The sequence below is a fragment of the Astyanax mexicanus genome, chromosome 13 (genome assembly GCF_023375975.1).
Source record: "Astyanax mexicanus isolate ESR-SI-001 chromosome 13, AstMex3_surface, whole genome shotgun sequence".
In the NCBI taxonomy this organism is placed as follows: Eukaryota; Metazoa; Chordata; class Actinopteri; order Characiformes; family Acestrorhamphidae; genus Astyanax; species Astyanax mexicanus.
In genome coordinates, this window is record NC_064420.1 from 41,456,265 (window position 1) to 41,663,519 (window position 207,255).

Sequence of the window (207,255 nt, forward strand, 5' to 3'; positions counted from 1 at the left end):
TGGATACATTGCAGATGCTAGTCACTTCAAGTGACCAGGGTTAAACAGGGCCTCTGTCAACCAAATACTGTATATTTAGAAGTGAAATGTCTATCAGCACAAGGGTGCTTTAGAGGAATTGAATCAGATTATTCACACTGCATGCTGCTAAACTGACATTTTCATGCTCCATACACAAACTGATTGTTCTGGAACTGTTAACTTTGATGCTTTGCATGCTAAAAGGTCAAACAGTTTGAATATGCTGCATTCATTACAATTACAACATTTTCCAATTCGGAAGTCTGTACCTCCTACCGAAAAAACTCAACATCCTGCAGTTGGAGAAAAAGAATTGAGCACTCAACAGGTAAGCTGTACTGCTTGTTTGGCTGCTGAATGCGTATCAAGAGCTCTTAAAAAGCTTTTACACTACATTTAAAGAGACGTCTGGTTAGCGATTCATTTATTTTGAAAGTGGATGAAGACTATGACATGTCACTGCTAATAGACCTCTGAGACATTGAGTCACTTCCCTGCTCAAAGACACAGACGATTGGTTGCTGACCAACGTGACCAAAACTAAAACCAACATATGTGTAAAGGTCTCATTCCATTGTTTTTTAATTCACTTTAAAATTTCTAGTTGTGGTCTCCAGTATGAATGAATGCCATGTGAGCCGTTTTTCGTAAAAGAAAAAAAGTGCTCAGGTGTTTCTGTTTAACCCTGCTTTAGATCAGTGAGTTAAAGAAAGACAGGATTTCAGCTCTTGCTCATGAATATTTATTCATGCCAATGTATCACCTCTGATTGGCTAACAGCATTGTAGCTGAGCGGCTCTTTGACCCCCGCAAGCCAATCAACACCCCCCCCCCCTCGGCATTTATAATATTTCTTTCAGTTAAACTGAGGCTACTAACTCTTACCTCAGACTTGGTGAGTCAGTGCTTGGTTAGTTTCACCATGTCGAAGCCACAGAGTCCGCATTATATCATAAAATCCAACGCAAACGGCTCCCACTTTGGCTGGTGTTCTGTGTTCAGTTGAGCTACCCTGTCAAGCTGTGCTTCCATAGTGTATATTTAAGGATGTCTATAAAACGCAGAATCAACCGGAGATCCAATTTAAACCTATAGTTACTTACACAAGATAGTTAGCGTTAACTAGCTGATGTAAATATAGCAGTAACTTCATTACACACTTTACCACCATAGAGCAGCTTTTATATAGGTGGTGGGTCAATCTGCAGCACTGCAGTAACAATTACAGTACATGGTGGTGGTGTGTTAGCAGCAGTGCTGCTGGAGTTTTTAAACACTGTGTCCATTCACTGTCAAATTTCCTAGATGTTTTTTCTCTGAACCTAGACTAATTGGATGTCTAGTTATGCTGCATTGGCATCAGTTGCAAAAGAGGCGGAGTCTGAATTTACATGTATCAGAGGTCAATTGTCATAGAGAGAGTCCTAGTAAGTTGATAGGTTAAATATCTAGTTTGTGGGTTACTAAATTGGGAAGAAAATTTTGTAAAAAATAAAAAAGACACATAAATGTAAAATATTTATATAATTTTACACATCATTAGTAATATATAAATATTAATATTATTAAGATTATTTGATATCTATTAAAATAAATGTAAGTAATTGGAATTTATATAATAAATAAGAATATTTTTATTTTTTTTATTAATTAAAACAGCAAAAAAGGAGAGCAATTATATTAATGTAGACCATTGACATATTATATTCATGTACAACCTCCTGATACATTAATTTTTTTTTCTCACTGTAGTAAATTGAAGTTCAGACACATGTCACGTGTAGGAGTCATGAGGTAATGGCACAGTAAGTGTATGTCCCCAGTATGTCCCCTGTCCCCTTATAGCTTCATCATAAGGCGTCTGTCCCTCCCCCTGATGTGTGACCCCCGCTGCAGCGGGCCGGGTCTCTATGGTTACAGGCATCCCGCACCCCTTCTTCATGCCTGTGACATCTAATTTTCTCGGGGATCGGCTCAGTGAGGAGCTCTGAGCGGGATAATGATATGCTTTTAGCTGCAGTGACTAGCAACACAATCACGCTCCAGCAGACCAGGCATCATTAGTGCCTGCATGAGTATCTATTACTCCACAACTGGTCACCTGTTCAGATCCTCCAGCTCACACACACACACACTGACACATCTGATTCCTGGGTTTGATCATATGACAAAGGACCAAATGCATGACGCACATCCGCTGAGTCTGAGACCTGAATCATTTGTTTCAATACATATGCACTTCCAGTCAAAAGTTTTTAGTACAAACTCATTTTTAAGCTTTATTTTTTAAATGATTAAAAATCCAGTGTACAGTGAAGTCACCTCACCCCCAATTAACCTCACAATGGCTGTGCGATCTAAAGCTTTTTCTTAAGCTGGAGAAGATTAAGTTCTCCTCAAAAAAGAATTGGGACCCTGTTATATTGTACTTTGAAAAACTGAAGTGTCTTCCTGATACATGACCTCCTACTGTTAACTGTACTCCAGGATATCTAAAGACAGCTGGACTTAAATGAAAAAGCTTTGGTTACTTATATTTATGTACTATATATTTTATAACAGATGAGTGGGCGAGTTCTTTTTTTGTTTTGTTTTTCCTCTCTTCTTCTTCCTCTTCCTATTTCTGAACATATACGTACAGGGGTTGGACAATGAAACTGAAACACCTGGTTTTAGACCACAATAATTTATTGTGGTGACGGACAGTTCTGGTGGAAACAGGAGAGATGAGGTGCACATTGAATTCTGCCGTGATTTGGGCAGCCATGGTTTTGTGTTTTTTGGATACAATCCACGTTAGCACCCGAACATCCCTTTCAGACAGCGTCCTCTTGCGTCCACAGTTAATCCTGTTGGATGTGGTTGGTCCTTCTTGGTGGTATGCTGACACTACCCTGGATATCGTGGCTCTTGATACATCACAAAGACTTGCTGTCTTGGTCACAGATGCGCCAGCAAGACGTGCACCAACAATTTGTCCTCTTTTGAACTCTGGTATGTCAACCATAATGTTGTGTGCATTGCAATATTTTAAGCAAAACTGTGATCTTACCCTGCTAATTGAACCTTCACACTCTGCTCTTACTGGTGCAGTGTGCAATTAATGAAGATTGGCCACTAGGCTGCTCCAATTTATCCATGAAACCCCCCACACTAAAATGACAGGTGTTTCAGGTTCAATGTCCAACCCCTATATGTTTGTTTTTGTTTCACGTGATCATTCACGGACTCATTCAACTATGTATAAAGACCTTTATGTTGCGTTTTTTTCCACAAATAAAAATTTTGTTATTGAGAAAAAAAATCTAGTGTACAAAATTGCCACATCATTTAAGAAACACTAAGACTAAAAACTAACAAAGTACTCTTAGTATTGTAAAAAAAGAAAAATAAACTATATATTGTTAAAAAAGCTGAAAAAATAAATGTATTGGTTAACAACTTACAGCTATTATTATAAGTCGCATTAGATAAAAACTGAACTATGGAAATGGATTAAAAAAAATGTCAATTTACAAAGCTTTTGTCTGTAGTGAAGCAATGCTTAAACATATTGTGTTACTGCTCTCTTTACGGCAGCATTTACACAGTTTCACACAGCACATTCACACTTTTAATTAACTATAATAACTAGGAAAATATACAGACACACAGAGAATTCTGTAAATATTAAAAGTGTAAGTCATTTTCTTTTAAAGAGATTACAAATGAAGCAAAAATGCGATGATTTCCTAGATCTTCAAAACTGGAGCAAATTGGTACAGGAAGACGTTTGGCTGACCCACATGGAAACATCTTTAACCTTGACTGAGAACTATTAGAGGTCTGACAGGTGAAATAGTGCAGTAATAAAATCATTGATAGGATGAGAAAATAAAAAGCAGTTTGTCTGAACCATACAGCACTGCTATTGGACAACTTAAAAAAGGGGTGTTGTAAAACGTTTGACCAGTAGTATGCGTACAAAGATTGGGACAGAATAGTAAATAGAAGTAAATGCAATGCAAATAAATGTTTCTTAGATTTTCTTTTACCTTTATTTGATTGCAGACAGAAAGTTAGATATTTCGGTTTTGTCTGATTCCTGTAAAAAAATACTTTTTTTCACAAGATGTCATAAGTTATTTTCACATGACTCTGTGTCCAAACAAAGGAGCACTTGTGAACCTTTATTCTGAAGGCTGTAGGTTGTATGGATCTCAATTTCAGAGTTCAGATAGCACTGCTGAGTCTTTACTTTCAGATGAGTATATTATGAAACAGAGGGAACATTTAAGTAGAAACAGTCCATAATCACACTCATTGTCTCACATCGTGTATCGTGTAGCTCACAGTAGGTTTTCACGCTGAAGCTCCAGATCGTGTGCATCATATTCATGTATAATTCATAAACAGCAATAACACAAAAGTATGACATGGTTGAGTTACTTCGACTCTTTTCCTAATGCCACTCTGACATGCCATCAGCGTCCCACTCACTTTCTACTCACTTATCACTCATGGAGAAGTCGAGCAGTCTGTATTAGCCCACCTAAGTCTCACATGTGAACCAAAGCTTCCTAAAAGATTGTAAGGATGTTCTGTTTCTGAAATTGCTTAGATTTATCAAACTTACCAAATATGGATTCTTTATCACTTACATAGCGTTCCGTTCCCTCCTTTTTAATGACATTTCATTTTTCCTCCATCATTCTTTCTCTTTGTTTACCAAAGTCTTACCTACTCACCCTTAAATGTGTGTGTGGTGCGTCTAACTCCACCCATCTCTAAATGTCACCACTGAGACAAACCAGGCAAGACTGACTATGATAGATAAAGCCCCCCTAGGCTGTAGTGGCCATGCGTACACTGTCAGTGCACAGCAAGTTCAGTGAAAGTAACCTCAGATACACTGCCTATCTGTTCTATCTATTGTGGGGTCTAAGTATAATAGCTTATTATTATTATTATTATTATTATTATTATTATTATTATTATTATTATTATTGGTGACCTGTGGTTTATATTAATGTTCTAACAGAGTATCCCAACATATACCAGATTAATTAATTCATTTGAACCCATAGCACTTCATACTTTTAAACCCTTGAAGAATTATTTTTTGGGTATGAGACCTAAAATGAATTTTAGAACCTTCACATAAAGGTTTTCTATCAGTTGATTTGTTCCTCTCAGGCTCTTTACCCTTGTGAAAAGGAAGTATACTTAAGAGCATTAAAAGTATGTTTTAATTAGATAAAGAAAACTAAAAGTACATGTTCAATTTAATGTAATTTATGAAAATGCACATTAAATATTATTTTTCTGCATTTCCATAATATGTTGTCTTGGCATTAAATACTGCTGAAAGTGCACTTTAGTGTAGTTTTTTTTCCAGTAACATTAAGGTGTACACAATATGTGCACCAATATGTAAAATAGTACCTTTACAATATACTTCAAGTGTATTAATTTATTTTTTTTACTTAAGATTGCAGAAAATATACAAAAAAGCATGTAAAAGCACAACATAATGCTTTAATGTTGCATTTAAATATAGTTCAATTATGATTTAAATATACTTAAGATTCCGGAAGTTGTAGTACAATATAGTACAAAGGTACCTATGAATTTTAATGTTGCTTATTGCCCATTTTTTTTTACAAGGCCTTAAAATGGTTCCACACATATGTTTTTTTAAGGAACAACCTAAAGAACAGCAGATCTTCAATGATATTTCATATTGTACATTTGAAAATGAAGGTTTATTATACAAACTGAATTACTTTAATGGCTGTACGGGCTATCTTCTCTGATGTCTTTTGTTATTTTTGCAGAACATTTAATAAAAGTAGCTGTTTTTGAACAGCTATTTGCTCCAACTTGTTTGTAGTACGCCAAGAAATGTAATATAGTGGTACAGATACCCCAACAAAACTAACTCCAAACCATCCAAACCAAAGCAACATTTACAAACGAAACATCCTACATGTAAAGACAAGCCGGTAGAGTTTTTTCAAAGACGACTTCATGAGCTCAAGGAATTACAGAAGTGTCTGACAGCATCTTGCTTCAAACAAGAACAGGCACTCAGTGCGTTTTACCACGTAGCTCACCATTTACGAAGACCAAGAAACCCCAAAAAATAGCAGAAGAGCTTATTTTACCCACAGCCATGTATATGGTAAGAGAGGTGCTGGATCAATCAGTGGCAGACAAGCTTAAAACCATACCACTGACTCCCCAGACTTTAAAACTCTGATCAAAAGTAAAGTACATGATGCCCAACTGTCTCACTGACTTCCACAAAAGACAGGTTAGGAGAAAACATCTCTATTTGTAGCCTTATTTATTTAATGCAGTTTTGATATTTTCATTTATTGTCGTGACTTAATGAGATGTTTATTGTTATTATACACTCTAGTAATACTTTGAATTTGGCGAATTTGGTGGATGTTATAAGGTTCATATTCCCTTTCTAACCGAGTAACCTAGCAAACTCTGGATTTACTAAAACCCTCAGGAATAGCTAAATAGATGCCATGTTGTCTGTTGGATATACTGTATAGTTCCATCTTGTGCTGAGCTCAAATCAATATTGTGATAAATTGAGCATATTACTTTAATTACAATAAATAAATGTTTAAATTAATCATTATTAAAAAATAAATAAATAAAATAAATAGATTTTGTTGGTTACCTAAACTGGAAGTGAATCTGTACATAATATTGAAGTGTATGAAATCTACTACAGCCCTTACCACTTAAAAAATTTGAGTTTCTGTGATTTTACCAAATAAAAAACCTCTGGAATATAATCAAGAGGAAGATGGATGATCACAAACCATCAAACCACCAAACTGAACTGCTTGAATTTTGCACCAGGAGTGGCATAAGACTGGTGTGTAAGACTGGTGAAGGAGAACATGCCAAGATGCATAAAAAACTGTGATTAAAAAACAGGGTTATTTCACCAAATACTGATTTCTGAATTCTTAAAGCTTTATGAATATCAACTTGTTTTCTTTGCATTATTTGAGGTATGAAAGCTCTGCATCTTTTTTGTTATTTCAGCCATTTTTCATTTTTTGCTAATAAATGCTATGATTTTGCTATAAATAGCAAAATCTGAGAAACCCATTCACAAACTGAAGTGTTCTCTTATGTTTTTCCAGAGCTGTATGTCTATTATACAAAAATCGGTTTTATAAATAGAACCATAGAAAGGGTGTTTTTCTATGGCATTGCTTTAATACAGACACTTGAAAATGAAAGTTAAAAAACAAAATCCCCTATATGGTTTGTTTTAAGAAAGGCATGAATGGCTATGATAGATAAAGCCCCCTGAGTAGTGGCAGCCATATTTACACAGTCAGTGAAAGTAACCTTAGATGCAGTGCCTACATGGCATTGATCAGCTATGGGGTCTATAAGTTGTTTATTCAGGGTTAAAACAGTAGTCCACTCTTGCCTGAAGATGAATCGAAAAAGTACATGAAGAACTGGGGGGCCGTGTCTTTCGATTTACACCCCAGCCCCACTGTCTCAAAGCGCATTACATCTGACAATGAATCAGATCCAAACCAAGCACCAATCTGTGATAAATGTGACTGTGTGACTTTTTGACGTCCTTCGGCATCACCTTCCATTTTTCACCTATGAGGTAATTTCCTCTCACTTACTCAGTGGTATTGGGGTTGGGGAAAACACAAGCATGGTAATAAATGAGCCGCCTCTGGTCATGCCCTGCCGTTTCACACGTTTCCTTTGAAGGAAAAGATTTCAAAAATGAGGTGTGAATTTCACTGCCTGCAAATTTACCCAAAGGCAAAAATAGGAGCTGGCTTGGCATTTGCTCATCGAGAAGAACTCATACTGTGTGTGAGTGTGTGTTTTTGAGTGTGTGTTTGAGTGTGTTTGTGTGTGTGATATAAATAGGAAAAGACACAAAGAGACACAGAGGTGAAGCTTGACACCTGAGGATCTGTTCAAACAACCCTTATTATTTCTGACAGCCGTTTAAAGGGGGTTTGATACTCAGTTAGTCTCACTTCAAACAAGAGCACACTGACCTGAGCAGGGTGCTGACTGAGTTACCTGTACCATATACACAACAGAGCTAAACATTTTTTAGTACATTATAAATGTACTGTAAAAAAATATATATATCTTCAGTGATGTGCAGGCGCTATGGCCCAATGTGCTTGGGAAACTGCCCTTTTGCCATTCTTGGCTGATATTGCCCTTCCGAGGGAGGGGAAAAAAATAATATAGGCAAATATGAGTTCATATTTCAACAAGATTTTCTTTTTTATTTTGATTGGAGTTTCGTAAAACAAAGTTTTTAGAGTCAATCATTCAGATTCAGACACTTTGAGACAAAAGGGAGGGGTGCGGGCGTAGCGGGGACACGCAGCACGCTTCACTAGAAACACAAAAAAGAGCAGCACACGACCGGGCGGCGCTTCAGCCGACTAGCAGAGACCCAAGAGGAGATTGAAGATGCCGTAGGAGTAGAGCGACTGCCCTGAAGGTGAGCTTGAAATGTAGCCTTCACAGTATTACAAGACATGATCACAATCAACTGCTCTAAAATCTGATGTCGTCGAGTTTAGGACGTTTAGTGATCCTAAATAATCTGACAGCCACCTACTGTGCCACGTTTAGGTAGCAAAAAAAACCCGACAGCCAGCTAGCTTGCAGTCAACGTTTAACATGGCTCAGGTTGTTTTGTGGGAGGCCAACCAAACTAAGTTACATGCAGCTGATAACATTTCATTTTATCAAGCGAGATGAATGTCGGACATAAAGCACTATTCGAATTATTCACATGCACGTTGTGTTAATGCAGAACATTCGAAATGCCCACGGAAAAGAGACGAATACAGGAGAGAGAGAGTCTTTTTTTGAGTCAAGACCAAGACCAGGAAAAAAAAACGAGACCGAGAACAATACCGAAAATACATTAAAGTATCGTCTCTGTTTTTGAAAATGATGCTTAATCTGTGTCTCTTTAAAACAATTATGTAGAAGTCACCACATGAAGTAATCTGAACCAAAATTCCATTTGTTTTTAATATAAAATAAAATTAAACTAGTAAAAACAATACACATGCTCTCATACCCAAAAAAAACCCAAAAAAACGGAACTAGTAACACGTCATCCTGTGCAACAAGCGAATTCCGAACGAAAAGTGTTCAAGGATTGCATTCTGACCGAAGCAGGAGTCACTTGTTTTTAGCTGTTAACCAATCTTTCTGCAGATTTTAGGCACACAGAGAAAGGACTGATTATGACTGTTTGAATGAACTTCACCTATAAAAATGTGCCAAAGTCAGGGTGCACCTGACTCTTAAGAGAACCAGTGCTCAAGTGGCAGGTGACACACAGACTGATTTCAGGTTTATTGCACGCATCGCCCAAAACACACCCATGATTAATTTGGAGTATTAGTACACGTTGTTGTGTGTTTTTAGCTGCACAAGGCATACTTTTACTGTCGTTACAATAGCAAAAACACACTGACATACCCTAAATCAAGCTGCATGGTCCACAATTGATTAATAATTAATGGAACAAGAAGAGCCCACAAAGTTCTTCTTGGCATGTATATCATCACTGTCCAATGTAAAACAAGTATCTCTATTTTTGTTGACTTTTAGTTTTCTACATAATTTAAACAAACTGATTACTGGACCAATAGAAATACTTAAGAATGACCTAAAATAAATTATTTTAACATTGACTTCCATTGAAAGTTTAGAAGGTTTTTTCTCTCGTCTGAAAATTTGCTTTTTTAGAGATACTTGTTTTTCATTGGACAATGACGATATATACTTACATTGTCTGGGTTTATTAATTTTGCATAATTGTCATAACTACTAATTGCAATGGTTTACATTCAGATGGCAGATTTATTTTGCTTTGTTTTATTTTTAATTTTCTCTTATGGCTTTGACTGAAACTGCAGCTAGTTAAGGCTTCTAAGGTAAAACATTTTTTACGTAGTTGCACAAAATTTAAAGTTTGCTCTTCTCTGCATATTTCAGAATGAGTTTTCTTTTTGAGTTTGGAAAAAAAAAAGAAACCTAGCAGCAAATGATAATCACTCATAAAGCACTAGAGCAGAAAACGGCCTCTTCAAGCAAAACCCATCTAAGAGGAATTGATTTAAAGTCTTTACGCCGTTTTTAGGTCACCAACTTTCATATCGTATAGTGCACGCAGCAAACAAGTGAAAGTGAGATTCAGGAATATTTACTTTGCAAAAAACCCGTCCGTTTAAGCCTCTAATACCAGGGAGAGAAATTCCAGCGCTTTCTTTGTGTCGGAAGGGAAGCCATTACTCTGTACTTCCCGAAACTAAACACGCCAGACATTACATATGAATTTCAAATTCACGTTAAGGTAGCAGCACGGCTCCACATCAAAGGAAAGCCAATCAGAACGCTTTGGTTACAGGCAGCCGCTTTGATGTGCTTTTAGTATGCACTCATTGTAGCTCAGGGCACTCGTGTAGTGGACAGCATTTTCCCCACCACACACAGCATTTTCAGATTACTGACAAAAAAAGACAGAAAAAATAATTTCTTCATTGAAATCATTCTCACAGCTCTGAATCCCGTCAGACTATAAGGGTGGACACATTTGTCCATGTCATACTATACACACCCTGACTGACCACCTCCACTAGAATGTATTGACTTATTATTCAGTATACTGGCATATTTAATGCAGTAGCCCATGATATTAGTCATGCTTTTAATGACTGTCCCTTGATTAGGATTAATCTTCTTTAATGCATTGCTTCTTTTGGCTGCTGCTCATCCCCACAGCCTCCACAGAGCAGGCTGGACTGGACGGTCACATCCTTGTGACGACAAAGGCCCAATTTTAAAGTTGCCAATTTAAATCTAAAACCATCTAACAATAGGAGATTAACAAGATTAATCTGTGCAGACTCTCCAGATGAGAGAACAAATTCCCACGTCACACATCGTTTCATCCCAGCCAGCTTACCTGCCTTAATTAGAGTCACAGTTACAACAAATTCACACCTCATTTATTATTTTTTATACAAACAGGATCCTGGATACTCAAAACATTATATGATACCAGGGAGGTCATCCCTGAAGTGGTCTCCTATATATATATATATATATATATATATATATATATATATATATATATATATATATATGTATAAATTAGGAGATCACTTCAGTTTCTGAATCTCTGATTTTGCTATTTATAGGTTTATGTTTGAGTAAAATAAACACTGTTGTTTTATTCTATAAACTGACAACATTTCTCCCAAATTCCAAATAAAAATATTGGCATTTAGAGCATTTAATTGCAGAAAATGAGAAATAGCTAAAACAACAAAAAGGATGCAGAACTTTTAGACCTCAAATAATAGTTCACTAATCAATAATTGGTGGAATAACCCTGGTTTTTAATCACAGTTTTCATGCATCTTGGCATGTTCTCCTCCACCAGTCTTACACACTGCTTTTGGATAACTTTATGCCTTTACTCCTGGTTCTTGTGGTCAACTATATATATATATATATATATATATATATATATATATATATATATATATATATATATATATATATATACCAATTTTAATCAATTACTCTTAACTGTGAATTTGAGGAATGTCAACTTACATAGACAAGTTATTTTGAATGCACACACTTGACCATTTGATTTGATTCCGTTGATTGATTGATTTTGTGAGAGGTCAGGTTCTGACGTTGGATTATTAGTTCTGGATCACAAACTCCATTCCAACTCCCAATTTAAGGTGCAGGGTGATCTTAGGTTTATTTAGTGTATGTCCTGATATTTGTGAACTAAACACATGGAGCAGTGGGACTGTGTAATCAAATCCTCACAGCAATTCTCCTTGGAGACAGTGGAGGCACTTTTTTAATACCTTTAATTTCAGCAGAACCAATGATTGAGCAGGTAGGTGTCCCAATATTTTTGTCCATGTATGTGGCTGCTGCAGAGTGTGTTGTTCTTTTGGTAAAGCTTTGTATGTAGATTATTCCCAGCTGTGTGTGTGTGTGTGTGTGTGTTTGTGCACAACTAAATATGTTTGTTAACTCCCTATTACATCTGTTTTAATACACTTGGACATAATTAGATTTAATATTATACTGTTATTATTTTACTATGCAATTTTTTGTCAATAATAGTAATCTGAAAGCTTCAGTAATTTAATGTCAGTCATTGAAGGTTAATGACTGTGTAATAAAAAGGTGAGTGCCAGAGAAAAAGGATCAAACGCTGCACTTTCTGGAATCCAGAGAGAAATCTGAGTGTGTCTGGGCGATGCTGTGAGGTAGAGAGTGAGCAGCAGACTGGACGCTTTATTAGCTTCAGGTGAGCAGCTGGTTTGTGGTCATTAATTCTCTAGGCGTTGTCTCCACACACTGAAGCTTACAAAGTTGAGTCTTTTTGCAATACTATTCAGAAGAAAGATAAAGTTTTACAGGAACAATAAATGATTAACAATTTATATAGGAAACTCTTGGTCACATTTAATAAACTACAGATACAGAAGTAGTGTGTGACACGTGTGTAAAGCTGCAATATGCCAGACATTCCACATGGTGTTGTAGAGGTTCCTAATGGTGTTCTGTGACAGCACATCCTGTGCAGACTTTGCATTAGAAGAGGATTGTTGTTGGGGGATCCGAGTGGTCCAACGGTCTAAGTGCTGCCGCTATGATCAGGAGACTGCCGGTTCGAATCCTGTTCATGTAGCCTGTCATCAGCAGCCGGAGCCCTGAGAGAGCACACTTGGTCTTGCTCTCCCTGAGTGGATAGATGGCACTCTCTGCCCACATCACTCTAAAAGGGTGATGTCACTCGGCACAAGGCGTCTGTGGGCTAATGTATTGAAATCGAGTCGCTGTGCTTTCCTCCGAGTGCACTGTGATGCTACTCGGCGTGCAAAAAGTGAGGGTCATTGGCCGTGTAAATTAGGGAGAAAATGTGGAAAAAAAAGAAGATTTGTTTGTAGTGCTTCAAACAGCATCCCACACATTTTCAACCAGGGATAGTTCTGGGGACTCAGCTGACATAGTGACATAGTATCCATGTCTTTAAGGCAAACTCCTGAGATAGCACCAGTGTGCGGATGAGCATTGTCCTGTTGAAACAGGTAAGAGAAGGTAGGGTCACTGGTTGCAGAACCTCATGAACCGAATGTTGGCTTGTTAAAGTGCTTGTAATGAAGACCAATCCTCAAATCATGACAGCAAGACTTTTGAATGCTTGATGTGACAGCAAACCTTTGATCTTAGTGCAGACCATGGTGCCTCCAAACATCGATTTTTGGTCGTCTTTACCTAAACAAAGGCAGGACTCATCACTGAAGAGCATTCATTTCCATTCTGAGTCACTCTGTGATAGTCTGGCATGGCTACTGAATCATTTTCATTCCTGTTAGATTATTCCTTTTGAGTACATCATTTTTTTTGAGAATGAGTCTATCAGCAATGTAATTATGATGTGATTGATGACAGATGAATCACAAATGAAGATATCAGAAGAATTCTTTACTCTGACAAACACAGGATCAATTTCCTTTCAGAGGAGTGTTTATGTCATCACTCCAAAAAAAGCTCAGAAAGAATATTACTTACTCAACCTGTCATATAATTGGCCAACAACTAATAAAACACGACAGGTTCCAGTTTTATTTTATTTATATTATACTATTCTTTAGGGCTTTTTGGCCTGTATTGAAATCTGAGCTATAAGGAAAAGTTTAAAAAAAAACAATACACAAAAAAAAACTTTTATATACTGTTAAAATATAATTATTTAAATAAAAATTCTATTTTTTTTTTGCAGTTATTAACTGTATTTGACAGTAGTAATGCTATGTAAAATGGCAGAGTATATGGATACATCATTTATTTAAAAAGTCTATTTGGAGTCTATTTAGTCAGTAATTCATCCAGATTTTGGAGTATTGCTGTGAGGATTTGATTGTATTTAGCCACAAGTGGGCTTTCATTAGGGGGCCATTCTCTGAGCAGTTATTTGAGGAGTTCTCACCCAGTCAGCTACTGTAGCTTGGCATTTAACTATAACAAGTCTATAAGTCTAGACTGTGATGTAACAGTTTTGGGGTTTTGGAATTGGCTCGTTTTACAGCTCTGCTTTAAAGACTTTTTTCTTGAGGTCATATGGCACATAAAATACTGTACAATTTATTTGGAAAAGCTTTAAAAACATTGTAAGAATATCCTTTTGGCCAAGGTAAAATATTATTAACCAACAACTAATAAAACCAACTGGTTCTTCCAGTTTTAAGCTATTCAATTATATAAGATTTTAGGGATTTTGGTCTGTAGTGAAATCCTTGTCTGTGCTATAAAGAAACGTTTAAAATAACTATCCACAAAGAAGCTTTACTTTTATATAATGTTTAAATATGAATGTAAAAAAATAATTTCCTTTATTTTCTTACAGTTATTAATTGTATTTGACCATGATATATTAGCATAACAATAGTAATGCTATGTAAAATCACAGAGCATTTGGAAAAGGCTTGTTTTACAGCTCTGCTTTACAGACCTTTTTTCTTAACGTCATATGGCACAAATGAAAAAAACACTGTTAATTACATTCTTGACAATGTAATTTGATGTTTGAATTTAAAACCTTGTAAGAATTGTACTTTTACAATTTTATCGATTACTGTTATTTTTTGGCTTGTATGTTTGCTTCAAAGTTTGTACATAGTTGAATCTTCATATTATTTAATTATTAAATGTAATTGTCATGCTTTCACTCAAATCTACTCTGCATGATCATTTAGAGAACCTTTTATTGGAAGGACCCGTTGATGTGTTTTCTGGAACAGACCCTTTTACGAATCTTTAGCGTTTAGAGTGTAAGCTGAGTTATTGATCATTAAAGACACAATACTGCCAGATTTCTTCTGAACACATGATTACAGGGCTGCTTTCAGTACATCCAGGAGAAAACAGGCATTCCTGACAGCATTAGAATTCACACTGATGAGTCATTTGTCTGAAGGCTCTCGGTGATTTGGGCTGTATGGAGGAATGTCATGCCTCGGCTCAGCTCCTCGCTACACCTATTATATTTCACGCCGTTGCGTAAGGAAAGACGTAAGAGTGTGAACCGTGTGAGTTAGAGGGTCCGGACATTACAGACCTGCTGCTGCTTAACATGTTTACTCTGAGAACTGAGTGAATCCACTGCATCCACCGCCTGTTATTCAGCTGTACAGTGTAGGAAATGTGTTCTGTGTTCTCCTCTCAGCTGCTGCTTCTTATATAAAGCACTGAACATGTTCAGCAATAGCAGCAGATTACAGTGTTTAAATTCTCAATGATGGCAAGTTTCAGCACTCAGCGCTCAGAACACGGTTATCACCCCGGTGTTGCTGAACAAAGCTTGTGAATGACTGAAGCCTGGATTCACTGATTGAATAAAAGCTGCAGGTGTGAAAATGCTGTTATTCCACAATGGAGAGTGCATATTTAGATCATGCCATTGAGAGACACTGCCGTCTCAGCAGCTCTGAGCGCATCTGCTGAACAGGTGTGAACAAGAAAGGACACAACCAGTCCCTTGTATGCAATCTAATGCAATCCACAGGGGGTCTTCCACACGGGGTCTAAAATGCATATAGTAAAATTGTATATGTGTATTTTGCAATTGCAGAATTTAGGATACGAATATATAAAATGTCATTATATTACTATAAAAAATAATAAATTTAAAATATATATTAAAACATTGCAATTTTATTAATAGTATTATTATTACTTTTATTAATAATATGCATTTGTTTGGGGAGAATGTTGACTTTGTGGATAGCTTGTTCTCTTCTCAGCACTGAGGTCTTTGGTTCAAGTCCCTATATGAGTGATGTTTCCATGTTATTCCTGAATATATATATATATATATATATATATATATATATATATATATATATATATATATATATATATATATATATGTGTGTGTGTGTGTGTGTGTGTGTGAGATTTTACTTTTATATAGTATAAAGTATATAAGTAAATTGTTTGCTTGTTTGTAATGCTTACATTGAGTGTTTGTATGCATGTTTGAATTTGTATATATATATATATGTCTGTGAATTCATGTATGTCTTTGAGGATTGGCACTCTGTCTTGGTGAATCAGATTTCAATACAGTCATACAGATATCTGATTGAAAGTACATTGTGTGGAACTGGCTGCTACTTCTTGTCGTTTAGTGTAAAGGATTGTATAGAGTGTTAAGTGTAAATCATCCCTGGATTCTAGAAAGTTGCCAAATTTTGTCCATTAGTAAACTATAAAACAATAGGCTTATATGTCATTATTTTAAAGGCAGAAATAAATCTGTAAAAAATACATAAAACAAAAAGTATATATATTTTAAAAAGGTATATAGGTGAGCTTGTCGTAAAAAAAGGCTTATTATATAAAATATAAAATTAATACAAAATAGACCTCTCATCAATCTCTCAACATGAAGAAAAACAGCAGAACAGAGTCTTTGATCGGTTATACGTTTATTTCTCCATTGGGATAAAACAGTTGACTGCTTTTTTCTTTTCTGTCCCGAGGGTTGACCACAGAGAATGAGACATCCCTTATCAAAAAGCAAATTGCTTCACCATGCTTTATTGGTCTGAGATGTTCAGAAACGAGAAACAAGAAAATAATTAAACAAATAAATAAATACATATTAAATCATTCTGTCAATAAATAGATAAATATAATCATCAGTATCTTTAACAAACTGGCTGCATCAGTCCACAAGTCCACGGCGACCCTTTCTCTCGACGGCGGTGTTGGTGATGGTAACTACAGTGAAAGTGCACACAGTTCATAGTTTCGGGGGGTTTGGTGGAGAAGAAGAAGAAGAAGAAGAAGGTGGGAGGTGGAGAGGTGGGCGTTCGGATGGAGGAACCCGGTCGGAGGCTGGCAGGCTGGCACTGTTAGCAGGAGGTGAAGGTTTTCCAGAAGAAGTTTTTACAGGGGGCTTTGCGGTCTCTCTGGGGCAGCTGTGATAACCGGTTGTAGACGGCTCTCTCCTCCAGTCGTGACTCCAGGGGCTCCTCTGCCTCCATGGGGACCAGATCCCCGCCCAGCACGCTGTTGTCCACTCCATCCAGGAGACCGGACACGAGCTTCAGGATCAGCTCCTTACGTTCTTTACTCAGCTCCTGAGGAGAGCAAAGGCGGTTACACTCTCAAACAGAGCTCAAACTGTTCCTAGAAAGACATTATTCATAATTAATTCATAATTAAAATTAGCCTCAAAATAGAGCCCTGGGGGACTCCACGGTGTACGATAAGCAAAAAAGGTTATATGTTAAAAAAAAATAATAATTCAAAATAGTTTATGTTTTAGGAATAAAAACTAAGGAATACATCTAGGGTTCATAGAAGAAACCTGGATACTTCTATTGTGGAGGATGTAAATGATGTTCTTTAAACTAAAATCTATCTTTAGTCTATAAAAGAACCCCTTTTAACACCTTAACATTTAACTGCATAGTTATAGTTTGAAATAATGCACTAAAGTTAACTCATTAATGCCAGTTTAATCAATTAGTGACTGAATTTCAAATAGATTAAGTCATTATTTAGAGTAATTCTGACACTGTGGCTCTAAATCTTTTTTGAAGAGTGTGTATAATAATTTTAAAATAAATAAAAATCCTATTAAAAGATAAATAAAAATATTGCCAAAATTTATGGATTAAAAATAAATCAATTTTAGACAAAATGTCTAATAATTTTTTTTCATACACTAACATGCCAGAAGTCATGGGATAGCAGTACGTAAACTGAAAAAAATGGGCATAATTACAAACATACATGAAATATACCAACACAAAATAGGTAAAAAGCATTGAAATGATATATTTCACAGATTTTTTCTGAGAAATAATGCACACACACAAAGTAAGTTAAGTGCACCAGTCCACTGTCCAGTGCTGAAAGGAGGGCAGTAGGTGAAGTGGGCTCTGGACTCACCCTGGTGTGCGCTGGGCTCCTCTCCTCCACTGGAAGCACGGCCGCTGCCCTCACACTGTACAGCACCAGCAGCAGAGACACTAAGCTGGCCAAAATCTGCATCCTGACTACACCAGTGAAGAGCAGAGGATGAGAAAGAAGAGAGAAAGAGAAAGAAAGAGAAGTAAAGCCAGAGAAAGCTGAGCGTGACGGAGCAGCAGACCCGTAGAGCCGGTGTGAGAGTGTGTGCAGAGTGGGAGTTTAGGAGGTGCTGAAGCTGCTGCTGCTGCTGCTGCTGCTGATGCTGCTGATGATGCTGCTGCTGCTGCTGGTCTCAGCTCAAGTGTCTTGGGCTTTGGGATTGAGGTGGCCGCCTCTTATATACCCTGGGCTGGCGGTCTCGGCTTGACGCAGGGGTTGGTGGATGATGGAGGGTTGGGTGAGAGGGAGGGAGTGAGGTGGGGTGGGGGGCAGGGGGGAGTAGGAGGCTTAAGGACTAACAAAAGCACAGAGTAGTTAACCTCCTAACAAACCAGCCATTTCACTGGAGCTGAGGAGCACGCGCCTCCATGCTCACGTCAAACGGCTAAAAATGGTCCTGACATCAGTCACAGCAAAAAAAATTCCAAAGTAGAATATGTGCCGACAAAAAATACCAGATATTCTGATACTTAAATTTATTAATAATGTCTTAAATGCACGTTTAAATCTGGAAATGTCTCATTTAACTCAATTTAACTCAATTCAGTTCTGCGTAGGAAACATCCGTCACGGTCAAAACACCCTGGGTCTCTAAACGGGTAACTTTACAGGAAAAGGAAGAAGATACTCAACTTTCAACGGAAGTCAATGTTAAATCAAATTAATAACAAGTCATAAGCCTTAAAAGGGCAGTTTATGCTTTCAAATTATGTGCAAAAAATGGAAAATGATTGAAAAATAGATACTAATTGAATACATATTCAAAATTACTTTTCAGAAGTTATGCAACAAACTATATAAATAGTACATGATTAATATAGATAAATAAATAAATAAATAAAGAATTAAATAATGAAATTAATTAACCAGTAACCACACTGCAATATAAATGTTTGCATCTCCAATGGAACATGGAATGTTTAAAAAAAGCACTTCTATGCTTTTGGCGTAATTAATAAAACAGATTCTGTCAGATTCAGTGAAGATTCAGTATGTCCTTTTTCTTTAAACATAATTTGACTCTAAAATAATCTGAATAAGTTGATCAAAAGAAATTCTCAATAGAGATGTTTTACTTCCACTGAAAGTGGAAAATTACAATTTTGGAGAATCACAAGTTATAATTGAAGTTACTACTCCGTTCATTTCATAATGTATTGTATTAGCTAATTACACCTTTTTTCATACACACACATGCCTTAAATGATGGGATATTAGTATGTAAATTGATAAAGAAGTGTTACCTCAGGGGTTAACTCAGTTGTGTGGTATGGTCTTGTGAGTGAAGTTAAACACGGGCCAGTGTGCTCATGGCAAGGTGATGTGAATGATCAGAGCTGGAGTGAGGCCTCGATCCATAGTGTCACATGTGTACAAGGAATACGTCACAGAAGGCAATAAATACCACTCACAGTGTGCAGTGCAGTGGGTGGAAATGATTGTGACCGGCGGAGTCTGGTTAGAATTGTTAGAAACTAGAAGAAATCCACATTCACATCCACATTTAATACAGGAGGACTCACATACATACTGAACATCCCACAGTGCAGTGTTCTTTAGATTCCAGAAGTTGTCTGGAAAATATTAAGAAACCACTTCAGTTTCTGAATCAGTTTTTCTGATTTTGCTATTTATAGGTTTATATTTGAGTAAAATGAACATTGTTGTTTTATTCTAAAAACTACAGACAACATTTCTCCCAAATCCCAAATAAAAATATTGTCATTTAGAGCATTTATTTGCAGAAAATGAAAAATTGCTGAAATAACAAAAAAGATGTAGAGCTTTCAGACTTTCTCAAATAATGCAAAGAAAACAAGTTCATATTCATAAAGTTTTGAATTCTATTTTTAATACAATTACATGCACCAGTCTTACACACTGCTTTTGGATAACTCCTGGTGCAAAAATTCAAGCAGTTCAGTTTGGTTTGATGGCTTGTGATCATTCATCTTCCTCTTGATTATATTCCAGATGTTTTTAATTTGGTAAAATCAGAGAAACTCATCATTTTTAAGTGGTTACTTTTTTTTTTCCAGAGCTGTATTTATATACATATATTAATATATAGATTGTGTGTGTTGTATTGATCATAGCCAGACAAGCAGATTTAAATAGGATATTACTCAAAGAACCCATATTGTAATAACTGATAATAAGTATTATTTGTAGTCTCTGATAACAGCTAATACACTATTCCAATATTTACTGGATGCTACTAAAACTCTACTCTCACTTGTGTTTTACAGCACAGCGTGTGCTCACACCATCCTGCACACACTTCTCATTTCCACACTCTTCATCCCTCCTCATACGATTCTAATCTCACAGTCGGGCTCACAGATAGATCGAACTGTCTGACACCTAAAATGACCAGGGGAAGTTTTTTTATGGTTTTGATGAGATGATAGACGCTGACACTGCACGTGTCCTCCTGCAGAAACCAACTCACTTTAGAGAGAAAGATTTTATTGTCTTTAACATTTGAAACAATTACTATACTATACTTTACAATAATATACTATACAATTACTATAATCCTAAGATTATGAACAAATATTCAAGATAATAAATTGATTTCAGTGCTCCCTGAATAAACAATAAAAATAGAAAAATAACAATATTAATGCTGCTGCAGCATCAGGGTCAGGTGTAGACATTTACTGTGCATTATTATACTTTAGAATACTTTAGAAAACTTTAGAATAAATATTAATTAAATTAAGCTAAACTGTAGGCTTATTATTTAAATGGAAGTCATAGTCCTAGAAACCTGGTGTTAGAAATTCGGCTTTCAGGAATCAGGAGTCAGAATCAGGAATCAGGAGACAGCTTGAGAGATGACTTGAGTTTATTCTCGTGCAGACAGAAAATCTACACGGGCACAGCTTAGTTGGTCGTTGCTCCCTCTGTGTCCGCCTGACTAGTCCATGTGACTTGTCTGTCTGTTACTGTCTGTGTGAGACTCTCTGACCGAGACTCAGCTAGACTGAGCTTGACTGAACTGAGTGAGACTCAACTAGACTGAGCTACTAAGACATTTTAGCAGGACTTTACATACAGGAGAAACTGCTTTGAACACAGCAGGGGGAGAAAGGGTAAGGGTTTATGGAGGAGTATGTGGGGGGTGTCATCATTGGGGGTGTCTCTATCAACATATGTTAAACAAAGGAGAGATGTGAGAGATAAGGGTGAGGGGCAAAAGGTTAGGAGTGTATAGGGAAAAAAGGGGGGTTAAGGAGTGAGACAGTTTAGAACCTAAGAAAACTTAATAAAAGTACAAATTGTTGTTGACAGAATCTCTCACTGGTTTGACAAAATTCTTAAGATTGGTTTTTTAAAAGAAATTATATGAATCTAAACATCTAAATGTTACGAATGAGCAGGGGTGGACGTAAGTGCGAATATTTTATTTAAACAAACAAGATAAAATAAAACAGTAAACAAAACACGGGTAACGCAAACAACTACAAAAAAACAAGGCAAGGAGAATATAAAACTAAAACAAAGACTAAGAAACACAGACTAATAAACTAAGACTAGGATACATACGGACAGCAAGGATACAGAGGATACAAAAGACTCGACACTGAACATTCAAACAGAGGGGCTTAAATACAAGAGGAGAGTGAGAAACACCTGGGCTAGGATGACAAGGGGGCGGGGTTATAGACAAGACACAGGTGAGAAAACTAATAGCTAGGGCGGGGCTGGGGCAGAGCTAGGGTGGAGACACTTGACAGGAAAACAGAGGGACAGGAGCACAAGAGACCAAATAAGGGAGAAACAGAAGACAGACATGGGCTAAGGTGTTACACTAAAAGTGACATTTTCTTAAAGTGCAATGTAAAATGATACCTTTATTAACCTTTTTATTTTTTACAGCAAGTTAGTTGGTATATAGTTATTACATTTTACAGCACAAAAAGTTGACAATAAAGATTGTAAGATTTCAGCATATTACTATATAATAAGAATAGTAATGTATTGAAAATTACAAAGTATTACAGCTTTGGCATAAATAAATACATTATAAAACTTTAATTATTCTTTACAATACCCATATATAATTTCAGGGCCTTTTTTTTGGAAATGTGAAAGTAAAAAATAGGTTGGTTATCAACCAGCATGAAGTCACTCTTTGTAGTAAAGAAAATGGTAGCTTGCACTTATGGCCTACAACCCTTCTGCCAGGCAATCAACTATTATATAAAATATAAATTGATGCCAATGAGAAAGTAGCCCTGGTAGGCAAGAGTACACAGTGATGGTGAGTTAAAGTTGGGGGACACACCCATAATGCAACTAAAGGATTTCAGGAGCCAATAGGAAATTAACTTTTGAATTACATAATACAGCAATAAAAACCCTATTACAGCACTAAAAACCCTACTACCTCACTGGACTCTATTGCACACTGTGTAATAGAGGTAATTACTACCTCACTGGTCTTTTTTGCACACTTTTTGCACACTGCATAATTTGCACACTGTCTTGTTATTTATTATTCTTTGTCTGTATTGTGTTGTATTGTCTGTCTGCACTTTTGTACTGTTGCACTATTGTTCTGTCTACACTGTGTTTATGTGCACCATGGTCCTTGGAGGAACGTTGTTTCGTTTCACTGTGTACTCTGTATATAGCTGAAATGACAATAAAAACCACTTTGACTTTGACTTGACTTTGATACGAAATGTTACTTTTTTTGTCTGTTGTTTATAGAATAAAACAACAATGTTCATTTTACTCAAACATAAACCTATAAATAGCAAAATCAGAGAAACTGATTCAGAAACTGAAGTGCTCTCTTATTTTTTCCAGAGCTGTATGGTATTTTTTTTACAGTCTATAATAAGGTAAAGTTTAGGACGTTTCTGTATATGGTAAATTTGATTTGTTTTTGCCTGGTGTTTAGTCTCACAACACAGCAGTAATGTCTTGGGAAACTTCTTCAATCTAACCACCTGTTTATTCCTCAAAAGGTACAGTTAAATATACAGGATGCAGCTGTTTTCATAGTCTGTCCCAAGAACATAGTGTATGAAAAAATAAATACAGCAATTTGTTGCTTTAATATACAGTAATAAAGTAAACTGAAACATTTGATGTGTGTGTGTGTGTGTGTGTGTGTGCTCTCCAGTGATCTCCAGATGACATAACACTGTAATTCAGGTCATCCTCCTGGCTGCACACGTGTTAGTTGATGGACACCTCTTTGGAGATGCACGTACACGCCCGGGCCGAGTTCAGGGACCTGAGAGCTGATATTAGAGGTTTTTATTCGTTTTTCACAGCAGTCTGACACGGCCAGGATTCGGGCCCCCTGGCTCTGCTGAGATTAATGCAGGGCTGAGATGATCTGGCCCCTGAGCGCAATCTTGATACACTGCGTTTGAAGAATTCATGCCAATTGACCACCGCTAAACAAATATATATATATATAGTAAGCAGCACCAACACGGAAAAAACACCAGCGGCATCAGTTCTGCCCACTCTAGTAAGTTCTACAGTCTGTGTTGGACTTTCTGGACTGAGTCATATTGCCTCATATTTACCTTCTCAGCTACAGAACATCTTTAATGCACAGCTCTATGAGACACACAGAACATTTAAGAGCAGAGTTAGTACCATATGTTTACTGGCATGATTGTTCATTAGACTAATTAGCAAAAGCTTTAAAAAAACTTCAAATGGCAACAAGATATGTGAAGTATCCTTCCAACATAAAGACAAGAAATATATACTTACAATGATGACTGAGGCACATTAATTCACATCTAAAATAGATAAGAGAACATGAAAACATAAAAATGGAACTGAAGAGAAAAGAAGAGGGGGAAATTGAAATTAAGAAAAGAGAAGAGAAAATAAGATAAAAATTATTAATCTGAAACTTTGCAGGTGAGAAATTAAGAAAATACAAAGAACAAGAGATAAAAAAGAAGATACAATAAGCTAATAAAAAAGAAAATAGCTCTAAATAAAAGAAAATAAGAAATTAGAATAAAAGAAAATGTGGAGAAGATAGGGAAGAAGGGAAGAGAAAGGAAGAGATGTTAAGAAAAGAGACAACAATAAAAAAATAAGAAAACAGAGAAAAGAAAAGATAGAAGAAGAGAAAGTTATAAGTTAAAAGAAAACTACTGAAAATAAAAGAAGAGATATAGAAAGAAACACTAATAAAAGACAAGAGAATACAAGTGGAAAGACAAAAAGAAATGAGAAAGGAAGGGATTAAATGAAAAGAGAGGAGAAACAATATGTACATTTTAAAGTTTTAAAATAGTACCATTCACTCTGTAGTCTGTCAGTCTATATTTAAAATTCATACAGTATAGAGAATTTCATCTCTAATTCCTCTGTGCATTTAGCTACATGCCGAGTTTAAATAAGCGATGACAGTGACACTGCAGTGTCTGTTTTAATTCAGTGGAGCATGTGCACGATTCTGAAGCTGCTATTTTAAGGTGAAATTTTCCCAATTTTACTTTGATGGAACCAAAAAGTGGTGGTTCTTTTTTGGCATAGCCTATTATTCTAAAAAACTATTTGTTAGGGCTTTATTTTTAAGATTAAACATCCTTAATAATACATAAAGCACCAGAGGCTGAACCCCTCACCTTTTATTGGAACTTAACACAAATATTTCTGTGACATTTTTATCAATGTTTTAATTTTCCAGGTGTTTCTGAGAGATAAACGAGTCTCTGAATTTCCAGGCTTTTCTATGATTTTACTTCATCTTACAGATATCTGATACTGAATTTAAATCTCCTCTAGGTAATAGGTCATTATTGTGCATTACATGTACAGGATGTTAGGTTCCTCACAACTGCACTGATCTTCAAAGTAATATCAGTAAACATATTTGCAATGCTCCTGGTGCCATCTTGTGGTTACTGTTGCTACTAACAACCTAAGAAACAAAATGAATAAAAAGTGTTAACAGTTACATACTAACAGCATTGACTTTTTTAGGCAATAACGTATACTATTCTATGTTATAAACAGATTGAACATTTTAGAAAAATATGAATAGAAAATGAATTAGTGATAGAAATAGACTCATTAAATACATATTCTCCAATTGGTGATAAGTAGAACATCAATTTAGAACATGCTATCAGTATTTGATGTTTTTTAATGGCATATTAAACTAAATAAACAAAAATACAGTAATATACCTGACACATCTAGAAAACACATGAACCAAAGTGCTGCCAATTACACAGCAATCATATATACAGTTCTGGATAAAAAAAATAAGAGACCACTTAAAAATCACGTGTTTCTTTGATTTTACCAAATTAAAAACCTCTGGAATATAATCAAGAGGAAGATGGATGATCACAAGTCATCAAACCAAGCTGAACTGCTTGAATTTTGCACCAGGAGTGGCATAAAGTTAACCAAAAGCAGTGTGTAAGACTGGTGGAGGAGAACATGCTAAGGTGCTTGAAATCTGTGATAAAAAAAAAAACAGGGTTATTTCACCAAATATTGATTTCTGTACTTTTAAATCTTTATCAATATGAACGTTTTCTTTGCATTATTTATTATATTTATTCATATAGTCGTATATATTTAAAGACTGGGTCATAAAAGAAAAAATACATGAATTCTTTTCATTATTGCCCTAAACAAAGAAATAAAATAAAAAAACTAAAATATTACAGTTTTTTTAATGATAATGTCAAAGGGTTAAAATGAAGTGTTTTTGTTTCTATAATTAAAGAGAAAGAGGGGAGATATTTGTTATATATTTTATTATTTTAAAGGAACACATGGATTTTGTGAATTTAACATGATTTATTAAACACTCGATGCTGAAAGAATAGGGATGTCCACTCTTCTGGCAACACACTGGGTTACATGACTGGTACAAGAGAACGGGCTGAGGACATGCCTTCTATAATAGAGAGCATAAAACAGTTTAAAATACAGTAAACAGTGAATTCACCTGGAGGAGCGCCTTCATTTGACTGAGTGTAGCGTTTAAAACCATTCACAATCACTCTGATCACAGAAGTGATTTCTCACACTTATTCTGCTTAAGCTGCAGGCCACGGGAAAGACACACCACATGACATTCTACAGGAAATCAAGATCTAAACCCAGCAGACTGCGAACAAAATGAATTTGTGATGGAAACAGTTTAAAAACCCGTTAAATAACAAACCATACAGCACTTAATTCACTTAATAAAGTGTTTCATACAAAATACCTTCTAAAACCTCTATGCATGTCAGCCTCATGTGGCGGTCAGAACTTATAACTAAAAATGAGAAAATAATAATAATAATCAAATCAACAAAACAGAGCAACTTCCTTATACATACACTCTTAGAAACAAAGGGGCTTTAAATGGTTCTTAAGTTGATGCCACAGAATAGTCAATTTTGGCTCTGTAAAGAGTCATGTTTGTATAAGAGATGAGTGTGTGTGTTTAAAAAACAGACAAAATGGATAAGGTACCTTTAAATTAAGTGTAGTTTCTTTAGACCTTTAAATAAAAAAAATGTTCTTTAAGATCATATTCATGTCTACTACAAACTTAAGGCCTTATTCACCATCACCTGCTTAATAAACACACTCTTCTCAAATATTATATATAAAAAATGTCATCCGCCTGGGTGTGGGCAATAGGGTAAAATTATTCCATAAAGAAATGTTCAATATACACAGTATTTCTCATGATGTTTTAAACCAGAATTCATAATTACTTGCAGATACAGTATCATTATACAGGTTTTAAACTCACTGATAATATCTCGCAATATACTCAGAGCTAATCAAAGCTAATCAAACAGGACAATAACAAAATTAATCAAGATACGATAAAAAGGGCATCCTATTGCCCAGATCTACATCCACTAATGTTTTCAAACTAGGGATTTGAACAGTTTGATTTTGAAGAACAAATTTAAGAACGTTTTTTTAGGTATTTTCCCCATTTTAGACAGCCAATAACCCAACACACTCATTAGGACTCCCCCAATCACTAGTGATGCCCAAACAACAGGAAGGTGAAGACAAGCACATGCCTTCTCCAATACATATTAAGTCAACCACCACCTCTTTTCGAGTTGCTGCTGATGCAGCATTGCAGAGTAGAATCACAGTGCACTCGGAGGAAAGCACAGCGACTCGGTTCTGATACATCAGCTCACAGATGCAGCCTTGTGCTGATCAACATCACCTTCTAGAGTGATGTGGGCAAAGAGCGTCATCTACCCACCCAGAGAGAACAAGGCCAATTGTGCTCTTTCAGGGCTTCGGTAGCTGATGGCAAGCTACATGAACAGGATTTGAAACCGGCGATCTCCTGATAAAAGTGGCAGCGCTTAGCTAAGCCGGACGACTCGGAGCCCCTAAATTTTCAATATTGATGCAAGTCTCAGTAAAAAGTTTCAGCCTTATTGGAGAAGTCTTTGATAGTCTACTCTGATTGGTGTGCTGTTCTGGCTCAGATTTAAAATGTTTTATCTGAATGAAGTTGGGAATCACTGTATAATGAAAGAACCATTTAAAGCATCTCTTATTTTCACTCTTCAACGAGCACAACAGCTTTCTTTAAACAGGGAGAGTCGAGGGTCATTCTGAAGTAATTAGAAATATTCAGAATTTGTTATTTAAACTTGGTTACTTTGCCTTAGTTATTAAGTGTTTTAACTACAATTAATATTTTCCTCTTTGTTAAAGCTGTACTATCGATTAATTGGCCAACAGTCTGCCATCTCTGTGATTACTGTGTACATAATGATGTACATAAACATAGCATTCCTCTTGACCTGAGTGTCTTTACACAGATTTACAATTTACTGACAGAAACCAGTGAAATGTATTTTTCCCCTAACAAACGATATATTTAGGCATGAACAGCTGCCAAATTCAAATGCTGCTTCTTTTCATTACATTAGTATGTTAAAAGCTGGATATTTGATTTCCTAGGTAAACGCAAACAACATGAGTAGTAGTGGAATGTAGCGTCATATTCCTGTGACCTCACCACACAAATTAAGACTCAGTTTGACATGATCTAAACCGATAAACCTTCCCCACATCAGACATATTCCACAGCACATTGATATTAGGAAATTTATGTAAAACACAATTAGTCACGTCAGTCAGGATTGTGTGTGCAGATACAAGGCTGAACACTGATCATGTGTAACAAACAGGGAAAAAAAAGAGAGATGAAAGCAAATAAATAATAAAAAAATAATCCAACAATAAGTCCATAGGGAAGCCCTGGAGGGAATGAGGACTGTCTGAAACGCATACACAAAAAAATCCCCACAGACGTTCCCTTTCACGTTGAAACAGAGCAGCAGCAGCAGGCAGGCTGGGGGGAGACGGGAGACACAGACTGCGACTGTGCTGGCAGATTTGTCCTGTTCTCACAGAAGGCAGAGTAAGACGAGGTGGCAGCCAAGAAGACAGTTATGCTTCACTTAGTACCTGAGAAAAAACAGAAAATAATACAAGTTTTAGTTGGCAAAAAAAAAAGTGCAGCACAAGTTCTACAGCTGGACTATCTACAGTAAAACAGCATACAAAAAGGAAATAGCTCATTAAAAATGCTCAATATCCCATCAATAAAATAACCAATATGTAGTAGCTTGTTTTTTTAAATTTACAATTAAATCAGTGAATACAGCAATGTTGAATTCTAGACTAGGCATGTGTAAGTTCACGATGCCGGGCGACAAGACCACAACTCAATTTTACAATTAATTGAACTGTTCACCTACTGGTGCTGGCGATACTGGTTTTTGAGTTTTCATTAGCTGTAAACCATAATAATCAACATTTAAAAAAAATGCTTGGAATAGAAATGTGTGTAATGAATCTGTATGATGAGTTTAACCTTTTGAGTTTAATTACTGAAAAAGTAATTTTTTAGAATTTTTTTTGATGAAACTGTAAACTGATTAAGGAATGGTTATTTTAAAGAGGAAAGGACACAGAATTTTACGTGGAGAAAGACTGCTAAATTTGCTTCATGTTGCAGATTGCACAGGGCGGAGAACATACTATACATACTGTAGGAACAGTAGGGGTGGGCGATATGGCCCTAAAATAATATCATGATATTGCACGGTATTTTTTCTCAATAAAGATATTCTTAGCGATATGGCAAAACATTGAAATAATAATAAAAAAATGATAATACACTACTTTAACAAAATGAAAATTATATTTTATTATTGAATATGATACGATATGATATGGAACACCCCTAACTGAAATATTACAAAATACAAGAACTTTATCAGATTTTTAACAGAAGTCAATGATCCAGAATTTCATGATACTAATAATGCACTCCAAATATCTCCATATATCCAGGATTAAAGTAAAATGACACTGGTCAGATATAATCTGCCTCTAGTTAATATATGAGAGGAAATGAGAACAGTTAGAATTTTTCTTTTGCTATAACAGAATTAGGGGTGGGTGATATGGCACGATATTTCAGGGTATATCATCATTCATGAAATTTAAAAATGTTGGTGATGTTATTGAGTATAATACACTATATCACACCCCTAAAGAACATTTCCTTCCTTTTTTTTGGCCAGGCAGTGTACGTTGCACAGCCATAAATATTTACCTTTCTGGCGAATTCTGGTAGGATGAATGAAGCTCGGTGAATTTCAGGGTTGTAATATTTCAGGCTCATGCTCTCGATGTCATCCCTTGATAAATCTCGAACTGGCTCACGGAAATTTGTTTGCTGCAGAGAGTAAAACCCATGAGCATTAGGAATCACCTTTAGTTACAGCTAAAGTACATCACAATGCAAAGCACAGTTTTGCAAGGCAGAAAAACAACTACAGAACATGGAAAGAAATATTTACCGAGTTTTTACTGCAGAGCATGAAGCCGATCTGACCGCTTGGGTAGGTGGGTATGGTGCAATAAGCATAGTCCACTACAGGGAACAGTGTTTTACAGAAGGTGCGCATTTCTTTAATCAGCTCCAGATGCAGCCACTGACACTCTCCTGTAAAACACATATAAGCTTTAATTTCATCAGTCAGAGACGAGCAGAACAGCTCGTTACCAAAGCGATCATTCCTGTGTGAAAGATGTAACTGTACAAACCCTGACAACAAAGAATTCCACCATCGCGAAGCGCCGTTTTCATGAGCTGATAGTAGGACTCTTTAAACAAGCTTTCAGCTGGACCTGAGAAGAAGCAAATGAAAATCAAACTACGTAATACAAATGAAATCACTCGTTATGAAGCCAAATCAAGTCGTTTTTAAAATATCAGAATTTAATTTTTTTTCTCACCAACAGGGTCTGAGGAGTCTGTTATAATAACATCAAAGGCATCCTGATTCTGCTTCATGAACTCAAAGCCATCTCCAACATTCAGAGTCAGCTTAGGACTGAAGAATCCTTTCGCCATTCCAGGGAGGTACTTCTTTGACACGTTAATGACATCCTGTGTGGAATATAACAAAATGCAATAATACTGTAAATTCCCCTAAGAGGTCAGATTCAACACCTGACTCTGATGTATAGACTTTTCTAAAGACCTTCATTATCTGAATCAGGTGTTCTTCAGATCTGAGCACCCATATGGAATATATACCACAAAAGTCAGCAGTACTGAGAGTGAACACACCAGCAAATACACACCTCATCAATCTCACACTGAACTACAGACTCCACCACTGGATGCTTCACAACTTCCCTCAGCACCCCACCATCTCCTCCACCAATAATCAGAACCTGCACACAACAGAAAGAAAGATCAGAAAAAAATATATATCAATGATTACGCCAAAAAAATGTGCAGAGAGAAGGCAGATAAAAAAGTGGCCGTTTGCATCTGTACTTTACTTAAGTATTTCTGTTGCATAATGTATTTTTCTTCTGCTTCCTGCATTTCACAAGAATTGTTCTTTTTACCATTTTCTAACTAAACATTATATAAACAGGCTTGATGTTCAACATAGATAGCATTGCTATTAGTGAATCAAAGTCTGACTTAGCTTAAGTTTGGGTGAAAAAACATGGTTTTAAATTGTTTCAATTATCAGATCAGAACCATATACTATTACATATATAAACACACACACACACACACATATATATATATATATATATATATATTTTTTTTTTTTTTTTCAGTTTTTCAATTGTATGACTTTGCATATGATACAGTTAAAGCATAAACCATTATTTTCTCTAAATGTCAGTGTTGTGTTTATCTTTGCTTCTAAAAAGTTCTTAAGGACTGTTTAAAATCAAGAAGCCACTTAAAAAAATTTACTATTTTACTTTAAGTTCTTTTTGGAGTGGGTACTTTAATTCTTTAACTTGAGTAAAAAAAATTAGTCATACTTCAGTCTTTAATATTTCTACTTATTTCCTTCTGCCACCTCTGATCAATACAACCATCTGCCATACATCCTCTAAACCAGGGCTTGCATAACAAGGTATTCAGTAGCTTATCTATATACCAAAGCTATATTATTTATTTCTATATAACAGACATTGATTATGTAAAAACATTTTCCTTCACATGGGAAAATTAAACATTACCTTCTTAGGACACGGGTGGCTGCACAAGGGCAGGTTTGCGATCATTTCCTGGTAAGAAAACTCATCCCGTTCTGTGCACTGTATTACTCCATCCAAAACCAGGACGTTTCCATACGTCTTACTGTAGAGAGAAAATGTACGGAATCTATAATGTGAAGTATATTAATCCTAATACAGATGAAAGGAGAGAAACACACACTCTGCTGTGATTTTATAAGAAAAATAACCCATCCAGGCCTTTTAGAATAAAATGAGATGGTAAAGTGACACATGGCATTGCAGTGACATGCTGTCAGTCCCAGCTCATAAATATGCACAGGCAGTATGAGGAGCTTGGGCTATTTTAGGATTCCAACAGAATGAATTTCCAAGATCTTGTGGCATGGTAGTACACAATACAATATAGCACACATGGTCATGCAGGAACCTTTAAATTGGTGAAATATCTTTTATCCATAATGAGAAGATTAGCTACTTTACCACTGCACATTATAAACTCTATTATAAGCACAAGTCTTTTTAAAATCAAGAGTGGTTCTTCTATGCCAGTGATACTAAAACTGTGCTGTGTGAAGCATCCTAAAATGATTTACCAGAGGGCCTCAGAATATGTACTGAACTCACAAAAATATGAATAATTCATCTGTAATTTTATGACTTTTGACTTTTTTTGTATTTAGTGCTTAACCCATTGGATCTTGTAAGCAAGCCCACATGCCAGTTCTTTTCTCTAATAACTACAGTTCTATTATTATTGTAATTTACACAGGCCCTACCATTAAACTAGGGCTGGGAAGTTAATCAAATTAATCTGATTACACAAATTACTGTTTTACTGTGATTTTTTACAATGGGATAATGAAAATTTTATATCTTTACATAACTATTTTATGTGGCAGTGATTTATATATATTTTACACTTTTCCTTAACAATAATACTGACATATGAGGAAGTTACGTAAGATTGAAAAGGGCTTTCCATTCTTAAGACAAATACATTAATTAAATAATAATAATATATTTTATATGTAATGCACTTTAAAGTGCTACAGAGTAAAATGTAAATCAAAAGCAAACATTTAGAAACAAGTGGATAAAAAACAACAAAATTATACATATCAGTAGAGATGCATAAAATGTACTTAAATGTAAAGTAAACAATAGCTTGTGTGTTTTAAGTTATGCTTATATATTTAAAGAACGTTTAGATTCATTATTTATATGTTTTAACATCACCACCCAGCCTTACATAGAACCCTGTGGAACTCCACATTTACGAAAAGCTTCTGCATTAGGATTTAGAGCTGATGAATTAACCTAGAATTCAAGAAGATGCAATGTAGACACTGCAGCTCATTACATCATGTCTGTTATTTTCTCTGCTTCAAGCATTTGTAGGTACCTCAGAATAGTGCATTTGATTAATCTATGAGAAAAAATATATATATTTCTTTTTAAAAATGGCTGATACATGGTTTAAAAAGTTTGAGAAGCACTCAACAAACAAATAAAGCACCTTTATTTATTTTATAAGTGACTTCAGCTTGGATATACACCCTTGTGAAGTGGTGTATCCAGGTTTTCCAGTTTGCCCTTATTGCTTGTGATGATAAAAAAGCTAGATTAGGTACTAACCAATCAGAAATTTGCACTGCACACATTCTCACAAGTTATAAAATAGAAACTAACTTCAGGCTTATGTCTCTTAAACAAGCCAGAAACCAAGTTACAGTGAGTTTAGCTATGACTAATACTGTCACAGCTAAGGCTGCCACGTTTTGACTGCACAAGGCTTCATAATGGAATTCTCCGGTCCACCTTAAACGCTCCATAGAGGTCGTGTGCAGGCGTCAGAGCGTGTAAAGCAGTCGGTGCGCCATTTAAGGTGGAATTGACAATTCTTATATAAAGTCAGATTCAGCTTTGTAGAAAGCAGCTAGGCAGTTTGGAAAGCTAATTTAGCACACGACCACATGCAGACGTAAAAGCAAAAACTAACATTAGGGGTGAAACTGGTATTTAAACTGATATTAAATGTCAAATGCATGTTCAGTCCATAGGAAACACAGTGGATTAGCTAGGTTAACGTTATAGCTAGCTATTTAAGCAAGGCAGCTAACCTAACTCACGTTACCCAGCTATAGCTAAAGCTAGCTAACTATATAAGCTAAGATAACCCATGCCTGTACTGAACTCACCTCTTAAACACCATCACGTCCTGAAATTGGGATTTTTTATGGTACAGGACCTCCTCCACCTGCAGGCTCATTGCCTGGCCCGGCCACAGCGTGCAGGTCTCGGTGAACCAGCCCTCCTTAATGCGGTCCATTGTGAATAACTGGGAGAAGAACACGCCGCTCTGCTCTGGCTGCTGCAGCTTCTGTAGAAAAGTAGCTGTAAAAGTGCTGCTCGGAGTTCTGGAGAATCTGCACACACTACTGTGTGACACGTTGGGCGCTTGGAGTCCAACCCAACCCCAAACCAGAACCAGCCAATAGAAACACGCCTTCTCCAGCGCTGAGGCGGCCGGCAGCCAATCAGCGGGCAGAATGCAAGGTCTTCATACAAGCTAGTTCGGCTTTGCAGTGGACGGAATGAAACCACGTGAAAGTTGACGCTGGTGTCAAAGTGCTCGAATTTAGCTATTTTATGTGTTTTTATTGTAATTCGGCTTTACTTCAGATCCTGAATCCATTACAATGGACATCATGTATTTTCTAAGTTTATTTTGTAAGTTAAAAACCAATAAAACAGTAACTTACCCTGCCAGCTACACTGAAAAAACAGTAGTACTTAAGCATAATTAATAGAGGCTATTTTTACTTATTTAATGTGATTTAAAATACTTTTTTATCATGTTTTTTTAGTGTTTATGTATGATTTATTACATAAAAAAGGTTAATATTAAATATTACAAACAGGCTTCCAATGCAATGGAAATAAATAAAAAAACTATTAAATATTTTAGTTAATCATTCATATTTTTAGTATTTTTTCCATCACTGGATATTATTCCGGTCTGAAAGGGTTAAACAACAGGAGCCCCCTGTCAATATTTGTTGTACTGTTTTAAATGTGTAAATGACAGCTAATAATAAAAATCAAATATTATGATGAATACAATCAAGAAAAATACAAAAACAGGCTCTAATCATCACCATTTCCTTAACTGTACCCTGATAAATAAAGGCTTTCCCAATATTCTACCCAGACTTCTGCAGGGAGCAGTTTTAAATATGGCGCTTTTTTTTGTTGGTATTTTTACTATTAAATATGCTCTAGGGTACCACGGTTTGGCAGGGTAGCACAACTCATAAGGACACTGGCCCCCATGATTTATTACAGTAAAATAAAATAAAATAAAATAAATATTGTTTATTTTTTGCACTCCCCCCCTGTTATTTTGTTATATTGTCATCTCTCTGTCATATCCACAATAACCACAGAAACTTAATCTCACAAGACAAGAAGGGTGAATACTTTGGGAGTTTAAATCAAATAAACTAATTGTTTAGAAAAAAAGATTCGATCTTGTGAACGTTTAAATCATCATCCACCACAGTGATATCTGGTGGGCAAGGAAGAAGGAACTTGATCTATTTGTCTTTAAGTTCAAAATGAACCCAAACAGCAGATCCATTAGGTCTTTTTTTATAGATCCTTTCATTTCACAAATGTTAATGGTTTAATAAGTTATGAGCAATAAATAATAAAGCAATGCAATGTGTGTGTGATTTCCCTTTTAAAAGATACATTTGAAAGATACATTCAGAATAGATTTATTCATTAAAGCAATGAATACAGTGAGATACAAAATGTTTAATGTGCTATCAATTCGTATTTTCGGTTCTTCTTAATTTGACATTAAACCAACAAGTCCATTTTCAGTTCAGTGCTACATTTCATTGGCTTTCATTAAGATATGATCATATGAGATAGCACAGGAAGGCACAGCATTAACAAACCAGTGCAACGATATAGCTACTGCATCACTGTGTGCAATTAAATACTGCAGGATAAAGCATACACGATACATGATTACATCAGCTAAGCAGAATGAGCTTTGTTTAAATGGTTTTCTAGTTGAGGACATTGCCATAACTATTGCCAGAAATATGTTGCTAGGCACATTCCACAAGCTAACACAAGGCCTACATATTTAGTTACAGTGGAGCTTGAAAGTTTTTGAACCTTTTAAAATTGTCTATATTTCTGCGCAAGTTTTCTATGAAGAGCTTTATAGAATTAGTTTCCATGGCTAAGCAGATGCATCCATGCCTTACATCACAAAAGCAATGCAAACGCTCATCAAGCTTGAAAAGGTTGCAAAACCATATTTGAAGAGTTTGGACTCCACCAATTCACAGCTAGACAGATTAGGTCCAAATAGAAGAAATTCAATACTACTATTACCATCCTCAGGAGTGGTCAACCAACAAAGATCAAACCAATAATAGTAATAGTAATAATAGTGATAGTCTAAAAGGTCACAAAGGAACCCATGATAACTTCTAAGCAACTGAAGGCCTCACTAACTGTGGTTAATGTTAATGTTCATGATTTCACCATCATGAGAACACTAAACAACTAGGAGAAAGCAAAGGAGAAAGCAAACCCTCAAGCACCACTTTATAATATATTGCAGAATAATTTCAGCACAGTTTGTAAAGCATCTAATAACTATCGAAGATACACTATATGCCCAAAACATTTGCAGTTTATTCTGGAAGTAAGAGATTTATTGAGGCATTGGCCCATGTTTGCTGCAGTAATATGCTCAATTCATCTACAAAGGCTTTTTTGAAGTTTAGAATTAATAAAGTTAGGCACTGACAAATCACAAATTCAACTCCAACTCATCCAACTCAGTGGTACTGAAGAGAGCTCCAATACTCCAAAGAGCACAACTAACCAATGCTCATCTGACTCATAGGCAGAAGCATCACAGTGTCCAGTTCCATTGGTAAATTGGCCCAATACTTTTGGACATACAGTGCAGAATTCACATAACACATGTTAAACCATGCACACAACACTGAACACTGATCTGAGCAGCACAGCATAGGAGGATATGACAGAACATTACGCATGTATTAATGTCTGCAGGGTTGGTATATGTTGACCATTCACTCTTTATAATGAAGCTGATTTAGTCGTTGGGATTTGGATTGGCATCAGGATACTGGGAAAGGTCAAAGGTCAGCACTTTGCTGATGACGCAGTCTCCTTGCTGTGGAAAGATCAGGTAGGTTTGGTGTTACAGAATGCGCAGTAAGTGAAGTTAATACATATTGTGTGTGTTTGTATTGTATGTAATGTCTTGGCACCTCAACAGATTTAGTTTTTTGCAAAAAACAGCAACAAAGAAATACTAAAGCAGAAGTCTGGATGTTGCATATAAAGTAAAATACAGGTAGAAAATATGTATAATTCTATTCCATTTTTGTGCCCCTATCCTTTACAGATACTTTACACTTTAAAATACATTTATGGTTTATTTATACATTTTTAAATGAAAACTTTAACCTCTGCTTTTAGTTAACTGTAAGGTTCTTTTTTGTCTTATGATTTCATATAAATGTTTTAACTTCTGAGTCGCTGGTGTAGCCTACTTTATTCTTAGGAAACTGTAAAAAAAACTAAATACTAGATTAAACTGGATTAAATAAAAGTTTAGCAGATATAAAACTGTAAAATGCATTTTAAATGAAAAATGTCACTGCAGTTACCTTTCAATATTTAAATACATGAAAAAAAAAAAAAAAATATATATATATATATATAAAAGCTTTTTACCAGACAAGTTTACCAGAACAACAAAACTGAACTAACTGTAGACTCAAATTTTAAATAAAACAGGCTGGCAGGACAAATATGAGCTTACAGTAAACACATCTGTGAAGGTGTACGTAACTTACACAACTCCCCCCAAAAACACACACACACACACAAGACCTGACAAAACCTGTACAAGCAGCTACTTATACACAGACAAACAAGAAACAACTGACAGGAATCACAAGAAAGAACTGGCACGAAACCAGGAACACCTACAAACTCAAGTTCAGACTTCCAGCCCAGATCAGATTTTCTCATATCTAGATTTTATCCAGATCAATTTCTGATAGTCTAGATCTAGTTATACTTTGCAGTTGTTTAAAATACCATTGGAGTTTATGCAATGCAATTTTACAGATGCATCCACAGGTATACCATGATAAATGATAAATGATAAAGTAAAGTAATGTACTAAAGTAATGTTAGATGTAAAAACATTGTCAATTTGTTTTAAAAAAAACATATACAAAGTTCCTATTTAATGTAATCATAAGTAAGCTAAGTCGGTGTTCCTAGTGGGTTTATTTGTTAATGACTTAGAAAAGACTATAATGACTATATTATATATTATTACAACTTACGACTTATTACCAAAATTAATACGTTGTTATTCAGATATTTTTTACAGGACTGAATTGTGTTAATAGCTAACAGCATATACACATAATATTCAGAAATTATAAATGATGTACAGATGTGTTACAGTAAATCTGACAGTGCATTTTATGAATATGGTCCACAGTCTATTTTCCATTAGTATCACATTACAGGCTATTGAAGAAACTCCTACCTCAGGGTACACTCCTATGAGTGAGTCAGCCTTGGTGTAGAACTCCTCTTTCAGGGAAATGACAATAGCCTGGAAGTTCTGGACTGACTGGTCTTTTATGTAATTTGCCACCTGCACACATCATCCGGCATAACATGAATTAAAGTCTCACTGGGGCCCAATATAATTGTGGCACATACAGAACACACAAGACAATAGAAGGCTAAGTATATATATATATATATATATATATATATATATATATATATATATATATATATATATATATATATATATATATATATATATTTTTTTTTTTTTATCAAAAAGAACAGATGTAATATAAACTGAGACCATGTATACAAACCTTGCCAATGTTAGTGTTATCAAGTGCAGCATCAATCTCATCAAGCACGAAGAAAGGGGCGGGCTTGTAGCTGTAAATAAAAGAAAGTGCATTAACATTCATAATCACTGAACAGCTAATGAAACTAAAGATGAGAACAGGAATCATGTTTATTTGTCAAATACAGGACTGAGCACTGGTCTTCAGCAGCCAAGAAAATGTTAGATTTTTTTAGATTTTTTAAAATAAGCTTTATATTAGGGCAGAATGCTTTTGTGTGTTTAAAACAGCTAACATTATGAGACTTAAATAAGGGAAGGGAAGCCTGAATTATTTGGTAACAGCTAGGTTTAGCATAGAGCAGGGTTCTATTTTGGGGTCTATTAAATTTATTTTAATTATGGAAGTATTGTAGTTATGAGAGCAGGTGAAATATGGGTTAAAATGCAGGTTCTCAGGCGTTACATGATTAAAGAACTTCTTTTTAATATTATTATTACTTTAGTCTTGGTGCCCTGCACGTGTTCCTTGACTACCTGCAACCATCAGAATAAATACAATATAATAAACTAGAATAAAATAGAATAAAATAAGCTAAAATTAATAAGTGTGTATTTATTCTGATGGTTGCAGGTAGTCAAGGAACACGTGCAGGGCACCAAGACTAAAGTAATAATAATATTGAAAAGAAGTTCTTTAATCATGTAACGCCTGAGAACCTGCATTTTAACCCATATTTCACCTGCTCTCATAACTACAATACTTCCATAATTAAAATAAATTCAATAGAGCCCAAAATAGAACCCTGCTCTATGCTAAACCTAGCTGTTACCAAGTAATTCACAAAGTTTCTGCATTAGGATTAAACAATATAAGCAAGATATACCTAGGGGTTAAATAAAAAAACCTCACTGTGCACCTGTGCTGATTTACGTATTTGTTTCTATGGCTACATTAGGTTTCCCTTCCCTTACTTAAGTCTCATAATGTTAGCTGTTTTAAACAAACAAAAGCTTCCTGCCTTGATAAAAAGCTTTTTGCACCATTTTCTAATGGCTTATAGCTGTCTGGGGTTTGATCACAGTACCCTAAAGAATACAAATAGCAGATCCACAGATTTATACAAATGGATTTGAGCATGGCATAGAGAATAAAATAAAATAAAATGCAAGTATGTAATCAACTCTGACGGTTTTATCACACCTGTGAATGGCAAACAGCAGAGCCAAAGCCGCCACTGTCTTCTCCCCTCCAGACAGATTGTCCATTGGCCTGAATCTCTTTCCTGGAGCCACGCAGTTGTAATTGATTCCATCTAAGTATGGTTCCTCTGGGTTCTCTGGGCCAAGGAAAGCCTGGAGAAGAACACAGCTTCAGTTCAAATCTAGTTAAGAGGGCACTGCTACTACTGCGCTACATGAAACTAAGAAGTTGTGTTTATTCCAGACCTGTGCACTGCTGTTACGAGAGAGGGCTTTGTAGATCTCATCAATGTTGGTGGCGACAGATTCAAAGCAGGTGTTGAAACGGTCGAACCTCTCCTTTTTGATCTGCTCAAAGGCCTGCTTAGCTTTCTTAGCTCTTTTTCGTGCTGCTTCAAACTCTGCAGAAGAAATGAAAAGGAAATGTGACCCGTCCTTAGTTGCTAAGTTGGAATATCTAAGTTGGAGTGCAAAGCTAAAAGCATAAGAAATGAGTGCAGCATGGCAAGCACTGAGGTCTTGGGTTCAAGTCCTTATCTGTTTCCAAACTCTCACTGTGTCTGCATGAGTTTCCTTCAGGGACATTGGCTATCTCCCATAGTCCCAAAACATGGTTATCATGTTACTCTAATTTGCCCTGATCTGTGGGTGACTATGTATCTGTCCCTGTGTGTCTGTAATGAAAAGTTGTTTTTCTAGAACCTTTAACCTTAGGTTAAAAACAATTTATTACTATTTTATAGGGGTGTGACGAGACACTTTTATCACGAGATGAGACGAGACACGATATTGGGGTCACAAGAACAAGACAAGACGAGATTAAAAAATACAATTTAAAAGAAAAAGTTTTATTTGACAAACTTAACAGACTGGTTTCTCTCACACATTGATTCTATAAGGAATAGAAATAAGAATAAAAAATAAAAATAAAACTTTTCTAGTTCTTATATAGTGCAAACAATAAGTGCAAACCACAACCAGTCATATTTAGCCTATGGTTTGTGTTTTTTTCTCCTAAATCTCTTGTAATTTAACTGTGCATAACCATAACCAGTCATATTAAGATTCTGCTTGAAGTGCAAACGGAGACAGAAGATTTTCGTCACACCTCTACTATTTTATATAACATTTCATTTCATTCTTTACAAACCGTCACAGTAGGGTCATAGTTCGGTACGTGCAAACGCATGCAGAATACATGGTAAACATGCAGTCTATAGGAGACTTGTAGAACCAATGAACATAATTCGAAACTAATGTCCACAGGAGTGTTGCACCTGGATAGTGTAGCTATAGCACTGTTGCTAACCCATAGCCTGCCCTGGGAAGTTTACCTCTGAGCACATGGGCTGGAAGTGAAGCCTCAAGCACACAAGCAGAGAGCGCGAGCAGAAACGCAGATAATTTGCACCACCGCTGTGCTAAGAAAAGGTGCCCTGCCATAGAAAATGAATGGTCCTCTGTCGCTTTCCAGTGTGAATACAGGGTTAGGCGCTCGTACTGTCTCTCTCACTCGCTTACTCTCATTTTTTTCTCTCTCTCACTCTTAGTTTCTCTCCCTCTCATATGATTCATTTTCATTTTTAAGTGGTTGACACCAATAATATAAATAAATTTTAACAATCTAAAGCTGAAATTTCTTTAAAAGAACTCAAACACTGAAATGCATCCAGTAATGCTTAGTAAAAAATATTTGTAGTTTGAACAGTTAAAGTAATGCTGTTGGGTTTTTTTTGCAGAGGTGTGAACCGAACCATGAATTTTCTGTACCGTTACACCCCATTCAATTTTATTCTAAGGGTGTATTTGCTGGTTATCAGCCTACCATCACTGGTCTCCTGGAACTTATCCCTGACGCTCTCCAGTTTCTCCATGGCCTTCATGTTGGGAGCACTGATGCGCTGGAGAATGCTCTGCTGCTCATTCAGCCTCTGCTGCAGAGTGTTCATCTCAGCTTTAATCTCCTCATCACAGAGAGCGTCCTACCAACACAAATCAGAAACGTTGCTGAGAAGGTCACTTTACAGGAGCAGAGTTAGAGAGCAGCGATGTAAAGCTATGATATACCTTAAGGTCTTCGTTTAAGTTGCTGTAGTCGATTTCTATGAGAGCCTCTTTGGCATGAACAGAGCTGGAGGTCTTCTGGCTGCTGGACTCGTCAACCTGGGAACTTCCCTGGAAGTAGAAACAACATTTTGATCAATTCATGAACAGTGTGTGGTTTTAGGAATGTGTTTAGTTTAGTCTGATAGGGTACTTGTTTCCTTACATCACAAGCAATGTTTTGTAACTTCTCAGTTTGCATCTATTGTATGTGATCAGACATTGAGCTGTGTTTAGACCCAAACTCATTTCACCCGTTAGCCCTACCACTTAGCCCTACCCCTCTGTTTTGTGCATGCACATCTAGGGGTACGGGAAGTGTTAGGGCTATATGACCCTTCAAACTTAATTACTCAAATAATTAGCATACTCAAAACAGAGTACTGGGAATCACTGGTAAGATGGCAGCACAAGCGATTAAAGAAACCTACAAATAAAAATGTTTCTTGTTAGAAATGATGATAACCACTATATTACCATAGTTTAATGTGTAGTTTCAATGTTTTATACTCATTTTCTTCACAAGCATAAAAGTTCTTAGTTTAAGCAAGTAGTTTGTCTCAGCAGCTAGCTAGCTAGCTAGCCAACTTTCCTATTCCACCTTAAAAAAGTGCACTTATTGTAGCATTTAAGGTGGAACGGGAAAATAAAGAAAAAAAGCTAATTTCAGCTCCCCATCACAGAGAAATTAAGGAATTGACAATTATAATTAATTGCTGCACCACCTGCTCCACTTCTGAAGACATACAATGCCTTAAAGTTAACTAGTTATGCAGCAGCCAGGTTGCTAAACTTTAGTGCTGCACTGCTAAAAGTATCTAAATCTGTATCAAGTGCTTCTTAGTAGGAGGATTGAATGCCTTCACTTTGTAACTCTGTTCAAAAGACAGGGGCCAAAAGAGGAATGGGATTGGGCCAAACACCGTGCTATACCTCTCCCTGGCTGATGTCGTCCATGGTTCCAGATTTGAGGGGCAGTTTGATGTCCTGCATCTTACAGGCCTGCAGGAGGTTGTGTCTGTCGCTGCGTTTCTGCTCCAGTTTTGTCTCAATTGCTGTCACCTCCTTCTGGAGATGGGTCAGCTCTCTGAGAACATTAGATTGCACTGCCTTAACCACCACGTATAAAAAAATATATGTTTATTACATCTACTCAACTCCATGGATAACTAGAAATGCAATAAAAATGAACTCTGGTCACTAACATGCCACCACCACTAAGAGTCACTGTAGTGCTGAAAATGACCCACCACCCAAAAAATGCCTGCTCTGTAGTGGAAAACTGTGAAATGAAGTCAGAAACCTGTCAGATTTGAATATGGAGGCTTCATGCTAAGCACATCAATCCTTCATTTTTTGCAATGGACTGACACAATGGAAGCAGTCGGGCTCCCCAAGCAGTGATACGAGGGAAAAAAACAACTAAACTACATGCGCAGAACTTCCTGTGGCCATATGTGTCTCTCATAGCAGGCATTTTTCATAATAGGCATTTTACAGCAGGATAATGCCCAACCAAAGCAAGGGTTTCTATTGCACCATGTCCTTGGCCTGCCTGGTTGCCAGATTCATGGAACAAGCTGGGACGCCAGCTGTAACATCTGCTGGCAAATGTGCTGCTGGATCCCATATAAAACCTGCATACCCGTATGCCCAACCAGGCCTCCTCTAATTGTACATTCATTTCCAACAACGTATTCTTGGTGCACTAATATATGCCAATATGTTGCCCAAATATTGCCAAAAACTAAACCATGAATCCTTCTGTACTGCAGATGTGTCACATGCTCGAAAACATCTAATTCAACTCATCATCCAGAAGTAACAATTTCTCACTTGTTAGCAGAGCCCAGTTTCTTGCGGATCTCCTCCATTTCTCGGTTCTTGTCATTGACCTCTCCCTTTTTAGTGAGGTGCTGGTTTTTCAGATCCTGCAGTTGAGCCATGGTCTCGTCAATGATCTTCATGTGCCTGTGCTCTTCCTGAAGAACAAAAAGACTGTATCAGTGTGATTGATTTCCAGACAATTGGCTATGATTTTAAGCCCAGCAATTGACCAACAAGGTGTAATCTCAACTTACCTATTATCGATATCAATTATTGGCTTTCACTTTCTTTAACCCACTTAAATCTGTCCCAAGAGTCCTCCAAAGTTGAGTATGTGCTTATGTTACTGCATCACTACATAACTGAAGCTCAATGCTGCCTTTGTTGTTGCATTGTTGGATGCATTGTGAGAGTTTATATGTTGTGGGTTTATTACCGATTCACAATTTTTAAAACATCAGTGCAGACATACAGTTGTGGTCAAAAGTTTACATACACTTGTAAAAAAAACATAATGTTATGGCTGTCTTGAGTTTTCAATAAGTTCTACAACTCTTATTTTTCTGTGATAGAGTGATCGGAACACATACATGTTTGTCACAAAAAACAGTCATAAAATTTGGTTCTTTCATAAATTTATTATGGGTCTGCTGAAAATGTCACCAAATCTGCTGGGTCAAAAATATACATACAGCAACAAAATTTGTCAATTTTGGTGATGTAGCGAGTTGTGTCAATCAAATTAGCTTCATGTCATGGCCTCTTCACTTCTTGTAAGTGATTCTGATTGACTACAGCTGTTGACTTCTCATGAGCCCATTTAAATAGGGCTCATTTGACCCAGTGATTAGACTCAGCTACAAAAGCTACAATGGGAAAGTCAAAGGAACTCAGTGTGGATCTGAAAAAGCGAATTATTGACTTGAACAAGTCAGGGAAGTCACTTGGAGCCATTTCAAAGCAGCTACAGGTCCCAAGAGCAACTGTGCAGACAATTATACGCAAGTATAAAGTGCATGGAACAGTTGTGTCACTGCCACGATCAGGAAGAAAACGCAAGCTATCACATGCTGCCGAGAGGAGATTGGTCAGGATGGTCAAGAGTCAACCAAGAATCACCAAGAAGCAGGTCTGCAAGGATTTGGAAGCTGATGGAACACAGGTGTCAGTCTCCACAGTCAAGCGTGTTTTACATCGCCATGGACTGAGAGGCTGCCGTGCAAGAAAGAAGCCCTTGCTCCAGAAAAGGCACCTTAAGACTCGGCTGAAGTTTGCTGCTGATCACATGGACAAAGATAAAACCTTCTGGAGGAAAGTTCTCTGGTCAGACGAAACAAAAATTGAGCTGTTTGGCCACAACACCCAGCAATATGTTTGGAGGAGAAAAGGTGAGGCCTTTAATCCCAGGAACACCATGCCTACTGTCAAGCATGGTGGTGGTAGTATTATGCTCTGGGGATGTTTTGCTGCCAGTGGAACTGGTTCTTTGCAGAAAGTAAATGGGATAATGAAGAAGGAGGATTACCTCCAAATTCTGCAGGAAAACTTAAAACCATCAGCCCGAAGGTTGGGTCTTGGGCGCAGTTGGGTGTTCCAACAAGACAATGACCCAAAACACACATCAAAAGTGGTAAAGGAATGGCTAAACCAGGCTAGAATTAAGGTTTTAGAATGGCCTTCCCAAAGTCCTGACTTAAACCCCATTGAGAACATGTGGACAGTGCTAAAGAAACGGGTTCATGCAAGAAAACCATCACATTTAGCTGAACTGCACCAATTCTGTCAAGAAGAGTGGTCAAACATTCGACCTGAAGCTTGCCAGGAGCTTGTGGATGGCTACCAAAAGCGCCTAGTTGCCGTGAAAATGGCCAAGGGACATGTAACCAAATACTAATGTTGCTGTATGTATATTTTTGACCCAGCAGATTTGGTGACATTTTCAGCAGACCCATAATAAATTTATGAAAGAACCAAATTTTATGACTGTTTTTTGTGACAAACATGTATGTGTTCCGATCACTCTATCACAGAAAAATAAGAGTTGTAGAACTTATTGAAAACTCAAGACAGCCATAACATTATGTTTTTTTACAAGTGTATGTAAACTTTTGACCACAACTGTAGACAATAAAACCAAAAATCAACTAAAACTATAATCAAAATGCATTATAGTAGGCCTAAAATGAAACTGATAATGTTGACACACAATTTCAATAATAAAATGTGTGTCAGATCCTGAAAGCTCTATTGTGTAGGGCTAAATTACTAAATTAACTCTGAGCTGACCTTTTTGTTAGCTCAAAATTAATTTTCTTCATCGATAAACTGAAACACAAACGAATGTAGGCCAAATTTCCATGACTTTTCCAAAACATTTTGGGTATTTTTATTTTTCCAAAACTTATCTAGGCCTGGAAATATGCTATTTTCAAATTCCAAGACTTATCCAAGTTTTTCATGATCGTATGAACCCTGTCATTCGAATAGACAGAGTAACAAAGAATGAGCAAGTGTCACTATACTTGTGTCCAGATAGTGTGTACACAATTATTCTTCAATATTTATTGTTCTTTAGATCCACTATAACGTTTTTTTAGACAGCTTCACAGCTCCTTTTTGTCTGAAGTCACGGGTATTAATAATGGGAAGTTTGTCTCCAATACGTTGCAGTAGCAGCTGTTCTGACATTGCTGTGAGGATTGATTGCATTCAACCCCAAAGAGCAATTGTAAGGCGAGTGTCAGACCGGTGTTGAATTAGAAAAAGGTATATACAGCCTCTTTTCCTTTCGGTGATAAAGGGATACATCTCCTCACACTCACATTTGATGTCCTGCTCAGATTACTCTCACTAAGACCCTCCAGTTACTTTCTCTTTCTCTCCAGGCTTTACCTTCTTAAGTCTCTCAATCTCGTTTTCATCCTTCTTCACTGTCTGTTCCCACATCATCACTTTCTCCTGGTCCTCCTTCAGCTGGTTCTTCTCATAGTCCAGCTGGATGGCTAAACGGGTCTTCTGGGTCTCAAATTCAAGTCTGTAATAACAGAGAGACAAGCAGGTGAACAGTGACAGAAATGAATTGGTTTAAACCTGATACTGAGTTCTCGAACTGGACCAGTCTGAGCACATGTTTCTATGTTTCTAGCTGTTTTCAAATTGTATCTTGGAATAATAATAAAAAGTAGTATTACAAAAAGAAGCCAACAGATAACAATTTAGAGCTGTGCACTGTAATAATTAATATTGGGAAAATATAATCTGCTTCTGGTATAAATGTCATGGAAAAAAGAGAACAAAGAGATTTGTTTTTTTTAATCAAGCAATTTGTAGCGTGATATTAATTATATAATTTGCCTTACCTGACATTGCACATCCTGCAAAATGACTACTGAGAATACTTTATATTGTTCAGCCCTATTGAAGATCTTTCTAGACCTGTTTTTTATTTGTTAATATGTTTTGGATGAGCAGACTCACCTCTTCTTGGCTATCTCATTCTGTCTCTTCACTTTCTCCTCCTCAAACTCTCGAATGTTCCTCACGCCGATCTCCTCACAGAACTCCAGGAACACCTCATCCTCCACCTGAGAACATCACTATTACTGATACTGCACAGTTTCCCACTGACAGAAATTACAATTTCCAGTTTAATAGAGCTCTACCAGGTTCATGCGGTCTCTCAGAGCAGTGATGTCCCTCTCTCGTGATTGGATGATTCTTCTGATGTCATTGATGCGAGGGCCAAAATTGGCCAGTTCACTCTCCAACTTTGATTTCTCCTAAAAAAAAGAAAGATATCTGGAACTCGTCTCATCCTGGTCTTTTCATAGTAACTAATACTTTTAATAAAAGAGACCTAAATTACTGTTGAAACATTACAAAACAGAAAGTATAAGGTATGTTTTATTTTTTTATGTAATATAGTTCTAGGTCTGGCACAATAGATATATTGCCCCAGAAAAAATTATAAACAATAAACAATGATATGGAAGAACAGTGATAAACAAAATTATTGTCACGTTAAGACAATTTTATCCCTTTAATTATTGTATTTGTATTGTATTGTATATAATAACACAATAGCACAATAATGTAATTACATTGTTTTAAAGAGAAACGGCCAGGGAGTCATTAAGGTATTCTTAATGACTTGCCTGGTTAAACAAAGAATTAATAAAAAATGATTGGGTCCATATATTGCATGATAAGACAATGTTATTAGAACTATTGTAAATATTATTTGAAAAAAAAAAAAAAAAAAAAAAAAAAAATATATATATATATATATATATATATATATATATATATATATATATATATAATATTAGCACCATTAACACTAGATTCAAGTTTTAAACACTAGTGTATTCCTGGAAGAAGACTGAATAATAAAATAAAAGGCATGTTCTTCATTGAACCTGCATGTTGAGGGACAGGTGGCGAGTCTTGGTCTGTTCCAGGTCACTCTGAGAGTACTTCAGTCTCATCTGCAGCCCGTGGGCCTGAGACTGCACCTGCCTCAGCTCCGCCTCCTTCCTCTTTGCCTTCATCTGCTCCTGAACAGAGTCAGTCACAAACAAAGAGTCAAAACACCAGGGCAAATAAAAAGCCAAAAAAACAGCATAAAGCTATTTTCACCACCCACACTCATTTAATTTAAACAGTAAATACCTGAAATAGTGGGAGTTATATCTAGTTCTGTTTAGTATAAGATTTCCCTCTGTTACCTTCAGTTCCTCTGTTAGTTTCTCTTTCTTGTCTTTGAGTTTGTCCACAGCTTTCTCATCCCAGCGCCGAGCCTTAGCTTTCAGATCACTCGCTCCTCCAGAGATCACCCCAGACTTCTGAAACAGAGTGCCGTCCAACGCCACGGTCTACAGAAGAAAACACTGAGTGGTAAAACCCCCATTTCATTCATTATTGTTAACGTAACATGTACAGGTTTGCCATAATGTGCCCTTCTTTATGTTCCTGGTGATCTGGTGCTGAATAAACTTTATATAATAATAAACAGAATGTTTATTAAAGTTAAAGTTAATGAAAGTCAGATTCTAGGTAAGGACATGGATGAATATAACTCATTTATTTTGGTTTGAGATGCTGGTGATCTGGTAAGACATTTGGTGGCAAAAAGGTTCATATACAGAACCTTTAACTTACTATTACTACCGTAATTCAATAAACTCAGTGAAAAGACTGTTCAGTTACTAATTTAGTTTAAAGGACTATATTATAGGAGTACAAAGTTTAATGGGTTTGATGTAGTATGCAAACACAGCATTTTTAAAGCATTTACTCCCCAGTTTATATACTCTATCAATGGAAGCTTAGTGGCAAATCTATCTCATGTTCATACTCTATATCCATTTCATATAGCAGTTTAGCCCCACCATTCACACTGAATTTCAGCCAAAAGATTATGTACATATGTCAAATGTATTTTACAGACATTTTAATGATAAAGGATAAAGAGAGGCTAAATAATTTTCATAAAATTATAAAAGTTTTGGGGTATTGTGATTTAATTACACATGTAAGTACTGTATTCGTCTGTCTAACGCAAATAGGATAGTAAAATATTATACTATTGTAACAATATACAGTTAAAATCTGTTTTGTATGAATAGAGAACACCCCCTAAACAGTTTTCATTGCAATACTATGTTTTTCTTTGATATATATTGTGATATTAACAAATACAGGATTTTTGACCAGAAAATGCAGGAAATATTCTGCAGAAATCAATCATCCAAAATGACATGATATTACTAATGCAGTCTGTGTATCATCGATTAGAGTAAAACAAATAATATTGGCTATATGTATTCGTTTATCTGGTAGATGTTGTTTGGTAGGTTTTGTCATGTAAAATAAGAACAGTGTGAATTTTTGTTTGTATGTTTTAAAAATTAAACAATCTATTGTGCAGCCCTGCTGGAAAATATCAGGGATTATTATTACCTTATGTCTGTAAGGTCCTCCAAAAGCAATCCTGCGTGCATCCTCCACATTCTCACACACCAGAGCGTTCCCGCAGGCGTACTGCAGAGCTTTCTTAATGTGAGGCGGCTCGTAACGGATCACGTCAATCACCAGCTTAGCTCCTCTCAGCTCCCTCAGCTTCTCATCTGTGGGTTTCACCTTTAAGGTAAAGTTAACACTAAATAAATCTCAAAAAGAATTAAATAAGTAAATTATTTCTTAACAAAAAAACAAGTCCAGGTCAGACCTCCAGGTAGTCCAGAGGCAGGAAGGTCTCAGGTTCTCCTCTCTGCTCTTTGATGTACTGGATGCAGTCTCTGCCTGTCTTCTCTGAGTCCACTATGATAGCGTCCATGTTCTTCCCCAGCACCTTCGTCACAGCGATCTGATACTTCTTCTGCGTGGGCTGGCACAGGTCAATCAGCCGCCCATACTGAGTTCATAAAGATAATAGTTAATAGATAATAGAATTTTAATTTAATTTAACAGAATAAAACCTTCTTCACTCACCACAGAGCCGGGGTAGAGCCTCTTAATGCTCTCCATGATCTCAGCTTTACGCTGCTGACGACTGTTCTCCTGACGGTCAATTCTAGCATCCCCGAGCTGCTCCATCACCTGCAGCCAGCAGCAGTACAGGAATAAAACAAAAAAAGGTCAGTAAATGCATGGTCACATGATTTAAACTTGTGGATAAGACTGTATATGTATGTCTGTGTGTATGTATGTGTAGAAAATCTTTTACATTATCTGCCTTACCAAGGAAGTACAATATTCATTTTCTGGAAATATCATATCATTCCATAATACATTTTTAAAATATATTGTCTTTATACACTAAAGTTTCAATTACGTTGTTAAATATAAGGGAATGTATTAAAAACACATATGTTGCATAGATTAAAGTTATGAATTAGTAAATGTACATTTAATATGCTGAAAAAATGGGTATGTGTAAGTACAAATAACTACAGAAGTTGCAATTTCATCATTTAATATACAGCTCTGAAAAAAAAAAAACTAAGAGACCACTTTAGTTTCTGAATCAGTTTCTCTGATTTTGATATTTTAGGTATGTGTTTGAGTAAAATAAACATTGTTGTTTTATTCTATTAACTACGGACAACATTTCTCTCAAATTCCAAATAAAAATATTGTCATTCACAGCACTTTTATCACAGTTTTCATGCATCTTGGCATGTTCTCCTCCACTAGTCTTACACACTGCTTTTGGATAACTTTATGACCATCCATCTTCCTCTTGATTATATTCCAGAGGTTTTCAACTTGGTAAAATCAAATATTTTATACATATGTATTATCTTATATATATATATGTATATATGTATATATACATATATATATATATATATATATATATATATATATGTATATATATATATATATATATATATATATACAGCTCTGGGGAAAAATAGCTCATTGGGTTTTATTAATTGGGTTATATATGCCCACAAAAATCAACCATTCGTGCACTATACGTTTATACCTGATTTAATTCCATATTTATCTCATCAATCCTTCTTTTAGCGAGCTCCACTTCCTCAGTCAGCTCCTCCTCCATTCTCCTCTGCTCATCCAGAGACTGCCTATAAATACAGACTCCACATGCTGCATTATTGCTTCACAGGGAAATTGATATGATGCTACAAAAAAAAAAAAATGAACCTGCTTGTGGCAATATAATCCTCCAGCTTCTCAATGCGCTTCTGGTTCTCCTCGATCTCTCGTATTTTCTGCTTTATTTTGGCCTGCAGATCACAATGATTAAACATTGAACACAGATCCAGTATCTAGCAGGTAATTATTGTTATTATTGTCTTTGCATTCCTGCATATCTTCACCTCTGTCTCCACTTTCTTCCTCTCCTCTAGGTCCAGTCTGTCCTGGTCAGCCTTTTGATCACGGTTGAACTTCTCCAGCTCCTGTGCCAGCGTGGCTGCCCGCTTACTGGCCTCTTCCTTCAGCCTGTGATACTGCTTCACCTGTAGAACAAGTGCAGTTTAGGTACATACAGACAAAACAATGGTTACATGAGCTACAGTGAAGCCTGTTGTACTTAAATAGTAACAGTTATTTTATATGCAATTAGATTAGATCAGAACTGTCCATAAGAATCCAGTACAATCTGGAAATTTCTTAAATAAACCTGGCAACAAACTTGAGAGGACATAGTAAAAGAAAACAGTGATTTTATTGCTTAAATGCTTCCAAAATAGTTGTAGCTGTTAGACATTTTAACTTTAACTCCAGTAATCAGTTCTATTTGGAAACTGAAAATGCTAAAAACCTATAAAAGAACCTATAGACTGCATTCTCCAAGTGAACAGTCTACAGTGAAACTGCTAGAGGGGTCATTGGCTAAACATTTCTGATTAAACTTTCTGTTTTGCTAATGCAAGATGTGAAAGATGTTATATTTGGGTATAGAGCCTGTGAAATGTGTCTTTCTAACTGTATGAATTTTATCCATTGTGGACAAACAGTTTAAAACAGCATCTTTTAGATTAAATCGTAAGGTAATTCAGGCATACCAATCATTTCAGTAGTGTACATGAATTTCTTCGCTGTTTTTTTTGGGTTTGTGGTGTGGCAGTGTAAGGTTGAGCAAAGAAAGAAGGTGTGCCACAAGGATATTGCATGGACACGTTCAGGTGAATTCCAGGGATTTTTCTTTTATTTTAATTGTGCAAAACTGACAAAAATTATTTACATTCACAAAGTTGAGATAATCTGAAAAATGATTGTGACTCCTACTGACTACCCAGTCAGCCTCTGGCAGTCACCAATATATAAGGCTTAAAAGCAGCCTAAGACTATGGGCCACAGAGCCACAGCGCCACAGGGCCAAAGGGCCAAAAGGCCAATTCACACACTTCTCCCTCCACAGCAAGCTGGAAGGGAAAAGCCGCCTCTCACCTTTTAAACCCCAAGCCCCTCCCCCTCCCCTAATTAACCTGGGCCATACCATAATTGAGGTTCACAGAGCAAAGGTTCCTTCGATCATTACAGTTGACAAAACAACAAACAATAATTTTATACACAATGCTTCTAAAATACATATACATGGCCATGAGATACTGTTTTACCAGTAAGTATGTTTTTTTATCTAGCTTTTTAATAAACCTTAATCTTCTTTTACAGGATATACCAGTAAAACCCCTCACCCCTAGGTTAACTGTGGACCCCCCCCAGCTCATAGAAGAGGACTCACTCAGCAGCACCCTAATTCCTGTAGACACTGTCAGACAGGTAATTACTTTTACCCTTAATGTCCGGTTCTAAGGTTACATGTAAAAATGCTAATGATGAGTCAACTCCTAGTGACTTCATCACAGTGTTTTGCTGGATAAATTTTAAAGGTCTGTTAATTGTTTAAGGTTTTTATTCCTGGCAAGCCATAGCACTTGTGATCAGTTGTTTTAAGACAGGCCAACTGATTAAACAGCTGGATTCAGGTGTGCTGCTGGATGTTTAGAGTGTTTAGATAAGAAGGGACACCCCTGGCTTAAAGTCTTCCAGCATCAGAGCTGAAATGATACAGATATAAGCCACTTATAATATCTGAGTATCTTTTAGAGAATGCAGAAGAAAAAAAAGAAGAAGAAGAAAAGAAGAAGCTGAGCTAACCTGGTTCTCCTCCAGGGTGAGGTCTTGACCTTGACTCTGAGCCTCCTCCTCCATTCGCTCCTCAAACTCCTGCCTGGCTGTCTCCACAGCCCCCTGCTCTCGGTCCAGCTCGTCCATGTCTGCCTTGCGCTTCTTGTACATCTTCTGAGCGTTCTGCAGAGACTTCCGCGCCGCCTCCAGCTTCTTTATCTTGTGAGACGTGTTCTCCTTGGCTTTGATGTACAGAGGCCGTTTCTGGTTCAGCTCAGCATCCTTCTCTCTGTGATGGGTAGAGGCTGGCTTTAGATGGACATGATGTTTAAGAGAGCATTCTTATCCTCAGTGTAGAGTTGTCTAGCAGTCGAGGCGTAACGCATAAATCACCAGCTTTACAGATATGTTCTAGAGTAGAGGTAATCTTAACTTAGTTTTTATTCTGTACGCTAGAAAACATGCTTATTGATATCTTACATTTTAAACTAAAAAATCACAAAAAAATGTTTTTGCAACATACACAGCCTCAATCTTTCAGCATTAAACCAACACTGTTAGTTTAACATTAACATTAACTATAGATGATTTCCAGGACATGGATTAAGGACAATCTTTTCCTTGCGATGGAAAATCTTCATTTTATAGCCCTGTTCAGACGGGATTAGTTTCTCAGGGGGACATCTGTAAAGAAAATTCATACTGCTACTTAGTGAAAAAACTCTTGTATCCGGACTGCAATTGAAAAAACAGGAGGACCAGTCAGTTTTTAGACTTTCTCGGTCACGACATTATGTTCAGTAGATCCTCCATTTCCACTCGCTGCTGTGTTTACGTGGATCTCCATGGAAACATGCGCCCAAAGTGTAATTACAGTGTGTAGCAGTGGACAAATAGCTATTTTATTAAGCGCGAGGTGACAATACTCAGAGATGTGCATCCGGACGGGACTAAAATTCAGCGTAAATTCAGTAAGTAATTCAGACTGTATGTTTCTCAGAGGACGTCTTAGAAAAACATGCACATGGTCTTTTTGGACAGGAATAAAATTACCACAGGACCCCCATAAAAACTAATCCAATCAGGATAGGGCTTAAGTGTAATCTCTGTCTGGGAAAAATATCTGTCTATTCTAAGATTTTACACTAAAAGTGTTGATTTATCACTGGAAAAATCAATCAGTACTTTATCTCTTTCTCCACATTCTGCTGGTCCCTCATCATCCTCCCCAGTTCTTTTTTCTTCTCCTTCAGTTCCTCTTCGATGTGGTCCATCTTTTTCCTGTCTTTCTCGATCTCCCGGTTGCGCTGAGACAGCTCTTTATTCAGCTTCTCGATCTCTGCCTCGTTGTGGTAGAGTTTGAAGAGCTGCAGCTGAACGTGAGCCCTCACCACCTCGTCCTTCAGCCTCTGGTAGCGTTCAGCCTGAGGAGACACAAACGGAGCTCAAATGAGAAAACAACATAGAACACATTCATATTGAGAAACACCAGAGCAACCACCTAGCCATACCACAACAACCACCTAGCAACAACACAGCAACCACCTGGGATACCATAGTGACCACCAAGGAACCACTCATGAACACCATTTAGCACTGAGCACTGAGCAACCTTCTATAAACACCATAGCAATCCCTTTGCAACGCCACAGCAACCACCTAGAAGTCCATGGTAGCCACTTAGTAACACCCCAACAACCACCTAGTAACTACACAGGAACAAACATTTCTAAAAATATTGCTTTAAATATTTAAGTTTTAATCATTAAGCTTCTGTAATATGGCAAAACACTATTTCAGTAGTCGACTAATCTGTCGATTATATGTTTGATAAGTCGATTAGTAAAAATAATTTTTTGTCATGCCCTCTATTTATACTTTCTACCAGTGAGGACAGCTAAACCTTTAGGCCCCAAGACCTATTTTGCAGTACATTTTAATAGATAGGTGTATCCATAAAGTATAGCTAAAAATTACGTTATATAAAAAGTAAAAATTAAGTATATTCGCACAGGCTATATGTTATTTTTAGTAGATTTTAGGATACTTGTATGTATTTTTTACTTTTTCTTCAAGGAAATACCTCCCTAAAATTATTGTTTAAAAAAATAGATTTTTTTTATTAAGTATGTAATTACTATAACATATATTTTAATTTTAATTTAGTGGACAGAGTACAGTATCTCCTTTAGCCAGCCAATGTTAGTTTAACTAATGTTAGCAATGTTAATGAAGGAGTGAAGCCCAAAGCCTTAAACTCAGCCTAGCATGCTCTCAGCTGTCATTAGAGGAGAGGCCAACCAGAATGTTCAGCATTTGTCATCTCTCACTATGTGTGTGTCTTCCTCTCTCTCTTTCTTTCTATCTTTCTCTCTCTCTTCATCACACATTAACAACACATCGACATTTTTTTCAACTTTCAAGACAGAATACTACCAAATCACAATATTAGTGCATCATGATATTTTGTGTACAATATGTTATGGCACGCTTTATCAGCTCACCTCCTCTTTCTCCTGCTTGGCCTCTTTCCTCTCAGCTGCGATGTTCTTCTTGCGGTGGTAGTTAAACTGCGTGTCCTCCTCAGCTTTCACCATCTCCTTCTTCCTGCGGTCATACTCCTGAGCCAGCTCCCCAGAGCGGGAGATCTCCTCAAACAGAGCCGTCCTCTCCTTCGGGTTCTTCATGGCTATCGATTCTACAGCTCCCTGAGAGACCAGAGCAATGTGACCAAACATCTCATCAAGAACTAACAGCTTAAACCTGACTCATGTCATTTAAAAAGTATATACTGTACCTGAAACACTAGAAAGTTTCTGGCCTTGATGAGTATACCCAGTTTCTCTAGTTCCTCACTGTAATCAGACAAGCTCACCACCTTACTGTCAATCCGGTATTCTGAAGAGGAGCCTGAAACATGCACAGATGTGTAGAGAATTATTATAGCCTAGAATAAAAAAACACTACATTTGCAATTTACTCCAGAAATCTGTCTGTAATACATAAGTAAATACATATAAATACATATAATGATGAAGAGGAATGATGTACCTATTATAACTCGAGTGAACGTGCGTTCATCAGCATTCTCCTCACAGTACACCATGCTCACAAATGCACGATTAGCTGCTGGTTTCCCCACCGGTGCACCATGGATAAGATCTTTAAGGGTCTTCACACGCAGGTTACTGGTCTTTTCTGCCAGAACAAAGCTGATGGCATCCATCAAGTTTGATTTTCCTAAATCATAAAAGTTAAATGTGGTGACAAATATACATAGTATACAATAAGGGTCGCAAATAACAGCATTTATGACAGTAATAAACTTTGTTAAATGGTTAAATATGGTCTCAAATTATTATTACATTGTTAAAAACGACTAAATTTAAATTCTGCTTTAGAAAGTTAAGAAATAACAATAAATGTAGACATTTACACATTAGACACTAGTTTGAAATGAATTTGAAAACTAAAGTTAACTTTAGTTTTAGTTTTAAGAATAGCGAGCAGCTTCCTTTAACCTTCCACCAGCTTTTGATAATGAACAAACTGCAAAAGTTGAAACTGCAAAAATAAAATCTTTTTATATTTTAGTTATTAAAATCACTGCCGTATATAATATTTTTTTTACAGGTTTCTGACAGAAGCAAATCTACTGAGAGGAGTGTATCTACTAAGATTCCCTTTGTCAGGGTATATGTAAATAATATTGTCAACATGTCAACATAAATAATATTGTCAACATTGTTGAATATTGTGAATAATGTTATACCCTACAATATTGTGTCATATCACCCACCCCTAATTATCACATCAAGGTACTACTTTTTTGCTGTTTTTAGCAAAAGGAAAATTCACACTGTTCTCATTTTATATCTGTCCAGTATAATTTATTTTACTTTAATCCTGGATATATGGCGATATATTATTATTAGTATTATAACCTTCTGGATCATTGACTTCTGTTACAAATCTGATAAAATTATTATTTTTTTAATATCTCAGTTAGGGGTGTGCCATATCATATTGTATGCAATAATATATATTTTAATTTAGTGTTTTGTCAAATCCCCAAGAGTATCGTTATATCATGAAATATGTTAATATTATTTTAGGGTCATATCGCTCATCCCTCATGTACAATCTAGATTATTCCATTTTTTGGAAATGGCATTAAAACACTAATTGCTACATTATTATTGTTATTATTATTATATTATATATTAATGTATTATATATTATATGTACAGTTAAGAACAAGTGTCCAATACATTTGTCCACAAAGGGCATCAACCCCTGCTTTAAACAGTATATGAAGGAATTTCTCTCACATTATTACAAACACTATCTCTATAGGGGAGTGTCTGTTACTGGTCTAGTTCTGGGGAAGAAAGGATGTGTGTTGTATTAATTATTATGGGTGGTGTGACAGGGTTTGTGTCTTTCTCAGCTCTAATAATAAAGATTACAGACTCAGACAGTCTGCTTCCAGCCAGCCTCACACACAACCGCACACCAGCAACAGCCTCGCCCCCACTTACCTGATCCATTAGGTCCGATTATTGCTGTAAATTTGTGGAAAGGTCCTATTATCTGTCGACCTTTGTAGGATTTAAAATTTTCTATCTCGATTAGTTTTAAATAACCCATCTTTTACTCCGTTTAAATGAGCTCTGTTTCTCCACCTATCGATACATTAAAGTCCAGCTCTGCTCTAAACGCTGCTGTCCGTCCTTAACGCCGCAGAAAACGCGTTTTTAAATATTCCTGCATTAAAAATACCATATATTCTAGTATAAACCCCCCGCACACGCCCCCCTCAGCAGCGCAGGTTGCAGCAAGAGGCATAATAAAAGTCCTCCCTGAACCCACGTTTTAGACTTTAGATTTTTTACTTATAATATTATTATTCATGTTTGATTAAAAATAAAATTAAATACATATAAAATAGAACATATATAACTACTTTTAGACTTTTAGTGTTTCAGAAAAAAAATATTGAGGTAAAAAAATATACACTGAATATATCCACTCTATTTCTACAGTAATTCACATAATTTGATAATATATTATATATGGCTATAAAATGAAAGTAACTTGGGAATATAAATTGTGGGAGTGATGAATGGAGGTCACATACAGAAATTGTTTTAATCCTCTATGGCATGATGTTCCCCTCAGATAACATTTATTTATTTATTTTCATTATTATTATTCGTTTTTTCCATTTTAACATTATGTAGATGACTTTGTTAAGTCCATTATGATAAAAAGTGGTGATTTACATAACCAGCTTGTCATCAAAATAAGTGTGTACCTACATAAATTGCCAAAAATACTATTTACCGAATATTGTTTTGGGGTGAAAAAAATAAACATCAATCTTCACCAAATATATTCCAGATAGCAAAAAGGATGTTGAATCAACTGATTTACTGAGCTCTGTTTTCATTTTCCAAGCTATTTAAGAGAATCAGTTAATAAATTAAACTCGACTAAGAAAACCACTACGCATAAAGCCTGAATGGCATTTGCCATTTTTTTAGATATTAAATATTATGTGCCAAAAAAAGATTCACAATAAAGTTTACAGTAGGACACTGCAATTAATACTATGCATTTAATTATATCTGCCCTGTAATCAGCCTTTGCTTCATATAAACCTCGTCCGTCTGAGTGACTAAAAAACACAAGGCTTTCTAAAAAAAAGCCACCATAAAATATCAGCTAAAAAAATAATTAAAAAAAATAAAAGCTTTTAATGTTCATTTTCAGTGCAGCCGCCTGTGGCTGTACTGCGCATGTCAGGTTACTATAGCAACGCAAACGCACAAACAGATCCGCAGAGAAAGACCGTCGTGAAATGCAGTGACTGATATTAAACTTTCTCAGGTAATATTTTATTTCATATCAAATCTTGTCAGTTTTTATCTATTAAAGCTGTTTAACACATATTCAGACACTAGCGAAACTATATTAAAATGACTGGGGTCTAGTACACATAGCTCTGGAAAAAAATAAAGAAACCACTTTAGTTTCTGAATCAGTTTCTCTAATTTTGCTATTTATAGGTTTATGTTTGAGTAAAATGAATATTATTGTTTTATCCTATAAACTACAGACAACGTTTTTCCCAAATTCCAAATAAAAATATTGTCATTTAGAGCATTTATTTGCAGAAAGTGAGAAATGGCTGAAACAACAAAAAAGATGCAGAGCTTTCAGACCTTAAATAATGCGAAGAAAAGTTCATACTTATAAAGTTTTAAGAGTTCAGAAATCAAACCGTGTTTTTAAATTACAGTTTTCATGCATCTTGGCATGTTCTCCTCCATCAGTCTTACACACTGCTTTTGGATAACTCCTGGTGCAAAAATTAAAATTAGGGGGACGAGTCTTAGGGATTTTAAAGCACCGTTTATTATTTGATGGTACATATTGATACAACAAAATGCTACAATTCGTCACAATATCAATATACTACCCAAGCTCTAGACTATAGAGACTATATTTGTTCAAATAAGGTAAAAATCAGAGAAGCTAAGGGAGTTTAGAGTGCCTAAGTTTCAATACAATTATATATATATGACGACACATATTGAAACGATACGATCAAAATACTATGATTGCATATATGTCGATATATTGTCCCAGCCCTAGACTACAATATATTAGTTAAAATGTTAAATATTAGTTAAAAATCATTTTATTTGGCTTTATTTTAGTTAAATGCATTCTCAAACATAACCCTAGTTTAAATAAGCAAAATCAATGATCTTCCTAAATCCAATTCATTTATTTTAAACATATTAACTTTTATTCATTATTTGTAATTGTTTCTCCTTTTCATGTAATAACCTGTAAACAAGATATGTCCCACAATAATTTGTTCACACACTCCTTATTGCCAAAAGTATTCGTTTGCCCTCCCAAATAACTGAGCTCAGTGAACTCCAGCACTGTGGTACCATGATAGGATGCAGCACCTGTGCAACAAGTCCAGTTGTGAAATTTCCTCACTACTAAATATTCCACAGCCAACTGTCAGTGATATTAAAACAAAGTGCAAGCCACAATGCAGGCAAGCAGATACTTTTGGCAATATAGTGTACATACACTGTACAGTCAGTCACTGTAGTCATTCATAGCAACCACCAGAGATACCAGCCATACCAACCCAAATTAATAATATGAATTTACTGTATGAATGTTTTATAGAGTATAATAGTACTGAGTTTGAGAGTGTGTAACTGTGCTGATGGAGATGTTGTCTCGTGCTCAGAGTGGCTGAAAGATGTTTAAGCTGGACATGCCTGTGGACTCCCGCGTGGTACAGGCCGTGGAGCGACGGCGAGCTGCAGAGGCTGCTCGTCACGAGCGTATCTTCAGCACGAGAAGTCGAGTGATAGGCGTGGACACGATCGTGCTCGAGCAGCAGATCGCGGAGCGGCGGAACCGGGAGGAGGTGGAGAAGCAGCAGGACCTAGAGCTGGGTAAAAACAAGAGAGCTACAGAGCCCCTAGGGTGGCATCATGTGAACAAAAATTAAAATGCGTGGCCACGACTTGGGAACGAGATCCTAATATGAGGCCACAAATTATTAACACGTGGGAACGAGATAATGAAGCCGTGGAGACAAATTACTGTCCCCATGACTTAATTATTTAGTTCCCACACCATAATAAGTCATCCCCATGACTTAATGAAGCATGGGAACAAGGTTCTAATGCATGGTCACGACTTATTAACGAGTAGGAACAAGATATTAAAGCCATGGGGACCAATTACGTCCCCATGACTTTATTATTTAGTTCCCACACCTTAATAATTCATCCTCATGACTTATTAAAGCATGGGAATGAGATCCTTATGTGTGGCCACATTCCTACTCTTTAATAAGTTGTCCCTACGCATTACGGTCTCATTCTTACTCTTTAATAAGTCGTCCCCACAATTTAATTATCTTGTTTTCACAGTTTCACTTGTTGTAGCCACATATTAGGATCTCGTGCCCATGCTTTAATAAGTTGTGACTATGCATTAGGGTCTCATTCCTTATTCTTCATTTCTCCCATACATTTTGCCCACAATTTAATGATTTTTTTTCCATGCTTTAATAAGTTGTGGCCACACATTATTATTATTTTTTTACATGATGTCACGTTAGGGGCTCTGCAGAGCGCTGATTAGCTAAACAACATGTGAGTACAGTGAGGTGTTGGCTGATCATCTCCCTGTTTTACAGATACACTGCGGGTCTCTATAGACCACATGGTTCTGGAGCAGGTAAAGGAAGAGGAACAGAGAAGAAGAGAGCTGGCGGAGGAGCTTCAGCAGTACCGGGCATTATGCCAGCGCCCTGAGGACTCTCGAGATGCAGATATTAACTATAAACACCAGGGGGCGCCATCTGTCTACTTACCATCTGAAGAGTCACTTGGCCCCGCCAGTATGCAGGTTTTTCAGGTACACTTGGTTAGAATGGTTTAAATGGTGCTCCATCCAGTATGGATGGTGGATCCAGTACTTTCATCCTGACCTCACTAATACATTTTTCACTGAATGCAATCCAATCCTTGCAGCAATGCTCTACAATATAATAGAAAGCCTTAATTGGAAAATAGAGACTTTCTGCAGTCAGTTGCTACAGGCTTCCAAGTTTTATGTGGCCTTCAGATCAGCTCAAGAACAGTAGAGCATAGAGACCTTCATCCAATGGCTAAGCAGCTCTATCCAAGCCTCACATCACCAAATGCAATGCAGATGAGTGGATACTTTTTGCATTTAGAATGCAGGCAAATCCTTGCAGCAATGCTCTACAATCTAATAGAAAGCCCTAATTAAACAGGAGAGACAGTTACTCCAACAAAAGCAGGATAAAATCTTTTAATGTTCTCAATTTCTGAAGAAACATTAATTGAGCTAGTGTCCCAGTACTTTTGTCTATATAGTGTATCTGATCTTATGCTTGCTAATATCCTTTAGTTGATAATTTAAACTGGTTTAATGTTTGTTCTCCATCAAACTGTGAATCTCCCCCATTGGTAGAGACCTGCTAATACCAAGGTTTCCTCCGAAAGGATATTTTGTAATGGAATTTGTCCCCCTTTGTTGGATTAACAGTCTATGCTGTTTTTTAGTAAGACTTTACGCTTAGTTGTTAGAACATTGCTTTAAGGATTTGCTTGCATTCAGCCACAAGATCATCAGCAAGCTGACTAACCCTTTATTACAATTTTAATAAACTATAAGGATAATACTTTTTTCATTTAAACAGCTATTACACAGTGGGATTAAAATGTGGAATTTTAATTTTAAAGTTTAATTGAGCTTTTGTATTTGAAGAGTCAGTACACTCAGTACACACAGTTTCTGCTTGTGTGTGTTCAGGGAGAAGGAATTGGGGAGGAGGAAAAGAAGAGGTTTCAAATGGAGCTGAATGAGAGAACATTCCGAGCTCAAAGAGAAGAGCGGGACAGGCAAGAGAAAGAGAAGAAACATAAAGGTGAAAATAACCCAACACACAAACAAACACACACACACACACACACACACACACACACACACACACACACACTCCATCAGAGTTTCAAAATATTTGGCCTATGAACTTTTACTGCCCTTATATCCCTGTATTTGTAAGGTATCATACCTTTTTGGGATACACAATATGTCACCTTACAAAAATATTTACATTTTATAATGAAAAGTTTCCTCATAGTAGGACCGGCTGTATTATTCCAGTACTTTTGCTGATAGGTCTTATACAGGGATTTGGAGATTTATTGTGGTATCTTAAGCATGTAGTGTAAGCTGTGAGTTTTGTGTGTTTGTGTGTGTTTGCAGATATGCTGAGAGACATGGAATTGATGCAGCGAAACCTTATAGATGTTCAGCTGGATGCGCTGGAGGAAGAGTGCAAACGGGCAGCCCGTATGGCCCTCAAAAGCTACAATCAGGCACAGGTAGAGAGAAAGAAAAAACAGTAGAAAGAGAGAAAGAAGTGATTTACCTCATCTGTAGCTTGTGATCTCACTAAATGTATTATTAGAGCTGTCTAGCACCTGGATTTACATGACTGACAGATCTAGTAATATAAAAGAAAACACAAAAACACAAAATATCACTGAAGCCAAAATGTATAAAAAAGAAAAATGATGTTTCAATCCTCCATTATTTTAGCATGTACACAACAAGGGCCTGTTGTTACCTGTTTTCCCACAACCCTATACTCCACACAAGATATAAATCTTTATATAAATCTTCCCACTATAATTGAAGAAACCTTAAATAATGCCCACTACCATGATTAGGAGCAGCTTTAAAAAAAAAAAACTTAATAGAGAGACTTAACTCTTTACATCCATTTACAGTCTTTTTATGGTGGTAATGTTTGGGGGGGGGGGGGTTATCATAAGGGTAATGACCATCAATGTTGTGTTTACACTGTGCGTAAACAATAGGAAAGATATTAATAAAGCAGTACCGAAAACAAGCTTACAGTTTTGCGGTATTTAATAAAAGCAAAAACATGTTTTTTTATTAGCTTATTACACATTTAGCTTATTATGCGTTCTATCTTGATATTCCAACTTTTGGTTCTAGCGTAAAAATCTTTTTTTTATTTTTTTTTTAGGCCTTTTCTATTCATTTTTTATGTACAAATTTCTTGGATATAAAACCTTATAGTGAGAAGGATGTACAAAGGTTACATTTAGAAAGAAAGTAAGAGAGACAGAAACAGAGAAACAGAATGAATGTGTTGGTCAGGAAAAAATGCTAAAAACCAAAATTAAAGGAAAGATAAAGGTTAAGAGATATAAAGAGAAAAAAAAGAGTGTGAGAGAGGGAGAAACAAAGGTAGAAGCAGTACAAGTGATACAGAAAATACAGTAGAAAAAAAGTGAGGAATACAGAAATAGAGGGAGTTCCAGAGAGTGTCGAGAGAGATGAAGGGAGGTTGTGAAAGGTAGAAAGATAGAGTACCTGAGATAAAGTGCTTCTTTTGAAGCTTTGAACACAGTCTTTAAACAGCAGACTCTGATCTGAGTGTGTTTATCTTGCAGCTCATTAATAATGTTAAATGTTTACTTGTTTGCTGAGTGACAGACAGGTTACCCACATGTTGGCATGAGCTGCAGAGGCTGTTCCACATTATTCCCCCCTTTACTAAATCAGCCTGTTAGACCCTCAGCCTCTCTCTGTCCCTCAGGGTCACTTATGGTCGATAGCTTCAGACCCTCCAAGGTCACCATAAATCTCTGTGAGGTTTCAGACCCCAGCAGAGCCCTGAATCCCCTCTGCTCTGACAGCTCTGACCCCCAGTGACATGTTGCAGGTGGATGAGAGACGGGAGAGAGAGAGACAGGAGAAGCTGAGACAGGAGGGCGAGGGGATGAAGGAGGTGTGGCACATGGTGACCTCCGACCTGCTGACGGAGAGTCCTGAGGCCGCAGCCAGAGAAGGTGAGAGGTCAGCAGAGGCTCCTCGAGTGCTGCCGGATCGCTGGAAGGGGATGAGCCCCAAGCAGCTCAGCGCTATCTACAGGCAGAGAGAGGAACAGCGAGCTGAGAAAGAGGTGAGAAACCAGGTTGAAAAAGTCTGAAAACTTTCCAGTTTTGAATTAATATCTCCCGACAGTTCTGTGAGTCAATTAAGGCCTGACAGTTTTAGTTTTTAGTAGGGATTAATGGAATACTTGGCAACTGCTATTATATGTATATATGTTTGTTAGCCCAAATTCAGAATAAAAATATTGTCATTTAGAGCATTTATTTGCAGAAAATGAGAAATGGCTGAAATAACAAAAAAGATGCAGAGCCTTTAGATTTCAAATAATGCAAAGAAAACCAGTACTTATTCATAAAGTTTTAAGAGTTCAGAAATCAATATTTGTTGGAATAACCCTGTTTTTTAATCACAGTTTTCATGCATCTTGGCATGTTCTCCTCCACCAGTCTTACACACTGCTTTCGGATGACATTTTGTCACTCCTATTGCAAAAAAATCAAGCAGTTCAGCTTGGTTTGATGGCTTGTAATCATCCATCTTCCTCTTGATTATATTCCAGAGGTTTTTAATTTGGTCATCATTTTCTAACATCATTTTTAATCACTCATCATTTTTAAGTGGTCTCTTATTTTTTTCAGAGCTGTAAGTGAAGAGACCAAATCATTTATACAGAACATTTACTTTTTTCAATCCAGAAGATGTTAAGCTCAATGAAGGCAGTCTGAGACACTTGGTCTGGAAGCAGCTTCACTATATGAGAGGCAGAGTTTGGCTTTCTTCTGCACAAACTGACTTAATTTTGGCTTTATTTCTATAGAATGCAAGGAAATGTAAACTATAGTGCCCATGTCTTCTACAGTCATTATACTGTAAAGCACTTGGGTTTTTAAAATTCATTGTGCTCACATTCTAGCTTATTTACTTTACTATTTATATAGCAAGTGGCGCTGGATTTAGGCCTTCCCAACAATAAACTCTAATCTCTCTCTCTGGGGCTATCAGGGAAATGCTGTTGCTTATTGAAAGCCAACACAAAGAGAACGAGGAGGGTTCTTCACACACTTGCCCTTTGTAATCAACCACTGTTTTGGTTTTGGGTTGATTTGATTTGTTAATCTGCTCTCACAGAATCAGTGGCCTGTCTGTGCTGTTGGCACTGGCATCTCTCTGTCTCTCTGTTCCCTGCTCTCTGCAGGCACAGAGACAGCTGGAGAAGCAAAGGGAGCTAGCATGGGGTTTACAGCAGCTGGAGGAGGCGAGAGAGCAGGTGGAGGAGGAGAGGAGACTGAGGGAGATGGAGAGAGAGAGGAGACTACAGCTGGACAAGTACAACCAGCAGCTGGCCCAGGAGCAGCAGATACAGTAGGAGCACCACACCTTCATTACCACTCAGCAGCAGGGAATAAATGAGCCTCACCTTACTGGCCAACATCATTCTTAGAGCTTTATGAGATCCAGCTTCTCTCATACATTTTTGCTCTGTTATCCTGCATGCATCAATGGTTCAACACATTTTGTTATATGTTGTGCAATAACAGATCTTGTGCTCATAAAAAGTTATGGTTAGAAATTAAAACTCAGATAACCATTGTCTCCTACAGTTACAAGTTCTATAAAAGGCATTAATTGAGTGTTTATGTTGTTGTTGTTTAATATAGTAGTAAGTGTAGTGAGTAGTAAATACCGGTATGTAATTTGGTAGGGTTGAAAAATTGCTCAGATGCTGTTTCACAATCCTGTTTTATTTTACCTAAAATTAAATTACACTGATTTTGCTTCAACTAAGTGTGCTTTTGGAAAAGCTCTGCTTTTATTGGCTAAATTATTTTATTGGCTTTATCTAGTAGGCTTTATGTTCATTTTAGGGGTGTATTTTAAGACTCAAGAATTGCGTTTGCAGGTTTAGAAGATACAGCAGTGTAGGCCAAGGCAGATAATTAATCAAGTCAAGTCAGGTAAAGTAGTTTTATTGTGAATACTGCATATGTACAGGACATACAGAGGATTGACATTGCATTACTCTCCTACCCAAAGTAATCTAGTAGTATTTAACCTACAGTAATAAGAGTAATAGTAATTAACCAACTCATTAATCAAAACCATTAATCAATTTTTTAAATAAACCAAATTAATCTTGCTTATATTAGTTTGAAAGATTATGTGTTTGTTGTTCATATTTTTTTTATATAATTAAGCAATAACACACGAGAGGGAGTGCTATAACGTGTAATATTGGCACTGCTGTGCTGATCTACATTGAGCTACATTGAGCTTCGGTTACAGTGCATTACCGGCTGATAACGGCACTCATAGAACACCTCTTAGCCAATCACATTGCACAATCAGAACTAACTGTGGTATAATTTAAGATGTCTAAAGCAACTATGCTCTAATATAGCTTTAAAAAGGCAAGCCAATAGAGTATGTACCAGTTAATAAGTGATTAACACTTGCATTATTCTCTCTTTTTTTTGCAGCCAGCAGTACCTCAACAAGCAGATTTACACCAACCGGCCCACTGCCCGCTACTTCAGCCAGTTCAACACAAGCTCACGCTAGAAGACTCCATTCCTTATTAGACATCTCTGTCTGTTTAACATTTTATATTTTATACTAGTCTGTGAGTTCGTTTGGTATGATTTACACTTTAGAAACTATCATACACTCAAGAAGAAATAACTGAGCCCAGACGTGACAGATTGCGATGCTATTCTTAGGGAAGGTTTTGTGGTAGGGGTGTTAAAAGGAGTGTTGATAGACCTTTCAACAGCAAGCCACACATTTTTAATTAAAGGTAAAATGAAGATGTGGCTGCCCATGATATAGTATCTTGGTGTTTAAGGGAAGAAGTTTAGATGGCAGCAGCATGTGGATGAGCATTTCCCTGATTAAAAAAAGAGTGCATTCGATTGTGTGTTCAGAAATGTAGGGCCACTGGTTGCAGAGCCACGTTAACCTATGTTTTTGACAATAAATGTATTATATAAGGACTATTACTGATAGCAACTCAAAGATAGCAACATTCTGTTCTTGGATGACAGATAGATAGACACCACAACACCTCACAGACGACTTTCACAACAACTCTAGAGCAGTAGGTGTAGATTGTTCCATGGACTTTATTTTTGAAGCATTTACATACAGTGGCTGATTCATGATTCACATACAGCATCATTGTCCAGTTCAACCCCACTGTTACAGACCCACCCCCAAATAAGTCCCTCATTCCCTTTCCCACTTTACCACCGACATGCCATTCACCCCATGGCACAGAGAAACACAATGGATTAGGGACATGTCTGTTCATCATGAAGTGATGCGACTCCCTCACATTCCTTTCATTCTGATCCACTGCCTTTTCTTTTTTTATTCTTGGTATATTAATTGGATTTCCTTAATTTCTGTACTGTTTGATTTGATTTTGAGTCATAAACAGGGAGCACATGACATAAGAGACTATTTTAGTCAAGTGATGCATACGCCTGAACCTGTCGAGTACTGAGTCTACAGAAGCTGAAGCCAGATTTAAGATAAGTTTAAATATTTGTAAGAATAGTAAAACTGATACGATGATATACTGACTGAGCCATGCTGTGCCCACAAAAGTGTTGGAGAAGCTTTAGAGAATGCTGAACAAATGCCATATAGGCTAAATCTTCTAGAAAAGCTGGGATTTTCCATTTAAAATGCTACTCTACAAGCTTACGATGCGTTGTTGTGGTTTATGGGTTTGTTTTACATTATACAGTACATTTCTCTAATATGCTCACCTTAAGATTAAGCCCATTTTAAGCCTGTATTTAACCCTTCAGTGGCAGTAAACAAACACACTCACACTTGTGATTAGGGCGGCTACGTCAGAACCTGCAGGGAATTGGGGGGTTGAATCTGTTCTGGGGTTTGATCCAGTGACCTTCTGGTCTCAGGCCCACTTCTCTAACCTTTAGGCCAATGCTGCCCCCCACAGCTAAAACACATAATTAAAAATCTTCATTTAAGTGTGACCTTTCATATACATGTCATAAATATGGGAAGTTCGCATTAGGTTGAATAATATTTAAGTCAGCACAGTAAAGCTTTTCCATATCAAATGGGATTAATAATTGATTTATCAGTACATCCAAATCTGACATTTCTCAACTTGTTATAATTGAATACTATGTGTTATTAAAATTCAGATCTTTCAGTGCATTGCTTGTAGAAAAAAAGTGTTCTCTGTTGAAATCTGCTAAAAAATGACTTTTAAAACTGCTAATATTGATATAAGTATCATAATATTAATCAACTAGTTTTAATATGGAAAGAAAATCATTGACATTGCTCATTTTTCTTTTTTCCATTGTACGTTTGTGGGCATAGAATGGCAAGGTCAGTGTGGCTACACTGCAAAAAAAAACTCTGACAATAAACTGACAATAAGTAACTGACTACAAAGGATCTATTGAGTTAACTCAGCTTTAGTTCAGTATAAAGATCTCCTAACTGTCCTAACATATTTTTTACTTCTAAATCTCAATTTGAGTAAAATGTTTAGTCTGTGGCTTTAAATATGATGTCGTATTTTTAGGCTTCTGACAATGGATAAATGTAGTGCTAATGGGATTAGAATGTGTCTTAATAAGCAGGCAGTTAGACAGTTGTACCACTTTATAGTTATGCAAACATGTAGATTCTCTATTCAAGAAAGAATAAAACAGTAACTTTATCTTTATCTACATCAGATCTGTGTATTTATGTGGGGTAATTTCATGGATCTTGGGTGGCCCTACAGTCTAACTGCTGCTTACTAACTGTGAGGAGTTCATAACCCATAAGAAGTTCAGCAAGAAACTCAGCAAGGCCCAAGCACTTTTACAGAGTGTGGAAATGCCTTGTAATAGAAGATGTTCTATTCTGCAGATGTGAATGTTTTAAGGCTGAATTAAAAATATATATTGATAACCAAACAGAGAAGGTAAAAGATGGTAAGTTAACTCAACAAACGCTCTGTAATTAGTTACTGTATCATTTCAAGCTCATTATTTTACATTGCAGAATGCAGCCACCCAGCATCCTGTGACAGATCTACCTTTAATCTTCTCTATCTGAAAAGCAAGAAGCAGTATAGTGAATATCTGTAAGCTGACTCTACCTCTCTCTAAGGCCAACGCATGCTCAGACGCTAACAGAACACAGATGTCTAGCAGCAGCTCGGTTGAATATTGACATAGTTCACATCACTATTATTCCTCCTGTATGAAAATAGACTTCTAAGAGAATTATGTCCTGAGTGTGTCTCTACAGCATAAACAAGGGAGGCCGACACCGAGCACCATTAAAACCAGCAATTCCAGCCTACTGCACCTCTCAAACACACATATACACACACACACACACATAAATATATCTCTCCCGGAGGACTCGGCTCACTGCAGGCAGCGTGGAAATGCTGGTTTGAATGACTTGGAGTCAGCACATTGCAGATTCTCCCTGCGTGTGTATACTGTACATGCACTGTACAAACAAGACTAGAGCATCTTCTCACACTGCTTCTGCAGACATAGCTTTGCAACAGATACACACAATACTGCAACTCTACGCAAACAGCTAACAGATGGAAATTCTATTTTTTTTCACGCCGCGAGGAAAGTCATCTTGTTTGGATTCTCAGTTTAAAGGTCAATGGCTAGTGATGTTTTATTTCCTGCTCCTATTTTACATTATATATCTGTAATAACTGTGTAGTTACACATGAACAGACCATGTAACAACTAGAACTAGTGAGTGAGCACTAGTGATAGATTTATTCACTGTTAGAGATGAATTACAGTATGACAGTAGTGCAGTTTGTACACTCAATAAGTTGACCCAAAATAGTTGTTGCATTAGCAAGTTCATACAGTATAACTACAGTTACACATATGTTATAACACACATATAACCATGCAGGAGATAACATAATGCCCAGCTAAATTACAGCTACTGAAGTTCCCTAAAGTTTATACCTATGTATTTGTACACAAGCTGTACTACTGTAATGTCTTTGTAATTGTTATTATCACCAGTAAAATCACTGTCTTTTCCTGGACTGTCAATTAATGTGTAATAACACAGTTATAACAGACACTTAATATAAATTAAGTGCACCTATTTTCCTTTTTTACAAAAAAGTTTTCTCATGTTTTTTGGGTTTTTGTGATTAAGATATTATCAAAGAATGGTTTGTTAATTTTTTTTTATCATTTTTGAAAACTATTCACTAGTTATCTAGAACAGTTATATCACAACTAACATTTTATGCCAAAAGTTCAAAGCTTAAGAATTATAACATCGACAACTGTAAAACCAAGACCGAGGTATTCAACGAGACATTTTTCACTGTTTTTAAAAAATCCCATAACAAAACAATCATTTGGGTTTTATTTACATTCAAATAAAAACAGAGAGGCCTTTTTTTTCGTCTCCAGCTTTCTCTCAATTCCTTCTCGATTACAGGACTGGCCTTACAGCTTCTTTTAGCATTCGTCTCATAATGCTCATAATCTTTTCATTTAATTCCACGTAACACTGCTTAGCAAAACGCAAAACATACCACACAGCCAAAGAGGAACAAATGCTATTTGGTATACTGGCACGGAATCGATGTTCCTACCCCAACAAAGCATACATTCTCTGTGTAAGAAGACACAAACCGCAATAAATACACATATGATTGTGTTTTACAGAACTGAAACAAATTCGCTTAAACTGTGCATGTGTGTGTGTGTGTATTTTTGTTGTGTTTACAGGAAATGTACCAAATATTGGAAACCACACATGGAATACTCACATTCAATAGCCATTTTATCTGGTTTACCTATATATATATTTGTAATGTGAAAAATCTGCATGAATTTATTTTTATTTTATTTTTATATGTTTAGGTACGTTGCCTCTGTTACAGTTTTGCCAGGCTGTCGATGCTGGCTAATGACAATAGCACTAAATGCATGAAACACAATCTTTTGTCCATTCGCATTCACGTCATACGCCTACAAATTGGATCTGTACCCAATTCAGGACCACATATGTTAAATAAGTTTCTCAAATCTGATTTGAAGAGATTGGATTTGACATGTCCATCTGTGTCACATTAAGGCAAAAAATCTGATTTGATTCACTTTAGCCTGGTAATGTGAACATAGCCTTTGTAGATTTACAATATACACATATTTTATTAGCCCAATGGAAAGGGACCACCAGAGTGAGTAAACCTTCGAGCAAATCCATAGAATTTCTTCACAAACATTGTAAGAAAAACCTTATATGTAAGGTTTAAAGATGATGTAAAGGTTCTTTACAAATTTAAAAGTTCTTCACACAAACCTCTCTTAAGGTCACTGCTGGTTTGACAGTGGTCCACCAACCAAACCCTACAGTCAGCAATGAGCATGTGGTTAAAACAGACCACTGGTGAAGAACTAGAGGACTGAAACACATTACAAGTATAAAAACTGGTCCAGAAGTCAAATAAATTGGGGTCAGTGATGATGGGGTCAGTGTGCTGTAACAGGCTACAGTCAGGCCAAAGTACACCTTTATACATTCTTAAAAATATAGGTGCTATAGTGGGTTCTTTGGGTTCTTTTATGCCACAGAATAACCAAATTTGGTTATGGGATTAACAGTAAAAAGAACCCTCACTTGATGTAAAGGTTCTTCCCCAATTCACACATACACATCTCTATTACCAACATGGTTCTTCTAAGCCATAGAGGAACCAAAGATCCCTTTAGCTTGGGAGGAGAACTCAGAGGTTGTTGGGGTGGAGTTAATGGCAGCTTTGCGGTATAATGGTTGAAGTCAAGACCTCCTGTGAGGACAGATAAATAAAAAAGAGGAGGAGTTTGATGGGTCAGGGGTGTGGACCATCTCCCAAAATTAAAAGTTATTCCAGAACTCCAATTAAGCAACAATTTTTAAGCCTGTACAGATGGTGTTTCTGATAAAATGGCCAAAACGTATGGGTATTTTATGTGCTGTTTCCATTTGGTACATCCCCTGCATGTGTGTGTGTTCATGTGTGTGGTGTGTGTGTGTTCATGTGTGTGTTGTGGTGTACTCTTACAACCCTATCAAACTCATCAAAACTACCTCATACCCTTTCACACATCTGACGTGTGTATTCATATGGCTTTACACCAACAGGACTGCAAGAGAGGATTTGTCAGTACACATTTTAATACACTACAATAAAGTACAATAAAAAGAGACAAACACATAGAAAAATGAGGAACGTTGAACCTGAAGACGGTGGGGAGGTGAGACAGGAGAGAAATGGCAAGCGTTTGCGGCAATATCTGTAACGCAGACAGGCACGGGGGGACCGATGGAGATGACAGCGCTCTAATACTGTAAATGGCTAAATGCTAGATGCGACTATGTACAGCTCGATATAAAGCACCTCATCTCAACGTATCATTGCATCTTATATATATTTACAGTATGTAGATTGGCTATGGAGTACAGTATATGGATTGGCTGGATGTGTATTGAACTCAAGAACAAACCACACATATACACAGAACGGAAGAGAACATGATGCATGACATCGTCGATAAAAAAATTATAATAATTAAAACAGAAATCAAAAGTTACACATGGGTCAAGACAATGAAATGGCGAACCACACAACTATATATATAATAAATAGCTACATCAATGCAATCCATACGCAGCACGTGCTGTGCATATGCTTGCATGATGCACTGATCAGGATTTTAAGGCCCTCAATTCTCCCTGCTCTTCTCCTTCTCTACTGCCCACTATCTTCTGTATTTGGCATTAACCGTGGGGTGTCTGCACGTCCTGGTGTTTCAATCGTCACATAAAAGTCATTTGTGTCAACTGAACAAAGAACAGCGCACTGAACTGACCTGATTCTAATGTGTACGTTGGTTTTACATTAAATGGATAGACCCAAAATGAGAAAAAAATTGATTTAATTTGATTTTGGATCATAATTGTTTGTTCATCCATTATAAATCGTTCACAAAATGTAAAGGAGATCTAGTTTGTTTAAACAAAGAAGAAAATTTGAAAAAATGGTTTTAAAGTGACAAGAGACGATATATTTATTAAATTATTGCAAAAAGTAGGACAAAAAATGGCAAAAAAAGTGTTGATGTAATTCTGTCCTGTTGTATCACAAATTGTACCATGTTTTCAGTATTTGAAAAACCAATCTCCTTACACTGTAAATAAAATAATTGACCTAAAAAGTAAAACGTTCTCCTAAATCATATTTCTTATTTCTACGATGCAGTTTATTCAGCACTCTTACAATAATTACCCATGGACCTGAATTAAAGCCTGATAATGGAATCTGAACTCCTCAGTAGGCAGTTAGACAGTCATGCCACCTTAAAGCTGTGGAGCAATGTACATACTGTATCTATGTTCAAGAAAGAACACAGAGCTCCAGAGTGGCCCTACAGTCTAACTGCTGCTCGTCAAGTGTGAGAAAATCATAAGTTCAAATTTCAGGGCTCAGTGCTCTATAGTTATAAACCCCCCCAATGTGGGAATGTTATGTTATAGTCGGATTCATAACCTGCTGATGGGAATGAACAGTAAACAGATTTAAGGAATTTCAGTTGCAGAATCTTACTATAGTTTTTGAGTTGATTTGTGTTGGAAAATGTCTGACTAAACTAATTTAACATAAAACATAAAAACAATCCATAACCAATTACCTGATATCTTATCTTATGTTGGCTTGACTATATTTTTTAAGTGCAGAAATAGTCAATTAAAATGAAGACAATATTCTTTTTTGGAGACAGATAAGAGTTTTTTTACTTGAAGCAAATATATATTTTATTCTCTTAATCAAAGGGTTCTTTGATTAAGAGGAAGAAGAACCATTTTTGTAATTGAGGCGTGTGCATGAAGAACCTTTAAATTAGCAAAACTAAAAAAGTTTACACTTCCACTTCTTTAAACACTTTGGTGGTTCTTTATACACACATTCCTTTTACAAAAAAAATATTTACAGAAATTAAAAAGTACTTTGGTACTTTGATTTTTATTATATGAGTGCATCTAACCTAATGTACACATTTAAATCAGGTTAATTCGTTGCACTGTTTCTGTTTGTTCATTGTTCTGTAGGTATGTTTTACAGGTGTAAAACCTGGGATGCCGTTTGCTATCACTGGAGGTTATCTACTGAATACACTACTATTGCAAAAGTACCTGTAAACAGTTAACTTGGCAGTCCTAAATCAAATGGATGTCAGTCTGTACTGAAAAAGAGTGATACACTGAATTTATTTACATTTACATACATTAACACCTGAATAATCATATATGATTATATATAATAATCAGATATTCTCTCCGTCTCTCAGTCGGCTCCCTCACTGCTGGCAGTAACTGTGAGGATATAGCTTATATCCTATTAGAGTGTCAATGTGAAGGAAATTCAGTGTATCAGTCTTTTTTCTGTGTAGTCTTGTCTAGTCTGGTGTTTCCCTCTGGCTATGCTCCAAGTGCACAGGTTGGTCTGAGTGTGTCTAAAGTCAGTCCCAGCAGTGTATCTGGTGTATGGTTACTTGGCATCAGGTTTCAGTGTTTGTGTTCACACTGCACTGTGCGTATTGATTGTTTGGTCAGTCACTTAGATATGAGTTAAGTGGGCACGTGTGTGAATCCGGCTGTGACCCGAGGCCTACCCTGCCCCGCTAGTCTAGCACAGCGGCGGAGTTGGGCAGGCCGTGGGAGGTGGAGCCGACGGAGACGGGGGTGAGGAAGGAGCTGTCCTGGGGATCCGCCTCGGGCTCGTCTCTGGCTCCGCTGTACTGACTGGCCAGAGACTCGTCCATGATCACTTCCGTCTGTACACTGTTGCTGTTCCCGTAGTCCAGAGCTCCATCACTACACAGCTTACTATCCTCACACAGAGACGGCTGACTCGCCGTCCGCTTCTCTTCATTATCACTGCTCAAACACAGACAGAGAGAGAGAGAGAGAGAGAGAGAGAGAGAGACAGGGTAAGAGATAAGACAGCATGGGAGAGAGTGTCCATAAAAGAAATTAGCACAAGAGCGAGACCACTAGAATGAAGGTGAAAGAGAAATGTACTAGAAGGAGAAGGAAAGAAAGGGGTTGAAATACAATACATTTGAACGTGAAAAAAGGACAGGGAGGAAAAAAAGATAAAGACAGAGATAGAGGTACACAGAGAAAGACAGAAGGAGATGGACACAGAAAAAAAGAGGAATACAGGGAGAGGTAGAAAGAAGGACACAAAGAAAGATAATGGCAGACAAAGATAGACAGATGATGACAGAGACAGAGGGGCAGGGACAAGAAAGAAAGAGACACAGGAGGACAGATATAGATTCACAGAGAGACAGAGAAAGATAAACTGAGACATAGGTAGACAAAGAATGAGAGAGAAATCTAAAGAGGTAAACAGAAAGAAATGAGTCAGGAAGAGACAGAGATAAAGGGAGGTATAGAAAGACAAAGTGAGACAGACTGAAGACAAATAGGTAGAAGACAGACCATAATATAGAGACAGAAGAAGACGAAGAGAGACACAGACAGAGAGATAAGACAGAGCAAAAGACAGTACAGAGCAAGATACTTACTCAGTAGAAGACATAGTGAGATAAAGAGAGAAAGAGAGATAGAGGGAGAGACAAAAAAATAAAAAAATGAAAAGAAACAGACAGAGAGAGTGATAGAATAAGACATGTAGACTGACACAATACAAAGAGAGATAGACAGAAAGACAAATAAAAACAGAGATGGCCATAAGAAGACAGTAATAGAGATCCACAAATGCAGACAACAGAAGAAAAATAGACCAATCAGAGAGAGAGAGAGAGAGAGAGAGAGAGAGAGAGAGAGAGAGAGAGAGATACAGACAGAGAAATAACCAAAGAGAGACACAGACAGGAAGACAGAGAGATAATAATATACACAGGAAGACAAATGAACACAAAAAAGAGAGAGAAAATGGGTAGAAATATTTCTGATAGTTCTCAGATTGCAGTAAAATGATGAGGGAAGGGCAGAGGGGAGTAGCTGAGAGGAGGATGGTGGTGAAGTCAGTGCTGCTTTGGGAGGAAGAGGAAGCAGGTGCATGCTCCTAAAACCGACACTGCAAATCATACCTCTCTAGAGATCTGGTAAGCATGGGGAGAAACATCAGGAGAGAGAGAGGGAGAGGGAGAGCGTGAGAAACAAAAAGAAACTGCAGGATTTTACAGCTTTCGGGTTTGTGCTTCAGCATAGCGATTAGCGATCTGTATCTCATAAGAACACACCTGTACTCGCCAAACGTCTCGTCCTTCATCGGCCGGACCTCCGAGTCCACCTGACCCTCCTCCTTCTCTTTAACTGAGAGAGAGAACAAACTTATCATACACTTTAATCACACAGATACTAACTCTACTGCTCCACTGAGTACAGCATACAATACACAGTCTATACCAGGGGTGTCCAAACTACGGCCCGCGGGCCATTTGCAGCTGTTTTATTTTTTGGAATGGCCCGCGAGGTATTTTAAAAACAAAATGAACGTTTTTCTGCTATCAAGCAGATTTTTATAATGTGAGATTTAAAGTTTGAACGCTAGGTGTCGCTATCACATAAACCCAATTTAAAATGCACTTCATCTCCTTTCTTTCATTCATTATGCCTACATTAATATTCCTGAGCTTTTGGGAGAACATGGCAGCTCCAAAGAAACGGAAAATAGCAAATGCAGAAGATTTCAGGCATGTTGGGAAAATGACTGTTTTTTACAGAGTTTAGTGGGAAGTGTGTATTAATTGTGTTTAATTTGTCAGGAATCAGTGATGAAGGAGTATAATATTAAGAGACATTAGAGACAAAGTAGTATATTTCATTATTTGTTTTATTACAGAATCTGTGGCCCGTGACTGCACAAATATTTCTCCTTTAAGCCCCCAACAAAAAAAGTTTGGACACCCCTGGTATATACAGTACAGACCTTTCCAGTCCACTCTTACTAAAAACAGGACTGGACTAAAGAAACGATCCAGTCTTTTTGTAGGCAACTCATTTTAAACTTAACATAAACTATTTAGAAACTAAACATGCCCTGTCTCTTTAATTACATTAGAGATATTTCACATACTGTATCACTTCTCTCAATTAATAAATGATTATATCTACTTTTGTGAAAATCTGCTCAGATTTATGCAGAAATATAGAAAATTCTAAAGGGTTCACAAACTTTCAAGCATCTGTACATTATCCTGTAATCGTCAGTCATCATACCTGAGTACTTGCCGCCCTTGCTTCGTTTAATAAAGCACAGAATGAGCAGTATGAGCAACAACAGCACGAGGGCACTGATGAGCCCAATGAACCAGCCTTCAGTAGCAAATCCATTCTTCACTTCCATCGCTTCTGTGGGCAGAGAAGAGTGGTAACAGACTGAATTCATGAGCATTAAAGCACAAAATAATTATAAAAAAATCTAAACTTTCTCATTGAGCTCTTTTTATATTTTTAAATTTAAATTTGCATGAAATATTTAATAAAATCCCATCATGGTGTGGAATAATTTTGGACCAATAGGTAAATAATTACAGAAAATAAATCCTGAACCATTAATGAACACATAAAAGGCTTTTTCCTTTCTCCTGTTTAGAGAGAATTAAAAGATTTGATTAAAAGATTTGCAACAAAAAAAAACAAAACATGATCTATAACTGATTGTAAAAAACAATACATGTGAGTTGTGTGCTATTACATATAAGATATTGGCACTGGTCTTCTGTTGTAAGCACAAGGACACAAGGCTTGGATTACACAAATCATGCATATTTCTGATTGGCTGAATTAATTTTGAATCTTTAACCACATATTGTACCCTACCTGCCTACCTAGCAAAACTATTGCTCTGTTTTCAGTCCACTGTGTCTGTGTATGGCCAGGATTTTAAAGGCATATTAAGTATTATTAATAATGTAGTCTTTTAAGTGTATAGTTTAAAATTGCTAAATTGTGAGGGGTCAGAACGAACTGTAGTATAGTTGTTAGTAGAGCCCCACAGCTGTCTTATAGCCAAATCTGGGATCTTGCATATTCTTTTGAATACTGTTTAAAATCGACTAAAACCTGACTACTGTGCAGGTGTGATGGATCACAGTATAAACCAATAGGGTGTCACAATGGAATATGTTTATATTTCTATACTATCAACCACAAACAGATTCACTGATGGAGAGATTTTCTGGGTATGGTTTTTTTAAGGAAACAAGCGAAAAAAATAGGAGTAATGAGGCTATTTTTTAAGATGTAAGCAGTAGAAAGTTCAAATAAGGAGTAAGGAGAAGGAACTAAAAAGTTGGCTAAAAATAATTATTCCAGTGAAGTATATATAACTAACATTTCTACCTAAGTAAGGTAATAAAGTGTTTGTACTTTGTTACAAAAACTGGATTTCCCAAATAGTCCCCAACAATACAGCACACCTTAATCTAACATAAGTTCTATCTAGGCCCCATGTGAAGTGCACAACCCAGATGGAGCCCATGTTTAACCCCTCCTGGTGCCATCACTGACCCTGTTGGGGTTCATCACTGATATAGAGTACATATGTGGGACCAACATGAAACCTGTGGATAAAACTTTCTGTTCCACAGGCCTCACACGGGCATGTTACCTGGGATAACAGGGGTATAACTGCTAGTTTGATTACTCAATAATATGCCTTCAGACACACTCAGACACACCCTCAATCTTTAAATCTAAGCTTAAAACATTTCCATTCTCACTACAATTTTCTTCCTCTTACAGCTTATCCAGCAAATATAAACCCTGTCCTAATCATCAGCTTTCTCTTTCTCTCCCCATATCCTGAGCTGCTGCTGCCAAGTGCCCATCCCACTCCAGCAGAGTTTTATAAAACCATTCTAACCCCTTTTTCTTCCCTCCCCTCTCTGTTCTCTCTCTCTATCTCTCTCACATGTGCTGAGATGCCCGGCTGGTCTGCCTGGATCTGTCCGTTTGTGGTTCCAGCTTTCAGGAATCAGCCCTGTCCTTCTACTCATCAGAATTATTACACAACCCTTCTAACTCCTGCTTTTTGTTTCTCTTCCTTTCCTTTCTGTTTTCTCTATCTATCTCTTTTACATGTCTGGAGATGCCCTGTTCCTGATGTTCCCAGCCTGGCTCTCCACTGCCCGCTGTGTTGTACTCCGGCTCTGCAGCCCTGCACTGATTAACATAAACACACTCAGTATCTGTTTCTGTATTAGCCATAGCCATAGTTTGTGCCCATCACATTCTTATATTCATAAATTAGTACCTGTTATATTAGCCATAGTTCACATTAATTCTCTGTACTGTTTTTGTTCTGTTATTTGTTTGTTATTTGTTTGTACTGAGCGGGTCAGCTCGAGTAGGATGGGTTCCTCTGACTGAGTTGTGGTTCCTTCCAAGGTTTCTTCCTCTTAAAGGGAGTTTTTCCTTGCCACTGTGTCACCATAAAATTGGCATCTCTGTGGTGCTGCTCATAGGAGGCGTGGACCTGTTTTTCACTGTAAAGCTGCTTTGTGACAACCTTTGTTGTAAAAAGCGCTATATAAATAAAATTGAATTGAATTGAATTGAATTCATTCTGCATCACCCAATAAGATGTCAGGTTTTATAGGATGTACATGTGTCTATGTGTCTATGTGTGTGAGTCTGAACAGGCTACCTGCCCCCTCTGTCAGTATTTCGATCTCTTTGAAGGTGACGTTGCTGAAGACGAGGTGCAGGCGGTACTGGGAGCCGGGCTGTAGGCCCCGCAGGGTGTAGAAGGACTGAGAGGTGTTCACTTTCTCTGACTGCTTCCAGCTTCCACGATCTGAGCAACAAAAACACAAAAAATAACATAAAAAAAAATAAGACTGAGTTTAACACAACACAAATAATATGGATATACTTAACATTTCCTCAGAGACAGTGTCCAGAAGACACAATGCATCCCATCAGCACTTAAGAGTTTTAAAGGTCATTAATGTAACTATCCAGTAAACATCACGTGATCTACAGTACACTGATCTGTGCTGTTCCACCTCCATCAGGAAGTCATTCAATATGAATGAGCAAAATATAACAATCCCATTAACTGTTTCAGCTCAGCACTTACCGTTCTTCTTCAGGTAATTAATGTGGAAGGCCACGTTTCTCTGTCTCTCATGAGTGACCCAGGTAAAGTTAACTGATGTCTCTCCAGCAAAAAAGCTGATGTTATGGGGTGGAGCTGTTAACAGACAAAAACAAACCCACACATATACATTAGGACGGATACAATAAGCGGTACCACTTTAAAATAAGACTACCTTTATAAAGGGTTTATAAATGGTTTACAATTAGTTTATTAACGGTTACTAATTAGGTTGTAAATGCCTTAAAATCATTCATAATCAGTTATAACAAATACGTAGAAAAGACAACAATAACCTGTTGTTTGCCAAATAATGAACCCACAGCCATCTATATGGTTCCCCTTTCTACATATGTGTTATAACTGATTATTAATGACTTTTAAGGCATTTACAACCTAATTAGTAACCATTAATAAACTAATTGCAAACCATTTATAAACCCTTTATAAGTTGAACATTCAGCACCAGTCAAAAGTTGAGATGTCTTTTCTTATTTAATGCGTTTTCTTTCTTTTTTTTACATAATCTTTAACATTGTAAATTTAATACTAAAGACATTAAAGCTGTACAATAATGCATGCAGAATTATTTAGTAGAAAAAACAGAATATGTTTTATACTTTAGATTCTTCTAAGTCGCACATTTATCTTTAAGGACAGATCTGCACACTCTTGGTATTTTAATCTCAGGGTCTTCATGAGGGAGAGTCACCTGGAATAGTTTTCTCAGCATCTTGAAGGAGTTCCTGGATGTGCTGAACAATAGTTTCTGCTTTTTCTTTCACGCTATGAAGCTCCAGCTCATCCCAAATCATCTCAAATCCCCATCTCAGTTCATCAGGTTTAGATCAGGGGATTAACGTGGAGGACAAACACTTTTTTTTTTACTGTTTGCTACATAATTTTATTTGTGACCCTTATTGTTTCCATGACTTTAATATTAAAATATGTAATATTAATAAATATATAAGAAAAATATTGAAGGAGAAGGTGTGTTCAAACTAGTGACTGGTACTGTGCTTAACTAAACAGTAAAAAAATAACAAATATAATTTTCTAAAGGTATAAAATACAATATTTTAAACATGCATGTTAGTGCTGCTCTGTGGGAACTGTGATGACCGCTCACGCTGCACTGTGCACGCAAGGTGGCAGAGTGCAGGACAAAACATTCAGATTAAAGCCTAGCTTGGAGCTGCTATGCTAACAAAGGCAATAAGTCTGGTCCAGCTAAAAGCTAAAGACATAAACCCCCCACAAACTCCAACAGCTTCTAAGGATGCATACCTCCATCCAGCGTGGTTGCTCCCTCTTTAACAATGGGCATACCACTTCCCACATTAGTGCGCCCCCGCAGGTCAAAGCGGTACCGGCTGCGCGAGTCCAGCTTTTTAAGGGTCAGCTGAGTTTTCTTGGGGTCGTCAATCTTCTCCACCTGCATGGGCTTATCGGTGTTATCTACTGCAGAGAGAGAGATAGAAAGAGAGAGAGAGAGAGAGAGAGAGAGAGAGAAAGAGAGAGAGAAAAAGAACAAATTTAGATAGATTCTTTACCTGAACTGCCCCTATAAAACTACTACAATTAAATAGGTAAATACTTATTGCACCGTAGTATTTGTAATGATTTATACCATTGTATTTTATTCTTATTACTATTAGTAGTAATTCTAAGTGCTATTATTTGTTATTAACTTCAAAATGATAATTAACTATTAATTACAAATGTAATAAAATATTTTCAGTAATTAGTTTTAATGTTTGTCTGCATGCCAACATTATTATTGAAACAGTCATTGTCACGTTCTGGTCCTGTTCTGTGTCTTTCCTAGTCCCTTCTGTCTGTTTATTTTCATCTGTATTCCCCTACATGACTGTAACCTGTAGCTCCGCCCCCTCGTTACCCGTCCCCAGGTGTCTCCCATTTCCTTTTTCCTTGCTTGTGCATTTATACCCCAGCGTTTCCTGTTTCTTTTGTTGGTTGTAGTACGTCTTACATTAGTCAGGTTAAGTGTTTTCTTTGTTTTAGATATTCCCTTTGCACTTTGTGTTTCTTATTTTTTTTTTGTTTATTTTTGTATTTAGTTATGTTTTATAATAAATCACTCGCATTTGAGTCTGCTCTCTGCGTGCTCTCTTTGCTCCTGCTTCACAATCTGACAGGCATGACAATAAAGCCAAACTGAACTGAATTAAGAATAAAAAAAGAACAGAAAAAGAATGAAAGGTTTGATAAGAGAAACAGAAAGAGAAAAGGAAGGTGAGTAGGAAGGAAATGTAAAGCAGAAAGTCTGGAAGGTTTGTCTGAGGTAAACCTGTGAAACTGTGTTCTGTTCTCTGTAGAAACGCTGCCACATCAATCACTGATTAGTGGGGCTAATTTCTGTCAGTGTGAGATGAATGGACTAATTACTAATTCATGGTATTCAGCAGAAGAAGCCTTCCTGTAATATTTAATGCTAAAGCAGTGGAAACTAACCTATATATCCAATATTGCAGCTTCTTATCTGATTCTTAAAAGTCATGGTTGTTGCCGACAATAAGAAAAGGATGCTCTAATTTGGTAGACATTGTTTCTCTACTCATAAATAAGTAAAAGAAGTAGAGACAGAAACTTTTACTCTTTTAAAAAGTGCACTGGAATGAGAACATTATATATTTTTTTACATATAGTTTAACAATAAATGTGAGAGTGCAAAAAACATATGTATAAAATGTAACTTTTATGGACAACAAAAAAATTAACCCATGTCTTCTCATGTATACTTATTGCAAAACATAATGTAAGCTAGGCTGGGCTAGGCCAGATGTCTCCTGTGATCTGTTACATGGATGTAAACCAGTCAACGAAAGGAGTCTTTCATTAACCCGAGTACAAAGTAAAACAAAAAACAGTCTTTAGTTCTGGTTATCAGGGTTGTGAATAGGCCTGTAATTCCGCATTTGAGATATTTTTTTTAATCCCAAAGTCACATACTTACTATTTATTCATTACACACCTTAAACACTAAATAAATGCATTATATGCCGAATTTGATTCACTTTTGCATTTGTGTTTGTAAGTAGAAAATGAGATTTTATTATTTTATTATCATCCAAATTTGATTTGTATTCCTGTTCTGTGGATTTTTAAGCAAATGAAAAAGTAGAAAGTTTAGATTCATATACAGGTCCAGGCTCATTGGTGTAAGTGTGCAGACGTACGCTGCTGGTACTGCAGTAAATATCCGATGAGTATTCCGTTGGGTTTAGCAGGTGGGGTCCACTGCAGAGTCATCTCGGTCTCTGAGGGGCTGATCAGCTCCAGAGAGGTGGGCGGACCAGGAACTGTTAGGAGGAGAAAAGAAAGACAATATAAGTCAGGGTTCCTGCAGTGTTTGTAGAGCTTAATCATAATGTATTAAAATAAAATAAGATAATACTTCATTAGTCCCACAGTGGGGAAATGAACAGTATTACCGGAGCGAAGAGATTTACATCAGATGTACAGATGTACATTACACCAAGGTACAAAGAGGTAACAAACTAGAATAAAAATGTAAAAATAATTTTAAGAATATTTACATAAAATGCACACAAGGGAACTGTATGTTACACAATGTTACACTATGCTTACAGGAGCATTAAAAGATTCAATTCTGCATCATATTTTGTAAATAATTACAGCTCTCTTACTACCCTCTGTCATAATATTTCTTTAATTTGTGTCTGCTGCTGCTGTTTTTTGTGTTTTTTTTTTTTTAGTTTGAAGCATAAAGGGAACAGGACAAGCCTAATCTGGAGAAATGTTCAGAGCTCCTCCCCTTTCAGGACCTGGAAAAACATTCTGCTCAGAACCTCCATTTGTTTACTAGCTTCTTGTGACAGTTTTTTTATTTATCTTTGAGGGAAAAGAAGTGCTATTTGTTTTAACTATCTTATCTTTTCTCCTGTTTTGCTAGCAGCAGGGCTGGCGCTAGTCATTTGGCTGTCCTACAGAGGCCCACATTTCCTCAGAGTTCATGTTACCAAGAACTGTTATCCATTCAGCACTTTTTTATGAAAAGTATCACCTGTAGCATTAAAGTTTTTGATGGGCCGTTAAACGGCACAGATGGATGCGTCCCAAAACGCATACCAGTTTAAAACCACACCCCCTTGTAGTGCTCTTGCCCTATGGTACTGCATGTTGTTGATGTTACCAGAAAGTGCAGTTTGAGGGGCAGTGCAGGGTGTAGGGAGTGATTTAAGAGGGGTCTGTAAAAACTACTATATGAAGTGCACTGAGTGAGAAGCAGATGAACTAAACATGACAGAAAATTTGAGGATTTGCTATAAACATTGCGGTTGTGGGTTGTAAAAATTGTTTTGGTGCCCCAGAAGCCCTGGCTAAGCAATGACCCTGATTATGATGATGATTTTTTTATGACCCTGTTTATGATGAAAAGCTATGGCAATTGAAGTAATTCCAAAATCGATTAGGGGGGCAATTAAAAAAGTTACTTTAGAGAGACACATTTTGGATATATACTCTTAAAGCCATGTATGTTCCAGGTTTGAATGAAGATAATGACTTTACTCTGGATAATTCTTCACTTTTTTATTTTGTGTATTTCCCTTGTGAATGCTTATGGATGGCATAGCCTTCTCTACTCCCAGTGCATTATCTCGTTTTCAGACTACTGTACCCATTCCCCAGGAGCACCTATCTTTTTGCATTTACAACCGTGACCCCGAAGCTTCTTCTATTTGTGTTTTTTTCTACATACTGGACTGTGTCTGGTTTACTGTCTGTCAGAGGGAAATAGCCTCCTCTCAGAGAACTGAGGGCTCAAATGGACAGCTCAATCAAGACAAATACAGGAAACTATATCCCTTTAATGTATGAGATCTCACCTCCTTCAGGTGTTTCGAAGGGGCAGTCCTCTGATGGGGGTCCATCTCCTTTGCCGTTGAAGACATTAACGAACAGGGAGTAACAGGAGTACGGCTGCAAACCTCCCAGTTCCTTCCTCTCTTCATTAGGGCCCGTCTTAATGACAATCTCACTCAAGGGCTGACCATCCTCGTCCCTTACCCACTTCTGATGGTGGTGGTGCTTCATACAGTCGCCGAAGTTCTGCAGGTTGATCTTGGAGGAAGATAGAGACAAATCCATCTCATTATTCATGTTCATCTAGAGAGAAGATGCTGAGGGGACACATTTAATTTTCCATTTCATCAGTGTGTAGATAAAACAGTGTCTGAGAAGCAGAAAGATGCTTTTATCTTTAAAAAACTGAGGCTTTAATAATACAGTAGATTGGGTCTGTTTTGGATTCACAGATTTGAGCAGCTAAAACACTGTTTTTCTCCCCAAAGGATGGAATGAAGATCTGTGGATGTGTGTCTTGCCAAGTGCTGAAGACCCTGGAGATCAGAGTGCTTGTAGTAAATTTTTATCTGCGTGTTTCAGGGGGAGGCTCACTGACTCAGAAGTCAATGCTGTTTTCACGAGGGGCTGTAAAGGATTTGATGGCAGTGGTGCAGTACCTTGTAGCCCATCAGATGCCCTCTCACAGACTCTCGTTCCACTGGGGCCCAGGTTACTGTGACAGCTGTGCTGTTGAGCAGAACTACGCCCACACTCAGCGGTGCTTTCTGAGGATCTGAGTAACACACATACACACAAACATACACATATTCAGTGGGGTCTTTAGAGGATGTGAGGTAACACACACACACACAAGGTGGAGGCTGGAGAGAGTAAAAGCAGCAAACATACATCCAGAGGTGGAAAGTAATGAATTACATGTACTCAAGTTGCTGTAATTGAGTACATTTTATGAGTAATTTGTAATTTTTTAAGTAGTTTTTAAAATTGGTAATTTTACTTTTACTCAAGTACATTTTGACACAAGTAATTTACTTTGCTACATTAGAAAACTCCCCATTACTGAGTAAAAAATAAAATGCCGAAAAAAAAAACCCAATTGTCTGAATAAAAAAAAAAATTGGCACGGATGCTCGCGTGTGGAATAACGAGGCAATAACGTCCTCATGCAATACAAAATGTGCCCTGACAGAGCTGCAACTTTCAAAACTTCCACATCAAACCTGAGAAAGCATGTGTTGTTAGTACTTTTATCATTAAACAATTTGCTTAAATGTTAAAAAACATGTAAATAGCAGCAATGGCAAGTTAAAAAATAAAAATAAACTGTACTACTATGTGGAATAATAGTTCATTAATAGTTCATTTGATTTATGATTAGTTTTTACTTTTTTTTACATCAAATAATTAAAAGTAATTATGTAACTTTTACTCAAAGTACATTTTAAATTGAGTACTTTTTCCTTTTACTCGAGTAGATTTTTAGATGAGTACTTTTACTTTTACTTGAGTAGAATTTTAGCAAAGTAAAGGTACTTTTACTTTTACTCTGTACTTTTTCCACCTCTGCGTATAACAAAGCACACTCTGGTTTTGCTTTAAAAATAAAATAATGAATTGCTTTCCCAATTCTGTTTCTAGTATGGCTAAGGACAAAAAGCATGCAAAACTGTGTTTAAAGGTACAGAGATAACTTTTTCTTGCAGTCTAATCTTGCTAAAACAGCCTGAACAGGCCATGTTGGTTATTTTCAGACAGTGGAAGAGCTGATTTATAATTGTTCTGTGATTTAAATTTCCTCCCATACAAATCTGCATCTACACACTTCTTCCTGGAAGGTCTCAGAGAGCGCTTATGGGTCTGGCCATGGTGATCCAGCCTGTCAAGAGCAAAGCAGACTAAATATCTAATGTTTCAATAACACAGACTCCTCTAAAGTCATCTCTAACAGTGGTCTAATCATCAGCAGCCGGTGTGCTGCACCTCATTCTAATTTTACACATTTTAAGTAGTTATAAAAGTTAGGGCTGTGTGTTGGAAAGGACCTGGAAATATAATCCATACTGTGATACAGAAGTTACGATTCAATATATGACGGTATACTGCAATACTGTAAGTAGGATGATATATTGACATTTCTTTAATTTTTACTTTACTATAAGGAATAATCATTGTTAAATGGTTAAGTAATGTCTCAACTTATTATTAATTAACACAAGTTAAGCCTCTATCAGATATGACTAAATTAGAATGTCTAAGAATGTTGTAAATAATAATGACTTAAGACATTAGATGATTAATTATAACTTAACTAGTGTCAATCATTAATAAGTTTTAATTACATTTTGTCGTAGGTTCTGTTAATTAATGTACCCTTATTGAAAAGTGTTACTAAAATCTGAGTAAAAGAAAACTTTTTATCCAATCAGAACAGTAGTATCGAACAATATTGCAGCACTTCGATACATATATTTTTCCTCAAGAAATGTACTTCACAATGTACAATATTTCATTACATTTTACAATTTATGTTTTTAAGTAACAAAATGTTTCCATATGTTTAAATATGTTCAAAACAAAGTTTTCATTGTTTTCTTTATATAAACACACTCACAGTCTTCTCCAGAGTAGCCGATGGTGGACTTGGGGTCCGGACCCTCTCCGATATCATTGACAGCCTGAACCTTGATGTCGAAAGCGGTGAAATTTCCCACATCTGTGACGACGAAAGGCGGCGACAAGGTAAAGTTGGAATGCCAGGACGGCCCACTGCCAACCACCTTCCTCCACATCACCTTATAGCGGAAATCAGGTCCATTAAAGTTCCGTCTGTCCATCTCCTGCAAAAACACAGAGCAAAGAGCTTACAGAAAGAATCTGCGGAACTATTTATTTAACCCTATAATGTTCACAATAGAGTCTACGCAATAGAATACATTTTCTCCACACAGTTTTTAAAATATACACCTCAGGTAATGTCAGATAACACCAGAAACACAGAATAATAATGTCTGTATTTTTTAGAAAACCTCAGAAACTATAATATTCTTATAAAATTATATTGTATCTTTACAAAAAAAAAAAAACAATCAACATGCATGGCAAGATTTAAAATCAAATCATTTTACTCTAACACAGGTGTATAGGTGAGTAAAAAATATAGGTGCTAGGTCCTTTACAGTAGCAAAAAACACAATTCATATAAATCTGACACAAGTTATACAGACAACTTTTCTCCAAAATTCCAAATAAAATTATGGTTATTTAGAGCATTTATTTGCAGACAATAAGAAATGGCTGAAATAACAAAAAAAAATGCAGAGATTTTAGGCCTCAAATAATGCAAAGAAAACAAGTTCATATTCATAACGTTTTAAGAGCTCAGAAATCAATATTTGGTGGAAAACCCCTGGTTTTTAATTACAGTTTTCATGCATCTTGGCATGTTCTCCTCAACCAGTCTTACACACTGCTTTTGAATAACTTTATGCCACTCCTGGTGCAAAATGCAAGCAGTTCAGTTTGGTTTGATGGCTTGTGATCATCCATCTTCCTCTTGATTATATAACAGAGGTTTTAAGTGGTATCCTAATTTTTTCCAGAGCTGTACAGTATAAACTATATATATATAAAGATATACATTGCTGTTTGAATATAGACAATTAGCATAGGTGGAAATAAATCAAGTCTGAAAGGGCATACTACTGAAAGACACAGTAACTGTTACACCTTAGCCCATGTCTGTGTTATGTTTCTCCCTCATTTGTTCCCTAGTGCTCCTCCCCTCTGTTTTCCTGTCATGTGTTCACAGCCACGTGTTTCTGTTGTGTATCTGTCACATCTTAGCCCTGCCCTAACCATCAGTGTTCTCACCTGTGTCTTATCTGTAGCCCTGCCCCCTCATCAGCCCTGCCCAGGTGTTCCTCCTCTATTTAAGCCCCTCTGTTTGTACGTGCTGTGTCGAGTCTTTTGTGTTTTCTAGTCTGTAAATCTAACCGTGTTTCCTGTTTATAGTGTTTAGCCTCAGTATCCCTACCTTGTATCTTAGTGTTTGTATCCCAGTCTTTACCTTAGTCTTAGCCTTAGTTTATGTATTCCGTTTTCGTTTCTGTGTTTGTTTTGTTTATTTAATAAATAATTATCTTTGCACTTACGTCCTCCTCCTCCTTCCGTCTCCCAAGTAACAGTAACTTAGAGTTGATTCACTCAAATGTAATTTACCAAATGATTGAGCAGAAGTTAAAGGGTTAAAACTATTCATTCCCTGCAATTGGATCACAAAACAAGTTCCTCACCCTGAATTTGCCTGAGCACTGGTAGAACTGGAATATTTATATATCCTGGACTCAGTAAGTAAGAAGAGGGATAAATGATTCAGAAGTTGTTTGTGCAGAAGTTCAGCGGTGAGCTGTTTGTAGCACTTACGTCCCATGTGATGAAGAGGGTGTCGGGGTCTACGGACTCACTCTGCACGGCTTCAGGGTTACTGTCTGGCCCTGCGGAGAACACGACAACCTCAGCAGCCAAACTCTCTCACACAGCAATAAAGCCCTGTCACTTCACATCAGCATCGCAGCAAAGCACAGCAAAAAGCCTGGCCTAAAGTGTGCCGCGAGGAATTTACCCAAAACCTTCTCTCTTAGCTCTACAGAAAGGATCACACAGAAGCCCTGCAAGCTTCCGGGTCCTTAACAAAGTTAACCCCTGAAACTTTGCATGAGGAAGTCTATTTTTCACTGGCATTAATACAGAAAGGTCCAGAAGTCAGAGACCACATTACACATATTGAATTCAATTTAGTTAAACTGTTAACAACCTATAAAATTAAAAATAATCTAAAGACTGGCTAAAATCTAAGAAAATCTGGCCAAGAAACAGGCCAAGATTTTTGTCAATTGTCTGCCTAACATGACTCTACTAAATCCTGAGCATTTCTATTTAGACATTACATAAAAAAAGCTTTCATGTTTGATAAGGAACATTACTGAAAAGCATCACTGTAATTGTAATAGAAAATATAAACATTTTTTTTAAAGTAAATCTGTTAATTCAAGACAGTCAAGATATAATGAATAAACTCATAAAATTGGCTCTTTCCTGAACTTCATTTAAAAAATCTATATTTTCCTAAATACAAATCAAACAGTTCATGTCCTCCCAACCTTTAGTTTCATTATGTTTGTCTAGTTTTTGCGTCTATTTTTAAACATGCAGAATTTGGGTTAATTCCTGTTACTGATCTCCAAGTGTACTGTAGGAGATTTTAATCCCTCAAATTTTCAGGATGTAAATAACTTATTTTACAGCAGAAAAAAGAGTTTTGTATCACCTACACCTGTAGCCCGTATACGAGATAAGGCATTTTAAGGGGTTCATTTGAATAATAAAAAACAAATAGCTCTGATGGCATCTTAAAATTCAATTTGATTATGATTCATAGATCTGTGATGCAATTATAAAACGATTATCGATGCATCTTGATGCATGTTTTTGTTTGATACTGGATTTCTTTTTTCTCATAGCATCATGAGTAGTTGGTACTTTTAAAGTAAAGTAATGATCCACAAAGAATCCAGCTATTTAATAGGCTCTCTGACGCTATTTCCATTTACTTGAAAAAGCATAGTTATTTCAATTAATCAAATGATTAATACAGAAATCTAGGATTAATGCTGTTAGCATAATGGTTAGACAAGCCTTAGTCACAATATTAAAACCAGCAGAAATAAGAAGGTGATTATTATGTTATGGCTGACCAGCATATGAAATGTATATAAAGAGCTGGTTTTAATGTTGTGGCTGATCTGTGTTTGATCTGTCTATAAATGAAGTATTATGCAATGTATATATCAGAAATTGGTAGAATAATTGGTAGCATTAGCTTGGTGGTAACATAACACATACAGAGATCCTAGTGCAATTAGCTAGTAGCATTAACATTATATTGTATGTAATCAGGGGAAAATGTATATATTATATATTACTGTATTATAATATGGTCATTAAAACTTTAATGAAAGTTCATTAAATGACTGCAGCACACAATGATGGGTGCGTGATAGATCTTCAGTAACTGCTGGGTAATTACAGCCTGCACTGATGAAATTACAGTTCTTGGCAGAAATGTTTCTTACTCTGATTATAATTATAATTATTACTACTGCTATTGGTACGTTATATTATTTACTGAACGTTTGTATATTTTGACATCATTTGTTTTTTCCATTTAATAAAAGCCGCTCAAAGACATGCTATACTGGTATCTTTACTGGTAGAGCCTTGCTTGCTGTATAATACAATCTGAATCTACACTCTACCATATAAATAGTACAACATGGTATTAAACAAAGTGTGAACTGTAGAGAAAATTCAGTCTTACGAGCTGCAGGTGTAGAGTAAGGTTCAGAGGGCAGGCTGGGGTCACTCTTGCCGATGCTGTTGATGGCGATGACCCGGAAGCGGTAGGCGAGGAAGGGTCTCAGCGAGAGAGAAATGCGCCGAGTGTCTCCAGCCACACGAGTGTGCTCCTCCCACTCCTCCCTGTCAGTGCCAGTCTCCTCAAACTCCACCACATACTCTACACACACACACAATCATAAACACACTGACAGTGTTTACATGAACTCATTAAACAATCTGAATTTTATACATTTCTACAAAAGTCATCCAGACTATGAAAGAGCACATAAGGAATCATGTTGTAACTTTGTGTTACGACAAACAACACGTTAAAAACACATTAAAAAACAAAATACTCTATCAGGGGTTCTGTTCACTTTCTGAGGCTGAAAGTTATCCTGTGCAACAGAGGTAGTTAATGGTCTTCCTTTTTTTTAGGGCAGTCCTAATGAGAGCAAGTTTCATCATATCATTTGATGGCGTTGAGGATGCTTTCAAAGATTGACAGATTTTCAGTTCTTAAAGTATTTTTTCTTCACCTAGTTGAGTAGTTCTTGCCATAATATGGATTACAACTTTACAACTGATGCTCTCAAACACCATGAGAGGGCAAGAAATTCAGCACAGCTGTTAACTGAAGGCAATTCCAGGTGACTCTACTTCATAAAGCTGTCTGAGAAAATGGCAAGATGTTCCCTAATGTACCCATATGACCAGGTAGTAGGTGTCAGGAAATTGCTATTAAAATGTGTGGAAATCCTGTAAGTCACAGGAGAAGTAGGACATCTGTATTTTCCCTTAATGTACAATATTGAGCAAATGTTTTGGGCACCTCTGGGAGTTTCAGTAAAGAAAAAGCTTCTTATCTGTGAAGTAAGTGTTTATTAGCTCAATAAAACACCAGCATTTCAATAAATACAAACAGCAGTTTTACAAAATGCAGAGCTTTTACAGCCCTGTTTTCCTTAAAAGAGTTTAATAGAGGTATTTCTAGTTCTCATCATATCAGATCAGGTGAGCTGCTGATGGAACTGAACATATACACATGCTGGCTGAGGAGCATCCAGGAGAAATCTGGAATCTCTACACTTTGTTCTTAAGCTTGGCTCACAGGATATAACATACTTAGTTAAAAATAAGAATTCCTTGTTACTTTTTACTGTATGTATTTTTATTTGCATCTGTTCAAATCACATGTGGTGCTTTTTTCAGTAAAAACACTCATATTGCTGAGATAAACGGATTAGTGTAATTTACTTTGGTGACTAAAACTTTTGCACAGTACTGTATATCATGATCAGTGTATTTACCTAGTACAGGGCTTTTGTGGTCATCTTCAGGTGTCCAGGACAGCGTAACTGAGCGTTCTCTGGGCTCTGTGATCTTCAGCTGGGTCGGGGCATCTGGACGGTCTGAGAGATATAAAAGTAGGGGTATTTGTCAGGCTATGATGTAAACAGTGCTACATATTCAGATCTCCATATTGTTAAAGGTTATTTCTCACAGCTGCCATTTGGGCAGGAGAAACGTTTGTCATTTCAATAGGTCAAAATTACAATAAACACATGCACATCACACTATCTGTAAAACACCTGCCATGTATGCAGCCACACAACACAGGACATCAGTTTGTTTAATAGGGTTGTAAATGCCGTACCGACTACAGTGATGGAGCCGCTAGCCTTGGCCGAGTCCAAGCTGGTCATGACCTCACAGGTGTAAATGCCCTCGTCCTCCTCCTGAACATTGCTTACTATCAGCTCTGTCTCCTCGATCATGTACCTGAAAGAGAGCAATGATTCCGTGTGTATTACTGGTGTAAGAGTTGATTCACTTGAACTGTTATGTCTGTTTAAGTATTTGGACAGTGATATAATGTTTGTATTTTTGCCTCTGTACATCCCAGTGATTGGTGTGGCACAATGGATAACACCAGTGTGCTATCACCTGATTTGGGAAACTGGGGTTTAATTCCTGGACTGGGTGACTATGCTGCTCTATTCCAATAAGAGTCCTTGGGCTAGACTCCTAACACTACACCACCTATGTAATAGGAATAACCGTTTATGTCACTCTGAATAAGTGCATCAGATAAATACAGTAAAAGTAAATGTAAAATGAAGTTAGATCAGGCTGAATCATAGAAATTCCACTTTATTTTAAGAGATCACTGTAAGAAAATTATTACATTTTTTAAACTGTGCTTAAACAATGGACAAATAAGAAGTTTTAAGACATGTTAAGGAGAAAAATATATTTTTTATTACAAATCATTTATTTCAAGATGAAAAAAATCCAGTTACGCTCACAAACAGAAGGGTCAGATTAGACTGATTAAAAAAAAAAACAATTAAAGCTCTTGTCCAGCTCTGCAACATAATGCTAAGGGCAGTTGAAAACCAGACTAACTTGAGTTTGAAGAATATATATATATATATATATATATATATATATATATATATATATATATATATAAAATATAATATATATATATATATATATATATATATATATATATATATATACATATATATATATATATATATATATATATATATATATATATATATATTGATACTGACTAAATTACTGTCTAATTCTGCTTCTTTACTTATTTAAATGGCTGCAAAATACGTACAAATTAAATATGATTTAAATGGATTACTCTGTTATGATTCGGATAAAACAAATGGAAATAGACTTGTAAAACAATAAAACCAAAATATTGTATTCTATCTATATAATCAATAGGTAAGAAACATAAGTAAGAAAATATGCAGTTGATTCATTTTTATGCCTAACATTTGCCATCAATAACCATAATAGACAGAAGTACATTAGCATTGTGGTGATTAGTATAGTTGAAGAGAATCTTACTTATCACCATCAGAAAACTCATCCAGCTTCTTCCCGCTCCTCCTCCACAGAACCTGAGGTTTGGCCAGACTGTCGTCCACCTGGTACTGGCAGGTAAAGGTGGCCGACTTCCCCTTCTGAACGTGCAGGGCACGGGGAGGGTCCAGGATCACTGTCCTGTCTGAGAGAGGTTTACAGGAGAACAGGTGTTACCCACCATACCCGGACTCTTCATATGGGCAGATAATATGACAGATGCTGGCACGGCCCATTAATACAGTCCAGGGAACTTCAATATGTTTGTTTAGCATGGCTTCACTGGATATCACAGAGATTTAAATGGTTAATATGGTTAGACGGGGTTTGATGCAATGAAAAGTATAGGTACTGTTCCGAATAATAAAAAAAAAACAATTAATTATAAATTCATATAACATATATTGTTTAGATGATATGGCTATACGACACATAGAGAACATTTGAGAACAATTTAGAACAACATAGAGAAATTTGGCATAACAGTACTGATATCACAAAATGTAGTAATATGCAAGCAGTATATATTGGACAGAGAAAATATACAAATTTTAAAAATATATAATAAAAAAAACTTGGAAAGCAAGTAAGGAAACACTCACAGTTTAGAGACCTCTAATGTAGAGACATGTAATTGCCCAGAGCATGTGGAATTTTTTTTTTAATGCAGGTTAATGTAAATAAATGGATGTGTTTACATAAAATACTGTAAAAATGTAGAGAGCTTTTACATCCAACAACCCTACCAGACCACTCTGTGTTTATAGAGCAAATATATTAGACGCTGCAGGGATGGTTGGTCCAGGACACTGATACTAATATTAATTATAATATTTTGTACCCTTCCAACTCATGAAATACTACTGCTTTCAGTTTAAAAGATAAATATTAGGAACTGCTACTGTAAACATATTGTGCTACGAATGGTGAACAGGGATATTGAACACTATTGTAGAGCAGTAATAGGTAAAGGACTGTATCGGACATTGTAAACAGTTAATTAAAACAAAGAAAATAATTTAATTAGAATTACACAGTTCGTCATGCCTCATTACTTATTTATTGATTTAATATACTGCAACACGTATCCCCAACATAACATGCTGCAGTATATTCCGTAGCGTTTTGTGTCCAGCATGTAGCCATAATTGTAGACATAATGTATTCACTTGTGTTCTGAAAAAGAGAGGCAGAGCATGTGTTTATGCGGGTTACTCACTGAGCACTTCCAGCTCAGCAGTTATGGAGATTTTGGCTTCTTTGACGGAGCAGGTGTATGAGCCTTTGTCTTCACGGGACGCATTGATGATCTGCAGCGTGCCATTGCTCAGCTGAGTCATCCTAGAGTTTTTCAACACAGTTTCCTGCAATTCGTCTTCCCTGAAAACACAAACACACACTTTAATATGTGCTTACTGCTGCATATGATATTTCTAATTGAGGTCTACAATGGAAAAACGTTTTTTTTTTTTTTGGCAAAAATGGGTCAAATGTGTATTATTAGATATTTATTTAGGTGCCATAGCTCCTTATCTAGATGGTAGACATAAAATCTCATCCGCTCTTAAATATTAATCAAAGTGAATCAATTAAAACTATATTATTTTATAATGCAAACTGCACTGCCCCTACTCTCTTTCTAAACCCCAGTGTTTGTGTAGCTCTGCCCATTATCAGCTCTGATGGCTGAGCTTCTCTCACCATGTGACCTTGGGCCTGGGGGAGCCAAATGTCTTGCACTGCAGTTCGGCCATCTGTCCTTCTGTTACTGTGTAGCTCAAACTGTTCTCCGTCAGGATCTGTGGAGGAAGCTCTGAAACACCAACACAGCGCTGCTCCATCAGAAACCATTACACAATCAAATAGCATAACATCGCTGTCGTGCAAAAACACTGTGGGCCCTATTTTAGTGATCTATAGCGCATTGGTCAATTAAGCATCATGCAGCTTGATTTAGGGCGTGTCGGTGTGTCTTTGGTATTGTGAGGGCACCAAAAATATTATATATAGCCTTGCGTGGCTCGAAACATGCAAAAGGCATGTTCTCTTAATTTTCTTAATTATTCATGGGTGTTTTTTGGTCGTAACGTGAAGTAAACCAATTAGCGTGTCACTTGTCATTCCCTTTAAGAGGCAGGTGCGTTTTGACTCTGGTACGTTCGTATTTTAACAGTGCGGCACTTTTGTGCGTCTCAGCAGAGGATACTGATCTGCGCGTGAAGATACGCCAGCAGCTTATTTTATTCTGTTTATTGTTAATGTAAAGGCTGGATTTATGCTCTGCAGCATGTCCGTGTGTGTATGTGTGTGTGTGTAATGAGTAGAGGCGCACCTGCATGGCTAAAATAGGATTGGGCGACTGACTGTTGTCAGGGTTTTAATCAGTCAGTGGCGCATTTCCGGCCGCCAAGATAGAAACACCCTAAAAATTTACCTGAACACACCTCACTTCCAGAAAGCCACAAGGCATAAAAATAGACTTCTGACAGGGTGTAGGATAGCGACGAGCATCAGGACGCGTTTTGTGCAGGATGTATAATAGGGCCCTGTATCTCCGTTTATGCCACCTTTTAGTTTTTTGTTTTACTAGATTAATTTACTATTCTCTAAAATAGACTTCTATTGAAATGTAAGTTTTTTCCCTCTTTTACACAGCTATTATTTTGTCAATACAATGTTTTTGCATAACAGGGACAATATATAAAACAGAAGAAATGCTACAAAATGCCTTCCAGCAGTGAAAAAAAAATGAACAGCAGAAAAATACACTCTCTTACCAACGACATAGACGTAGGTGTTGACGAGGATGTTGCCGTGGATGTTGGAGGCCTTGCACTGATACACTGCAGTGTCACTGATTGCCACATTTTTCAGTATGAGGGTGCCTCCTTTTACAGTACGCCTGCTGTCTTCGTCAATACCTACACAAAGACTGAATTGTTACAACACAATTTTCTCCCCTAAAGCGATGTTTCAGCCAAACATCCAATTTACAGCATTTTTCCTTCATATCAGCAATAACAATCGATCAGCCACAGCCGCTGTGTAACAAACAGCTGCACAGCAGGAGCTATACAGATAATATAACTAACAAACAACAGAGGCTTACAGTCACCAGTTCCGAACCACACAATCTGCACACCTGCAATACAGGTCCAGTATTTTGTGGACACCCCTTCTATTGAATGCATTTAGATATTTTAAGTTGCATCCATTGTGCAAATGCACACACACAGCCTGTCTTGTCCCAGTAGAGAGGTACTGCCAATAGAATAGAACTCTCTGGAGCAGATACTGTATACATGAACATTCTGGCAGCACACCTAACGCCAGGCATGGGCTAGAGGGGTATATATCGCCATTGTCCAATGAAAAACAAGTATCTCCATTTTTGTCATTTTTTTGTTTACTACTTAATTAAAAAACACAAACTGTACTTTACACTGTGCCAAAATGTCTTAACCCTTGTGTGGTGTTCGGGTCTGTGGGACCCGTTTTCATTTTTCATCAAATGATACTAAAAAAATATTTTTTCTAACTCAAACTCATTGGCATTGGCTCATTTTTTGTGAAAAACATATATCAAAACACATTTTCAATAAACACACACTGTACACCCCCCCCGCTCCCCTCTACACATTTATATTACATACAGTATGTTTGGCCAAGGGCTAATAAACATTGCTTCATTTGTAAATTTGAAACTAAACAAATTTTCTACTCATATCTTGAGTTTAATTCATTTTCTTTTACATTTTATTAAAAAACTAATAAAAAAAAGAGTAGCACTTTTTGAAAGAAATTTAACATTAGAAAGGTAAAGGGCAAATATTAAAATTGCTTAATTTTGCTGAATTAAATACAAGTAACAAAGTAAACGAGTAACAAAAATATGAACACCACACAAGGGTTAATGATTGGACCAATAGAAACTCTTAAAAATGACCTGAAATAAACTCTTTTTACATTACATCCACTGAAAGTTTAGTAGGTTTTTTCTCTCTCCAGTAAAGCCGCTGTTTTGGAGATACTTGTTTTTCAGTGGACAGTGACGATATGCCCTCTGGAATGAAGGTGGTTTATTCTATATTTTTAAGATAATTTGGGGAGTTCATATGCCCTTGCTGCTGAATGCCATCAAATCTTCACCACAGAGACAAGCAGAGAAAGGTACTCCAAAAAAAGCAGGATCGACTCTTTTTAAATACATTTGATTTTAAAAGAAACAATAAATGAGCAGGTTTCCAAATACATTTCTTAGATTTTTTCTGTATATTTTGCATCAAAATGTGTATTTGTATTTTTAAAACAAGACTTAAGACTTTTTAAATAGACTTAATGTTCATTTACTGTAAAGTAAATTAATCATGTCTGTGTGTGTTTGTTAACTGTGTCTGGGATGAAAATCCATAAATCTATGCATAGTCAGAGGAAATGAACTGGAACAGAAAGCTAATTTTGTTGTTACAGCCCAAAAAAAAATGAAATCTTTAAACTGTGCCCTATACCTGGGGTAGAAAAAGCCTCCCTGGAGAGTCTAACACCAATAGGTTGTATATGTATAACCAAATACATAATTGATGTGTAAAATATAAGAAATTAAAAATGAGTAATTAGCAGATTTGTAACAGTGTGAAGCTTATGGTTTGAAACAAGTTCAGTAAAATGGGAAATAGAAGTCCCGGTACCAAACACCATTAAATTAATGCAGTTTAAGGAATGTGCATGATAAATTACACATGCAGTTAGCACAGTGCTAAACTGGTGGCTGTAAGCTTTTGTTTCAGATATCGTTAGACTCCAAGCATGCCTTATCTGATAAATTACAGTTGGTGTTTTGCAAAGAATTTATTTAAATTCGACTTTATGCTCAGATAAAATAGTTTGTTTAAGGCAGAAATTCCAGAGAATTACAGGGACATAGCAAACACGTCACAGTCTGCAGCACTTGAAGATAAAAACATGCAAACGCTGTGCAGCTACCTGAGAGAGGGCTTCCATTGATGCTCCAGGTGACAGTGGGGGTTGGGATGCCATCTGCTTGACATTCCAATCGAACTGTCTCATTAGGTGCATACAGTTCACTCTCTGGCTCTTTAATCCAATAGGGAGCAGCTAGAGTAACACAAGCATAAATACATACAGGGATAAACACATAGACGAATACATGCATATAAACAAGAATACATATAATATTCATGGTCAAACAAGTTGTTGCAAAAATAGTTGCACACAAAAGGAATGTCAGATTGCAATAATACTTGGAAGGAAGATAAAGATTCAAATTTGAATCGAATTGTACATTGGTGCATAATTAGTGTGTAACTAGATATGCCAAACATCTCAGGATGGAGTTGTAGAGATTCCTAATGATGTCCTGCAATAACCTGACTGTTCTCAAATATTCTCATGCAGTTCCTGAAGATTTTGTGGTTGGGGGTTGATAATTGTAGAGTTGATAATGTGTCCTAAAGCTTTCCTAACATTTTTACACTGGGATAGGTCTGGCGATACTGCTGTCCATTATATTGTTTCTGTGTCTTCTAGGTAAGCTCTTAATACAGCGGCTTCTTAAGGGTCTGCAGGGTCTTCATTGTTTCTGCAGGGTCACTTGTTGCAGGATTGTGGTGAGTACCAGCTATTAAGTGGTGAGTCCAACATACTAAGTGGTGAGCACCAGATACTAAGTGGTGAGCACCACATACTAAGTGGTGAGCACTAGATAGTATATTCACTGGTCTGTACAAGACTTTACACACTGTGAAACTGTGCTGTGTACATGCTCTGCAATCCTCCATCCTTTAATCATAAACAGGTGGGGGTTTATGATTTTTTGAAGTTACTAAAGCGAAGTTATTTTTGGAGTTATTAAAGCAAATAAAAGATGATAAGGTAAGATTACCTGTTTAGACAATTATCAAAACCATATTTATTTAGCTAGCGATTTGTGATCTAATGTAGACTGCTTTTGCAAAGATCTAGCTAGCTAACCACTTAATATGTGGTGTTCACCACTTAGTATCTGAGGCTTACCACTTAGTATGTGGTGCTCACTACTTTTTTATTTTTATAATTTTATTTCAATTTTTTTTTACACGGCCAATTACCCAACCCACTTAGTAGGACTCCCCCTATCACTAGTTATGCCCCAACACACCAGGAGGGTGAAGATTAGAACATGCCTCATCCAATACATGTGAAGTCAGACTCCGCCTCTTTTTGAACTGCTGCTGATGCAGCATTGGCGAGTAGCCTCACAGCGCACTCGGGGGAAAGATACATCAGCTCACAGATGCCTTGTGCTGATCGACATCACCCTTTGGAGTGATGAGGTGAAAGAGCGCAAGTTACCCACCAAGAGAGAGCAAGGCCAATTGTGCTCTCTGAGGGCTTTGGTAGCCGATGGCAAGCTAAATGAACAGGATTCGAACCGGTGATCTCCTGATCGTAGTGGCAGCGCTTAGCCCATTGGAAAACTTGAAGCCACTTTTTTAAGTAATAAAAAATACATTTTGTGCCTTCAGGGGCTCTGTAGAAAAGTATTTCCTCCTGTACAAATAGTGCTATACTGCACAATACTTGGCTGCAGTGATAGAGAGCTAAACCCTATTAGAAAAAAACCTGTACCTCTTTGAGTACCTGGCATCCTCCAAAACCACTAATTGGAGGATGTCTTTGTTGAGGCAGTTGCTAATTAGTTTTTACAGGCTTGGCACGCTGTGGCTGCTGTGTTGTATTGAGTCATTCTTGCCTGGACGCCTCACAATTTACTGCTCCAATGAATAAGTGGGCTGGTTTGCTAAAGTTAAAGCAGAGGCTTGTCGGAAAAGCAGAGTGAAGTGTACCTTCCACAGTGACGGTGTACGTGTGTCTGGCCGTGCCCTGCGTGTTGGTGGCAGTGCACTGATACTCTCCGTCGTCACTCTGGGAAATGTTACTGAAACGCAGCACTCTGTTGTAACTGTCTGTAGAGGTACGAGACTCAGACAAAGCTCCATCCTTACGCACCCACTGGATGGAAGGAGTGGGGCTAAAAGAAAGAAAAGAACAGAGAGAGATACTGTTAGTGAAAAGGTATATCATATACACTACATGAACAAAAGTATCGGGACACCTTTAAATTAATATTTCTTCTAAAATTAAAGGTATTAAAAAATTATTTATCCAGCTTTTGCTGTTTTCACTCTTTCTGTGCAGTGAAGGCTTTTTTCTTGGATCTGGATTTTGGCGCATCGCTATGATGATTTGATTGCATCCAACAACAAGAGCATTAGTGAGGTCAGGATGTTGGATGATCACCACCCAACCTCATGCTCAACCTAAAAGTATCAATACTGCCAATAGGTTTATGTTGATTTCCTCCAGTCCTATTCTATTGACAGTACATCTTTGCATAGAGTAGACAAGCTGTGTGTGTGTGTGTGTGTGTGCATTTGCACGTCTGTGTCAGCAATGTGCGCTTAAACTTAAAGTAGCTTTTATGCATCAATCATGAGGTGTTCCATACATATACCATCCATATACTGTGTACATATTGTCAGTGTCCAAAATATACAAAAAAATGCAATAATAATATATTATAACATAATATAACAATACAAATAAATGGAATAGTTAGGCATTTAAATTAATTCAGCTAATTGTAAATAATTTCTATTGGTACATTTATGGTAATTTTTTAAAAAATGAAAAGGGCAGCAGCATGGTTTAAACAACACAGAAAAATAATCATTCATGATATTTATTTGCTATTTTCTGGACAAAAATATGGCATATAATACCAAATGGGCCACTATTGTTGATGTCCAGAAACAGATGTATAAAAAATATAAATGCTTTTCTTTGCGTAATAACAACTTAATTCAGAACAATTTCCAGATTGACATGTCAAAAATGTGAATATGACAGTGATTCTTTTTGTTGTATCAAACTTGCATGAAGAACTGACCAACAGAAATACTCCAAAATTACTTTTTAAATTTTTTGTTAATTTCTATTGAAAGTTAAGAAAGTGTCCTCCTACTCCTGTTAAAGTTGGAAATATTAGTTTTTTTTCTTGACAGCAACAATATATGAGGACCTTCATTTAATAATCTATTAACTTTTTAAATTATTATGACCATTTATAGATGACCCATATCTGTCTTCCATCTGGGATAATATATATATATATAATATGTTATTTTATGGTCATTTATACTTTAAAGTGCAATCAGATTATTTTCTGCATTAAAAAGTTAAAAAAGTTAAAGTCAGAGCACAGGGTGAGCCATACTATGATGAAAAAGGAGCAGAAAGGGTTAAAGGTCTTGTCCAAGGGCTCAACAGTGGCAGCTTATTGGACACAGATATTGAACCCACTAGCCTGTGATCAATATTCTGGCGCCTTTACCAATGAGCCATCACTGTGCTATATGATATATGTTACGTATATATATTGGCTATATGTTGTAGTCAATGTGATGGATGCTGGATCACCAGCATGTTAGAAAAGTACCTTATAATTAGTATATTATAATTAGGGCTACTAGGATTAATACCTCAGAATCAGACATCATACAAATATCATACAATTATCATTAACAGCTTAGTTTAAGAGTGGGAAATAGTATGGATTGGATTTATATCAGTATTGGCAGACACCCAATGTTGTGATATCCATATTAAACATTAAAAAAATGTGTTATCACTCCAACCTTTAGTTATGATACACTGCTGCATGTCAAAATGAATGGCTCACATGCTTACATGTACGACACACTGGTGTTTACTTAATGGTTTTGCATAGCTTATGTCTGTTTGAGCCAGTCCACCGAATGGGTGCTATTTGCTTCTTATAACTCTTCCAAATTGAACTTTTCTTTTTTTTTATCTTTTTGAACTCTGAATCTAATAACACATGTATTTAACTATTCAAAACTCAGGCAGCTTTACTTAATTTTTCTACAAGGCTTTTAAGCTGAAGATGGTTAAAAAACACATGTAACATTTAGAAAGCATGTTTAAAAGCAAGTCCACTAATTTCTAATTGTCTCATAAAAAAGTCTTTATTTTAAAGAAATGATTGACTGCATGTTCAAATAATTTATATTTATGACAAAAAAATCACTCCTGTTACTGGCACTCAATCCTGTTACTGGAACTCACTCCTGTTACTCGCACACATTCCTGTTACTTTTTACATGAATTAGTTTTTTAGCATAGAATTAGCAAAATGCTAACAATAAAATCAAATATACAGAAACAAATTAGTGAATTTAGAAGAACCAATTGATGTCACTTCCTGTTGTAAATGTGACTTGTTGTAGAATGTTCCAGATGTTTCAGATGTTCAGGGTAATGTGGACACAACTAAAATGTGCATTTTAACTTAAATATTATGAATTTATTATGAAAAAAATATATATTTTTAAAGCATAGATGGGATTAGGACTCGCACAACAATGCAAAAAAAATACATCTCTGAAGGATTTTAATAATTACAGTATATTTTATGGTAAAGTTCATAGTTAGAGAGTGGGGACAGGTAACAAATGCCTTTTTTGTGTTCTAAGTAGTTTTTATTAATTGTATTAACATTTATTTTTGCTTTTAAACTATGCTTAATAATAAAATGTTGTATTTTAAAGTTATTTAGTGTGCACAGTTATACATGTAATTTGCAGGCAGAAATTCAGATTCTGTAAAACGCTTGTTTATTTATTCATATATTTTTTTAACAAATGTCAGACATGTATATAAACAATATGTTAAGTAAAATAAAACAGACACTCACAGGCCCTGGGTGATGCACTCCAGATCCAGCATCTGGCCTCTCAGTACTGTATAGGAACTTGAGGAACCGGTGGGTCTCATCATCTGGGGGCGTCTGTTCCGCACCACTGAGTTAGCTACAGACAGAGAGAGAAAGAAAGAAGAAGAGAGAGGACAAAAAGGACAGAATGAGGGAATGAGGACAACAACAGAGGAAAATAAACATACAGAAAAAATAAACATTGGACACATGTGAACTGCCATACAGAAACAAACAGGAACACGAAGGCTAGTCCCTGCAGGCCTGGAACATTCTGGCACTGCCTGAGGTCCAGGTGGAACCGCATCATGCACCTCTTCATCAAAGACCTGTCACAGTTACACACAGCAGGCATACGCTCACTCCTGCTTCTCTACTCATAGCCTGTGCAGCTAGCCAGCTATCTGCAGCTCTAATGAAGAACCAAGCAACAGCACCAGACTGATCTGCACAGTCCTGCAGTCTTATCAAAGAAGCAAAATCCTGATTAGCCTCCTGAGACCCATAAAACAAAACATAATTCAAAGATAATTTGATGTATTGTGGTTAAAAGAATGACAATATGCATAAAAACTGGGATTAAAAACTAAGGTCATTCCACCAAATATTGATTTCTGGACTCTTAAAACTTCATGAATATGAAAAAAATTGCATTTGGTCTCAGTCAGTTTTGATGGTCTTTAAATATACATTTTTCAAATTGACTGATCTTTACTTCTTCTAGTATTTTTTTTCTTTACTTAGTTGAGTAGTTCTTGTTACAATATGGATTAGAACATTACTCAAATAGAGCTATTCACTGTATACCTGTAACTCTACCTCTTCACAACTTTACAACTGATGCTCTCAAACACAGTAGGAGGCAAGAAATTCAACTAATGAATTAACTCTTGACGATTTCAGCACAGCTGTTAACTGAAAACCATTCCAGGTGATTCTACCTCATAAAGCTGACTAATAAAATACAGCCAAGATGTGCAAAGATGTCTCTATCTAAGCAAGAGGTGCTACTTTATATAATTCCATTCGAATTTAGTATTAATCAACAATGCAGAACATGTTTTTAAGTAATGAAAAACACTGAATTCAAAGTGTGTCCAAACTTGACTTGACTGTTCTGTATCTGCACAAAAATGTATCACTTTTCCCCCTTTTGTTGCCATCAAATACTGCAATGTCTGACATTAAAAAATAGAATGGACATAAATTAATTTCAGCAAGAAACATGTTTTGGTGCTATACAAAATCTTCCCACTTTATTTTTTTTCAGCAGATTCATCAAAGATCAAAGATTAAATGTTTCCTTAATTTGCCATGGTTTTCTGTAAATCCGTGACCTTTACTAAAGAACCCTTAAAGAACACCCTTTTGTGGAGCTTAGCTCTTGTACTTACAGGGTAGAATTTTCAAGCTAATTGGCTCTTTGGCCACGATGATCCGGGCTCCCAGGAACTGGACGTTGCAGGTGTAATCGCTCCTGCTGTCCTCTGTGGTGACGTGGGAGAAGTAGAGGTTGCCGTCTCGGCCCTGAGTCACTCGCTCGCTCTGCTGGATGTGACGAAGCCCTGGAACAGCATAGGAGGGATCATAGTCAAACCCCTTCTCTATGGTACCTGTTATATAGTACAGCTGTCTGCATGCATGTAGATGGATGTAGGATAACTCACTCTTGTCCATCCAGTGGATCACAGGGGTCACAGAACTTTCTGGAGGGTTGCAATGTAAGATCGCAGAATTTCCTTCTTCCACTGTTTTCTCCTCCTTCTTCTCCTTCTGTATGGCAGGAGTGTCTTTAAAGAAAGGGAAGTGCAGAGAAAACAAATGAACAAATAAGAACTCCAGCTTCAGAATTCTGCACTTTTAAATATATAGTAATTATTATTAACTATTATTAACTAATACTCACTCCCAGACTATCTTTAAAGTGGCATTTCTGAGTGGAGAAGGGATAAAATATTCTGTTTAATGGAACTAGTGTACTGGAATGACCATCCCTGCTAAGCCTAATATACTCATTCTAAAAACTGGGGTGTGGGGTTGCCTTTCGTGGGAATTCTTCTGGCCACATCACGTGTCTTTACGTACTTACGTCACACGTACAGCCTCTGAAAAAGGATCCAACTGGTGGAGCAATGGAGACTTCAGGGAAACTCAGACCTCAGTAGCTCATTCATTTAAACTGAGAAAACTGACAATCGTATATAATAACTCTCATACATCCTCGGAAGACATATACCTCAGCAGTTTCTGACTGAGCACAATCTCTCTCTCAGAATCACATTAATCCGCTCTAAAAGGAGACCGCATCACACCCGCCCAGTTTAAAATGATTCTTCCTCATGCTCTGTGCAATTACCCATTCTCACCAGAAAGGGCCCTAAATCCCCCAAATACCAAAACTTTCGGTCATCAGCTTTAAGCTTTAAATACGTTAAAGTATAATACCGGTTAGTTCTTATTCCACAGATAATTTTTGGGGGAATATCTGTAACATTTCTGTTGTTAAAGGGAAGTGTTATGATTAATGAGAGTGGCTCAATGTAAGCTATAGCTCAGCTCGCTGGGATCACAGAACCATTTTAAACTTTTAGTTTCTAATCACCATCAGTAAGCCTGTGACTGTTTTAAAATAACTTTTTATTAGTTTATCTTTTTTTCTTATATTATTTATATATTTTTTTATTTTTTATTTATTTTATTCATTTATTTTTTGTTTATTTATTATTACTTTTATTTTTTATTTAATTTTAATGTTTTGTATTTTCATTCTTGTTCTTAGTTCTATTACTCATTTAATCACTTATCATTTTTAATATTTTACTACTATTATCTATTTACTTATTTTATATTTTATAAATTTTTTATTTTTATGTCAAATTTGTTTTTTTTATGGTATTTTGGAATTTTCTGAGTTACATATATTTTTTTATTAAATGCTAATTTAAAATACATACTTTTATTTATTTATTTATTTTTATTTATTTATTTATTTATTTTTTTTACTATTTTATTTCTTATTATTTCCAAATTATCATTAAATGTGTTCAATCCCTTTGATGTTATAAAGGCTTGGCAACATTGTAAATGAGGGTCACCCTCAATGTTTCTTCCCGAGTGAAAATAAAGATTGATTGATTGATTGATAGCTTTCTAGTAAAATGATTAAATGAAAAAAATGTATTTTGAGTTCACAATGTCAAACAAAAATTATCTGTTTCTGTCTGTAATGTGAACAATTCTGACCCTAAATCTGCAACTAAAAACCCTAAAAACAACTGTCAGTGGCATTGTAGGGGAAGAAGGCAGTTATTTTCCTTAATTTATAAGTTAAAATATTTTAAGTGTGCTTTTGATATAAGAAATATAAGTCTAAATACAACTTTATTTTTGTAAAAAAAAAACGTAAAAAGGAACGAAAAAACGTATTTATTTAAAAATGAAAAAATGGTCAATGTTTGTTTATTCATTGGACAGGCCCAATAATTGCACTATTGTTCAGAAAGACCTTAAACCTGAACTTTTTTTTCTTCCAAAAGTTTTGACCTGACTGACCCTTAAACTTAATGTAGTGGAAACTGGACAATGTAATGCACACATGCTACTCAAAGTGGGTAACAGGTGTGTTACAGGTAAGCGGGTATCGCAGTTGCAGTTAAATCACCGGAGGCATTAGACGTCAGCTACTGAAATGTATCTGAGTGTGAGGAATGTAAATGTGTAATAAAGCTCATATTTAAAAGATGGCAGGCTGCACCTGCTGCCTGTGGCCCATATAAATGAGGTTGTTAGGCTGGTAGCTATTGTTAGCCGTGTGCATGCTGAGTGCTCTCACTTCCAGCACCAGCAGTCCCAAGAGGGCCTATCCCTGCTGAAACACTTACACCGCATCAACTCAACACGGTTTCTGGGGTAACCGTTGTCACGGCAACTGGGGGTGAGGTCAGAGCTGAGCATGAAAGGGAACAGGTAGATATCCGGCGGTGCGTAACAACTGTTGCTGCTCCGTGTTTTATGTAACGCCAAAGCTGAGGGCAGATTTATATTTGATGGCTAAGAGGCTCATAAAGCAGGATTTCCACTTTACTGAAACTCAAGTGCCCGGCAAACAAACAGCGGCGTGATTGCTTTAAAGTGACTCATAATGTTTTTCTGCCACACTTCACTTGATACTGAGAGTACAAACACTGATTCCACTGCTTTAAAACTAATTAGCCGTGAACATTATGCTACACTGGGTGGACAAAAAGTACTGGGACACTTTTTCACACTTTTTTCTTCAAAGGAGAACTGTAAAATTGATTTTTGTTGTAGTAAAACATGATAAAAAGTACTTACCTTTGATGAATAACACACCTCCGTTCTCCCACAGTGTTCCGAGATCCAGAAATTTTAACAGTTTTAATCATTCAATAACATGAGCTTCAGCTCTGAGCGGTGCCATCACTGTACTGATAATGACATAGACATATATATACATATAGACAGACTCCGCATAGCCTGCCTCATGGCGCCGGCTGCTATGCTATGCGGAATCTATGTATGTATATATGTCTATGTCATTATCAGTACAGTGATGGCGGTGCTCAGAGCTGAAGCTATTGTGCACTTTTTAAGTTTTTAATGCCTCTTTTTAAATGTCAGGGCACTTCGGATTCTAGTAAGGAGGTGAAGAGCTACTTTGAGCCTGAATACTGGTGAAAAAAAGCGATTTATCGGGGCAAATTATGCCCCGTGTCACCCAGTCTGAAGGGTATTTAGACAAACTGTTAAAATTACTGGATCTTGGAATGCTGTGGGAGAGCGGAGGTGTGCTATTCATCAAAGCTTAAAAGTGCTTTTTATCATGTTTTACTACACCAAAAGTCAATTTTACACCAGAGTTCTCCTTTAACCCAAGGTTGTTATAGAAAGTTTATCCTACTTTCACTGGAGTAACTGTCTCTACTATCCAGGGTTTTTATCAGATTTTGGAGCATTGGTGTGAAAATTACAGATCTGTGACAAATTAAGGCAAAATGTTTTTAAATCACTTCAGACTGGAGAATATCAATGGAGAGAATGCAGCAAAAATTATGTTTCATCTATAATCTGCACTAACTAGTACACTGATTTAGTAATTCCATTTAAAACACATTGTAAACTTAAATGGATGACTTGGGTTGAGTGCACTGTCCACACTTGTATATAAGTTGTGAGATGATATCTTGTGAGTGAGGATGAACAATGTGACCAGAATTATTATTAGCATTCGAGCAAGCCCTGATAGTGGGACATTCCATTTTCAAAGTTGTGGATGAAATATTTCATAGAAGGCATTTTGAGAAATACTGTATTTAAGATTTAATTGCATTCAGTGTTAAAACAAGCATTAATGAGTTCAAATCATCCATAAATTATTGTTCCAGAGAACACCAATTCCAGAGTTCCACTGCTCCACAGCTCAATGCTTGGGTTGAACTATATGATAAAAATATATATCACAATATTTAAAGACATTTCATGATACAATATTCATTAGATTAATTTGAATGTTAATAAAATGCACTAGCATCATTAAAAACATACTAATTGCAAGCTCTTTTTTGTTCTATACACACTAATGATATCCAGAATAGGGTAAGAAAGGGCATATTGTGTATCATGATAAGACAATTTATCAGGATATGATAACTCACGGTCATACTGCCCACCTCTAACTTAAGTCCATGTCTGGCATCTACTGTAGAGAGTCCTTACCCTTTACAAATACTTCTCTAACAGAACTAGACAAGCTGTCTTTTTGCATTTGCACATTTGTGCCAGCAGTGAGCACAGCTTAAAGCATTAACCAATATATATGACCCCAAATATTTTACCATAAATCATATATATCTTGCTATGCTGACTGTATTCCCAGCTAAAACATGATTGACATCTGAAGTTTGCTTCTTTGCTAAAACACCAGCATAGCTAACAAGTCAACCAGTAAACAATTGTTAGTCGTTAGCATCTTATACCATCACCCACTGGCTACAATCCATGTCAAGGTCTTAAGCAATCTCAAACAGACTTGCTGACATGCTTTCTGGCAGTGTATTTCAAACTGTGTCAGAAAAATGGTGGACAAGAGTACAAATATGCTATGCTCTTTAGTCCATCCGCATCAGCCTGTCAGAAAGCACACAAGCAATCATCACAAATGTGTGAATTAAAAATGAGTTGAACAAAACATGCTGATGCAACAGGCAGCAAAAAAATGATCAGAGATGTGTGTGGCTCACCCTCAGTGATAATCTGAACCTCGTTGGAGACAGCCGTGCCCAGATTGTTGGAGGCGTAGCAGCTGTAGTTGCCCTGGAAGTGGTGGATGGCTCCCTCCTCAGCCTTGAAGCTCCCAGAGTCAGGGGACAGCATCACAGCCACTTTGGATGGGTCAAATTCCAGTCCATCTTTCACCCATCGAAATCTGTAGTATAATAAAGAGACAGAAAGTGTGATGGGCAGTGCTGCACCGTGGGCTGCCAGCAGGGGGGACTGGTAGAAATGGTAGAGTGGGATCCCAAATCTCCAACTCCCAGAATCCCCGGCGGTGATTAGTGTCAACCAGCTGCACATGTGCACTACCCTATTTAAACCTCAGTGAAACCAGACCTCACTGTTGCACCTTCACAGAGGGGTGACCGGTACTAGAGGGTATAAGAAAAGAAAAGAAAAGAAAAGAAAAGAGAATAAAATAAAAGGTGATCTCAAAAAAGGAAAGTGATCACAGCAAGCATCACAAAAAGAAAATAAAAGAAAAAAGAAAAGGTGATCTCAAAAGAAAGCCACACAAAAAAAAGAAAAGAAAAGAAAAAAAGGTGGTCTCAAAATAAGGAAAGAGATCTGAAAAGAAAGCCACACAGAAAGAAAATAAAATAAAAGAAAAGAAAATATCTTGAAAGAGAGCATAAAGAGAGGACTGAGCGGTGCTCAGCCAGTTCTAAGTTTGGTTGTGTTTTAGTTTGGTTTATTTGAAGTTTAAAGCTGTCTTTTGTTGGTACAAGCCATTTTGTGGCATTTCCTTTGTTCTGTTTCCCGCCTTTTTTTCCACACCTCTTGTTGGGGATTTTTTCCCACTCATTCTCCAGTCTCCTTGGAGAAACATTCACCTAAGCACAACACATTTAAAATTATTATCCCAATCCATAACTAGAACTAAATAATACAAAATAGAACTATATCCTTATAAGTATATAAATATATATAAATATATATATCCTTTAGATATTCATATCTGCTCTGCACTTGGATCCCACACCTACCCCAACCGTAACAGAAAGAGAGTTTAAACAGCAAAATACTGAGCTAGCTGAGCTTTAAATAGAGACTTAATGAACTATAATAAAGCATTCTATTGCATTTTATATAGCCTAAATTACTTTTAATTACGGTAATGTTAGATATTAAACAAATACATCTATAAAAAAAATGTGTGGATGATTGCAGGTGTGGTCTGATTAAACACTGGGACTTGCCACAAGAGGAAGAAAATGTTCTTCCCCTGTTTCCCTATAAAATGCATCATCTAAAAGGCTACTTTTGGATAGTTTACCTCCTGGTGAAAGATCAATGACTGCAAGACATGCCTCTACAATGCACTCAAAGAGATCTAAAATATATTATTGGACTGAGAGAAGGGTGATTCAATAGTTTCAATGAATTGCCCTCCATCTTGCCCACAAATCAGTCAGCCACTATCACCTATGTTGGTGTAGTTAATGAGAAACTTGCACTGCTATGCACTGAAACTGTATTGTGATTAACAACAAATCCAGGTTCTGTTTGGTATCTGACAATGTTTAGCTTAGGTATTGACATAAATTGTCATCTTATATTTTTCAGCAGTATTTTTCTTAACCATTTTTCTAGAAGGCTCCTCCTATAGATGTCTCTGGGTCTAGAGCATGATTTAGTGTTTCCAGATGTATAATATATCACCCTATATAAGCAGGTCCCCAAGTTCTGTAAGGGGAAAAGAGCAGGAAGAGCAGGAACATCGAATTGAGCAGCATCTCTCTCCAGGGCTAGTCTAGGACCACTCTGAAGATATTGTCTAATGCCAAGCTCAGACTACATGACACAACACTACACGTTAGTCACAGACCAATCATCATCCACGTCCTTGCATAAGTTCATAGGTCATCACGGGGGAGGAGGATAGAATCTGGCCGTTATAGCTACAGAAGCACTTTGCGTGATGGAGGCGCTCTTGTGCTCAGAAAAATGCAAAAAGAGGAAGAAGCGACTGTGGCCTCATTTCTTTGGTGACCCAAAGAGAACATTACTGGCTTTGTGTACTCCAGAGAGATCTTGAGGTAAAGATGTAGCTACTTTAGCTAGGTTTAGGTGCATCCAAACAAAATAAAGAATAAGCAGAATAAATATATAAATAATGAACAGAATAAAGGCAGAAGTATTGTTGCCACAGCTCAACAAACTTTTCTTCTGTTTCGTTGGGCCACAGAACGCTCTGTCTTCCTATTGGTCAGCGTCAGAAAGCAGGTCGCGGAGCATGTCAAACTAGGCCATAATATACAAAAAATTCTAACATGCTAGTCTTTCCGTCGGACGCTCCAATGGCATGGCTCACGTCAAATTACTGCTCTTTGACTGTGTCACACTACACGGATACTGTCGCTCGCGACACTGAAATCCGGGCATTAGTCTTTAAGCAGTGTCTGCTGCAATGTCTTCTTCCTTATTTTGAAGCATCTTCACAGCAAAGAGACAATTATGAGTCCTGACACTGCCCTGGCTGGTGTAAAGATCTAGGGAGCCATCGCTTAGAACAGTCAGTCACCCCTAGTAGTGATTTGAGATACACAATATGTCCAGGACATCCTACATATCGCCTTCATTGGAGGGCTTCCAATTGGTATTTTTTAGCAGGATAATATTCGTTCACACGCAGCAAGGGTTCCCCAGAAAGTCTCAGTTAGATTGCAACTTTCTTGGCCTGCATTGTTGTGTTTAACGCAATAAACTTATCCTTTCCCTTTAATATTGTAATCACCCACATATGCTATCTGTACATTCACACAAATCAAGTTTAATCCTATTTTAACAAAAAAAGTAACCCAGTCTAAACAAGTTATCATTACAGACCTAGTAAATTATGAGTACACTGACCTTGGAGGGGGGTTCCCAGTAGCCTCACAGTTGAGGAAAATCTCATCAGAGGAGAAGGCAGTGATGGAAGCTGGCTGGACAGTGATGACTGGGGGTTTTTGGACTGTGGAGAAAGAAAAAGACCTTCTTAGACAGAAAGACAGCCAAACAGACTGACAGACAGACAGATAGACAGACAGATAGACAGGATGAGTGGTATAGTCAAGGCTAGAGAAAATACATTTATTTAATTTATTAAATTTTCATTTGTGCTGAAGGAATAAACCTTTCATAAGCGCAGGACTTCAGATCCAGTGGTAGAGAGAATCCTCTACTGTGAGTCAATTTACAGTAATAATGTAATGCACGACATGTAATGCACGACTGATACACACACAGATACAGGTTCTATACTTAAAAGCTGGCATACTTTCAAATACACACAAACATACAAACTCACATAGATGCTTTTGTACAGCGAAAGGATGTACAGTCATATATACACACACAGAGAGGTATTCTACACTGTAAAAGTGGTTTATCTATTGAACCTGAAAAAAATATTCATGTGGATCTAGGCAACTAAACTGAGAAACCTGCATGCATGAACCAGTATTTATTACTTAGTATTTGTTTAGGTTGATTAAACCCTACTTTTTTATTTGCTTTCAAATTTATATGAAGGACATCCTTGTATAGGGGAAAATAACTGAACAAATGGAAATCTAGCATTTTCTGCACGTTTTAGTCAATATGAAAAATTTTATTAAATAATTTATTTTGAAATGTGTTGAATTGCAGTATAGTAATTAGTATATAGAAAGTGCAGAAATGTGGTGATTTGTATACACTTGGAAAATATAAATGCATAGAACTTGACAGGTTGCCAAACATTTGCATTACATATAATACAATAAATTTAATAGAAATTATACTAATAATACTTAATGTGATGGGAAATGGAAAATGCAATTCTATAATATGTGTCTTCTCTATGTCTTTTCTTCTTTAAGGCTCAGTTATCACTTTTGCAATATGAATTGCCCTGCAAAAGGTCATGGGATGTCAATAGAAATGTACAGGTGCTGGTCAACGAATAAGAATAATTTGAAATAGTGCAATCATGAAATTCTTTGAATGCATTTTTTGTGCAGAAAGCAAATCAGGTGTTCACCGCACCTGTCCTACTCGTTAGACTAATCACAGAACTCATTACCTGGAAAAAATTTGCTCAGCTGAGCTTTCCAAAAGGCCCATTTAGGCCATTTAACTGTGACACTGTTGTTTTATTGAATTAGAATAATGGAGAAACCGTTTCATTGAATTAGAATAAATGCTCGCATTTTTGTTTTCTGTGAAAAGTGTTCACTGTGCAGTATAAAGTCAGGGTTGAGTAGAATTTCTAAGTTGTAAAATCAATCATGGGTAAGTAGCGCGACCTCTCAATCGGAATAGTGGCTCAAATTCAAGCCCTTCGCCAACAAGGCTTGACCCAAACTAAAATTGCTGAGCAGCTCGGCATCAGCCAGTCTTCCGTCTGCAAAGCTCTCAAGAAAAACTGCAGCAAGCGCACCAACTGTTCCGGCGTCCGAAAAACTTCTGCTCGCGACAACAAGCAGCTGAGAAAGATCGCAGTCAGCAACCGGTTCAAGTCCACTTCCGAGCTCACCGACTTGTGGAACAAGCAGACCGGCGCTGACGTCTCCAGATCAACCACTTACCGTCGTCTGCGCGAACTCGGCTTCAAATCTCGCGTTCCAGCAGTAAAACCGATGCTGAACAAGAAACAAATGGAGAAACGGCTGAAGTGGGCCAAAGAACACGGCGGGTGGACTGCTGAAGACTGGCAGAAAGTGGTCTTCAGTGACGAATCACGCTTCTGCATCTCCTTCGGTGACCAAGGTCCTCGTGTCTGGCGTCGTGGTGGCGAAACCTACAATCACGAGTGCGTGAAAAGATCCGTCAAGTTTCCCCAGAGCGTTATGGTCTGGGGATGCATGTCCGCTCGAGGTGTAGGGAAACTCTGCTTCCTCAAGAAGACTGTCAATGCTGCCGTATATCAAGATGTTCTGGAAACGTTCCTGATTCCGACTGTTGAGGAACAGTTCGGCGAAGAAGACTTCATATTTCAACAGGATCTTGCACCGGCTCATGCGGCAAAGTCGACCAAAGATTGGTTCACTAAAAAACAGCTTGAAGTTTTGGCATGGCCGGCCAACTCGCCTGACCTCAATGTCATTGAAAACCTTTGGGCCATCGTCAAGCGGAAAATTCGCGACAGAAAGCCTACTACGCTGGACCAACTGAAGCAGAACATCGCCACTGCCTGGGAAGCTGTGAGTGTGGAAACTTGCGACAAGCTGGTCAAATCGATGCCGCGGAGACTTCAGGCAGTCATACAAGCCAAGGGCGCAGCCACAAAATACTGAGAAAGTGATGATTGTAATTATAATAAAAATTATTCTAATTCAATGAAACGGTTTCTCCATTATTCTAATTCAATAAAACAACAGTGTCACAGTTAAATGGCCTAAATGGGCCTTTTGGAAAGCTCAGCTGAGCAAATTTTTTTCCAGGTAACGAGTTCTGTGATTAGTCTAACGAGTAGGACAGGTGCGGTGAACACCTGATTTGCTTTCTGCACAAAAAATGCATTCAAAGAATTTCATGATTGCACTATTTCAAATTATTCTAATTCGTTGACCAGCACCTGTAAATTAATCAGGAAGTGTTACCTGAGGGGAAGGCTTGGGAATGCCCACACATGTATATGTTCTGAGGTGTTTTCTTTGAGTGAGGTTGACACTGCCCAGCATTCTCTTGGCAAAAGCCATGGCACAAAATACTAATTTTATATATATATATATATATATATATATATATATATATATATATATATATATATATATATATATATATATATATATATATATATATTTATTTATTTATTATTATTATTTTTGTTTCAAACTTAATTCTTGATGCTGCACAGCTTGGATAGTTTATAATATTATATGGTTCCAGTGATCATTCTGGATACATTTTAATGTTTCTGCATAGAGCTCTGGAAAAAATTAATAGACCATCTCAGTTTCTCAATCAGTTTCTCTGATTTTGCTATTTATAGGTTTATGTTTAAGTAAAATAAACATTGTTGTTTTATTCTATAAACTATGGACAACATTGCTCTCAAATTCGAAATAAAAATATTATCATTTAGAGGATTTATCTGCAGAAAATGAGAAATGGCTGAAATATTAAAAAATATGCAGAGCTTTCAGACAATGCAAAGAAAACAAGTTCATATTCATAGTTTCAAAGTTTTAATAGTTCAGAAATCAATATTTGGTATAATAACCCTGTTTTTTTAATCACAGTTTTCATGCATCTTAGCATGTATAACTTATATAATTTATTATATTCCAGATGTTTTCAATTTGTTAAAATCAAAGAAACCCATCATTGAGTTTGTGGTCTCTTATTTTTTTCAGAGCTGTATATGTTTTGCTTTTTTCACTGTTTAAATAATTAAAATCTGACAGCTGTTCTTTACATGATTCACACAGATTTTTTTAATAATAATCTTTCTTCTCATGAAAAGTTGCAGGTTTGGGATATAAGAGGGTTTTTCTGTATTACGCTCTGTTCATAAGATTAAAGCTGACAGTACAACACTGTCATGCTATTCGTTTTCCTTGAGCTTCAGCTCAGCTAAACACATGAATGTGAACAGAGTGAACCGAGTGTGACGCACCATGATTTCAATAACACAGAGCGGGACAGAGAGGGACTCATGTGTTTGAAGCTTGTGTGTCTGTGTAAAAGGATAAAGAGTGCCAAGGAGAGGTGGAGAACACCTCTCTGAATCGAGGGAGAGAGAGAGGAGAGAGTGAGGAGCAGTCAGGGACAGGCAGAGGGATGGAAGTGAGGGAGAACTGTGGAGATTAGAGATGGTTTAATGAAAGCATCCCGACTGTTGAAAGGAATAAGTCTGATGATTCGTCTGAGATGTAGTTAATCCGCTGCAGGCTGTCCTCTATTACTGGAGGAAGCAGATACTGTACATCATCTACTGAAGACACTCCAGTGATTTTTAAGCTCTGTATTTATCTCACACACAGCCAGCAGAAAGCATTAAACTCATGTAACACAACAGCACGGTCATATCAAAACCTCACAACTAGGCCTGTCACGATAATCACATTATCGACTTATCGTACAATATACAGACACGACCTCCATTACTTTACTGACCTTAATATTACCCATTATTTTATTCCTAACAAGAAAAGCCATTAAAATAAACAAGGTGATATTTTCAACTTTTCAAAATTGTATTATATTTTAAGTTTTTTTTTTGTTTTTTTCTTTTTAAATGTTTTAATATCCTTATTCCAATGCCTGAATATTCTTTAAAATTAAAAGTTCATTGCTCTTTAAAAGGGTGCAATTGCATTTCTGCACTATTATATTATCATTACATTACATTGATTTTTTTTTCGTTACATTATTATGACAGACCTATTTAACTTAATAACTTAATATATTATTTTTTTACATTATAAAAATTGCAAAGGATTGTTTGCATTGTGCGAACACTTCACAATTAATGGGCCAATAGAAAAGGGTCCAAACTGACCTAATATGAAAACTTTACATTGAATTAAGAGTTTATTTTATTGTTTGAAAGTATTTGGATAAAAAAAAAAACATTTTATTATGACAGACATTCTGCTCCACAGCACAAGACTTACAACATTCACAATGATAAAATATTGTCCCTCTTCTTTGTCACATGTAAATGTTTCCAATTATCTAATTTTAATCTTTGATATTGTTTGTCATTTGTATTTAAATATCTTGTGAACGTGGCATCATGTGCCAGACATAAGTTATATATATATATATATATATATATATATATATATATATATATATATATTTTTTTTTTTTTATAGAGTTTAAATACCATTTAATTCACATTAATGAGGACTCCTTAACATAAACACTTGTTAAGAAAAAAAATATATGGGCAATATCAAGGTCAACAAAAGATCTATGAGGTCATGTCCATATATTGTATGACAAGTCGACAAAACTTTCAATTGAATTTGGTTAACCAGTTAATTTAGTTTTTTAAATCTGTATCTTCAACAAATTAAAGGTTAAAGTTATGATCTGCACTCTGTGTTACTACTGATTATTTTTCTCATGTTAAAATTAGTTGGATGATTTTAAACATTTAAATGTGACAAATATGCAAAAGTAGAAGAAATTGTGATGGGGTGCAACACTTTATATACACACAGCACTGAACATATATACAACATTTATACAACATATTGTACATGTACTATAAATTTTACACCAGAACAATCCAGCGTACAAAGACACACAGTTCAAAAAAGCATGTATACAAACACACAAACACATACATACAATCACACATATATACACAAATATATATATATATATATATATATATATATATATATATATATATATATATATATATATATATATATATATATATATATAGATATACAGGACAGAGCACTACAAGCACTTACGGTCTTTAATTTGGTCTGTCCAGAGGGTCAGCAGAAATGAAGGAGAGAGTCGGTAAGCTTTGGATATTATACACATGAGCACACACACACACACACTGACACACACACACCGCTTTCACAATATATACACACATACTATACATAGTACAATCATTATCACTCGCTATGCACCATTACCTTTATTCTCATGGATATTGAGAATCAAAACCACTTCATTACTACAGTACTTGCCAATGTTTTTCATCAGCACCATTAATTTATCTGTAATTTTAATCACTGGATGGTTGTATCAGAGTCTAGGATGTAGAAGTGCATATACATGTGTTCAGTGCTCAAGCTAGGCAACGTAAAACCTACTGTTAATGTAATGTTCATGTGCTTTATGGGCTGTTTTTATAGATCAAATCATGTCCATATTGTACAAGAGAAGATGCATTAAAGTATTTATATTTGTATTTTAGAATATATTTACAGTATCAGATATGTACATCACCATTTACTAGTATAACTATATCAGGTAAAGGCAACTAACTTAATACTTAAAACTTGCATACTGACCAGAACCAAATAAGTATATGGAATCTGTAAGTATGTGCTATAGACAGTTGATACGGTCGATTAAAAAAACACACATGGTTATCATAAATAAATAAAAAAATATTATTCAGAGTGTGGTAGACAGTTAGGAATCAGAATTATTTTTTTATATATATTTATTTTTCATTTTATCTCTTTTTCTTTCCAGTTTGGAAGGCCACAGAATCAACCCACACATTAGCAGACATCCCAAGTTGCAAAAGTTTTCAGGGAGGTTGCCCCCCACCCCCCAAAAAAAAACGAAACAAAAAAAACTTGCACACACACTAAAGGATAATGAAACTTTACTTTTATAATTTTTGACACATTTTTATAATTTTTTATAATTAATTTTAGTTAATTAATTTTATTAAATTTAGAGCATTCAGAGGTGAAATGAGTTTTATCTTTTTTTCTTTTTGGAAGGCCCTGCCTCTGCTTTCCTTTTTTTTTTTTTTTGGAAAAAAAGCCTTTATTTGACAAAAATTGACAGTTAGAATATCACAAAAAATTGCACAACATCAAACACATTTCATATCATATTACAATAATTATTAATATTGCCTCCGCCATGATCTGCTTTCTCTCAGTCACTGAACAATTCCCGTCCGGGAGGGGGGAAAAACACTGCCCGCCCACACTAAAAACTGATTGGCTGTCTCGCAGACTCTTTGCAGAGAACAGGCCAATCAGAACCCTCTCTGTTTTCTCTCTCTCCTTCCCACACGCGATTAGAGAAAAAAAGTCTGTGGCCTGTGTGTGCGTTTGTATGCAGTGCGCTCTTGGGGCACTCGTTCTGAATTCCTGGAGATTATATGTGACTCGCGGGCATCAGGGAGCCACTACCGAAATGCGGGAGAGTCCCGCAGCTTCAGGGAGACTTGGTTTGTCTGCATTAGGACTCCCCCTTACACTAGTATTGTCTCATATACTAGGAAGGTGAAAGTGAAGATTAGCACACCCCTTCTATGATTCATGTGAAATCACCCACTGATGTAGAATTCCTGGTTAGCCTGTGTACAGACACATGGCCTGTACTGACCAACATTACAGTGGGAGTGTTTTGGGTGTCTACGCACCCAGAGAGAGCCAGTGCAATTGTGCTCTCTCGGACTCTGGCTGCTGAGGGCAAGCAGCACGACCCAGCATTCAAACCAGTGATTCTCAGATCATAGCAGCGTCTTAATCCACTGGACAACTCAGAGCTTTAAAATGTTATTTTAATGTAGATTCTGCCAAAAATGTGTCAAGCTATGCTACATCCTGTTGCTAACTAAGAGATATAACACATAACACACGACATCTGTTCATATGAACTTTTACACAGAAACAACTAGGACTTGGGAAACATCTTAAAAATATCACACTGACAACACATTTCAGAGAAAAGTGTACATGGAATTTGGCCAGTAATTCCAGACATAATTAAGACATAAAACCGATATAAACCAACACGTAAACAAGTCCTGCTAATAGGGACACTGTTTATAAATGATAGTGTAGCTATCACTGCACAGGCATCTCCAGTAGAACACTGACTGCGGTCACTAAAACTTAAACTATGGGTGCCATGACCATTCTGACCACTGCTAGAGGTCCTTAAAGGAAAACTCCGGTTTAAAATGGACACAGGTCATAATTTGCATAAACATAAATTGCTTTTTCCACCGTTATCCAGCTCAAAGTAGCTTCACACCCCTTGCTAGAATCCGGAGAGCCCTGACATTTAAAACGAGGCATTACCTTAAAAAGCGCACAGGAAGCTTATTAAAAACACTGTTTACATGCTATAACACGAGCTTCAGCTCCGAGCGCCGCCATTACTGTACTGAAAATAACATAGACATATATATATATATATATATACATAGACTCTGCATAGCCTAGCAGACGGCACCAGGAGTAATGGAGGCACACGGAGTTGAATAAAAAAAAAAAAAAAATATATATATATATATATATATATATATATATATATATATATATATAAAATTGTAATGATTGTATCATAATAAGGAAGGATGGACCGTTCGTAACAATTAAATATATATATATAAATCAGCATGTTTTTGTTTCTATAATTATCTGCTACATTACAACTTCCTACAGCAAGGTTTTTTCTATGGAGGTAAAGGAAGCATTTATTCACCAATCAGCCAAATCATTATCACCAAAATGCCTAATGTTGTGTTTCATTAACCTCTGATGTTAAAGCTAAGATTGACAGCATTCCAGAATTTACTGGGATCCATTTAAACAGATCAGATCAGCTATTGTTCTTATAGCATTGCCCCAGGTATCTGAGAGGTTTAAATGCAATCTCTTCACAAAAAATTAGTCATCATATTTTATCAGATGATATTTGTCTGTTTATGCCCAAGTCAGCACTAAAAGGCAATCACAGACATTACAATTATCAGCTGAAATATGAAATATGATGATTAATATTATGGAAAGAGGTTGCATTTAAATCTCTCAGTTACTGTTTTTTTTTTACATTTCAGTGTTTCTCAGTCTTGAGCCTGGCACCTCCCACCCTGCACATTTTAGTAGATTTATGTTTTCAACTAGTATAGATGCTATAGCAGTGCTAACCTGAGGCTAATCAATGCTATAAGAACAATAGCTGATCTCTGATTGTTTAACCCTCCTGTTATGTTACAAGTCAAATTGACAAATTGAATTTTAAAGTTTAAAGATCCAGGAAAACAGGTAAAAGTATTTTTTTCAGTATGAAACTTCTTCTGCTTGCCTTAATTAGTGTAATCAACATATAATATGAAAATGGTTCATCTCACATATTTGCAACCACCTCCTGCAAAAACTAAACAAAATTGCAGTTGTTTCAATGTTATATAACACTATTGTTTTATATGTTGGACTTTCAAAAGTAATAAAGTAGTAAAACATTAAAGAAGTTTGAACAATTAACCTAATTAAACTATTACTTGTTAGAGGTAAGGAGCACCATTGCTAATATCAATAAATATTGATAGAATAATCAGCAGTGGAGTTACTAATGAAATATTCACACTGCTTGTTAGGATTTATTTGGGATAATTAAACTCAAAATTCAAGTTGACCCGGGAACACCACTGCTGTTCCTGACAAATTACCATAACAGGAGGGTTAACTGGAATGCAGTAAACTTTGGAATGCTGTTATTCTTAGCTTCAACATCAGAGGTAAATGAAACACAACATTAGACATGTTAGTTTGTAATGTTTCGGCCGATTGGTGAATAAATGCTTCCTTTACCTACATAGAAAAAACCTTGCTGTAGGAATTACTGTTTACAAACACTGTCACTTTAAACCGCAATGAGACACTTTATCTTCTACTGCTCTAATTCCATATCATGCTGCTATAGCAAAACTTGCACTCTGGACTTCATGTTGCTGCAACCTGTCTACTCTCTCTCTATATTTTTTTTTTTTCATTTTTGGGGGGTATTTTCTATTTTTTGGGGTATTTTCCATTTTTTTGGGGTATTATCTATTTTGTATATTCTATTTTTATAGTATTCTTTATTTTATCTATATATCTATTTTAATAACAGCTCTTGGGTGTAAACTGGCTCGTTAGATCACAATTTCGTTCCACCTCATGTATCACATGTGATGCGAATGACAATAAAATCTCCTTGAATCCTTGTAATGTAGCAGATACTTATAGTAAAAATAACTTGCTGACTTATAACTATACTTAATTACTATGATTCAACTAATCAGCTCAAACTCTTTCAGAGATGTATGGTTGCACTAAAGCAGAAGATCCATTAAAATGTGCAGGGTGGAAGATGCCAGGCGGTAACTGGGAGGTTTAATATTAATCATCATATTTTATCAGCTGTTATTTTTGTGTAATGCCTTGTAGTGCTGACTGGGGTATAACTGGGGCACAGACACAGAGCAGAACAAAGATCAGACCTCATGCCAGCGCCGACACCTGGATTCCACTGTGGCTGGCCAGAACCCAGCAGCCCTGATACAGATACAGAAATGTGCTTGCTAAGCGAGGCCATAATAAAGCCTCTATCTTTCTCTTCTGTCCTGCTTTGTACTATGAGATACCCTTGCTATATTTAATTTCCATACAATAGAAGTGAAAAGAGAACCGAATACGCTCTGCCTACACCCGGTGACCCCGTGCACCAGACATTCCAATGTGGGTGTGCTATCGATCGCACGGGCCACATCTATCTATGCACTTAAAAGGTCACTAAATGAAAATCAAGAGATGCACTGACCTTTATATTTCCACCTTCAACATGTGCAACCCCCCCCCCACACACACACCCCCAAGCCCTCACCTCATTCCGCCTGAATGTACGTGGAGGAAACAGCGCTATTGTGGATCAGCCCTATTGTGCTGTTGACTGAAAGTGCAGAGTAACAGCGCTTGGAGAAGCGAGTGGAGTGATGGGTAAACTGGCACTCTGCAGTTTTGACTTGTGCTGAGCATATATCACTGTGTGATTGAGCTCCTGCCCTAATCAGTAACACATCTGCGCTGAGGAAACCGGATCAATGCCGCAATCAATTGAGCAATTAAATACACCTAGAATCGCAAGCTGCACAGCTCTAAGCCTACCTTCACCACAAAGACCACTAAAACCACACACACTGCTATAGGAACTGAAAGAATGCACATACACAAATATGTACGAATTAATATTGCAGTTGACCCATGTTCATTTATATACAGCCTTAACATACAGCTCTGGAAAAAATTAAGAGAACACTTCAGTTTCTAAATCTCTTTTCTCTGATTTTGCTATTTAAAGGTTTAAGTTTGAGTAAAATGAACATTGTTGTTTTAATCTATAAACTACAAACAACATTTCTCAACAAAAAAAATCCAAATAAAAATATTGTCATTTTACAGCATTTATTTGCAGAAAATGAGAAATGCCTGAAATAACAAAAAAAAAGATGCAGAGCTTTCAGCCCTTAAATAATGCAAAGAAAACAAGTTCATATTCAAGTTCAAGTTTTAAGAGTTCAGAAATCAATATTTGGTGGAATAACCCTGTTTTTTAATCACAGTTTTCATGCATCTTGGCATGTTCTCCTCCACCAGTCTTACACACTGCTTTTGAATAACTTTATGCCTGCACTCCTGGTGCAAAAAATCAAGCAGTTCAGTTTGGTTTGATGTCTTTTGATCATCCATCTTCCTCTTGATTATATTCCAGAGGTTTTCAATTGAGTAAAATCAAAGAAACTCATCATTTTTAAGTGGTCTCTTTTTTTCCAGAGTTGTATTTGCAACAGTTTGGGTATGCTTAGAAAAGGTACAAACATGCTGTTAATATTTTCTGATCATTTTAAAGAATACTAAATCCTGTACTTCTTATAGCTGCTATAGACACACAAAATACTGTATATGTTCTTATATATTGATAATTCATTACACATTTGTAGAACTACTGTCTTCAGTGTTTCTGGATCATGTACAAAAATACATACATTTCTCAGTCCTACACCTACTGTATATTCTATATATTATGTAGATTTATATCCTACATTTATATTTCAACCAGGTGAATTCTATACTTGCATACCTATACCTATTTTGGTAGGTCAGTATACTTGTGTATGTTTTGAGATTTATAAGAGATTAATATGATGTTTTTTTAACATTATTGTATTTTAGATTTGTTAAAGAATGTCTACGATATTTAATCCATAATTTTCCAATATTGGTTTTTAAAGTGGTGTCATCTTAGTTTTTTTTTTGTTGGACAATATACAGGGGGTTGGGCAATGAAACTGAAACACCTGGTTTTAGACCACAATAATTTATTGTGGTGACGGACAGTTCTGGTGAAAACCGGGAAGTTGAGGTGCACATTGAATTCTGCTGTGATTTGAGCAGCTGTGGTTTTATGTTTTTTGGATACAATCCGGGTTAGCACCCGAACATCCCTTTCAGACAGCTTCCTCTTACAGCGTCCACAGTTAATCCTGTTGGATGTGGTTGGTCCTTCTTGGTGGTATGCTGACATTACCCTGGATATCGTGGCTCTTGATACATTACAAAGACTTGCCGTCTTGGTCACGGATGCTCCAGCAAGACGTGCACCTACAATTTGTCCTCTTTTGAACTCTGGTATGTCAACCATAATGTTGTGTGCATTGCAATATTGTGAGCAGAACTGTGCTCTTACTCTGCTAATTGAACCTTCACACTCTGCTCTTACTGGTGCAATGTGCAATTAATGAAGATTGGCCACCAGGCTGCTCCAATTTAGTCATGAAACCTCCCACTCTAACATAACAGGTGTTTCAGTTTCATTGTCCAACCCCTGTAGGTCACCCCTGTTTAAGTCATAAAACCAACCATACACACACACACACACACACACATATACACACACACACACCAGAAGATATGTGCGATAAAATCTCATACTCACAGTTGTCTGGAATGTAGATGGCAGCATGGCCTGGCATAGAGGTGAGGGTCAGCTGGATGAAAAGGACACTGAGGAGAGGGAGTGAGGAAGGCATGCGGCGCCCCCTGCTGCCCACCTGCTGTTGTGGTGTGGTAGGCATTGCTCACTGTCCCATCAAACCTGCACCTGCTTCCAAGCTCAAACAGGACAAACGGGGACAGCCTGAGACCAGCAGCCCCCACTGACGGGCACCTCCCTTCTCTCTCTCTCTCTCTCTTTCTCGCTCTCTCTTTCTCTCTATCCCTCGTCCTTCTGTCTCACCAGTCCTGCTTATCCTCCCTCTCAGCTTCTCTCTTCCACACTGGCTGCGCTTCTTCTTTCCGCCTGCTCGCTCACAGGTCCACGCCCTCTCGCTGTCTTCCTACTGCAAAAAGAGAGAGAGAGGTAGAGTGAGTAAGGGAGGTGGAGAAAAAGAGGGAGGGTTGCCAACACATGTCAGAGCAGAAGAAAAATGATTCGGACCACCACATGGTCCAGGAGAGTGCCAAGGAGAAGACAGATAAAGAGCAGAGAGCGTGCCAATGAGGATATCCTCATTAAGGGTCAAAATATTACACACATCCCTGTTCATTAACCTTTAGAGCAACACTAATGAAACTCTGTGTGTAGAGCAGATTAATACAGCATAAAGAGCTTGATACATGATTATATCCTCATACACAATACAATAATTCACTTCATTTCAGATTTACTATCATAATACCAATACAGGGTTGTACAACACAATGGAAGAACATAATGAGCATTAGCAAATTAGTGAGGATCTGCTACTTTACTAGGGAACCTGGTGAGAAGATACGCATCACGATAAAATACAGTTACGATTCAATATTTTAGTGAACCCAGCCACCGCTTCTTTTCGAGCTGCTGCTGATGTAGCATTACCGAGAAGCCAGCACGCTTGGAGGAAAGCACAGGGGCTCGGCTCTGATACATCAGCTCACAGACGCACTGTGCTGTGGACATCACCGTAGGAGTAATGTGGGGAGAGAGCGCCATCTACCCACCCGGAGGGAGCAGGGCCAATTTTGCTCCCTCTGAGCGCCAGCAGCTTGATGGCAAAGCTGCATGAGCGGGGGTTCGAACCGGCGACCTCTTGCTGCTGAAGTCAAATTTAAGGAAAACCAAAATCATAGTATAAAAACACGCCATCACATAGATTAAATGTGAGTTTATTTGATAGAATAGACCTAGACATGACAATATTTTATCATACTTTGATAAATTTTTTATGGTGATATACTGCATATCATTCATGCTTGGGAAATATGTATATCATAGATTTCATGAAACTGTAGGTTTCATCACAAAGAGCGTAATTAGTCCTGTTTTACTGGACAAAATGCAGCACTTAATGAAACAACATAAAATCAGTTTACTACAAATGTAAGAGTATTTGAATAGCAGTTTAAGAAGTTGCTGCTATTTTATTGTATTGCATGTCAAAATATAACAACAGATATTACATATTATAAAAATATCTTTAATTATTATACTACATTATTTTGAACACATTTTGTAGAGCACAACACTGTCATCTAGTGGTCAGAGTTTAAACACAACACAAAATAAACCACTGCAATTCTAATCCTTGGCATTGCGCTTAAATGTTAGTTCGTGGTGCTTCACATCAATGACACTGTGTGTTCATTTTTACAAGTTTCAAGCCAAGAAAGCCAGTTAAAAACTAGGGAAAAATATAATTAGTAAATGACACATGAAATTAGTTAAACCATACTTTTCATGTGGAAACTATATACTAGCTATACAGGTGCTCTATAACTAACCCAAATCTGTTGTTTCTAAAAGGACTAAAAATCCACACAATGTACACAGAACAGTGCATCATAACATAATGCATCACAATATCGAGGAACACATCGTCACATCACACAATCACACAGCCCTGCCGCAGATATGGAAGTAAGCCCACAAAAAACGAAGCTCATTAAAAGAACCTAATCCCTCACTGATGAGACAAATTGAAAGCATTTGCTGTATGTACACATCTCATCATCATCCTGAATATAAACCACTAAACACACAGTGACCACAGTCATTACACACACACACACACACACAAAACACGACGGATGAAATAAAGGGGAGGAAGCCGTTGAGGAGGAGTGCAGTGAACTGCTCTGGAGAATCTGAAGAGCTCTTTTATGAGCGTGGAGATAAGCACCTATTAGAGATGGTATCAGCCATGCTGCAGGGGTGAGGGCCGCTCTCCAGGAACAGTTCACGCTCTCCATCTGGAGACAGGCCTGCCAAATTCATGGCATACACACACACACACACACACACAATACACACACACACCATATGCACACACACCATACACACACACACACACACACCATACACACACACCACATGTACAAGTTGAAAGCATGGCCTGCGTTATTGACATTATCAAGCCTGCTAACGCTTCTCTTTCTTCTTTAGCTCTGATCACAAATACACACAAAGAAACCTCCCCCGAGGCCATAACATCAAAACACCGAAACATATAAACACAGAAAAGAGAGAGAGAGAAAAAGAAAGAGAGAGAAAAAGAGAGAGAGAGGGAGAGAGAGCAGTAGTAAGAGACGAGACAGCAAGAGTAAGTAAGCTAGAGATAAAAAGAGAATCGTCTTAAAATATGAGAGTAAAAAGAACAAGGGAGAAACGGATGGAGAGAGAAATAGAGAGAGAGAGAGAGAGAGAAAGAGAGTAGTAATAAGAGAGACAGCGAGTAAGCAAGAGATAAAAAGAGAATCATCTTAAAATTAGTGGTGTCAACCGATTTAAAAAAATTATCCGATTAATCACAACAAAATTCTGTTTTTTTCTTTAGACGCATAGTGGTTATTTAAATGTAAATAAAACAATGAATGTAAGAAATGTACATTAGTGGTGTCAATTAAAATAATAGTATATACTTGTATGTTTGAAGTGAGATAAAATCAACGCAGGGTGCTGGAATAAAGAATGCATAATAAATTGGATTGTAAATGTCTTAGCTAGGTTGTGACAGCACGGGTGTGTGCCTGTGTGCATGCGTGCACGTGCACATATGTGTGTATGTGCGTGTGCATGCGTGTGAGAGAGAGAGAGAGAGAGAGAGAGATAGACAGAGAATTATAGAGAGAGAAATATAGAGAGAGAAATAGACAGAGAGAGAAATAGAGAGAGAGAGAGAGAAATAAAGCTGGAAATTCAGAGCTTGCTGTTCAGTTGTTCAGAAGGATGGAGAGAGAGAAATAGAAAGAGAGCAGAAGAGAGAAAGGAAGAGAGAGAGGGAGAGATAAAGAGAGAGAGGGGAGATAGTTAGAGAAAAATGGAGAGAGAGAGGAGATAGTTTGAAAGACTACATCATCTAAACACACATCTAAAAAAACAGCTTTTTTACACCACAACTGCACACTGGAATAACTAGAATATGGAATAAACTGAATGTACTGAATGATTGAACGTTCAGTGTGTTGGTTAGTTGGTTTTATAAGACATACATACATATATGTACTTAAGTATACAGACTATTTATGCCTAATTAGCTAAAGTAAACTAAAGTAAAACAAGAGACAGGCTATTTTACTGTAATTCCCAAATATGTGCTACAAATACCAGTTTTTGTTTTTTGGAAAAACTGCGAAAAACAATTGTAATATTAGAGGGAAAGAAAAGGACATAGGAGGATGGATGGATGGATGATTTGTTTTCTCATGTTCTTGAACTTGGTTCTTCACCTCAGGAAATTGAAAGGTTTACCTCAAGCACACTAGAGTCTGATACTGATACAGATGAAGTTCTTGATTAGTTAAGTTTTTATTTGCTTAAGAAACAACTGATATTTAAATAATTGCAGTTATTCTGAGACTGCAGTCACTGTAAGTGAAATTTCATGTTTAATCTGGAGAAAGTGCTTCTTATATTAGTCTGAGCTATTTAAAGTAATTTCATGTTAATAAACATCGTTTGCAATGTGGGTTAAACAGTTGTGATTGCATGTGTTGATAAAGAGAGCTACAGACAGAAATAGAGGGTGTGGGAGAGAGAGAGAGAAACTGAAATAGAGAGAGAGGAGGAAATAGACAGAGATGGGCAGATAGAACGAGAGCGAGAGGCTAGAGAGAGGGTGAGAAACTGATCTTAAACACAGAAATGTGCTGAGAGTACAGACTCTGGCTGTGAACACGGGCAGCAGTAGAAGTTGCTGTTTTTGACAGATAGATCATTCCTGTTGTCGTGTTTTTTTATGCTCTGGAAATACTGTGACTATATATGTGCTCATTATGACAACAAATCTTACTGGACTGAACTGAATTAAACTTTATTAAAGTGAACTGAAATTAATTCCTTAATTAAATTCCTAAATTAAACGGAACTCTGCACTTGCACCAAATTATTCTGAGTTTTCTCCAAATGTACTGCAACCCAGAATATAGAAGTGAATAAGTAGATAATTAGATTGAACCGAACTGAATGTAATTCACATTACAAGCCACAATGCTCAAATTCAATGTTTTGCTCAGATCAGATTTGGCGGTTATCTTGAATGTTCACATTCACAAATGTAAGCGAGCTGTATCTGAGTGTAATGTGAACAAATCTGTCCCTGAAACACCTCACATGCTGCACATTGATGCGTGTATAAACGTCGCCTTCCTCACCAACAACAAAAAAACGTCATATTTGACAGACGACTCGTAGCTTTCAAAAGGGAACTGGATGAGTTAGCAGCTCATATGTGGAGCATCTTTTGCTGGAGTGGAGAGTAAACAGCTGGTCTGAACTTCATGCTCAGGTCGAGGAGGTAAAAAAAAGGTCAGGCGGTTTGCTTTTGCTGTTTTTTTTTTGCAGCTATAGCTGCACAGCTGCACCAAGAGATGCGTTGGTGGGTAAAAGCAAAAAGATGCATGAATTGCACATGATTTGACGGTACACATTTATGACGCATGTCTATGGATTGGATACGTATCGGATTAGGACCACATATGAAAGTGACTTAAATCTGATTTTAACAAATTTGGCATGTTGGACTAGGCACGATCACACACATGAAAAAAATCAGATCTGAGCCACATTGAGCAAAAACATTTATTTGATTCGCTTCAGCCTGGTAATGTGAACATAGCCTTAGAACTGGCTAGTTTAACTAGATGGACAGATTAAACTGAAATGAACTGATTTTACTTCCATGCGCTTAGTGATGAAGGACAGGTTCTGGACTGAATGCAGATAAAACAATGGGTAAATCAATTTAATTGATTTGTATTTAACTGAATTAAGTGATAGACAGAGACAGAGCTAGGCAGATAACTGGAGGAGATGGAGAAAAATAAGGAGAAAGCACAGAGAAAAGAGGGTTGGTGCGAGACAGATAGAGAGAATGAGAGTGAGGGAAAGAGGGATAAAGAGACAGATAGAGAGAGTGAAGGGAATGAAGGGCGGGAGGTTGAATGTTTTCTGGCTGGTGCTCAGGGTCTGAAGCAGCAGGAGGCTGAGGGAGCTCCGCTGTAACCTGGCAGCGTAAAGCACCAGGCAACGGAGCCCAGCGACCTTGGAGAACGACAGAAGGTTGAAAGGAGGAGTAAGAAGAAGCGCAGACACAGTTGGGGGGGGTGTAGAGGAGGATATGTTTCATTCCTTCCCGCCAAAGTCTCCATTTCCCTGATTGCGATTGCGGTCAGGTCAGTAGACTGATGAGACATAAACATTTCATCAGAGCCGTTTGGACACAGTCGGACCGCGTGTGCGCGAGGAACACAGCACTGATCTAACAGTGGAACACAGTCACGTCTCAGAGATGATGGAAATAATGCCGGTGTGAAACACGGCTTAGCCAGGTCACTGAACACATCGCGTCCCATCAGCTCTGTACCCTCAACAGCTCCTTCAGACACACACAAGAGAGACAGAGACGAGAGAACGAGTCAGCTGGAATGATTGAGCAAGTGAGAGAGCGGAGATGAGAAAGTCAAAAACACAGAGAGAGAGAGAGATAGAGAGAGAGAAAGAGAAAAAAAGGGTGCGTGAAGGAATGGTGAAAGAGAATTATTGTGTGTAAGAGAGAGGGAGAGAGATAGATGGGAAGACACTTAAAAAGAAGACAGAACTGAATGTGTGTGAGAAAGAAACAGAGAGAGAAAAGATAAATGAAGAAAGAGAATAGGTGAAAAAGAAAATGAGGGCAAGAGAATGACAGATAGACAGATAGAAAGATATGATATAGAGAGAGAAAGGGACAGAAAGAAAGAGTAATAAAGAGAATGGATGAAGAAGACAATGAATGAAAAAGAGAGAGAGAGAGAAAGAGGGAAAGAAGCAATAATAATGGGTGAAGGAAAGAGAAGGAGACAGAGAAAGACTGAGAAAGGGAACAAGAATGGGTAAAGAAAACTATAAGTAAGAGAAAGTGAGAGCAAATTACAGAAAGGGATAAAAAGAGGATATGGTTGAGTAAGAGATGAATGAGAAAACAGAGAAAGAGAAAAGAAAGGGGGGATAGGAGCAAGAGAACGAGACAGAGTGTTATAGAGATGGGAAAAAGAATTGATGAAGAGAAAAGAAAGAGAGAGAGAATGGCCAAAAGAGAATGAGAGAGGATTGAGCACTAGAGTGAGAGTGACCGAGAGAGAGAGAATGAGAGGGAGGAAGAGGATGAGAGAGGAATTAACGAAAGACAAAGAGGGTGAGAGAAAGAGAGAGAAAAAGAGAGGGCCAAGAAAAATGGACGAAGAAGAAAATAAGATAAAAAAATATTGAAAGAGAGAGAATAAGAATAGGCAAAGTTGGGAATACGTAAGAAGCAGTAAGAGAGAGAGAGAATAAGAATGAGCGAAGAAGGGAATATGTGAGAGACAGAGGGAGAGAGGGAGGGCAGAAAAGGAGAAAAGAGAAAAAAGTGCAAGAGAAATAAGAATTGGCGAAGAAGAAAACAGGTGATAGCATGACAGATAAGTAGAGACGAGAATAAGAATCAGTGAAGAAGACAAGAAGAGAGTGAGAGAGTGAATAACAATGGATGAAGAAGTGTATCAAGAGAGAGAGAGAGAAAAAAAAGAGTGACTCAGATACAGAGAAAGAGAGAGGAAGAGACTGATGGGTCGGGGGGTGTAGAGGGGTGATGGTTGAAGCTGACGGTTTGGACAGTATCCCCTCCCCAACTAAATCACACAGCTGCTTCCACAATCAATGAGTCACCTCTTCTCTCCATCCCTCCATTCTCTCTCTCTCTCTCAGGGCAGGTTCTGGGGTACTGCCGCTGACTGATCAGAGGGCCGCTCACAGAGGGGTGGCAGCAGCCAATTACAGGCCGGCCAGGCCTCTTCTGGCCTTTAACAAATGCCAGTGAAAGAGGATGAATTGGGCCACGCTGGGCTGGGTATTTAGCGAGCGGCGGGGAAAGAGGGCTGTGTGATAACGCGCTGGCCGTCAGCACAGCTCCGCAGCACAGAGAGAGAGTGCGGCTGGATTAGCACAGTCACACGCCCGCTCTCCAGGGAGCCGGCCGCCAATCAGACCATCGCCCAGCAATGCACGATCAAACAGAGGCCGGTAACTAGGTGACCGAACCAAGCGTGACATGCTCACAGACACTGAGGGCAGCGAGAGAGAACAGAATAATGATGGTGAAAAGACTGAACAGGAAAAAGCTGGTAGTGTCGGGGGTTGTGCACGGCACGTGCACCAGCTACCAGAATTCACAATTCACAATTCACTGTGAGAGAGTAATAAAGAGAATGGGTGAAGAAGACAATGAATGAAAGAGAAGGAGACAGAGAAAGAGTGAGGAGGAAACAAGAATGGGTAAAAAATATATATAATTTAGAGAGACTGAGAGTGAATGACAGAGAGAAGGAGAAAAAGAGGATAGGTATGGTTGAAGAAGAGACGAGTGAAAGAGAGAATAGAGAAAGGGAGACAGAGAAAAGGAAGGGGGAATGAACAAGATAATGAGTGGGAGAAAAAGAGTTCGATAGAGATAGAGTAAAAAAAAGAATGAGTGACGAGAAAAAAGTTACTCAAAGAAAGGAAAGTTACTCAAAGAAAGGGCAAAAGAGAGAGAAAAGATTGAGCAATAGAGAGAGAGAGTGAGTGAGAAAGATTGACCTAGACTTTGGGCGAAAGAGAGTGAGAGAGGAATGAGTGAGAGACAAAAAAGGTGAGAGAATAACAGAGAGGGAGAAAGAGAGAGAGAGACAAAGAAAGGGCCAAGAAAAATAGAAGAAGAAGAGACTGAGAGGAAAAAAATAGACTCTATAATATTTCTTTCTCTGAACATTTGTGTGTTTGAATTTGTATCTGTGTCACTAGTGAATGCAACTGAATTAGATGAATGAATACAATAAAAGAGGTGTCTATAAACATGTAGACATAAGGAGCATCATACATCAATCACCATCATGCAGAAACTGTGTTCATAATATACTGTAACTTTATACTGTAGTTTAGGGATGGGCAATATGGACCTAAAATAATATATCCTATTTCTAGACGCAATGACAAAACTTTTAAGAATATACTCCTGCAAATAAATAAACATTAAAGATTTATTCATGTATTAATTGAATATAAATAAAATAAAATAATAAGAGTATCATACACGACTAAAAAAAAAACACATACACATCAAATTACATATTTACTCACTAAGTATCAGTACTTTTCATGTTTATACAACATCCAGACATTTTAATGCCTTTTAAATCTCATGTTAAGCTGTTTCTATCGTTTTTAGAGATGGAGGACATGGCCGAAATAATCGCTGACTAATCGACTAATCGAAAAAAAAAACAATCATCAGATTAGTCGACTACCAAATCATAATCATTAGTTGCAGCCCTGATAAGTGTACTGAGCAAAAACACACAGAGCACACTGATAGGTCTACTGAACACAAGGAGAGAGAGCATCCTAATAGGTCCATATCACACTCTCACTATATCTGTCACTCACTCTCTCTGTCTCACTTAATTATACAAATACAATGTAAAAACAAGCCAGTACTTTTGTAGGTATTTTGTCATTTTTACAGGTCAGGATTTTGTCAGTTGTCTGCCTGGTATAGCACCACTAAATCTTGAGGATTTCTATTCAAGCATTACATAAAAAGCTTTCATGTTTGATAATAAATGTTATTTAAAATTCTAATTGTAATTTTAATAGAAAATATATATATATATATATAAATAATGTAAGTAAATCTGCTAATATCAAAATATAATGAATAAAATCATAAAACATTTATCTTTCCTAACTTTAATTTTAAAACCTATATTTTCCTGAATAAAAATCAAACAGTTGATGTCCTCCAGACCTTTAGTTTCGTTATGTTTGTCTAGTTTTAATGTCTATTTTCAAACATGCAGAATTTGGGTTGATTCCTGTTACTGATCTGAAATTATTAAGTGAAGTAGAGAGAAAATGAACAGGCAGCTTCACCAAGTGTCCTGTAGCAGATTTCAATATAAAGAAACTATTTTAATGCAGAAAAAAAAGGGTTTTGTATCACCTACACCTGTAGCCTGTATACGGGACAAGGCATTTTAAGGGGTTAAACAATTTTTATTTTTTTTATCTGTCCAGAAAAGCAAAAAAGAAGCATTTAGTTGTCCACGACCATGATATAGGCCCTTTAATTGACAGGTAGAGATAAGAGCATTGTCAGGCTCTTGATGAGCTTCAACGCTCTGTCGCCAGCGCTGATGGAGGAGATTGACACAATGATCAGGGCTTTAGAGCTCTCAGCTCTCAGACCTGCCACAGTGCGGTCAGCGATAGCATCTAAAGCCCGTTAGCTGCCTCATTGGCTCGGGTCAGAGGACAAACAGGTGTAGCTGAGCTGCAGCTGCGCAGCTCCACAGGACACCCTGCACTTTAGCGGCGGCAGCAGCAGCACGTCTAACAGGGTATAATAACCCACAGGACACCAGCGTCACACAGCTGAACTTACTGCTACTATGTTTCTGCACATGTGGAAAAAACTCGAACAGTATATGTCTAAATGTATGTAGAGACTCCTTCTAAGGAATGCGTTTAGCTACTGCTGACACACAGATGTGCAAATGCACACACATAGCTATATATATAGTTATTATAGAGAAGTACAACCAATGGAACTTATCATAAAGCACCATGCCTAAAACCAGACTTGGGCTAAAGGGGTATAAAGCCCCTCAGCCAACATTCAGCATTAAGCTACAACATCCTAACCTTGTATTGAAAAATAGAGTCCCCTACTATATTTATACACTACAGATAACCAAAGTCTTATTTAAGCTTTAACCCATTTAATTCCATTTTTCCCCGGACCTGGAAACATCCAAATCATCTGTCTTTACCTACTTTTAACCCTCCTATTGTCTTTGTCAATTGACATTATTTTAATAATATAATAAATATTTAGTAGTCCTGCACACACTGGCGTTCTTTGACTAGTCAATTTGACCTCAGTCAATCTGACCTCAACACTGCCACTATCAGGAAATGATCAGAAGATTGCAGGTTCGAATCCTGTTCATGTAGCTTGTCATCTGCTACCATCGGAGCCCTGAGAGAGAGAGCACAATTGGCCTTGCTCTCTCTGGGTGGGTAGGTGGCGCTCTTTCCCCTCATCACTCCAAAGGGTGATGTCGATTAGCAAAGCCGTCTGTGAGCTGGTGTATCAGAACTGAGTCGCTGCGCTTTTCTTAGAGTGCGCTGTGATGCTACTCGGCAATTCTGCATCAGCAGCAATTCAAAAAGAGGCGGAGTCTGACTTCACATGTATCAGAGGAGGCGTGTGCTAGTCTTCACCCTCCTGGTTTTGGGGCATCATTAGTGATAGAGGGATTCCTAATGAGTGGGTTGGGTAATTGGCTGTGTAAATTGGGGAGAAAATGGAATAAAAATTAGAAATAAAATTATATAAAAAAGAAAAATAGGGTCCCCCTACTTAATTGATACACTACAGATAACTGAAGTCTTATTCAAGCTTAAACCAATTTAATTCCATATTTTTCCAGAGTTGAAAATATCTAAATCAATCTTTTAATCAATCTTTCAAGCTACCTTTTAACCCTCCTACTGTCTGTCAATTGACAGTAATTTAATAATATAATAATACTATTATTTTAAGTCCTGTACACATTCGTGTTCTTTGACTAGTCAATTTGACCCCAGTTTGTTTTAGATGTATAAAATATAAGAAGTATCAATATTTTACACACGCTTGTAATGGATATTAAATATTAAGATCACTATAACAAAAAATCTCTCCCCTTGCTTTAGGCCCTATTCTAACAACACCATGATAATGCAACAACCACTAATAGCTCAACAAAAACTATAGAAAAAAACTCTGTTAACACATTTCTTTATAATAATTTTCTAGATTTTTAAATTACTGAGGTCAATTTGACCCTAAAGATAAGGTTTATTAGTACATTTCAGGTTAATAATTTCAAAAAATCAATTATAATTTTGAAAAAAACCTACAACTTAATAAAATACCACTTAATACGAAATAGTTCTACAAAATACCATCACTGTCACAGATAAACTTACTGGTATCAACTTTCTGCACATGTGGAATACACTTAATTATCTCTGCGCAACGAGGCATAGCAACAGTGACGGAAATCGCATGCTTATCAATTAAAATGTGAATCACAGCGTGTCGCCGTAAACACGAAATATCACCAAGGGCCTAATTTGTAACACTGTTCATTTCTCCTGTATGGCAGATTCCTCAAGATCACAGCCATGTTTGGAGTCCTCACACCCTCTTTGAAAAGGAGGTAGCAAATTAGCATTTAAGAACACTCAGTACGAGCAAATTGAACCTCTGAGGTCTCTGTGGGACATGACAGGCTTTCAGTGATGCATTTTAATGACCCCTCGTTTCAGTCGCAGGAGAGATATAGCAACAGGAGAGGGCCCTGCGGACTCCAGAGCACTCTCTCTCTCTCTCTCTCTCTCTCTCTCTCTTTATCTATCAGCTCCATCATCACATCACAGCCACTTCTCATAATTACATCGCTTTTCCTCCGCTCGGTTCGACTTTGCACTCATCATTTCCGTTTACTCAAACTGAATTGTGTGAACATTTGCAATGCACTTACACACTCTCACATTTACATACTGCCCCTTTAATTGACTAGAGCATCCTACTCTCTCACACATGTACTATAGCCAGTACGTGGTGGTATTCTGATTAGTATCAGTATCAGTCATTTGCATTGATAATCTACTAACAAGCTGATGTTTTATGAAATTCATTGTTCTGGTTTGTTCACTTCAGATCATGCCAAACTGAAGGTTTGTGTTTACAATATATACTATACATTACTACCCAGCTGGCTACCAACTTCAATAGACCATAATTTCAGGTTAAATGTTGGTCATGACGTCAGATGACAAATGTTTTACGTTAGGATAACGTCTAATACTGTTACGTGCCTGCAAGGTATTTTGTTCTGATGACAAACAACTAGATTAACAACTAGATTTCGAGAAAGCAAACTTGGTCTGTGTATTTACAACCAGCAAACCATTATATCCTACGTCAACATTGCATCTTCTTTTCGCCTGACATGTTGTCTTTTTGGAATTTTAGAATTTGCCTGAAAATGTTTTCTACATTGTGTAAAAATCTTCCCACTGCAACAATGGGTCTGCATTAGAGCTTCAGAATATTTTGTGACTGCAGAACCTTCACAATTTTTGCATAAGCAGTAGTCACATCAAATGATGTACAATTTTGCCCAAAAGAGCCTAAACTATCTGAAAGTAGAAATAAAATAATACAAATATAATAATAATAATAATAATAATAATAAACACATAAATAAATAAATAAAAGTGAAAAAAGGTGGATTAAATATTCTGAAGGGTTCAAAGAGCACTAAGCTTCAAATCAATAATCAAATCAATCACTTTCACACATTCACAGTTATAGCCTGTAAGACACACCAGGAGGTCTGAGCAGGGTCCAGTGAAATAGTGGCTTTTGTCATTTTTGTAATGCATGAATCTATTATATGTATATTTTGTACAATAGTATAAAACAATAAATTATATTTTTTCATTTTTTTTTTGTTCTGGTTTGACATGTGTTAAAATAAATTATAATTAACACCATAAATTAATATAATGAATTAAGACCACAATAATACAACATCTAAATTACTGTGGACCTCTCTGTGTCCCCTGTGTGTTTTTGTCACCCTGTTATTTGCACATGCAACAGATATAAATGTAGATTTTTAGCAGTTTAACCTAAGGAGATGTAATTTAATGTAATGTAACCTGCACGCTCTCCAAAAGGGTTGACTGGAGTAAACTGAGCATGTGGAGCTAACGGCTAAAGGCTAACACCAGGTGACTGACGAACGAATCAATGCTGTTATCTGCACCACTAGGGCCTTAATAGCTGCTAAAAGCTAATGCCAGCAGGCTGACTGGCTACAATCTCTTAAGCCAGCTAACTACACAATGTGGCAACTGAAGTACAAGAGGAGCTAAAGTAAACAGCAGCAGCATCAGGTCAGAGCTGTGCATGACTACAGATAACATGGTTTTGTTTCTGTTGTTGTTACTGTTCTAGGCTAGGCTAGGGTAGACTAAGCTATGTTATGCAGCAAGTGAGTTATTGGCATTAAAAATTAGACAATAAAAACAGAGCATTTTTTTTGGAAAAGGGGCTGTGAATATAACTGTTTAACAGTATGTATTTTACAAATTTACTATTAATACACCAAAAACAACTTAAAATACTGGATGTCTGCATTCATTTGCTTATTTAAAGTGTTGTCACGTTGCTGAACAATATTTTGTAGATGATTCTATATAAAAAAATTTAAAAAACAACAAAAAAAAGTTCCATTATCATTACGAAATAAATAACCCTATTTTAATACATTTAAAATAGTGATATCACAGAGGAAACTCCAGGTTCAGTGAAACTAAAGTTTAGAAGACAGTCTGCTTTAAAATATTATTAATATCATTCTCAAAAGAATCCCAGTGTTAAGATGATGACTATTATTGGTAAAGAGAATATTTAACAATCAAATGCCAGCAAAACCCCAGTATTGTATTTTAAGGCACACTGATTTCAATCTCAGTCTTGCCTCTATATTGAAATATTGAAATATATATGTATATATTAAATTTATTAAATTACGCAATAATGCATTTTAACAAGTATGCTTTTATATTCTGCTTCTTTAACTGATCAGAACATACTTCTTTCTCATACAGATCAGAAAAAACATCCTTGGATCGCAATGAAAAATACTGATAAGTATCAAATCAAATGTTACCACATCTTCAGTGCTGTTTATTTTAAAGTAACACAAATGTTAAAAGAGATCTTAATTAAGTCTTGACTCTATATCCTGTAACAAATCTGATCAAATTAAAAAAGCTCATCCAATTTGTCACATGACACAAACACTGCACTACCAATATAAACAACATACCGCTCAGCAGCACTTACTACATCCATCCAGTAACTGACAGGCCTCTAAATGCTAATGTAAAGCTAATGACTAAAGAGGTCACCCAGCATCAAACACAGCCTCCACAGCCTCACAGTTTAACCCTGAAGGAAAGAGTGTTCACATGTTGCGGGCTGTGTGCGTCCGCGGGCTGTGTCCTGTCATTCCTCCTCTTTAAATATTTACCACCTCCAGCTGTGAGGATGTGTGTCACAGAGGAGGAGAGAGGGTGAGGATGGGGGAAAAAATAAATGAATATGTGCATGGCCTCCACCCCTGGAGACCTCCCTGATGGTCTGTCTGTCTGTCTGCAGAAAAAAAGACAAAGAAAAGGTGGATGGATGGATGGATGGATATATAGATAGATAGACAGACTGAGAAAGTGCTTCTGCCAAAGCGAAACCCGAAAGAGAGAAACAGACAATTAAATGGCAGCACTCGTTGGGAGTGGAGGAGGAAGAGGAGGAGGAAGAAGTGATTGAAGGTAATGGGAAAAGGAGGAGTGTGGCAGAGGACATGGCAACGTAGAGGGGGGGCTTGTAATTCGCAGAAACCTCCTACAGGGTAAATTATTTATAGCTCTCCCATCTCTGTCGGTAAGGTTTGCCCTGAATTCACCTGAATTGATAATTTATATTCCTACGTTCACCATATATTTGGTTTGGTGCCAGACTGTGGTCCTCGTCGTTTCTGTACAGTAGATTTAACAGTCTGGCTCCGCCCGTCTGTGTGTCTTCCTGGAATTTCTTATGTATGAGCCTGTGGCACTATGACAAGTCTGGGGGGAGTAAAAGCTTGTGATGAGAAGAAAAACACACCTACCTAATCATGTGAAATAAAAGGCTGTGCATTACAGCAGAAAAACAACATCACTCAAGATAAGGGACTGGTGCATTAGCTAAAAAAACTGTCAGATTTTTTGCTTAGGTCCCATAGCAGGGCAGTGCAAAATTTAGAATTTCTGAATATAATTCAATTCAATGAATAAATTTAAATTGAAGAAATAAATTTAACTTTTAATATACATTTTTCGGTACCACTTTAAAATAAGACAACCTTTATAAAGGGTTTATAAATGTTTACAACCTAATTAGTAACTATTAATAAACTAAACCATTTATAAACCCTTTATAGAGGTAGTCTTATTTTAAAGTGGTACCCATTTTTCTTTTAAATGGAAATACAGACACTAACATCTTAACATCATACATTCCCTTAATGCCGCATAGTTAGCAATATGTTATTTTTAAAGTAATCAAATAAAACAATGTTTTGCCAAATACAATTATTATTTGTTAAAGTACTTTACATGATAACGTTGCTGCATCTGAATGATCAAAAGTTCCTCAAATGGCCTAAATACTCTCCCCACATCATTTCAAAGGGTTATTTCGATCAGCACAAGGTGTCTGTGAGCTGATGTATCGGAACCGAGTCACTGCTCTTTTTTTTTTTTTCGAGCGCACTGTGATGCTACTCGGCAAATGCTGCATCAGCAGCAGCTTAAAAAGAGGCGGAGTCGACTTCACATGTATCGGAGGAGGCATGTGCTAGTCTTCACCCTCCTGGTTTTGGGGCATTATTAGTGATGGGGGAGTCCTAATGAGTGGGTTGGGTAAATTGGTCTTGCGAATTGGGGAGAAAATGGGATAAAAATAAATAAAAATTAAAAAATTAAGTTTTAACAATGTGTTTTACAGAGTGTGGTTTTAATGTTAATTTGTGGTCAATAATAATATATAGACAATACTATCTGCATGGAATTCATGCTATAATCAGACATACTGTAATATATACTGTAAAGCTTTGTTATTAAATACACCTTAATCATGTATTATGAATTTCTTTGAATTTCATGGAATTCCAGTTCTGAACTTGTGTGGATAATATTTCTCGACTAAAAGTGACACATGTGTAGCGGGAACACATCATACAAAAGGCATTGATCATTACTGTGCAAACTGACAAGCATCTTGTGAGGCAGAAATCACATCCATAATCCATAAAAACGATTATAAGGCTGTTATTTTAAGGGACAATTCAAAAGGAATCCCCAAGACCGTCTTTGAGAACCAGTGCACTAAATCTTCTTTTTTATGACACATAAAGTAATTCGCTGGAATAACACTACTGATAATAACAGAACACACGCAAGAAAGGAAATACAGCACACTGTGTCAAAATTTATCACCATAACACATCACCACCGCTGTGAAAAATAATACTTTCCCCCCTAATCCACTCCTATAAATCTCGCCCTCACAACAGAGTGTACTGGATTACATGAGCTCCATAACCATCTACTTTATCTCATTATGTGGAAGCTTTATGGGAGAAAGTAGCAATTATTGTGCCTGATAAAAAGTCAATATTCCATTGAAGCCCTTTGCTACGGCTGCCATTTAAGCCTATATGTGCATGTGTTACTGAACCAGCACTGTGGAGGTTTACAATACAGTCATTTAAGCAGCGATTCCCCTTCATGTTTCTGCTCTACACTTTCCTCTTAATGCCCTGATACTCAGCACTTTGGTCAAAGCTTTTTTCTCCTCACTCTCTCTCTCTCTCTCCCTCACTCTTTTTCTCCTCTCCATTTTGCTCTATCCTGCTCTCGGATGTAATAAAGTGCACACGGATTGACGCGCCGCTGACAGCAGGCATTATTTTTTTCTGCTTTATTGACTGAACATCATATTTCGGATATCCCTGCGCTCCCTTTGTGTCTTCCTAAAGGCTTGTGATGTGGGCAGACAGCTTTGGAGCTTCACTAACCCACCTGAGAACTGACCTGCATCAGCAGCCCCAGTACAGCGCTCTAACAGAGCACATCAACAAGGCTGAGAGGAGCCGTACTTACACTGAGCTTTAACCATACACACATTTCATATTATTGTTTAATTGCATGTTTTTTTTTTTGCATGGATGCCCTGATATGAAAAAATATATATTAAAAAATACAAGAATTTTATCAGATTTTTAACAGAAAGTCAATAATCCAGAATGTCATGATCCTAAAATGCACTCCAAATATCTCCATATATCCAGGATTGCAAATACAGTATTTTACTTCTTTTATCTTGTTATAGGCACACACAAGTTTTTGTGGTCCCCTTCTAATTAGTACAAATGCACACACACAGCTTGTCTAGTCCCTGTAACAAGGAACTGCCTATAGAATAAGACTCTCAGGAACAGAAAAATTTGAAGATTTTGACACCAAACTTAATGGTAGGTGTGGGCTTGTGGTAGGGGTGTGTCATATCGTATTGTACGCAATAATATCGCCAACATTTTAAAATACTATAAACGACATTAAACCCTGAAATATCGTGCTATGTCACATCACACACCCTTAATTATCACATCAGGGTACTACTTTTTTGATGTTTTAGCAAAAGAAAAATTCACACTGTTCTTTTTCCCATTATATATCTACTAGAAACAGATTATATCTGTCCAGTATCATTTATTTTACTTTATTCCTGGATATATGGAGATATTTTAAGTGCATTATTAGTATCATGATCTTCTGGATCATTGACTTCTGTTATAAATCTGATAAAATTCTTGTATTTTTTAATATCTAATTAAGGGATATGCCATATCATATTGTATGCAATAATACAATTTATATTTCATGTTGTTGCAGTAGTATATTCATTAAATATTTTTTAATTCAGTGTTTTGTCATATAGTTACTGCAAAAATATCATTAAATATCGTGATATTATTTTAGAGCTATATCGCCCACCCCTAGCTTGTGAGGTATAAACCGCCTAACATTGAGTATTCATACTTTTGGGATGCGATGAATGATGCTTTTTTTGTTGTCGAATGCAATCAAATCCTCACAGCAATGCTCCACAATCTATTAGAAAGCATTCACTAGAAAGAGAGACAAAAGAAAATCAGGAAAACTCTTTTTAGTATCTTTGAATACAGAAGAATGAATGTGCAGCTGTCCCAATACTTTTGTCCATATAGTCTATATGAGTGGATGGATGGTAATAAGCATCACCAGAGTGCCTTTATTGCTTTGGCCGAAATCCAATAAGATTATTTTCATATTGTGTAGGATGTGTACAGGTGGGGGTTGGGGGGGTCGGTAATCTACTTGACCGTTTCCAGTTAAACTCAGCTCAACACTCAGCACAAAAGCAGCCGCCAAGGCCATATAAAGCCTGAGGTGTGCTGGGAAAAAACGAGGGTAATTGTGTCTTTCTTACAGGAAATGACTGGTCACAGCACAGTTTCTAATGTGGGACTGCATCATTACCGTAGTTCTGCTTGGTTAGATATCATTTCTGGGAACAAGTAGACTATGTAATGAAAAAAGAGGCCTACAGCAAAAACACTGTTACAGTCTGCACATTAACCTGTGGAGTGAAGGTGGGGGGAGCTGGGAATGTTATGTTTTTGGAGGGGTACTTAGAAAGTGGACGAGGTGATGAGATTTTTGCTTTCCAGCGATTTTATGTTGTACTTTTAAGTGTAATTAAAGAATCATTTTTATTGTGATTTAAGTCATTTGAGAAGTATCAAGTATTAAGTATGATTTTTTTCCCATTTACTCCTCAATTTACACGGCCAATTACCCAACTCACTCATTAAGACTCCCCCTATCACTATTGATGCCCCAACATCAGGAGGATGAAGACTAGCACATGCCTCCTCTGATACATGTGAAGTCAGGCTCCGCCTCTTTTTGAACTGCTGTTGATGCAGCATCGCTAAGAAGCATCACAGCGTGCTCGGAGGAAAGCGCAGTGACTCAGTTCTGATACATCAGCTCACAGACGCCTCGTCCTGATCGACATCACCCTTTAAAGTGATGTGGGAAGAGAGCGCCATCTACCCACCCAGAGAGAGCAAGGCCAATTGTGCTCTCTCAGGGCTCCAGTAGCTGATGGCAAGCTACATGAACAGGATTCGAACCGACGATCTCCTGATCATAGTGGCAGCGATTAGCCCTCTGGACCACTCAGAGCCTCAACGCTACATTTTTATTCATTTTCAGTCTGATGATGCTTTGGTTATGTTTCGGCTGGTTGATTAACCCCTTAAAACCTGTTTGTAAGATCACACTTAAGATTTATTTGGTAAAATACCAAAAATAAATAAATTATAACATTACATGGAAAGGTAAAAGTGTAAGGTAAGAATGTAAAAAAGATTTTCTAAGTAATTTTGAAGCATTTAATCGTGGTCCATTCATCAGAAAAAAAATTCAAATAAAAATGTCCAAAAGAAACAATGCAAAAATAGACATGAAAGGCTTTTGCCTGACCATAAAGATATGCATATAGTAACACCCCTTATACAACAATTTATGGTAGAGATGTCATCACAGCTCCCACTCTCCCACTGCCCTCGCCTCTTATTCTTATTCCCCGATTACCTAGTAATGTACCTACTATCTCATCATCTCTCTCTCTCCCTCTCTCTCGGCGAAGGGTTAATATCAGGATAACAAAAAGCTGTACAAACATAAAGGTTGTCATGGGGGGGGCTACCGCCTACTCTCTCCATCCACGTTTCCATGACAACGGGGTCTCCATAGTACCCCCCACCCCCCTTCCCACCTACAAATTCAGTTATTCATGCACACGGACACTAACAGCCAGTCACTTAGCAGATACACGGGCGGACACATGGGCTTACAAACATGCACACGCACTCTCTCACACACACACACACAAACACACACACTTACACAAACACACACACAGTCTGGCTGAAATGCATTTCATGTTCTTTCAATTTGCACAGAACAAGAATTATCTAAATTACTCAAAGAGCATAAGAGCACAACAAGCAATCCAGAGCCAGGACTAGTGCTGTAGAACATCTTATCGTATATATATATATATATAAATATATATATATATATATATATCGTAAATATATATATTTCTCATTCAATGTGTTTTCTTTCTTTTTAAGATTTTCGACATTGTTAATTTAACATTGGCAACATTAAAGCTATACAGGAACACGTAAAATAAAAAGTGATTTATGCTTTAGATTCTTCTAAGTATCATCTTTACCTTTGAGGACAGATCTGCAGACTGTGAAGCTCCAGCTCATCCCAAATCACCTCAAATCATCATCTCAGTTCATCAGGTTTTTTACACTCTTTTTTACAATTCCATATGTGTCCCTTATTTGGTTAAATGTCTGTAATATTAATTTACAATGTAGAAAATAAATTAAATAAAGGTAGTGCATATTTTACTTAATTAAATTAAGAAAACTGATCAAATATGAAATATAAAACATCTTGGGTCCTTACTGTCTACAGTTTCTGTACCAGCCTTTTCTGATTTAAGGTTGTATATTTTTAAAATCAATAAAACAGTGTTTTGTAATATCAGCAAGAGTATTGTCATCACAAAAATACCATGATAAAAAGAATATATATAATGATTTTATCGCCCACCATTATCACAAACACAGTCTCTATGCCAGTACAGTGTAGCCTTCACTCCAGCGCTCTGCTCTGCTTTATGATGCCCAAGACTGAACAACCAGGTTTATTTATTTATTGATGTTTTGCCCCTCCAGCCACAATAAAAGAAAGGAGTGAGAATAAAAGAAGTGGTGAATAATTAAAGGTGGCGAGTGTACTCATTAAGACGAGATGAGGGGGATGAGCGGAGGGGAGGGGGGTTCCGACTTGTCAAATAAGAGAGAAAGTGGAAGAAGGACAGGGGTTGCTGAACATCAAAAGGAGATTCAGCTACAATAATAGAATTAAAAATTAATAGGATGGTTACACACCCTAAAAAAGGGAAGAAAAAAACAAGAGGGAAGAGGAAGGATGATATCCTCCGAGCACAAGCAGTGAAACTGAGTTAAGAAGCAATATCAGGGCTGGAAACTTGCGATGCCTTATAACTGAGTTGCACTCTCAGAGGCTGTAGGCCAGCGTAATGCTGTTATAGTAAATACACAAGTAGCAAAAGATGCGCTTTCTCTGACACAGCACACCAACGCATCAGTGCTGTGCCAGCTTATGGGCTCTCTGCAGTATTGGGTTCCTTCAGTAAAAAAAAGTGAATCTGCCCCCTAAGGCTGTCAACAAGGGTCACACTGATACTATCACTGCATTGCTAGCAATTCTGGCACTTATACAGCACAGTATTAACAGCAGAGATCAAGACATGAGACTCATGTCAAATATGTGGGATTTGTTCTTGCTTGAGACAGCAGAGGTACTATCTACTGAAAACATCTACTGGATTTGACTGAGTAAATGATGTGGGGTTGATGCTGCAGTTGGTCTGCAGGTCTAGGTTCAGCAACAGTATGTGCTGAAAGAATGAGGTCAGCTGACTACCTGAATATACTGAATATAGAACAGGTTATTCCATCAATTTTCTACGGGCATATTCCAAGATGACAATGTCAGGATTCATGGGGCTGGAATTGTGAAAGAGTGATTCAAGGAGCATGAGATCATCATTTTCACACATGGATTGAGAGAGTTCACCAGAGTCCAGACCTTAACCTCATTGAGCATCTTTGGGATGAGCTGGAGAAGGTTTTGTGCAGTGGTCAGACTCTACCATCATCAATGCTGCTGCAAGATTCTGGTGAACAAATTAATCCAGCAACACTGGATTGAAATCAATCATGTGACATTGCAGAAGCTTATCGAAACAATGCCACAGTGAATGTGTGCTGCAATCAAAACTAAACGTGGTCCAACCAAATAGTTTTTGTGTTTAAACACATTAAAATCCATTAATTTAAGCGCAACAGACATTTAATTGCTGCATACAGCCTTTTTACCTTGCATGTATTGAGTTTTTCAAGCTGCTCTTTATAACATACAAAGTATGTGTATAAAAAGTATGTGACAGATATGGTTTTACAACGCTGTAATCAGCAAGCTGGTGTTGCTTTTCTCTTTTGAAGAGTAGGTCTTTATCTGCAAACAGATGTCATGTTCACCATGTTGATCATTACAAGAACAACCATTCATATTTCAACCAGAGGCCAGCCTCCTCATTCATTATATATGTGGTTAATATAAATGGTTAATATAAGGTTTTAAATTGTAGTCAGATTTTGCAGGGTTAGCAGAGCTTTTGCAGGATTGGTTGCAGTGTTGTGCGTGAACGAGTTCAAAAGAAAGCGTTCATTGAACACACACATTTTTTAATAAAGAACTTAAACGTGAATTAGTCCACAGTATGTGTCATGAACGGCAGACATCCCTTTAAATGACTGTTGGAGAGAGAGTGCGGAGCACGAGGGCGAGAGAGAGAGATACAGAGAGATACAGAGAGAGAGAGCGAGAGAGAGAGAGAGAGAGACCAATGACGGGAGTGAGAGAAATCGCTGCAATTAAAAAAAAAAGGGCTAGTGGAAGTGATGGCACGGAGACAGACACAGATTCTCCTTATGAACATTTTCATCACCTGGTAAGAAACCCACAATTGCAGTATCATGAGCAAATGTCTACAATGAGCAGTTTCACAGAATGTATAGTGATTTCTAGCTTGTAGTGTAAAAAAAGCATTTATTTGAATATCTCACGAAAAAAAGTAAAATGAACGGAACTTTGCACTAGTTCAGAATTAAAATTGTGAACTCTGAACGTAAACTGTTCACTTTGAGCATGTATGAACTGAACTTGAACTAGTTCAGAAAAGCTGTGAACTGGCGCAACACTGATTGGTTGTATGTAAATACTTGGGAACATTAATATCTCAAGTCAAGACTGTTACATAACAGTTTGGGGGTTTCTGAATTGATCTATTTTACAGCTCTGTTTTGATAATGCCAGATTTTCTCTCCAATATAAAGAGTTTTTACTACTGTGCACCAAACTATTCAGTCTTTACTGTCCAGGAACAGGAAGGATTTCTACCAGATTTTGGAGCATTGTTGTAAGGAAAAGGAATTGATTACATTCATTGACATTATGTTATTAAAAATAACTAGGTTTTGGGAGAAGGAACATGCATGAAGCACCTCCCCTTTGCAATCCAACATCCTATAAGTCCCCTGGATTTCTCTTAAGTGTCATGGCATGTTTTTGCAACCCTACACCGGCCCTGTCTCCTCCTTTTTATCTCTCCATCATAACTGGCTTCCTACAACAAGCTGCCCGAACTCCAGCCCAAAGAGTTTTCCCCCTGTCTTTCTCTTCCTACATGGCTATAAGATGATGGCATATTTTAAACTAACTAGCAAAAAGAGAATTAGTAAGGTCATAAAATGATTATTTTTCAGTACTTATTTTACTGATCTTTCAGGATCACCACCCCAACACACCCCCAACTCATCCCAATATGAATAGGCAGCTCAGTGCTGGAGGGATTTATACAGCTGTAGCCCAAATTTGGCACATTTGGCATTTGGTCATGAGGCCAATAAGCTTGTGTGTCTGAATCTGCACATATGTGTCAGTAAAGAGTGTAACTTAAAGTAACTGAGTGCATGTGTTAGTGTATTAGTAGGGTGTCCACAAACATTTGGATATATAGTGTAGCTTATCTTATATTCAACAATGTTCTTTGTAATGAGATCACATGGTCTCTCTCTCTCCCTCTCTCAAATGGGCCTTGTTAACTTATTGCCAGGCTCAATGACAGACCCTGCCTCTGGAAGCAGGAGCTTTCATTAAAGAAACACCTCAGGTGCTTTGGGACCACGCAGTGCACGCTCACTTGGCCAGTCACCCAATTAGACATTTTACCCCCATTCAACTGGCCTAAATTAACATGGCACCTAACCTCTGAAGGCACAACAAGAAACATATTCCAGTCTAAACGGGTAATTATTGCGACAACTAGCACCTGTGAAAAAAAAAAAACGTCATAAATATGGAGCAGTTGAAAATATTAGCCCCAGTTAATAACAGCCATCACTGCAGAGTGAAATTGTGAAATTAAGCGGAAAACCCATCACCACTGCCCGTCTCCCCCCTCAGAGATCTGCACATCTCCAGCAGTCTCTCTCTCTCTGACCTTCAGGCACAGTTTTTTTTCCCTTCTGAAAGACACAGGCTCGTCATTATCTCCACCTGGGTCAGGCCTCCATGTGGGAGTCTTGCCCCCTGAGGGGCGTCAGAGTGCATCATACAGCGTGATGGAACTCAGTGGAGTGACCTGACAGGAGTCTTTTTTCTGTAGGAGTCTGTAAGATTCACTAAGATATAGAGTAGCATTTGACACTACATTGTAGTGTAAAGGTTTATATATAGGACTATACAACTATATAAGTGTTCAATATACAGCTCTGGAGAAAAAAATAAAAAAATCACTTTGGTTTCTGAATCAGTTTCTCTGATTTGCTATTTATAGGTTTATACTTGAGTAAAATGAACATTGGTGTTTTACTCTATAAACTACAGACAACATTTCTCCTAAATACCAAATAAAAAAAATGTAATTTAGAGCATTTATTTGCAAAACATGAGAAACGGCTAAAATAACAAAAAAGATGCAGAGCCTTCAGACCTCAAATAATGCAAAGAAAACAAGTTCATATTTATAATGTTTTAAGAGTTCAGAAATCAATATTTGGTGAAATATCCCTGGTTTTTAATCACAGGTTTCATGCATCTTGGCATCATGTTCTCTTCCACCAGTCTTACACACTGCTTTTGGATAACTCCTGATTATTTTCCAGAGGTTTTCAATTTGGTAAAATCAAAGAAACTCATAATTTTTAAGTGGTCTCTTATTTTTTTAGTGTATGTATTAGCTTTAGGTGTGTAGTCTAAAAAATATCCATACTAAGAAAGATATCTTTCCCAATTTAATTTAACCACAAATACAAATGCATCAGGTAAAAGAAAAACTAAAATTTAAAACATAATATTGTTGCATATTAAATAAAAACAGTAATTTATTGCTCTTATTAACTTATGATTATTATTAAATTATGCTAACTTCAAAATAAAAAAAAATAGTTACACTAAATATTGATTAAACTTATATTATTTGAGCTGAAGATAATGTTTATGGAGAAAAATATGCTATTTTGGATGGTTACACAGATAATAAAAATTATTTAATCTGATGTTTGTTTATGCATCCTATTGGTTAGGGTGACCATGTTTCGGTTTTCAAATAAGAGGCCACTTGAGACATGCATGCATCCATTATTGTTAGGATGTTGTGGTTAAGGGGCTTCAAGTAGACCTGGTCTAGGATCGTGGCAATGTGTGAGTGTGATTAGGTGTGTGTGTGTGTGTTGGGGGTGGAGGTGTGAGGGTAAAAAAGGAGTTAAACACCAGTAAAAATATGCTAAAACTATGTTAATTAAAATTAATACATAATTATTTACTCACTTATCAAAGCAAATAAATAGCTAAATAGATAATTTAGTAGATGGTGCTGTGAGAGCATCATCTATTCTGATCACACTGATTCTTTTAATATATTTCTCTAAATCCACAGGCTTGAAGGTTACTAGTCGTGTTTCTCATCAGTTTCTCTCAGCTTGCCGACTGTGAGCATCTGGGGTCACATTAATCACCATAGTTTAGTGCTGTCAATCAGGGATGGACAGCCTTTCTAAAAACATTCTCTCACCAAGCACCAAATGCTAATACAGCCCTAATTTGCTATCTAAACAGCTTTGACATCTTTGGCAAAATGCACTTTATCTCAGTAATGATTTTTCTTTGATCTGTTGCTTCATCAGGTTGGAAATAAAAATAATAATTTGAAGATAAGTTAATTTTAGGAATAAAATGAGCAACAAGAATCAAGCAAGTTTGTCACTTTATCAGGTTACTGCTACTTCCCTTCTTCCCTGCTCTCCTTTTATATTGTGTGTATTTATCTGCTTATCTAAAAACACATACATGTTCGTTCCAGATGGAAATAACATCACAGAGGACCCCCATAAAAGAGAAAAAATTACCCCAGGACCCCCTGAGGAACTAATCCTAACCAGATAGGACTAGATTATTGTAATGGCCTCCTCACCGGCCTCCCCAAAAAATCTATCAGGAAACTGCAGCTTATTCAGAATGCTGCTGCCAGAGTCCTAACCAGAACAAAGAGGCAAGAACACGTAGCTCCAGTGCTCAGGTCATTACACTGGCTCCCGATCAGCCGGAGTATAGAGTTTAAAATACTGCTCATTGTTTATAAAGCACTAAACGGCCTCAGACCAGCGTACATCTCTGATATGCTGGAGAAGTACCGGCCTGTTAGACTCCTCAGATCATAAGAGATCTGTAGATCTGTTAACAGAACCTAGAACCAGAACTAAACACGGTGAGGCAGCTTTCAGACATTATGCTGCAGTTAGTTGGAATAAACTTCCAGAAGCTGTGAGATGCGCTCAAACTGTAACCTCTTTTAAGAAAATGCTGAAGACACATCTGTTTAGCTGCACTTTTCACACTGTGTAACTTTCTCTGCTGTGCACACTGTTATATTGATTTTTGTTCTTAACTTTTTCATTATTTGAATATTATTATTAGTAATTAATATTAAAATATTGTATTTACTTTTACTTTTTTATTTTATTTTAACATTGTTCTTAAACTATTTTCTTAAATTACAACTATTCTTTTACATGTTTTTAATTTGACTTATCTTTATTTTAATCATGTTTGAATCATGTTTTATCAATGCTTTTTTCTTAATCTATTCTTTTATTTCCATTTTTATTGTTACATGTTTTTGTCATTTGACTTCTCTTTACATTTTCTAATTTTTAAAGCGCTTTGAATGACCATTGTGTATGAAAGGTGCTATATAAATAAACTTGCCTTGCCTAGGACTTAAGTCACTCTGGATAAGAGTGTCAGCTAAATACTGTAAATGTAAATGTAATGTAAATGTAAATTATGACAATAAAGAATAGAAGGGGCCATTGTTCAAGGTTTAAGGAGTAAACCTCACTTATTAGATCAACAGTTACAGAGGTACAGAGTTACAGAGGTCTTTCAAAATCACTTAAACCAAACTTTTCCTAATTCTAATGGTAGATATGCAGGATTTTATGCATTGCACTATATTGTAGCACAATTGGCTAATTAGATAACCACGTTAATATGTGCACAAGTTTTTCCAATAAAGTGTTTGTGTTAAAAATGGCTTCCCCCAGCGGTCTTATAAAAGACATTCAGAGAGATGCACATCATCATCATCTTCCCGGAGCAGGTGTTGTTACCCTAGCTTCATTAAAACCCTTTATTGGAGAACAGCTTGCAGCAGCACTTTCAAGCCCTGTCCCAAAGCGTGCCCTAAGCCTTATGGTCCACCTTCAGCAGTGCACTTCAAGACTGCATTTGTAGCAGGGCTGGAGTAAAGACATGCATGCTGTTAAAAGGATTACCGGATCATTTGTAAAGTCATGTTGAACTGCATTGTGTCTCACAGTGGTGAATGACCTTTGGGGGCAGCAGGTAATTATCTGAATGTTTGAAAGAGCTAGATCAATTTACAACAACGTAGAATAATTAATACTGCCAAAACCTTTTAAATTCAGAAAAGTCAGAAAGTCTATTTCAGTGTATTCCTTGGCTCAGAGCCATCTGAAAAAAAGAGGCAAAGGCAAAGCAGACAAATAACAGAATCACTTGAGAGGTGCTGGTTAATCAACATCATGGAGTGTGAGAACAGCAAGCAGAATGATGCAGAGGAAAGAAAAAAGCATGCACAATATATTCTGACACAAATAATAATGCAGTGTTATATTGTGCATGAGAAACTAGTATGTTCATCAAACATTAACAAACATTAACATTAAATGTTAAATTGGACAATAAAAACAGTGTGTCCTAAAAGCTTTGAATTTAATCATCCAAGGAAATATACTGACATTATGACAACATTGTAAAAACCTATTGCCAGCTGCCCACAACATTGTTACAATGATGAAATGCATAATTATTTAAATATATATGACTTGTTCTGCTCTCAAAAAAAAAAAGGATCATGTAAAATGTTTTAAATATTGGATAGTTGTCAAAATGTAGTTTAATGACCATCAGGCAATGTAAAAAAAAACCTAATGATGACACTGGGACAACAGTGCAACCTTCAGACAATGTTGATGTAATAACACAGTAAGAAGGTAGACAATGCTGTGACAGGTTTGTGTGTTTGCTGGGATAATTGTTATTAGTTATATCACAATAAGCTTTTCTGAGCACACTGTGAGGATCATCAGCTCAGACTGTAATGAAAATATAACTGAACATAACTTTCCATATTAAATGGCTATGCAATGTTTATAACCATTTAAAATAATTATTATAATGAAAGAAAAAAACGTAATATTACAGATCTGACAAATAACTAACATACTGATGGTGCATCTTCAAATTTTAATATAAAATTAAAAAAAATAAAGAGAAGTTTTGCAAATCGTTTATTTATCATTTTTTATTTAGAACTTTATCAAATTGATCAAATTTTAATAGATTTTCTGTATATTTGACGTAATACCTGTTATTTGAGTAAGCTCGTAAAACTGAAAAGTCAATAAAATAAAATAGAAAGTCTTAATATAATATTTAATAAATAAAAAATATTGTGTGGGCTGAGTCACTTTAGTTAACATTTAGTGTATAAATTGTGTTTAAAATATATTTAATTCATTAATAATACACAATATATATATATATATATATATATATATATATATATATATATATATATATATATATATATATATATATATATATATATAATTAGTATTATTATTTTAAAAAGTAGGAGGTTCAGTAGATGGGAAATGCTTCCGCCAATTCCTGAGCGGCCCACCTATCCATAGACTCAGATTCTACACAGATTATTAATATAGTCATTGTATTTGTGGAGCTATTATTAATTTGTTTGGGAATGTCATTTTAGATGTAAATGATCAAAACAGAAAAAATGGATTGGGGTGCAAGAATGCATCTAATTTACGCTTTAATCAGGCTTGAACTTCACAGGACATGAGCAGATCATCATTAGCATTCTACATGCCCTAATGCCTACCAGGGTGAAGATGAGGCTTTGTGTGTGTGTGTGTGTGTGTGTGTGTGTGTGTGTGTGTGTGTGTGTGTGTGTGTGTGTGTGTGTGTGTGTGTGTGTGAAGACATGAGTGCTCCCCTGGGACGAGTAATAAGTGGGCTGTGCTAAGAAGAGGACAGCTGTCAGAGGTTTGTGTGACACGCTGGCCCAGGTCAGCAGTTCCTCTGGGACAAGAACACACACACCCACACACACACACACACACACACACACCCTCATCAGCCCCACCTCGCCATTATAATCTTACATTACCATTCAACATGCTGTACCACCCGCCAGCACGGCTACTTACACGCCATCAGACACAAGGTCACGGCTCCAGTAGTGTTCTTTGTAACAGTAGAATAGAAAGAACTGCCATAGAAGAACTACAGTACTTTAGGTTTCTTTAACCTACAACCCTATCAGGAGATCGCTGGTTCGAATCCCGGTCATGTAGCTTGCCATCTATGGAGTCAAAAAAGGGTCATAAAGATTTTGAGTTTGTAAAACAGAAGTCACAAATGTACTGAAACTTGTAACTGCGTTTAAACAACTGCATGCACGAAAATCCAAATCCACAGATTAACTGGAATGTGCAAGCTTGAAACAGCAAGTAATATTAATAATAATTCAAATGTACGAATGTGAAAAAAATATTTTAATTATATATAAATATATATTTTTTTATTTGTAAATCCAATCTCTTCAATGTGTGAATCAGTACTGCTCAAATGGCTTAAGCTGGGTCAGACCAAAAATCACATGGAATTTGTGAGGTTGTAAATGTGACAGTGGGTGTTTTTCACTGTGGAGCTAAAAATCCTCTCATTCATCTTCTCTGCTGCGTGTGCGAAGCTCTAGCTGCAGTTGCGAATTTTGACCCTGTTTTGACGCCTGATTGATGGACCAATAGGAAAGCTTTATCCGGACCAATCAGATTACGGGGTTTGTTTAACCAATCAGAACAATGGGTGGGTCTCTGCAGGTCGGAGTACTGATTCACACATTGAAGAGATTGGATTTACAAATAAAAAAATATATATTTATATATAATTAAAATATTTTTTTCACATTTGTACATTTGAATTATTATTAATATTACTTTCTGTTTCAAGCTTGCACATTCCAGTTAATTTGTTGATTTGGATTTTCGTGCATGCAGTTTCAGTACATTTGTGACTTCTGTTTAACAAACTCAAAATCTTTATGACCCTTTTTTGACTCCATAGCCATCAGCTACCAGAGCCCTGAGAGAGCACAGTTGGCCTTGCTCTCTCTAGATGGGTAGATGGCGCTCTTTCCCCACATCACTCCAAAAGGGTGATGTCAATCAGCACAAGTCATCTGTGAGCTGATGTATTAGAACCGAGTTGCTGCGCTGTAATGCTATTGGCAATGCTGCATTATCAGCAGTTCAAAACAAGGGGAGCGGTGGCTGACTTTACATGTATCAGAGGAGGCATGTGCTAGCCTTCACTTTCCTTGTGTTGTGGCATCACTAGTGATAGGGGGAGTCCTAATGTGGGTTGTGTAAATTTGGGAGAAAATGGGCTAAAAACTAGAATATTATATTATGCATGTATTTATGCATGTAAATGAGACGGTTTAAAGAACCTTGACTTGATGCAAAAGTTTTATACTAATTTACATGGACACGCCATATATCAGGGGAAAGGAACTAATATCATGCCCCATGATTTTTGCCATGTCCTTTAGAAGCTAAAGAATGCTGCACTGACCCCTGGGATATGTGTATGTAGGGTCTCCTGGATTGAATATGGATGTGATTTCTGTTAAGAGTCAAGTCTAGCCAGACACTGCCAGTCACAATCATTACCAACCACAGTGGACAGTCTTCTATTACGTGTATTCCAAGTACACACGTGACACTATGGACCAAGAAAGGTTAAATGGCAGAGCAACTTCAGAAATTGAACATTTCATTTATCAGCACCTTGCCATAAGCACACCTCTCTTACAAGATAACACCTCACAACTTACACAGGTGTAGGCATTCCCTAACTGCTCTCTGAGATGATCACCTACTGATCATATGTATTTTTTTGTTTATTCTGACTGGAATCTGATTGCTCTTGTTGGATGAAAATAAGCAAATCTGCTCATTACAAAGCTCATAATTACTGGTGTTCCAGTTGTAGTGGGAGGAGTTTTGGTTGCTGAACATGTCTCCTGAGAGACGGATTTGCTTACACTGTTATAACATATGGCTCAAATGTGTCTCAGAGAACCTGCTGAAGTTGCTTAAGTGAGCATATTAGCATATTGGATTTTTTTTTTACCCTACTATTATTTTTATAATATTTTTATATTATAGCTTTTAATTATAACTTATTTTTATCTGTCTGGTTTTGACTGTTTTTGAGTATTATATTTTATTAATGTTTATTTTATGAATTTGTTTTTATGTTATTTATTTTTTTATGTCTTGCTTGCTTGTTGTGCTTGTGTGCTATTTCTTACTCCCTTCTCTCTATTTAAAGCACTTTGAGCTGCATTTTTATGTATGAAAGGTTCTATATAAATAAAGTTTATTATTTTTATTATTGTTATTATTATTATTATCTGTTTTAAATGTGTCTTGTAAATGAATATACTTGCATTATCATGTGGTTTAGCTTCATCTAGATAGAAGACTGATATAAGTACTAATATAATAATTCATTTTATTGATATAGCGCTTTTCAAAATTCTCAAAGGCACTTTACAAACAAAGCAATACAGAGATAAAGCACAAAGTAAATGGTATTATTAAAAACTAGGGTTGCTATCAAAAATCATACCAAGATTTCGGATGCGTGAAGATGGTAGCAGTGTGTCATTGCCGAGGGTGAGTTGAAAATGATTAGTAAGTGGATTTTGTAAGTGATTTGAGACCAACAATATCATATCAGATTTTTCGCAGTTTAATTTGAGAAAGTTAGATATTTAATACACATGAAGTGACCACGTGTGGACAAGGTTACAGAAAAAATACTGCTGCTTCTCTACATAACGCTTAAACACTGATCACTCATAAGTGGTGCTTGATCGCAAGTTTGAAGAACATCAATATAAGATAATGATTTAATACCAATTAAGGACTTTTCCAATAAACTTTTAAGAGATAAATCCAGAGAGGACACTCGGTTCAAGCCAAGAACCATTCAAGAACATTTACTGTCAAGGAAATTAACTAAGCTAAGCAGTTGCACAGGTCCATTAGTCAATCCATACTAAAGCAATGAGACATCCGCAGTTTGGATTATTCATGTGTCGGTCATTTGTAGGTCCATCAGATGGAGAGGAGGCTATTCAGAAAAGCTTTGTTGGTTCATCAACTGGAAAAGCTCTGTCTAAACGCTGGCCCCTGTCCATTGTCTCCCTGATGGCAATGAGAAAATATTTGCAGGCACTGAGAACAGAGCTAAAGCCATGCCAGTGATCTCCTCCCAAATGGAAATGGGGAAATATTGGCAGAACAAGGTCGGACCTGCTTTAGCATGCCACACAATTTGCATCAGGCCCAGAGGTCTAGGCCTCATCTGTGGGAAAGCCTTGCACACGAGCTGATGAGGACTGCTGGGTGTAAACGCACACGAGAAAGCAAATTAAACAACTGTGATGTGAACAGCAAATTAGTGCCAGCAATCAGGAGGACACCACTAATGGGTAGACTATCATGTTTCAGATATAGAAGATAAAATACACTGCATTATTTCAGCACAATTAAATTATGATGGCTCCAGTTACAAAGATAAAAATATTCCTGAAAGTAGAGTAAGTGATAAGTCTTAGCTGATAGCTTCTACAGCGCAGGAAGGTCCGATCAGATATTAATTTCCTGCGAGCATTTAGATCATCAGACCTTGATTAGGCAGGCCAGATGCCTGCTTCTCCACCACTCCCATTAACTTTGTTAAAAGTTTCAGAAGCAGCTCTCGCAGCTGAGTGCTTCTGATGTTATCTAATCGAGCACCTCTCGGGAATAGCGCAGGCATGGTAAAACACACACTGCTGCACTGAGCAAGTACCACCTTTACCCGTAGGCAAGAGGAACGCTGTGGCTTCACTGAAGTGACACAGTTTAGAGTTCAGTCCTTCCCAGGCTAATGCATTTCTTTCTCATCCAACATCATCATGCACAGGAGAGCATTAACACATCTCTCTGCACCTTATATTTTTTTCTCAATTACATTCAGAGATGTATAAAGTACTCAAACTTGAGTAAAAGTAAAAGTGCTCTATCAAAAAAGTGACTTGAGTAGAAGTTAAAGAGCTCTATTTTAGCAGCTTAAAACACGCAAATAGCATGTACTTATCCTCTTAATTAATCATGTTTAACGTGAAATAAACCAATCAGAGTGTCACTTGCCATTCCCTTTAAAAGGCAGATGTGCTCTGACTTTGGCGCGTTCATAGCTCAACAGCGCAGCGCTTTGTGCGTCTCAGTAGAGGATACTGACCTGCACGTTTACTCTGTGAAAGTATGCAAGCAGCTCATTTAAGGGAACAACAATGTTATATCACAATGTATACAGATGTGGGCATTTTCCAGCTGTCCTTTATTATAAGTTTACTCAGGAAAACACAGGTTACGCAGAGTTATGTATTTCTATTAATTATTTATGTATTCCTTCCTTCCTATATTTGTATATATATATATATATATATATATATATATATATATATATATATATATATATATATATATATATATATATATATATATACAGCTCCTTTGCAGTTGCAGTTTTTTCCCCTCTCCATGTAACATTTCCATTTTGGAGGTACGAGGTTCTTGCATGACCGTGACAGTATGTAACGATCTGTATGTAGAATACTTATGACGTTTTGAAGGCTGACCAAAAAGAAATGGCTTGGAAAAATGGAGAAGTTTGCCCATTCAGTGCAAAAAAAGAGATACATGGAGCATTTGTAGTCTTTTGTAGAGAGCATTTTGACTGGCCCTGACACTGTCGGTTATCTCCGCTGAGTTTTTTCGGGCTTTCTGACACAGGCCAGGCCATTTTTGTCACGAAATGTACAAAAAGCACCAGCGACAGAAACCATCAGTGGATCAAATAGCATGAGTAATAGTGTGCCAAGTGAAATCGGTTGAGAGTGATTTGACTGCCATTCAAATGGCTTTGTGGATAGCAGCGAGGCAGCGGGGTCGAACAGGGTGAGATAGGCTGCAGTGGAAAAAGAGAGCAGCCTGCCGTCCCCGGAATACTGCGTGTACTGGCAAATCCCCAGCAGTATCATCAGAGGGTTTGTAGCGGGGGAAAGAGTGCACTGCGGGTCTGATACAGCGTATAGACGATGCTACACTGCATCTCAATGGCCTGGATGCAAGGAAGGTGTCAGCACTGGCCTGCCTGCCTCTTTTTCACCCCAATCACCATGACAACCCTCCGACTCCAGCAGCATGCGCTCCACTCCTCCTTTTCCCATCCCCCACTCCTTCCCTCCACTCCTCTTTTTTCCCCCCTCCTATAGCCGTGGCTCTGCATCTGTCGCTAATTTCTCCCTGGCACAACTTCATTTCTCATTTCGTATTTTTCTGCAGTATAAATCTTAGTTATAATCTGCTTGTAAAATGTCTGGTTTCCTCCACAGATCTCTCTCTAATCTCTTTAAGACTGCATCTCTATTTCCCTCTCTTTTTAACTGACTTTCTATTCAAGCCTTTGCATGTCTGCACCACCAACCCAGCAGTATTCATATCTCACATGGTTTATGAGGTTTTGGAATGCAAACTCAAAACAGCCTGACTGCAGACGATTGCAAACTGGATAAAGCCTACAGAATAAATTCACCGTGATTGCAAATGTAAGCACAGTTATAATGAATGACTGCTATAGATCAAAACCCTACAAGGATATGTGCATGCAATAATGCAAAAATGCTTTATAAACCAGCCTGGAGTTGGAGGCTAGCACATGCCTACATCAGCTAACAGACGCCTGTGCTGATCGACATCACGCAAAGAAGTGGTCAGGGAGAGAGCGCCATCTACACACCCAGAGAAAGCATGGTCAATTGTGCTCTCTCGGACTCCGGCTGCTGATGTCGAAGCAGCATGAGCCGCAATTCAAACAAGGGATTCTTGGCTCATAGTGACAGTGCCTCAATCCACATAACTTTACTAAATATTTTTTTATCTAAAATCTACTATTTTCATAGACATACTACTTATAGCATTTTGCTAAAAAAAAGCGATTTGTCCAATGATGACATGTTGATGCTGAAAAGTGGAGTTTTATTTATAACCGAATCTTATGAGAAGGACCTTTCTAACACCACTTACCAAACCAATAGGAGGGCCTGGATATTGTTTTCTTTACATTTAGATTAAACGTATTATTTATATATTTTTATAGTCAGCAGCCCCTTCAACCCTACATGCAGCTTTTATATTAAACAGAGTGAAAACATGACCTCATTATATTTCAGTATTATATCTAAGGAAAAGTGTCAAATATAAAAATCACTGCCACATAAAAGAGTTCCTTACAGGTTTCTGACAGAAGCACATGCCTATCTACTGAGATGATCTTTGGCAGCTTCTATATGTAAAGATGTACAATTCCCATTACCCCATTTTCAAAATTGTACTAAAACAGTAATTTGATTAATCAAATTCATTGAATCAAATTAATTTGATTAACCTCACAGCCCAAGAGAGGATGCACTCTTTCACATTTATCTCTATTAGTTTGGTCACAAGTGAAAGGCAGGGATATACACTGTTAGCACAATTTATATTACCAATGTTATGTAGTGTGAAGGTGACTTGAACAATCAGATAACAGAAAGCCTTCAAGGCCATGCTCACATTCTCAGGTTAAAGTGACGCATATCTGACGTTATCAAAGCTGTGTGAACACATATATCTTCTGAAATCAGAGACACTCTCATATATGGACCTAGATCATATGCAAATCCAATAAGTGGTCTTGCAACCCTTAAGAACCATTAAATATTATGTTTTCAGACGTAAATGATTAAACATTTAAAAACAAAAACCTCTGACTCTGCTGCTGCTCATTCCCAAACACTTACTCCACCACCGAGGTTACCAATACACAACAGCGAGAGGTGCTGCAGCATGGAAGCTAGCAAGCGAGCTGGTTCAGCTGAAACCTTAGCTGCAACACAGACTAAAAAGCTTCGGCATGTCTCAAAAAAGCTCAGTGACCAAACAAGAAATAAAACAAGAGTTAATATTGGCAGTGAGTTCAAAAGTTTCTCTGCCTCTCACCTGAAAGCAATGAGGGCACGTCATAACTAAGATCTAGATCAGGCTGCAACAAGATAAAACAGTAGGCTACTCAGACATAGATGTATATGTTATCTACTAAGTAACTCCAACACTAGGATGTGTATTTTCGGAGCAGTAGGATTTTTCCGCTATAACAGACTTGGCTTAGGCTAACGCAGCTAGCGGTGTATAAAGCTAGGTTAGCTAACTACGGACAAAGTTCACATAAGCCGGTTTATATTGTGCAAACAATAAAAACACTCCAATGGTATTCATCATTCTCGTAATTGCTTGCCATGGTAGGAGTTACTGAACTTGTCTTGTACTGCATTGTGTAGATTCAGCCTCCTCAACTTGGCAACCCGAGTGAGATTCGTGTCTGGGGAGGGGTGGGCGGGGCAGACTACTCTCTGTGACGTTTTGAAATTGGACTGCCGTAGCTATTTCACACACTCGCTCTCATTTCCTACAGAACGCTCCTTTAAAGAGAATGTGCTTTAAAATCTGACATTTCTTTTAACAGACATTAATCAGATGTGCATTTGGAATGAGTCAGATGTGCTTATGTATAAAGTGTGTGTCCCTGTTAAGAGTGTTAACATTAACATTTATGTGGTGTTGGTGATTTGAATATGAATGCTTGGGGTCATCTCAGAGTGCAGTATTGTTTACAGTAATGGCAGATATGAGTCATTAATTTAAATTAATGCAGGATGTGTATGTGAGGACTGCTGCACTGAATGTGGATGTGATTTCTGACAGATTCGCTTGTGTGTTCAATTCTAGACAGATGCCATCGGTCACAACCATTACCACACTGTGGGTGGTAATTAAAGCCTTCTGTGACGTATTCCTGGTACACACTTGAAAAAAACTGTGGATCAAGAAATGTTAAATTCCCACAAAACTTCGGAAATGCAATATCCTGTCCACCTGGTACTCACCATCATGCCTTGCCATGAGCATGCTGGCCAGTTTTTAGCCTTGCTCACAAGATAACCTCACAGCTTATACAAGTGTGGTTATTCCAAAGCCATCCTTTAAGGTACACATCATGATGAACTTCCATCCTGCTGTCCCATGACTTCTGGCATGTCTGCGTATAACCTTAACCTCAGCAACCTTTTTCAGAATGTTTTCCTTTCGTCATGTTTGGTCCCTACAGACATGTTCTCTCTCTCTCTCTCTCTCTCTCTCTCTCTCTCTCTCACACACGCACACACACACACACACACACACAATACACACCAGCAGAGACAAGCCCTTAGACCATAGCACCCTGTGCTCCATTAATAGATCCCCTAGAAACTCATCTCCTACTGATAACAATAACTAAACATGCTTTGAAATTGTTTTTGCAAAACCTCATTATAAACCAATGGCCTCTGTTTGCACTAATCACTCTGTAGCGGTTTTCCATCCAAACAAGTTTTTTGTCAATTAAAAAATGCACATAAAAATTTAATGCCGCAAGTGCATTCAGTACTATGATGCCCTGTTTCATTAATTAAAAAGCAGCATTTGCAGGCCGATAATCTCCATGCCCATACGCCCATTTTTAAGATGACAAATGCGATGTAATTTAATGACTAAATAAATTAAATAAAGCATCATTCTTCACTTATCATTCCTGGTAGATACCAGCTGTGGTGACCTTAGCCCTAACATTTGCTTGTTTACAAAAAAAGACTGGCAACCTTTGTGAAAATCTACATGAAATTATTTAAAAGTTTTTAATTTAATGTAGTGCTGTCAAAATTCTGCATCTGTGCTGAGGAATTGACTCATTAAGCACCCGTGGGCATTGATGCGTGGTGCCAGTTGTCAATGTCAGTGTTTCTGAAAGTTAGCTAGATTAATCTCTCTCTCTCTTTCTCTCTCTCTCTCTCTCTCTCTCTCTCTCTCTCTCTAAAAGATATAGGAAAATTGGATTTGGTGTTATATCATGTCTGCAATCTCTGTATCTGTTATTTCAAATGAATAGCCGTCTGCAGAATTTTGAAATTGCAATATTATGACGCTTCATAAAATTATAAAGCAGCAACTAATGTAGCGGAAAGTATGAATAAATAAAAATTTTACTTTTTTCTTCACAACAAACAGCAAAACATCACTTAATGTGAGTTGGATTCTGGCATCCCAATTTTGCACAACCCCAGATTATTTGCTCTAATCCAGGTGGCGACTTTTTTTTTTGACCAGGCAGTGTAGCATCACATCACAATTGATAAATGATGCTTGTAATGTGAACAAATAAAGTCATCTTTGCTGTTTGATTACATATCAAAATAAATGTGAATAGAATAGATTTATTATTTAATTATTGATCTCATTGATAACACCTTAAATTCACAGACATGCATCCCAAATATTTGTTATTCCGTAATTACATGGAAATCGGCGAGCATTAAAAGCACTAATCTGCCACCAGTATTGATCTGCTATTCTCTAATCCTCCTTCTGAGTCCAGACAGATCAGATCTTCTGCACAAAGAGCGACCTAGTCCATCAGTCTCAGTGCATGGTGGCATGCTCCTCTTCCTGTAGCCCCTCACTTAGCCTTTAAACGTGTGTAGCTTTGAGGGAACGACTTTACCCCTGTGACAAATCCAATCACGACTACCAGAAGGAGCTGTGGAATTCCATTTTAGACCCAGCTGGTCTCACCCTTTCAACATTGACTGATTTGGACTCATCAAAGGCGAGGTGCTATCTCTCACCAGCAGCTCGGTCTCTGAGTTGCTGAAGGCGGGCCACACAACATCACACATCTCCAGAGCTGCCATCAAGCTCGCAAACGCATCCAACTAATGAAAGCCAACATACTTCAGCAATGTTTGTTTTAAATCAGTGACCATATCTGAAGCGATATGACTGACCACAGTAAAGACTGATTCATCCTTACATTTGTCAACCAATCATTAGCTGTTTCCACCTGCCTTTAAAATAACATGACTTGCACACTCACTTTGCTGCTTTCAAATGCTGGCGTTCGTTTTTAACCACAGTCGCCAATTTGGTCCCACCTGGTTGTCCAGGGGTTTGGCTTCTCCCTGGCATCTATGTAGTACAGGATCTGTGAGGGTCCAGGCGTGACAAGACCAGGGCTGACGATGGGGCCTTCACCAGAGACTTATCAAATATAAAATAGTTAAGAATGACCATTATCAAAATTCTCTGGTCAGTGGTGGTCAGGACTGGACTGGGACAAAAAATTGGCCCTGGCATTTTTGGTTTAGACCGACCCATCATAATTAGCGGAGCACAACCAACTTGTTATTTACGTGCTGGGGGTTACAGAGACGCATAATGTCTCATCAACATATTAAATATTAAAAATTAAAAAGAAGTTTATTGTCTATTATTAACGCCACCATTTTTGTCTGCTATGTGTAGTTCAATTGATTTTTTTATCCTTTTTATTGAAATAATTTCTAATATGTATTTTGTTTAATTCTCTGATACAACAGTTCGATTCTAATTCTTCCTACTTTAAACAGCTATAACATGTATTTGTATCAGGCTACAAACAGGACATTCTGTATAGCCTCACCATTATCAACTTCATAATCAAAATTTAACTTTATTATAATCATGTTTTTTTTGGATGGAATGTTTATTGGAGCTCTTTTATTAAATGAAACCAGGGTTCACTCCTACTCTCATCATGAGAGGATCTTTTGATCAACAAACAAACAATGAGCCTGATTGTGGCACTTTATTAAAAACAAAAACAACAGCATTACTTTAACTACAAATATTTTTTTTCTAATTACTGGATGCATTTTAGTGTTTGAGTTCTTTTTAAGAAATATCAGCTTTAGATTGATCAAATTAAATTATATTAGTGATGTCAATCACTTACATCAGAGAGAGAAAGAAAGAGAGAGACAGTCAAAGAGAGAAAGAAAGAAAGAGAGAGCGGGCATGCAATTAAGCGAGGTAGAGAGAGAGACAGTACGAGCGCGTTTCCAGTCGCCCATGTGCTCAGAGCTAAACCACGCAGAAAAAAAGTGGGGCCGCTTTCTTCCTTTATCCTGATTGGCATTTGCCCGGTACGCCAGATTACCAGTCCAGCCCTGGTGGTGGTCCAACAGTGGTCCCTTCATCACCCCTAATGTTCTAAATGGAACAGGAATAGTTCTTCAACCCTTATAAGATATTTGGGTCTGTGGGACCCATTGTCAGTTTTTAGCTTAAGAAAATGCAAATACAACTGATTCTTTTTTAAACTAAGATTCACTGGCCTGTGAGAAACATAAATTAGGATTTTTTTTTTACAGATCTCCTCCTGTATACTCATAAACAAGTGGCATTTCTAATCATAAATATGATTTAACAAAGGTAAAGGTAACAGATTTAACATACATGTTTATATCACTTGCAATTGGGATAAAATAAACATCTGCTGAGTATTTTAACAAAAGAGTTTGATTATTTTGAATGAAAAGCCCCAAAATGCAATTGGGGCCACCAGAGCCAGCAGAACTCCCTGTGTAACAAAAAAGATGAAGACCTTTTAAGGATTAAAGTCAAAGACTTCTTGTCTTGGACAAAAGTTTGGGACACCCACTCCTTCACTGTTTTGTCTGAAATCAAGGGCTGAGTTTTGAAGCCCTGCAGAATTCAGCAAGTGACATGAGCATTAGTGAGGTCAGGATGTTGGATGATCACAATCCCACCTCACCCCCAACTCATTCCTGCTTAAAATATTGGATTGAGTACACTGCTGAACAGCCCAATGCTGGAGGGGCTTTCTATCTCTCTAGTTCACACCTGGCATCAGGCATGATGCCAATGGGTGTATGTTTTTTTTGCTCCAGAGTCATATTCTATTAGTAATAATTCTGTACAGGGACTAGACAAGCTGTAAAGTAAAATGTCTATATAAGTAAGATACAGAAAGTTTCTACAGCTGTTAAAACTCCTTTTACACACACACACACACACACACACTAGCTGTTGAGTAGCTGTTGAAAGCATGTTCCCTTATACTGATAATGTGCGGACACTCTGCCCTTTCTGTCTCCATCCTTCTACGCTTTTGCTCTTTCTGGGCAAAGCCTCCTGAAGGCAGCCCAGCTGTGTCCTCATAGCTCTCTCTCTCTCCACCTCTTTTTCCACCTCTCTCTCTCTTTTTCCACCTCTCTACTCTCTTTCTCTCAGCCTCTCCACACTGATGGGAGATGACAGCAGTAGTTGGCCCTGATTCCTGACTGTGCCGGGGAGAAACGCACACTGGGGGGAATGGAGAGAAAAGAGAGAGAGAGAGAGAAAGAGAGAGCGAGAGAGAGAATAAGAAAGAGAGAGAGAGAGAAAGAGAGAGATGACCTTCTCTGCAGCTACAGAATCAGCTGAAATGCTATAGATGCAGCGTTTGGGTAAGTGGCTCTGACATTCTTCATACACACACTGTACACACACACACACCATGCATGGATCCTCTGCTTAACCACACACACACACACACACACACACACACCAACCCATATACATACACACACAGGGAAGATGGGATCAAGAACAGAGAGAGAGAGAGAAAGAGAGAGAGAGAGAGAACGCCAGTGTAACCACTCCCAAATTCAATTACAGAGCCATGATGGCCAACGTAATTCATTCTGGTTGAGAGAACTCTAGACAGGACAGGTCAGCATGTCCCAACCTGGCAACCCGCTCTGCTCTAAATAAGGTTACAAAACCCTTTACAGCATGCTCATTACCACAATCATCAGTGATCAGGTTGCCAACATCTCTGTTATATTGCCTACTAACACAGTAACAGGAATAAGCAGGGGATGAATTGAAAATCAAACTTCAAGGGGAATGATGGAGTTCAGGACTGCAGGGTGAGGACTGCAGGGATGAGCAGAAGCTGTGCTGATTTTATGTTTTAAGCACAAGGAAAAAAGGCCTTTTCAAAAATCTACTCATTATACAGAAAAATATATCTTATTTCCAATGGGGATATAGGGATGGAATTAAATATTAATAAAAGGTATTCTAAAATCTTGAAGGAGCACTCTGTAATCACTTTTTAATCATATCTCTATCTGCTGCACGTCTTTTGCATAGAAATGAGTAGCATGGATCATATTTTTCTAACACATTGAGTTGAAATATACACATAATTTAATCCAAAGGACAATTGGCTCAGGTTTCAAAGCACATTTAAAATGGAAAGAAGGTGTGCATGATATAGATACAAAATCTGATGTGTGGTAACACTGTAGGATATCTGGTTATCAATGAGAAGTGTGTAAATTTAGATCCTAAATAAGTAAAAAAAAAAGGCCTCAAAAGTTTTTTTGGCACTTGGCTGGACTGCAAGGCTAAGAAGTAATTTGGTATGTAGTTTACTGTTGACCTCTACCTCACTCTACCTCCAGTAATTTGCAATTACTTAAAGACTCAACACATTCTTATAATAGAAACCCATGGGCAGGACTTGAAGCACATGTACAGTGGAAAGCAATGACCAGCTACTTCTGGGTCCAAAAGATTCTTATAATGCAGCCCAATGGGTAGTTAATACAGGGTAAACACACTTAAAATGGAAGTCAATGGATCAGTCCATTTTCTTCCTTCCTCTAAAGGACACTTATCATAAAAAAAAAACAATGAACAGTTACTTTTGGGAAAACAGCTATAATAGAAAGACAATGAACATTTACTTTAGCTTTATAAATAAAGCCAGTTCATTGTGCTAAAACACTTTCAATGGAAACCAATGGGAAGTTCAATCAGGACTCAACACACCCTTATAATAGAAGCTAATGGGCAATTTCTTTAGAACTCAAACACACACTTGTAATAGAAGCCGATGAACAGTTACTTCAGGGCCCCAAACACACTTATAATAAAAGCTAATGGAGAGTTACTTTAGAACTCCAAACATACACTTACAAAGGAAACCAATTGGCAGTTTCCTTTGGAAGTGTTAGAGAAAAATAAAAACTAGTATTATACTCAAATATGTGATTAAGCTCTTGTACTATGAATAAATAAATATACCATGAGTAATTAATATTGAACCTTATGTATAAATGAAATGTGATTGAATTCTATGTATGATCATCTTGTGATTGAACTTGTGAACTCTTTGTTTGTCTGACATTTACTGAAAGGGAAGTTAGAAAAACCCCAGACTGCAGAGGAGCAGACATTAGACATTTCATACCTGTAAATTTATGCCTACACTGAAAAATCAACTTTTGTGAAGGAGAGCTGTCCATAGGTTAGCGTGGGGGCAGCATGGCTATGGACCAAATGAACTTCTTCTTTTGTATCTGTAACTTCCTTATTTCTGTTGTATAAAGAACTGTCTAAAGATGTCTATAATCAGATCGAATTCGCTAATTGGTGATTCGACCTCCATATGCATATGCGCTTCAATAAACGGCAAGCTGATCTGATTCCTGCGACTCTGTGGTTCTTTGACTGAATTCTTCTAACAGGAAGCCAATGGGCTGTTATACTTTTGGACTCGAAACCAAAGAAAAGTTACTTCAGCACTTGAAAACACATTTATAATGGAAACCAATTGATAGTTACTTCAGGACGTAGAACATAAACTTATAATTAAAGCCAGTGGACACGTACTGTAAGAAAAACTAAGTTTACATTGAAGCCAATGGCCATTTAATGGACAAGTACTTTAGGACTCAAAACATACTTTTAGTGCTCTGCACCCTTACGAAATAAGCCAATGTACACTTACAATCAAAACCAATTTACAGTTTTTAGCAGTCACTGGACAGTCACTTTAGAACTCAGAACATACGTTTAACGGAAGCCAGTGGGCTGTGTCTATACAAGTAGGTTCAGGATCAGATACAGCACAGTTATAATGGAAGCCCGCGAGCAGTTACTTAGGACTAAAAGACACTTGCGGTGGGAAGATTTTTCAGGACCCTGAACACACTTATAGAATATAGAGTATAGAAGCTAATGGGCAGTTACTGCAGCACTCAGCTTACACTTATAATGGAAGCCTATGAGCAGATGATGCTGACGTGGGTTTTGAGTCAGGAGATTATGGTCAGCTACACTGTAAACCCAGAAGATGCTTGAACTCAAATAAATAAAATTAGAGATTTCTAAACAATACTCAACTATTTTGAGTTGGTTGAACTTTCGTGGGCACATATACACTTAAACTGAGATTTTCTTAACCCATTACTTAACATTTTTAAGGCAACCGGTTTCCTCCAATTTTTAAAGTAAATTCAACTTATCTGGGTTTACAGTGTATAGAAAGAGCAGAAATTTGTTCTGGGTCTCGGTGCGTTTACTGAATTCACACCTGCCCCATCAAACTTCAAACTGCACCAAGATTAAAAACAAACCAGACTACAGCTGAACTGTTCTATAGGACATCTCTGGTGGGAGCTGATTATTTTAAAGGTGATCATTAGGTAGAGCTAGTTATGTAACAAATCTATTTTTTTACTGTTCTTTTCCAGAACAGAAGAACATGAGGACAAAACTGTTCCTGTGCACTCTAATTGACCATATGCTAGTGGTGCAGTAGATGAGGATTAGGTTGGAGTACTCCTTTTTAAACGAGCACATAATGACATACATCCTAAGGGGATGCAAATGAGGGCAAGGGCAGTTTTATAAGGGGGTTGATTTTTGTCTCGTTATTTTACCCGTCTGATTTAACCGTGGTAATAAGAGCAGATTTATTTTAGTTAGACCTGCATGGAGGGCCTGCAGTGGGAACGGCTTTCAATAGCCTGAGCGACAGACTGCGCACACACTAGAGACAGCGGTAATAGCTCCTGTGTCATAGGAATTTACACTTCATTGTAGTTCCTTTGCACCAGAGAGTGGGAGAAGAAAGGCATGCCTAATCCCTGTGAATAAAGCAGACAGGTGCTTCCGCCGCTGCAGGAGGAGCAGCACCAGCCGTGTGTGTGAGGCTAAATAAGAGACTGCAGCTTGAAATAAGGGGGAAAAAAGACGAGTGCTTATGACAACAAGCACAGCGTTCGCCAAAGCCCATTAGCCCGGAGGGAAGCGTCCCGCCGCACAGTCAGTAAATGTTGTGAATGTCCTGCGCTACACTGTTTTCACGCTAAAAGAATGCACTTTAATTAGTGTCTGTCAGAGGAGAATAAGGTTAAGACTAGACGTTCTAACTGCAGCAGGAGATTTGTATGCTGGAGGAGACTCGAACGCGCATGTGTGTGTGTGTGGTGCTTTCACGACAGGTGGGCGTGCGTGTCTGGGAATAGTTAGTCATTGTTTGTCTCCATCATTTGTGACATTTTAATAGCCGCGGGTGTCATTGCTTTCTTTCTCCATGCTTTTAGAAACGCAAACACACACACGCATACACACACTCACACACACAGAGCCTCACACCCTTTATCTTTCACTTTCAGTACTATAAACACTACAATGATGAAGATGATGCAATGAATGAGAGTGTGCATCATTTCAACATGAATATAATGCATTATATCAACAGTTGTTGCCAGAAATGAAGAAAATTAAGCAACAAAAATTGTGCTGATGGTGAAAAATGTGCTATAATTATGGTTTTGTTCACTTCTTAACCTTTAAAGCAGAATTAAAATGTTGAAAATGTATTTTTCTTGGTTAAGTTTTTGTTGTTCTTCCATCAAAAAAGTATCTGGCTCAACCAAAACAGCTGAAAAATGGTAAATTCCAAAAGACTAGAGCTGCTTCATAAAAGTTACTACTAGTTTTACTAGTTTTAATATGACGAGGTAGTTAAACATTAACAAGGTAACAAACCAGAGTCGATGATAGCGACAATATCCAATAGGTACAACCAAAGGACAAACCATAAAGCAAGACAAAAGCCTTCAAAAAGCGCAATCCAGAAGGGCAAAAATAGAGACACAAAACACAATCAGATCAATAAGATAAATGAGAAGAAAAACCCAAAATAGTATTCAGTATGCTATAGTGAAAAGTTGGCAATACTTCGCAAAGTCACAAGTCTGCATGAGTTATAAGCATGCAGCCTTCCATATACCTTGGAAGACGGATGTCAGAGACCTCACACCCAAGTTAAATGCGTTCCAGTTAAAAAAGCTAGCGTAAGCCTTTTACCATGCTTTTTTCCATCATCTGCTTCCTTTTAAACAAACTGGGCTACATCAGCTAATGCCAGATTCACACTACACAGCTTTTTGAGTGGTCAGTTGTCATTGTGCTGTTCACACTATATGACTGGTTGGGCTGTAATCGTGAGTCCTTTACTACACTACAATTTTCACTGTGGGAAATTGCTGACTCACTTCACAGCTCTCCAAAAACACTTTTCGTCACGAGAACTCACCAGAACTAAACACACGAGAACTAGCGATGCCATGCCAGAGAATCTCTCTAGAGGAGAATACGCACTTGCAGTGAGTCCAACATGAATAGGGTCATGTGAAAACAAAATGAGCAACATTAGAGTTTATAAATGTCTCATAAGTTTTATCCTGAAATACGTACTTATTTCTTCAACAGAGAATTATATCAAATGTTTTTGCACCACAGACATCATTTTTTATCGTTTTAAACCTTTATAAACCTTTTAAACATGCTTTACCTGTATCTACAGGATCAGAACGCCAACCAATTTTAACCTGGCATAAAATAATTCATAAACTGGAGCCAAACACACATCAGATGGGAAGCACTGTCTTATTTCGCACTAGTAAGATTTGAAAAAGCCAAACTTTTAAGACTTGAGTCAGAGCACCTTGCTATAACCTGGCTCTAACCTCTTTAGCATGCTAACAGTGCATCATTCTGAAAGAAATAATGACTTAAAAAAAGACCTGACACTGTTTCCACCCATTTTTTTTAGAAAGAGACATTGAAATTCTTATTTTTCTCATGATTACATAGCATTAGCACAGCATGGCTAAAGTGCGCTAGTGGAACAGTGCTGACTGACTGACAACTAACAATTTTCCCTGAATAATAAAGACAACTGGACCACTAATCAACAACCATGAGACCATTAGATATTCTAGTATTCTAGTAACCCCCAGTCAAATAAGGCTCAGAAATAACAGTAATAAACAATGTTAAATATATATTTTTAAGTCATTTCTTAACTTATAATTAATTGACACTACTTTAATTTAATAATGCTTAGGGATGCTGTAAATAATAATGAACTGAGACATTGGATTTAAAACTATACTGATTAATCATGTCTTAACTAGTGTTAATTCAAAATTATTTGAGAGATTTTGACATAAATACTGTTAATTAATGTCCCGTTATTGTAAAGTGTTACCAAATCATGTATAGTGTCAGGTTGTGAGTGTTTTTTTTAGTTGAATTTGATGGTCTGGTTTGTAGCACTTAATACTGTAATCATTTCCCAGTAGTGCAATAATCCCAGAAATGGGACAAAAGGTAATAAAACCTTTGAAATTAAACCTAATAAAATGCTATAAATTCCCAATTACGTAAGAAGGCATTCCATTATTGCTTCAAATGATATTAAATTACTGTTCTAGTTATTACATTATTAGGTTTTATTACATTTTTGGCTTTTTTTGGAAGATTCTGACTGGTTCTGCTGCTGGATTAGAGATGTTATCCACCCCCTCAGGTGAAATAGAGATTTTATTGTTTTTGGGGCTAAATTTTACTGTCTGTCTATCGGTTGGTGGCTGAACTCAGTCAAACAGCAGCATCCCAATTTCTCAAAATAACACTATGATGAGGAAAGATCATAAGGGGAAAGGATCCTAATGACTAAGCAGGTGGCATGAGACTGACTGAAGACACATCTAATGCTTAACTAATGAGATTTAAAGGTGTCCTATGGAAAACGAGTGGAGCTTCAGTGGTAAGCATTAAGCCAATTCCCATTAGTATACATCTTAATGATTTCAGCAAAATCCACAAATATTACTTTTAAAAATCGTTTTTGCCACCTCTATTAGTAAGAATGAGTTTTATTCATGACATACATTTATTACATAAGTGATGAGATATAACATACTGTACATCTCCATCCCCCATGAGAGATTCTATCTCTCCCTCTCATCTGCACCCTGTCTCCTTGTCTCTCTTGTCTCCTTGATTCTCTTCAAAAGAGATCATCACCCCCCAGCTGTTCATGATGAGGTTTCATTCTTTAGTTAATGTTCACCCCATCCTCCACTCCCCCTCAAACCACACCCATTACCTTTGGCCCGAGGTCGTTCAGTTGCATAATGACTTCATTAAGCTCATTAGTATTGTCTTTCCCAGCCCTCTGTTCCTCAAATCTTCTTGTGCCATCTCCCTTTTTGTTCTGTCTTTTGTTCTGCTGGGCTGTATTCATAAAAAAAAATCCATAAATCACACCATCACAGCATAAGCTGATGTTTAAGTCAGCATTAAAAGTTCCTGAGTACTGCTACGCCTTACTAAACAAATGCCTGGATGTCTGACGCAGCTCGTTTTTACTGGAATGCATTGTTCTGTTGTGCCTTCCTTAAAGGACCTGTGTCATGAAAAAGCAAATTGCATTGATCTGGTTCGAAAGAAAAGAGTTTAATGTGTTTTTCAGAACAATGATACATCTCAAAACGTGCTGTTCATGTTCCATGTATAAGAACTAAGCACATTTTAAAAGGGTTGCTTTTATGAAAAACGCTGTTCATTCCCGTCAATATTGTTTTTAGCCAAAATCTCATTCAGATGTTTAGTTTATGGTGTCACGTGCAAATAAGACACTTTAGAAGAAAAAATAAATAAGTAGTGTTGCAATCCTTTACAGTTTTGTGAAGAAATGTTGGATGGCGTAGACTATTGTGATTAGGAGTACCAACAAAACAAGCACAATAGAGATTTAACTTTGTCTTTGTCTTTGCTTTTAGCAGAATCTTCTTTACAGCCATACACAGTTGATCTGGCCGATGTTTTAAATTAAAAATTTTATATAACAATATTTAAAACCTTTTTATCTTAATCCACATAAAATAACTCAAAATGCATTATATCCCAATTTAAACACTGTCTCATTTTAAATACATCCATTTCTATTCAGCTTGTCTCATCTTTCATATAGTTAAAAATAAATAATTACACTTTTTGTAATGAAATGCAGTTGGTCAGTGTTCTTTATGCATTGATTGTATTTTAAAAAGGATAAAAACAACAATAAGAATGTTTATTACAATATACAATAAAATACTGTCATATCACCCACCTCAATTCTGGCCACACATGGACACACCCCTATCTATGGACACACTCTCAGTCTTGCTGATGCCTATAACACTATTTTTACAGTTCTACCCTATATTTTGCACTAGTAGTCCATTCACTAGTTCATTCATCTGCTGTTTATGGATCTTTGGCACTGCTAAATTTAAATTTTAATTTATATAACTGTGTTTGCACTTTCTGTGTGGCTGATATCAGTTCTCCTCACCTTATGCACATCAACTAGTGTTCACTGTCTATTGTGTTCAACTGCACTACCTCTATCTATCTATCTATCTATCTATCTATCTATCTATCTATCTATCTATCTATCTATCTATCTATCTATCTATCTATCTATCTATCTATCTATCTATCTATCTATCTATCTATCTATCTATCTATCTATCTATCTATCTATCTAAGTCCTGATTACTTTAGGGGAAGGTTTGGAAACACTCACACCTGTATAAGTTGTAAGGTGTTATCTTGTAAGTGAGGTTGCCAGCATGCTCATAGCAAGGTAGTATGAACTATGGTTGAGTTGAGGAGGCCTGATAGTGGGTGCAGATGGATGGTACAATTTATTTATTAAGTACAGGCATTTAACATTGCTTGATCCACACTGTCATGTGTAATAGGAATACGTCATAGGAATACAGCTTTACCACCCACAGTGGACAGTACAGTGGGTGATAATGACTGTGAATTGTGACTAACAGCTAACAGAAAAGTGAAATCACATCTACAGTACATTCAGTGCAAATTGTTATTTGCACCTACACACATATACGCAGATCAATACAGTGTTTTTTTTTGTGTCCATAGGACATGCCAAAAGTGATGGCATATGATACTAGCTCCTGTCTGATGATGTTTGACACGTCAATGTACAAACTATGGACTGGATTTAAAATTTAAATTGCTATTTTGTAGAGTGGAACTGTATGGATATAATGCTCAATACATATCAATAACATTAAAAATCAATACAGCTATCAGTTAGTGCTGCTATACTGATATACAGTTTTATATACATATATAAATATTACCCTGCACTCTTCCAGCATTCTCCCTCGATTTCTTCATTTTTTCAGCGCTCTTCTGTTTTTGCCACTAGTCCCTGCTTTTACGTAACTCCCTCTCCTCTTGTCTATGCTATTTCATCTTTCACAGCTTGCCACAGTCTGTGTGTGCGTAAGAGAGAGCGAACGAGAGAGACCGTCTCTCAAGTTTGTTGTTGTTTATCTGCTGCTTTTTTTCCCTGAAGTGTGTGTCTGCTGAAGTGAAGCCGAGGCTGCCTTTTTCACCGAACCAGGCAGCGGGCCCTGCAGAGCTGCCAGCAGCCTGTCTGTGCGGTAACACACATTATTATTATAATAGCTGGAAAATCCATCCTCCTCAAACACACTCTCACACACACACACACACAAATACACACACACTCTCACAAAAGCGCTCACAGGCTCAGTTCAGCCCAGTTTACCTCCCACATGCAGTAGCGTACACTTCTGAGCGTAGCGTATAACAAATACAAACTCAAACAGCTGCACTAATCAAGAAATACACACGCACATATATGTGCACACACTCATCTGCAAATACAAATTGTTGTGCCTGGATGAAATCAACTGATTGGAATGAATCTTGATGGGTCTTCATGCCAGACTGTCATGGAGTGACTTAACCCTTGTGTGGTGTTCATATTTTTGTTACTCGTTTACTTTGTTACTTGTATTCAGCAAAATTAAGCAATTTCACATTAAAATGCTTTACACATGCTTGCTTCACCTAAATTGCAAGCAACATAAACAGCTTACATGGTTAATATTTGCCCTTTACCTTTCTTATGTTAAATTTCTTTCAAAAAGTGCTACTCTTTTTTTATTAGTATTTTAGAAAATGAATTAAACTCAAGATATCAGTAGAAAATTTGTTTAGTTTCAAATTTACAAATGAAGCAATGTTTATTAGCCCTTGGCCAAACAGACTGTATGTAATATAAATGTATAGGGGGGGGGGGTGTACAGTGTGTGTTTATTGAAAATGTATTTGGATATATGTTTTTCACAAAAAATGAGCCAATGCCAATGAGTTTGAGTTAGAAAAAATAATTTTTTAGTATCATTTGATGAAAAATGAAAATGGAATGGGTCCCACAGACCCGAACGCCACACAAGGGTTAATGAGAATGGAAACAGGTCATCTTCATTGATGATTCCTGCTTTTGTGGTTAGCACCTTCGCCTCCCAGCACTGGAGTCTTGGGTTCAAGTCCTTATCTGGGTGGAGTTTCCATGTTCTAACTGTGTCTGCGTGGGATTCCTCCGGGGACTCCAGTTTCCTTCCAGAGTCCAAAAACATGGAGATCAGGTAAATTGGATACTCTAAAATGCTCAAAAAAGTTAAATACTCTAAATTAATTTGCATTGTAGGCCAAAAGGGGCCAACAAGTGCTAAACACCTTCTACTTAAAGACTGTTGGAAAACCATTTCAGGTGACCACCTCTTGAAGCTCATTGAGAGAATGATGCCAAGAGTGTGCAAATCAGTAATCAGAGCAAATGGTGGCTTTTTTGAAGAAACTAGAAAATATATATTTTTTCCACCTTTTTGTTAAGTACAAAACACCACGTATTAATGTATTCATTCATAGATTTGATGCCTTCAGTGAGAATAGTCATAAAAATAAAGAAATCGCATTGAAAAAGAGAAGGTGTGTCCAAACATTTGGTCTGTACTGTATATATCCAGACTGTGTCCCCAGATATGGATTGATACTTTGTCCTGGGTAAAATGCTGTATTGCCTGATGGAGGTCCTCCAGGTGGACAGTCGTTTCCAGTTGAGAGTATGCTGTGCACTATTGGCTGCCACTTTTTACCAATGTTTAGATGAGTATGAATGGTTGTGTTTAAAACATGTAAATTGTAAAGCATCCTTATAGGTGTAACTTCATTCATTTACACACTTCTAGAGCACAATCTGCAAGAACTGCATGAGAATATTAGAATATTTACACTGCAATGATCAGATCATTACAGGACACCATTAGGAATCTCTACTAGCAAATCCATGCCGAGATGTCTGGCATGTTGCATCACACATGCGTTATACATGCGTTACAAACTAGTTCTGTATGTGCAGCTCAATAAATATAGACCAAGAGTTCTAAGAGCCCTTCAGTCTAAATGAATTGAAATGATTCATTTTGATCTTGGTAACCTTTATCTATCGTTTTTCTAAATTGCGCTGCAAACCAACAATTTCTTCTGGATGCAACTAACTCCTTGCAACCATTTCTTTCTTTGATGATGAGTAAACTTTAAAACATGGTGATGGTTGCAGCACAGGCCTCAAAGAAAGTGTGAAAAATATCCCCGGACTGTAATAAACATCCGTATGTAATAAATCTGCACTTGCAAGCTCTGCTAAGAGCCGGGGCAAGAGGGAAATAAGACGGTGGTGAATAATTTATCATTACATAAACATCACAGATTTCTCCAGCAAAGAAAATCTGGCTTCAGTGGTTGCTGCGCAGTCAGTAGGCCGAGCAGGGCAGCTGCGTGCACCCAGAAGAAGTGGGTGGTGTGGGATACATACAGATCATTTTGATCTCCGCAGTACAAACATTGCGCCAAGACTACAATTAATGCATAATTGATTTAAATGTATTCAACCCGCTCTTCAAAAATGTCAAAAAATGACATCTGAAGGGTGTGAATCACTCTCGCGCGCCGTCATCAGCATCATCAGCAGCAGCAGCAGCTCTAGCTCTAGCAGCTAAATTCTAAATTCTGATTTGCCCTCAGTCTCCAGGCGTTAGTGGTGGGCTACAGCTACGAGAGAGGCATGTTGAAACGCTTCTCTTGGTTCTGACTGGCCCGTGAGCCCCTGGGCACTGCAGCCGGGAGGCTCTCAGCAGTAGGTGGGCTACAGTGGAAAAATGGAGAAGGCACAGTAGGTGAGATTAAATTAGCCGGGTGTATGGGGATTACAGTCGCTGGCACGCTGATCCCCTCCCACACTCGCCCTAATCCAGCCGTAATGAATATATCATGTCTGACAGAGCTCTGGCCTGCGGTACCACACGTACTCAACGTACTCAACCTTAGTACTACAACACACACATACAGTCACCTGCCAGTCCCACACGCACTCACTCACAGCGACCTGCCATTCCCACACTGCTTTTCAGCCTTCAGCAATGCTCACACACACACACTTGCTGAAGCCACTGTGGGGGGCACAGGCATGAAGCCTGTCTCCAAATCCACGCGGGCATGAAATCAGATTTCACCTTGGGAATGAAAGTAAGAGGCATGTTTTTTCATACCTATTAAGATCTTACATCAGTGTGTGACATCGTGTTTAATACCTTAAGGAATAGTTAAAAAAAAAGAAAAAGGGTTGGCAAATGTTGCTAACAATAAAAAAAAAAAAAATTACAGCCAGCAATTAGCATTATGCTAATCATGTTATGCAAATTAATATCTCACACAGTGTGTCACATTAGTATGCTCAGTCAATGATATATGACGTACAAGCTAATCATGAAAAAGTAATAGTTCTGTCACAAAAGCTAATGTTACTTACAAAATGTAAAAAAATAAAAAAGAATTACAATCAATTCAATTTATGCTAATGCAATTGTGCTAATTAGCGTTTGCATCCAAACCCTCTTTCAACAGTGGTGGGCGCCAAGTCTCTCACGTCACTCTGAGTTTGTATTTTGTTCGACGTGGCCAGTTAGCATGTTGGTTAATCTAGAAAACTACCAGATAAAAATGTCCGCTACTTTATTCCGCGCTTCATTTTCCTCCAAATTTTCTTGTTTAATCAAATGGAGTAATGGTGTTATGTGTGGAATAGTAGTATGTATGTTTGGCATAATAGATACCGAGATACAGGTACTGGTTCAACTTTCCCTTCTACCACACTTTTACCAACTCGGAGTTGATTAAACCTCTTGAGAACCTGCATCCTCATATGTGGACATTATATTACATTGTTTCTCTGCTGTATGATACTTGATAATCGTTTAAGACACTGTAAAGACAGAATCATATGTTATGTAAAATTCTCATTAAATGGTTTGAAACCAGGTTATTTACGTCCAATAACATCTATAGCGCCATACGGCATGCACTTTTCACAAATTTTAGTACTATTAAAAAATATATAATAAATAAACAAAATACTGTCCTCATAGGAAGACACTGTTTTTTTGCAAAAACGACTTCCTGTACAAAGAGAAAGTTAACTTTTTATACTCATGAGGTCCAACTGATCTTAAAATTGCACACCAACAAAACACTGTGTCTCAGGAGGTTAATAAATAAAGTATTTAGATAATTAAATAATTAGTAATTAGTAGTGAATAATAGGTCTTAAATTACTGTGCAAGGGGATAAGCCTGGATTACATTTTTAGTGGACATTTATATGGCATGCTGTTTAGTCCAGTTCTGGCCACTGTTAGGTATTACCTTACACTCTCTTTTGCATAAGTAGTAGCATAATATATGATTCACATTATTTAAAGAGACTGCTTAGTCAAAGTGACCATTTCTAACATTAAATTAATAAATGAAAATTAACTGTCAACAGGAATCGACATGCTAAAGACATTATGCTAATTTACGGCTAACAGTGAAAGCTTTCTTTCACTGTTAGCCATATTGGTAATGTTTGGTCAATATTACATGACACGTTATCTTATTACGTAAATGAACAGCGCAGTTAAAAGGCTAATGTTGCTAATAATAAAGGAAAATCACCACTCATCAATTAGCATCTAATGAACCCTGCTGAAGGAAAATTCGATTCCGGTCTAAACTGGTTTAAGACATTTTCTGATGGTCTGGTGCTGATGTGGTGTAGGTTCACGCACATACTAGCATTATTTCTTTATTATGACAATGACATTTTCTAATTAGTGCTTATAAACATCCTTTTATCTTTAGAAACCAACAGTGGTTAATGTAATCCTTTAAAATAAATATATAACTGAAATATTCTTACACTATATGGACAGAAGTATTGTGCCAAGTCCTGCTGGAAAATGAAATCTGTATCTACTAAAGTTGTCAGCAGAGGGAAGCATGAAGTGCTGTAAGATTTTGTGGGAAAACAAAACTGCACAGACTTTAGACTTGATAATAAAACACAGTGGATCAACACCAGCAGATGACATGTCTCTCCAAAACATCACTGATTGGTGGAAACTTCACACTAGACTTCAAGCAGTTTGGACTCTGTGTCTCTCCACTCTTCCTCCAGACTCTGATCCCTTGATTTACAAATGTAAAAAAGTCTAAAGTCTGTGCAGTGTTTTCCTAGAAATTCTTACAGCACTTCATGCTTCCCTCTGCTGACAACTCTTGTAGAAATGCGGATTTCATTTTCCAGCAGGACTTGGCACACTGCCCAAACTGCCAACAGTAAAGATTGGTCTTATATAATAGTGAGTGTAAGCCATAAGCATCAACAATAAAAGAAATTAACACCTAAAATAGATCACTCTGTGTGTAATACATCTATATAATATATGAGTTTCACATTTTAAACTGAATTACTGAAATAAATTAACTTTTCATTAATAATATATTTTTTTAGATGCACTAGTAGTAGTATAAGACAACACAGCATTTGTATTGGAACATTTTTCATATTGGCCCAGCGTTTATTTATATTCAGAGGAATTCTTCAGTATGCTGTAGATGTTATCCAACTCCCCACCTCCATATCCAGTTAGTTCACCCACTCACTCACGCTCTCTCATTCAGAGCAGTTTTTCCCATGAAATCTATTAAACATCACATATTCATCCACCATACTAATAAACGCACAATGCACAACACAAAAGATGCTCTATTTCACTCAGCAGTGAGCTGTGTACCGTCACGCAGGGGCGGTTTTTAATCTATTCAGGAAATCTGTAAAACACTGCAGTTCTGGGGAACTTCAGTCACACATGATGACAAAGCTGCAGCACAATAGACCACTCAGCACACACCACTGCTTACGCTCAGCACTGAGGATTGTGGGACAGAGCAGGGATTCAGGCTAGTCCCTAAGTTTAGTAGCCAATAATGCCTCTCTTTACAGGAGACGAGTGATAAGAGAGGGGAGAAGAGGAGGATGATTCACTGCAGCCTCTCCAAACAAAGGCATCATTTCATAAAGTCCAACTGAGGGAGGAAATGGGAGTCATAGAGGACCGGCACTGTTGACCGGCACCCGGGTCAGAGACAAGAAGACAAGACTTTTCTTCTTCTTTTTCTTCATTTTTCTAATCTGCGTCCTTCGTTTGTTGCGTCTGGCTGCCGGCTGCACCTGCTTCCTTTCACAGCAGACAGAACGTAGTGAACACTTGGGTCAGTATCTCAGATAATATGTGGGATACTGGCCATGTGGGGCCTGTATGGGTAATCCAACTGGGAGCCAGAAAGTCGTGTCAATGGGTTTTATTTGGGACCCACATATGAACAGTCAGTAAGTCAGTGATGGGCCCCATCAGATTTAGTGGTAGGTGATGGGACCAGGAGGGGTTAAACATGGATGGGGCTGTACACTGCATATGCTGCCTAGGTAAAGCCCATGTGGGATTAAGGTAGGCTGTCACAAAAAGGCTTTTTTGGGTAGCTCAGTATGGTTAAACAATATTATATCACACAATATTTAACACAATGTTTTTTCCAAAACAAACAACTAAAATACTCTATCATGAACGGTACAGGGATTTGTATTGGTGTAATTTTGCTAGACACCATCCAATTAAACAGGATTTCAGACCTATATTATCTCCAGGGATGGAAAAAATGGAAGAATGCTGTTTTCTGTCTGTAATGCACAGAAAAGACTAATAGAGACTAATACTCTACTATAAAATCTATACAGCAAATAAATACAATTAACTAAAATATATATCTTTTATTTCCACTGCATTAGAAGCATGTGTGTAATGTTGTATATTTCATATTGAGTTTTTTATTTCCTAAACAGTGAAAAACATGATTAAAAAGTGTTTTAATTCACATTAAATAAGTCAAAATAGCCTCTATTAATCAAGCTCAAGTTTTTCCAGTGTAATACGCAGGGCCAAGTTACTGTTTTATTGTTTCATAAACTTGTTCATTGACTGGTTTATGGTCTATTCTGATGAACAACAGCTCTCAAATAGTGTTATGTGCAACAAAACATTAAAAAATAAAGAAAATGCATGATGTCCATCATAGTGGATGCACATCTGAAAGGGTTAAACTTTAAACTCTCTGTTATAAAATGTATAGTTGGGTCAGTGCTCTTAAATCAATAGTAAAATACTCAACATGCTTAAAAAACGCATATTATACAAACATTAAGGGAAAGCATTACAATAAGACAATGCATCATAATATTGCCCACATCTACCTGGAACCCAACTGGGACACACCTAGCCAACATACATTCCCCCATGTGAGCCCCACACGAGTATCCCAGCAAACAGAAAAAGTTATAAGAATGTTTAGCAACGTTTTAAATGGTTTTCAGGAAGGTTAGCCTGTAACGTTACAGAAATTATGTTCAAGAAACGTTCTGAAAATGTGTTGCATAGTTCGCATTTAAACGTTGTTAGAACGTTTCTTACATAATGTTCCTAGCTGGATGAATGCTACTAACATTACAGAAATGTTCAAAGTAACATTCCCAAAGCTAAAAATTAAAATATTGACACAAGTTATGTTGCCAGAACGTTCAAAAGCTTTAAATGAAACACTCTAAGCGAACAAAAAAAACATACAGATTGAACATTCTGAAAACGTTTAATTGTAACCATCAAAAAATGCTCTACTAACCAAAAAGTGTTAGCTGGGATGCTAGCTGGAACGCTAGTATACTCTAGTACTTATTACTTCGAGGGGCTGCCGCTCCAACATCTTATCATCTCAGCACTTTTCTGATGGTGTTAGGCATAAACAAAATAGCAAAGTGAAAAGTCAGCTTACAAGAGTTTCCACTCTACAGAAGTGCGCCTTAGGCCTGAGAGTTATGGCCTCCAACTTGCTGCTAGCTTAGAAAACAGATGCATTTTGATTAGTTGCCAATTTATGTCTGCTTTCCGGGGGGGTTGTGGGGTTGCTGGGGTTGTGGGGTAGCGAGAGATTTAAAACGATTTTGTCAATCCAATTAATTTCATCAACATATCTGGGCGTATGATTTTGAGGCCGGCGACACAGCAGACGCACTTGAGCGATTGGTTTGCTTTTTTATAGGCTTTGTCTGTAGGCCTGAGAGCACTGCAATATGTTCTCAAGGAGCCATTAGTTTGATTATGGTCTGTAGAAAGGCCTGTCAGTGCCTGACGAAATGTTGAAAAAGCAGATTTCTTATTTGAGGGAGGAAAAAAGAGCGTATTAGTAGAAAAGCAAGTGTTGAGAGCTCGACAGATGCTAGCTACTTAAGCTAATGCGTCTGCATTAAGACTGACATTCAGTGTGGGGTTACAAATCAAATCACTTTATCACCCTCTCCTCTGCGCAGTCTCCTTGGCGTCTCCTTACTCCACACTTTACTATTTGCGCAGACTTCCCTCAAGCTTTTAGGTCTCCATTACTTTCCTGTATCTCATTTACTTCGGGAAGCTCCTCTACGAGTGTGTTAACTGGGAAAGCGCAGTCTGCAGCAGAAGCCTGAGCCTTTTCACCTATTAGCGCCATTCCGCCCTGCCTGGCCTGCCGGGTCACTGCCGTCTCCGACTGCATTTACTGTTTACTTCAGTCTCATCTTCACCCATTCAATACCCACAGCCCTGTCTGCCCGTCTCACTCACCCCACTCCTGAGTAATTCAAACTGCTGCCTCCTCAGCCATTACAAATGTAGCCGGCCAGTGCACCCAAACCTCTGAGCCAAGCAAAACTGTTTTTATACTGATACACCATGCAGAAAATCTCTCACAGATTTAAAATATCTATACAGCATTTGAACTACAATAAGTTAAACAAAAGTATTGGGACACCTCTTAATACATTGTTCATATTTATGATACATACTATAAATAAATGATATTTAAGGAGCTGTCACTCTTCTGTCTTAGCTAAAAGACTTTTTACTACTAGTGCGTCTCAAATAATTAGAGTATCATTGAAGAGTTTCTTAGTTTGTTTCAGTAATTAAGTTAAAAATGTAAAACTCATGTATTATTTAGATGTTTTACACAAAGTGATTTATTTTAAGCATTTATTTCTTTTATTGTTGATGATTATGACTTACACCCAAAAACAAAACAAAAATAGTGTATTAGAAAATTAGAATATTATTGAAAAGTTACTTTATTTCAGTAATTCAGTTCAAAATGTGAAACTCATATACTGTATCATATAGATGTATTACACACAGAGTGATCTATTTTAACCGCTTATTTCTTTTATTGTTGATAATTATGGCTTTCAGCCAGTGAAAACCCAAAAATCAGTGTCTCAGAAAATTTGAATATTATTTAGGACCAATTTTCCCTTTTGGAAGTGTGCCAAGTCCTGCTAGAAAATGAAATAAAATTTAAAAAGTACTGTATGGATCACCATCATTCCAGCGAACACTAATTTTTCTCTTCATCCACATGTCTGACATTAGACATTTTGCCAATAGGTTCATGTTTATTTGCTTCAGACGGTCCTATTCTATTGGCAATACTACAAGCTTTGTGTGGATTTGCACAACCATGCATGCATAACGCATGTTTTAACCATTGTTTATTTAGTGTTACATCAGAGAATGTCTTGAGAATGCTCACATCTGTATAAGTTGTGTGGTGTTATCTTGTGAGCAGTGAAACCTTGACCACTGTGTCGAGCGAGGCAGTGGAGAGTATATAGTGGAGAGTAGACGGTGATCAGCACAGTGGGTGGTAATGATCGTGATGAACTGGGGGCGTCTGGCTGGGAGCAGGAGGCCCCCATGCTTATTCCACAGGTCAGTGTAGTGTGATTTAGCTTCTGTGACATGACATGGCAAAAGTCATGGGACACTAGTTTCTATCTCATGATATATGGCAAGTCAGGTTGTATGTAGACATTTTTAACAAAAAAACAACAAAAGGTTGTTAAACCTTTTGTCGTTTTTTGGGTCAGTATAACATCTATCAGTTTAATTTTCTGACCATTTTATGCTAAATTTGAATAGAATATTTCATTTTTTTCCATTTACTTTGGTGAAGAATAAATGTATCTGTTTTTTAAAATCTTTACATGTCATTTCTGTCTTTCACTAATATAACAAAAATTTTCTCAATATAAATATTTCTTATATTTTTCCATTTTCGCTTGTAACAAAAATCCGATGGTATAATGAGATTTTTTCAACATTTTTTAATTTTTCTGAAATTGTACTTGTGAACTAGAAAAATTATACTTTTATGATAATTTTATACTATACAAAATGGTATGAGGTAAATAATAAAGATATTTTACCCTCAATTTTCTTTTTTCAAATTTAACCTTAAATTGTCAGACAACTGAATTGATAAACATTGACATTTTTTCTGTTAAACTTGATTTTTTTTTTTTGTTGTTGAAGCAACTTCCCACCCACTGGCCGGTATTGTAATCATATTTTTCTGATTTTTTTTTTTTTTTTTATATATATATTTTTATAATAGAAACTGTCTGTATTTCACAAAGCACATAGTGATTAGACTGAAAAATATTGGAATATCCTTTTAACACAAGCAGCATGATCAGATTTGTAACACTAATATGCATCATTCTAATTACACAACCCAAATCTGAGCTACAATATAAAGCAAGTGCCTCTGGCCTGTATTATGAGCATGTCTTTATATAAATAAATATAAATATATTTATAAATAACTGTCTATTACAAATCAACCATGTGACACAGACGCAGCAAAAAAAAAAAAAACTTTGATATATTCTTTTAAAACAAGCAGCGTGATCAGGTTTGTTACTGATTTGTAAATATGCATGATTCTGATTACGCATGCTGCGGTCAGAAACATGCAAAACATGTTAAAACAGCCACCCCACGAAATGCATGCTATTAATTAACACATCGTTTGTGAGAGCGAGCGCCGGCCAGTTATTTATCTGTGCATGTATAATTTAAGCAGGTTGCTGGGAGGGATCTTTGCCCCCTGGTGGGTTTGTGTTGGGGGGGCAGGATCCGGCAGCAGCGGCAGCAGCACTGAGGCCCTCTGGCAATAACAGGTGGCTGCTGTGGAGGCTTGTGCGCCACACCACTTTTCCCTGGAGCTGCTCCGTAGCTGGCATATTCAGAGCATATGCTTCACTGAAAGCTCGCTTTCTCCACCGACAACACGCCACTCCTGCATACTGATATGATGAGGGCTTGTAGCAGGGGAGCATGTCAAACGTCTGACTGCCTGCTGCACTTGTTCTGGGAGTGCAGATGCTAAATGTTCTCTCTTTTTTCCCCTTTTCTTTTTCTGTCTTTTCCTCCGCCCCCTAGCACACACACGCACACTCTCTTCAGCAGCAGCAGCAGCAGCAGTACCACTCCCATCGCTGACGTCCCATCCCCCTCTGACCTTGCACCCGCTTGCTGTCTCACTTCAGACGATATATTTAAGTGCACATATATTACTAGCCTCTGAAAAGCTTCGCCTGTCAAACGTGACCCCACCCAGCTTCTTCGCCACTCCGTTCATCCCTCCTAAATCTCCCCTGCCTGTCCGTCTATCCGCCTGGGCGTACAGCTCAATTAAAGTCTGCCTGAGCTTTGCGCTAGAGGATCATATTTTGCCTCACAGGGAGCCAGTGTTTTCACACCACAGCTGGAGAGAGGAGACATGGTAGAACCTGTTCTGACGCTGAAGCGCTAGTCTGGTCTGGTCTGGTCTGGTTTTTTGACAGTTTGACGCATCTGTGATAGGCTGTTGATTATCACAGTCCATAATTTTCAAACGTATTTCCTACGTAATTCAATACAAACTGATGCTCTTTCATGCAAGACACACTTCTAATAGACGTCAACAGGCAGGTGCTTCACATTTTGTCCCAGTATTACCTATTGTCTTTTATTCTAATCCAGCCAATGACTGTAGAAAAGGATGGACAGCACATCAATACCTCTCAAAAGGTCTAATGCCTCTGCAGTATGATGTGTAGCTCCGCCTATTCCCATAGGTTTCAATAAAAGCAGCACATTTTCCACCTTACTGGGTTCCAATATAACCAATATCCTTATAGGTTATAAGTTTTTAATCTACTATATCATAAGAAGGCAGATTTACACTTTGGAATGAATGATTTACAGGCTTAACTGGAACAGATAATCCACAGGATCTGATCATTGTGCCCTTTCTGTTTACATGGAGTAGCTGAGTCATAATTGAGCTAGATAATGCTAGTTAATCATATCATTATTGATCCTGTGGTGTAATTGTCTTGTTGGTCGTATTAACAGACACTCTTTACAAAGTTTGCAAAGATCTTTGCTGTTTTTTTAGTAGTTTTAATGTTCACATAAACTCATAAACTAGCCATAGTGATTTAATTCACTGTTATTCAGTTGGATGTACTGGACTCTACAATTACTACATGTTTAAAACATAATTTTTCTCTTATGCAGCAGCTCAAGGGTTAAAGTGAACTGTAACAGCTTTAATTTTGTGCTTGAAATGTTAAAATAATATGTTAAAATTTTAATTTTACACTTACTGGACAAACTGGATATCCAGTGTAAAAACCTTTGCTTTGCTTCTGGTCCTTTAGGAGGCATTTCAACTCAATGAAGGCAGTCTGAGACACACTTAAGGGCGGGTCTACCAAACGACCAGGCCAGAGTGATAATTTTTAATAAAATGTACGGGAATGGAATCCCTGTATCCATGTAAAACATCTTGAAACAGTTTTTTTTTTCTCTTCTAAGGATAATTTAGCTTGTGTTGACCGAGCGTATGCTACAGATGCAGCAGATCGAGGTCAGTTTGAAAAATGATGAGAGTAATCCTTGAAAGGACGACACATTCCATCATACAGCGGAACAACCAAGCCCAGGTAGCTCATGCCTACAAGAGACCACACGTTCTCCAGTGAGGTCCCGTGATGAGCCTTATTGATTATCCTTGGAATTACGTGCTAAGGAGGGGCATGGATCACTGTCAGACACATTTTATGAGTTCCCGATTCTCATCGAGGACAGCATCGGCCCGGCACCACCTGCCTTTATCTTTTGTGCAAATGAGAAAAGAAGGTTGAATTAACACCACAAGCTTTGGTTTGGTGCAGCTGCAGGAGGTGATCGTTTGCAACCTGAGAGCTGTGGACGGACGAGACCCACCCTGAGACGGTTGTGCATTCTGGCACTCTGCCAGGTAAGTGGCCGTGTGTTTAACAGACACTGGAAATAAATGCAGGCCCCACCCGACTGGAGCTGAGCCGAGCTGTCTCTGTCTCTCTCTCCCCTATAGCCCCCTCTGCTCCATTAAACCGCAGTTAGTTTTTCACTGTTTGCTTTACAGCACACACACACACACACACACACACACACAGAGACACACACACATCCTAGACCTGCACACAGTGGCTGCTGCAGGGAAAATTGTAGAAAAGCGCAGGTCACTACAGCCCGACAGTGACCAGAGTACCACGACAGACCAGCGCAGTAATTATCAGTGGATAACACAATTAGCAAGGGAGCATGGGGGAGGGGGAGTGGATAGATGGATGGATTGATGCATAGATAGAAGGATAGACAGATGGATGGATGGACTGTTGTACAGATGGATGAATGGATGGATGGACAGACATAAAAAAAGAAGAAAAAAACTCCACCTGATGCTAAAATAGCCACTATTGACCAATTGTATTTCCAAATCTAAATTAAACCCAAGCTCCGACTAATCTAATGGCTAATCCAGTGGCTTTCCACTGGTTTAGCCTTACTTTAGACTCAATCTATGTCCATGAAATCCATGAAAGTCTGCTCACCTATCAATCAACCAAATCATATCCCAGCCTGTGATATGCTACAATATTCAACATAAGAGGATGGTACAGCCTCTGCAGTTTAATTTTTGCTTCAAAGTGCTTAACCACTATGGCACATAAAATCACTATGGCCCAGTTCCCAAGCAATACTAAACCTAAACTCTAACCTAAGCCTAAACCAGTTTTTCACTGACTATTTGCTGCTATTTATTCCAAGGCTAGGCTGGACTATGTCCATGAAATCAATGTCCACTGCCAATGCACATCCAAGGCTATGATATCCTATGATATCCAAAATAAGCATGAAAAATGATGATACAGTAGCTAAATTAAATCTAAGCTCCAAGACTAGGCTCAATTTTTGTCAATAAAATCCATGAATTTGCTCTCCTATCTGACAGCCAAAGCAGATCCCAGCTTATGATACCCTACAATATCTGAGATAAACAAGGAAAAGGAGCAGATGATACAGTTAGAATAAAACAAATACTTAAAATAGTTTTTAGTAGTTTTGCAGTTTAATCCCAGGCATGGCATCACATCAATCCATGTCCATAAAAATCCATGTCCTTTCTCCTGTCAGAAAACTAAAGCACATGCATGCCCCCAGCATAAGATGATATCTAATATCTATGATATCTGAGTTAAGCAATAAATATACTAGATCCCAAGCCAACATTAAATCTAAGATGAGACTAAACCTATTTTTTCCACTGGCTTTGCAGTTTTCTGTTTGTTCCTAGACTACGCTCAATCCACATCCATGAAATCCATGAATTTGCTCTCCTATTTGACAACCAAAGCACATCCCAGCGCATGATAGCTTTTGATATGTGAGATACGCAAGAAAAATAAGCAGATGATCCACTATCTGCAGCAGAATATGCTTCAAAGCACTTAACAGCATGATAATGCCATGCTCAATCAGCCCCAACAAACGAGCAAAACGAGTCAGCCCCCCGCCTCAGCGATCAGCGTTATTGCGGAGATAACATCATCAAACACTTTGAGGTATCAAGATGTCAGTATCAGGAGCAGACTCAAACAGTCTCACCTTGCTCTACAGCTGTAATATGCCAAGACTGGAGGGTAGACTGCTGCATTAATGATGAAAAGAAAAAAGAAAGATCCTGTTGCACGTCTTGCTTGGGAGAAGAAATCTCGTGGAATACATTTCTGCATTTGCACTTAGAGGTTTATGCATTTTTTTAAGATTTGGAAAAGTTCTGTGTGATATTTGCTCAGAATGGGATGCTTTGGAAAGTGGTGATGGGTGGGAAGGGGGGGTGGGGGTGATTACACTTAATCCCTTTGGGACGCCTGACTCACTCGTGTGAGATGTAAATGTTTCCCAAGGAATTTGCCTTGGAAATGTGACATGCTGATTCCATTTCTTACTTCTACTCATAGATGACCTACATTTATCTAAACAAATAGTACAAATAGTTTTAAATATAGTAAAAAATACATATAAAACCACTTTTATCAGTATTAATATCAGTTTCATATCAATTTCAGCACTACTAATAAAAATTTTAGATTTTCATACACGCTGTATACGCTATATACCACTGCTGTCACATCACTCGCTCTCTGGAGGCTCTCGAGGCATCACCCTTCCACCTTCCTAAGCACACTCCAGCACACTCCAGCACACACCTGCACACACCTGCACACATCTGGCACTCAAAAAAAAAAATCCACCCAAAACACCCTTGACACCTCTAATGCAAACACACAGAGCTCTGTGTTCTCTTACCTCCACAGGTTTAAGACAGGCTTAAGATGGCCACAGGGGTTCTTTCCTGGCTCCGGCTGGCGTTCCTCGCTCTGCCCGCCCTCCTGCTCCCTGATGTGGAGTCTTGCAATTCTTCCTCCCCTCTGTCAAATTGATTGTGGCCTGTGTGTGCTGATGCTGCAGTGATACAAAAAAACACACCCTCTCAGACTCCCTCGCTCTGCCTCCCTGCGCCTGATTGGCTGCTGGCTAGAGGTGACATCACCCTTTCTCTCCAGCTCTGTACCTCCACCCTCCTTCGCTCATCCCCTCCCTCCCTGCCTCCCTCCCTCCTTGCCTGCCTCCCTGCCTCTCTCTCTCCCAGCTCTATCTCCCTTCCTCACGCACTCGCACTCACACACACACACACACACACACACACTCAGTTGCTCACTCTGTCGCTCTCTCACTCACACCCTCCCTCTGCTTTCTGACCATTCCTTTATTGTCTTCATCCTCCATCACTCTCTCCTCATTCCCCTGCTCACCCTCCACCACCACCATCACCACCCCACCCCTTCAGAAACATGTCCATAATGTGATCAGTGAGGATAGTTTGATATAAAGGGGGAACTGCAGCCAGAGAGAGAGAGGGAAAGAGACAGAGAGGGGTGTAGAGAGAGGGGTAAAAGGAGAGAGTGGCAGACTGGAAGAGAGAGAGGTAAAAAGAGAGAGACAGAGATGCAGAGAGCCAGTGAGAGATGCAGTGAGAGATAGAGGCAAAGAGAAAGTGAGAGAGAGAGAGAAAGGGGGGTGTAGAGAGAGGAGTAAAAGGAGAGAGATGTAGTGAGAGAGAGAGAGAGAGAGAGGTGGAAATCCAGTGAGAGATACAGTGAGACAGAAGAAGAAAGAAAGCAAGAAAAAGAGAGAAAGAGAAAGAGTGGGGTGTAAAGAGAGGAGTAATATGAGAGAGAGAGGGAGGGAGAAAGGTAAAAAGAGAGAAACAATGACAGAGAGTGATGGCAAGAAAAAAAGAGAGAGAAAGACAGCGTTTGAGAGACAGAAACAGAGAGAGAGAGAAACTGGGTGTAGAGAGAGGAGTAAAAGGAGAGAGATGTAGTGAGAGAGAGAGAGAGAGAGAGAGAGAGAGAGAGGTGGAAATCCAGTGAGAGATAGAGTGAGACAGAAGAAGAAAGAAAGCAAGAAAAAGAGAGAAAGAGAAAGAGTGGGGTGTAAAGAGAGGAGTAATATGAGAGAGAGAGGGAGGGAGAAAGGTAAAAAGAGAGAAACAATGACAGAGAGTGATGGCAAGAAAAAAAGAGAGAGAAAGACAGCGTTTGAGAGACAGAAACAGAGAGAGAGAGAAAGAGGGGGGTGTAGAGAGAGAGATAAAAAGAGAGAGAAAGAGAGTAAGAGAGAGGCAGAGAGCCAGTGAGAGATGCAGTGAGAGATAGAGGCAGAGAGAAGCGAAAGAGAGAGGTAAAATGAGAGAAACACTGACAGAGAGTGACAGCAAGAAAAAGAGAGAGAGGCAGTGAGAGAGAGACAGATACAGAAAGAAAGAGAGGGAGTGTGAGAGAGAGAGAGATACAGAGCGAGAGAGAGAGCAGTTATGGCAGCAGTGTGATGCTCTGCAGCAGGAAGCTCTTGCTGTAGTTCATGAGGAAGCGCGCCATAAGTACAGAGGATATAGGCTATGCTAATTAGTGCATTGTTATGCTGCGTCTGCAAGGCTGCATTAGAAGGGCACTCTCCATCTCTCTCTCTCTCTCGCTCTCTCTCTCTCTCCATCTCGCTCTCCCTCGCTCTCGCTCTGGCACCAGACTGCTGGAAAGTGGCCATGTAAATACTGGAAGAGAGACTGGTGTAAAGAGGCCTGGGAAGAGAGAAGAGAGGAGTGAAAAGATGACTAGAAGAGGGAGGTGGAGAGAGGAAAAGAAAATACATTACAGAGGAAGAAAAGATAAAAACCTTGACATTTTCAGAGAAAATGAGAGAGAGAAATATAATAAAGGGATGGGATGTAGAAGCCTACACAAGAAACACTGAAAGAAAGTAAGAAAAGTGAAGGAAAATAAATAAAAGTGGATGAGGACTAAAGGGACTAATAGAAAAATACTGACTGTACTGTAAGTGGGAGAAAGAGTATAGAGAAAAATGTGGCATTTTAAGAGAGAGAGAGAGACACACACACAAAAGCCTTCCATTTAAGCAACAAGCAGAGAGGGGGGAGGGATGCAAGCAAAATAGAGTAAAAATAAAAGAGGGATGAGACCTTGAAGGCTAAAGGAAAAAAACTGACTTCCATCAAAGCATTGACAGAGAAAGAATAGAGTAAATACACACAAACAAGAAGAATGGAGGAGAAAGAGAAGAAATACTGACCTAAGTGTAATCAATACTGAAAAAAGAAAAGAGAAGGAAGAAAGAGGAGCACAAGAGAAATACTGATTTCCATTTAAGTGATAGCCAGAAAGAGAGAGATGGAGAGAAAGAGAGTGAGAGTGCAAGATCAAGATAAAGTGCAAAGAGAGCAAAAAAGAGAAAGCAAGAAAGCGGTAGAGGGATGAAAAAGACAGAAATATTGCAGAGAATTAGTGATAGAAAATGAGGAGGTATGGGAGAAAAATAAAAATTTTAAATGACAAGAATGGGTATACTGACCTGTAAGCAACAATAGAAGAAATAGAGATTGCAAAAGAGTCAGAAAGGGAAATTGTGAGACAGAGAGAAAGACGAGAGTGAAATCAAGAGACAAAAAGAAAGAGCAATTATGAGAAGGAGAAACCCTGCAGGCACTAGGGCTGCAACTAATGATTATTTCGATAGCCGACTAATCTGCTGATTATTTTTTCGATTAGTCGTTTAGTCAGCGATTATTTTTGCCATGTTCTCCATCTCTAAACACAAAAGCAATAGCTGAACTTTGAGATTTAAAAGGCATTCAAATGTCTGGATGTTGATTAAACATGGAACGTGCTGATATTTAGTGATTAAATATGTAAGCTGTTGTGTTTGAGCACTTTTTGAAAAGCCAGACTAAGTGAAGTGTAACCTGTGTGAGTGATCCATTTACCCAACTCCCACTGCACTTCTTTCACCAGCATTTTGTGTGATGCGGTATTGTTACAAATTAACGATCAGTCGACAATGAAATTTGTAGTTGACAAATTAAAATTTGGCGCGTAACAGTATTAGACGTTCTCCTGATGTAAAAATTTTGTCGTTCGACGTAATGATCAACATTCCATGTGAAATTAACATCTATTGAAGTCGGTGGCCAGCTGGGAAAATGAGAGAGACAATGAGAGACATAAGGAGAGACTGTAAAAGATTGCAAGACAAAAAGATGAGAATGACTGCTAGACAGAAATAAAAAAGTACGAAAGAGAAAAATGAGAGACTGTGAAATTGTGAGACAGAAAGAAAAATGAGAGATTGAGAAACAGAAAGATTGTGAGACAGACAGATGAGAGAGACTGTAAATCAGAAAGATTGTGAGAAAGAAGAGAGAAAAAGGAAGAGAGAAATTGTGAATAAGAGAGAAAGATGAGAGATATTGAGAAAAAAGAAAGATTGCCACAGAGACAGAAAGAGATATTGTTAGACAGAGAAAGACAAGAAAGAATGAGACAGAAAGAGATACAGCAAGAGACAGTGTGTGTGAGTGTGTGTGTGAGGGAGAGAGAGAGAGAGAGATCATTACATTTATGTAATAATCAGCTAATTTGAAAATTGATCCAGAACAAATAAAACAAAATATAGCACACACACACACAAATCAGCATTTTTTTTTACAAAACAAGTGAGTGAATATCAGCCCCAGATACCCTTTTAGATATGTGCCACACACACACACACACACACACACACACACACACACACACACACACACACTACACACACACCTCCAGACCCTGAGGCAAAGTAGTAGTGGCACTGTATGTCGACTGTAAAGGTCGCAGTGTGTGTGTGTGTGTGTGTGTGTGTGTGTGTGTGTGTGTGTGTGTGTGTGTGTGTGTGTGTGTGTTCATGCACGCATCTGAATAAACATTCACTAGGCAGATCTTCATCTCTGCTGATCTGTGTTCAACCCTCAGCGGCCCGCACCTGACCAGCCGCAAACCGGGGGGTCCGGCCGCGCCCGCCTGCCTGCTGCTGATCCAAACGAACAACACACTCGACCCATGACTTCCTCCCTGCACACTAAAGATCAGCCTGCTGCTGGAGCACCAGCCGGAGCTACTGTACACCTGACTCACCGCGAGCACCATGAAGAGCTCACAACAATGCTTATGCAAATCATCTGATTTGAAAGAGCCATTTGCAAAAGGTTACCAAAGGACGTCTAGTAAAAAACAAATGATTATGTGCTGATGAGTGATGAAAGAGAATTTTGCACAAGATTTACATTCCATTCATCTTCAGCTCTCCGAAACTGGAGCAATAAAAATATTAATAAATAAATAAATCAGTCTTAAAAAAATTATACGCTCATGTCTTATGCAACAGACTAATTGGCCTCAAAATAGTGATTCTTTTTGCAGAAGTTTACAGAAATACACTCGTTGGACAGAAGTGTTAAAACAACTGCTCAGTCATCTGCTTCCTCTTCTGAAATCAAAGCTATTAAAAAGAGTTTAATCTGCTTTTTTAATGGAGTAACTGAAAAACTATCTCTACTGTCCAGAAAAAAAAACTTCTAGTCTTACTATAAAATGAACTATTGGAGGGACCACCTTTATCACCAGCATCACCTCTTCATGTTTCTTTGCTCAACAGAGTCCTATTCTATTGGCGATTCCTCTATACAGGGATTAGACAAGCTGTGCTATGGGTGCAACTTAAAGTAAAGCTGAATGCTTTAATCAGAAAAGGAGTCCACAAACATGTGGACCAATAGTAGTGTAAGACAACACAGCATTTATATTGGCACTGTTTTATGGCCCAGCATTTCTTTATATTCAGACAAATTTTGAATATAGATTTTATCTGCTTTCCACCTCCATCTCCAGTTAGCCTACCCACTCACGCTCTCTCATTCAGAGCATTTATCATGAAATCCATCAAACACCACAAATTCATCCACCATACTAATAAACGCACAATGCACAACACAAGAGATGCTCTATTTCACTCAGTAGAGAGTCAGCCTGTATTTAGATATGTACTATTTATAGGTATATGTTTGAAGTAAAATGAACATTGTTGTTTTATTCTATAAACTACAGACAACTCTCACAAATTCTCACAAATTTCAAATAAAAATATCGTCATTTAGAGCATTTATTTACAGAAAATGAGAAATGGCTAAAATAACAAAAAAGATGCAGAGCTTTCAGACCTTAAATAATGCAAATAAACCAAGTTCATATTCATAAAGTTTCAATAATATTTGGTGGAATAACCCTGGTTTTTAATCAAAGTTTTCATGCATCTTGGCATGTTCTCCTCCACCAGTCTTACACACTGCTTTTGGATAACTTTATGCCTTTACTCCTGGTGCAAAAATTCAAGCAGTTCAGCTTGGTTTAACAAATGAAAAAGGCGTTCAGAATTTTAGAATTGCTGATTGTTGCTGTATTAATAACTATCATTAAAACAAATAGAAACAAAAGGGAAACACTGCTTTTAACTGAAAATGAAAGTGACAAAATATAAATATATTAAAAACTGTAATCACTTGCTTTTACTATAGACATGGCCCAGAAATGTTTTCCCAGTAATTCTATAATTTAATAAAGTTTGTAAAACACTATATTAAGAATGCATCTTGTTCCATCAAATACCATTTATACCCTTTAATTTTCTAGTATCTAAATTATATTTTATTTTAGTTTTTGCTCAATAAAATAAAATACTGACAGGAATATAAACTATTATTAGTTTAAAGAGAACAATATGATTGTTAAACTTTAAGATATGTTCATTGAAAGGAGTGTCCCACAAATATTTGGACAGTGCAGTGTTTACATTTCCGTGTGTGTATGGGTAATACTACAGGAATATTAAATATGGCGAACATTAAGATTACTGTGGGAAATTTTACAGTAAAAGGTAAATAAAAAGGTCTATATAAAGGTTTTATACACAGAGAGTCTACTGAAGTAACAAGTAACACCTTCTGCTGGACAGTTACCAAAATAATGAGGCGTGATGTTTATCAGTAAATTAGTTTGTTAAATAACTGACTCGCTAACTGGCTAACGAGCATCAGTCTTAAGTAAATAACTCAACAGCGGCTTAATATTCATCCTCAGCTTTATTATAATAAACTCAGCTGTGGTTCTGAAGAGACAGGTACCTGTAGCAGTGCTGTAACTGAGTCTGGACGACGGACTTTTCTCTCTTTTCCCCTCAAAATTCTTCTTTTGTCCACATTATTACTGCTTTCAGCTGTGGGCGACCTGCTGTAAACACAGGGGCGTGTCCCAAAAACCGCGCCCGTTTCGAACCACGCGCCCTTTAAAGCTCTTAAAGCCTAATTTACCCTATCCAACTTTGGCTGCGTCCAGACTTTTGCTGTCTTCTCTCATCCTCCTTTTCTATTGCTCTCTTTCTCCTTTTTTACTCCTCCTCTTCTCATCCTCTATCTTCTCCATTCCTCCTTCTCCTTTCCTACTGCTCCTCCTCTCCTCTTACTCCTTTCTTAGGTCATTCTCTCCTCTTTTCCTACACCTCCTCTCCTCTTACTCCTTCCTTAATAGTCCTTCTCTCCTCTTTCCCTACTGCTACTCCCTTCCTCTTCTTATCCTCTATCTTCTCCATTCCTCCTTCTCCTTTCCTACTGCTCCTCCTCTCCTCTTACTCCTTTCTTAAGTCATTCTCTCCTCTTTTCCTACACCTCCTCTCCTCTTACTCCTTCCTTAATAGTCCTTCTCTCCTCTTTCCCTACTGCTACTCAATTCCTCTTCTTTTCCTCCTCTCCTCCATTCCTACTTCTCCCTTTTCTCGTCATCCTCCTTTCCTAATACTCCTCTTCTTCTCCTACTTCTTTCCTACTGCTCCACCTTTTCTCTCCTCCTTTCCTCATCCTCTGTTCCTGCTGCTCCTTCTTTCCTCCCCCTCTTTTCCTACTGCTCATCCTCTCCTCTTACTCCTTCCTTAATAGTCCTTCCCTCCTCCTTCCCTACTGCTCCGCCGTTCCTCTTCTTTTCCTCCTCCTTATTTCCTACTGTTCCTCCTCTTCTCCATTCCTACTTCTTCCTTTTCTCGTCATCCTCCTTTCCTAATACACCTCCCTTTCATCCTACTCCTTTCCTACTGCTCTTCTCCTAACCTGGAAGAAGGTGGAGGAATGGAGAGGAGAGGAGCAATAGGAATAGAGGCTGCATCCAGGAACCCTAAAAGTTACAGCTTTTTCATAGTTTTCACCACTGTTGCCACTTGCCACACCCACAGAGCTTACATGTTTTAAATAAAATTGATTATTTATAAATGTGAAGAAATAATAAAACATTATAAAATCCCAAAACTTACATGACAGTAGAACACATCACTTCTTATGAACAAATAAAAAAGATTAACATAAACAATTAACATAACTAAAAGTGGCTTTGATTGGCTGAGTATTAGTGTAAGCTAAAATGTATCACTTTTTATTCAAAGATATTTTAGATCATTTATATTAGTCAGTTCATGATGAAACATTCACACAATGTTAAAAAGCTGCAAACAAAATCCAATGGAGCTCTGAGGTGCAACACAGACAGGATTTACAAACTCTCAGAGAGTCACTGATTGGGTGAAATAATCACATGATGATCTCTGATCAGTGATGGAATGAGGCCTGAGGCTTCTGCTCAGCTGCTGTCATTATCCCTCAATTACACGCTGACTTCCACTAGGCCAAACTGACCAAATGACCTCACTTCTGCTAAATGAATTCAATTAAATCAATTGGCTGCCTGAGTAGAGTCACAAATAGCCCAGGCATGCCACAGACCCAACAGACCCGGCAGAGATAACAGAGCTGTCATATAGCGTCTTCCTGCTGTCCATTCAGTTCATCAATTTACATCTCCTATATAATAAGTCCAGAGCAGCAGAGTGCACTGCTGGACGATACTGTAGTATGATCTGCAACAAGAAATCAGCTTTAACTGCAGCTTACTCTTGAGTGGAGTGCTCTAGTGTGAGGATCCAAGTCTTTGATCCAGTTTCCAGGCCTGGATTATTTTATTTTTTTTACTTTTAAAAGGTTCATTGTTGTTCAGGCTCATTTTGAGGTGAATAAACATGTAAATTCTAGCAAGGACCTCACCTCTCATGCAGTTGGCCAGCTTTCTTTAGTTCTAATTGTAGGTTTCTATGGGTTAACAATGTGTGAATAAGCAGATAAAGACAATGTTCACAGTAGATCTTGTATCAGCACCACTAGCGTTTTGTAATGTAATTACTCGGGAAACAAGCAAAGTTGTAAGAGCCAGAAAAGGTCCTGGGACTCAGTAAGACACCATGTTTTTAGGATGAATACATCTGGGTTGGAGGGAATGGGGAAACATTACTGCATTCAGTTTATAAATAAAAAATCATAAGGATTACGGCTTTAAATGAACTGTTAATGTACTTGATTGGCCACGTAGTGCATCACTTTCCAAGGATTACAAAATCCCCAGGATTGGAAACTGAATTCAAGGTCAAGATTTGAGTCCTTATATAGACTTTGAAGCTCCGATTGTTCCAGAGGATTACAGTGCTATTACTATAATCCAAGGATTGCTGGTTTGAATCCCAGAACAGCAGCACTCTCACGTCACTTGGTGGCATTTTCTCCCCACATAAATCCCATTGTGATGCTTGTAGGCACAGGCAGCTGTTGGCTGATGCATCAAAGCTAGAGTGCTGTGCTTTCCTCCAAGCGCATCAACTTTCCTAGTGATAGGGGAGTTCATATGGATAGAGGATTGTGAAATTGGCCTTCCAAATCAGGTGTAAAATAGGCTAAAATTAGAAATAAATTACCACATGGCCTAGACTGTGTTTATTCAGGCTGGCAGAGTTTCCCATACTTGTAAACACATTCACTCACAGACAGAGGGACAGAAAAGCAGACAGTGACACCAGCTCAGACACATGAAACAGCAGATGCACTCGGTTCTGTCTCCAGCAGTGCACAGTCTTCAGGATGTAAACTAGGACACGCAGTGACGTTGGTGTTACTCTCTCGAGGTTGCTGATTATTTTGCACCAGCTCAGAAAACAGCCTGAAAAGAGAAAATCTGGAAGAATCGGAGAGAAAACAGAGCAGACACAGAGAAAAGAGACAGAGACAGAAAGAGAGAAGCTGTGGACAGTGGAGATGATTTATAGAGGCATTGCTGGACTGTGGAGTCCAACTGACTGCCAGGGTAATTTATTGCATGTGAAGTCATATAACCTCTCATGCTGCCCAGCATTTGTGTGTGCAGGAAGCTCTCAGCCTCTATAAAAGCACTGATTAATGCTTGAAACATTGAGTGCAAACAGTGGATGAACATATTAGATCACCTTTTTTATGGAGTTGTGCAAATTAAGTGTAAATTAAGAGTAAAACATCAATGTACTTCATACATTAAGGAACTAAATTGGCTTGTCCACACACATTTAGATATTTTGCATGCTATTTGTCCTCTCATCCACATGAACAACCCCGTTTTTTGGTTGCAGATTTTGCTGAATTTCTGTTGTTGTTGGGTGCACAGAAAAAAAACAATATGTTTCCAGAAAACACTGACACCTTTATACACGCATGCATGAATGTTTCTGGCTGAATCTCAAATACACCCTTGCTCCCTATGTAGTGAAATGTTCAAGGCATGAAGCTACTATATATTCAGATAGGTGTGGACATTACTGAGTAAAACGTTGAGCCGCCATGAGCTTCTGGACCAGATTCAGTATACCTTGCTTTTGACTCTTAAGAGGCAATTTCCCAGACAGAGTTTTTGGCCCTACCCCTCTTCTGTGGGTGTGCACACTAAGAGCTTGTTTTTTTACAAGGCACACTTATATGAGAATCACTGGTAAGATGGCAACACAAAGTGATGCTTAGCACTATTTTACCAGAGTTTAATGGGTACTTTATATGTTTTATGGTGGAATTTTTCATAACAAGCCAAAAAAGATTGCTAGTAGTTTGTCTCAATGGCAAGTTACCTAGCTAAATTTCCTGTTTCACCTTAAATGGTGCAACAGACGGCAGAAGCTGCAGCATTTAAGCAGAACAAAAAAATAAAATCAAAGCTAATTAAAACTAATTCCAGCGGAGGAATTAAGAAATGGACAATAATAATTAATTTCTGAACCATCTCCTTCCTTTCTAAAGAAGTAAAAATGCCCAAAAGTTAACTAGTTAACCAGCAGTTAGATTACTGAACTTTAGCGCTCTTGAGGATTTCACCCCTTCCCCTTGTAACTCTGTACACTCTAAAAGAAGGGGTAGGGCCAAGGGGTTAAAGGGAATTGCTACACAGCATTTTAAATGGAGATCTTACACTGAAAGAAAAAAAAAGTCAACAGCTAGGCTTAATCTCTGGGAAACCACCTTAAAGCCTATAGAACAGTACTTGAGGAAGGGAACACCATTCTATAGTTGGTGTTTCAATGGTAGTAAAGTTCTTTCAAACACATCACTTTAAACATCCTCCAAAGGTGTCCGACTAAACTGAGGTCTGATGACTGTGAAAGCCTTGTATAATCCTGTGTTTTACACCATTTTATACTCTACAACCCATTTAAGTGACCCTTGTGGCCTGAGGAAGGGGTTATATGATCCTAGAAGAGACCACACCTTTTGTGGATAGGGGGATAGGAAAAATGCCATTCTATAAATCTCTACCGGTGATTCCAGAAAGATCTCTCCCCTGTGGATAAGGGTAATCGTATCATACAGACAGGTATGGTCATCTGTAGATTGTGTACTGCTGTAGTAGATGTGACCACTCCATTTGTGGATTGAGGTACCTTGAGTTTCCATTTTGACAGAGAATTCCATCATGTGACCAAGCACAATTATTTGTATATATTTGCATTAGCTCCCTTCTAATAGCAAAACAAACCCACTGGACCACTTCTCCATAAAGGTCAAGTAATCAGGCCTATACCATTCCCACAGGGTTTGCCCTTGAGTAGAATATGATCAAGGACAACTTTTATGGACACCAATTTCTGATCACGTTTTACTACTTCTCTGAGGACCAGCATCTGAACTAAGCTCTCAAATGTGCATTTATCTTTGTAATATGTTTCTCCGCTCTACTGATATCCTCTTAAGAATTTCTATATCACAATAATTTACAAGAGTAACACTCACTGGGCATCGCTTTGAAACACTAACTAGTTGAACAGTCTTGAGTCAGACTGATTGAAGCTCTTCTTATGCACACACTAATAACAAAACTGCATTAAAAGCAACTTGGAACATTTCCTCTCAGACATCTTGATCTTACCTGTATAAGAGCTGCTCAGAGTTTACACTTTAAAGAAAAGGGATTCTAATAGAGGCAAAGAAAGAACGATCCAAGCATTCTTCTTTTGTTCTTTTAGTTATGAAGAAAATATAGATACATTTTCCTTTCTAAATAACTATTGAATAACCTAATGATGCTTATATCCAAGTCCAAGCAAGACCTTGCCCATTTATCATTAGAAAATGTAAAAAATAGACAAACTTGGGACAAAGAACAGAACATTGGACACGTCAAGGGTCATCATTAAAAACAAAACAAAACTGTGATTACTTATTTATATTTAAGCATGTTTCCACTGCAAATTCCAAAGCTAATCCACTGCACTTTAGTTAAAGTTATCAGTAATCTAACTGTTCTTTTATTCAATCATTTTTTTATTCTGTTATTCAATCATGCTCCTCCTCAATTCAGGTCTATAATCTTTTTTTTAATTAAAAGTATTCCTACAAAAAGCAAACTGTTCCCAAAAAACTACAGTTAAGAACATGCAGTTTTGCCAGCTATCACAGTTGATTCTTAAAAGCCCACAGAAAAACCCACATTGTAACGTTTGTATACATTAGTACATCTAATGTAAAGTAGTGTAAAATCTATGTTTCTGCCTAATCATGATCTCTGGCTCTACGCCCACCTCTCTCACAGCAACATTTTGCATCATAGATAACAGTTGTTGTCTTTCCAAGACATTACACAGGCTAGTGCAAGAATACCAAACTGGTATAAGCTGGTTTACACTGGCCTGTGCTGGTTGACCAGCATACAGAACATAAAAAAAACTGGACCTTGAGTTTCCAGAATGGCAAAAAAAAAGAGACTGTGCACTGCATTTCTAGTTGTTAATCATAAAATTCAGGTGAAATATAAACTACCACATTCAAGACATTCTAAAAAAGTGAAAAACAGGTAACCAGCTATGTTGGCTCATGCCGTTTTGTTTTAGCAAGGTAAAAGGCATGTAATTATAAATCAATATTCTTCCTAACAAATGCAGGAGATTTGTGATACGAAGACGATATTAATTAACAAAGTCTGGGGCTGTATTAATTTAATTACTAATTAATCTTTAGAGAGATGTATTCGCCGTTTTGCATTATCTCACACAGGGGTTGAGATTTTAGCTCTGCCAGGTTGGTGGATTCTTTCATATCTGCCTTATTTATAGCTTTTCTTAGGTTTCACTGCTGCTAATTACTGAGATTTCAAGGATGTTCCTTCTCTAAAATCAGGCCTGCTAAAAACAGCTCAGCATAGATTATGGAAGTGAGAAACTGGGGAAATGTTGGGCTCTTGTGAGAGGATATCAGCAGACTATCAGCTTTAACTGAGGCTTTGCAGCAGAGTGCATTATGACTGGGCATGTTTTTTTGCCCTCCACAATGGGCCTATTCATATCACCATAACGTCCCCAACATGAACTAGACGAGTCGCCTGTAGACAAAATGGTTAATCATAGTCATCATAAGAAGGAATGCATATTTCCATAAAGTCAATTAAAAGCATGAAGCCAATTATACTAATGAATTCCTTCCTCTTTAGTGCCATGCGACGGCTATTTGTCCGCCACTTATCCTTTTTGTCTCTGGCTGAATTTATACCCAGCACCTTGTACTGTATTACACTGAGTGGGTTCTGGCTCCTTCTCAGAAGCTGCTCTTCATTAATGAATAAAACCCATACTTCATACCCCACACCACCAGTACCACCATTGCAGTGCAGTGCACACACTTACACCAGCCACACACACACACAGACACACACCATACTATACATGCCTTATGCATTTGTTCATGATACAGCATGCATCATTACAGGACTGGTGGCTAAGTATTTAACATTACACGTCTTACATTTCTCCAGAAGGTTCTCTCCTATTCCTCCTCTTTCTATTTGCATTATTCATAATAAACTAGTCAATAATTATCGAGCAGGCCCAGCAGAAATCATGTGAATCTATCTACATTATTTAGATGAGGAAGCCAGGTTAACAGTGCTTATGCACCATCACAAATGCACTCATGCAAAAGCAATGCTAATTGATTTTTAACCTGAGAGCAGCAAAAGCAGCATTTCAAACAGGGGAAATACATCAGTCAGGTGAGGTGATGACTGCTAATGCATTATGGGAGAGGTTGTTAAATCTGGACACTGAAACACTGATGTTTTCAGTACTGGACTTTCAATCTCATTAATCCCATTATTAAATACAGCACTGGAAACCTATACAGTTTTATAACCTGGGCAGTATGATGACAAACAGCTCTTACTCTAAAGCTCTGTCTCCCCCTAGAGGTGAGAAAAATATCTAGCTGCATCTTATCTTAGCTTTATCTTAGCTTCTTCACCTACACTTGTGTAGTATTTTGTACATCACTGCTGTCTAAAGAAAACCATGTATATCTTATTTTTTACTTTGAACCATGAG

The 207,255-nt window shown here is 37.4% G+C and overlaps 5 protein-coding genes across 11 annotated transcripts; 1 reads left to right on the top strand and 4 right to left on the bottom strand.

Annotated features, from left to right (window-relative positions):
* Positions 1 to 16,566: 16,566 nt before the first annotated feature.
* On the bottom strand, positions 16,567 to 18,387 carry sst7 (somatostatin family member 7). The gene is made up of 2 exons (XM_007246779.4): positions 18,058 to 18,387; positions 16,567 to 17,240 (listed from the first exon to the last, which is right to left on the bottom strand). The coding sequence occupies exons 1-2, from the start codon at positions 18,157 to 18,159 to the stop codon at positions 17,013 to 17,015; spliced, it is 330 nt and encodes a 109-aa protein (XP_007246841.1). The 5' UTR covers positions 18,160 to 18,387; the 3' UTR covers positions 16,567 to 17,012.
* A 7,599-nt stretch (positions 18,388 to 25,986) lies between these two features.
* Positions 25,987 to 34,272, bottom strand: srm (spermidine synthase). Its single transcript, XM_007246778.4, has 8 exons — positions 33,999 to 34,272; positions 31,801 to 31,921; positions 30,892 to 30,984; positions 30,541 to 30,694; positions 30,349 to 30,432; positions 30,102 to 30,247; positions 29,855 to 29,977; positions 25,987 to 28,698 (listed from the first exon to the last, which is right to left on the bottom strand). The coding sequence occupies exons 1-8, from the start codon at positions 34,127 to 34,129 to the stop codon at positions 28,681 to 28,683; spliced, it is 870 nt and encodes a 289-aa protein (XP_007246840.1). The 5' UTR covers positions 34,130 to 34,272; the 3' UTR covers positions 25,987 to 28,680.
* A 1,303-nt stretch (positions 34,273 to 35,575) lies between these two features.
* smc1a (structural maintenance of chromosomes 1A) lies at positions 35,576 to 58,320 on the bottom strand. The gene is made up of 26 exons (XM_007246777.4): positions 58,030 to 58,320; positions 56,540 to 56,728; positions 56,286 to 56,398; positions 55,993 to 56,196; positions 54,674 to 54,912; positions 53,519 to 53,777; positions 51,733 to 51,873; positions 51,557 to 51,639; positions 51,378 to 51,477; positions 50,378 to 50,485; positions 50,115 to 50,300; positions 49,847 to 50,026; positions 48,613 to 48,759; positions 48,304 to 48,441; positions 47,548 to 47,664; positions 47,363 to 47,469; positions 46,778 to 46,919; positions 43,895 to 44,040; positions 42,992 to 43,145; positions 42,023 to 42,130; positions 41,781 to 41,937; positions 40,202 to 40,356; positions 39,957 to 40,108; positions 38,775 to 38,844; positions 38,429 to 38,539; positions 35,576 to 37,030 (listed from the first exon to the last, which is right to left on the bottom strand). Exons 1-26 carry the CDS (start codon positions 58,136 to 58,138, stop codon positions 36,950 to 36,952), a joined length of 3,696 nt encoding a protein of 1,231 aa, XP_007246839.2. The 5' UTR covers positions 58,139 to 58,320; the 3' UTR covers positions 35,576 to 36,949.
* A 971-nt stretch (positions 58,321 to 59,291) lies between these two features.
* Positions 59,292 to 69,170, top strand: ribc1 (RIB43A domain with coiled-coils 1). Of its 4 annotated transcripts, none has more exons than XM_022676937.2 (9): positions 59,292 to 59,380; positions 60,771 to 60,981; positions 61,734 to 61,954; positions 62,879 to 62,993; positions 63,335 to 63,453; positions 64,827 to 65,066; positions 66,195 to 66,361; positions 66,900 to 66,954; positions 67,477 to 69,170. In XM_022676937.2, exons 2-8 carry the CDS (start codon positions 60,783 to 60,785, stop codon positions 66,934 to 66,936), a joined length of 1,098 nt encoding a protein of 365 aa, XP_022532658.2. In that variant the 5' UTR covers positions 59,292 to 59,380; positions 60,771 to 60,782; the 3' UTR covers positions 66,937 to 66,954; positions 67,477 to 69,170. The 4 variants fall into 4 exon arrangements, with proteins under 4 accessions (XP_022532658.2, XP_022532657.2, XP_015460676.3 ...); XM_022676936.2 differs by having other exon boundaries at positions 66,128 to 66,361; positions 67,477 to 67,603; XM_015605190.3 differs by lacking the exon at positions 66,900 to 66,954 and having other exon boundaries at positions 66,128 to 66,361.
* Positions 68,101 to 193,605, bottom strand: l1cama (L1 cell adhesion molecule, paralog a). Of its 4 annotated transcripts, none has more exons than XM_022676933.2 (29): positions 193,426 to 193,605; positions 126,784 to 127,186; positions 119,787 to 119,801; positions 114,238 to 114,340; positions 111,351 to 111,535; positions 106,758 to 106,880; positions 106,485 to 106,655; positions 105,073 to 105,187; positions 102,143 to 102,327; positions 100,281 to 100,412; positions 98,075 to 98,218; positions 96,999 to 97,110; positions 96,517 to 96,677; positions 95,283 to 95,442; positions 94,063 to 94,187; positions 93,716 to 93,817; positions 92,386 to 92,583; positions 90,432 to 90,502; positions 88,621 to 88,846; positions 86,666 to 86,781; positions 86,030 to 86,264; positions 84,359 to 84,481; positions 82,446 to 82,619; positions 81,141 to 81,254; positions 80,706 to 80,855; positions 78,275 to 78,403; positions 77,296 to 77,368; positions 77,143 to 77,154; positions 68,101 to 75,958 (listed from the first exon to the last, which is right to left on the bottom strand). In XM_022676933.2, the coding sequence occupies exons 2-29, from the start codon at positions 126,920 to 126,922 to the stop codon at positions 75,703 to 75,705; spliced, it is 3,849 nt and encodes a 1,282-aa protein (XP_022532654.2). In that variant the 5' UTR covers positions 126,923 to 127,186; positions 193,426 to 193,605; the 3' UTR covers positions 68,101 to 75,702. The 4 variants fall into 4 exon arrangements, with proteins under 4 accessions (XP_022532654.2, XP_022532652.2, XP_022532656.2 ...); XM_022676931.2 differs by having other exon boundaries at positions 78,275 to 78,406; positions 193,426 to 193,604; XM_022676935.2 differs by lacking the exon at positions 119,787 to 119,801 and having other exon boundaries at positions 78,275 to 78,406; positions 193,426 to 193,604.
* Positions 193,606 to 207,255: the final 13,650 nt, after the last annotated feature.

What these genes read in the sequence shown, in the direction of transcription:
- l1cama (XM_022676931.2), bottom strand. Translation starts at nt 126,922, where the DNA reads ATGCCTACCACACCACAACAGCAGGTGGGCAGCAGGGGGCGCCGCATG. An exon ending in GATCCACTGGATGGACAAGA is followed by an intron (nt 106,656 to 106,757) that starts GTGAGTTATCCT and finishes ATGCTGTTCCAG; the next exon opens with GGCTTCGTCACATCCAGCAG. An exon ending in CACCTACGTCTATGTCGTTG is followed by an intron (nt 97,111 to 98,074) that starts GTAAGAGAGTGT and finishes TTGGTGTTTCAG; the next exon opens with AGCTTCCTCCACAGATCCTG.
- sst7 (XM_007246779.4), bottom strand. Translation starts at nt 18,159, where the DNA reads ATGCAGATTTTGGCCAGCTTAGTGTCTCTGCTGCTGGTGCTGTACAGT. An exon ending in GGAGCCCAGCGCACACCAGG is followed by an intron (nt 17,241 to 18,057) that starts GTGAGTCCAGAG and finishes TGCTCTCCTCAG; the next exon opens with GAGCTGAGTAAAGAACGTAA.
- ribc1 (XM_015605190.3), top strand. Translation starts at nt 60,783, where the DNA reads ATGTTTAAGCTGGACATGCCTGTGGACTCCCGCGTGGTACAGGCCGTG. An exon ending in GAAAGAGAAGAAACATAAAG is followed by an intron (nt 62,994 to 63,334) that starts GTGAAAATAACC and finishes GTGTGTTTGCAG; the next exon opens with ATATGCTGAGAGACATGGAA. An exon ending in AACAGCGAGCTGAGAAAGAG is followed by an intron (nt 65,067 to 66,127) that starts GTGAGAAACCAG and finishes CTGCTCTCACAG; the next exon opens with AATCAGTGGCCTGTCTGTGC.
- srm (XM_007246778.4), bottom strand. Translation starts at nt 34,129, where the DNA reads ATGGACCGCATTAAGGAGGGCTGGTTCACCGAGACCTGCACGCTGTGG. An exon ending in AGACTCCTCAGACCCTGTTG is followed by an intron (nt 30,433 to 30,540) that starts GTGAGAAAAAAA and finishes GCTTCTTCTCAG; the next exon opens with GTCCAGCTGAAAGCTTGTTT. An exon ending in TGCTCTGCAGTAAAAACTCG is followed by an intron (nt 29,978 to 30,101) that starts GTAAATATTTCT and finishes TACTCTCTGCAG; the next exon opens with CAAACAAATTTCCGTGAGCC.
- smc1a (XM_007246777.4), bottom strand. Translation starts at nt 58,138, where the DNA reads ATGGGTTATTTAAAACTAATCGAGATAGAAAATTTTAAATCCTACAAA. An exon ending in GGCTCTACCCCGGCTCTGTG is followed by an intron (nt 50,301 to 50,377) that starts GTGAGTGAAGAA and finishes TTATGAACTCAG; the next exon opens with TATGGGCGGCTGATTGACCT. An exon ending in CTCGTAACAGCAGTGCACAG is followed by an intron (nt 40,109 to 40,201) that starts GTCTGGAATAAA and finishes GTTCTTCTCCAG; the next exon opens with GCTTTCCTTGGCCCAGAGAA.